The sequence below is a fragment of the Rhinoderma darwinii genome, chromosome 1, assembly GCF_050947455.1.
Source record: "Rhinoderma darwinii isolate aRhiDar2 chromosome 1, aRhiDar2.hap1, whole genome shotgun sequence".
Lineage (NCBI taxonomy): Eukaryota > Metazoa > Chordata > Amphibia > Anura > Rhinodermatidae > Rhinoderma > Rhinoderma darwinii.
Genome location: NC_134687.1, coordinates 37252137 through 37493930, shown reverse-complemented (window position 1 = coordinate 37493930; position 241794 = coordinate 37252137). Strand labels below are relative to the sequence as shown.

At 45.3% G+C, this 241794-nt stretch overlaps 1 protein-coding gene across 5 annotated transcripts; it reads right to left on the bottom strand.

Annotated features, from left to right (window-relative positions):
• Positions 1 to 71707: 71707 nt before the first annotated feature.
• On the bottom strand, positions 71708 to 223965 carry ABLIM2 (actin binding LIM protein family member 2). Of its 5 annotated transcripts, XM_075857572.1 has the most exons (22): positions 223711 to 223965; positions 157543 to 157686; positions 148942 to 149125; positions 146057 to 146172; positions 143984 to 144110; positions 142400 to 142493; positions 138631 to 138718; positions 135418 to 135476; positions 132608 to 132685; positions 129082 to 129228; positions 125915 to 125947; positions 124313 to 124433; positions 121313 to 121411; positions 115995 to 116099; positions 114096 to 114149; positions 93512 to 93564; positions 90024 to 90162; positions 89354 to 89412; positions 87508 to 87562; positions 86635 to 86699; positions 86417 to 86497; positions 71708 to 81134 (listed from the first exon to the last, which is right to left on the bottom strand). In XM_075857572.1, exons 1-22 carry the CDS (start codon positions 223718 to 223720, stop codon positions 81021 to 81023), a joined length of 2025 nt encoding a protein of 674 aa, XP_075713687.1. In that variant the 5' UTR covers positions 223721 to 223965; the 3' UTR covers positions 71708 to 81020. The 5 variants fall into 5 exon arrangements, with proteins under 5 accessions (XP_075713687.1, XP_075713706.1, XP_075713696.1 ...); XM_075857591.1 differs by lacking the exon at positions 121313 to 121411; XM_075857581.1 differs by lacking the exon at positions 125915 to 125947.
• Between the last annotated feature and the right edge of the window lie 17829 nt (positions 223966 to 241794).

Below are 241794 nucleotides of genomic sequence, written 5' to 3'. Positions count from 1 at the left end.
CTGCGCCTCACACTACCTGCCCTCACCCGCTGCACCTCACACTACCTGCCCTCACCCGCTGCACCTCACACTACCTGCCCTCACCCGCTTGCCTCACACTATCTGCCCTCATCTGCTCGCCTCATACTACCTGCCCCTCACCCGCTGCACTTCACACTACCTGCCCTCACCCGCTGCGCCTCACACTACCTGCCCTCACCCGCTCGCCTCACACTACCTGCCCTCACCCGCTGCACCTCACACTACCTGCCCCTCACCCGCTGCACCTCACACTACCTGCCCCTCACCCGCTGCACCTCACACTACCTGCCCTCACCCGCTGCACCTCACACTACCTGCCCTCACCCGCTGCACCTCACACTGCCTGCCCCTCACCCTACCTGCCCCTCACCCGCTGCACCTCACACTACCTGCCCTCACCCGCTGCACCTCACACTGCCTGCCCCTCACCCTACCTGCCCTTCACCCGCTGCACCTCACACTGCCACCCCTCACCCACTGCGCCTCACACTGCCACCCCTCACCCTACCTGCCCCTCACCCGCTGCACCTCACACTGCCACCCCTCACCCTACCTGCCCCTCACCCGCTGCACCTCACACTGACACCCCTCACCCGCTGCACCTCACACTACCTGCCCCTCACCCTACCTGTCCCTCACCCGCTGCCCCTCACCCTACCTGCCCTTCACCCGCTGCACCTCACACTACCTGCCCTCACCCGCTGCACCTCACACTACCTGCCCTCACCCGCTGCGCCTCACCCAACCTGCCCTTCACCCGCTGCACCTCACACTACCTGCCCTCACCCTACCTGCCCTTCACCCGCTGCACCTCACACTACCTGCCCTCACCCGCTGCACCTCACACTACCTGCCCTCACCCGCTCGCCTCACACTACCTGCCCCTCACCCGCTGCACCTCACACTGCCTGCCCTCACCCGCTGCACCTCACACTACCTGCCCTCACCCGCTGCGCCTCACACTACCTGCCCTCACCCACTGCACCTCACACTACCTGCCCTCACCCGCTCGCCTCACACTACCTGCCCCTCACCCGCTGCGTCTCACACTACCTGCCCTCACCCGCTGCACCTCACACTACCTGCCCTCACCCGCTGCACCTCACACTACCTGCCCTCACCCGCTCGCCTCACACTACCTGCCCCTCACCCGCTGCACCTCACACTGCCTGCCCTCACCCGCTGCACCTCACACTACCTGCCCTCACCCGCTGCGCCTCACACTACCTGCCCTCACCCACTGCACCTCACACTACCTGCTCTCACCCGCTCGCCTCACACTACCTGCCCCTCACCCGCTGCACCTCACACTACCTGCCCTCACCCGCTGCACCTCACACTACCTGCCCCTCACCCGCTGCACCTCACACTACCTGCCCTCACCCGCTGCACCTCACACTACCTGCCCCTCACCCGCTGCACCTCACACTACCTGCCCTCACCCGCTGCCCCTCACACTGCCACCCCTCACCCGCTGCACCTCACACTACCTGCCCCTCACCCTCTGCACCTCACACTACCTGCCCCTCACCCGCTGCACCTCACACTACCTGCCCTCACCCGCTGCACCTCACACTACCTGCCCCTCACCCGCTGCACCTCACACTACCTGCCCTCACCCGCTGCCCCTCACACTGCCACCCCTCACCCGCTGCACCTCACACTACCTGCCCCTCACCCGCTGCACCTCACACTACCTGCCCCTCACCCGCTGCACCTCACACTACCTGCCCTCACCCGCTGCACCTCACACTACCTGCCCCTCACCCGCTGCACCTCACACTACCTGCCCTCACCCGCTGCCCCTCACACTGCCACCCCTCACCCGCTGCACCTCACACTACCTGCCCCTCACCCGCTGCACCTCACACTACCTGCCCCTCACCCGCTGCACCTCACACTACCTGCCCTCACCCGCTGCACCTCACACTACCTGCCCTCACCCACTGCACCTCACACTGCCTGCCCCTCACCCTACCTGCCCCTCACCCGCTGCACCTCACACTACCTGCCCTCACCCTACCTGCCCCTCACCCACTGCGCCTCACACTGCCACCCCTCACCCTACCTGCCCCTCACCCGCTGCACCTCACACTGCCACCCCTCACCCTACCTGCCCCTCTCCCGCTGCACCTCACACTGCCACGTCTCACCCGCTGCACCTAACCCTACCTGTCCCTCACCCGCTGCCCCTCACCCTACCTGCCCTTCACCCGCTGCACCTCACACTACCTGCCCTCACCCGCTGCGCCTCACACTACCTGCCCTCACCCACTGCACCTCACACTACCTGTCCTCACCCGCTCGCCTCACACTACCTGCCCCTCACCCGCTGCGCCTCACACTACCTGCCCTCACCCGCTGCGCCTCACACTACCTGCCCTCACCCGCTGCACCTCACACTACCTGCCCCTCACCCGCTGCACCTCACACTACCTGCCCTCACCCGCTGCACCTCACACTACCTGCCCTCACCCGCTGCGCCTCACACTACCTGCCCTCACCCGCTGCGCCTCACACTACCTGCCCTCACCCGCTGCACCTCACACTACCTGCCCCTCACCCGCTGCACCTCACACTACCTGCCCCTCACCCGCTGCGCCTCACACTACCTGCCCTCACCCGCTGCACCTCACACTACCTGCCCCTCACCCGCTGCACCTCACACTACCTGCCCTCACCCGCTGCACCTCACACTACCTGCCCTCACCCGCTGCGCCTCACACTACCTGCCCTCACCCGCTGCACCTCACACTACCTGCCCCTCACCCGCTGCACCTCACACTACCTGCCCCTCACCCGCTGCACCTCACACTACCTGCCCCTCACCCGCTGCACCTCACACTACCTGCCCCTCACCCGCTGCGCCTCACACTACCTGCCCTCACCCGCTGCACCTCACACTACCTGCCCCTCACCCGCTGCACCTCACACTACCTGCCCTCACCCGCTGCACCTCACACTACCTGCCCTCACCCGCTGCGCCTCACACTACCTGCCCTCACCCGCTGCACCTCACACTACCTGCCCCTCACCCGCTGCACCTCACACTACCTGCCCCTCACCCGCTGCACCTCACACTACCTGCCCTCACCCGCTGCACTTCACACTACCTGCCCTCACCCGCTGCACCTCACACTGCCTGCCCCTCACCCTACCTGCCCCTCACCCGCTGCACCTCACACTACCTGCCCTCACCCGCTGCACCTCACACTGCCTGCCCTTCACCCGCTGCACCTCACACTGCCACCCCTCACCCACTGCACCTCACACTACCTGCCCTCACCCGCTGCACCTCACACTACCTGCCCCTCACCCGCTCGCCTCACACTACCTGCCCTCACCCGCTGCACCTCACACTACCTGCCCCTCACCCGCTCGCCTCACACTACCTGCCCTCACCCGCTGCACCTCACACTACCTGCCCTCACCCGCTGCACCTCACACTACCTGCCCTCACCCGCTCGCCTCACACTACCTGCCCCTCACCCGCTGCACCTCACACTGCCTGCCCTCACCCGCTGCACCTCACACTACCTGCCCTCACCCGCTGCGCCTCACAGTACCTGCCCTCACCCACTGCACCTCACACTACCTGCCCTCACCCGCTCGCCTCACACTACCTGCCCCTCACCCGCTGCGCCTCACACTACCTGCCCTCACCCGCTGCGCCTCACACTACCTGCCCTCACCCGCTGCACCTCACACTACCTGCCCTCACCCGCTGCACCTCACACTACCTGCCCTCACCCGCTCGCCTCACACTACCTGCCCTCATCTGCTCGCCTCATACTACCTGCCCCTCACCCGCTGCACTTCACAAATCCTGCCCTCACCCGCTGCGCCTCACACTACCTGCCCTCACCCGCTCGCCTCACACTACCTGCCCTCACCCGCTCGCCTCACACTACCTGCCCTCATCTGCTCGCCTCATACTACCTGCCCCTCACCCGCTGCACTTCACACTACCTGCCCTCACCCGCTGCGCCTCACACTACCTGCCCTCACCCGCTCGCCTCACACTACCTGCCCTCACCCGCTCGCCTCACACTACCTGCCCTCACCCGCTGCGCCTCACACTACCTGCCCTCACCCGCTGCGCCTCACACTACCTGCCCCTCACCCGCTGCACCTCACACTACCTTCCCTCACCCGCTGCGCCTCACACTACCTGCCCTCACCGGCTGCGCCTCACACTACCTGCCCCTCACCCGCTCGCCTCACACTACCTGCCCTCACCCGCTGCGCCTCACACTACCTGCCTTCACCCGCTGCACCTCACACTACCTGCCCCTCACCCACTGCACCTCACACTACCTGCCCTCACCCGCTCGCCTCACACTACCTGCCCTCACCCCCTGCACCTCACACTACCTGCCCTCACCCACTGCACCTCACACTACCTGCCCTCACCCGCTCGCCTCACACTACCTGCCCCTCACCCGCTACGCCTCACACTACCTGCCCCTCACCCGCTGCACCTCAAACTGCCTGCCCTCACCCGCTGCACCTCACACTACCTGCCCTCACCCGCTGCGCCTCACACTACTTGCCCTCACCCACTGCACCTCACACTACCTGCCTTTACCCGCTCGCCTCACACTACCTGCCCCTTACCCGCTGCGCCTCACACTACCTGCCCTCACCCGCTGCGCCTCACACTACCTGCCCTCACCCGCTGCACCTCACACTACCTGCCCTCACCCGCTGCACCTCACACTACCTGCCCTCACCCGCTTGCCTCACACTATCTGCCCTCATCTGCTCGCCTCATACTACCTGCCCCTCACCCGCTGCACTTCACACTACCTGCCCTCACCCGCTGCGCCTCACACTACCTGCCCTCACCCGCTCGCCTCACACTACCTGCCCTCACCCGCTGCACCTCACACTACCTGCCCCTCACCCGCTGCACCTCACACTACCTGCCCCTCACCCGCTGCACCTCACACTACCTGCCCTCACCCGCTGCACCTCACACTACCTGCCCTCACCCGCTGCACCTCACACTGCCTGCCCCTCACCCTACCTGCCTCTCACCCGCTGCACCTCACACTACCTGCCCTCACCCGCTGCACCTCACACTGCCTGCCCCTCACCCTACCTGCCCTTCACCCGCTGCACCTCACACTGCCACCCCTCACCCACTGCGCCTCACACTGCCACCCCTCACCCTACCTGCCCCTCACCTGCTGCACCTCACACTGCCACCCCTCACCCTACCTGCCCCTCACCCGCTGCACCTCACACTGACACCCCTCACCCGCTGCACCTCACACTACCTGCCCCTCACCCTACCTGTCCCTCACCCGCTGCCCCTCACCCTACCTGCCCTTCACCCGCTGCACCTCACACTACCTGCCCTCACCCGCTGCACCTCACACTACCTGCCCTCACCCGCTGCGCCTCACCCAACCTGCCCTTCACCCGCTGCACCTCACACTACCTGCCCTCACCCTACCTGCCCTTCACCCGCTGCACCTCACACTACCTGCCCTCACCCGCTGCACCTCACACTACCTGCCCTCACCCGCTCGCCTCACACTACCTGCCCCTCACCCGCTGCACCTCACACTGCCTGCCCTCACCCGCTGCACCTCACACTACCTGCCCTCACCCGCTGCGCCTCACACTACCTGCCCTCACCCACTGCACCTCACACTACCTGCCCTCACCCGCTCGCCTCACACTACCTGCCCCTCACCCGCTGCGTCTCACACTACCTGCCCTCACCCGCTGCGCCTCACACTACCTGCCCTCACCCGCTGCACCTCACACTACCTGCCCTCACCCGCTGCACCTCACACTACCTGCCCCTCACCCGCTGCACCTCACACTACCTGCCCCTCACCCGCTGCACCTCACACTACCTGCCCCTCACCCGCTGCACCTCACACTACCTGCCCTCACCCGCTGCGCCTCACACTACCTGCCCTCACCCGCTGCACCTCACACTACCTGCCCCTCACCCGCTGCACCTCACACTACCTGCCCTCACCCGCTGCACCTCACACTACCTGCCCTCACCCGCTGCGCCTCACACTACCTGCCCTCACCCGCTGCACCTCACACTACCTGCCCCTCACCCGCTGCACCTCACACTACCTGCCCCTCACCCGCTGCACCTCAAACTACCTGCCCTCACCCGCTGCACTTCACACTACCTGCCCTCACCCGCTGCACCTCACACTGCCTGCCCCTCACCCTACCTGCCCCTCACCCGCTGCACCTCACTACCTGCCCTCACCCGCTGCACCTCACACTGCCTGCCCTTCACCCGCTGCACCTCACACTGCCACCCCTCACCCACTGCACCTCACACTACCTGCCCTCACCCGCTGCACCTCACACTACCTGCCCCTCACCCGCTCGCCTCACACTACCTGCCCTCACCCGCTGCACCTCACACTACCTGCCCCTCACCCGCTCGCCTCACACTACCTGCCCTCACCCGCTGCACCTCACACTACCTGCCCTCACCCGCTGCACCTCACACTACCTGCCCTCACCCGCTCGCCTCACACTACCTGCCCCTCACCCGCTGCACCTCACACTGCCTGCCCTCACCCGCTGCACCTCACACTACCTGCCCTCACCCGCTGCGCCTCACACTACCTGCCCTCACCCACTGCACCTCACACTACCTGCCCTCACCCGCTCGCCTCACACTACCTGCCCCTCACCCGCTGCACCTCACACTACCTGCCCTCACCCGCTGCACCTCACACTACCTGCCCCTCACCCGCTGCACCTCACACTACCTGCCCTCACCCGCTGCACCTCACACTACCTGCCCCTCACCCGCTGCACCTCACACTACCTGCCCTCACCCGCTGCCCCTCACACTGCCACCCCTCACCCGCTGCACCTCACACTACCTGCCCCTCACCCTCTGCACCTCACACTACCTGCCCCTCACCCGCTGCACCTCACACTACCTGCCCTCACCCGCTGCACCTCACACTACCTGCCCCTCACCCGCTGCACCTCACACTACCTGCCCTCACCCGCTGCCCCTCACACTGCCACCCCTCACCCGCTGCACCTCACACTACCTGCCCCTCACCCGCTGCACCTCACACTACCTGCCCCTCACCCGCTGCACCTCACACTACCTGCCCTCACCCGCTGCACCTCACACTACCTGCCCCTCACCCGCTGCACCTCACACTACCTGCCCTCACCCGCTGCCCCTCACACTGCCACCCCTCACCCGCTGCACCTCACACTACCTGCCCCTCACCCGCTGTACCTCACACTACCTGCCCCTCACCCGCTGCACCTCACACTACCTGCCCTCACCCGCTGCACCTCACACTACCTGCCCTCACCCACTGCACCTCACACTGCCTGCCCCTCACCCTACCTGCCCCTCACCCGCTGCACCTCACACTACCTGCCCTCACCCTACCTGCCCCTCACCCACTGCGCCTCACACTACCACCCCTCACCCTACCTGCCCCTCACCCGCTGCACCTCACACTGCCACCCCTCACCCTACCTGCCCCTCACCCGCTGCACCTCACACTGCCACGTCTCACCCGCTGCACCTAACCCTACCTGTCCCTCACCCGCTGCCCCTCACCCTACCTGCCCTTCACCCGCTGCACCTCACACTACCTGCCCTCACCCGCTGCGCCTCACACTACCTGCCCTCACCCACTGCACCTCACACTACCTGTCCTCACCCGCTCGCCTCACACTACCTGCCCCTCACCCGCTGCGCCTCACACTACCTGCCCTCACCCGCTGCGCCTCACACTACCTGCCCTCACCCGCTGCACCTCACACTACCTGCCCCTCACCCGCTGCACCTCACACTACCTGCCCTCACCCGCTGCACCTCACACTACCTGCCCTCACCCGCTGCGCCTCACACTACCTGCCCTCACCCGCTGCACCTCACACTACCTGCCCCTCACCCGCTGCACCTCACACTACCTGCCCCTCACCCGCTGCACCTCACACTACCTGCCCCTCACCCGCTGCGCCTCACACTACCTGCCCTCACCCGCTGCACCTCACACTACCTGCCCCTCACCCGCTGCACCTCACACTACCTGCCCTCACCCGCTGCACCTCACACTACCTGCCCTCACCCGCTGCGCCTCACACTACCTGCCCTCACCCGCTGCACCTCACACTACCTGCCCCTCACCCGCTGCACCTCACACTACCTGCCCCTCACCCGCTGCACCTCACACTACCTGCCCCTCACCCGCTGCACCTCACACTACCTGCCCTCACCCGCTGCGCCTCACACTACCTGCCCTCACCCGCTGCGCCTCACACTACCTGCCCTCACCCGCTGCACCTCACACTACCTGCCCCTCACCCGCTGCACCTCACACTACCTGCCCCTCACCCGCTGCACCTCACACTACCTGCCCTCACCCGCTGCACTTCACACTACCTGCCCTCACCCGCTGCACCTCACACTGCCTGCCCCTCACCCTACCTGCCCCTCACCCGCTGCACCTCACACTACCTGCCCTCACCCGCTGCACCTCACACTGCCTGCCCTTCACCCGCTGCACCTCACACTGCCACCCCTCACCCACTGCACCTCACACTACCTGCCCTCACCCGCTGCACCTCACACTACCTGCCCTCACCCGCTGCACCTCACACTACCTGCCCCTCACCCGCTCGCCTCACACTACCTGCCCTCACCCGCTGCACCTCACACTACCTGCCCTCACCCGCTGCACCTCACACTACCTGCCCTCACCCGCTCGCCTCACACTACCTGCCCCTCACCCGCTGCACCTCACACTGCCTGCCCTCACCCGCTGCACCTCACACTACCTGCCCTCACCCGCTGCGCCTCACACTACCTGCCCTCACCCACTGCACCTCACACTACCTGCCCTCACCCGCTCGCCTCACACTACCTGCCCCTCACCCGCTGCGCCTCACACTACCTGCCCTCACCCGCTGCGCCTCACACTACCTGCCCTCACCCGCTGCACCTCACACTACCTGCCCTCACCCGCTGCACCTCACACTACCTGCCCTCACCCGCTCGCCTCACACTACCTGCCCTCATCTGCTCGCCTCATACTACCTGCCCCTCACCCGCTGCACTTCACACATCCTGCCCTCACCCGCTGCGCCTTACACTACCTGCCCTCACCCGCTCGCCTCACACTACCTGCCCTCACCCGCTCGCCTCACACTACCTGCCCTCATCTGCTCGCCTCATACTACCTGCCCCTCACCCGCTGCACTTCACACTACCTGCCCTCACCCGCTGCGCCTCACACTACCTGCCCTCACCCGCTCGCCTCACACTACCTGCCCTCACCCGCTCGCCTCACACTACCTGCCCTCACCCGCTGCGCCTCACACTACCTGCCCTCACCCGCTGCGCCTCACACTACCTGCCCCTCACCCGCTGCACCTCACACTACCTTCCCTCACCCGCTGCGCCTCACACTACCTGCCCTCACCGGCTGCGCCTCACACTACCTGCCCCTCACCCGCTCGCCTCACACTACCTGCCCTCACCCGCTGCGCCTCACACTACCTGCCTTCACCCGCTGCACCTCACACTACCTGCCCCTCACCCACTGCACCTCACACTACCTGCCCTCACCCGCTCGCCTCACACTACCTGCCCTCACCCCCTGCACCTCACACTACCTGCCCTCACCCACTGCACCTCACACTACCTGCCCTCACCCGCTCGCCTCACACTACCTGCCCCTCACCCGCTGCGCCTCACACTACCTGCCCCTCACCCGCTGCACCTCAAACTGCCTGCCCTCACCCGCTGCACCTCACACTACCTGCCCTCACCCGCTGCGCCTCACACTACCTGCCCTCACCCACTGCACCTCACACTACCTGCCTTTACCCGCTCGCCTCACACTACCTGCCCCTTACCCGCTGCGCCTCACACTACCTGCCCTCACCCGCTGCGCCTCACACTACCTGCCCTCACCCGCTGCACCTCACACTACCTGCCCTCACCCGCTGCACCTCACACTACCTGCCCTCACCCGCTTGCCTCACACTATCTGCCCTCATCTGCTCGCCTCATACTACCTGCCCCTCACCCGCTGCACTTCACACTACCTGCCCTCACCCGCTGCGCCTCACACTACCTGCCCTCACCCGCTCGCCTCACACTACCTGCCCTCACCCGCTGCACCTCACACTACCTGCCCCTCACCCGCTGCACTTCACACTACCTGCCCCTCACCCGCTGCACCTCACACTACCTGCCCCTCACCCGCTGCACCTCACACTACCTGCCCTCACCCGCTGCACCTCACACTACCTGCCCTCACCCGCTGCGCCTCACACTACCTGCCCTCACCCGCTGCACCTCACACTACCTGCCCCTCACCCGCTGCACCTCACACTACCTGCCCCTCACCCGCTGCACCTCACACTACCTGCCCCTCACCCGCTGCGCCTCACACTACCTGCCCTCACCCGCTGCACCTCACACTACCTGCCCCTCACCCGCTGCACCTCACACTACCTGCCCTCACCCGCTGCACCTCACACTACCTGCCCTCACCCGCTGCGCCTCACACTACCTGCCCTCACCCGCTGCACCTCACACTACCTGCCCCTCACCCGCTGCACCTCACACTACCTGCCCCTCACCCGCTGCACCTCACACTACCTGCCCCTCACCCGCTGCACCTCACACTACCTGCCCTCACCCGCTGCGCCTCACACTACCTGCCCTCACCCGCTGCGCCTCACACTACCTGCCCTCACCCGCTGCACCTCACACTACCTGCCCCTCACCCGCTGCACCTCACACTACCTGCCCCTCACCCGCTGCACCTCACACTACCTGCCCTCACCCGCTGCACTTCACACTACCTGCCCTCACCCGCTGCACCTCACACTGCCTGCCCCTCACCCTACCTGCCCCTCACCCGCTGCACCTCACACTACCTGCCCTCACCCGCTGCACCTCACACTGCCTGCCCTTCACCCGCTGCACCTCACACTGCCACCCCTCACCCACTGCACCTCACACTACCTGCCCTCACCCGCTGCACCTCACACTACCTGCCCTCACCCGCTGCACCTCACACTACCTGCCCCTCACCCGCTCGCCTCACACTACCTGCCCTCACCCGCTGCACCTCACACTACCTGCCCTCACCCGCTGCACCTCACACTACCTGCCCTCACCCGCTCGCCTCACACTACCTGCCCCTCACCCGCTGCACCTCACACTGCCTGCCCTCACCCGCTGCACCTCACACTACCTGCCCTCACCCGCTGCGCCTCACACTACCTGCCCTCACCCACTGCACCTCACACTACCTGCCCTCACCCGCTCGCCTCACACTACCTGCCCCTCACCCGCTGCGCCTCACACTACCTGCCCTCACCCGCTGCGCCTCACACTACCTGCCCTCACCCGCTGCACCTCACACTACCTGCCCTCACCCGCTGCACCTCACACTACCTGCCCTCACCCGCTCGCCTCACACTACCTGCCCTCATCTGCTCGCCTCATACTACCTGCCCCTCACCCGCTGCACTTCACACATCCTGCCCTCACCCGCTGCGCCTTACACTACCTGCCCTCACCCGCTCGCCTCACACTACCTGCCCTCACCCGCTCGCCTCACACTACCTGCCCTCATCTGCTCGCCTCATACTACCTGCCCCTCACCCGCTGCACTTCACACTACCTGCCCTCACCCGCTGCGCCTCACACTACCTGCCCTCACCCGCTCGCCTCACACTACCTGCCCTCACCCGCTCGCCTCACACTACCTGCCCTCACCCGCTGCGCCTCACACTACCTGCCCTCACCCGCTGCGCCTCACACTACCTGCCCCTCACCCGCTGCACCTCACACTACCTTCCCTCACCCGCTGCGCCTCACACTACCTGCCCTCACCGGCTGCGCCTCACACTACCTGCCCCTCACCCGCTCGCCTCACACTACCTGCCCTCACCCGCTGCGCCTCACACTACCTGCCTTCACCCGCTGCACCTCACACTACCTGCCCCTCACCCACTGCACCTCACACTACCTGCCCTCACCCGCTCGCCTCACACTACCTGCCCTCACCCCCTGCACCTCACACTACCTGCCCTCACCCACTGCACCTCACACTACCTGCCCTCACCCGCTCGCCTCACACTACCTGCCCCTCACCCGCTGCGCCTCACACTACCTGCCCCTCACCCGCTGCACCTCAAACTGCCTGCCCTCACCCGCTGCACCTCACACTACCTGCCCTCACCCGCTGCGCCTCACACTACCTGCCCTCACCCACTGCACCTCACACTACCTGCCTTTACCCGCTCGCCTCACACTACCTGCCCCTTACCCGCTGCGCCTCACACTACCTGCCCTCACCCGCTGCGCCTCACACTACCTGCCCTCACCCGCTGCACCTCACACTACCTGCCCTCACCCGCTGCACCTCACACTACCTGCCCTCACCCGCTTGCCTCACACTATCTGCCCTCATCTGCTCGCCTCATACTACCTGCCCCTCACCCGCTGCACTTCACACTACCTGCCCTCACCCGCTGCGCCTCACACTACCTGCCCTCACCCGCTCGCCTCACACTACCTGCCCTCACCCGCTGCACCTCACACTACCTGCCCCTCACCCGCTGCACTTCACACTACCTGCCCCTCACCCGCTGCACCTCACACTACCTGCCCCTCACCCGCTGCACCTCACACTACCTGCCCTCACCCGCTGCACCTCACACTACCTGCCCTCACCCGCTGCACCTCACACTGCCTGCCCCTCACCCTACCTGCCCCTCACCCGCTGCACCTCACACTACCTGCCCTCACCCGCTGCACCTCACACTGCCTGCCCCTCACCCTACCTGCCCTTCACCCGCTGCACCTCACACTGCCACCCCTCACCCACTGCGCCTCACACTGCCACCCCTCACCCTACCTGCCCCTCACCCGCTGCACCTCACACTGCCACCCCTCACCCTACCTGCCCCTCACCCGCTGCACCTCACACTGACACCCCTCACCCGCTGCACCTCACACTACCTGCCCCTCACCCTACCTGTCCCTCACCCGCTGCCCCTCACCCTACCTGCCCTTCACCCGCTGCACCTCACACTACCTGCCCTCACCCGCTGCACCTCACACTACCTGCCCTCACCCGCTGCGCCTCACCCAACCTGCCCTTCACCCGCTGCACCTCACACTACCTGCCCTCACCCTACCTGCCCTTCACCCGCTGCACCTCACACTACCTGCCCTCACCCGCTGCACCTCACACTACCTGCCCTCACCCGCTCGCCTCACACTACCTGCCCCTCACCCGCTGCACCTCACACTGCCTGCCCTCACCCGCTGCACCTCACACTACCTGCCCTCACCCGCTGCGCCTCACACTACCTGCCCTCACCCACTGCACCTCACACTACCTGCCCTCACCCGCTCGCCTCACACTACCTGCCCCTCACCCGCTGCGTCTCACACTACCTGCCCTCACCCGCTGCGCCTCACACTACCTGCCCTCACCCGCTGCACCTCACACTACCTGCCCTCACCCGCTCGCCTCACACTACCTGCCCTCATCTGCTCGCCTCATACTACCTGCCCCTCACCCGCTGCACTTTACACTACCTGCCCTCACCCGCTGCGCCTTACACTACCTGCCCTCACCCGCTCGCCTCACACTACCTGCCCTCACCCGCTGCGCCTCACACTACCTGCCCTCACCCGCTGCGCCTCACACTACCTGCCCCTCACCCGCTGCACCTCACACTACCTTCCCTCACCCGCTGCGCCTCACACTACCTGCCCTCACCCGCTGCGCCTCACACTACCTGCCCCTCACCCGCTCGCCTCACACTACCTGCCCTCACCCGCTGCACCTCACACTACCTGCCCCTCACCCACTGCACCTCACACTACCTGCCCTCACCCGCTCGCCTCACACTACCTGCCCTCACCCGCTGCACCTCACACTACCTACCCTCACCCGCTGCGCCTCACACTACCTGCCCTCACCCGCTGCAGCTCACACTACCTGCCCCTCACCCACTGCACCTCACACTACCTGCCCTCACCCACTGCACCTCACACTACCTGCCCTCACCCGCTGCGCCTCACCCTACCTGCCCTTCACCCGCTGCACCTCACACTACCTGCCCTCACCCTACCTGCCCTTCACCCGCTGCACCTCACACTACCTGCCCTCACCCTACCTGCCCTTCACCCGCTGCGCCTCACACTACCTGCCCTCACCCGCTGCACCTCACACTACCTGCCCCTCACCCACTGCACCTCACACTACCTGCCCTCACCCGCTCGCCTCACACTACCTGCCCTCACCCGCTGCACCTCACACTACCTACCCTCACCCGCTGCGCCTCACACTACCTGCCCTCACCCGCTGCAGCTCACACTACCTGCCCCTCACCCACTGCACCTCACACTACCTGCCCTCACCCGCTCGCCTCACACTACCTGCCCCTCACCCGCTGCGCCTCACACTACCTGCCCTCACCCGCTGCGCCTCACACTACTTGCCCTCACCCGCTGCACCTCACACTACCTGCCCTCACCCGCTGCACCTCACACTACCTGCCCTCACCCACTCGCCTCACACTACCTGCCCTCATCTGCTCGCCTCATACTACCTGCCCCTCACCCGCTGCACTTCACACTACCTGTCCTCACCCGCTGCGCCTCACACTACCTGCCCTCACCCGCTCGCCTCACAGTACCTGCCCTCACCCGCTCGACTCACACTACCTGCCCTCACCCGCTGCGCCTCACACTACCTGCCCTCACCCGCTGCGCCTCACACTACCTGCCCTCACCCGCTGCGCCTCACACTACCTGCCCTCACCCGCTGCACCTCACACTACCTGCCCCTCACCCGCTGCACCTCACACTACCTGCCCTCACCCGCTGCACCTCACACTACCTGCCCTCACCCGCTGCGCCTCACACTACCTGCCCTCACCCGCTGCACCTCACACTACCTGCCCCTCACCCGCTGCACCTCACACTACCTGCCCCTCACCCGCTGCACCTCACACTACCTGCCCCTCACCCGCTGCACCTCACACTACCTGCCCTCACCCGATGCACTTCACACTACCTGCCCTCACCCGCTGCACCTCACACTGCCTGCCCCTCACCCTACCTGCACCTCACACTACCTGCCCCTCACCCGCTGCACCTCACACTACCTGCCCTCACCCGATGCACTTCACACTACCTGCCCTCACCCGCTGCACCTCACACTGCCTGCCCCTCACCCTACCTGCCCCTCACCCGCTGCACCTCACACTACCTGCCCCTCACCCGCTGCACCTCACACTGCCTGCCCCTCACCCTACCTGCCCTTCACCCGCTGCACCTCACACTGCCACCCCTCACCCACTGCGCCTCACACTGCCACCCCTCACCCTACCTGCCCCTCACCCGCTGCACCTCACACTGCCACCCCTCACCCTACCTGCCCCTCACCCGCTGCACCTCACACTGCCACCCCTCACCCTACCTGCCCCTCACCCGCTGCACCTCACACTACCTGCCCCTCACCCTACCTGTCCCTCACCCGCTGCCCCTCACCCTACCTGCCCTTCACCCGCTGCACCTCACACTACCTGCCCTCACCCGCTGCACCTCACACTACCTGCCCTCACCCGCTGCGCCTCACCCTACCTGCCCTTCACCCGCTGCAACTCACACTACCTGCCCTCACCCTACCTGCCCTTCACCCGCTGCACCTCACACTACCTGCCCTCACCCGCTGCACCTCACACTACCTGCCCTCACCCGCTGCACCTCACACTACCTGCCCCTCACCCGCTCGCCTCACACTACCTGCCCTCACCCGCTGCACCTCACACTACCTGCCCCTCACCCGCTCACCTCACACTACCTGCCCTCACCCGCTGCACCTCACACTACCTGCCCTCACCCGCTGCACCTCACACTACCTGCCCTCACCCGCTGCACCTCACACTACCTGCCCTCACCCGCTCGCCTCACACTACCTGCCCCTCACCCGCTGCACCTCACACTGCCTGCCCGCACCCGCTGCACCTCACACTACCTGCCCTCACCCGCTGCGCCTCACACTACCTGCCCTCACCCACTGCACCTCACACTACCTGCCCTCACCCGCTCGCCTCAGACTACCTGCCCCTCACCCGCTGCGCCTCACACTACCTGCCCTCACCCGCTGCGCCTCACACTACCTGCCCTCACCCGCTGCACCTCACACTACCTGCCCTCACCCGCTGCACCTCACACTACCTGCCCTCTCCGCTCGCCTTACACTACCTGCCCTCATCTGCTCGCCTCATACTACCTGCCCTCACCCGCTGCGCCTCACACTACCTGCCCTCACCCGCTCGCCTCACACTACCTGCCCTCACCCGCTCGCCTCACACTACCTGCCCTCATCTGCTCGCCTCATACTACCTGCCCCTCACCCGCTGCACTTCACACTACCTGCCCTCACCCGCTGCGCCTCACACTACCTGCCCTCACCCGCTCGCCTCACACTACCTGCCCTCACCCGCTCGCCTCACACTACCTGCCCTCACCCGCTGCGCCTCACACTACCTGCCCTCACCCGCTGCGCCTCACACTACCTGCCCCTCACCCGCTGCACCTCACACTACCTTCCCTCACCCGCTGCGCCTCACACTACCTGCCCTCACCGGCTGCGCCTCACACTACCTGCCCCTCACCCGCTCGCCTCACACTACCTGCCCTCACCCGCTGCGCCTCACACTACCTGCCTTCACCCGCTGCACCTCACACTACCTGCCCCTCACCCACTGCACCTCACACTACCTGCCCTCACCCGCTCGCCTCACACTACCTGCCCTCACCCGCTGCACCTCACACTACCTGCCCTCACCCACTGCACCTCACACTACCTGCCCTCACCCGCTCGCCTCACACTACCTGCCCCTCACCCGCTGCGCCTCACACTACCTGCCCCTCACCCGCTGCACCTCACACTGCCTGCCCTCACCCGCTGCACCTCACACTACCTGCCCTCACCCGCTGCGCCTCACACTACCTGCCCTCACCCACTGCACCTCACACTACCTGCCTTTACCCGCTCACCTCACACTACCTGCCCCTTACCCGCTGCGCCTCACACTACCTGCCCTCACCCGCTGCGCCTCACACTACCTGCCCTCACCCGCTGCACCTCACACTACCTGCCCTCACCCGCTGCACCTCACACTACCTGCCCTCACCCGCTTGCCTCACACTATCTGCCCTCATCTGCTCGCCTCATACTACCTGCCCCTCACCCGCTGCACTTCACACTACCTGCCCTCACCCGCTGCGCCTCACACTACCTGCCCTCACCCGCTCGCCTCACACTACCTGCCCTCACCCGCTGCACCTCACACTACCTGCCCCTCACCCGCTGCACCTCACACTACCTGCCCCTCACCCGCTGCACCTCACACTACCTGCCCCTCACCCGCTGCACCTCACACTACCTGCCCTCACCCGCTGCACCTCACACTACCTGCCCTCACCCGCTGCACCTCACACTGCCTGCCCCTCACCCTACCTGCCCCTCACCCGCTGCACCTCACACTACCTGCCCTCACCCGCTGCACCTCACACTGCCTGCCCCTCACCCTACCTGCCCTTCACCCGCTGCACCTCACACTGCCACCCCTCACCCACTGCGCCTCACACTGCCACCCCTCACCCTACCTGCCCCTCACCCGCTGCACCTCACACTGCCACCCCTCACCCTACCTGCCCCTCACCCGCTGCACCTCACACTGCCACCCCTCACCCGCTGCACCTCACACTACCTGCCCCTCACCCTACCTGTCCCTCACCCGCTGCCCCTCACCCTACCTGCCCTTCACCCGCTGCACCTCACACTACCTGCCCTCACCCGCTGCACCTCACACTACCTGCCCCTCACCCGCTGCACCTCACTTTGCCTGCCCTCACCCGCTGCACCTCACACTACCTGCCCTCACCCGCTGCGCCTCACACTACCTGCCCTCACCCACTGCACCTCACACTACCTGCCCTCACCCGCTCGCCTCACACTACCTGCCCCTCACCCGCTGCGCCTCACACTAGCTGCCCTCACCCGCTGCGCCTCACACTACCTGCCCTCACCCGCTGCACCTCACACTACCTGCCCTCACCCGCTGCACCTCACACTACCTGCCCTCACCCGCTCGCCTCACACTACCTGCCCTCATCTGCTCGCCTCATACTACCTGCCCCTCACCCGCTGCACTTTACACTACCTGCCCTCACCCGCTGCGCCTCACACTACCTGCCCTCACCCGCTCGCGTCACACTACCTGCCCTCACCCGCTCGCCTCACACTACCTGCCCTCACCCGCTGCGCCTCACACTACCTGCCCTCACCCGCTGCGCCTCACACTACCTGACCTCACCCGCTGCGCCTCACACTACCTGCCCCTCACCCGCTGCACCTCACACTACCTTCCCTCACCCGCTGCGCCTCACACTACCTGCCCTCACCCGCTGCGCCTCACCCTACCTGCCCTTCACCCGCTGCACCTCACACTACCTGCCCTCACCCTACCTGCCATTCACCCGCTGCACCTCACACTACCTGCCCTCACCCGCTGCGCCTCACACTACCTGCCCTCACCCACTGCACCTCACACTACCTGCCCTCACCCGCTGCGCCTCACACTACCTGCCCTCACCCACTGCACCTCACACTACCTGCCCTCACCCGCTCGCCTCACACTACCTGCCCCTCACCCGCTGCGCCTCACACTACCTGCCCCTCACCCGCTGCGCCTCACACTACCTGCCCTCACCCGCTGCACCTTACACTACCTGCCCTTACCCGCTGCGCCTCACACTACCTGCCCCTCACCCGCTGCACCTCACACTACCTGCCCTCACCCGCTGCGCCTCACACTACCTGCCCCTCACCCGCTCGCCTCACACTACTTGCCCTCAACCGCTGCGCCTCACACTACCTGCCCCTCACCCGCTGCACCTCACACTACCTTCCCTCACCCGCTGCGCCTCACACTACCTGCCCTCACCCGCTGCACCTCACACTACCTGCCCCTCACCCGCTCGCCTCACACTACCTGCCCTCACCCGCTGCGCCTCACACTACCTGCCCTCACCCGCTGCGCCTCACACTTCCTGCCCTCACCCGCTGCGCCTCACACTACCTGCCCTCACCCACTGCGCCTCACACTACCTGCCCTCACCCTCTGCGCCTCATACTACCTGCCCTCACCTGCTGCACCTCACACTACCTGCCCCTCACCCGCCCTGCCCCTCACTCGCTGCACCTCACACTACTTGCCCTTACCCGCTGCGCCTCACACTACCTGCCCTCACCCGCTGTGCCTCACACTACCTGCCCTCACCCGCTGTGCCTCACACTACCTGCCCTCACCCGCTACTCCTCACACTACCTGCCCTCACCCGCTGCGCCTCACACTACCTGCCCTCACCAGCTGTGCCTCACACTACCTGCCCTCACCAGCTGTGCCTCACACTACCTGCCCTCACCCCCTGTGCCTCACACTACCTCCCCTCACCTGCTGCGCCTCACACTACCTGCCCTCACCCACTGCTACAGGTGGCATTCTGACTGGCGCTATCTACAGGTGGCATTCTGACTGGCACTATCTACAAGGGGCATTGTGACTGACGCTAGCTACAGGGGTCATTGCGACTGGTGCTATCTACAGAGGGCAGTGTGACTGGCGCTATCTACATGGGGCATTGTGACTGGCACTATCTACAAGGGGCGTGGTGTGTGGTGTTTTACTTTACAGTGTTTGACACAATTTACTTCATGGGGACAGTGTATGGCGCTACTATGTTCAGGGGCGTAGTATGTGATACTATTATATTCAGGGGCATAGAGTGCGGCACCATGAAAATTTTATCTTCCTTTATAGGTGCGGAAATATTGGAAAAGTGAGGAGCCGAAGACATCTGAGCGGCAAACTGCAGAAATGGGTTGTGGCCGGGAGAAGTCATCAAAGAGTTGTGAACCAGATGGAGAAGAAAAGCGAAAAAGAACGAAAAATAATCTGAGACGTCACCTGTGAGTCACTCAATGTAAATGTTTATTCTCCCTCTGAGTCATCAGTACGTAGTCATTGTATGATCTGCTGCGAGATGACGGATGGTAGCATTCTTTTTGGAAACAACAATCCACAGCATATCCTAACCATTGTTCAGGCTATACTGGGAGCTGTTCTTTTTCTGTCGTACAAACTTATATGGCAGGGGGTAAACTGAATTTGCAAATGATCTCTGTACTGAGCTGTATTTGTGCTGGTGCTGTATATATGTAATGAGATTGGTTATAGCGCTGTTTATATGTACTGGGCTTGGTTCTGGCATTGTATATATGTACTGAGCTTTGTTCTGGTTCTCTATATATGTACTGAGCTCTGTTCTGGTGCTGTATTTATGTAGTGAGCTTGCTTCTGATACTGTATATATGTGTGGAGCTTGTTTCTGGTGCTGTATATATGTACTGAGCTTGGTTCTGGGGATATATTTATGTACTGAACTTGGTTTTTGTGCTGTATATTTGTACTGCGCTTGCTTCTGGTGATGTATATATGTACCAAGCTTAGTTTTGGTGCTGTATTTATGTAGTGAGCTTGGTTCTGGGGATATATTTATGTACTGAACTTGGTTCTTGTGCTGTATATTTGTACTGTGCTTGCTTCTGGTGATGTATATATGTACCAAGCTTTGTTCTGGTGCTGTATTTATGTAGTGAGCTTGGTTCTGGTACTGTATATATGTGCTGAGCTTGGTTCTAGGCCTAACCATTGTTCAGGCTATACTGGGAGCTGTTTTTTTTATGTCGTACAAACTTATATGGCAGGGGTTAAACTGAATTTGCAAATAATCTCTGTATTGAGCTGTATTTGTGCTTGTGCTGTATATATGTACTGAGATTAGTTCTAGCGCTGTTTATATGTACTGAGCTCTGTTCTGGTGCTGTATTTATGTAGTGAGATTTGTTCTTGTGCTGTATATATGTAATGAGCTTGTTCTGGTGCTGTATTTATGTAGTGAGCTTGGTTCTGGTGCTGTATATATGTAATGAGCTTGGTTCTAGTCAGGGGCGTAACTAGGAAAGACTGGGCCCCATAGCAAACTTTTGACTGGGGCCCCCCTCCCCCGGGTGTCACACAACCCCCCCCCCCCTTGTAGATAGTGCCTTTTTTACAAACCCCCCTTTTGATAACGCCATACAGCCCCCCTGTAAATAACGCCATACAGCCCCCTTTGTAGATATCTACAGAGGGGGCTGTATGGCGCTATCTACGGGGGACTGTATGGCGTTATCTACGGGGGGACTGTATGGCGTTCCCTACAGGGGGGTGTATGGCGTTCCCTACAGGGGGGGGGTGTATGGCGTTCCCTACAGGGGGGGTGTATGGCATTCCCTACAGGGGGGTGTATGGCGTTCCCTACGGGGGGGTGTATGGCGTTCCCTACAGGGGGGACTGTATGGCGTTCCTTACAGGGGGGGGCTGTATGGCACTATCTACAGGGGGGGCTGTATGGCGCTATCTACAGGGGGACTGTATGGCGCTATCTACAGGGGGACTGTATGGCGCTATCTACAGGGGGGCTGTATGGCGTTATCTAGAGGGGGGACTGTATGGCGTTATCTATGGGGGGCTGTATGGCGTTCCCTACAGAGGGGGCTGTCTGGCGTTATCTACAGGGGGGACTGTATGGCGTTACCTACAGGGAGTCTGTATGGCGATCCCAACAGGGGGGGTCTGTAGGGAACGCCATACAGCCCCCCCTGTAGGGAACGCCATACAGCCCCCCCTGTAGGGAACGCCATACAGCCCCCCCTGTAGGGAACGCCATACAGCGTTCCCCCCCTGTAGGGAACGCCATACAGCGTCCCCCCCTTGTAGGGAACGCCATACAGCGTCCCCCCCCTTGTAGGGAACGCCATACAGCGTCCCCCCCCCTGTAGGGAACGCAATACAGCCCCCCTCCATGTAGGGAACGCCATACAGCCCCCCCTGCAGGGAACGCCATACAGCCCCCCCCCCCTGTAGGGAACGCCATACAGCCCCCCCCCCCTTGTAGGGAACGCCATACAGCGTCCCCTCTCCCCAAAAAAATGCGACCTACAGCGTGATAAAGACTTTACAGACCTAATAAAACACATGTATCCCCTGGCAGCGATAGGGAGAACGGGGGACTGAAAGTCCCCTGAAGTTCTCCATCACTAACCTCTGACTTCCGGCGTCTGTGTCGGCAGCTCAATAAAAATGAAAGGAGTGCTGGTCACCACTGGCGTAGCTATAGGGGTCGCAGCGGTCGCAATTGCGACCGGGCCCCGAAGCCAGGGGGCCCACGGCCCCCCCGCACCACATCAATAAAAAGTTACTATAGTAACTCGGGCCGCGGGCCCCTGTTACTATAGTAACATACTTTACTTACCTTCCTGGTTCCGGATCGCAGCGGAGGTCCTGACGTCAAGCGCTGTGCGCAGCGCATGACGTCACAGCGCTATGCCGCCGCGCACAGCATCGAGACTACAGAACTCCCGCCGCGGCCGAAGAGGAAGGTAAGCTTAGCCCTGACTGGCGGGGTCTGACTCCCTGGACCCGCCAATCAGCTGTTTTGAAGGGGCCGCAGCACTCGTACGAGAGCTTCTCCCCTTCATTCCTGTCACTTCATTCCGGTCACACTGTGAATCGGTGTCGGCGATTCACAGTGTGAGCGAGTAGTGAAATGAAGGGGAAGCAGCTCTCGTACGAGTGCTGCGGCCCCTTCAAAACAGCTGATTTGCGGGTCCAAGGCGACACATCAGCTATTGATGGCCTATCCTGTGGATAGGCCATCAATGTTTAGGGACTGCACAACCCCTAAGCCTACGATGTAGCAGGCTTAGGGGGCCCATGAGACAGGATCACAGATTGTGTGATCCTGTCTGCTGGGCCCTGTATCTAAGCCTACCACACTGTAGGTTTAGATACAGGGCCCCAGCACACAGTGCTAACACGTGTGTTAGGGTATGTGCACACACACTAATTACGTCCGTAATTGACGGACGTATTTCGGCCGCAAGTACCGGACCGAACACAGTGCAAGGAGCCGGGCTCCTAGCATCATAGTCATGTACGATGCTAGGAGTCCCTGCCTCGCTGCCGGACAACTGTCTCGTACTGTAATCATGTTTTCAGTACGGGACAGTAGTTCCACGGAGAGGCAGGGACTCCTAGCATCGTACATAACTATGACGCTAGGAGCCCGGCTCCCTGCACTGTGTTCGGTCCGGTACTTGCGGCCGAAATACGTCCGTCAATTACGGACGTAATTAGTGTGTGTGCACATACCCTAACACACGTGTTACTAATAATTTTTTGTGTTTTCTTACAGGTTCGGTCGTTGGACTACGGCGGATTCCAGGACTACTTCGATGACAGCTTTTTTTTTTATTAATAAAATGGTTAATGAGGGTTGTGTGGGTTTTTTTTTTATTTCAATAAAATATTTTTTCTATGTCTTTGTGGTTTTTTTTTAAACTATATTACTACCGCCTTAGTAATGGCCGCCGGCTGATTGACAGCGTCCATTGCTAAGGCGGGACTTAGTGTTAGCTGCTGCAGAGGCTAACACTAACCCCCTTTATTACCCCGGTACCCAGCGCCACCAGGGGTGCTGGGAAGAGCCGGGTACGATCCAGTACCTGACCATCTGTAGTGATGGTCGGCCACTGGGGTGGCCGCAGGCTGGTATTATCAGGAGGGGAAAGGCCAAAAACAGTGGCCCTTCCCATCCTGGTAATGCTGCCTGCTGCTGCTTTATTGTATCTGGCTGGTTATGAAAATGGGGGGGACCCCACGTCATTTAAATAAAAAATAATTGGAAAGAACGATGTCGGGTCCCCCCCAATTTTCATAACCAGCCAGATACAACACAGCAGCAGCAGGCAGCATTACAAGGGTGGGAAGGGCCACTGTTTTTGGCCTTCCCCAGCCTAATGCTACCAGCCTGCGGCCACCCCGGTGCCTGCCCGTCACTACAGATGGTCGGGTACTGGTTTGTACCCGGCTCTTCCCAGTACCCCTGGTGGCGGTGGGTACCGGGGTAATAATGGGGGTTAGTGTAGCCTCTGCACCGGCTAACATTAAGCCTCGCCTTAGTAATGGAGGTTGTCAATCAGCCAGCGGCCATTACTAAGGCGGTGATAATAAAGTTTAAAAAGATGCAAGCACATAGAAAAAATATTTTATTGAAATAAAAAAACACAACCCTCATTAACCATTTTATTGAGAATAAAAAAAACGCCGTCATTGAAGTCCTCGAATCCGAAGTCCAACAACCGAACCTGTAAAAAAACACAAACACACAAAAATAATCAGTAACACATAAAGAAGCAAAATTATTATTCTTACCTATCCTGGGTCCAGCGTTGGAGCCGCAATGTCAGCGAGCTGGGCCCTGTATCTAATCCTATCATGTGTGATACAGTCTGCTGAGCTGTGTATCTAATCCAATCATGTATTATACTGTCTGCTGGGCCCTATATCTAATCCGATCATGTGTGATACTGTCTGCTGAGCCACTGTATCTAATCCTATCATGTGTGGTACTGTCTGCTGAGCCACTGTATCTAATCCTATCATGTGTGATACTGTCTGCTGAGCCACTGTATCTAATCCTATCATGTGTGGTACTGTCTGCTGAGCCACTGTATCTAATCCTATCATGTGTGATACTGTCTGCTGGGCCACTGTATCTAATCCTATCATGTGTGATACTGTCTGCTGAGCTGTGTATCTAATCCTATCATGTGTGATACTGCCTTCTGAGCCACTGTATCTAATCCTATCATGTGTGATACTGTCTGCTCAGCCACTGTATCTAATCCTATCCATAGTTTATAGGGTCGTAGTGCTATAAATATGCTATGCTGTCTCATATACACACTTTTTTTTTGGGCGGACACATATGTATTGGGGCTATTTCCCTGACATTTTAAGCCCTGAGGGTATGTTCACACGGCAGCGCCCGTTACGGCTGAAATTACTGTGCTGTTTTCAGGAGAAAACAGCACCGTAATTTCAGCCGTAATGGCATGTACAGGCGTCTTTTGCTGCGTCCATTACGGACGTAATTGGAGCTGTTTTTCTATGGAGTCCATGGAAAACGGCTCCATTTACGTCTGAAGAAGTGACAGGCACTTCTTTGACGCGGGCGTCTTTTTTACGCACCGCCTTTTGACAGCGGCGCGTAAAAAAAAATTACCGTCGGCACAGAACATCGTAAGACCCATTCAAATGAATGGGCAGATGTTTGCCGACGATTTTGAGCCGCATTTTCGGACGTAATTCAATGCTAAAACGCCCGAATTACGTCCGTAAATAGTGTGTGTGAACCCAGCCTTAGTGACGCCCCGGCTGCTAGTGCTGCATTGTTGGGTCACTTAGGAGACCCAGCGATGCAGCTGAAAGCGGACCGTCGGCCATGAGAAGTTTGCGGGGGGGGCCCAGTAAGAATTTTTGCATCGGGGCCCATGAGCCTCTAGCTACGCCCCTGCTGGTCACGCATGCGCACAAGCGTCACCGGCGCTCCATTCATTTCTCCGGAGCTGCCGACACAGACCCCGGAAGTCCGAGGTTTGTGATGGAGAACTTCAGGGGACTTTCAGTCCGCCGTTCTCCCTATCCCTGCCAGCGATCACACATGTATCCCCTACCCTGTGGATAGGGGATACATGTATTTTGTTTAATGGCAGAGCGGGGAGATACCTCCCTGCTCTGCCGTACTGTTCAGTGGCGTCCCGCTGTAGCAGCCATAGCGGCTGCTAGCGGAGCCTGCAGCCATGGTGGGGGCCCGTGCCGGCGGGCGACACGGGCCCCCTCATGCCGCGGGCCCCGTAGCAGTCGCTACTGCTGCTACGGCGGTAGTTACGCCACTGGTTCTAGTGCTGTATATATGTGCTGAGCTTTCTCCTCTGGAACTGAACAGCATTGAGTTGGTGTCATCATTTCACTCTATAGGAAGATTCTCAAACCCAGGCTTTTTCGTTGAGACCTGATGCCCTTGAACTTTTTTCTGTGGAGATCTTCTTTGAGGCCTAAGGTTTACTATATGTAGATATGGAGTTTGAGGATTGTGAATTCCAGAAGGTTCAGGGGTACTCTCCAGTACTTCGTGCACTGGAAGGGGTATCGGCCAGAAGAACAAACTTAGGATCCTGCATATTCAGTACATGCCAGTCATTTAGTTAAAATCTTTCATTTAAAGTTTCCTTTGAAATCTAGACCGAGGTTTAACCAGTTCCCGACCGCAGGCTGTGTATATACATCCGGCAGTCGGCTTTCTTAAAACCCACGCCATAGACTATTTACGGAGCGAGATTTAGCTTTCTCCCCGAGCGATCGGGCAGCTAAATGTTGGGTTTCCTGAGGAGAAGATAGAAGCAGCTTTCGCTGCTTCTATCTTCTCTGATCTCTTGTACACAGAGCACCGCTGCCTCTATTGGTCCAGCACAACCCTATCAGTGACAATAGTCACTATGAGAGGGCTGATTTCCCCTGTAACTAGGGCTGCTCTGCTGTTCCAGTTACAGTGGAGAAACATGGTGTAAAAGAAGAAAAAATATATATAAAAGTCCCACAAAGGTCTTTTTTGACCTTTGAGGGACAGTCCATAATAATCAAAAAATAAAAATAAAAAAAAGTGCAAAAAAAATTATAATAAATACACATAAAATACTCACCCCAAAAAAACGTTGTTCCCCCGCCAATCATTGTAGTAACGCTAGCCCTGACCCAATTACCCTAATATAGACATGTAATATATCAAAATTTATGGTAGACAATGACATTCACAAATAAAAGGTCTATTTTGGGGTAAAACTATATTATTACCAGAAAAAAATATATAAAATGTAAAAAAGCTTATTTTTTTACTATTATTTTCAAACTTTAAGCCTAAAAATTCTAAAATAGCAAAAAGGATGTGTATAAAAAAGGATAAAAAAAAGAAACCTGCATTGTCTGCGGAAAAAAAACATCACAAAAATCACGTCGCTAGCACAAAAAATAAAAAAGTTATAGATGGTTAAACGAACGCTTGCTAAAAATGGCTAAACAATGTCTGGTCCTGAAGGCTCAAAATAGCCCGGTCCTGAACCGGTTAAGGCTTCGGTGGCCTCTCGTAGAAAGTGGGGTACTGTTAGGAAACGTCTGTTCCTTTAAGATCGCCATGAGTACTAGCCTAGCCTCTGGGCGGTTCTGGTTTTACTTGTTGAGCCTATCCCACTTCTCTGTCTTTCTTCCTGTCAGGTGTTAGGGTGAAGTATTTATACCTGGCTTCCTCCCCTTTTTTCCATGCTTGTGAATTTCCTGGTTTCCCTGTGTTTGATCAAGCTACTGACTATACCCGGTACCTTTGGCTTTTGACTTCCTGGAACTGGACCTCGGCTTGTCTCTGGATTACCCCTTGCTTTCTGATTTGGACTTTCTGATCCCGGTTGGTTCTGACCTCTGCTATTCCAGATATCCACTAGCTTTTTCAGTTGGATTCTCTGTTTATCCACTGGCTGTCTTGTTACCTGTTCAGGTATAGCCTGCATTGCAACTCTTATCCAACACCAAACTCTGTTACTACAACCTGCGTTCTATGCAGCAAAAACTATCCTGCCTTGCGGTGGGCTCCACATAGAGTAGCCTTAGACTCTGTTGATCAGAGTTGTGACGGATTTGAGGTTGCGGATTTACTTGCACCCTTGGCCCTTGGGGAATCGCTCAGCTAGCAATTCCATAAACGATCACTCTGGCAATTGCTCAACTAGAGATTCCATAACAGGTCCCCTGGTAACAGGGGGGTTTCTGGGCAACTAGAAACTCCCACTGTGTACACTACTGCTAGCAACCAATCGTTTTTTAACGGCAGTCATACGCAGGGCCGGCTCAGGTTTTTTTTTGGGCCCTTGGGCGACACAGACTTAGTAGGCCCCTTTGTGGGGGAACTCATGGCGTCAGTAAAACGGCAGAAAATGACACTTTGTGCCCCCATATAGACATTAGGCCCTGTTTATGCCCCCATATAGATGTTAGGCCCCCAGTTTGTACCCTCAAGAATTTAGTGCCCTCTGTATATATTGCCACACAGCCCCCCTCCCAGGTAATGCCAAACAGCACCCCCTCCCAGGTAGTGTCACACAGCCCCTTCCACCCAGGAAGTGCCACACAGCCCCCTCCGCCCAGGTAGTGCCAAACAGCCCCAATCCCTGGTAGTGCCAAACAGTCCCCCTCCCTGGTAGTGCCAAACAGGCCCCCTATCTGTTAGTGCCACACAGCCACCTCCTCCCTTGTAGTGCCACAAAGCCCCCCCCCCAGGTAGTGCCACACAGCCCCCCTCCCAGGTAGTTTCACACAGCCCCTTCCACCCAGGAAGTGCCACACAGCCCCCTCCGCCCAGGTAGTGCCAAACAGCCCCAATCTTTGGTAGTGCCAAACAGTCCCCCTCCCTGGTAGTGCCAAACAGCCCCCCTATCTGTTAGTGCCACACAACCACCCTCCCTGGTAGTGCCATCCCCCTGGTAGTGCTACACAGCCCCCCTCCCTGTAGGTAGCGCCTTTGAGGTTCCCTCTAGGAGTGGAATCCCCAGACAGAGCATTGCCGACGCTCTGGCTGGGGATTCCGCTTCAGGAGAAGCCCCTAGCGTCACTGTCCATATATGGACAGTCTTGTCAGGGGCAACCCCAGAGCACTACTAGCACTCTGCCTGGGACCTGGGGCGTAGCTAAAAGCTCATGGGCCCTGATGCAAGAATTCAGCTTGGGCCCTGCTACCCCTCCCCAACACCACCAGACCCCTGTGCACGCCTACACCCAGCTGCCTTGCCCGACAGACCCCATGAATGCCCCCACAGTATAATGCCCCCCATAGCTGCCCCTACAGTATAATGCCACCACACAGTATAATTCCCCCCTAGCTGCCCCCACACATTATAATTCCCCCCATAACTGGCCCCACACCGTAAAATACCCCCCATATCTGACCACCACAATATAATGTTCCCCATAGCTGCCCCCACACAGTATAATGCTCCACCATAGCTGACCACCACAGTATAATGCCCCAATAGCTGCCCCCACAGTATAATGCCCCCATAGCTGCCCCCACACTATAATGCCCCTATAGCTCCCCCCACAGAATAATGCCCCCCATAGCTGCCCCCACAGTATAATGTCCCTATAGCTGTCCCCACAGTAGAATGCCACCCATAGCTGCCACATACAGTATAATGCCCCCCCCATAGCTGCCCCATACAATATAATGCCCCCATACAATATAATACCCCCATAGCTGCCCCATACAGTATTATGCCCCCCATAGCTGACCACCACAGTATAATGCTCCCTATAGCTGCCCCCATACAGTATAATGCCCCCCCATAGCTGACCACCACAGTATAATGCCCCCATAGCTGCCCCACAGTATAATGCCTCCACAGTATAATGCCCCCATAGCTGCCCCCACAGTATAATACCCCATACAGTATAATGCCCCCAATAGCTGCCCCATACAGTTTAATGCCCCACACAGTATAATGCCCCCATAGCTGCCCCATACAGTATAATTCCCCAATACAGTATAATGCCCCCATATCTGCCCCATACAGTATAATGCCCCCCCCATAGCTTCCCCATACAGTATAATGCACCCCATACAGTATAATGCCCCCATACAGTATAATGCCCCCATAGCTGCCCCATACAGTATAATGCCCCCATACAGTATAATGGCCCCCATAGCTGCCAAATACAGTATAATGCCCCCATACAGTATAATGCCCCCACAGCTGCCCCATACAGTATAATGCCCCAATACAGTATTATGCCCTCTATAGCTGCCACATACAGTATAATGCCCCCCATAGCTGCCTCATACAGTATAATGCCCCATACAGTATAATGCCCCCCATAGCTGCCCCGTACTGTTTAATGCCCCACGCAGTATAATGCCCCCCATAGCTGCCCCATACAATATAATGCCCCCCATACAGTATAATGCCCCCATATCTGCCCCATACATTATAATGCCCCACATAAAGTATAATGCCCCCTATAGCCGTCCCATACAGTATAATTCCCCTCTTAGCTGTCCCACAGTATAATTCCCCACATACAGTATAATGCCCCCTCAGCAGCTACCATATGAACCCCCTCCCATACACAGTATAATGCCCCATATGTAAGTACCTAATAGAAAAATAATAACATAATTACATACCTATCCCCAATCCCACGATGAGTGGAGGATCCTTCTCCTCTGCACTGTGTTGTGAGTGACTCATTGCAGACAGGCACGATGACGTCACTACATCGCGCCTGCCTGCGCCGAGCCGCTCGCCGCACAGTAAATGCTGGAGCAAGGCTCCAGCATTGAACCCAACTGAATCTGCGCCCTGAGGACGCAGATTCAGTTGGAAACGGGACAGTGATGTCGGGCTTCCCCAGAGACGGAGTCCCAGAGCAGAGCCGCTAGCACTCTGCCTGGGACACCTCTCCTCCTTACATTACTGTCCATATATGTGATGCCGTGGCGATGGCAGCATCAGCACCCGGCGGCCGAGAGGGCCTTCCCAAGTGTAGCGGGCTCCGGCACTTGCCCGGGTTTGCCGGGTGCTGACTCTGGCCCTGGTCATACGGATGACTTTCTGAGAAACGGGCACTAAAAAACTAAGCAATTGACTTCTATGGAGACCGTCGGGCAGTGAAAACAGACGAAAATAGAACATGTTCCATTTTTTGACGAACAGTATTCATGGTCCGTTTAAATATACCCATAGAACTTCATTGCTCTGAAATTGGCAGTGTGATGCCCGTTAAAAAAAAGCCTAAGGCTACCTTCACACGAATGTGGTCAACCTCGCATCCCCCATAGACTAGACTCTATGGAGGGATGCGTGAAGCGCAAAAAAATAGGACATGTCCTATTTTTACACGGACCCTTTACAGGCTCCGTTGAAACAACGGTCGTGTGAGCGGCCCCATTGAAATACATGAGTCCATGTGATGGCCGTTGTTTTAACCGCCGTCACACGGACGTGATACACTCTCGTCTGAATGAGCCATAAGCCATTACTGGGGGGGGGGGGGGGGGGGGGCATTTTAATATTTACTATAGGCCCCTTCTCTTCTGTGTATACCACTGGTGCCGATCCCCAAGTTGAAGGGCTCTGGCACACCCTAGAGCCCTCCAACACTTTTGGGCTTATTTCATGAGGAATATTGCCCCAAAATGGAAATTGGTGAGGATCTGAGGTCACAGAGTCCCCATCTATAACATATCACTGTCATGACTGGTGCTCTACATGTCTATGTCCGCTTAGGTCAATGCTGTGTCTATAGAGGAGTTTTCCTTCCTCTTTGGACACTGGATACATGTACAGTACATTAATAATGATTAGATTCAGCTCTGGTAAGAAGGTGGCACGGGGCATCCACAGGGCAAGGTCACAGATCTGATCACCACGCTTTCTCCAGCAGTGATTTCCTATGGGAATAACAATGACTACTGACACATTGAGACGCTGACCCCTCTGTTATCACAGCTGACCCCAAGTGTCAGCCGCAAAAACCCCATAGCACAAGTTCACTGACACTAATAGCATTATAGCCCCTGATAGGCTCCGTATAGATGATACCACGGGCACTGTGTAGTATCATAATATTACAATGTATATAGTCTTGACAGCTGATGGAAAGTGGTTGTGAATTTTTACCTGAGCAACATAAACATAGTTCCTCCATTGTTTTTTGGGTTTTGTTTTTATGGCATTCACCAGGCGGTAAAAATTACATGTTAACTTTATTCTGCTGGTCAATACGATTATGGCGATACCAAGTTTATACCGCTTTTTTTATGTTTTACTACTTTTACAGAGAAAAAACTATTTGTTTAAAAATATATGTTTTGTGTCGCCACATTTTGAGAGCCATAGTTTTTTTGTTATATTTTTCCGTTGATGGAGCTGAGTGAGGGCAGGTTTTTTGCGGTGCAAGCTGTAGTTTTTATTGGTACCATTTTGGAATACATACAACTTTTTGATCATTTCATTGGAAGTTAACGTGAATAAAAAACAGCAATTCTTGCGGGGTTTTTTCTGACATTCATTCTGCGGGTTAAATAATGTTATATTGTAATAGTTTTGATATTTACAGAGGCGGTGATGGCAATTATGTTTCATTTTTTTTATTATTTTTAACATTAGGGGAAAAGTTTTTTTTTTTTACTTTTAATATTTTTTATTTTTATACACCACAATATTAAAAACTTTATTTAACTGTTTGTTACATTTTTTATTAGTTTCCCTAGGGGACTTGGAGAAGCGATCGTTTGAACACTGGTCCAATATTCTGCAATGATTATGTATGGTGATTTTTGCCAACTCCCATTAAGCCCAGCATCTGACAGGACTTAATAGGAGGACAAAGATGACAGACCTGGAGGCCTTTATTAGGCCCCTAGTCTGCAATGACAACCATCGGTATTCCACGATCACATTGCAGGGAAGACGATGGAGTAACAGAGGGGCTCCCCCTTCTTTCTAACAGCTTAAATTCCGCGGTCTCCATTGACATACAGTTGACACACGCTTAGTATGAAGCTGGCTCAGCCCGTGAGCCCCCTCCATACTCCTCACTTAATTTTCTGCCAAAAATAGGCAATTTTGGCTCTATGACCAATTCTGACTCTATGAGTCCTTATATACTGCTGTTGTAAGTATGTTCACATGCTTGAGAAAGGTCCGACTGGACTGAAACACTATGTATTTTGGAAGTGCTGCCTCGTCTCTATTTTGTTTGAAGATATATAACCAGTCATCCATACACAATCCGCCTTCTCATCCAGCGCCACATCACGTGACCATGACATCCATTTATTGACCTCCATGGTGGCATCACTAAGGATGCCAAATTACAGAGGTCGGCTGATATTGAGTATAATGTCTTATGTCACTGGACAACACATCATCACACAGGAATGAAACAAGTAGCGACAGCAGATTCAGTCACAAAAACGGTGCCAAATTGTCGGTTCCACCATGCTCTCCATTGTTTTGTTGGCAAGAATACGACAAGTGCCGCACCTGCCATGAGGCAAGGTGAGCCGACAGCCTCAGGTGGCGCCACCTAGCCGAAAATGGGGGGTGGCATTTTGAACCAGGGACGGACTGGACCGGGGGTAAGGGGCATGCCTTATTTTACTTACCTGACGTGCCGCATGATGGGCACGTCTGTAAGGACACCCCTCCTCCTCTCTGATGCTGTACGCAGCACGCACCGCCAGAGAGGAGCGGGTCTGCAGAAGGAGCAGTCTAGAAGAGAAGTGACGAGATGCACGAGGTGAGCGGTGTATTAAAAACTTGCAGCGCTCACGCTCCTGCCTTCACTAATTCAAAAGGTGTCGGTCGGCCATAGCAGGGGAACCGGGACCCGAGAGTATACTGCAAGGGAGGTCTGGGCATTTTACTAGCAGCCAAGGGCTCTATGGGGGAGAATAATCCGCCCCATAGAGCCCTTACTTTACTGTAATGGAATGATAGGGTGGATGCAGGGTGGTCGGTCTGAGCGTCTGACTTACTGCAGAGGGCTCTGTAGGGAGGGGCTCAGACCCCCCTTACCTTTCAGTATAGTAACTAGTGAGGACTCTATGCGTGGGGGATTATTCCCCCGTATAGAGCCCTCTGCTGTCAGTAAAACGCCCAGACCCCCCCTTGCAGTATACTCTCGGCCCCCCAGCATTGGCCGACCCCTTTTAAATTAGTAGGGTCAGGATCGAGCTCTTACCGATCACATCTAAGTCCACAACTTAGATGTGATCGATAATAGGTGACCTAATGGATTCAGGTCTCAGCACTAGATACAGCTGCTCTGTATACAGGATACAAAGCAGCTGTATCTCAAAAAGTAAAAATAATTTTCAGTAAAAAGTAATTAAAACTTGCACCAATCACATTGATGGATATCTTCATATATATATATATATATATATATATATATATATATATACACACACACGTTTTTAAAGGTGTACATAGCCTTTAAACTGTAACTAAACTTTTGTCATGTCATACTGACATGTCAGAAGTTTTCATCGGTGGGGGACCGAGCACTGAGACCCCCGCCGATCGCTAAAATGAAGCAGCAGAAGTGCTCGGGTGAGCGCTGCGGCGCTTCATTTATGATCGACTTTCAGCCTTTCTATTGAGCCCGTACACTGCTCCAAGGAAAGCCAAGCAGAATCGAAGGAGCACACCGCTCACCCGAGCACTTCTGCTGCTTCATTTTAGCGACTAGTGGGGGGTCTCAGTGTTCGGACCACACTGATCAAAACTTCTGACATGTCAAAAGTTTTTAAAATTTTTGTTACACTTTAAAAAGAATCTTTCACCTCCCCATACATGCGCAGCTGAGTGCAGCATGTAATGGTCAGGGCTGCACAAACATTGGGGCACTTTAAAAAATTTTCCTAGCCTCCTTCGTTACTTAGATATCGGTGCCGTAATATTTGGCGTCCCATATGTAAATAACCCCCTGAACTGTCAATGGGGTGGTAATTGGCAAGGGGGCGTGTAACATCGCTGTGACACTGTCCAATCAGCTACAGACAGTGTCAACAGCAGGAGCTAGAGAACGTGTGCGTGCGCACGCTCTCACTCTTCAGCTCTCGGCAAGCAAGTACAAGACTGTGTGATCTCTCGTGAGAGATCAGTCTTGTCGTCCTTGTTTGCCGAGAGCTAAAGAGTGAGAGCGTGGGTGCGTGCACAGTTCCGATGCCATGGAACAGAAGAAGAATTCACATTCTTCTCCTCTTCTGTTCCGTAGTGGCGGCGGAGCTGCAAGCTCGCGCGCACACACGCTCTCCTCTCTCCAACCTTTTCCGTGACACTGTCCGTAGCTGATTGGACAGTGTCACAGTGATGTTACACGCCCCCTTGCCAATTACCGCCCCATTGACAGTTCAGGGGGCTATTTACATATGGGATGCCAAATATTACGGCACCGATATCTAAGTAACGAAGGAGGGTAGAATTTTTTTTTAAAGTGCCCCAGAGTTTGTGCAGCTCTGCCCATTACATGCTGCACTCAGCTGAACATGTAAGAGCAGGTGAAAGGTTGTCTTTAAAGGAAAGGTGTTATAATTATTAAAAAAAAAAAATATTTGATAGTTTATTGAAGTTTTACTTTATGGGCCTATTTTTTCTAATTATTTTAATATGTTCTCTAAAGTAACTATTTATTCATATGTTTGTACTTCAGCCATCTTTATTTTTATTTTTCATACTGCTAATTTTTGTTTTGCAGGTTCCGCTGGACCATTTGGACTACGTCGTAGATTCGTTGGACTACTTCGCTGATTTAAAGTGTAGCTATACGCTCGACAAACTTCTGACGTGTCATAGTGATATGTCAGAAGTTTGGATTGGTGGGGGTCCGAGCACTGAGACCCCCACCAATCGCTAGAACGAAACAGCTGAAGGTCTTGTGTGAGCGCTCAGCCACTTCGTGACTGTTCCGCTTTTTCCGGAAATAAATGTATCGGTGTACGGACTCAATACAAAGTCTATGAGTCCATACTCGATACATTTATTTCCGGAAAAAGCCAAACAGACATGAAGCAGCTGAGCATTCACACGAGCGCTTCAGCTGCTTCGTTCTAGCGATTGGTGAGGGTCTCCGTGCTTGGACCCCCACCAATCCAAACTTCTGACATGTCATGTCACTATGACATGTCAGAAGTTTGTCGAACGTTTAGCTACACTTTAAGCTTTTTTTCAATAAAATGGTAAAAGTTGATCGTGTGGAAGATTTATTTCCCAAAAACTTTTTTTATGTCTCTGTTTTTAAATACTTCATTACCGCCTTAGTAATGGCATTTGTCTGATTGAGAGCGTCCATTACTAAGAAGGGCCTTAGTGTTAGCCAGTAAAAAGGCTAGCACTAACCCCCTATTATTACCCCAGTACCCACCACCAGCAGGAGTACTGGGAAGAGCTGGGTACGATCCAGTAGCCGACCATCTGAAGAGAAGGGTACTGGGGTGGCCACAGGCTGGTAATACCAGGCTCGGAATGGCCCAAAACCGTGGCCCTCCCCACCCTGGTAATGCTAGGCTGCTGCTGCTTTAGTGTACCTGGCTGGTTATTAAAAATGGAGGGGATCTCACGTAATTTTTTTTCAATTCATTTTTAAAAAATTATGTGGGGTTCCCGCTATTTTTCATAACTAGCCAGATACAATAAAGCAGCTGCAGCCTAGCATCACCAGGGTGGGATGGGCCATGTTTTTTGGCCCTTCCCAGCCTGATAATACCAGCCTGCGGCTACTCCGCTGCCTAACCGTCGTTTCAGATGGCCAGGTACTGAATCGTACTCGACTCTTCCCGGTATCCCTGGCGGCAGTGGGAACCGGGGTAATAATCGGGGTTAGTGATAGACTTTTTACTGGCTAATGCTAAGCCCCAGCCTTAGTAATTGAACGCTGTCAATCAGACCTCAGCCCTAAGGCCATAATAAAATATTAAAAAAAACAGACATAAGATTTTTTTTTAAATTATTTATTTAATTCAAAACTCCCCCATGTTTCACAATTTAAAAAAAAAAAAAAAGTAGATCATCGGAGTAGTCCAATGAATCTACGACGTAGTCCAAATGGTCCGGCGGAACCTACCAAAAAATAGTTAGCAGTATAAAAATTGAAAAAAACTTAAATTTGCCACAATAGAAACTAGAGGTCAAGGAAAAATAATTCCCCTTCATGTAACTCTGCTACCTATTAACTGAAAAGTCATTAGCCAGAGGGAGAAATGTTTCCCCATGGCGGAGTACAAGAAAGTCTAATTCCCAGGTGAGGCTTTCTTGTACTCCGCTAACAAGAAACGTTTTTCCTCCTGGCGGATGATTTTTTCATTGACAGGTAGCAGAGTTCTTCCGTAGCGCTGTTAGGGGGGCAAACTCGCCAATTGCCCAGTGCCCCCCAGAATTGGCTGTTACTCTTGGGCCAGTGCTGTGTGCTTGCCCCCCAGACTAAAATTTGCCAGCCAACCACTGGCCATTGGCTCTTTGCTCTTGTAGGCCACAGCCTGGTTTCGGCCTGAGGCCTACAAGACATCGGGAGCACGCTGATGACGTCAACTGCCCGGCATGATGACGTCACTGCATCATGCCGTCCACGCCGGGCCACTGAACTCTGTTAAAAATCATAAGTCAATTAGGTAATAAAAAGGGGGCATAGAAGATGCGTTAGACCATTTTCAGTGTTAATGCTACGTTGCTGATCTATGATACTAAAGTAACACAGTAAAAATAATTCTTTAAATCTTTTCTATACATTAACTAGCACTTTAACAAATAAACACCAAATGTTTTCCTATTTAATTTTTTTTATATATTGCGTGTTTGTTGTGTAAAGCTAGTAATGAGAAAACTCGGATAGATTTGGGGGGGGGGTGTCTTTTTTTAGGTCGCCTCAGGCAGCAGAGGGGCTAGGTTCACCCCTGAATACGACTGTATGCTGCGCTACTCTTGCCGTCAAATCTGAGTGTGAACATGTCTGGTAATCAATAGTTGGCGACTTTTAACATATCCGACATCACCAGGTCAACTAATACTCAAACTGGATGATATAAAATGTTGGTGCATTTTTAATCCATGGCACAAGTGGCATTTTGTAAGAACACGTTATAAAATATTTATTGAATACTAAATTCTGTGATGCTAAATATATGTCTTAAAATATTATGTGAACTAAAATAAGGCCAGATTCACATGACGGTAATAAAAGCGTTTTTTAGTACCCGTATTATGGACAGTACAATACAATCCCCCCAACCCACCCGCGGCAGCTTAGGTTGCTATGGGGAAGTCTTGTTATTATGGCAATGTAAGATTGGCCAAGTCTAGTTGTTATGGCCAATTTCTAGCTAGCTTTTGTAAAATATCCACATTTTGGAAAACAATTTTTTGTCAATGAATAAATTGTGACACAGAAAAACATTTTTGTGATACAAAATTGTATTTTAAAAGCAATATAATAAGCAGCACTTTGGTCAAGATATTGGAAGTCAATTCACTGATTCTAGTAGTCCCATCTTGAACATGTAGGATCACAAAAAAGCAAGTAGCGAAAGTATTCTCTAATGTAGTTATCTAATGTGCCAATATGTTACAGAAAAGTGTCCACCCCATAATTGAGTCTTTTTCATATTTCGTCACACAGAATACAATTTTGTGACAAATTATATTTTTGCGAGACAAATTTCAGAACATGTAGAACAAACAAGTACGAGGTCCATGATGACTGTAGTTAAAATAGAACTAATGTAATGCAAACATTTATTTATTTTTTAAATTAGTTTTTTTTTTTATTGGGTTCATTAAAAAAATGTTCTATCCAAGATGTTCTAAAAGTCACATAATAACATTAAAAAGTATTTCACTAAAAACTGGTTTTAATGGACTGTCCAGTTCCTTTGGGGTGAGAGCTGCTCTTCGGGTTAATCGGATATTTCTTAACGGATCATTCAGCCATTTCTTAAAGGGGCTCTCCTGCTCTGACTCCCACCCCCCGATCTTCAGAATGAAGGAGCTCCAGCCCCTTTACAGCTCTATTACCTTGAATGCAGCTATATTGCAGTTTTCTGCACAGCGGTTGGACAGGACCTACGCTGTGCAGGGAAATTGTCCAAGGGTCTTTCTATTTCAATATCTGTGGATCCAATGTAGTAAAAGGGTTTATTGTAAATTTCTTGATGGTCTACAACAAGGGGTTAACTTTATATTCCCTGGAGGCAGGGCAGGCGTCAGCACCCGGCAAACCCGGGCAAGTGCCGGGGCCCACTCCACTTGGGGGGGCCCAGTCGGCCGCCGGGTACTGACACTGCCGTCGTTAAGGCATCACTGTCCATATATGGACAGTGATGTAAGAAGGAGAGGTTTCCCAGGCAGAGCGCTAGCGGCCATGCTCCGGGACTCCGTCTCTGGGAAAGCCCCTGACATCGCTGTCCATATATGGACAATGAATATGGACAGCGATGCCAGGACCAGAGCAGTGTCCCAGCCTGGCCGCGCTGGTCCCGCCTCGATTCAGTTGGGTTGAATGCTGGAGCCTCGCTCCAGCATTCACTGTGCCGTGAGCAGATTGGCACAGGCAGGCGCGATGTAGTCTGCGATGAGTCACTCACAGGACAGTGCAGAGAAGGGGAAGGATCCTCCCCACGTTGGTAGATAAGTAATTATGTTGTTGTTTTTCTATTAGGTACATATGGGGGCATTATACTGGGTATGGGAGGGGGTCCTATTGTAGCTGCTGAGTGGGCATTATACTGTATGTGGCAGCTATGGAGGGCATTATACTGTATGGGGGCATTATACTGTATGGGAAAGCTATGGGGCATCATACTGTATGGGGCAGCTATGGGGGCATTATACTGTATGGGGCAGCTATGGGGGCATTATACAGTATGGGGCAGCTATGTGTGCATTATACTGTATGGTGCAGCTATGGGGGCATTGTACTGTATGGTGCAGCTATGGGCGGCATTATACGGTATGGGGCAGCTTTGGGGGGGCATTATACTGTATGGTGCAGCTATGGGGGCATTATACTGTATGGTGCAGCTATGGCGGGCATTATACTGTATGGGGCAGCTATGGGGGGCATTATACTGTATGGTGCAGCTATCGTGGGCATTATACTGTGGGGCAGCTACGGGGAGCATTATACTGTGGTGGTCAGCTATGGGGGGCATTATACTGCGTGGGGCAGCTACAAGGAGCGTTATACTTGGTGGTCAGCTATGGGGGGCATTATACTGTGTGGGGGGCAGCTATGGGGTGCATTATACTGTGGTGGTCAGCTATGGGGGCATTATACTGTGTGGAGACAGCTATGGGAAGCATTATACTGTGGTGGTCAGCTATGGGGGGCATTATACTGTGTGGGGGGCAGCTATGGGGGGGGGGTCATTATACTGTGGGGGCATTCATGGGGTCTGTCGGTCAAGGCAGCTGGGCATAGGCATTCGCAGGGGTCTGGTGGTGTTGGGTAGGGGGGCCTAAGCTGAATTCTTGCACCAGGGCCCATTAGCCTTTAGCTACGCCACTCCCAGGCAGAGTGCTAATAGTGCTCTGCCCGGGACTATGGATCTGGGGTTGCCCCTGACAACTCTGTCCATATATAGACAGTGACGTCAGGAGCTGTGTGCCACTACCTGGGAGGAGGGTGCTGTGTGGCACTATCTACAGAGGGTACTAAATTTATTGGGGTACAAACTGGGGGCCTAACTTTTAAATGGGGGCATAAACAGGGCCTAACATCTATATGGGGGCACAAAGTGACGATTTTTGGCATTTTACTGCTGCCGTGAGTTTCCCCGCAAAGCGGCCCACTAAGTCTGTGTCGCCCAAGGGCCCACATAAACCTGGAGCCGGCCCTGCCTGGAGGTCTAGGGCTATGAAGGGGTCAGTGGTTAATTGAGGAGGCTCCTGGTGGTCGTGTCCGTAGGAGGAGAGGGGGTTAGGAGATGCAATTGCCACCTCGGCCATGCCCGGCTTTACAAGAAAATTTATATAACTAACTACAATTTTTAAAACCAATATTAAAGGCTATGTAAACTTTTGAAATCCAATTTTTTTAAAATAAAAATGTCAGTCAGTGTGATTGGTGCAACTTTCTAAATAGTTTTTATTAAAAATTATTTTAACTTTTTAAGATACAGCTGCTTTGTATCCTGTATACAGAGCAGCTGTATCTAGCACTAAATCCTGGTCCCGTCAGGTCCACGGCTCTGACGGGTTCAGTGACAGCGGGGATCCCCCTGTTATTTATCACATAGATAAGTTCATAACTTAGATGTGATTGATTACAGGTGGATCCTGCATGATCCACTGACACTGAACCTGTGAGGTCCCTGGGACTGAGGGATTCAGGTCATAGCGAAAGATACAGCTGCTCTGTATAGAGAAGACATAGAAGCTGTATCTAAATAAGTAAAAATAATTTTTAATAAAAACTATTTAGAAAGTTGCGCTAATTACACTGATTGAGCTTTTTATTAAAAAAAAATTCTTTCAAAGGCTTACATAGCCTTTAACGGTCGATTTTGTAATTTTTGGTTAAAAGTAAACCAATGTAGCCAGAAATGTGTAAATATTCATCACATAAGTATGTAACGCATTTGGGTCTTTGCAGCTTTGTATGACGTATGAGGCCATATTTTGGATTGGGACAATGAAATTGCTTTAGATTACGGCAATCATCATCCACACCCTGAACCCATAAGAATTCTGTATGTGCACATCTAGAGAATTTTACATAATGACATCTGTGAATCATAACCCTTCGCTCCTCCTACACAAGTATCCTGGGAGAACGGCCTGAGGAGAACATCAAGCCAAGTGGTTCCTTCAACTGTAAATAATTCTTCATTAATCTGCTTTTTCTTCTGACAAAGATTACGTTTCCTGTCTGCGTGGGGAGTAATCAGGAGCCCCCCGAGAAGAGGGAATAGGCAGATGTTAACAGATGTTTCGGGTGGTAAAGTCATAACAATTATGGATGAACTTAGCATTTTCAGTATGTACTTGCGCTAAATTCACTTTATCAAAGTAAAAAAAAAAATCTCCATGAAAGCACGCAGAAGGGAGTAAGACAAATACAGGGGATCTCAGTTGTTATACATATGTGGAGATCACGCCCACTTGCCTATGCACTCTTCAAAACTGGCGAAAAGTCGCCAATATGGCATACGCAATGATTTGCAACTTTTTAAGCCCAAATACTGACGCAAATCTAATAATAAATTTCTCCCTCAATCCCCCATGTTTGAGGAGGAGTACTCCATCCAGCAACTTGCAATGACTTGATAAGGTACAGCAATTCTTTAGGCTTGAGGCGGCATTAACCTGGGGAAATAAAACCAGAAGACAGTTTTTAAAGACATGAGAACCATGGTCAACGTTTCGATCCTCTATGTAAATCTAAGGGTATGTTCACACGATTAACAAAATACGTCTGAAAATACGGAGTTGTTTTCAAGGGAAAACAGCTCCTGATTTTCAGAAGTTTTTTGAGCAACTCGCGTTTTTCGCAGCGTTTTTTTACAGCCGTTTTTGGAGCTGTTTTCAATAGAGTCTATGAGAAAATGGCTCCAAAAAGTCCCAAGAAGAGTCCTGCACTTCTTTTGACGAGCCGTCATTTTACGCGCCGTATTTTGACAGTGACGCGTAAAATAACAGCTCGTCTGCACAGAACATCGTAAGACCCATTGCAAGCAATGGTTGCCGACGTATTGGAGCCGTCTTTTCAGGCGTAAAACGCCTCCATTACGTCTGAAAAGAGGTCGTGTGGACATACCCTAAAGGGCTCTTTAAAATAAACGCCTATTGTTTAGGGATTCTATTTAAAGGGGGCCACCCACTACAGTATTTGGTCATGTGATGGCACCTTGCTACTCAACATTATTATTTGAGAGCTTTCTAGTAATATATTCACCACACTACGTTCCTTTGTTCCCCACGTTCCCTATGTTCTTTATTATCTTAATAGAGTAATCGGCAATGTTTTGACTCTTCAATAATGTGTATGGTTCAACTAATCTCAACCGCCTTTACGATGGTCTCAACATGTAAATACTTTTGATTGTGGAAATTGCTATCTCAGGTCTTTAGGTATGCCAAAAAGTTTGATCATAAAATTTGCTGTGTGGAAATACAAATCCTTAATGGTTTGGCAATAAAATCACCCATCTAGACTTTGGTGCTCCACCACTGTACCATATGTCTGTGATTACAATTTCATTGATGGAGCCCACCCCCCCCCCCCCCCCCCAAATAAAACAGGTAGCACTTAATGTGCCCACAGAGCACTAGTTGCAGAGGGTTACTTTGGAATAAATTCTTTAAGCTTCTTAAATTTCCATTAAAAACTGGTAAAAAAAAAGAAGGTCCCATGACTCTAAGCTCTGAGAAATGTGATCATGTGATTCTTGCTGCCCGCCACTCCTGTATCACGCTCAACGTGCCACAAGTAGTCATCTATATTTGGCCGAACAATGCTAATGTATGTTTAGAGGATATTAGTGAGGTATTAGAAGGTTGATTCATATTTGTAAAGGAATAATCTCTGTGTCTACCACCCCTTACAATAGGACCGTGAACCCTGGTTACTTTATTGGAAATACTAACCTTCCGCTCCTCCTATCTATAGAAGTACAAAAAATTAAGGGAGTCAACATGACTTTCGGTGAACTACTTGGAGCTCTCCCTTATTTTGCATGAGTGTAAAGCACTTGCCACATGTAAGTCCGGAAACTTGGCCTCGTATCCGGGTTTGATAAGAAATTACATTAGGTGAAGCTCAGAATTTACAGCTCTCCAACATTCCATGTATTATGATGTCACTGGTTACCAGGCAACCAAGCCAAACATTCACTGTGTATCCTGGTTGGATAATAATTAGTGACATCATAATGACATCACACTCATCCTATGTGCTTGTATATAATTTCTGTGGTATAAGAAAGCCAAGTATCGGTAAGTAGCTGTCCATGATGGATAACCCTTCCATTTAGCTAATGGCCACTTTCCCATTTGCTAAGGCATAGATCCACATTGGACCATGGTTCATTCGATTCTTGGACCAGATCAATCAATAGTAACTACGTATAATACTATTGGTTAGCTATTGACAGATTCCTACGCTCTAAGAACGTAGTTCACAGTCCAAGGATCCTGTTGTCAACTGGACATTGGAGATCATAGCATTTAAAATGTCTGGAAGTAAAATGTATCTTCAGAAAACAACATATTATTTAAATCAGGTATTTATTCTAAACATATTTTCTTTTTTTTGTGTTTTTTTATGTTGTGACTACGCATGTATAAAAAAAAAACTTGAAATACAGCAAAGGTACGATCTAGACAACATGACGACATCTTCAGAAAATATCATATTATTTAAATCAGGTATTTAGTATAAACATATTTTCTTTTTTAGTGTTATTTTCTTTTATGTGACTATCCAACATGACACTGTAAATGAGTTTTCCCTTATATGCTGTGTCTACTCTGTGTAGAGTCTGGGCACTCGGCTTCTTATACGGGTTTGATAAGAAATGACACCAGGTGAAGACTAGAATTTACAGCTCACCAACATTCTATGTATTATCATGTCACTGGTTACCAGGCAACCAAGCTTGACTTTGATATTCTAGAGCTCAGCATGCTAGTACCCAACCCCATTACCGTCTAATCAACTGCTAGCCTCTGCAAAGCTCACTTTTACCAAATAAATACTTTAAAGGCTATGTAAACCTTCGAAAGTGATTTATTTATTTTTTAATAAAAATGTCAGTGTGTTTGGTGCAACTTTCAAATTAGTTTTTATTAAAATAATTTTTAATTTTTGAGATACAGCTGCTTTGTATACTATATACAGAGCAGCTGTATCTAGCGCTAAGACCTGAAACACCTTGTCCAGTGTCAGCGGGTCCTGCGTGTCTCTGACGCGCAGGATCCTCCTGTAATCTATCACATCTAAGTTATGAACTTAGATGTGATGGATAACAGGTGGATCCCTGCTGTCACTAAACCCGTCAGTCCCGCGGACCTGACAGATTCAGGTCTCAGCGCACAATATAGCCGCTCTGTATAAAGGATACATTTCTCAAAAAGTACAAATAATTTTTCATAAAAACTAATTTTAAAGTTGCACCAAACTCACTGATATGACATTTTTATTAAAATTAATATTAAATCACAGTTAGGCTTACATAGCCATTAATATTCCACACAACCCCTCAATCATACCACAAATATGTAGATAACGAGACAAAAGGAGTCCGTGCAATAATCTGCCTCTCACTATCGAGTTAGAGGCACCAGAAGCAACCACAAATGGCTGACCCTTTAACCTACTCCCTACCATCCTGCAGGATCCCCAAAATATGTCAGACCAACCAGAGTATACCCATACAATTTGGGGGGGGGGCATACCCACAATAAATCCCCTTCACCAATTTAACACCAACTTTGCTGCCGTGACACCATACGACCAGATTCACTCCCAAACCATGCAAATATTGAAGAAAAAGAGGGGAGGGCAACTTACTAAGACCGCCCCCGCTTCAATGCTCTCCAATTAGCTTGGGAGTACAAGAACCCCCCCCCTACTGTACTCCTTCCCTTTAACTCCTCCCTTTTTCTCCCCTTCCTATGTTTTAAATTATAAACGTATCCGTTTTTCTAATGCACATTTTTTTTTTATATGAAGTGTATACAAACTTTGTTAAGAAACATACGCGTTAAACGTATGTAAACGTAAACCATTGAGTTTGCATACGTCACTCATAGACCACAATGTTAAAAAAAACGTATCTGTCATGTATACTTCTTTTGACTGGAAACAGCGTGGTAGACTATTCTCTCCGGGCAAAAAAATTCAACAGGGGAAAACCAATTAGGTATCTTTTGGAATCTCTTTGCCTCATTGAATAAAATGGATCCACCGTGGGATACGTTTGAATTCCGTTTCCGGGTAATCAAATGTATCTGCTTGTCGGAAAGCAAAAATTCGGTGTGAATATAGATAACCTTACACTGTGGTCCAGAAAGCCAGAAATTCTATTACTGAAATGTTCTACCGCAAAGAGAATCTTCTTTATCATCAGACGACTCATAACGATCGCGTATGGAGTCCAAGTGACACTATGTCACACACACCAGTATGGCCTTATATCATTCTGATATGGCTGATGTACATTGACCTTTAACAGGGGCTTAGGTAGGGGGGGGGGCAGGTGGGGCATTTGTCCCTGGTGCAACTTAGGCTACATTAAGACGAGCGTCGGCAACCTCTGACATGAAAAACAACCTCTGACATGTCACGTCGGAGGTGGACCCGTGCGGGACGCGTTGTTACGGATCCCGCACAGACTAGAGTCTAGTCCTATTTTTTCACGGACCCTTCACACGCTCCGTTGAAAAAACGGTCGTGTGAATGGCCCCATTGAAATACACGAGTCCGTGTGGCGGCCGTCACACAGACGTGATACACTCTTGTCTGAATGAGCCCTAAGAGTGATGGAAGGGGGGCGCTGGACCAGTCCACACACAGACAGTGCGGAGAAGAGCCTGAGTTATGGTTTCCTCTGTCCTCAACAGCTGATCGCTGCTGACAAGGGCAACCCTGCCTCTCAGAGTTGAAGAGATACAGCACTTAGCTGAGAAGTACAGAGGCCCCCCACTATTTTACTATAAGGGGCCCTCTACATTTAGTTCTTTTAATGATACATTAGTGATTTTATTGTTCTGTCTATACGACATACAGTAAATGCAGATTTGAAGAATGCTCCTACGGTATTTTTTATGATGCTGCTGAGTCATAGAACAGATCCTTGGAATTAAACCCACGCTGAAAATCTGAAAAGTATTTATTTTTTCAGTATTATTACCACTTCAAGTATCATGTATTAGATAATGTCCTCCCTGCTGTAAATTATAAGAATATTAGAAGTCACCATAGTGTTCCATGCCCATATAAACAGTAGCGTACAAAGAAGACCCTATAAGAAACATTAAAGGGGTTGTCTCATGAAGATAACCCCTATTACAAAAAAAAAAGCCGGCTTCTCCCACCCCCGGAGATCGCTGGGATCACCAGGGGAAGCGGCCAGCCACACATTTCCCTCACAGCGGCTGCTGCAGGGGAAATGTAGCATTACATGGCAGCCATTTAAATGAATGGCCGTCGTTTTAATGCAAGGACGTCGCAGGTATATAAGAGCGGGAGCTGCTTGTCGTCAGCATCTTTCCATTCTGCCATATAGAGGGGGTCCCAAGAAGGGCGCCCCCCTATGACGTCCATATGCCCTAATAGGGCATATGGACAGATGTTGTCCTGATGGAACAACCCCTTTAAAACAGCCAGGAATGGCATTATGGTATCGGGTTTCGCCACTCCGGACAGAGTGGCCTGGTGTTCCTTTCCACCCCCATCATATTTCCATGACCCCCTGGAGTAGGGAGGCAATGTTATTCTCACCAGTTATTAGCAAAAGGTACTAGGCTGGGCCCCCTCCTTCCAGGGGCCCCATAGCAATCGCATCGGCTGCCTCTTACATACAAAACATGAAGCCCACAACTAAGCTCATATATACAGGTCACGCTTCTCCATGGTGACTTTTAATATTCTTATGACTATAAGGCAGGGAGTACAATATACCATACAATACACACCTCCACTGCTGCAGAACCTCTTTTTGAACAGTAAGGGGAACTTACTGTCCACTATTGCTTGACATATGAAACTCCTTCATCCTTTTCATAAAGATCTACAGCATCTGAGGTGTGTATTATGAGGTTCTGCAGCATCTGAGGTGTGTATTATGTTCTGTAGCATCTGAGGTGTGTATTATGAGGTTCTGCAGCATCTGAGGTGTGTATTATGTTCTGCAGCATCTGAGTTGTGTATTATGAGGTTCTGCAGCATCTGAGGTGTGTATTATGTTCTGCAGCATCTGAGGTGTGTATTATGAGGTTCTGCAGCATCTGAGGTGTGTATTATGAGGTTCTGGAGCATCTGAGGTGTGTATTATGAGGTTCTGCAGCATCTGAGGTGTGTATTATGAGGTTCTGCAGCATCTGAGGTGTGTATTATGAGGTTCTGTAGCATCTGAGGTGTGTATTATGTTCTGCAGCATCTGAGGTGTGTATTATGAGGTTCTGTAGCATCTGAGGTGTGTATTATGAGGTTCTGCAGCATCTGAAGTGTGTATTATGAGGTTCTGCAGCATCTGAGGTGTGTATTATGTTCTGCAGCATCTGAGGTGTGTATTATGAGGTTCTGCAGCATCTGAGGTGTGTATTATGAGGTTCTGTAGCATCTGAAGTGTGTATTATGAGGTTCTGTAGCATCTGAGGTGTGTATTATGTTCTGCCGCATCTGAGGTGTGTATTATGAGGTTCTGCAGCATCTGAAGTGTGTATTATGAGGTTCTGTAGCATCTGAGGTGTGTATTATGTTCTGCCGCATCTGAGGTGTGTATTATGAGGTTCTGCAGCAGCTGAGCTGTGTATTATGAGGTTCTACAGCATCTGAGGTGTGTATTATGTTCTGCAGCATCTGAGGTGTGTATTATGAGGTTCTGCCGCATCTGAGGTGTTTATAATGAGGTTCTGTGGCATCTGAGGTGTGTACTATGAGGTTCTGCAGCATCTGAGGTGTGTATTATGAGGTTCTGCAGCATCTGAGGTGTGTATTATGAGGTTTTGCAGCATCTGAGTGTGTATTATGAGGTTCTGAAGCATTTGAGGTGTGTATTATGAGGTTCTGAAGCATATGAGGTGTGTATTATGAGGTTCTGTAACATCTGAGGTGTGTATTATGAGGTTCTGAAGCATATGAGGTGTGTATTATGACATTCTGCAGCATCTGAGGTGTATTATGAGGTTCTGCAGGATCTGTGGTTTGTATTATGATGTTCTGCAGCATCTGAGGTGTGTATTATGATGTTCTGCAGCATCTGTGGTTTGTATTATGATGTTCTGCAGCATATGAGGTGTGTATTATGATGTTCTGCAGCATCTGATATGTGTATTATGAGGTTCTGCAGCATCTGATATGTGTATTATGATGTTCTGCAGCATCTGATATGTGTATTATGAGGTTCTGCAGCATCTGATATGTGTATTGTGAGGTTCTGCAGCATCTGAGGTATGTATTATGATGTGATGCAGCATCTGATATGTGTATTATGATGTTCTGCAGCATCTGATATGTGTATTATGATGTTCTGCAGCATCTGTGGTTTGTATTATGATGTTCTGCAGCATCTGTGGTTTGTATTATGATGTTCTGCAGCATCTGATATGTGTATTATGATGTTCTGCAGCATCTGTGGTTTGTATTATGAGGTTCTGCAGCATCTGTGGTTTGTATTATGATGTTCTGCAGCATCTGATATGTGTATTATGATGTTCTGCAGCATCTGTGGTTTGTATTATGATGTTCTGCAGCATCTGTGGTTTGTATTATAATGTTCTGCAGCATCTGTGGTTTGTATTATGATGTTCTGCAGCATCTGTGGTTTGTATTATAATGTTCTGCAGCATCTGTGGTTTGTATTATGCCGTTCTGCAGCATCTGAGGTGTGTATTATGCCGTTCTGCAGCAGCTGGGACACAGTATCGTATTATACATACTGTAGGTAGCTACTGAAGAACCTCTGTTGAAATGGAGAGGAAACATTATGTCTTTCAGTCAGTGGCTGGCACTGGATAAAGAACTTCCTACAAAAGTAATCTGTGATAGACTGCTTCTGCAGGAAAAGATAAGCGGTGCCTACGTAGCGCTGCTCATCTCTGTATAATCATCAGATTGCGACATTTTGATGTTTAAACAAATATCATTTACAGACAATGGACTTTTATATTGTAAGTAAATTTTGTGGACGTCTGTTACAATCTGTTACCTCTTCTATATAGGGTGTAAGTCACACTCATAGGAAAGGCTTTTCTGCCATAAATGATAGATGAGGGTCCTAGTTCTGAAAATCGCAACTATATCAAGTACGGGGGTCATCCAACCCGTCTCGACTGGCGAGGTGGCGGCTGGCCGCAGATTCCAGACGGGGCTAGTGGAGAGGGGCCCGCACATGAGCACGGCTTTCCGCACTCTGTTCTATGGAAGATACAGAAGCAGCTGGAGAGCGCTTATACAATAGGATGGAGAGAGCCGCATCTGACACTTATGGGATATCCTGTGAATATGCATAAATGTCTAAGTTGGGAATAAACCCTTTAAAGAGGCTCTGTCACCAGATTCTCAAACCCCTATCTCCTATTGCATGTGATCGGCGCTGCAATGTAGATAACAGTAACGTGTTTTTTTTTTTTTTTTAAACGTTCATTTTTGGCCAAGTTATGAGCTATTTTATATATATGCAAATGAGGTTTGAAATGGACAACTGGGCGTTTTTTTTTTCGTTATGTCCAACTGGGCGTGTATTGTGTTTTTAACTGGGCGTGTTTACGTGTATGACGCTGACCAATCAATGACCAGTGAGCGTCATACACTCCTCTCCATTCATTTACACAGCAGCAATCTACAGCCACATACACAGAGATTAACGTTACTGCAGTGTCCTGATAATGAATACACATGAAATCCAGCCTGGACGTCATGTGTATTCAGAATCCTGACACTTCTGACTCTTTTCTGTGAGATTTCCAGCAAGGGAAACGAAATCTCGTTTACCTCCGTAATCTCGCGAGATTTCGTTTCCCTTGCTAGAAATCTCAAAGAAAAGAGTCAGAAGTGTCAGGATTCTGAATACACATGACGTCCAGGCTAGATTTCATGTGTATTCATTATCAGGACACTTGATTAACGTTAATCTCTGTGTATGTGGCTGCAGATCGCTGCTGTGTAAATCAATGGAGATGAGTGTATGATGCTGACTGGTCACTGATTGGTCAGCGTCATACACGTAAACACGCCCAGTTAAAAACACAATACACGCCCAGTTGGACATAACGAAAAAAACGCCCAGTTGTCCATTTCAAACCTCATTTGCATAAATATAAAATAGCTCATAACTTGGCCAAAAATGAACGTTTTAAAAAAAAAACAAAAAACGTTACTGTTATCTACATTGCAGCACCGATCACATGCAATAGAAGATAGGGGTTTCAGAATCTGGTGACAGAGCCTCTTTAAGGGAAACTTGTATTGGCCCTAGATTTATGGATGGATTGTTGTCAGCTCCGTGCGGGATTAGGTGCCGTGCTGTCAGCATAGGTGACGACAAAGAACAGCTGAGGACCAAAGGGGGAGAAGGATGACCACGCTGGCAATCTGGCCAAACAATAAGATGGAACGCCCTATGACTCTTAATACTGCTACAGATTGTGTATAATGTTTAAGAGGAAGGTGTCGCGAAAAAATTTTTTTATATATAAATTTGCATTTAGTATGTTATTAAAATAATTTTTATTTATTTGTGTTTTTGTGTTTTACTTTTTTCTTACTTTTACTTCTCTATGGGAGCTGCCATTTTTTTTTCATCTCTGTATGTGTCGATTAACGACACATACAGAGATGGAATACGGCACATACAGCTCCATAGTGAATGTGAACGGGAGCCGTTCCATTCTCTGCAGCGTACGCCGTCTGTGTGGGAACAGCGCATGCGCCGCTCCCACACAGACCAAAAGGAAGGTGTTCGGAAGAGCGACATCCGGTGCCATTTTCATGTGGACCGGAAGCCGCGGCCGGACAGTAAGATGACTACTTCCGGTCGCGGCTTCCGGATATATGTTCCAGGCAGCGAAGATGCGAGGAGTAGGATTGGAGGCAGCGGCGGCAGGAGCAGGTAAGTTATGTTCGTGTATGTGATGTGTGTATTATGTTCGTGTTATACTGTGTGTGATTACCACTGTATCTAATCCTCCTACACTGTGTGCCGCCATTTTCTGAGCGAATGCACAGTGTAGGAGGATTAGCAGATTCAATCACCTCCTTCTCCTGCCACTAGCCAGGATAAGGGAGCGGGGATTGTGTGAGGACACTAGAGCGTGTGTGTCTACACCAAATTTGCAGCATAAGTCAATGAGGTTGCTTTACCACATTGTAATGCTGCAATTTTGGGAATTGCTCCCTCTAGTGACCAGCACATGGAAATGTTATAAATTAGAATCTATTTTATAATATTTCCTGACTTGTGAAAAAATTAAAACAATGTTTAATCACTTAAATACTAATTGCTTAACTGAAAAAAATAAATAAAAATCTAGCGACACATTACCTTTAATGCACAAATGTCCGGTCATTGTAGACACCTATCACCTATAATCACCTCGTTCTTTGTCCTTCTCCTGTAGTAATGGACTGAGGTTCCTTGGGCACACCAGAGGACATGATTCTGGGGGTCCACTCCCCACCTATACAGAACATGTCCACGTCTTCTTATAATCACATTGTAATCTTTGTTGATATCATTGTACACACAGGACAGATCATCAGTAAGATCTAATATGTTATTTGTGAATGATCCCATAAGAAATAGACCCCGGTGGCAAGTGATTGACCCCACTGAATTTATTACTTCTTGGATTGGGGTGAATCATAGATTTATATATAGTGCTGGCCTACTGTGCAGTTATAAAAGTGTTATAAATGAGAGTGTTCTTCTAAAGAGTTGTCCAGGATAAGACATCTCAATTTTTACTATTATATTTAGCTTTTATATATTTATACGGGTGGAGCCTGGTCGGATGGTGTATGGCCCGGTGCTGGTGTGTCGGGGCAAAGATTGTATGAAGACAGGAGATCTCACCTGAAGGGTTTGTTCACACGTCCTATTTTCAGCCGTTTTTCGGGCCGTAAACGCCCGAAAAACGACCGACAAATCGGAAGCAGAACGCCTCCAAACATCTGCCCATTGATTTCAATGGGAAAACGGCATTCTGTTCCGACGGAGCGTAAAAAAATGGCCGCGAAAAAGAAGTGCAGGACACTTCTTGGGACGTTTTTGGAGCCGTTTTCCATAGACTCTATTGAAAAAATCTCTGAAGACGGCCGTAAAAAACGCAGCGAGTGGCTTCAAAAACGTCTGAAAATCAGGAGCTGTTTTCCCTTGAAAACAGCTCCGTATTTTCAGACGTTTTTGAGTTTGTGTGTGAACATACCCTTACTATGCCGGTGTTGATGACACACACGAAGCTACAGCAGGAAAAACAACAGCCCTTCCCAATATGACGCCTCAGGGAGGCTCCTGCCCATCCCCCGCAACTGGCTCCAGGACCACAGACTCAGTCCCAACCAAGTGTCTGCGCTTCCGCGGCTTCTTACACAGCAGCTATCCCTCTATCTGTCACAGCCAGGTTCCTACTCTTACGCCCTAAAACTGAACACTCACTAGCGGGAACTGCATCCTTTTATACAATAGGCACCGCCTTCAGCGTCAGGACGCGGTACAGTCACGGAGCATCATCCTGGCGCTGTTATGGCATGGAATAAAATCTAGCAAAAGGGTGCCTGGGTCAGAGATTCAGGCGTCAAAGTAATCTAGACAAATTAAGTGAGTCAACCATCATACCACTTGTACAAATAAATAGTCGCAACGTTACAGTATAATAACATCAGCACTACATAGCACGTCTTAAAGCAATATCACCTCCTGAGGGGGGACACGGTCAAAGACATATCATATACATAAGTGCCATTACTGGCCACATAAATAAGGGTCGCCACATATGTCGTCTGGTAGCAGCTTCTCTCTGCTTCATACCTCCCAAATGTTCCGGCTTCAGCAGGACTGTCTTGTATTCTGAGCACAGCCCCCCTGCGTCCTACCAAGTCTCAAAGGGTCCCGTCGCTGTCACTCAATCTTGTCCTTACCCTGTTGGTTTAATAAAAAAATGCATTGGCTATGACTATGGTGTGGGCTGTTATGTGGACGGTAGGCTTGGCGCATAAGGGCTTGTCCACACGTAACGGAATTGCTGCGTATTTTCCGTCTGGAATTGCGGTCGGAAAATACGCAGCAGAATAGTGTAGCATCAAAGGGGGTGAGATTTAACAATTCTCATCCACACACTGCGTAAAATTTCCGTACAGAGATTCACCTGCAGTGCGTATTTTTCGGACCGCATCATGCCATTTCTTGCTGCGGAATGTGGGCAGAGGAAATGTCACCATCTCCCAGAAAAAAGCAGCAAAATACGCACCATTTTCTACAGTAAAAACCGCAGGAAATGGTGCGTTTTTGCCGCAGCGGAATGTCTGCTAGTTGAAACGGAATTGTTGCAGAAAATTAGTATTACGTGTGGACAAACCCTAAGGCTATGGTCACACGTGGCGTATTTCTGCAGACACTGTCCACATCAATGCCGCACATAATCCGCTTTGCAGATTCTGTTGCGCCTTTGCCTAAAATGTGAAGTAAATTGCTGCGGATTAGTCCTTGCGTATTCAGGTGAAGAGCACATCCTGCTCTCTTGTAAAACATTCCATCCCAGTCTGGCTATAGACCTGGAAACACATAGGTCCATCCAGAATGAAGAAATATCCTGTTCGTGAAACCAATCCACAACGCAACACACATAACATCTGCGGATTTCATTGCGTAATTTTGCAACTCCATTGAAGTCAATGGAGAAATTCCGCCACAAGTCCACAACAAGTCCGCAACAGCCAGTGTATGCTGCGGACACCAAATTCCGCACCGCAGCCTATGGTCCGCAACGTCTGCACGAAGATAACTAAAAAGGCGTGGAAAGCAATGGAGAAAATGTCCGCTGCGGATTTCCACAGCAATTCCGCCACGTGTGAACATGCCCTAACATTGCTTCATGTCACTCCTGGATACAAAAAAAGAGCCTGTGTTATGGGGCCTGATATTTAATTTAGGTTTATGTCGAAGAACATTCCTTTACCTTTTCTTCTACAAATAAATTCCCTATTATGTCAGGGGCCCCCCAGGCTATTGCCTGGGGGACACATGGTCGCACTGCCCCCCATAAGTTGTTAATAAAATATGTTTTTTTGCTTGGTATGTTTTTCTCTCCCCCTTTCCCTCTTTTCTCCATTTGTTATTTTATATTAGAATGGTACTTACCATCGTGGTGTCCCCCGGGTAAGCTGTGCTGGTGGCACGAGCCGGTTTCCAGATGTTTCTGTCTCTGGGCAGTTTGGAGTTGGTCCCAGCTGATTGGACCTAGGTCAGCTGTGCAATTGCATGAGCAGGTTCTGGCAGATTCTATCTCCAGGCAGTTTTGTGGAAGGCCAGCTGATTGGTCATTGATAAAATCCTAAAGGCGGGAAAATTGGACATAAAAGGAGCAGTTCATCGTGGTCAAGCAGCCAGTTTTTGAAGATTGGACCGTCGCCCACCCTCCCGCCCTATTGTTCTTAAATTCCTTCACGTCACGTTGTTTGTTAGAGGGGTTTGTCACCCAGCTAATGCTGGGCGGACTTGGTTTTTATTGGTCAAAATATTTATATTTTATTATTTATTCGATTATTTATGGTTATTCTCTTCGAATTATTTTATCTTAGGTTACCCTTAATAAACACCGTGGCCATTTTTATCCAAAGAAACTGTTGTCATGTTTTATTTCATTTTGATTGAGTATTGTGGGGTTTGTGCTACCATGGATATTTCCTGAAAAGTCCATTCAATAAACACAAGAAAAGCCCATAAATAAGATAATACAGTACGGCTCGCTTCCAATATGTTCCTGATTATGTTCCAGAACGATTTCATGTCATGTCAGCCGCCTCCATATCACGCTTTCTGATGCTCCAATTGTGTAAATATACACGTCCTGAATCATTTATGCAAAAACGCGGCTGTTTATGGCAGCGACGGAGGAATCTCGAGTACGACTCAAGTTAAACACATCCATGTGGTTACACGAGCTTCACTCTCCCCACCTGTTGTGATTCCACATTTATACAATGTACACGTTATATCACCAGCTTTGGTTTATTTTCATAGTAAGATTGTATCACATTCCCAATCCATATACTGTAGTGTAACATGCAAACTATGAGGACCCGTCCGCTCTCCTGACATGTCTGTTTTAGCAATAACTTGTATTCCGATGAAATAAAAATTCTGGAGAATTTTATCTTAGAACTCTGTTGTTTCATTCCTCTGTTAGGGTATGTTCACACGGCCTATTTACGGACGTAATTCGGGCGTTTTTGCCCCGAATTACGTCTGAAAATAGCGCCTCAATAGCGCTGACAAACATCTGCCCATTGAAAGCAATGGGCAGACGTTTGTCTGTTCACACGAGGCGTAAATTTACGCGCCGCTGTCAAATGACGGCGCGTAAATAGACGCCCGCGTCAAAGAAGTGACCTGTCACTTCTTTGGCCGTAATTGGAGCCGTTATTCATTGACTCCAATGAATAGCAGCGCTAATTACGGCCGTAATTGACGAGGCGTTCAAGCGCCTGCACATGCCGTTACGGCTGAAATTACGGGGATGTTTTCAGGCTGAAACATCCCCGTAATTTCAGCCGTAACGGACGCCCTCGTGTGAACATACCCTTATTCCTCCGGGAAATGTATGAATAAATTGACAACTGGGCTATATACCACTACCCTTGTCAATGGGGCATTTCCCTACACAGTGTGAAACTTTCCCTTTAGAGCTGACGGTGCAATACTGTTTATGGACACGCCTAAACAGAAGTATGAGGGTATGTTCACACAGCTTATTTTCGGGCCGTAAATGGATGAAAAATGTCTGAAAAATCGGAAGCAGAACCTGTTCCGACGGGGCGTTTTTTACACGGCCTTTTTGAAAAAAGGCATGTAAAAAGACGCCCGCGAAAAAGAAGTGCATGTCACATCTTGAGCCGTTTTTTGGAGCCGTTTTTCATTGACTCTATAGAAAAACCGCTCCAAAAACGGCCGTGAAAAACGCGAGTTTCTAAAAAAAAGTCTGAAAATCAGGAGCTGTTTTCCTTTGAAAACTGCTCCGTATTTTCAGACGTTTTTGATTTTGTGTGTGCACATACCCTAAGGGTGAGTTCACATGTTGCGTAAAAACTGCGGATTTTCCGCAGCTAATTTCATTACGGAAAATCCCCAGCATAATACAGTAGCAGAAACGTGGATGGGAGTTGAACAAATCTCATCCACACTCTGTGTAAATGATAAGCGTAAAAAAAAAATGCTCAGAAATTGACCTATGGGGGTGCGGTTTTTAATCTGCAGCATGTTACATAGTTATATAGTTACATAGTTATATAGTTACATAGTTATATAGTTACATAGTTTGTACGGTTGAAAAAAGACACGTCCATCAAGTTCAACCAAAGGACGGTAAAAGGGAAGGGAACATTTTCTACACATAGGAGCTAATATTTTTTGTGCTAGGAAATTATCTAACCCTTTTTAACCCCTTCGCGCTCAGCAACATAATAATCCGTCGCGCTAACTGTATCGTTAGCGCTCAGTGACGGACTATTACGTCGCGGGGAAAATGCATCGCCATTTTCCCCCGGCGCGTGCACGAGCTGTGACAGCTGCTGTTTCCAACAGCAGGCTATCACAGCTCAATACGCCGGGAATTGCCGCGATGGTCCCGCCTCCACGATCGCCACTATTGGTCAGTTAGTGAGAAACTGTCCAATAGTGGCGATCAGTCGCTTCACTTCCTCTCTCTGACCTCACATCCGCCCTGAACGCCCTGTTGGAGTTAGCGAGGCGTCCAGAGCGGTTGTGAGAAAGAGACAGAGAAGAGAAAGAGGGAAAAAAGTGTGAAAAAAGTCAAATAAGAAGTTAAAAAACAACTTTTTTCTGCTTCCCACCTCCCCAATCCACTACCCAGTCCTGTACCCTTCCTCTTTGTGTTCCCCCCACGTTTTTGGTCAGTGATCTCCTATCACTGACCACTTCTTAGTCTTCAGGACCAATTTTTTGGTCCCTGGGGATTATTTTTATTTTTTTCTTCATATAAAACAAAAAATAAAAAAAAATAAAAAATAAAAATAGTTAGTTTAGCCAATTTTGACAATTTAACTGGTTAGTTTAGTATTAGGGTTAGTTAGTGTCAGGGAACCGTCAAAAAGCGTAGTTAGGTATAGCGTCAGGGAATTTAGCGTCCGTAATCCGTCACCGTAGTTAGGTTTAGCGTCAGGGAAGCTCGTAATAATCTAGATAGGTTTAGTGTCAGGTACCCGTCACCGTAGTTAGGTTTAGTGTTAGGGAAGCTCGGAATAACCTAGTTAGGTTTAGTGTCAGGGAATAGTTGCCGTAGTTAGATTTAGTCTCAGGGAAGTTCAAATAAAATCTAGTTAGGTTTAGTGTTAGGAACCCTCGCCCTAGTTAGGTTTAGTGTCAGGGAAGCCCACTCGTTCTATATAAAAACAAATTTTTTGGGCTGGTTTAGCAGCCTATTAGGGAAGGAATCAAACATGTCCCAACGGACATTTAGTGCCGAAGAGGCATATTCATTTCTTGCCTCCGACACAGAGTTTTATTTGTCTACCTCCTCATCCAGTGATGAAGAAGAGGAACCCCCTAGGAGACGCCCCAGGACCACCACCACTGCAGTTGAAGCCCCCGAGCGAAATGACCCCGCCGCAGCTCAAGCCCCCGAGCGAAGTGACCCCATTTGGACCCCCACACCAGACATTTATGAGCCCCAAATCCCAGAGTACACGGGCAGCTCAGGGATAAAATTTAACACGGCAGGGCTCAGTGAGATGGACTTTTTCAAGTTCTTCTTCACTGATGACTTTATAGAACTAATGGTCTCCCAGACTAATTTATATTCCCAACAGTATATAACAAAGAACCCCACATCATTTTATGCCCAATCCCACAGGTGGACCCCTGTAGATGCAGCAGAGTTGGGCAAGTTCTGGGGACTTCATTTGAACATGGGGCTTCAGAAAAAGCCATCCATTAGGACCTACTGGAGCACGGACATCTTATACCACACCCCGATGTACCGTATGGCCATGTCCAGGATGCGTTATGAGGCAATACTTTGTTTCTTTACATTATGCTGATAATGAGCAGTGCCCACCCCGAGATGACCCCAGTTTTGACCGTTTATACAAACTGAGACCCCTATTAGACCATTTCAGTGCCCGGTTTGCCCAGCATACACCCCCGAGAAGTGTTTTTCTATAGATGAATCCCTGGTACATTTTAAAGGGAGGCTTCAATTCCGCCAGTACCTGCCGAGTAAGAGGGCAAGGTATGGTGTGAAGATGTATGAGCTGTGCGAGAGTGCATCAGGGTATACATAATAATTCAGGATATATGAAGGAAAGGACAGCAGTATTCAGCCCCCAGAATGCCCCCCCTTACTGGGAATTAATGCAAAAATTGTGTGGGATTTGGTGCACCCACTGCTGGACCAGGGTTACCACCTCTACCTGGATAATTTTTATACCAGTGTCCCACTCTTCAAGTGCCTCGCTTCCAGAAGGACTGCGGCATGCGGCACTGCTAGAAAAAATCTGAGAGGCCTTCCTAAGACTCTGCAGGGCAAACACTCAGAAGGGGTGAGAGCAGGGCACATTCTAGCAGCAACATATTGTGTGTCAAGTACAAGGACAAGAGAGATGTCCTTGTATTGACAACAATACATGGCCACACCAGTACCCATGTACCTGTACGAGGTACCAGTATAGAGACCCCCAAACCAGACTGCATCCTGGACTACAATAGGTACATGGGAGGGGTGGACTTGTCAGATCAAGTCTTGAAACCCTACAGCGCCATGCGGAAATCGAGGGTGTGGTATAAGAAGCTGGCCGTGCACATCATACAGATGGCATTGTACAATGCGTACGTGCTACATCCATGTGCAGGCCAGAGGGGAACTTTCCTGGAATTTCAAGAGGTGGTTATCAAGAACCTAATCTTTAGGGACCAAGAAGGGGGGGCACCCAGTACTTCTGGAAGCGGGGCCACACGCATCGTACCAGGGCAACACTTTCCCGGAGAAGTTCCCCAAACTGGCAAGAAGGGAAAAAGTCAAAAGAGGTGCAGAGTCTGCTCAAAGAGGGGGATAAGGAGGGAAACAATATACCAATGCGACACGTGTCCCGAAAAACCAGAGCTCTGTATGAAAGATTGTTTTAGAATTTATCATACATCCCTTCATTTTTAATTTACCCTGATGCACTCCGCACAGCTTATCCCCCTCATCTTTCCCTTCTGAGCCCTGCCGTGTGCCCAGGCAGCTGATAACAGCCACATGTAGGGTATTGCCGTACCCGGGAGAACCCACATAACAGCTTATGGGGTGTATATCTCCGGTGGCGCATGCTGGGCACCCTATATCGGACACTGACATGCCATATATATATATATATAAAATTGCAAATCTCCCACTGCACCATCTGCTGCGCATTATCTTTTACACAGTACCTGTGGGGTCAAAATGCTCACTACACCTCTAGATGAATGTCTTAAGGGGTGTAGTTTTTAAAATGGGGTCACTTCTCGGGGGTTTCAACTGTACTGGTACCTCAGGGGCTTCTTCATACATGACTTAGCACCAGAAAAGCTCCAGGAGGCCAAATGGTGGTCCTTTCCGTCTGAGCCCTGCCATGGGCCCAAACGGCAGTTTATCACCACAAATGGGGTATTGCCGCACTAAGGACAAATTGGGCAACAAAATGGGGTCTTTTGTTCCCTGTGAAAATAAGAAATTTTGATCAAAAATTACATCTTCTTGGAAAAAATTTCATTTTTTTAATGTCACAGCCCAATTGAAATAGGTGCTGTGAAAAAACTGTATGGTCAAAATGCTAACAAAAACCATAAATGAATTCCCTGAGGGGTGTAGTTTCCAAAATGGGGTCACTTCTGGTGGGTTTCCATTGCTTTGATACCTCTGGGGCGCTGCAAATGCGACATGGCACCCGAAAACCAATCCAGCAAAATCTGGACTCCAACAAACACATAGCGCTCCTTTCCTTCTGAGCCCTCCCATGGGCCCAAACGGCAGTTTATCACCACAAATGGGGTATTGCCGCACTAAGGACAAATTGGGCAACAAAATGGGGTATTTTGTTCCCTGTGAAAATAAGAAATTTTGATCAAAAATTACATCTTATTGGAAAAAAAGGCATTTTTTTAATCTCACAGCCCAATTCAAATAGGTGCTGTGAAAAAACTGTGCGGTCAAAATGCTAACAACAACCATAAATGAATTCCTTGAGGGGTGTAGTTTCCAAAATGGGGTCACTTCTGGTGGGTTTCCATTGCTTTGATACCTCAACACCTCTTCAAACCTGGCATGCTGCCTAAAATATATTCTAATAAAAAAGAGGCCTCAAAATGCACTAGGTGCTTCTTTGCTTCTGGGGCTTGTGTTTTAGTCCACGAGAACACTAGAGCCACATGTGGGACATTTCTAAAAACTGCAGAATCTGGACAATACATATTTAGTAGTGTTTCTCTGGTAAAACCTTTTGTGTTACAGAATTTTTTTTAATAAAATTGAAATTCAGCAAGAAAAATGAAATTTGCAAATTTCACCTCCACTTTGCTTTAATTCTTGTGAAATGCCTGAAGGGTTAAAAAACGTTCTAAATGCTGTTTTGAATACTTTGAGGGGTCTAGTTTTTAAAATGGGGTGTTTTATCAGGGTTTCTAATACATAGGCTGTTTTACAAGCAGATGCATTTAAATTCTGAAAAATGCTATTTTTTCCAAATTTTCTCTAAATTTTGCAATTTTTCACCAATAAACACTGAATATATCGATCAAATTTTACCACAAACATGAAGCCCAATGTGTCACGAGAAAACAATCTCAGAATCGCTTGGGTAGGTTTAAGCATTCCGACGTTATTACCACATAAAGTGAAATATGTCAGATTTGAAAAATGGGCTCTGAGCCTTAAGGCCAAAACTAGGCTGCGTCCTTAAGGGGTTAAAGGGAATGTGTCGCTAGAAAAAAATATATATATTTTTTTTAGTTAAACAGTTAGTATATAAATGATTACACATTGTTCTATTTTTTTTAATTTTTTCACAAGTCAGGAAATATTATAAAGTAGATTCTAATTTATAACATTTCCATGTGCTGGTCACTAGAGGGAGCAATTCCCAAAATTGCAGCATTGGCATGTGGTAAAGCAACCTCATTGCTTTATGCTGCAAAATTGGAGAAGACACACTCGCTCTAGTGTCCTCACACAATCCCCCCTCCTTTCTCCTGGATAGTGCCAGGAGAAAGGAGGGGGTTGAATGTTCAAACCTCATACACTGTGTGCAGCCATTTTTTGAGCGAATGCACAGTGTAGGAGGATTAGATACAGTGGTAATCACACAGTATAACACGAACATACACAAACATAACTTACCTGCTCCTGCCGCCGCCGCTGTTGCTGCCTCCGCTCCTAGTCCTTGCTTCTGAATATATGGACGGAAGCCGTGACCAGAAGTAGTCATCTTACTGTCCGGACGCGGCTTCCGGTCCACATGAAAAAGGCGCCAGATGTCGCTGTCATGTCCCTCGACTTAGGTTTCTATTCACTGTCATGTTATGTTATATGCTCCTATTGCAGTTGCTTTGCTTTATTTAGTTTGTCCCTGCTATCTCCCTGTAGCTAGGCTCTGAGGTAATAGCTCCTCCCTTCTTTCTGTGCTTAGTTGTCTTTCCTCATGGTTCCCATACTGTGTAGTCATCTCCTGCTCAACTCTGGCAAAATATCATCTTTTCACCTGCTGGTTTGTGTACATTACAAGTATTTCAGCCTGAAAATAAACTTCTCTGGAAACTTCCCACGTGCCTCTTCAGCTGAGTTGACGCTATCTGACAGTGTCTTGGTGTGAGTACCGGTTCAATACAGACATATACAGTGAGATTGTCTCAAGGGCCCTACAACTTACAGCCTGGTCATGGAGTCAGAATAGTCGCTCTGCCGAAGACCTTCCTTTTGGACTGTGTGGCATGCGCCTTTACCACACAGACGGCGTACGCTATAGTGAATGGAACGGCTCCCGTTCGCATTCTCTATGGGGATATATGTGCCATATTCCATCTCTGTATGCGTCGTTAATCGACACATACAGAGATGAAAAAAAAATGGCAGCCCCCATAGAGAAGTAAAAGAAAGAAAAAAGAAAAAAGTACAACACAAAAACACAAATAAATGAAATTTATTTTAATGACATAATAAAAGCAATAACATATAAAAAAATTTTTTTCGTGACACCTTCCCTTTAAAGCCATCTACTGTCCCTGCTGTGACGGCTCATGCGGTGACTATTCCATATATTCACAGTTATCACAGTAAGGCTGGGTTCACACACCTTATTTACGTACGTAATTCGGGCGTTTTAGTCTCGAATTACGTCCGAAAATGCGGCTCCAAAGCGTCGGCAAACATCTGCCCATTCATTTGAATGTGCCTGTCACTTCTTGAGACGTAATTGGAGCCGTTTTCCCTTGACTCCACGGAAAAACAGCTCCAATTACGTCCGTAATGGAAGCAGCGAAAAGCGCCTGCACATGCCATTACGTCTGAAATTCCAGAGCTGTTTTCTCCTGAAAACAGCTCCGTAATTTCAGCCGTAACGGAGGCTGCCGTGAGAACATACCCTAAGGGTATGTGCACACGATATCGACCATTACGGCTGAAATTACGGAGGTGTTTTCAGGAGAAAACAGCTCCGTCATTTCAGACGTAATTGCTCGTACTCGCATTTTGCGAGGCGTCTTTGACGGCCGTAATTTGGAGCTGTTCTTCATTGGATTCAATGAAAAACGGCTCAAATTACGTCCAAAGAAGTGTCCTGCACTTCTTTGCCGAGGCTGTTATTTTACGCGCCGTCTTTTGGCAGCTGTCAAACGACGACGCGTAAATGACAGGTCGTCGGAACAGTACGTCGGCAAACCCATTCAAATGAATGGGCAGATGTTTGCCGACGTATTGGAGCCGTATTTTCAGGCGTAAATCGAGGTGTAAAACGCCTCGTTTACGCCTGAAAATAGGTCGTGTGAACCCAGCCTAAAGAAGACTTGTCGCCTCTGCAGCTTGAACCTTTTTTTCTCCAGACAGAGGGACTGCCCCCTTGTTTTTTGTGGGGGTTTTACATGGAACAGGATCTCACCATATTTTTTGTATGTCAATTGTATTTGCATAATCGCTGCTTTTGTATTGCGGATTTTCCACTTTGAATTCAATGGGGAGGTAAAACTGCAACAAATATTAGATAAAAAGCTGTGATTCCTCCGCAAGAAAACTCAGAAAGAAAAAGCTTATACTTACCCAGAATTCTGTGTTTCTTCGTCCATACCGGCCTCCTGGGATGACGTTTCATCCCATGTGACCGCTGCAGCCAATCACAGACTGCAGCGGTCACATGGGATGAAATGTCTGTTGGATGTCCGAGGATAAGTATGTTTTTTGTTTTTTAATGTGCAGTTTTCCGCAGCGCACATTCCGGCCGAAAAACTGCACCACAATTTGGTGCGGTTTTACAGACGTAATTCTCTGCGGCCGCCAGGGCGGATACGCTGTGTATCTTTACACAGCATATCCGCCCTGTGTGAACGTAACCTAAAGTCGCAAGATTTAGCTCAACTATGGCGTGCGCCAAAATATGTGACTTTGTTATTCCATAGGCGTAAACCTTTTAATATATTCCCAACATTGAATTTTTCGTCTCCCACTCTGCAAGTAGACACAGACCAGCTCTCCATTCCCTCATGATAGTCCCCGTGCAAACTCCTCCTCATGGGGTTTTCCATTCACTTCATTGGAGGCGATGCACATTATACATTACATGTTGTGCATTACTGCGGCCTCTTTATTAACCCTTCCTGTGCCATTTCAGTATCTAGGGGAATCCTAGTAAACTGGGTCATATGGAAAGAATAGTGAAGTGCAATACAAATAGAGTAGATCCCAAGAAGTTTTAAGGTTAATACCACCAAAATGACAACACACATTTTCCTGCTCTCCTTTCCTCTTTAACAGGAACGCACACATAACAGCCCACATGCACTCTAAGGCTATGTTCACACGGGGTATTTTGCAGGAGGAATATCTGCCTCAAAATTCCATTTGGAAGTTTGAGGCAGATTTTCCTCTCCCTGCACGCCGATTTTCGCAGAGTTTTTCGCGCCGTTTTTCGCCCGCGGCCATTGAGCGCCACGGGCATAAAATAGCGAGAAATACGCTTTCTCTGCCTCCCATTGAAGTCAATGGGAGGTCAGAGGCGGAAACGCCCGAAGATAAGGCATGTCGCTTCTTTTTCCCGCGAGGCAGTTTTACTGCTCGCGGGAAAAAGACGCCGACGCCTCCCATTAAAATAAATGGGAGGCATTTTCGGGCCGTTTTTGCCGAGTTTTGCGACGCGGTTTCCGCGTCAAAAAACTCGGCAAAATACCCCGTGTGAACATAGCCATAGGAATGTAAATGCCTCCATATTCAGTTTGTTTTTTTAAACTTATTTAATGGGATGGAGGATACACATTACATATTGTGCATTACCGCTACCTCATTATTAACCCTCCCTGTGCCATTTCAGCATCTGGGGGAATCTTATAGACTGGTGGTGCTATACGGAAAGAATAATGAGGTGCAATGCAAATACAGGGCAAGGATAATACCACCAAAATGTATTCTTTACCAGAATTGTATACATATAGTAGAACGCAACGCCATAATAACACGAAGAGGCAGCAGTGAGTGAAAGATCTTTATTTTTGTAGCACATGGTCATTATCTGCACTGCAAAATAATAAAATCACAGAACAAAATATCAATTGCAGAACCGTATTGTATGATATACCTGAACAGTGAAAAGAAAGCGGAATACATTGTATCGATAGAAGATATTGACCCACGGTAGTAATGTGCACTCTGGGTTGTAAAATGTCATTGCGGCTATACTGTGTGTGTGTATGGTGCCGAGCGGGAACATTGCTCTGTACAAACAGCACAATCAGTTATCATTGAGCCCATGCTCACAGAACAAGACTACAAAACAGATTGCATACATTCAATGAGAGTATAAAATAAAATATATTGATAAATATACATTTCGATGCCACCACCTCTTGGTCCGACTATCACAAGGCCAAAGTAATAATCCAGAAGTTGATTTTCTTTACGTGCTTGGGTTTGATAGAGTATGAAGGTTGCGCGCAGGCCCTGGCTAAACAGCATTGCAAAACATTTTTTTATTAGCGCCAATCATTTATTTTATACATGCCGGGGTTGCAAATGTGTTTTGTTCTTACAAGTTCCTCCATAATAGTGGTAACTTTACCAATGTGTGGAGACGGCTTGGAATAGTAAACCATGGAGTTATAGGAATCTAGGTCTTACTGTGCGCTTAAAGGCTATGTAAACCTTTGAACACATATATATATATATATTTATTTATATATTAATGTATCATGGTGTTTTATGCAACTTTTGAATTGTTTTTTATGAAAAAAATGTTTTACTTTTTGAGCTACAGCTTCTATATATCCTGGATACATTATCTTGCGCTCAAACCCGAATCCGTCAGATCAGCAGGACTGACGGCTTAGGTGACAGCTGGTCCTGCGTGTCTCTGACATGCAGGATCCACCTGTTATCAATCACATCTAAGTGCATAGACGCTGTAGCTCACAAAGTAAAAATGTATTTGAATAAAAAACAATTAAAAAGTTGCTTAAAACCCCATGATACGTTGTTTTATATTTAAAAAAAAGTGTCCAAAGTTTTACATAGTATTTAAAGGGCATGTCCATCCGTGAACAGAATTTTTTTAAACTAAATAGATCCAAATTTTTGTTTTTATCTGTTTCTTAATATATCTTTATAGCAGTCAGAGCTTTATTTTTCCGATACAGAGCTCCAAATCCCCTGCTTAGACATAGAGTTAAAGGGATTGTGTCATCAGAAAGTGACCTATTGTTTAAATGTGTTTCACTATCTATGTTTAATTAGGAAAAAAAAATATAGGTGACACAATCCATTTAAGGTATAAACTTCCGGCTATGCTAGAGGGATCTTACTGTATACTGTGTTGTTATTGAGTTCAATGTATAAACAGTATGCACTAAGCTCCTAGGCTCCCTCTAGTGGAGACTGCAGGCAACCAGAATTATATTATTTACCCACATCTAGAATTTGGAGCTCTGTATCAGAAAAATAGAGCTCCTACCACTATAAAGAAATTTATCAGCAAAGAATCTAAAAATATTATGATGTTAAAATCCTGTTGGCTTCATGGTGGCGGTGTGGAAAGGGGGGTGAGGTGGAGGGAAGGTAAATAAGTCACAACGGCTGCTCTGAGTATTTACTGTGCGGTTGCCATTTCTGTTCCCCAACGCAGCAGGCTAGGAGAAGTTGGACTGCAGAACCCTCGCAAACCACTTAATTTGGTGATATAAAAAAAAAAGAAAGGTAATTATTGTTATTAATAATATAGGTAATTGGAATGGACACTGATTGCATATATTGATATAAAATGGGTGGAAATGGAACAAACAATGAAGGAGAATGTGACAACTACGTAGAGTCTCCATCTCATCGAACCTAAGACTTGCATGGATCCAATTCCTTGACTTGTACGTATCACCCATTGCGGGAACAGCCATTTTGACTTACTGGGGTAGTTTTGAAACTAGATAGATGGAATCAACCCCAGAAATTATGAAGACGTGATTGAGAATCTTTCGAAGATCCAAACAAGAGACAAGACATTCAGGAGAAAAGTCAACTTGTAATACTTTTAATAATAGTAAGATGTCCGGATATAACGAGGTAATGTTTAATAGGGGGAGGGGAGGTCCATCCAATAATGCCTCAGACTGGAGCACAGGGTTCAACTTTTTGTTTTCCTGTGCTCAATGTCGCCCCTGCATCGTATGACCAGTCGAGAAGAGTGGGGGAAGGGGAGTGACAACTGATCTCACCGCATTTCTCACTTAGGAAGTGGTTGTCACTTTTTAACCAATGACCTAACAAGCTACGACTCATATCTTTACCACAACCAACTACTATAATGCCGCCCCTATGGACAAGAATATGGAGACTATTCATATGTTAAGCAGAATGCACTTAGAGGGGAAAGGAAATTATTTTAGAAGCAGCAGTGAATGTGACTCATACACGGATGCCCTTTCAATGACCACACGGCCCGAGTTGCTATGAATAGTGAACTCGAAAAATATGACTCGAAATGTACCCATGGCCAACACACAGTTAAGTCAGAGATTTGTCGGACAAGACATTATTACTCATGATTCAATTATTTAATTCACTACGAATGGTTGAATTCAGACATGAGACAAGAAGCCACTCGTAGCCTAATAATGGGATTATGTGAGGTAGGGAAAAATGGACACATTCTATCAAAAACAGCGCCGCTCATGGGCTGTGTTTGGTATTGCAGCTCACTTCCATTTAAGTGAATGTAATACCAGACACAGTTTATGGAGTCACAATGTTTCTGGAAGCAGCTATGTTTTTCTAATCTCATACAACATCTTTGGGCCTCATGCACATGACCGTTGCCATTGATCAGGTCTACACTACGGATCCTAGTGTCCGCATTTGGGTTCGTAATGCCTCCAAGTTGCTTCCGCAACCATTCCGTGTATGTCTGTATGTTACGACCGTGTTGTTTCCAGGTGTCATCTGCATTTCGCTAGACGCACCCGTAGGAAGGTCACGTTAACGGTTTCCTAGCGACGTATCTGAAAAATGTGGACAGCACATGGATGGCTTCCGTGTGCTGTCAGTTATTTTTGTGAACCCATAGACTTGAATGGGCGGCACGGGTCGGCAAAAACGGACAGGAATAGGACATGTTCTATAATTTGCGGAACAGAACAACAGATCCGCAAAAAACATGATAGAAATGTATGGGGACGAGCGGTCAGAGTAAAGAGCGGTCGTCCCTGTACATATCCAATCATTGCTCCATGTGAAAGGGGCAGACGAGTGCCGATCAATGAGCTGTCTCGCTGATCGCCGCTCATTTTCACGGCCCATATCGGGCCATGTAAGAGGACCCTTAGTCATGTCCTGTCAGGGCTCTTTGCAATAAATATGGAAAATAACCTGGGACACCATTTATTATTGCATAGTGTTCATGCACTGAAGGCCTCACTTATTAAATATGTCTACTAGAATTGTCCTTGTTGCCTATAGCAACTAATCACAGTGCAGCTTTTACTTTTCCAGAGCAGTTTAAGAAACGGAAGCTCTGATTGGTTGGTATGGACAAAAATCACAGTTTTTTGTTAGACACATTTCCTACCACGAATACCATCATAGTCTACGGGTGACAGATGGCACTATTTGGCATCCATGTAATGGATCTGTCACCCATGGACTATAATGGTATCCGTTTAACGGATACGTCGTGAAGAGCTCATGACGTATCTGTTAAACGGATGCCTGTGACGTATGCCCTACATTGGCATCTGTCACTCATAGGCTCCCAAGTTAAAAAAAAGGTATACATTTAATGTATATGTTCTTTTACTGGATGCCTCTGGACAGAATAGCGCAGTGAACTACGCTGTTCTTTCCTGCAAAAAAACGGTATACCGACGTATATTGCCTAATGGAGGTCAAAAGAACACTCTTTTTGTCTCCGTCGGTACAATCTGAGCCTATGGGTACATTTGACGTATGCGCTGGGAGCTTTCCTGATGTAGCTTATGAAAAACTACAACTCCCACCATACACGGACAGCCGCACTGCTCTATAGTGTAGAGATGGAGGAATTGTAAAACAAATCATCCACAGTTAATCTGGAATTCGGTGATGTCACACATCATTTCTGTGAATTACATTTATTGTTATGTAGGGTTAACTACATAAAAAAGATGAATAAATCTGGGAAATCCCATAAGTGGCAGGTTGTATTTTATCAAATCTAGAAAGGCTGTGTAACAGCGGGTGATATTCATGGAAATGATATGAAGATGAAATATTTCAAGATGAATTAGGGATAATACTTAGCTTGGTTTTGTCATGAAAACATATTATCATTGCTAAACTTTTTTTTTGCTCAGAATTTTTGTTCATAAATATAATACTACTGACTACGATTTTTTTTGTGGTACTCATAAGAGTATGGAGCAAAAACCCAAATAATTACAATCATCTCCAACTACTGTGGAATTATCTGACTTGCAACCAAGAACATATTACAGTATATATGTACGCGGACCATGCGGCTGTTATGGGGCCATTGTAGAGAGGCGAGAACCTGTGCTGGTCTCCCCTCCTCGGAGCAACTGCAAGGGTCATGAAAAGCGGAAAACAAACACCAAGCCCTTCTGTACTTGGTGGCAAAACCTGGTGCCATGATGAGGAGGCAAATAGCAAAATCAAAATGTATGACTGTCCATATTTCACTTAAAGGGTAACTAAACTTTCAGAAAACTTCTGACATGTCAGAAATTTTTTATCGGTTGGGGTCCACGTGGCAGAAGCGCTCAGGTGAGTGCTGAGCCGCTTAGTTTCTGATCAGCTTTTCTCGGAAAGCCGATGTAACGGAGTACGGGCCCATAGACTTCATATTGAGTCCGTACACCATATCAGCTTTCCGAGAAAAGTCGATCAGAAACAATGCGACTCAGCGATCACCCGAGCGCTTCAGCTGCTTCGTTTTAGCAATCAGTAGGAGTCTCAGTGCTCGGACCCCCACCGATCAAAACTTCTGACGTCACTATGACATGTCAGAATTTTTTCTGAAAGTTTAGTTACCCTTTAATACCACAATACTGCTAGCTAGGCAGGAAAAGGGAGCCCATTGCCAAGACTGAAACCATAGTATGGGGATATGCTCCAGCGTGATGAAGCTGTCCAGTGTGTCCAGTGTGATGAAGCTATAAGTTTCACTTAAAGGGGTTGTCTCATCACAGATAACCCCTTTCATACGGTAGTCGACATTCCCAGCAGACAGCTGATTTTGCCGGGAAAGCCTCTTAAAGACAGACATTTCACTGCAGTGGTCACTAGACTTGTGTCCGCCAGAGTGGTACTTATAAAGTGGCTTTCTGTTCTGGCTCAAAAAGGGGGTCCCGAGTGGGGGCTCCCCTTCAATGATGTCCCTATGCCCTAATAACGCATATAGACAGAGGTTGTCTTCATGTATTATTGTATAACCTATACTAGGAAGTCCCAGTGCGAATCTAAGGGTGACACCGCCGCTCTCCAAGTTTTTATTTATAAGCCCCTTAATTGATCACCACCAATTTTCCTACGACAAGCCCATACAAAATAGACTTCGTCAAAATATTAGTAAGTCTCTAGAGTAAGACCATGGTTGGCATGAAAGGTTGGCAAGAACAGTAAAACAGATACGCAAAATCCAAAATACCAGGTTTCCAAACTATAAGGGTATGTTCACACGGCCTATTTACGGACGTAATTCGGGCGTTTTAACCCCCGAATTACATCCGAAATTACGGCTTGAAAGCGTTGACAAACATCTGCCCATTGAAAGCAATGGGCTGACGTTTGTCTGTTCACACGAGGCGTATATTTACGCGTCGCTGTCCAAAGATGGCGCGTAAATAGACGCCCGCGCCGAAGAAGTGTCATGTCACTTCTTCAGACGTAAATGGAGCCGTTTTCCATGGACTCCATGGAAAACCAGCTCCAGTTACGTCCGTAATGGACGCGGTGTTCAATCGCCTGCACATGCCGTTACGGCTGAAACGACGGGGCTGTTTTCTCCTGGAAACAGCCCCGTAATTTCGGCCGTTCCGGATGCTGCCGTGTGAACATACCCTAAATGTCACTTACTGGACTAGGGCCCAATCATAAGTAAAAGACAAAACTAAGTAAACTAGCTTAAAGTGACCCTCCAGTCAATAAAAAATAAATGTGAATATACATTACAAATGTTAACTTACCTGTTGATATCTTCAACTTACCCGCTCCTGAATGATACAGCCTCTGTTCCTGCATTCCTGTCCCCCATTTTCTACTTTCCATGATGGCCGCTGCAGTCTTAGACTTTGCTATGGAGAGCTTCTTTGGAAGTCTGAAACCCCCTCCACTGCCTTCCGATAGACGAGTGCCGATGATGTCGGACAGAGTGCCAAGGCAAGAGCTGACGTCATCAGTGCTCATCCATCGAAGGGGGTGGGAGAGTGTCTCAGACTTCCAAAGAAGCTCTTTATTGTGAAGTCGGAAACTGCGGTGGTCAACTTGGAGGGCACAAAACGGCAGACAGGAATGCAGGAGCGGGGCAGCAGGTGCGTTGACTATACATTTCCAATGTATAGTCAAATTTTTCTTTTGGACTGGAGGGTCACTTTAAAGAGGCTCTGTCACCACATTAAAAGTGGCCTATCTTGTACATGATGTGATCGGCCGCTGTAATGTAGATCACAGCAGTGTTTTATATTTAGAAAAACGATCATTTTTGACGGAGTTATGACCTATTTTGGCTTTATGCTAATGAGTTTCTTAATGAACAACTGGACGTGTTTTACTTTTTGGCCAAGTGGGCGTTGTAAAGAGAAGTGCATGACGCTGACCAATCAGTGACCAATCAGCGTCATACACTTATCTCCATTCATTCACACTGCACATAGCGATATAGCTATATCGCTATGTGCAGCCACATAAACACACTATAACGTTACTCAAGTGTTCTGACAATGAATATACATTACCTCCAGCCAGGACGTGACGTGTATTCAGAATCCTGACACTTCGCTAATACAACTCCGACACCACAGCACAGGAAGCGTAATCTCGTTTGAAATGACAGTTTGCAGCGTAATCTCGCGATTAAGTACAGAATTAAATACAATAACTATCGTTAATTACGGTTGTTAAAGCCCTTCAATGCTACCCACTGTGCCACCATACCATAATTTCCCTGTGCGCTAACTTGAAGGAGAAGAGAACTTCTAACGACCTGAAATATTACGTTGTCTATTACAAGGTCTGAGAATTTACTAGCCATACCATAAGAAACTTTAACCATTTCTGGTGTCCCCCTAATGATGTCTGGACGGTAAAAGTGAATTTCTTATATTTAATTCAGAGCTTCCTACAGACTACAGCCAGGCACGAGGAGGACCCTACAATACAAGTCTGGAGTGAGGAACTTACTTCACACAGTCTTGTCCAAGGTAAACTCAGGACACACCAGCAGGAATCCTCCGTACAATATCATGAATCTTATTCCAAATTCTCGTGAACTTTGATGAGAAATTATAATCTGAAGAAGATATATCTCCTCGCTGTTTATTTGGCCGTTTCTTCACATTCTCATTTACAGGCCCCTTCGAGGCAGGTAATACGATTATTTTATGACTGCAAATTTTGCAGCGGCATTGTCTATGTTACATATAATAGAAGAATCTTTTTGAGATTCCCTTAGGTCATCATGTTTCTCTTACTCCCGCCATACCATTACCTATAAGCGCAGTCATACATGACTGTAGGCGTGGTCTATTTGATGGGTGGAGTCTAAAGCGCCAGACAATCTGTGCCTACAGGCTCCTGAAATGTAAATCTGGTATTGCACCTGATGGTTGCTGAGGGTCCGTTAACATGAGTCCTATCCTAATTTGAGTGGGTTATCACCCCTATCCTCACTCGAGGTTTGCGCAAGGACACTCGGTGCTTATTGGCTTATTCTATATATCAGAAAATCCGAGAGCCATAACCTTTTTATTTTTCTGTCTACGTAGCTGTATAAAGACTTGTCTTTTTGTGGGGCGGGTTATATTTATTCCAAAATTGTACCATTGAAAAATATCTCACTGATTAACTTTTAATATTTTTTTGTTGTTGGGGGGTGGAGTAAATGGAGAAAAAAAGCAATTCTACCATTGGCTTATGGGATTTTTTCAAATATTTCCCACTAGGGTATTTGAACATGCGATCCTCTGATCGCTTCTATAATAAATTGCATTACTAATGTATTTTAATGTATTATGTCGTCACTATTTCACCTTTGTTAAGGCCACCGGCTGCCAAGACAACCCATTGACACCCCGCTATGACATCACGGGGCACTGATGGTGTGACAGAGGGAGCCCCATTGCTCTGCCAAACTCCTTAGGTGCCGCTTTCATTATGGGTTAAACTGCCTGGTTCGAAGTTATCTCTGATCCTGACCATTAGAGCGGGGTGTCGGCTGTAAGTTACAGCTGCCACTCGCTAGGGATTGTGTGGGCTCAGCCTCCGGTGCAACACGATCATCAAAACATACTAGTACAGCGGATCGTGGGTACTAACCGCTCCCTGGGACATACTGTTACATTATGGGCAGGGGTTAAAGGGACGCTATTATTAGTGGGAGAAGGGACAAAAAATTCCATAAAAACATCTGCCCCATAACCATATTCTATCTCACATATAGAAACCAAAGAACTTCCCAAAACCTTTAGCAGCAATTTTTACTAACCTTCCTTTTACAATCCTTCTACTACATGGACATGCTTCTATAAGGAGTAGTGAGGGTCACAAGTAAAAGGTCCTCATCAATCATAATAGATTTCCATATGAGGGTGACTACTGATTTTCTCATCTCACTGGAATCCCCCTTTAAGTATCTGATAAAAAAAATATTTATTCTGTAAAGAGTTAACTAGGGCGAGGATAGAAATCATGACGCTATTGGCAAATTAACGCCATTAAGGGAGTGAAATCCATATCTTATTGTCTTGTGCTCTTCGGGCAACATTCAGTAACATGCTTATTACTTCCTCTCAACACTTTCTTAGAAAACAGAGTAACCGGCTCCAGATGTGATTCATCCCATACCACTAGTCCCTCAGGTTATCTCATTAATATCCTCGTAAATTTCAGCCACTAGTTTCTTAAAGGCAATCTGACTTTTTTTTACATGGGTTGCGGCTGATAATTCTCACTATTTGCACTAGTTTTTACACCGTTCTCTATGTGAATAGAACAGAACTATTCTGCACCCCCATTGGTTGGATGATTTGGGCGCTGTAATTTAGGTAAAGTTGACTCCTAGTTCCATTATACTTGTTACCCAGTGCTGAGTGTATAAATGGAGCCAGAATACAAGTGACAGTTCACTTTAGGCTACATGAGCTGTGTCATATAGGAGTGCACCTTATATGCACCTTATAGGAATCCATGAATGTACCTTATATGCTGCATGTATCTTATATTCATCTTACAAGACTCACATGAGCGCACCTTACAGCATATTCAGCTTATGAGTCTAATGTATCACATGCGTAGACCTTATAAGCACCTTATAGGAGTCACATAAGTGCATTTTATAGGGAGTCACATGAGTGCACTTTTCTCATAGGAGTCACTTGCGTGGGACTCGATCTGTGCATGATTCAGTAGTTGCATACGGTTGCATATAGATTCCCCTATTACTACAGCTATCATATTAAAGTAGCACCCCATCGTAAGCGACGTCCATACACAAATGGAGGAAAACAGAAAAACTCCAAATCACACCAGTCCCATTATACTAGTTATGTTGAGCCTAAGTTAGGCCTATCCTTACTGTTCTTTGCGTGAAGGGCAGTGTTCTCCGATCCTCCAAGTAAAGAGGACTCAGAAAAACATTTCCCTTTTCACCTCCTATTAACACAGTAAGCAATATGGAACTATATGTCGCCTCTTACTATATAGACCCTCAAAAAGCCCCCAATATAAGGCCCTTCAATCATGACTAGCGTACATGACTACTGATCCCCAGAAAGCATGGCAGTGTCAGCCATATTGCCGCCACAAGAGTGGCAGCCACAGTGCCCTCATAAAAGTGTTAACTACACAAAGAGTGGCAACCAATGTGCCCCCAAAAGAGTGACAGCCACAGTGCCACACTCACAATGCCATTGGTAGTTCAGTATAGCTGTTTGTTCTGATATTTAAGGGAGTATATCAACAGGATATGCAATAAATGTTTGATAGATGAGGGTCCCAGCTCTGGATCAGCACCTATCTCCAGAACGGGGGTCTCCCGAACCCGTCCTGCCTGGTGAGGCGGCATGTGTGCGGTTCCCTCCATTGTTTCCTATCGGAGTTAGAGAAACGGCTGATGGAACCCACATCTATCAGACATTTATAGCCTATCCCATTGATATGCCATAAATGTTTTAGCTAGGTATAACCCATTAACTGATATCTCAATACTAATGACGTTATTTTATCTCCTGTATATTAAATGAATAATTAACTTTCACATTACAGTAAAGTGGTTTTCCGGGGCGGTAATATCGATGGCCTATCCTTAGGTATCCGATTGGTAGCGGTCCGACTCCCGGCAACGCTAAATAAAGAAGCTGCAGTGCTCCAGCGAGCTTCGCGTTGCCTTCATTGTTTACCCAGGCACAGCGCCATACTTTTTGTTGTGTCTGTGTCTGGTACTGCAGCTCAGTCCTATTTGCTTTACTGAAACTGAGCTGCTGTGATTTCAGTACCAGCTGGGAGTTAGACCCCCTACCGATCAGATAATGACGGCCTATCCTAAAGATAAACCATTAATATTAGTCTCAGAAAACCCCTTTAATACCATCCCATGTTAAGTCACCTGGGGAACAGCCTTTAGACAGTCATTCCCTTATATAAATATTAAATTAAATATTAATAGTAAATATTTCATTCAGAATATTCTTTTATTTGGCACAAGAACGTAATCCAGAACATAACTACATACATCTATATTTAATTCTAGATTTTCTTTTTCTTTTTTTAATTTAAAACACCAAATGTATACCAATAAATAATTCTCTATTATGCTATGTATATATTTATATATTTAATATATTAATATTTATATCTTTATTTTTTCACTGCTATAAATATATAGAAAACATATTTTAGGCTGGGGATATATGACATACCGGTTGTTTGATATTGCCCTGTAGCAGCATCTAATAGTGTTTTTGTTTTTGTTTTTCCATCAGGGTAACTGTATTATTTTTGGTTTTTCCAGGCTGCAAAAGTTTGGCCAATGTCTAATCTGACCGTGATCCCAATTTCTATGGGCCATAAGGTCGGAATGTGTCGCTACACTAAGAAAATTGTGCAAATTGTCTTGCTATAAACAAGTTAATTTCAGCCCAGGGCTGTTGGTAATGGGTGCACCATCTATCTACTATAAGGCTGGGGCTCCATGGCGGGCATGTAGGAATTCTTGCAATTGTCACTGTACTTTTTACCCCATGATGTTGCACAATAGACGTGGCAATGTCACACTTTTAACATGACTCACAGGTGACCAAAAATTCATGTGGAGCCCTTGCCTGAAATGTTTTCACTATAATCATCAATCATATCTTACTATTAAATGATAGAAATGGCATAGACTGTGTCTGAATACATTCATACATGTTTTACGATCTAATTATTGATCTATGCATATTATACATATTACAACAGTGGTCTCCGACCTGCGGCTCTCAAGGTGATGCGAAACTACAACTCATATAACATTCTCTGGAAAACTGGGAGTTGTAGTTTCACAGCAGCTGGGTAGCTACAGGTTGGAGACCGTTATATTATTATATAGTTAAAATAAAGGGAAAAAAGTAATAATGGATGGTAATAAAATAAGAGATCCGTCTTACAGGAAATTGTAACGCAAAACCGAACAGTTAAATTTACGTAAGAAACGTGCTTCCCCCTAGAGGATTTATAGGTGAAGTACAGAAGTAGATTTGTCTTACACAATTAGGAACTCCTCAACCTTACCTGGCTGCGTATCTTACACAATCATAAATGGAGACGCCTGAAGTTGGTCACACGCAGTCCAATGGCCCAATTAGGACTGTGTGGAGGAGATAAGAAGGGAGGATGTTACTCACAGCTTTACTGCCGGAAGATATAGATCAGTGTTTCTCAACTCCAGTAACTAAACTTCTAAAAAACTTTTAACATGTCATAGTGACAGGTCAGAAGTTTTGATCGGTGGGGGTCCGAGCAGTAAATCACCCACGGATCGCTAAAACAAAGCGGCAGAAGTGCTCGGCTGAGCGCTGTGCTGCTTAATTTTCGATGGGCTTTTCTCGAAAAGATGACTGAGCAGTGTACAGGCTCAATATAAAGTCTATCAGTCTGTTTACCGCTCGCTCGGCTTTACAAAGAAAGTTGATCGGAAACGAAGCAGCACAGCGCTCACCCAAGCGCTTCTGCAGCTTCGTTTTAGCGATCGCTGGGGGTCTCAGTGCTCGGACCCCCACCGATCAAAACCACTGAAATGTCACTATGACATGTCAAATGTTTTTTAAAGGTACCTGTAACAAGTCATGATTTGAAAATATTGCATATAGAGAACACCTGTGGCAATGCTTCGTGAACCGACAATAATTATATCAAATACAAATGCAAAACTTTTGGGTTGAGTCCAGACATCACAAATCTCACCCTTTACATTGCAAAGTGTGAAATTCGGGGAGAAAATCTGTGACAAATCCCCGAAAGAATTGACTTGCTGCAGACTTGAAAATCTGTGACGTGTGAATTCACCCTTGGGGTAGATTCTTGAGGACTAGAGCTGAGAAACACTGATCTAGAATATGAATGCCCAGCAGTGAAAGATCTCCACATTAATAGTCACCCTAATGGCTTATTCAGACGAGCGTGTTTCACGTCCATGTGCTTTCCATTGAAATAACGGACATCACACTGACACATGCCATTCAATGGGGCTATTCACACGTGCGTGTTTTTTGGCGGAGCGCGTGTCCGTTGCGTGAAACTCACAACATGTCCTATTTTAGTCTGTTTTTGTGGACCTTGTCGCCCATTAAAGTCTATGGGTGTGTGAAGAACACGGAGAGCACACAGATGACATCGATGTGCTGTCCATGTTTTACGCATTTAGTTGCTAAAGAAATGCTGAGAAAAAAAAAACTAAAAAGAGGAAGAGTTTGCAAAGGAAAAAAATGGACGTGAAAAACTGATGACCCACGGAGAGCACACTGATGCCACATGGAACTGAAATTAATGAAATACGGTCCGTTTTTTGCGGAGGCAAAACAGACACACTTGTCTAGGGGACCTATTAAACGGGCAGATATTCTTTCATGAACAAGCAACGAGCGATAACTTAGCATGTCATTTGTGCTCGAAAGGTGTTCTATTACACGTAACAATATTCGCTAAAGATATCTCTTTGTAGTCGTTGCTGCGATCCTTGCTGGCTCGCCCATACACCCAAAAAAAAAACAAACCTCATCTCTGATCTGCTAACAACTTGAAGATTTCTCATTAGACAAGGGGATGTGGCGGTGAAAAACGATAATCTTTCCCTCCGGTAGCTGTGGCTAATCCACGGAAACTCAATCTCGTTCGACTGTTCCATGCGATTACATGTGGCGATTATCTCTTAACTTTCAATGACTATAAAAAAAAAATTGTATGATAATCGCTACATCTAATAGGGCCTTAAAGGGGTTGTCCACTACTGAACAACTGATGACTTCTCCACCGGATAGGTCATCAGTATCTCATCGGTGCGGGTCCGACACCCGGAACCCGCACCTTTAAGCCGCTCCAGCTGCCTCTGGGCTCCGGATGTTATGGCCCATTATGCCATGTGCGGAGCTGGAAGCAGTTGGCTCCGTACATAGCATAGCGGCCGTGCTGCCGAACTGCAGCTCTGCTCCTATTCACTTAAATAGGAGCAGAGCTGCAGTACTACAGCTCGGACTCTATTCAGTGGCCGGAGCCAACTGCTTCCAGCATGTACGTCCGATGCTCGGAGGCAGACTTAACGGTACGGGGTCCATGTGTCGGACCCCCAAAGATCATGTACTGATGACCTATCCTATGGATAAGTCATCAGTTGTCCAGTAGTGGACAACCTCTTTAACTCTCCCACCCTGAAAGATCTGTTACTTGATCTGAAAACATATCACATAACCCTGTTAGAACCCAATTTGATATGATAGCCGGACTGCCCAAGACTGAGATGAATTTACTTTAATTTACTTTCAACCACAGGAACGACGAGGATTTCTGTATACAACACAGATAGATCAATCTCTACATAATGTACAATTCCCATTCCCATTCTAGTTTTCCCATAGTTGTACCATATGTAATGGCGACCATACATTCCAGAAAATGGCAACGAATGTACCCTTGGTGGGTTCAATATTGTAGGTACAACTATGTGTCTCAAGCTTTACCAATATCTCTATTTAGTAACTACATAAACTCATCAATCTTGGACAAAATTTCCACTGTGTGTGGGCCACAAGTACACTTCATTGGCTCAATGAAAAAAAGCACCTTGTTTGCAACTGCTGACGGTCTAAGGCCTCATGTACACATCCAGGCAGTATTTACGGTCAGTAAATATGGCACTGACGGGCAGCGGACTGTCGCATTTGCGGGCAGTGCTCACATCAAAAAGTATAGGAACATGGTCCGTAAACGCAGAAAATAGGACAGGTCAAGAAGTAATCTCCACTCTTTATGCCAGGATCTCACACACAGTTTTAATGTCATTTTTGTGGCCCTTTTTGGCTCCGTTTTTGAGTGAAGTCAGAAGTGGATCCAAAAGGAAGGAAATGTATAAAGAAAAGACTGATGCGTCTCCTTTCTTTTGTGTCCATTCCTGTGTTTGGCTAAAAAAACTGAGCCAAAAACTGCACTAAAAACTGCATGGAAACTGTGTGTGTGATCCTGGCCTTAGAATGCCTAATGCCATCTTTATGCTGCCTACCGCATAACTCGGCCTCTTCCCTTCCTCTACACAGACTCATACAGTACAGCCATGCACCTACTACGCCCCATCTACTGCGGGTGAGACTGGTTTGAAGTGATGCATTATGGGACCTAATAAAACGAAAAATAAGGAGTTTGTAAATTTCCGTTGTGTAATTTTCAAGACCTATCACCATGGGTTTCCCACAACAGTCATCAACGTCCAATAATGTCCTGACTGTAATGAATTAGATCTAGTTGTATTATTGTCACTGGATATATCTGTGAGCAAATGAGAATCCAGAATGATGTAAATGAGTTGGATATCCAAGCTACATAGACTACAAAAGAAATAATTATGGCCGCAAAGATGCCTGAGATAGCTTCTATAAGAAACGGTTGTTAGATAATAACTTAATGTGCCAGTCTTAGTGAATACATGGGTATAGCAAGCACAGGCTTATTGGTACATATGAAGAGTTTTGTTATCAGGTTAGTCAAGCTTTCATCTCCATAATAAACCACATAGAAATGAATGCAATCATGGCTTACATGCGAGTCTTTGGCCTTCGTGTCACTTGATTTTGATGAGAAATGTGGATACACGGGCAATACATACGGTTGTACCCCTGAAATGCAGTGGTCGGTGTTCCAGTGTTCCAGGGTAGCTAGAAATATTGTAAATAAAGCAACATTGGCAGACATTGGCATTTTCGAAGATGATGAGCGAACTTGCTGGCCCCATGGAACAGTCTTGCCTTGCTCTTCCAGGAGAAGAGTGTGAAGAAGTTGATAACACTACAGATGGCAGCTCTGTGATGTGGGTGGCGCAGGCTAGAAAAGCAGTGCCTTCTTCTTCATGTCATTCCTCTTCCATAATGCCAAGCGATCAAACTCTTCGATGGTCATCCCAAAGATGTGTTGGAATTCCTCTGTTGACAGGTGTCTCTTCATTGTAGTCATGAAACAGAAGAAACAGTGACAAAGTCTTGTTAGGCACCAACTATATCTAGTGAAATTCAATATTATTTAAGGTGTCATCAGGTTTACACAATTTCAAGTTCCCATATTAGGGAATTCTGAGTTAGTAGACCCTATAAGTCGGAGAAAATCAGCTTTTACTCTGGAGAAACATTTGATTTCCATAAAAATGTGTAATGCTTAATTTCCCCTGTGGTAGCGCTACAGGGAAATTGAACACTTGCTGCTGGTTCTTTCCCAGATTTCAGCTGATCGCTAGGGATCTCAGCAGTAGGATAAACTGTGATTAGCTTATTGTCGGGGGGCCAGTCTAACAAAAAAGGATTGCCCCAAGTGAACAACCCCTTTAAAGACCCTTCATGAATCTAGGTTTGAAATTACTTTGGGAGGGTCGTTGAAGACATATACAAGTGGCTGTTATTCACAGGGGTATTGTTGCAAGTACTGAATGTGGGGCAGTATGGCTGGCACTATTGGGTGTATTGTGGCTTGAACTCATGGGAGGCGCTGTGGCATTTATAAATAATAATATATAAAAATAAGCAGATATACAGCTAAAACGAACTGAACACATATGGATCCATTAATGTTCCTTTTTGTTTTTCTATACATTTGTGTTCTAGACTGCCCTCTAGTGCAGAAAAGATGTATAAAGAATGATGTTGTATTAAAGTAAAGCTTAGGTTTGGAGCCCCTTTCAGTATTATGAGTAAGATCCTTATATAAGGTTATTATCAGTATCAATTACAATCTATAGCAATACCTATAACAGGGCAGAACTCCCTATATCTCCGCGGCATGTTGTTAGACAATATAGACTAAAGAGACAACATATAAGACGGCTGATCATCACTCAGGACACACAATAATAATACCAGGGGCTTGGTTGTGGATATTGTGTCCAGAAAATGTGTGGGTGGATATAAACGCTCATTACTGGCAATCTAACCCAGAACAAGTACTATATGGAAAACTCACTCTACATGTAAAATGGTTTAATATGTGGGGAATGCTGCTGCGGTGAGATCATACTTGCAAAAGTAACCACATCGTATGGTCTTTATTTCCTTTAAAACAAAACTTTGGCAAATACTCTTTGTATCCTGTGAAATGAGGAGAGTTTAGGTCAATTCTGAGGAATGGGACTTAATGAGTAAAGTTTTTAGGACTGAGGTAAATGTAACATCGCTCTCCCCAGGGTGCCATGAGAACCACAAGGTTTAGCGTTGAACAGTGGTGATTAAAAGTGATAGAAGTCAGGGGAGGATCTTGGCCACCTTCTGGAGGAGACACGCGTTTCACTTTATAAACAATTTTTTTGATTGCAATGAGATGACTGCAAAAGATCTAAAATCCCCAATGTGACTTTCACATTTTTGCTACAAATAAAATAATAATTTAGGGAAGAATTGTTTAAGTCATAGAAACAACCACAAATAAAACAAAGTCAACCAAAAAAAAATCTTTGTCTTTGAAGCCGTAAACCCTCTCTTTCGCTTTTTCCTCTCATTCGCTGGTACCCAAGATCTGCTGCTAAAGGCAAAATTTTGCCAGTATGTATATAAGTGGATGAGTGTACCACCTTTTCTGGTCTGAGGGTGCTATTCCAGATTTCCAAGGTCTGCAAAATAACTTAGGAGTACTTCAGGTAAAACGGATACACTGTATTATACCTAGTGCACGACCTCGGGGGTGAACCGGGTCACAGGGATTCAAAGAACACCAAAGAAAGAATCCCAGTGTCATGCGCCATCCCGTCAAGTTTTGTACGGGCTTTCACCACTTTTATAGCAAAGTGGATGGTTCCAACAAGGCTGGGGGTCTCCTCTCGAAGGCAGGGTCGGTTTTATAGAAAATGCAAGAAGACGTGGGCAACAAGCAAAAGTAACCATGATCGCCATTTTTAGATTTTTTATTTTTATTTCAAAATCCCTGGGGGGTCTAAGGTGTAATTTTTAATCCCAGGTGGTAAAAAGCAGTAAAGTGGTCAAATGAAAAATGTCATATTGCTCCTGGGGTCCCATCCTTGGGGAGCCGCCTTACTCCTAGTAAATGGAGGCTCTGGGCAAATGCCCAGTTTGCCACCCACTAAAACCGTCCATGCTTCAATGGCCCCATAGCAGTCGCATGGTCTACATCCATAGATACTGTATTTTACAGATTGTGGCCTTCCCCAGGTGTATTATATAAAGCGGCAGATCGACATGAAGGTCCCAGCTTAGCACGGTCACTCTGCTGATCCCGTTTTTGGACTTTATATTGATTCAGGTGTTTGGCATTAGGATATTCTTCACACAAATACCCTGCAATAATGTTCCCGTCACACATGGCTGGCGTATTTATTATTTATCCCCCTGAACTCCGGGACATCCTTGAGTCTTTGATCTCTTCAGGACGGCCAAGGCCACACCTGCTCTAAGACAACTAGATCAAGACCCGCTCTGAATAAACATGAGTACAGCTAAGGGTTGATAAGTAGCTACACGTCTTATTAAGAAGAGGAGCCAAGGGGTCTCGTATCTGTCCAAAACAAACTTGATGTCCCCAAACAAACGTTCTGATTAAAGTGGCGCGTTTAACCTGTGTACGGCTGCTGTCGACAGGCTCCCCTGGCATCGTATAATCAGATACATTTCCATTCATGAATTCCAGATGTACAAGATTTTCTCACATTCTCTTTATTAGTGATATGTCTTTTTTTATGATCCTGGCTTAAAAAAGAAATGAGCTGCGAAAGCAAAATCTCTTGCTGAGTAATCAGGAGAAGAAACACATTGAAGTGTTTAAGGGAAGAAGTACCAATCTGAATAAACAAGGTTCTTGCGAGTGATGTCCAAAATCCTCAGCGGCTGCTTGGCACGTTGGGGATATTATGGAGAGGTCAAAGAAGAGAATAGGATTTTACAGGTTTTGTGGGCATTAATATAGGCCTCTACATTCAGTATATTTACAGTGAACCCAAGAATTATCCCTCCAAATTAAAAAAATATACATTAAAAAATAAAAGATCCTGGGTTTTTCTATTTTATTCATTTATTTTTAACAGATTCTGAGTGGAGTATTAATAAATGCAGTTTTTGCCGTAATCAATGTCATGTGCTCACAGGTGCTCCTGCACTCCCGTTGGGGGAGATCAAAGGGTGAACTGTATGTCAATCAGCAAGTTCTTGGCTGATCGGCCGAGTGGGATCACATGGTTAGAACTCCGACCCCTATGTCCCTTTCCGCTGCGAGCAGTAGGGCTGTGTACTGTCACACTGCACATATAGTACAGCCAATTCAGGAAATCTACCGCCTCCCCAAGAATTCAGTGGGACCTCAGAAATAAAGGCAAGATAGCCCTGTCCATAGGGCATATGAATGTGTCATAGATGGAAACCCTGTGTTAGCCATAGCAGAAAGCCAATGCATAGAGCAGCACCCACTCTGGCGGACTTGGCATGTCCATGCATTCCATGGTTGCTCAGTCACTTACAGGGCTAGTCCACACGTGGCGTAAATACTGCAGATTTTCCGCAACTTATTTTGTTGCGGAAAATCCGCAGCATAATACAGTAGCAGAGGAGTGGATGAGATTTCAAGAAATCTCATCACGCTGCGTACATGGCATGTGGAGATTCTGCACACATATTGAACTGTGGTGCATTTTTTTAAGCTGCAGCATGTCAATTGTGGTTGCGGAATTGCCAATTTTTTGTTGCGAGTTTTCCCCATTGAATTCAATGGGGATCCAAAACCCGCAACAGTCAAGTGTTGCGACTTTTGTGTTGTAATCGCACAGATTATGGCACAAAAATCGCAACTTTTAAACATAACAAAAACTTTATACTTACCTCTGACGTTCTGCAGGCCGGCCTCCTGGGATGACGTTTTATCCCATGTGACCTCCGCTGCAGCCAATCACAGGCTGCAGCGGTCTCCTAGGCCAGCTAATACCGCAGTCTTCCGCAACGGACATTCTGGGCAAAAAACTGCACCGCAATTTAATGCAGTTTGTCGCTCCGGAATTCCCTGTGGCCACCGGGGTGAATAAGCTGTGTACCTTTACGCAGCGTATCCGCCCCGTGTTAACTTAGCCACATAGTGTGTCATGTAATACTACAAATGACGCCGTCCGCAGCATTTAGAATGAGGTTTGTTCAGATGGAACAAACCCTTCAAGCTTTATTTACATAAAAACTTAAAACCTTTTACCGGTAAGTGGTCGTGCAATTTAGAAAACCCATTTTCATATACCCGATTAGAGAATTCTGAGTTCATAGACGGGGTCCCCTACTCAGGATCCTCATCTCTTGGCCAGAGTGGAGAATGGTTATAAAGTGTGTCTCCTGCTCTGGAGGACCTGTCCTGTCCAGCAGACAACCCAGTGATATGAATGGGCAATGTGTAATGCTTAAGTTCCCCTAAGGTGGAGCTGCAGGAAAATTGAACATTTACTGACAGGTTTCCCCAGAGGCGTAACTTGAAGCTCCGGGGCCCCATTGCAAAATCTATAGCAGGGCCCCCACCAACCATATATCATTTATTATACTGGTGTATTCTTATGTGGATGAGGGGCTTTTTGGCCCCTAAGGCTCCACGGCTCGGGTGTGACTGCTACTTCTGCAACCCCTACAGCTACACCCCTGGGTTTCCCCACAGATTACAGCGAATCGCTGGGGGTCACAGCAGGGGGAAACTTTATGATCAGTTTCTTGTCAAAGGACCCTTCTAAGGGCTCATTCAGATGAGCGCGTATCACGTTGTTGTGATGGCCGTTAAAAAAACGTCCGTCACACGGACTCATGTATTTTAATGGGGCCGTTCACACGACCGTTGTTTCAGCGGAGCGTGTGAAGTGTCCGTGAAAAAATAGGACATGTCCTATTTTATTGCGCTTCACGCATCCCTCCATAGACTCTAGTCTATGGGGGATGCGTGATAACGCGTCCAGCACGAGTGCATCTCGGACATAAAAAATACGTCTGAGGTTGGCCACATTCGTGTGAATGCAGCCTAATAAGTAGCAGAGAAACCCTTTAAATATAGTCACTGAACAGTTTTTACCTTGCGCTGATAACAGTGATACATTTACACTTCAGCTGTCTGAGATTAGAAAAGTAAACAGGAATTAATTGCAATACCAGACACAGTCCATAGTTAATAATGGCGCTGTTGCTGGAAAAAAAGCAGAGCTGTTTTTTTAATCTAATAATATTAATCTCAATAATGGGTCAAAGCCATGAACATGAGCAGATGCTCCGCTTTACCTCCAGTCTGGTCCGGTCCACTTCTTTCGGGAGTTTTACCCGCACTTGGTTTGTTACAATCAGCATTTCATAGGGATAGACCTAGGATGGAGGATCATAAAAGAGAGCTCAGACTCATGTCACCTGTGTCTTCAGATAAGAAATGTAGACTGTACATACTTGAATTCATAGTGTCACATACAAAGGTACGGTCATAATAAAGGCATAGACAGTGTAACCTTGTGCGGGAGAGGAGAATGGGGGGTGTCTATTTGCTCTGGTCTCACGCCTCTTACCTTGTACTCTGTGAAGAAAATATATGACATTTAATGGATTTAATTGTGGATCTTCACTTTCAATTGAGTTTTACTAAATCTGATTAATAAAGTAATAAGAGATTGCCAAGCCTCCTTGCCCCTTTTTTGACCTTGGCATAGTGCCAATTGAGCTGAGACATGAATATGGGAAAGACTGGTTACTGAGGACACGCTGTCTTTGTTTTTGGAAACTCGAATAACAACCAATTACCCCATTAAAGCTCCCACAAGAGTTGTGACCCAACGTTTCTAGATGGTAGAAAGGGAATGGTACTGATTGGCTTATCTTCCATCCCTAAATTCAGTGCAAGTTCAGTATTCCTGAAGTCACCACTAGGGGGAGCTTAGTGCATACAGCTTTTTACAAATACCACAGAGTTCAATAGTAAATACTTAAATCCATATGCATTGAGCTCCCCCTAGTGGTGGCCACAGGCAGCCAAAGTTTTCTCGTAGAATTCTATGACTGTGTGAAGGGCAGCTGGAGCAATACGTGTAAAAAATGAAGCTACAACCCCTATAATATGTTACAAAATTACTGTAGACATTAACTCTCAATATGCTGAGCTGAATTATTGGAAAACGGTATCCTAAGACACAGTCATGTTAAAAGCTACCAAAAGTACACCTATGAGTACAACCCATTCTACCTGACAATTCATGGTTATATGCTGAATTATATACCCCTGGTATAAACAGATGTGACTAAAATGGCCAAATTTACTAATAATAAGTAATGTCCACAAATATAGTATATATTTTAATAGAAATAACTTGAATTGAGAGAAGTTGTACCTTTCATGCCCCAGCTGGAATCATCGTCCAAATGGTATTGACCAAAGTTGGCAGCCTGGAGAAATAGATATAATATCGGTTAAGTTGAAAATCATTTCATTGTTATTTATTTTTAATGTAATCTCAATTCTCTACTAACATCTCTAGTTAACACTGTGTCTGCTTCACTGTGAATTGTATATCGCATTGTTTTTATGTACATTTATACTTAATGTATTATCTATTAATGAATTACAATGTAACTCTGTTAACATCAGCATTGCGACAGTTTCCCTTCAAGGGAAACTGTCACTATGCTGATGTTAACAGAATTACTGGGTAATGTACTTACTGCACCTCTCTGGAACCAGACCTGTTTAAGTGTGTCCAGCTGTACTGCAGATTCAACACATAGTGCTGGCTCAGGATTGGCGTTGTTTAGTGAGGGTCCCAGAAGTTAGACGCCCACCAATCAGTCATTCACTGCATATCTGATTAACATGCTTTTAGTTGGGCAGAGAAACAGCTTTAAAGGAAATCTGGTATCAGAGAATTTTTTTGAATTTGAAGAGGACCTGTAACCTCTCAAGACATGTCTGTTTTAGTAAAAATAAAAAAAAATAATCCCTATGAAATAACAAATCTGGATCATGTTTTCTTAGAACGCTATGTTGCATTGTTCCTCTGTTATTCCTCCTAGAAATGTATGAATAAATTGACAACTGGGTGTTACCAGTTGTGGGTGTGTCCTTACACAGACCGACACTGTCCAATCAGTGCTGACAAAAGAGAGACTGTGTAGGGACATGCCCCTTTGACAAGCTGAATGCTAACACCCAGTTAACAATTTATTAATAAATTTCTAGGAGTAATAACAGAGGAACGCCACTGTCATGTCCATGGCCACGGGCCGTCAGGCTCACTCACCTCGTGACGGCCGCAGCCATGGGTCTGCGAGCGCAGGCCCCGTCTCCTCCTCAGGAGACGCCAGCGCTCACTTACGCTTACCTCGGCCGGGTCCCCGTAGGGTGCGCGCGCACACTCGTGTCCGCTCTTAAAGGGGCAGCGCGCGCACCGGACTTTATTGTAAAATTAGCCCATGAGTATCCTGGACTATATGAAGGGCCCAACCCCTTCCTCCCATGCCTGAGCGTTGTTGTCATACCCAAAGTTTGTCTATGCAAATGGTCTCCTAGTGTTTTCCAGTTCCCAGTGTTTCCCGTACCTGTATCCTGTGCTATCCTGATCAAGAGCTGTGCTGAGCTGTAGTCGTTATGTGCAGCATTCCACGCCTGTGCTGCTACACGACACCTGACGTCTGCCTGCTGCCTATTCCCAGCCGAGCCTGCCTTGCTACTGTCTGAGCTGCCACAGGTACACTATAGGAGCTATAGACTGTGACCTGCACCCTGTTGGCCAGCTGCCATACCGTCAAGGCGGTACGGCCCAGTGGGTCCATGAACCCAACGTGACAGCCACAATGCAGAGTTCTAAGAAAATACGTTCCAGAATTGTTATTTCATGGGGAATACATTTATTTATTAAAATAGACATATGATGAGAGGTGGCAGATCCATTACATGCCCTAAGTGGTCCTTGATCCTCTCTTATCAGGGGTAGGGCAAAAGATTGTATGCATTTTATGTAAATGACGAGCTCAGTTGTGTTTCATTGACAAACTGAACTCTGCTACATGTGTTTCTGTACACCCTACTGAGCTGCACAATAGCGCCTCCTAAGGGATAGCTGATTCATATAAAAAATACTCCACCAGTCCATCATGGTCTACGTGGAAAAGGAATCATATAACTGGCTAACTCTGCATAATTGAAAGATTGCATATTATGTTTACTGCACTTTGACTTACTCGATTTAGTCCATTTTTACCATATCCAGGTAGGGATGCAGACTTCGAATAAGGTAACCCTATATACCAAAACACAACGAGACAGGTTATGTCTTCATCCAAAACTGATTGATAAGATCAGTCAAGTTTCAGGATGCCATTTTATGCCTTTTAACAAATTAAAAAAACAGCCCAGTCTGTATATTCCTGCCACTAGGTGGCACTTTAGAGTACTGTACTATACTGCTTGAATACTACGTGCTTTGAATTGCGTATGAACAGACATTATCTTAACAGCACAACATGTGGTTAGGCATGGTATTGCAAGCAAAATATATACATAGTTTTCTTCTGAACAAAAATATCATCGTGGCACATGAATACCGGTGGTGAAACACAATTTAACATACACTACATCTATATGTTGACTTTACATTAATATGTATGAGTTTTCTTAATTCCATCCATTAAATAATGATACTCGTATATGCACCGTCACTTTTGCCTGTGTTTGTGAATGGTACTCTGATTTTTGTTTCCACTGAACCAGGGACTGAATTGAATAACTAGGCATCACCATATAAAGGGTTGAGTAAAAGGTTTCTGCAATGTTAAGGAAGATAAAATGTATGCATACATAGACACATACTGTAATCCATCACAGGTCTCAGAAGAACATAAAGCAACTTACGAGAGTAAGACTCCCCGGGGTTCCTCTGGGTAGAATCTCTGTAGGCTCCCGAACTTAGACAAAGTGATTGTGTGTCTGCTTCTGATGAGTTACTCTGGCCATCCATGTCTCCTTTAAGATTCAGCCAGCTAGATTTAATCTAAGGGGACAAGCCATGTCAATTAGAATTGTATTTATTGATGATATTACTGCAACATTAGAAATGAATAAAGCATATAGACCATGGGTGTAACAATCATGGTAGTTGGCATATGCATAGAAGAATGGAGACATAATCATAATAACTTCATGTCCAGAAGTCGTTGCTACAGGTGGTTGTGGTGGAGTTCGACCCCATTCCAAAACTTGCTATAGACCCCTTGATCCTTTGTTACACCACTGATATAGACAGTACATACATCAATCAGCCATAACATTAAAACCACCTGCCTAATATTGTGCAGTTCCCCTTGTGCCTCCAGAGCAGCTCTAACTCGCCCAAGCATGGACTCCACAAGATCTCTGAAGGAGAACTGTGGTATCTGGCACCAAGACGGTGGCAGGAGATCCTTTAGGTCTTGTAAATTGTGAGGTGGGGTCTCCATGGATCATACTTGTTTTTCAGCAGATCCCACAGATGATAGATCGGAATGAGATCTGGGGAATTTGGAGGCCAAGTCAACACCTTGAGCTCTTTGTCATGTTCCTCAAACCATTCCTGAACAAGGCATACAGATGTAGCCATCTTTATCTTGACTTTTAACGCATTAAATACACAGTGGCTAGATCTCTTATCTTGACTTTTTCAATGACTTTTCAATGGCTTTTGCTGTGTGATATCACGCTGCAGCAAGTTATCAGAGTCAAGTTAAAGATGGCTACATCCGTATTATTCTGCTGAAAGAGGCAATTGACATTAGGGAATACCAGTGCCATGAAGGGGTGCACTTGGTCTGCAACAATGTTTAGATAGGTGGTACATGTCAAAGTAACATCCACATGAATGCCAGGACACAAGGATTCCCAGTGGAACGTTGCCCAGAGCATCACTCTGCCTCCGCCGACTCGTCTTCTTCCCATAATGCATCCTGGTGCTATCTCTTCCCCAGGTAAGTGACACACAGGCACCCAGCCCTCCACATGATGCTAACATCACATGTCCATTACATAGGCAAAAATGGATGGCACTGCTTAAAGAGGCTCTGTCACCAGATTTTGCAACCCCTATCTGCTATTGCAGCAGATAGGCGCTGCAATGTAGATTACAGTAACGTTTTTATTTTTAAAAAACGAGCATTTTTGGCCAAGTTATGACCATTTTTGTAATTATGCAAATGAGGCTTGCAAAAGTCCAAGTGGGTGTGTTTAAAAGTAAAAGTCCAAGTGGGCGTGTATTAGGTGCGTACATCGGGGCGTTTTTAATACTTTTACTAGCTGGGCGCTGTGAAGAGAAGTAACATCCTCTTCTCTTCAGAACGCCCAGCTTCTGACAGTGCAGATCTGTGACGTCACTCACAGGTCCTGCATCGTGACGGCCACATCGGCAGCAGAGGCTACAGTTGATTCTGCAGCAGCATCAGCGTTTGCAGGTAAGTCGATCTTACCTGCAAACGCTGATGCTGCTGCAGAATCAACTGTAGCCTCTGGTGCCGATGTGGCCGTCACGATGCAGGACCTGTGAGTGACGTCACAGATCTGCACTGTCACAAGCTGGGCGTTCTGAAGAGAAGAGGATGTTACTTCTCATCAGAGCGCCCAGCTAGTGAAAGTATTAAAAACGCCCCGATGTACGCACATAATACACGCCCACTTGGACTTTTACTTTTAAACACACCCACTTGGACTTTTGCAAGCCTCATTTGCATAACTACAAAAATGGTCATAACTTGGCCAAAAATGCTCGTTTTTTTAAAATAAAAACGTTACTGTAATCTACATTGCAGCGCCTATCTGCTGCAATAGCAGATAGGGGTTGCAAAATCTGGTGACAGAGCCTCTTTAATATATGTGGTGCAACAAAGCCACACACCCACAGCAATGAATTATATAGGAAAAAAGGCAAAGTGTGCACACAGACAACATCCAAGATACAAAAACCTTTAATTTTATTTAATCAATATGCAGAAACAGAAGCAGGAACGAGTTAAAAAACATTTAAAAAGCACCCAGACAGTACATGATAGTATAAACATTGATAAGCTACATATACCAGGGCCGAGACCACTACCCTTGGGGGGGGGCCCACTCGGCCACCGGGTGCTAATGTTGCCATTGTCACGGAATCACTGTCCATAGTGCTAGCGGCTCTGCTCCGGGACTCTGTCTCTGGGGAAGCCCCTGACATCACTGTCATACATGGACAGTGTTGTCAGGAGCTGAGCAGTGTCCAAGGCAGAGTGCTAGAAGTGCTCTGCTCGGGACATTGGCTCTGGGGTTGCCCCTGACATCACTAGCCGTATATGGACTGTGGTGTCAGGGGGTTACCCAGTGCCGGAGTACCGGAGCAGAGCCTTTACTAGCACTCTGCCCGTGACTTCAGCTCTGCCCCGAACATCACTATCCATATATGGACAGTGATGTCAGGAGCATAGCAGGAGTCCCAGGAAGAGTGCTAGTAGTGCTCCACCCGGGACTATGGCTCTGGGGTTGCCCCTGACAACACTGTTCATATATAGACCATGATTTCAGGGGCTTCTCCTGAAGCGGAATCCCCAGCCAGAGCGTCGGCTTATGCTCTGGCTGGGGATTCCACTCCTACAGGGAACTCCAAAGGCGCTACCTACAGGGAGGGGGGCTGTATTGCACTACCAGGGAGGGTGGCTGTGTGGCACTAACAGGGAGGGTGGCTGTGTGGCACTACCTGGGAGGGGGGGCTGTGTGGCACTACCTGGGAGGAGGGGGCTGTGGCACTACCTGGAAGGGGGGCTGTGTGACACTACCTGGGAGGGGGGCTGTGTGGCACTACCTGGGAGGTGGGGGCTGTGTGGCACTACCTGGGTAGAGTGGGCTGTTTGGCACTACGTGGGAGGGGGGCTGTGTGGCACTATACAGAGGGCACTAAATTCTTGGGGGTGCAAACTGGCCTAACTTCTATATGAAGGCTTAAACAGGGCCTAACGTCTATATGGGGGCAAAAAGTGACGTTTTCTGCCATTTTAGTGCCGCCACGAGTTCCCCCGCAAAGGGGCCTACTAAGTCTGTGTCGCCCAAGGGCCCACATAAACCTGTATCCGGCCCTGCATATACCAATCTAGACGTAACCTCCCAAATTAATGCAAAGCACAAAAAACAAAATGTAAAGGCATAAAATTGTAAGAAATATATCAATAAAGCACTCAAAAAATTATTCCGTGGCTTCCTCAGGGATATACCCTTACTTCATATTGCAGGGGTCCTACCTCCTTCGATTGGACCCTACTGTAGGCTCTACTAGAAAGTTACAACCTTTCAGTTAAATTATTAGCTTTAGAACACCACCCCTGACAACTGGTAGATGTTTACAATTTTACCTTCCTGTTATCTGGATCTATGTTGAGTTCCTCTCCTACAGATCTCCTTGAAGCTGAAATAAAAAGATAAGGACAATAATCAAACAATAAAACTCAAATGCTTAACCTCCAGGGCTGTAAGCCTTCTCCTATCCAGGATCCTTGAGCGTTATTTGATGTTATGATCTCTGCAAGTTGAATCAGCACCTTCCAAGAGCAGCATCAAAGGCAACTCACTCTAAAGGCCCTTTTACATGGGCCAATTATCGGGCAAACGATCGTTCACAGAACGCTCGTTGTCGATAATTGCCCTGTGTAAACAGGGCAGCGATCAGCAGATGAACGAGCAAATGCTCGATCATCTGCTGATTGTATCGTTTTAGAAAAGTCAAATATAATCGTTGTTTTTTAGTATAAAGGTACTTTTGCTAAAGGGGTCGTGGCATGAAGGCAACCTGCAGCAATCAGCTGTTGTCCCTGAGAAAAGCCGTGTTTGGATAGAGATTTCTCCTGCAGTGGCCAGTACAAGGGAAATGTAGCATTACATGGCGGTCATTTAAATAGGTGGCTGTACATGTAATGCATGGACGAAATGGGCCCACCAGAGCCAAAGCTTTTCTTACATAATAGGGGGTCCTGAGCAAAGTATTTGCTCTATTAAGGAATATAGACATAATAGAGGGAAGTTGACCCCCTCTGTGAAGTCTGTATTTCCTAATAGGGCATTTGGAGAGGTGATGTCATCATGAGACAACCCCTTAAATTCTGCACCTCTAAACGATAATTGTACAATACTTGTTACATCTGAGGAACTACATTTTTCATTCAATTTTCGTTCTTTGTAAAATTGCGGCAAGAAAAATGCCACAAACTAAAACGTGTGAATATACCCTTATTGATCATATATTTTTTGATTAATAGTAATAAAACAATCGCTATGTGTATCTTTTAATTGACTAAAGTGTTAACATTTCGTACAACCCCTTTCCAATTCATAAGTTCCCGGAGAGCTTGCTGGGGGTGTAACTACTGGAACCCCATTATATGACTTTTTATTGGCAGGAGAATTTGCCAACACTGCAGGAAAATAATCATTACACAGCATCCTACTGAAATCAGTGGGCCGTCCAATTATTTCTGCCTTATTGCTGCTCTTTGTAGTGGTTCTTCACTCTAATAGAAGGAGGTCCTGATCGGTGGATCTTCTATCTCCTCAAAATGTCCTAGTGGTCCTAATGGTCCTAGACAATTGGATATTGTTAAATCATCCGCACAAAATAATTTATTTTTTAACTGAAGATTCTTACTTTTATGTTATTTTATTACTATGTAACTTTGCCTTTTTCAATGAGGATCTTTATATGGAGGTAGCTACAACAGATGGGATGTGGGTGACATATTAGTGATGTACGGAAAGTCACATCATATGTATTGTATATAAAATAGAAAACATGAGAAGTGCGGCTGGAATACTAGTTTTTATTTCATGGTTCAATACAAGGGTGTCGTTAGCACCGGACTTCTGGGGCCCAAGCCTCGGATCTTTGGCCTGGTGCCCCGGGCGACCACCGCTACAGGGGTCGCACTGCTATAGAAATGTACTATAGAAACTGGGGCCTATGACATAAAATACACGGGCTCCTGTTACTATAGTAAAGACACATACTTAGCCACCTTCTCGAGCACGTAGCGTAAGTCCTGACGTCTTCTCGCGTCATGATGCTGGATGGTGTCAGGACATCCGCTGCACCGAAGAACTGGGTAAGGGCTCATTTACACGAGCGTGTTATACGTCCGTGCAACGCGCGTTATTTTCATGCACGTCACACAGACCTATATTAGTCTATGGGGCCGTGCAGACAGGTGCGTGATTTTTACGCAGCGTGAGTCCGCTGCGAAAAACTCACGACATGTTCTATATTTGTGCGACGTTCGCGCATCATGCACCCATTGAAGCCAATGGGTGCGTGAAAACCACGCATGTCACACGGAAGCACTTCCGTGGGACAAGCGTGAATCGCGCAATAGCACTGAAAAGGATGAATGAAAGCAGAAAAGCACCACGTCCAAACATCCAAACGGAGTGTCACACGGTGCTGACACACGGCGCTGTTAAGTGCCTTTTGCGCAAAACGCACATGCTCGTGTAAACCCGGCCTAAGTGTGACATCATTACTGCCTGCTGGGGTCCTGTACCTAAGCCTGCCTTGTGGTAAGCTTAGATACAGGGTATATGATTACTGTCAGCTGGGGTCCTGTATCTAAGCCTGCCTTATTGTAGGCTTAGATACATGGTCTAAAAGACAGTATCACACATGGGTACTGTATCTAAGCCTACCACATGTGTTACTACTGTTTTTTTTGGTGTTTGTGTTTTTTTACAGGTTTGGTCATTGGACTACATCGGATTCGAGGACTACTTTGATGGCGGCTTTTTTTATGTTCAATAAAATTGTTAATGAGGGTTGTGTGGGGCGTTTTATTTCAATAAAATATATTTTTTCTATGTCTTTGTATTTTTTTTTTAAACTTTATTACTACCGCCTTAGTAATAGCTGCTGACTGATTGACAGCGTCCATTACTAAGGCGGAGCTTAGTGTTAGCCGATGCAGAGGCTAACACTAACCCCCATTATTTCCCCGGTACCCACCGCCACCAGGGGTACAGGGAAGAGCTGGGTATGATCTAGTACCCGACCATCTGTAGTGATAGTCGGGCCTTGGTGCGACCGCAGTCTGGTGTTATTAAGCTGGAAAAGGCCAAAAACCGTGGCCCTTCCCACCCTGGTAATACTAGCCTGCTGCCGCTATGTTGTATTTGGCTGGTTATCAAAAATGGGGGGCCCCACGTCATTTTTTAATTTATTTATTTTTAAATGAAATAAACGTTGTGCGGACCCCTCCATTTCTTATAACCAGCCAGATACAACATAGCAGCAGCAGCCTAGCATTACCAGGGTGGAAAGGGCCACTGTTTTGGGCTTTGCCCAGCCTAATAATACCAGCCTGTGGCCCCCCCAGTGCCTGACCTTCACTACAGATGGTTGGGTACTGGATCATACTCAGCTCTTCCCAGGACCCCGGGTGGCGGTGGGTACCAGAGTAATAATGGGGGTTAGTGTTAGCCTCTGCACCACCCACACCAAGCCCCGCCTTAGTACGGGGCTTGGTGTAAGGACATAGAAAAATATTTTATTGAAATTTTAAAAAAAAACACACACAACCCTCATTAAGCATTTTATTGAAAATAAAAAAAGCCATAATCGAAGTAGTCTTCGAATCCGACGTAGAACAACAACCAAACCTGCAAAAAAAAAACACAAATAAACCAAAAAAGCAAAACAATTATTATTCTTACCTTTCCTGGGTCCAGCGCTGGAGCCGCAATGTCAGCGAGCTGGACCCTATATCTGATCCTATCATGTGTGATACTGTCTGCTGAGCCACTGTATCTAATCTTATATATAGCTATAGGGTCGTAGTGCTATAGATCTGCTGTGTGATATAGATATATATATACACACACACACATACATTTTTTTTCCGGGGGTGAACATATGTTAGTACAAGGATACTTACTGCTGGGGCCCTGTATCTAAGTATCATGTGAGATACTGTCTGTTGGGCCATGTATCTAAGCCTATTGTGTGTGATACTGTCTGCTGGGGCACTGTATCTAAGTCCATCATGTGTGATACTGACTGCTGGGGCACTGTATCTAAGCCTATCATGTGTAATACTGTCTGCTGGGGCCATGTATCTAAGCCTATCATGTATGATACTGTCTGCTGAGACAAGGTGAGTATGCTGCTGCTGGGGCGCTGTATCTAAGGCTACATTCACATGAGCATGACAGATTTACGTGTCAAAAACGTGCGTAAATCTGGTTGTGTGCTTTGCGTTTTGCATCAGTGTGATTCGTATGTGGCATATGTTTTTCACATACTCGCAAGCACTTTTGGTTTTTTTCAGTGTAATTGATGCGTGAAACACAGACTGCACACGGATGTCGTTCGTGTGCTGTCCGTGGTGTTCGCGCACCAATTGACTTCAATGGGCGGCTAGGTGCATGAAATACGGGACTGATATGGGATATACAATGAGTTTCACGCAACGGACACTCGTGTGAAAACTCATGCATGTGTGAATGGCCCCATTGTTTCAACACACGGTCGAGAATCACGCTCGTCTGAATGAGACCGAAGTCTATCATGTGTGATAATGTCTGCTGGGGCCATGTATCTAAGCCTTTCATGTGTGATACTGTCTGCTGGAGCCATGTATCTAAGCCTTTCATGTGTGATACTGTCTGCTGGAGCCATGTATCTAAGCCTATCATTTATGATCTTGTCTGGTGAGACAATGCATCCAATTCTATCCAGCGGTGAGGCTATAGGATCCGATATGTATGTAAAAATGTAATCGTTTTTCAGAGGGGGGGGGGGGTAAATATATGTCATGGGGCTTGTGCCCCTGATCTTTTAAGACACTAGCAACGCCCCTGGTTCAGTAGATGTTTTAGTAAGAGACGATTTATAAAAACTAGTGCAAGTGAAAAGTGGAGCAATTGCCAATAGTAACTTGATTGGTTGTTGTGGGCAACTGCTCAACATTTCTATTTCGCCAGGGTATTGATATCAACTGGTTTTATGGCTCTGAAATGGACGTGATAGCAGTAGTGATGGCAGTAGAGTACAATATTAACTTGAGCTGAAAACCTGACTAATCTGAGACAGGTGGTTGATATGGACATGCTGACTAACTAAAAGGCTGCAGTTGTTAGGCAATGTATACTTAGCAACCAGACTGTCGGACATAACTCTCCTGTCCAGCTCATTGGTGGTATTTGGTTGGGTCCAGTCCAATTCTCTAAAGTTTTTGATATCACAACCATCATGTCCTCCTGTGTGGCTTGGCAATATTGCCACAAGTATATAGGGAACCCATCCCAGGTCCAGCTCACACCAGTCACTAAGCTGACAGTAGGGAAGGGAATAGCGACATGGCAGCAGTTCTACCCTGTCCTTCCTTACCTTATTAATGAGAGTTTTATCACAATTTAGATGGACCTCTTAAAAAGATCATACTTTCAAGAAATGATTTCTCCTAAATGCTTTGCTTGAATCCCAACTTTAAATCAATGGCAATACCTACTCAAAAATACAAATAATCCCACAGAACTATCATGTCATCAAAACATCTCATTACTCAGCTATGATTTTTCTTTACTATTCCGGACTATAGATTATTTTGGTATTTTAACAAGCAATTCCATTTACAATTAAAGGCTATGTAAACCTTTTAAATGCAATTTTTTTAATAAACTTAGATGTGATAGATTGCAGGTGGGACACGCAGGACCCACCAATACTGAACCCGTCAGGTCCGCGGGACTGACGGGTTCAGTGAATAGCGCTAGATACAGCTGCTCTGTATAGAGAATACAGAGCAGCTGTATCTAAAAGTGTAAAACAAATTTTTAATAAAAAGTATTTACAAAGTTACACAAAACACACACATATATATATATATATATATATATATATATATATATATATATATATATATATATATATATATATATATATATATATATATATAAAAGAAAAATTTGCCTGTCAAAGGTTTAAGGTAAATATTCCTATGGGAAAAAAAGTTTCTAATTTTTATTCTGAATTTCCCTTCCATCATGCCTCAAAATCAGCACACAGGGCACAGAGCTCCTTCTCGCCCCCTGCTGGCTATTTTAGGATCTGCCAAAAAGAGCTGGAGACAATTGCTCTGCATGAATTTCTGGCTCAGAAAAGTGGTTGTAATAAAGATCTTAAAGCCTAATATCTTAAAGGGGTTCTCCGGTACATTGATGACTTATTTGATCAGTTGGAGTCCGACCCTCGGGACCACCGGCGATGAGCTCAATGGAGGAGCCTGAGATTATTAATATAACTGAGCTGCAGTACCAGACACGGTCAGCTGTATGGTCGAGCCTTTCTGCCAATATAAACAATGAAGGGGGTGCGGAAGCGCCGTTACCCCTTTATTGTGATGATTGGTCCCAGGGCTTGGACCCCCACCGATCAAACAATGATATTTTTTCCGAGGGATAGACAAAAAAATTTAAAAAAAACGCAACACTCGTTCTTGATCATTCAAAGCTACATAGATTTATTTCACCAAAGCATTGCGACGTTTTGACCCTAGCATGGGACTATCTCAAGCCTGTTCTTCACACTTTATCCTAAGTATAGGCCATAAACCCCTTTAACTTGACCAGCACCAACTACTAGATCATGGAGTATTGCTCTGTATAGGTACGAGAATTTTTATTCAGAATTTAACTATTGAAAACTGATCCGACTGTTGTCATCTATGATGGCAATTCCAGTCATTCCCTAATATTGTGCTCACAATTACTCCCTGTTGAAGCATTTTGAGCATGAACCGAACAGCAACAGGGGAATCAAGTTTCCTAAGACTGCCTTACAAGACCATCAGCAGAATACAGGCTACATTCATAACAGCCTGTATTCTGCAAGGCACTGGCAGCCATAAAACAGATTTTGTCTGCTGCGGCTCCCCTGCTCTTTTAGCACTCACACATAATAGTAGTATTTTAGGGAATTGCTATAGATGCAGGTTCAGTCATCCAGTCCTAGCCTTAGGTATCGAGCTGCTCTGCCGACATCAAATACAACTCAGATCACCCAAAGTACCAGGATATGAGAATAATGCGAACCAAGGACAAAACTGTTATATAAATCCCAGCAAACCAATCAGATCCTGACTTCAGATCGTCCTTGTTAGAAACTATTGAAGGTTATTTTAATGCACATTTACCGGAAGACTGTCCTATGAAATTACATAGGTCAATATGGAACACAGTAAATGACTCAGACCTTCATTCTCACATTGTTCTCCATTAGGCGGCTGATGATTCAGAAGGATCTGCTTGTTTTACACTTCTGAATAACTAGAAGCAGCTTTTACTGGCAAACACCCACACTGATCAGCAATTGTGTCTTCTGGAAAGAAGAAGATTTAATATTCTCCATAAACATCTTAGGGTATGTTCACACAGAGTTTTTTGCAGGCAGAAAAATCTGCCTCAAAATTCCTGCCTGCACACTCTTTGCCGCGTTTTCCGGCCGCGGCCATTGAGCACCGAGGCCAAAAAACGCAGCGAAAACCGCTTTCTCCGCCTCCTATTGATCTCAATGGGAGGTCAGAGATGGAAACGCCTGAAGAAAGAGCATGTCGCTTGTTTTTCCCACGAGCGGTTTTTCTCACGGGAAAAAATGTCTCCTCCCATAGAAATCAATGGGAGACGATTTCAGAAGTTTTTTGACTCGGTTTCCATGTCAAAAACAATGTAAAAAAAACGGTGTGAACTGGGCCTTTTCCTGCAAAGTTCAATGTAAGAATCATTGGTGCATTTAATATGTGGTGTGTACAGTTCATGGATGGTGCCGATGGGAAAAACAGGATTGTGAAAAAAACTACAGTCAGAGCCAATGGCGGATCATCATAGGGTGTTTTGGGCGTCCGCCAGGGGGCCAGAGGCACCAAGGGTGCCCATGGCCGCCCGAAGTACAATTAAGTTTTGTCGCGTTATTGCCCTGATTTTGCCGCGAATGGCGGCAAATCCTGAGTCGAATCGGCGTTGTATATGTCCTGTAAAAGGACCCTTAGACATAAGGTCACATGACCTCATCTCTAAAGTTCTCACTACTGTTTAGAGACCTGCTGGTCATGTGACCGCTGGTCCATGAGCAGCAGCAAGACTCCACGGAGAAGACTGAGGCGAGCTGCTATGTAAGTATAAGGGGATGGATTTGTTTAAGGGGGTCTGGTTTGGGGACTGTATTTAGGGGGTCTGGTCTGTATTTAGGAAATTTGGTGTCTATTAGTTTAAGGGGTCTGGGTTCTGTATTTAGGGGGTCTGAGGTCTGTATCAGTTTAATGGTTTTAGGGTCTGTATATTTAGAGGTCTGTTAGTTTAAGGGGTCTGTATTTAGGGGATCTGTATTAGTTTGACATCTGGGGTCTGTATTAGTTTATGGGGTCTATTTAGGGGGCCTGTTCTAGGGTCTGTATTAGTTTAGGGGTATTTATTTTGGGGTCTGTATTAGATTAGGGGGTCTGGTCTGGGGTCTGTATTACTTGAGTCAGGTCTGGGGTCATTATTAGGGTAGGGGGTCAGGTCTGGGGTTTGTATTTAGGGGGTCTGTATTAGTTTGAGGTCTGGGGTCTGTATTTAGGGAGTCTGTATTTAGGGGTCTGTAGTAGTTTATGGGGTCTGTATTTAGGGGGCCTGGTCTAGGGTCTGTATTAGTTTAGGGTTCTTTATTTAGGGGTCTGTATTAGTTTAGGCGGTCTGGTCTGTGGGTCTGTATTAAGGGAGTCAAGTTTGGGGTCATTAGTAGTGTAGAGGGTCGGGTCTGAGGTCTGTATTTAGGGGTCCTGTCTGAGGTCTGTATTTAATTAGGGTGCTTGTTCTGGGGTCTGTGTTTAGGGGTGTCTGGTCTGGGGACTGCAATAGTTTAGAAGGTCTGGGTCTGTATGTATTCTAGGATCTGGTCTGGGGTCCAAATTTATTAGTCTGAGTAAAAGGGGTTGTCCGGGCACATCGATAGGTCAGCAGTATGAAAAATGGTCTGTGCCGGGACAACACTTTTAATCTATGGTCCTGGGCCTTGGTATCTAAATTTTTGTGTTTCTATAGAGTCTGTAAATGGCTGCAGAAGTGATGGGCAAAGATGTCTCACCAGGAGAAGTCGCCATAACGGTCTGCGTCAGATGGAGAAGAAAAGAAAACAACTCCCATCAGAGAAGACATCACCTGTGAGTCACTGGATCTATAGGGGATCTGTCCACTCTCCTGAAATGTCTGTTGTAGCAAATCCTTGTATTCTACATATCTTTGTGTACCCAGGACTAATAGACAAATGCGTGTTACCATTCCCATTGTCAAGAGGAAGTGTCCCTGAACAGTGTGATACTGTCAGCGATGGTTGGATTCTGTCAGTATGTAGGGACACAGCCCTTTGACAAGGGGAATCGTAACACCCATTTGTCAATGCTCGCACAAAAAGGTGGTTTTCACTATAGACACGGCAGAGCGGCGGTGGGGAAGGGGGGCCCAAGTTTGGGGAACAGCCCATGGCCTATGGTCTACTTAATCCACCACTGCTCAGAGCTGTTAACTTGGATATAGACTTGTCCAAAAACAGCAGGGTGACTAGCTACCCATAGGTGGCACTACAGAGTTTCTTTCTTCGGAAGGGGAGCTATTTTGCAGATCCCTGAGAGTGGAACGCCTCTGCCGCATTGTACAAATATTAGATGTCCCGCAGCCTTATTACTTTACTCAATATTATATGTGATGGGCACTGTTCAAATATGGAAATTTACATTCCTAGTACACTTTCCACAGATTTTTGCTAAATTATTGTAGAAAATTAATTTTTGCAAATAAAATTATTTGACACTAAAATAAAAACTATTTTCAAAGATACCTTTTCACATAAATAACCAGAAGTGTACCTCTTTAATCATCCAAAAAGTTGAAAGGTATGTAGACAACATACGTCACAACTGTGAGGCCTGGCACCAATTTTTGGCAGAAGTGGTCAGTCGAAGACTGTTCCCTGATGTCTGTAATCCTTGGTCGTTCTGCCCAACAAGAATAACAGAGGATCCTCCTGTGTGCTCAGGCTCTGACACAATAATGGGCCGTAAAGGTCCAGCAGAAGCCGACCCCATTTGGAGATGACTTTGAAGCCAATCACTTGTCCCTGCAGTCTATTTCTTATGGGCTGATTCACAAATGACCTATTAGACCTTAATGATGATATGTCCAACAGGCCTGCATGCAAGGGGGTATGCAATTGCTTAGAAATCCTGTGGCAAGGGCAGGGAGGCTCTCACATACAATTGGACTCAATTGATACAAATGACAGAGCTGGTGAGGCAAGGAAACCATCAGTGTGTGGCACTACCTACAGGGGACAGTGTGTGGAACTATTTACAGGGGGCAATGTGGCACTATTTACAGGGGGCAATGTGGCACTATCTACAAGGGGCACTATCTACAGGGGACAGTGTGTGGAACTATTTACAGGGGGCAACGTGGCACTATCTACAGGGGGAACTATCTACAGGGGGCAGTTATGGCACTATCTACAGGGGGCACTAGCTACAGGGGGCAGTGAATGGCACTATCTACAGGTGGCCATGTGTAGCACCATCTACGCTGGTTTTTACGCTACGATTAGTGATCAGGACATATCCATTAGCCTAGCCCTTTATATTAGAGGTTGTAATATATAGGGCCAGGCTGGTGGATACGTGCAAACCACTACTTGTAGCGTAAAAACCAGAGGGTAGCGGAAACGTGTCAAAAATAACTTGGTTTCAGAAGTATGTATTTGAAAACCCCCTTTAAAAGTCCTGCATTTGCCCCTGTCCTGCGTGCACAATGATAACAACAAAGAAGTGTATGTGCACATGTTTTTTGTTATAGATGGAGGGTGAGCCTATCTATATATCTATCTATCTATCTATCTATCTAAGAACTTGAAATTATGAGACAGCACTCCTCAGTTAGTAAAAAAGTGGATTTATTTACCACATCCGACGTTTCAGCCCTACTCCATGGGGCCTTTCTCAAGCATCAAAGGCCCCTTGGAGTAGGGCAGAAATGTCGCATGTGGTGAATAAATCCACTTTTTTGCTAACTGAGGAGTGCTGTCTTATATTTTGGAGTTCTTTGACTAAGTATCTAGGTACACTGGTCACGTGTCCAAACGGGAATATTGCACCCGGTCTACACGAATTGCAGAAACTGTGCTGCTTTTTTACTTCTTTGTTGATATGTACAGATAGGTCCAGAATTATTTGGACAGTGACACAATCATCATGATTTGGGCTCTGCTGCCGCCACATTGGATTTGAAATGAAACAACTGAGATGCAATTGAAGTGAAGACTTTCAGGTTTAATTCAAGGGGTTGATCAAAAATATCCTGAGAAACGTTTAGGAATTGCAACCATTTTTCTACACAGACTCCTCATCTCAGGGGTTCAAAGGTAATTGGACAAATTAACATTACCAGAAATAAAATGTTTTTTTAAATACTTTGTAGAGAATCCTTTGCAGGCAATGACGGCCTGAAGTCTGGAACCCATGGACATCACCACACGCTGGGTTTCCCCCTCTGTGATGCTTTGCCTGGCCTTTACTGCAGCCGTCTTCAGTTGTTGCTTGTTTGTGGGTCTTTCTGCCTTAAGTTTTGTCTTAACCCCTTAAGGACGCAGCCTAGTTTTGGCCTTAAGGCTCAGAGCCCATTTTTCAAATCTGACATATTTCACTTTATGTGGTAATAACGTTGGAATGCTTAAACCTACCCAAGCGATTCTGAGATTGTTTTCTCGTGACACATTGGGCTTCATGTTCGTGGTAAAATTTGGTCGATATATTCAGTGTTTATTGGTGAAAAATTGCAAAATGTAGAGAAAATTTTGAAAAAATTGCATTTTTCTGAATTTAAATGCATCTGCTTGTAAAACAGACGGTTATACCACCCAAAATAGTTACTAGTTCACATTTCCCATATGTCTACTTTAGATTGGCATCGTTTTTTGAACATTTTTTTATTTTTCTTGGACGTTACAAGGCTTAGAACATAAACAGCAATTTCTCATATTTTTAAGAAAATTTCAAAAGCCTTTTTTTTAAGGTACCTCTTGAGTTCTGAAGTGGCTTTGTGGGGCCTATGTATTAGAAACCCTGATAAAACACCCCATTTTAAAAACTAGACCCCTCAAAGTATTCAAAACAGCAGTTAGAAAGTTTTTTAACCCTTCAGGCATTTCACAGGAATTAAAGCAAAGTGGAGGTGAAATTTGCAAATTTCATTTTTCTTGCTGAATTTCAATTTTATTCATTTTTTTTTCTGTAACACAGAAGGTTTTACCAGAGAAACACTACTAAATATGTATTCTCCAGATTCTGCAGTTTTTAGAAATGTCCCACATGTGGCCCTACTGCGCTCGTGGACTAAAACACAAGCCCTAGAAGCAAAGAAGCACCTAGTGCATTTTGAGGCCCCTTTTTTATTAGAATATATTTTAGGCAGCATGCCAGGTTTGAAGAGGTGTTGAGGTGTCAAAACAGTAGGAATCCCCCAATAGTGACCCCATTTTGGAAACTACACCCCTCAAGGAATTCATTTAGGGTTGTTGTTACCATTTTGACCGCACAGTTTTTTCACAGCACGTATTTGAATTGGGCTCTGAAATGAAAAAAATGTCATTTTTTCCAATAAAATGTCATTTGTGATCAAAATTTCTTATTTTCACAAGGAACAAAATACCCCATTTTGTTGCCCAATTTGTCCTTAGTGTGGCAATACCCCATTTGTGGTGATAAACTGCCGTTTGGGCCCATGGGAGGGCTCAGAAGGAAAGGAGCGCTATATGTTTGTTGGAGTCCAGATTTTGTTGGATTGGTTTTCGGGTGCCATGTCGCATTTGCAGAGCCTCAGAGGTATCAAAGCAATGGAAACCCACCAAAAGTGACCCCATTTTGGAAACTACACCCCTCAAGGAATTCATTTATGGTTGTTGTTAGCATTTTGACCACACAGTTTTTTCACAGCATCTATTTCAATTGGGCTGTGACATTAAAAAAATGACATTTTTTCCAATAAGATGTAATTTTTTACCAAAATTTCTTATTTTCACAGGGAACAAAATACTAAATTTTGTTGCCCAATTTCTCCTGAGTGCATCAATACCCCATTTGTGGCAATAAACTGCCGTTTGGGCCCATGGGAGGCCTCAGAAGGGAAGGAGCGCTGTGTGTTCTTTGGAGTACAGATTTTGCTGGTTTGGTTTTCGGGTGCCATGTCGCATTTGCAGAGCCCCAGAGGTATCAAAGCAATGGAAACCCACCAGAAGTGACCCCATTTTGGAAACTACACCCCTCAAGGAATTCATTTATGGGTAATGTGACCATTTAGACTCCATAGTTTCTTCACAGAACTAATTTGAATTGGGCTGGGAATTAAAAAAATATATATTTTTTCCAATAATATGTCATTTTAGCTCAAAAATTCTTATTTTCACAAGAAATAAAATACTCCATTCTGTTGCCCAATTTGTCCTGAGTGCGGCAATACCCCATTTGTGGTGATAAACTGCCGTTTGGGCCCATGGGAGGGCTCAGAAGGAAAGGAGCGCTGTGTGTTCTTTGGAGTCCAGATTTTGCTGGATTGGTTTTCGGGTGCCATGTCGCATTTGCAGAGCCCCAGAGGTATCAAAGCAATAGAAACCAACCACAAATGACCCCATTTTGGAAACTACACCCCTCAAGGACTTCATTTATGGGTGTTGTGACCATTTTGACCCCATAGTTTTTTCACAGAACTTATTTGAATTGGGCTGGGAATGAAAACAAAATTATTTTTTTCAAATAATATGTAGTTTTGGCTGAAAATTTCTTATTTTCACAAGAAACAAAATACCCCATTCTGTTGCGCAATTTGTTCTGAGGGCCGCAATACCCCATTTGTTGTGATAAACTGCCATTTGGGCCCATGGGAGGGCTCAGAAGGAAAGGACCACCATTTGGCCTACTGGGGATTTTCTAGTGCGAAGTCATGTATGCAGAAGCCCCTGAGGTACCAGAACAGTTGAAACCCCCAAGAAGTGACCCCGTTTTAAAAACTACACCCTTAAGGCATTCATCTACATGTGTAGTGAGCATTTTGACCGGAGACCTACACCCCATAAACTGTAATGTGGGTTCTCCCGGGTATGGCAATACCCTACATGTGGCTGTTATCAGCTGCCTGGACACACAGCAGGGATCAGAGGGGAAAGACGAGGGGGGATAAGCTGTGTGGAGTGCATCAGGGTAAGTAAAATTGGGGTAAATTATAAACCAAGGGATGTATGATAAATTTTAAAACACTTTCATACAGAGCTCTGGTTATTCGGGACACGTGTCACATTGATATATTGTGTCATCCCTTATCCCCCTCTTATAGCAGACTTTGCACCTCTTTTGACTTTTTCCCTTCTTGCCAGTTTGGGGAACTTCTCCTGGAAAGTGTTGCCCTGGTACGATGCGTGTGGGCTCGCTTCCAGAAGTACTGGGTGCCCCCCCCTTCTTGGTCCCTAAAGATTAGGTTCTTGATAATCACCTCTTGAAATTCCAGGAAAGTTCCCGTCTGGCCTGCACATCGACGTAGCATGTACGCATTGTACAATGCCATCTGTATGATGTGCCCGGCCAGCTTCTTATACCACACCGCATGGCGCTGTAGGGCTTCAGGGCTTGATCTTACAAGTCCATCCCTCCCATGTACCTATTGTAGTCCAGGATGCAGTCTGGTTTGGGGGTGGCCTTTCCTTCATATATCCTAAACCTGTAGGTATACCCTGATGCACTCTCACAGCTTATACATCTTCACGCCATACCTTGCCCTCTTACCCGGCAGGTACTCGCGGAATTGAACCCTCCCTTTAAAATGTACCAGGGACTCATCAATAGAAATACACTTCTCAGGGGTGTATGCTTGGGAAAACCGGGCACTGGAACGGTCTAATAGGGGTCTCCGTTTATACAAACGGTCAAAACTGGGGTCATCTCGGGGTGGGCACGGCTCATTATCAGTATAATGTAAGAAGCGAAGTATTGCCTCATTTATTTATTTTTTTAGGTTCCAGTTCAGTTCTGAAGTTGCTTTGAGGGGCCCATATATTAGAAACCCCTATCAAACACCCCATTTTAGAAACTAGACCCCTCAAAGTATCCACAACAGCATTTAGAAAGTTTATGAACCCTTTAGGTGTTTCACAGGAATTTAGAGCAAAGTAGAGGTGAAATTTACATTTTTTTTTTGGTAAGAAAATCCTCTTTATACCATTTTTTTTATAACACAAAAGGATTTATCAGAGAAACGCAACTTAATACTTATTGCCCAGATTCTGCAGTTTTGAGAAATATCCCACATGTGGCCCTCGTGCGGTAATGGGCTGAAGCATCGGCCTCCGAAGCAAAGGAGCACCTAGTGGATTTTGAAGCATCTTTTTTATTAGGCACCATGTCCGGTTTGAAGAGGTCTTGTGGTGCCAAAACATTGGGAACCCCCCAAAAGTGACCCCAATTTGGAAACTAGACCCCTTGAGGAATCCATTGTAGTTTTCTTGGGGTGCATGCGGCTTTTTGATCAGTTTTTATTCTATTTTTAGGTGGCGTGGTGACTAAAAAACAGCAATTGTACGATTGTTTTTTTTTTCGTTTTTTTTTACAGCGTTCACCATGCGCTATAAATGACATATTCACTTTATTCTGCGGGGCGATACGATTACGGCGATACCAGATGTTTATAGTTTTTTATGTCTTATGGCGTTTGCACAATAAAATAAGTTTTGTAAACAATCATTCACTTTTTGTGTTACCTTATTCTAAGAGCCATAAAGTTTTTATTTTTCAATCAATAAAGCCGTGCGAGGACTTATTTTTTGCGTAACGAACTGTAGTTTCGATCAGTACCATTTTTAGGTACATGCGACTTTTTGATCTCTTTTTATTCCATTTTTTGGGAGGTGAAGTGACCAAAGAATTGTGATTGTGGTTCGGTTTATTATTTATTTTTTTTACGGCGTTCACCGTGCGGGATAAATAATGAAATAATTTTGTAGTTCAGGCCGTTACGGACGCGGCGATACCAATTATGTATAGTTTATTTGTTTGTTTATATATTTTTATTAATAATAAAGGACTGATAAGGGAAAAGGGGGGATTTTTACTTTTAATACTTTTAAATCTTTTATTTTCTTATTTTTACACAACTTTTTTTAACTTTTTTTTTACTTTATTACTTTGTCCCACTAGGGGACATGAGGGCAGGAGGCCCTGATCGCTATTCTAATACACTGCACTACATGCGTAGTGCAGTGTATTAGAACTGTCAGCTACTCACTGACAGCAAGCATAGTGGGTCCTGACGTTGTCAGGACCCACTAGGCTTCCGTCTATGGCATCGCCGGACGCCATTGTTTGGTGTCCGGTTGCCATAGTCACCATCGCCGGCCGCTATCGCGTAGCAGGCCGGCGATGGCAGCTTAACCCCTAAAAAGCCGCGATCTCTATAGAACGCGGCTTTTAAGGGGTTAATCAGCGGGGACACAGCGATCGGTCCCCGCTGTAGGAGCTGTGACAGCTGCTGAACAAGACAGCAGCGTCACAGCTCCTGTATGTGTCGGGAGGACGGCCGAAACGGCCGTTACTCCCGTGACGTACTATTACGTCATGGAGCGCGAACGATACAGCTGCCATGACGTAATAGTACGTCAAGGAGCGGGAAGGGGTTAAGCAAGTGAAATGAAGCTCGATCGGGTTGGGATCTGGTGATTGACTTGGCCATTGCAGAATATTCCACTTCTTTGCCTTATAAACTCCTGGGTTGCTTTCGCAGTATGTTTCGGGTCATTGTCCATCTATACTGTGAAGCGACGTCCAATCAACCTGCTGCATTTGGTTGAATCTGAGCAGAAAGTAAATCCCTGAACACTTCAGAATTCATCCGGCTGCTTCTGTCTTCAGTCACATCATCAATAAACACTAGTGACCCAGTGCCTTTGGCAGCCATGCATGCCCACGCCATCACACTGCCTCCACCATGCCACCACACTGCCTCCACCATGTTTTACAGAGGATGTGCTGTGCTTTGGATCATGAGCCGTTCCAAGCCTTCTCCATACTTTCTTCCTCCCATCATTCTGGTACAGGTTGATCTTAGTTTCATGCTGTTCCAGAACTGGGCGGCTTCTTTACATGTTGTTTGGCAAAGTCTAATCTGGCCTTTCTATTTTTGAGGCTGATTAATGGTTTGCACCTTGTGGTGAACCCTCTGCATTTGCTCTCATGAAGTCTTCTCTTTATGGTAGACTTAGATACTGATACACCTACTTCCAGGAGAATGCTCTTCACTTGGGTAGATTTTGTGAAGGGGTTTTTCTTCACCATGCAAAGGATTCTGCGATCATCCACCACTGTTGTCTTAAATTGACGTCCCAGCCTTTTGGAGTTTAGGAGATCATCAGTGCGCTCTTTTTTTTTCAAGAATGTACCAGACTGTTGATTTGGCAACTCATAACATTTGTGCTCTCTCTCTGATGGATTTCTTAATTTTTTTTCAGCCTAACGATGGTCTGTTTCACTTTCATTGAGAGCTCTTTTGACCTCATGTTGTGGGATCACAGCAACAGCTTCCAAATGCAACTGACACACCTGGAATCAACTCCAGACCTTTTACCTGCTTAAATGTCAAAATAACTCTATGGTCAAGATGGTGGCCTGTGGCTTCTTCTCGAGATTGTTTTCCCCGGCCGAGTGCAACTATTTCATCGGAGATCGGGATCATCAAGTTGGCATTAGAACAATAGAGACACTTGCTGGAAGGTGTGGTTCACTGTATTATCATTTATACGGACCACAAGAACCTTACGTACTAACAGTCAGCACAACGACTAAATCCTCGCCAAGCCAGGTGGTTGTTGTTCATTGCCAGGTTTCAATTCTTGCTTCATTTCCGCCCTGCTGATAAGAATGTGAAGGCTGACGCCCTGTCCCAATCATTTGAGACTAATGTCTCTGAGGAAATTCCTCTATATATTATAGACCCGTCTAGGATTATTGTCACTAGCCCATTGCAAATTAGAGACATTCCTCCTGGAAAGACTTTTGTCCGCCTTGCCGACAGGAAGAGAATTCTCCGCTAGGGACACAGCTCAAAATTGGCGGGGCACACAGGTGTTCGAAAGACTCTGTACTTCATAGCTTATCAGTACTGGTGGCCCACACTGCTGAGAGATGTTGCGGACTATGTCTCTTCATGTACGAACTGTGCCCGCTCCAAACTTTCTGGTCTGCTCCTACCCCTGCCCGTTCCTGATGCCCCTTGGCAGCATATCGCTATGGACTTTATCACGGACCTTTCTCCTTCAGCTTGGTGTACTACGATCTGGGTAGTAGTTGATCGGTTCCCTAAAATGGCACATTTTATTCCACTGACTGGTCTCCCGTCTGCTCCTCGCCTGGCAAATCTGTTTATTTTGCACATCTTCCGACTACACGGACTTCCTTTGCATATTGTCTCGGACAGGGGTGTACAGTTCACATCCAAGTTCTGGAGAGCCCCGTGCAACCTGTTAGATGTAAAACTGGACTTCTCTTCTGCCTTTCACCCACAGTCCAATGGTCAGGTGGAAAGGACCAAATCAAATTTTGGAGAACTATCTCCATCATTTAGTTTCCGCCCAACACGACAATTGGGTGCAACTTCTGCCTTGGGCGGAATTCTCATACAACAATCACACAAATGAGTCTACTGCCTCGTCTCCTTTCTACATTGTGTACAGTCAGCATCCTCGAGTTCCTCTTCCTGTGCCAGCCATGTCTCAAGTACCAGCAGCGAATTCTTCATTTGGGACTTTCATTCACATCTGGCAGCAAACCAAATCTGCGATCCTCCAGGCAGTGGACTGCATGAAAAAGCATGCCGATAAAAGAAGAAAAGTTCCTCCTCAGTTTTCTCCTGGAGCCAAGGTCTGACTTTCCTCAAGGAACATTCATTTGAAGGTGCCCTAATACAAATTTGCCCCAGGTTCCTCGGACCCTTTGAAATCCTGCAACAAATAAACCCTGTCTCCTATAAGCTCCAGCTGCCTTCTACCCTCAGAATCCCCAACTCCCTTCACGTGTCCCTCCTGAAACCTGTGGTTCTGAACCACTACAGTTAGACTCCTAGTCCTGCAGTGGCTCCCAGTGATTCATATGATGTGTTTGAGGTGAAGGAGATCCTGGACTGCAAGAGGGTAGGAGGAAGGACTTTCTATTTGGTGGACTGGAGAGGGTTTGGTCCAGAGGAGAGGTCCTGGGAGCCAGAGGAGAACCTTAATGCCCCTACCCTCGTTAAAAAATTCCTCTCTCACTCTGGATCCAAGAAGAGGGGGCGTGAGGGGGGTACTTTAATGGCCGCGGTCACGGACCACAGCCTTCCCTTACCTGTTGACTGCAGACCTCCTCTCTGTGGCCGACGTCTCCTTCCACAGAGACGTCAGCGCATTCGGCCGTAATGGCCGCGAGGGGTCGCATATGTGATTAATTAATTAATTATTTCCCAGACCAACCTGGACTATAAAAAGGGCCCTGCCCTTCCACTCCTTGCCTGAGCATTGTTGTAGTTTTCCCATGTTTGTATTGCAAATGGTCCCTTAGTGTTTTCCTGCTCCCAGTTTTCCCGTGCCCTGCTACCTGTATCCTGTATCCCATGCTGTGTCTTGTTCCCGAGCCTGTTTAGTATTGGAGTCGTGTTGTGCCGCCTGCTGTTATTGACCACTCCCTGGTATCATCCGCTTCGTATGCTGGTATACACGTCTGGTGTCATCGGTCATCTCTGGGGTATCATCCGCCATGTCTGGCGCAACCTGCCACGCCTGCTGGTATACACCATGTTTGGTGTCACCTGGCACTCCTGATACCATCCGCCACGTCTGGCTCAACTGGCCACACCTAGTCCCATCTATGCCAGAGCCCCTGCCACCATCTGGACTATCTCAGGTAACCTTGTGCTACGAACTTGTATAGACTTTGGCATAGACTGTGACTTGGCCAGCTGTCTCTCCGCTACGGCGGAGCGACTTAGTGGGTCTACATACCCCCATATCGTGACTATATCTATCTATCTATCTATATTAAAGGTTGTAATATATAGGGCTAGGCTGGTGGATACGTGCAGACCACTACTCGTAGCATAAAAAACAGAGGGTAGCGGAAACGTCCTGCAGCAGATCTTTTACCATCAGCATAGTATTGTAAACAGCCTGTAGGGTACTAATAAAGTTAAAAAAGAAAGAAAAATATTCCTATAAAAATAAGGAAAACAACGCCATGCGCCACAAATAAAAATTATGCAAACATTTGTGTAGCCCAAAAAAGAAACAAGTTAGACACGTTAACTCGTCATGTGTGCTAAATCGCTGAAAGCTATTAGGTCATTGAGGACCAAAACACTCTAGTTTGTTAAGTGGTTAAGTGACGTCACAGTGTCAGACACAGTATAGTCAATGGTCCCTGCCCAAACAGCCAGAGCAACCTCAAGCCGTCCATACATATGAGATACTGTAGCCATCGGCTAAACACTAGTAAGACCGACCGCTATCTCTCCCCGATAACAGCTTTTTGATTGGCCAAGGTGCTCCCCAGCCTGGTTGTTAGAGGGGGGTCCTGATCGAAGTCCCCCCTCTCTGATGTCCTTATGTCGTATGTCTAGTGGATATGCTGTATATCTATCCTATCGATACCTATTGTGTAGGTAGAATAGCTAAGTAATAGAAAGGATATTGCTAATGTGACCTAAGACCATGTATAGGTGTTACTAATATTCATCACTGCCATTACTGTTCCAGCCATTAGAAATCTACGACGCACTAATGATTGTTGATGACCAATTAATAAATGAACATAGAAAAAAATAGGATTAGTCGTCATGCAAAAGACAAAAAGTAACAGCGAGCTAAAAGCAAGACTGTACCATGCTGTCTGTAGATAGGAGGTTTCCGAAAGATGTTATCTTTTACTCCAGTGTCTACAGAAGAGAAAAGGAAAGAATAAAAGAATGAGAAGACACAGCCTGCAAATAATATATCTGTCCAGGGTTAGAAAAAAGGGTCTGCTTATTTTCCCTTAAACAGCGCCAATTTTGTCTATGAGATGTGTCTTGTATTGCAGAACTGCCCTGAACGAGAGAAAGTTGCAATACCAAGCATAGCCCATGGACAAGAGTGGCGCTGTTTCTGGAAAAACAAATACCCTTTTGTCTGATCATGGGCAACCCCTTTAACTCAACAAAAAGATAGCATGACACCAGTCTAATGCTACATTTCATATTAAAGGGGAAATCCATCTAACCTTATCTTCAGAGGTTTCATATAAACATTAAAAAGAATGACCCTCAACAATTCCCCATATAAATGGGCAGGGTCACTCTGTAGAGTTCATTAATGTTCTAATGGCGAGTAGCAAACCTAGGGAGGTGCTAGGGCCCACGGCGATATAGGTAAATGTCTGTTATACTTGTTAAGCCAAAGATGTGGTAGACAGGGGGTCAATGTGACTGTCTCCCCAGAGCCCACTAACACCCATCGCCAGCCCTCCTAAGAGCTGCACATGAGATTTTGGCAGTTATCAAGACCCAGTGACCCTCCCTCTGTTAAGGTATTGGTAAAAGTCCTGGATTAGAGTCCCCACTGAACTTAGATGGAATGCCCTTTAACATACACGTGTCTTTTGCGCAGCGTTCCAGCAGCCATTTTCTAGTCCTATATAGGAGAATATAATCTAAGGTTGCACTAGTCAATGACATAGCTCGATAATTTGCTATTACATGTCATCGGTTACCAGTGAATTGATTGGCTGAAAAATGGCTACCCCAGCGGCCTGTGTGAGACAGATCCGCTATAGGTATATGTTAGTACATGAAGCAAGCATGAGACGTGAGAGCAGGAAGAAGAAATATATCTCTAAATAAAAGCTATTATCAAAATAGATGAAACGTTTATGTGATCCCGTCTTTAGCCTAACTAAGAGCGCCGATCACAGCCGAAGGCGCAGAGCTGAGGGCTTCGGTACCTTCGTTTCAGCAATGGTGGGGGTCTCATCACCAGTAACCCCACCAATCAAATCTTCTGATATGTTTATATAACATCTCAAAAGTTTTTGGAAAGTGCAGATATTTTTTAAAAGGTGGGGTCTTAATCCCAAAAAACTGTTTAGTATTTTTTTTTTACAGGTGAATATCATTCTAGAAAGAAAAATATCTCATATTTCATATTTAGAGGTATTTTGATAACAGCTTTTACTTAACTGGACAGGGTTATATTGAGGAAGAAAGTTTTTGATTATTATATTATATCAGCTAGTTTGTAAAGTAAAACTAAACAATGAAAATAGTAATAATAAAAAAAATAATAATAATAAAAATAATAATAAAAACACAAAATAAGAAAAAGTATTAATTTTAGTGTCAGTAATTAGCAACCTTAAAATGTGTCTATCATTTCACAAAATGATTTGTCAGAAGTATGGGTTCTGAGATCGTCATGGATTGATGGACTGAAGGGGAATACCTCCTTCTGCTATGATCGGCTTTGTCAGGCGCTCCTTTGGGAGGCGCGTCTAGCTGAGTATGGGCTCATATACTTTCTTTGAACCCCTGCATTGGTCTGCTTGGCTTTTGAGGATCAGCCGAACAAAGCCGATAACAGCCGAAAGGACACAACGCTCAGCTGAATGCTTCTGCCCCTTCAATCCAGCGAACGCGTGGGTCCCAGGACGTGAACCCCCTCAGATTGAAACTTATGACATGTCACAGTATAGAACATATCTGAATTTCTTGTTAGTAGTCACAGGGTAAACCTGAGCATGTGCCTACCTGGGACATGGAAATGTCTAGGCGCCTGTTGATAAGAAGAAGAAGATGTAGATTTGGTGTCTGAGCACATGGATAAGCTCGGGGTACTCCGGCCACTTTCACTGCCTCCAATGGGAAAAGCAAAGACAGTAAATAAAACCAAAGCTCGGGAATTGATCAGATCATTGCGTTATTCTCTTCATGACATAAAATGGATGGAAACTGAAGACAAACACAAACTCACTCTCTAGTCTAAAGACTAAACTTTTGGTTATGGAATAAAGGACAAAAAAAATGAAATATTCTCCCTAATCTCTTTTGTGTATTTTTGCTTTTTAAGTGAACATTTGGTTAGATCATTCTGTATTTGTGAGAATTATATCAGATGCCATTGATAAACTTTAATTATAGTGCTGATTATTGGTACTTCTCATCTTTCACAATTGCACTTTCAGGCCCGGATGACACAGGGCAATTTTTGATGGAGTTTGTTTTGGGGAAAGTCAATTTTCAAAGTATAAAGAAAGGCTTTGATCATCTCTTCTTGGCCTAAAAAAATTGCAGTGTGTGAACCTGGCTTGGCTTGGTTTTGTATGTATGTTTTAGTTGCAGTTATGATCACCTATTCCTGCTTTCTTGTCAACCGATTTGACTTTACATACATCAGTTATTGAGTTGAGCGTTCTTGTAATGAACTGACAAATGCCCCTCTGCTCACTTCACTCACAGAATATAGGTAGGGTACACAATGCTGTAACCTACTGACAGTGATAACATACAGTAGATAGTAAAGTTTAAACATGATACAAGTCCATCTAATTCACCCTCTAATCCTAAAGTGTGGATCCAGAAGAAGACAAAAAAGCCCTATGAGGCAGTTCCCAATTCGTACTCTTTCCTGACTCCAAATATGGCAATCCCTGGATCAATAACCCATCTCCAGTGATCTAGTACATATAACTGGTGAGAACATATCTTTCAAGAAAGGCATCTAGACCGCTCTAGAACTCTTTCTGCGAAGCAACCATCGCAACAAAGAGTTCCATAGTCTCACTGCTCTTACAGTAAAAACCAAGGGAGGAGGGTCTATGCTGATGGTGAAAACTTCTTTCCTCTAGACCAGAGGTGCACATCCTGCGACACAGAGGCTACATGCAGCATACGATACTGTTCTGTTCAGCCCCTTACCATCAGGACACAGATGTTGTCCTTACACTTATCATAGATATTAGTTTCCCGTCTGGTGGCTGCTCGTATGTATCTTCCATGTCAAAGGAACGAGGAGTGGCAAGCAGCCTTGTGTAGTTGGCACTACTGAGGGGGTAGCAGGGGCGGGACAAGACTTAGGCGGAGTTGGTGTGCGCATCGGACACCATTAAGGGAAGGCACAATTTATGGATATGTGCCCAATATTCTGCCCTTACATTTTTTACTAATCAGTGTTTCCCTGTATTATTAAGAACACTGGAGATTGGTAGGAAAAGGAGCAACAGGAGACAGGTAAAAGGGTGATTGTCTCTATGACAACTCTCAGTGTCTGTGTTGGAGAGGGGTCTGCTCTGGGGTCTGTCTGGTCCATTTTGTGAACGGCTGGTCTGGGGTCTTATTGAGTGGGGGTCCGGGGTCAGTCTTAATAGGGGGTGTCTGCTCTGCTCTAAATATGTGTGCAAAATGCTGTAAATATATAGTGTGTACATAGGTACATAGGTATGATATTTGACCATATGTAGAGATAAGCAAATCAATTCTACACAAATTGAATTTGTTACAAATTTTCCAAAGTTTCAGGTTTTAGAAAAGCTGAAACTTTTGGGATTAGTCTCGCATGAATTACTCAAAATAGCGTCTGCCATTTTACATCTCAGAAGAAGACAAGACGACAGAGAAGAAAAATCACATGACCTCAGGCGGTGGCCCGGCAGGTTTCCCCATAATACCTTGCAGGCAGCCCTCCCTCTCATCATAGTGTATGAGAGGTGGTCGATACAAAATGTTGCCCCCTCTTCTTTATTAATTTCTTCCCAGTAGACTTTGATATGTGCTCACTATAGCTAAAACATCATGGTAAACATGTTAAAAATGGTCTTCCAGAGGAGTGGTCCTCCCAAAGAAGAGGCCGATACATGTAGCTTATAAAAGGGAATTAAAAATTTGTCACAGAAAAATGTTGTGTAGATCAGGTTGGTCTTCTCAAGGAAGTGGTCTTATAGTTTCACTGTACATAAGTTATATTTATGTATAATTAATATATATATATATATATATATATATATATATATATATCTGTCTCAGTATTAGCTTGAAGTTGTTTTTGGCACCATTTTAGGGTAGTTCTAGTCTTTTTTTTTTAATTATTTTTTTTACGGGGGGAATGTGAACAAAAAAATGATTACACCATTATATTTTGCGTTCTTGTTTTATTTATCTTTTTTTCTATGGGTCACTACGATTGTGACGTTACCATATATCTATTTTTAACAATATTTAACAAAAGTAATAACATTTTTATGAATTTTTTTTTGTTTATATATATATTTTTTGTTTTGTCACTCTAGGAAACTAGAATCTGCAATCCTTTGATCAGTTTCATAACGCTTTGGAATACTTAGTATTCCGAAGCATTATTGCCTGTCAATAAAATACTGGAGACCCACCGGGACCCCGCATTCACCTCTCACAGTGCCCATTTAAAGGGTTCGTCAGTGATTGCGCAAAAAGATCTGCTTTATTCCATAAACAGTGCCACTCTTTTCCATGGGCTGTTTCTATTATTGCCGTTCACCCCTATTCAAGTGAAAAAGGAAATTTGCAACAACAGTCACATCCCATGAACAGGGTGGCACTGTTTATGGGAAAAAAAAACAGTTCATTTTTTCGAACCCTGAGCAACCGCTTTAAAGTGAACTTCCAGGCAAATTCTCAAAACCAAAAAGTTACTTGGGTCAAATAACATACCAGGAGCTTTAATTCTTTAGCTTTGGTCCCTCAAATGCAGGAAATACTGCTGCATGTTCCTGTACTGTACAGGAGAAGTTGACAAAAGGAAGCCCCTTCTCTGACATCACTTACTGCTCTGCAGCTATTGGCTGAAGCTGCACCTCACAGACTTCCTGCTCTGCAGAGCGCATGCAGGGAGGGGGTGGTCAGAGCAGGAAGTCTGTGAGATCCAGCTTCAGCCAATACCTGCAGAGCATTGAGTAATGTCAGAGAATAGAGAGAAGCCCAGTAACAAGCAGCCGCTTTGTTGCTTCCTATGGTTCCATGGACCTATAGTGTACCGAGCACATTGTAAACTTACATTTGAGGGAAAATGCCTGTCAGTCCAAAAAAGTTGAACAGAGTGGCAGGGTGCATGCCTGACCGTCGCTCCATTCAAATGGGGGACATGAGACCCCTGTTCTCACGATTGGTGGAAATCCCAGCAGTGGGGCCCCCAGCGATCAAACACCATATTCATAAGAAAGCCCCTTTAATAGCCCTGGTATGATAAATGACTTCAGTAGGTTCATTTTACTAAATTATGAACAAGATTTTCACTTTCAGGCTCTGTTCACATTTGGGTTGCAAGCTATGTCAGCCACGATGGAATTTTGATGCGCCTCATTATAAGTCTATAGGGTCTATCGGGCGCTGGTGGTATCTGTCGTATGACGAATCCGGCACTATGTCCTGGTTTCCGCAGATCTGAACATTGTGTACAATGTTAAATGCAAAATCAAAATTCTTGAGTTTGTAGCGAAAAAAACAAAACAAAAAACAGGAAATATAAGTGTACAAACTGATCTGCAGAGCGGCTGGCACTGTATCACAAGTTAATAATGACTGTCTAGTTATCGATGATGGTGCTTGGCTTTTGTCTACACATTTCTATACATTTAGCCATGAAATATTACTGCATGTATATGAATGGTAACTGAGAACCCCCGATTTGCTGAAAATGAACCACCAATCTAGTAAATACATTTCAGAAACCAAAAATGAAATTATGGACGATAATGCAGATGGGGGAGATTCAGTGAAAATGCACATATGGGGTAAATTATATATAGAATTATTGCATGTTGTGCGTCACTGGGTTACATAATATAAAGCGCAACTCAGCAAACCGTGCTGGTTCAGATATTCTGCTGTAATGCATTGTGGGAGAAGTATTTTTACGTTAGGCATTACATGTTGGTTTATTAATTCTTCCTGATAGTTATACAATTTTACTGTACATGTCTGAGGTAGTCTGAAATCTAATTCCTGTCATATTAAAAGCTACGACTGTTTCTCGATTTCTTCTACCATGTTTTATACTGCAGATCTGCTTGTCCAGATTGGCTCCTGTCTATAAGCACTAGCCCTCCACAAACCCATCAAAAAGTTAGAGAATGGAGTGCTATTTTCTGTTATTCTATCCAACAAGCAACTAAACCAATGGGTAATTTCCATACATACAGTCAGGCAAAAATGTAAGGAAGTAGTAATTGTGGCTCCTGTGGCCACCACGCTGCCGAGATGGCCTCGTGCTTCCTCACCATGGGATGTGTGACCTTAAACTCCTCGAATAATAAAAATATTAGTGAACTAGCTAGGATGACCAGCCTCAAAAGGGTTACAAGAGATGGGAATGGGGGACAGAAAGTGTCAGGAACTCCTGCCCTCATATTGAGGCGGAACTAGCAACAAGAATGGGTAGGTTTTATTTTTACTTTGGGGCCCCGTCTCCTCTAAGTAAACCCCTATGATCAAAAATAATTATCCTTCAAGGAAACATGGTGTAAATAGGCCAATGTTGGTGGCACCCATACAGTAACTTTCATGCAGAAAAATAATTAAAGGAGTTAAAAAACATTATAAACATGGCTGCTATTGTTCAAAAACAGCGCCACTTTGTCCATGGGCTGTGTCTGGTATTGCAGCTCAGCCCCATTGTGAATAGAGCTAAGCAGCAATACCAGACACAGCCCATGGACAAGTGGTGCTGTTCTGAAAAAAGGCAGACACTTTATTGTATTTTATTTTATTATTCTCACACAATCCCCTTTAATTTTATGGAAACTGTATTTATGAATAACACAATTTTAGTTCTTGTTACTCACATGTACATGGAAGCTTTCAGTGTTTAGTTATTAAAGACAAGGGTACAGATTTTCTGAGACACATGAAATATGGGTTTAGATGAAATCGGAGATATTTTGTGGTTATAATTAACATATAAGACATTTAAAAGAATAAAATAAATGGGGACAAGAAACAAAAGTCCTTTCTCATGCAACAAGACAAAACAGAATGGCCGCCCCAAACCATGCCCATGAACTACCGGAATCACATCACAATGGCATTCCTGTCCTTACCTTTGAAGAAAGGGATGTAATGATGCCTGAATGTAGATGTGGGGCTTGTATGTTGGGACAGGGAGATGCAGCTACTGGTACCGAAAGGCTCAGTACCAGCTGATAAGGCAACAAAAAAGGAAATTAATAGAATGGTTCAGTTCCATGGTGGAACTCATGCAGAATCGATAGCAAAGATACATTGCAAAGCATTAAAAATCATAGAAGCAAATGTTTTGCAGCTTTCTCGTTGCATGAATTCATGCAGAGGTATCTGCTCAGCTTAATATCCTGATGGAATATGCTCCGAATGAAACGGAATGTTTTTTAGTGTATGGAGACCGATCCATGAACGTAATGAAAAACTCATAGACACCATTAAGACACTGGCCACTTATTAATTGATATAACATGTATATAAATTATAGCATACTATTATATAAGGTCAGCAATTTCCCTTAGGCCAATCAAATTCCATCATTAGGACACCACGTCCGTAGCTGATTTCTGGGAATACCTATATGGCAGTGGTAAGACGATAAGTGTTCCCTCAAATCATCCAAGATGATCCAATAGATAAACTACCTGGTGCCCAGTGGTTTAGTTCCACAAGATCTGGTTGGCATAAATTCAAAAAAGTGGCAAAAAAAATCCCTTGTGTGATTTTTTTTGTGTCTTAGTCCCTTGTCTTTAGCATTTAGTGCCCTGTTCCTTGTGTAAAATGGTTGAGTTTCCTTCCCTTGGTGTCCGTTGTTCTTGTGCCTCAGTCCCTGTTGGTGTTCAGTAGTTTAGTACTAAGTCTATCATGTCCCTGCCCCTGGTAGCTGCCCTTTGTTTTTGATTCCACATTGGTGTTGTTACGTTGGCGTCTAGCAACTCATGTTCACATATAGCTTTTATTCCATCACTGTTGTCCCTCTCAGAGATCAATGAAAAGAGCTGCTGTCATCTCACAGCTGTTCCCTTTTCTGGAAGCCAGAGATTGAAGTGTGTACAGTCCTGTAAGGTGACACTGTGTCTACGCCTCATCTCAGTCTTGTGGCCGCCATCTAATCAGCTGACCAAGATATTAAGCCACACTGTTTATGGTTGGTTTCCCTACTGTACTGCTGCAAAGAAAACACAACATCACAGGTGGTTCATGGCTCTCCGTATCACATCATGATAAATGAAGCAAGTTAAAAAGATCAGTCGATTATACATTCCAATAATGAATAATATCTACTTGGATGATGGTTATATCATTTATATAGATATCACAAAGAAAAAAATTCTAGATCATGCCATAAGCTAGATGTAATTGTCAGAACTTGTGAAAGGGGCTTCCAATGGATTTCTGTAAAAATGGCAAAAAATCCAACACTGTTCGATTTTTTGCAATTGTAAAGTCACAGACACATGACCTCACGTGCCATGTCATCCCGTAGGCTAACATTGCATGCAATATCACAAAATATCACACTGCAATTAAGCACGGCCTTCGTAGCATACAGACGATGGGTCCATGGGTTCAACTCAATATTAAGGCTGGGTCCACACACTGCAGACTTTTTACGCAGTGAACTTTGCAGAAAATCCGCAACGAATCCGTGACGAAATCCGTATGTATTACATGCAGATGTTGACACAGACAAAATGATAACTTTATATCTAGTAAGAGTTGTCATCTACATGTGCGTAATGGAAGCGACTTGCGTCATTAAAGATGGCGGTTACCATAACATATCAACAAGTCTTTAGGATCAGAAACGACAGACCTTTCATCCAGATTACAAATAAAAGACAAAATAGGGAAGACTGAGAATACAAAAAAAAATAAAAAATATCCCGAAGCCCACAAAAGCCTCTTCCTGTTACTGGGCACTATGTATGGATTACTCTTTCTTGTGACTGTGCCTAGCATTGAGTGTATAGTACATGAGCTTTATATATACTAAATGTGTTCCGTTATAGAAATGTAAATTAATGTCCCGTGGCAGGCAACAGTGGAAAAGGACCGTGGAATGAAAATAGTGTGGATAAAATGGGTTACACAATACATAATCATCTAGCTAATATTTCTAACTCATGGCAACCTATGGAATAGGATACAATTATGTGTGAATCCTATGGGAGGTGCCCAATATGGATTTCACGAAGTCAGCCCTTTCCTCATGGGTGGTGTTAACCAGTACTTGACTCCTCCTCTCTACTGTTACAACAACTTCAGGAGGAGGGGAGCTAACGTTAAAGGGGTTGTCCGAGATAAAATCACTATGTGTTAATGCTTGTAATTTATTAATGTAAATACATTTGTGGAATACACTTGTGACGTGCCTTGTATGGGCTGTTCTGCTGTACAGCCCATAACGCGCATGCGCAGTCCATGCTTTTCTCGCGGCCCCTGCTGTTCTCGAGAGAACAGCAAGGAACGCGCCTGCGTGTTACAACAGAACGGCCCATACACGGGACGTCACAAGTGACGTGTCGTATACCCGGAAAATAATTGAGGATCAACACAGCGGCCAGAGAGTGATGTCACCCGTCAAGTTTCCCACGGCAAGATCTGGAAACGGGGCCACTTTGGAAAATGTAAGTATATTACAAATGTATTTGCATTAATAAATTACAAGCATTAACACATAGTCATTTTTATCTCGGACAATCCCTTTAAGGTCACACCCTTCTCTTTATCCCTGTAAAAGGGGGCTGAATGAATTCTGGACCCTTACATCCCAAGATGGTGAGGATGTGGAGACATGATCCAGCAGGACAGACAAGAGGGATCCATTTTGGGTGTCTCATATGGGATCCTGTTCTCTGTAGACCTCAATATACTGTAAGTGGCTACTTTTACACTATTCACTATGAAAACTTTCTTCATCCACTGTGTGTGGGCTACACATTTATACTAGTGCTGAGAACTGTCCTGTAATATTTCATGTCCTTCCAATGGGCATGTGTGTTTTATACAATATTAGCACATTTGCTGTGTTGATGTGATTGTAATGAAGACAGAAGGTCATAGGTGATTCTATTTACCTGGCTGGCTGTAGTGCTGGGGCGAGTGAGATGTTGGTGTGTATCGTCCATAGCCAATGGAACCGGTAGAGCTGGGGCTTGATGCCCTGTACTGTTTTATTGACCGGTCATCCAGATCTCCCTTCAAAATAAAACAAGGACTCATTATTGCTACATTACATGTCATTATACACCCAGTGTTAAAACAAATCTATCATCTATACAAAATAGTACATTGAACAAACAGAAGGACAAGCCAAATGACAAAGTATATATATATATATATATATATATATATATATATATATTGAGTGCAATGTAATGCTGTATAGTGTATAGAAATGTACCTTCTGATATGACTATTTAGAACCACCAATTAGAGAGTGAGCAGCCTATCTACTGGTACTCTAATGTGACTATTCATGAGGGAACATCCTATGTACTGGCAGGAGAATGCCAACTTGGCCCCTAGGAAACTTTTTGTGTCCATCTTTCTGAATGGTGTCTGGGTTATCTATGTTATTAACTAATTTAATGTCTGATGATTTAAGTAACACTTTAAAAATCGTAGATATTTGTCGGCACATTCAATTTCTATCAGACTGTAATGACCCAATTTTCAAAATGTAAGAAAACTTGTCATAGGGACGAATCGGATTACAGCTATGAAATGGTCCTCAAAGACAAAATCCCTGTCCCTGTGAGTCCTAAGAAGGTATATGACGCCAACTTTAAAGGTTTTCCACACATTGAGTCCCAATAGAGCTCATATAGGGTTGCCATCCTATAGGATCGGAACTTCAGCATACTTATTATGCGCCACCTTACAGATGACCTATTGCAAGTTGCCATATAATGTACCACTTATGATGTAAAGTAGACTCCCTTGAGTCTTAAAGGGTTTTTATAACAATCAACATCATGCAATATGATGTGGATGCGTGATTTATGTTACAACGCTGTGAGTCCCACTGTTGGGACCCCCACAATTACTAGTACATGGGTCCTGAGTCCCCCGTTCCTTCTTACCAGCATAACCTCGGTGAGGAAGTGTTTGTATGGAATGGTGGTCAAGCATGTGCGGTGCCTCTCCATGCAACTCTATGGGAGTTACGGAAACAGCCAAGCGCTCTCAGATAGCTGTTTCCACCATAACCCTAGTGATCAGTGCAGGTCCCAGCAGTGGAGCCCCCAGAAATGTAACATTTATAGATATTGAATGTGGAAAAATGCATAAGCAGAAATTTGATAATATCTATCCTATGCCTGAATTTCTCCCGTCCACCCAGACAGAAGAACAGGGTGATTTACAGGAGTGTATTTTATGAACGGACTGTGTAGTTAGGGTGCCGCAATGACCGAGAGAAGAAAATGGCGCCTGCAGCTGTGAGCAATGTACATTTACAATGCCGCTTGCTCAATTAGCTGTAGCAATTCCCCTAACAGATATATCAATCCAAACCTCTCTTGAGCGTGGTCCTACAGATTTTTTTCTCACCAAATATACACATGAAATTATGATTATGGTGGCTCAGCAATGAGATGAAAACCATAATACAAAAAATGTAATAACAAAAAAAAAAAATTTTTTTCAACATAAAAAGGTGTAAAATGGCCAATTACCTCTGTAGGTGTTGGGGAGAGCAATCGAGGTGACTGCAAACAGCAACACAAAATCAGAAATTAGTGAGTGGAACCCATGCAAGTGAAATATAATGGAAATATAAGCGTTGTTAGCAACCATGTGTAGTGAATTATATACAGGCTATCAATATTCTCTGCACAATCCTTCCATTTATAATACTAATAACCAAGTCAGTAAAATAAAGTCTTATTGGCCCACATTGTAAAGCCAAATGTTCCTAATTTTCTATGCCATGGTTGTATCACTCTGCCCAGTTCTTTAGTTTTGATAGTAATATGGTAGCGAAATGGGTGGAGATGACAATGGGATCACAACTCCCGTCAGTGGACATTTTAAGTGGAAGTATAAGGTCGGAAAATCAGAAATCTCCACCTGTGTCCTGGATTAGAAAAAAAGGTCTGCTTTTTTTTTTTTTTTTTTTAAGAAACAGCGCCACTATTTTTCTATAGGCTGTGTCTGGTATTACAGCTCAGGGCATAAGGTTGGATACAGTAAAACTCCTGGTGAGGCTCTTGATGTACAAGGAAGAAAAAAACGCACAAAAAAAAGACGATAAATATTGTTTACTCTGAGGCCATGTTGTCGATTTGTTGCGGATTTTTGGTGCAGATTTAAAAATCCTGCAAAAATTTACAGTTCATCCAATCGTAGCGGAAAATATGTTAGCAGATATCAGGGCATGCTGCATATTTTTAAATCCGCAGCATGCCCACTATGTTGCTTAATAGTCGTAGATATTCAACGCAGATTTCACCCTTTACAATACAAAACGGGTTTGTTTGTTTTTCCCAGGAACAGCGCCACTCTTCTCTATTGGCTTAGTGTGGTATTGCAGCTCCTCCCCATCAAGTGAATAGAGAAAAGCTGCAATACCAGACACAGCCCATGTTGAAGAGTGGCGCTGTTCCTGGGGAAAAATAAACAAAAAACAGACTTCTCTTTCTAATTCTGTCAACCCCAAATACGATACAAGGTGGGCGTCACGGGATCTGACTTTTCCAGTGAAGATAGACAGTTTTACTTTTTCTTTTCACTAGTTTTTATACATGAGACCCAATATTTTATTTACATACCAAAATAAAAATAAGTGAACTGATAAAAAGTAAATGAATAAAATGCTGTAAATATAAAACAATGTCGGGGGATACATCATTTTATTGAAGCATTTTATTTTTTCTGGTCATTTTTTAAAATGTAAAACAATAGGGATTTCTGGACAGAATGGAAGAGAAACTGTGAAAAATAATATTTAACAGTCAGATCTGCTCTGTAGATTATATTTTAGACTGCTGTGGTTGGTGGTAAATTTCTGCTGAAAAAGCTCAGATGTTCCTTTTTCGTTTATTGCCTTTGGCTATCTTTTCTACGTGTATAACACAACACTGGGTATGTGGCTTGACACAAAAATATTTATATGGCATAAAACACACAACGACCCTGTAAATGTTGCTGACTACAAGTTTTCCTGGACTGCGCGACCAGAAACACATAAATCACGGTTGTCACCATTGTGAATATTGATTTAGGAAGTCGTAAGTCATTGAGGTTGTTCTAGCAAACAATTTTACCGCAATGTATTGCATTAATACGTGTGTGTAGTTCCTCCATATACGCAAATAAGATGGTTATTAATGTACACACTAGTCACTCCCCTAGCTGTATACACATAGTATATAGCTAAGACAAACCCTTTAAGAGTCAACATTTATTTCACTTCATGCAATTCCCCCTTGTGTATTCTGAAGGCTGTTATACTACAGGTTGCCTAGCAACCACTTGACTTCTTGTCTAGGTGACCACCATTGGAGTGCATGTAGCTACATTTACTGGAGTGGTCTTGGAAATTACTGCCTATGCACAATAACCGGTCTCTCTATGGTACATGGAGTTGTTTAGGTCCCTCCATCTCAGGCAACAAGAGGCATAAAAATAAATCATGTAGCTTCAACATATACAACATGAAATACAGAAGAGGGAAAACAGCAGCAACAAGAAATATTGTAAGTTATATACTTTCTGTGTACTGAGCAGGAGGCTTGGGGGAGACAATACAATTTATTTCTCATTTGCAGCACTAACATTTTACACCTACTTTGCCAATAATTAAAAAGTTAGAACTTATTAGAACAGGTAAAAACAAAAAATGGAACAGAATCTCCGATCTAATTTAAAATGGGCGGTTATAGTGACCATTAAACATTGCAGGAAAAAAATAAAATAAGAATTGTGGGAGGAGCTATCTGGGAAGCAGAGGCCGGCCTAAAGACGGCCAGCCCATGAGGGGAAAGAACAAGGTTTTAGAACTGAGGAAAAGATAATTGGATAATAGTATAAAGAAACTACTCAGAACTCAGGCTAAAGGTGTTGTGTGAAGTGGCACATAGGAACATACAACATATACATATGTGCTTGTACACTTAAAGGGGTTATGTGGGGACCAAAAATTATTAGCAGCGTAGTCACTGCAGTAAGTGAGTACACTCGCTAATATACGTTCTGGTCCCCGTCACGCTGATTCTGAGATCTTCATAGATTTTTCTTTGTTATGTAACCGGCCTCACTGTACTCTATCAACCCGCTATACTACTGCTACTGCTTATACATAGAGTACAGCGGGGCCGGTCACATGATGAAGAGTCGTATCGTCATCAAAGAAGACGCAACTAGACTTCCGGTCCCCCGGCAAAGCTATCAAAATCGATGAAAAGTTTAGAATTAGTGCGACGGGGAAGCAGAATGTACATTAGCGAGTGTACTCACATACTACAGTGACTACACTGATAATAATTTTTGGTCCCCACATAACCCCTTTAAGTGTGTAAGGTGATTGTGATAATGTGAGAACTGTAGCCAATCTTGCAATAGCTCTGAGCAGCCATACGCTGTAAAGAAAAGTTTTCCCAAAGGGTTACATTTCCCACAATGACGATGTAAGATTTGACAATTGATGTATTGTGCACTAGATAAGCTTCTGTATATGTTTGAAGTATATGTTTTTTTTAAGTAAGAAAGTTATAGCATTCTATGTTTGTTTGGAATGTGCCCAAAAATGTCCTTTTAGTATAGATTTGATAGTTTTGTTGCCCTTTAACAAATCTACCATCCATTGCTTATCCCATACAGTAAGGTAAACCAGTTCCAGTACCTCCCCATAGCTATGCCTGTCGTCTGCTGAGTAACTGATGTATGGAGAATAGGAGATCATGTCAGGACGGTCAATATTATATATGGCTTTATCTTTTGGAAGAGCTGCCAAATCCTTGTAGTCAATAATTTCATCTCCAAGTTTTGCCTAAGAAAGAAAGGAAAGAAAGAGATGAAAGAGAGGTAAGAGTGGAAACAGAGACCGTGAAACAGAGGCAATGTGATTATTTAAAGGGAATAAGAGTAGGGGTAGAGAACATGTACTAATAGAGGTAAACTGACCATAGATGTAACAATAACCAATACCAGTCCAGCCATACATGGCCATCATTAAAGGGGTATGCAAGAACTTCATATTGATGGATAGGCCATCAAAAACTGGTCATTGGGGATCCAACCCCCGGGAGCCCCTGCCAATCAGCAGAAGAAAGGGCCTGTTGCGATCCTCTGAGCACAGTATCCCCTTCATTGTCGGAGCCCTACCAAACAAAGCTCAGCCATGTACATGAGGCTGAAATCAAAGTGATAACCAGCTGCTGGTCGGTGGCATTGGGTAAGTAGACATCTAATTTAGACTGCTGTCAGAAGAAAACCACAAATATTGGCCACATCTGTCTTTTCACCATTTATCAACATGTCCATTAATAGCACAATAGACAGGACTTCGCTATTAGGATGAGAATACTAACATTACTCGAACCTGGAACTTCCAGAAGATTTCCCTTATGTGATATACAACTGTCCCCTATTGGGTCTACTCACATGGGATTGTGAACTCAAGCCTCTGTGAAAGCCTTTCTTACTTGTTCAAAATGACAAGTACCATATTGTCTGTAGTTCAATATATAGAGGAAGACACTGAACAAGCAGGAGCAGCAATCCAGAGAGGCAGATCTGGTGCCGCAATCCTTCAATCTGGTGCCATTTTCCAGATATTTGGACAGAATGCAGGATATTATATAAGAAGTTCTAGCAGTAGAATGTGTCAAAGATGTCCAGTCAATTTCCTTTAGCCTCTAAAGAACCAGTGTCATGACAATTTAGTGAAATATTCCAAACCAGCTAAAAGGGGTTTACCACGAGAGTACAAGGACTCCAGGAAGAAAAATGTTAAACTTGGCCATATATTTACCTTTATAATTCTTCATTGTTCCCCCGTCACCACTGTCTGGGTCTCACACTGGTCCTCTGTTTAGGCAGGAGCATGACATGTCACCCATACTGATATGTCTCAATACTGGCCAAATGCCACCCTCTGTAGTCATGAGATATGTCATCAGTATGGATGAGATTCCATCACAATCCTGCATACTGGATTGGCAGGGTCACAGTCAGCAATTACAAGGGTACGTACAGAAGTAGCCAAGTTTATCTTGACTGATAACTTGCTGCAGCGTGATATCACACGACAAAAGCCACTGAAAAAGTCAAGTTAAAGTTTCTTGACACTGTGTATTTAATGCGCTAAAAGTCAAGATAAAGATGGCTACATCTGTACAGTGAAGGAAATAAGTATTTGATCCCTTGCTGATTTTGTAAGTTTGCCCACTGTCAAAGACATGAACAGTCTAGAATTTTTAGGCTAGGTTAATTTTACCAGTGAGAGATAGATTATATAAAAAAAACAAAACAGAAAATCACATAGTCAAAATGATATATATTTATTTGCATTGTGCACAGAGAAATAAGTATTTGATCCCCTACCAACCATTAAGAGTTCAGCCTCCTCCAGACCAGTTACACGCTCCAAATCAACTTGGTGCCTGCATTAAAGACAGCTGTCTTAAATGGTCACCTGTATAAAAGACTCCTGTCCACAGACTCAATGAATCAGTCTGACTCTAACCTCTACAACATGGGCAAGACCAAAGAGCTTTCTAAGGATGTCAGGGACAAGATCATAGACCTGCACAAGGCTGGAATGGGCTACAAAACCATAAGTAAGACGCTGGGTGAGAAGGAGACAACTGTTGGTGCAATAGTAAGAAAATGGAAGACATACAAAATGACTGTCAATCGACATCGATCTGGGGCTCCATGCAAAATCTCACCTCGTGGGGTATCCTTGATCCTGAGGAAGGTGAGAGCTCAGCCGAAAACTACACGGGGGGAACTTGTTAATGATCTCAAGGCAGCTGGGACCACAGTCACCAAGAAAACCATTGGTAACACATTACGCCGTAATGGATTAAAATCCTGCAGTGCCCGCAAGGTCCCCCTGCTCAAGAAGGCACATGTACATGCCCGTCTGAAGTTTGCAAATGAACATCTGGATGATTCTGAGAGTGATTGGGAGAAGGTGCTGTGGTCAGATGAGACTAAAATTGAGCTCTTTGGCATTAACTCAACTCGCCGTGTTTGGAGGAAGAGAAATGCTGCCTATGACCCAAAGAACACCGTCCCCACTGTCAAGCATCGAGGTGGAAACATTATGTTTTGGGGGTGTTTCTCTGCTAAGGGCACAGGACTACTTCACCGCATCAATGGGAGAATGGATGGAGCCATGTACCGTCAAATCCTGAGTGACAACCTCCTTCCCTCCACCAGGACATTAAAAATGGCTCGTGGCTGGGTCTTCCAGCACGATAATGACCCGAAACATACAGCCAAGGCAACAAAGGAGTGGCTCAAAAAGAAGCACATTAAGGTCATGAAGTGGCCTAGCCAGTCTCCAGACCTTAATCCCATCGAAAACTTATGGAGGGAGCTGAAGATCCGAGTTGCCAAGCGACAGCCTCGAAATCTTAATGATTTACAGATGATATGCAAAGAGGATTGTGCCAAAATTCCATCTAACATGTGTGCAAACCTCATCATCAACTACAAAAAACGTCTGACTGCTGTGCTTGCCAACAAAGGTTTTGCCACCAAGTATTAAGTCTTGTTTGGCAAAGGGATCAAATACTTATTTCTCTGTGCACAATGCAAATATATATAATTGTGACAATGTGATTTTCTGTTTTTTTTTTTTATATATAATCTATCTCTCACTGGTAAAATTAACCTAGCCTAAAAATTCTAGACTGTTCATGTCTTTGACAGTGGGCAAACTTACAAAATCAGCAAGGGGTCAAATACTTATTTCCTTCACTGTATATGGCAATTTTTTTTTCACCCCCAGGAAATTCTCTTTAATTTACAAAAAATGTCAGGAAAATGTTGCTTTTCATAGCTGCAACTTTGTACATTTGTGCCAATATTTGCCTCCATTCACACAGACATCACATGTGTGCATATATATGCCCCTCTCTACCAATATTGAGAACTTATGACTAAAGACCCTCTTGATATCAATCCCCTTTATGGCTTAATTCTCATCCAGTTCTCAGTCTATACAGTAGCAACAAATCATGCAGGTATGCCCAACCTAAAATGGCATAAAGTGAGAACAGATTGTTGAACAATCTCATTGGACATATCATACAGGACCTGCCGTGTCTCACTTTCAATGCACAAAACAGTATATCTATAGTAATATCCCTGTGAATATTATAATAAAGTTCATGTGGTCATCCATAAAACCTCACATAAATGACTCTGCTTGGGGATCCAGATGTACTTGAGGCTGGAACTGATATGATACTCTCTGAAGACGTTCTTGTTTCCTAGAAAGTAAAGATAACAAACATCAGATTATAGATGACGTATAAAATAAATGTAACGGAAAAAGTGGGCCTAGCTTAAAAATCACACCGAGATCGACTCATTCGTGATAGATTTTCGGCACTCTTCTAGTTAGGTCTGACCAGTTGACTGCAGCGTTGTTGATGAAGCTGTTGCACACTGCACCGGGGAACAGATAGGCGCACCTTACTATTTTCAAGACCTCTTGCAGTCAGCGAATAGAAACAGTTGGGCATATACAGACGTAATGCATCTCACAGTTGAGAGTTTGCTACAATCTATCAGTTTAAGCAATCCTCTGTAAGCCAAATATAGCACTATGCTACAATTAATAAATGTAGGCAAGAAAATTGTCCAGGATTCGTTAGTTTTTTTTCGAAACAGCGCCACTCTGGTCCATGGGTTGTGTCTTGTATTGCAGCTCAGCCCCATTCATTTGCATAAGGATAAGTTGCAATATGTGACACAGCCTATTGATAAGAGTGGAGATGTTTCTAGGGAGAAAAAAAACAGACGCTATTTTATAATCCCCCAATGATCGTTATGATTCGCTAGCTTTCTAACGATCTTCACTATATCTGCTTATTGGGAATGCTGGAAAATATCAAGATTTACAGTGAAACTATTATTTATCAGCGATCTCGATCAAATCACGTCATTGACGGCATGATCTGTAAATGTTATTGCCACTTATAGTGACATTTACATTTAGAATAGGCATTGCTGCCCAGCGCTTGGCTCTCGCAAGAGCCTTCGCTACAAAACAATGACGTTCCTTCCCCGGTTGTTGGGATGGTTAAAATGAAATAGTTAATCGGAAACCTGCAGGAAAGATTTTTCAAACCACTGATTGTATATATTTTGGAAAGTCATTCTATGTAAACGGGCTCTAATAGTCTGGATTTCAGGCTCACAATAGGTTGTTTCGACTGAATATGTTGTAGCAAACCCGCAGCTGTGGGAAGTATTTGGGTATGTTCACACGTAGTCAACCAAAACGTCTGAAAATCCAGAGCTGTTTTCAAGGGAAAACAGACCCTGCTTTTCAGACGTTTTTTACAAACTCGCATTTTTACCAACTCATTTTTTTACCAACTCGTTTTTGGAGCTGTTTTCATTGGAGTCTATGAGAAAACAGCTCCAAAAACGTCTGAAAGAAGTGTCCTGCACTTCTTTTGACGAGGCTGTATTTTTACAGCTGTCAAACGACGATGCGTAAATGACAGGTCGTCTGCACAGTACGTCGGCAAACCCATTCAAATGAATGGGCAGATGTTTGCCGACGTATTGTAGCCATATTTTCAGACGTAAAACGAGGCATAATACGCCTCGTATACGTCTGAAATTTGGCCGTGTGAACATACCCTTTAGGTCTTTCCTGTTTTCATCCACTGGATGTAAACAAGAATGACTTTTGAATGCTTTCTATGTTTTTGTTTAATAAATCCAATCCGTCAGTACAGCTATGTTCCCCTAACTGAGGGCAATGCATGACCAAAGCCTCAAAAGCATTATATCAGCTGTCAATTTGTGATCAATGCACATTCACAACATTAATTATAACAGTAAAAAAACAAAAGGAGATGAAAGTAAATGAGAACATGGCTACATATATGTAAAAGGGATGTTAAAGTACAAAATCATCCAGAGGGGCAGCTCACGGTATCAGAGTACTACGTGGGTCCCTCCAGAATTATAAGGGCACGTTCAGACGTGGCAGAATTTTTCCGCTGCAAATGTTGGTGCAGATTAAGGGCAATTACGCAACGAATCTGCACCAACATTTGCATATTTGACAGGTAGTTCAGACGTTGCAGATATCACAGGGGACTTGCCACACATTTCAGTTTTTGCATTGCAAAGGCTGAAATCCGCAGTGAAATTCCGCTGCTTCTCTGCAATGGAAAGAGCTGCTGCGGAGGGGAGATTCTGCACCGCAGCCTGATTTCCGCACAGTTATTTTCTGCAACGTCTAAACGAACTTTCCCAAAAATGTATAGAAAGAAATGAAAAAACCGGCCGCTGCAGAATTCCACTGCGGACTGTCCGCAGCGGAATTCAACAGCAATTCCGCCACGTGTGAACCTGCCCTAAGGGTCAATACACACGATGCATATTACGTGCGGTTTTGCATGCGGCAAATCTGCAGCATAATACAGTACCAGCATAGTCAATGAGATTCCAGAAAATCTCATGTACACGCTGCAGTATTTTTCGGGACTGACATTGACCTGTGGTGCGTTTTTTAGAATCCGCAGCATGTCACTTTATCTTGCTTTTCCGCTTGCGAATTGTATCTGCCTAGTGCGGAGGAAAATCGCACCAAAATCCGTAGCATGAAGACGCGCCGAAAAACGCATCAAAATGGAAAAACCAGATCGAAAAACGCATTTAAAAAAACGCGTTTTGTCCTGCAAGTTTCTTGCAGTTTCCTGCGGTTTTGCTGCGTATTTTCCGCAGCCAAATACGCAACGTGTGCATGTAGCCTAAAATTGCTGGACCAGTCTGCCTGTCCACTGGTGTGAAATCTGGAAAATTGGTCAAAGGGACAGCCGGGAGCTCAGAAAGAGCCAACACGATGATGAAGAGTGACCTCAGTGAATGTTTTGTTCGGGGTTCACCCTCGGCTGCCCCTTTGTTTCGGCTTTTGGGTTTGTTATTTCATTTCCATACCTGCACGTGGTGTCATATTTTACCAGATTAAAGCATTTACCTTGTTTCTTTCTTCTGTTTTGGCGGCTTGTCTGCAAATTGGATGCCATATTGAATTCCCTAGGGAAAAAAACAGGATTAGTTCAGAACATTTGTGACCATGACAATTGGACAGCAGCTTTAACCCCTTAAGGACGTGGCAATTTTTATTTGTTTATTCCTCACATTCCAAGAGACATAACTTTTTATTTTTATTTCGACAAAGCCACGTGAGGGCTTGTTTTTGCAGGACGGAGTATTTTTTAATGGCACCATTTTAAGGTACATATAATGCATTGTATAACTTTTATAAATTTTATTTGGGGGGGGGTAGAAAAAAAACCCAGCAATTCTGCCATTGTTTTTTGGGTTTTAATTTTAAGGCGTTCACTGCACAGTATAAATGAGATGTTAAAGAGAACCTTTCACCTCCCCATACATGTGCAGCATGTAATGGTCAGGGCTGCGCAAACCATGGGGCACTTTACATTTTTTTTCTACCCTCCTCCGTTATTTAGATATCGGTGCCGTTATAATTGGCGCCAGATATTTAAATAACCCCCTGAACAGTCAACGTGTTACTATGGCGGTGACACCGTCCAATCAGATATGGTCAGTGTTACAGCAAGAGCAGCAAGTTTTTATGTCGCCTCATTCAAAGACCCATTACATTTTTTTTCTGTTAACAGAGATGTATGAGAGCTTGTTTTTTGCAGGATGATCTGTGGTTTTTATTGGTAACATTTTGGGGTACATATGACTTTTTGATCCCATTTTTTTTGGTAGTCGAGATGATAAAAATCAGCAAATCTAGAACGGTCTTTTTATTTTTATTTTTTTTTGCCATTCCCCGTGCGGGATAAATTCCTTTCATTATTTTAATAGTATGGGTCAAGACCAATTTTGTAATTTTTTTTGCCATAATAATTTCTTTGTGTAAATTAGGTGATTTTTATACTTTTTTTTACTTGAATTTTTTATATTTCCCAATACTTTTTTTTTTTTATATTTTTTTTTACAATATTTATTAGGGCCACAAGGGGACTTGAATATTGAACTACCAATGTAGTGCAGTGTATTTTGCCAGTCTGCTAGTATTCTATTGTTCAGGCATCCTGATTTCATATATGGTAGACCTGGGGACCTTTGTTACGTCCCCGGTTTCTCTAGAAAATCCATTGGATCCCTACAACGACGTTGCATGGGGGGTGGGGGGTGACGGCCTGCCAAACTATGTAGATAGCGTGGTCAATATTGCTTGTATGCCCCTTTAACAACCAGCATTGTGTTTGACTCCCCAATAAACATGTAGGAACGTACATATTTTACTGCCATAGGGAGAGGTCACTGCCAAAAACCTATGTAGCGATAAGGGAAAACATTTTTTTTATTTCTACCAGTCATTTTGTCACCATAGACAGATAGTGGGAATTATAGCTTGTATTGGCTGAGTTATTATTGTGTGTATGGCCACCTTAATAAATGGCTGTTTCTAAATCCGTCATATATAAAATGTCTATGGTTGGGACAATGATAGAACAGTTCAATTTCCGGCCAGTATTGTTAAAACGCTTTATGTTTCACGTCACTAGTTCTGTTTTTAGGAGACGAGGTCTTGTCATTTAGGAACATTACAGTAATGTCTGGCTGTTTCTAAATATAACACTTGTCTTTTACAATTGTACTAGCTATATACAGTCCTGCCACTATTTATAGTCAATAAGTAGAAGAACCAACTCGAGTATATTGTTTAACACTGTCCTGCTCCACTGTTCTTAAAGTGAAACTCCAAGAAAATGGACGTCCTGTAAATAATTCCCATATAAAATTCCAAGATCGTTAATTCTTTCACCCACGTTCCCCAAGTTTCCAAGGTGCTCTGTACACCATAGGTCCTAAACCCCAAATTAAAAAAACTATTGCTGCATGCTCCTGGGTTGTACAGCAGAAGTTGCCCAAACAACACCCCCCCCTCTGACATTACTCATTGCTTTGCAGCAATTATTTGCCCCTTGGTTTTTGGTCCCTTTTAGCTCATTCCCCCTGCTTTCTGATACAAATGCAGGAGAAAGCGCTAAAACTGAGCAGTATGTAACAAGGCAGGAAGATATTGGTGATTATCACGGTGCCAACAGGCAGGGGATGGTGTGGACCGTCTGTATTGCCAACGGATTTGGGGTGGGGCTAAACTGGGTAGTGGAGTATAAGGGATTGCGAGATTTTCACCCTTAAACCTGTGTACGGAGATGTGGACTTGGCCGCTAGAATCCCTAGGTCGCTACCCCCAGAGTAGTCTCCGTTGGCAATGGCTGACGTGGACATGGTTAGCTGAGCTAGAGGTCAGGGCATGCGGTCATAGGGGTAATCCGGCAAAAGTTCAGGGCTGGCGAGGTCAATTTCAAGCAGGGGCGGCAAGAGATAATACAGGGTGGGGAGGGTGCATTAAGTACCCTGGAAAGTTGGGTGAATTTGTGCCTGGTGACACTTTAAGAAAGGGAGAGACAACGTGAGTGGTCATCAGAAAGGCTGAAGGAGATCGGAAATGGGGGAGGCCGCACGCAGTGGTAGAGAGGCGTGCCGTCAACCAGGAGCCAGAAGACCCCACGGACCAGTAAGTACGAGGCAGCGGTAGACAGCGGCCAGAGCACAGTATTATGTACACAGTAGATTAGGGGGCGGGAAGAGCAGGAAGTGATGTCAAAGAAAGGGACATCATTTTGGCAACTTCTGCTGTACAGCCCAGGAACATGCAGCGGTAGTTCTTATTGACTGTGGTGTTAAGGACCTATACAGAGCACCTAGGAAACTTGCATTTTAGGGACCAGTGTGAAATAATATAAGGTTCCATTTGACTAATTATGAAACTTCGCCTGGAGTTTCTTACATGTTATTTTTTTCCTGTTTACTAGAGAGCAGTGCATTTGGGGGAATTCACATGACAGATTTCCAGTTAGACCAAAGCTGCTAGGTCACATGACTGACTAAAATGTTTAGATAAACTGTAGTCTGTATCCAAGGACAACCAACAGATTTTTTTTTTACCTTCACTTCAGAGGGAAATGAAATGTAAGACATAATGTAACTCAAAATCAGTACAAAATCTGAAACGCAAAGCATTTGCACACTTATTTAACTTTGTATGTGTATTTGAGCTGTGAATGGTTGCAAAATGTAGAGATATGTTAAAAAACAGAGACCTCAAATTGCTGTAAATAGACTATTGCCCCTTTCTCACCTTGCAGGTACATCTCCTCTCCTTCAGCAAACATCTGATTGCAGCGGACACATCGCGCACAGGTTGGGTGATAATGTTTCTCTCCAGCCTACAAGGAAGTGGTGGGATTTATCAGAATGGGCTTTACATATTTCTTTTAAAAAATGTGTTACATGTTAAATGGGTTCACCATGACTCAATTCCCCAGAAGTCCATATGTTTGCTAATGACCACCAGGATGAGCCAGTAGAACCACTGGAAGAACTTTCTGGGAACTGATATCAAAAATTTTCATTTTTAAATAAAGGGCATTTGTCTGAAAGCGGGCCTTTCAGCAAGAAAACACAAAAAAAGTCAGTCAGTCTACCATAGCAAGGTTGAGGTAGAAGAATTTAAAAGGGTTTTCCCACTATAATAATAATCAATAGAATTTTCCTTCTTTCATTGCTCACTGGAGGTCTGACAAAACCCCCAACTGTTAGCCGAAACTGTGCTGAGATGGCAAACCAGGGCCATTGATTTCAATGGTGACGGATCCGGTGCAAATGGTTTCTGGTTGTCACAATTGTTTACGGGTTAAGAAGTTTTGACGGAATCGATACCGTAGTCGACTGCGCTATTCATTCCGTCAAAACAGATGTGAACGAAGCCTAAATTAGGTTTTTCATATATCTCATACGTGTGACTTTCCACCATTTAAGGAGCTCAGACAAGGAGCAAGGAGACGTTTTGAGAAATACATTAGAACATTATTCTTCCCTGGACCCAATGGGGCTGTAATAGGACACCAGAATCTGGACTCTCTGATGGGTCCTTCTGACTCGAATGACTACAGCATGATTGCTTTTCCAGGCCAGAAACGAACGCGAATTAACTTATAAATTTATAGCAACAAATGCAAATAAAAAAATTATTCTGGTCGTGGCAACCAATCAGATTCAAATTATTATGGGGGTAGTAAAATGAGTACACTCCCCAGACTGATCACTAAGAGTAACTTCATAGGAAACCAATAAATATATTAATATGTTTTTGTACATAACTATAGGGGGTGCAGATGTAGTAGTAGCACCTGGACCCTGATCCCGGATGGGGGAAAATGGCCCCTGTACCACATAGGAGGGCACCAGTACTGTAAATGGCACATGGTAGGTGAAGAGCCCTAGTACAGATTTTGCATCGGCGGTTAGAAACTCCATGTTGCACCTGCGTGTTTTTGGATTCTGGGAGGAAACTTGAATAAGTTGGAGAAAACGCATAAGCACAAAGATAACATACAAACTCAAGCCTGCCCTGGTCTGATTTGAACCCTTGTACTGTAATGCAACATTACCACCATGGCATCATGCTGCCCACTTTCTTAGTTCCATCAGACTTTCTACCAGTGCTTATCAGGTTAAAACTATCCATATAAGTGTTTGATGAGGGACTTTTCAGTAAACATGGAATTATAAAGAGCTCCAATCACACTGAACTATTTTACTTAAAGAGGCTCTGTCACCACATTATAAGTGCCCTGTCTCCTATATAAGGAGATCGGCGCTGTAATGTAGGTGACAGTAATGCTTTTTATTTAGAAAAACGATCTATTTTAAACCACTTTATGAGCGATTTTTAGCTTTATGCTAATGAGTTTCTTAATGCCCAACTGGGCGTGTTTTACTTTAGACGAAGTGGGCGTTGTACAGAGGAGTGCATGACGCTGACCAATCAGTGACCAATCAGCGTCATGCACTTTTCTCCATTAATTTACACTGCACTAGCGATATAGCTATATCATTATGTGCAGCCTCATACACACACACACACGAACATTCCTGCAGTGTCCTGATAATGAATATACATTACCTCCAACCAGGACGTGATGTGTATTCAGAATCCTGACCACTTCTGTAGCGTCTCTGTGAGATTTCAGCAAATCAATCGTAATCTCATTTGAAATGACATGTTACATCGTAATGTCGCGAGATTACGCTTGCCTTGCTGGAATCCCACAGAAAGGATTCAGAAGTGTCAGGATTCTGAATAAACATCACGTACAGGCTGGTAGTGATGTATATTCATTGTCAGGACACTGCAGTAATGTTAGTGTTTGTGTAAGTGACTGCACTAGCGATATAAGTATATCGCTAGTGCAGTGTAAATGAATGGAGAGAAGTGCATGACACGGATTGGTCACTGATTGGTCAGCGTCATACACTCCTCTGTACAACGCCCACTTGGTCTAAAGTAAAACACGCCCACTTGGGCATTAAGAAACTCATTAGCATAAAGCTAAAAATCGCTCATAAAGTGGTTTAAAATAGATCGTTTTTCTAAATAAAAAGCATTACTGTCACCTACATTATAGCGCCGATCTCCTTATATAGGAGATAGGGCACTTATAATGTGGTGACAGTCTCTTTAAAGAAATACTCTACACAAAACATATACACTATGTATTGCCCCTCAGCCCCTGCACTAGGCACTATGCAGTATAATGGTTATCCCTTAAAGAGTAACTAAACTTTCTAAAAAGTTTTGACATGTCATAGTGACATGTCAGAAGCTTTGATCGGTGGGGGTCCGAGCACGGAGATCCCCACGATCGCTAAAATGTGCCGCTTCGGTTATGATCGGCTTTCCTTGGAAAGCCAAGCAAACGGAATGCGGACTCACATTTTCTACTGCGCTCGTACACAGCTCTGAGGAAAGACAAAAAAGAGGTTCAGAAACAAAGTGGCACAGCGCTCAGCCGAGGGCTTCTGCCACTTCGCCATTGGTGGGGGTCTCAGTGCTCGGATCCCCACCAATCAAAACTTCTGACATGTTACTATGATTGTCAAAAGTTTTTTGAGAGTGTAGTTACCCTTTAAAGTAGAATCCTTTGTTTGACTATCCTGTGTGTCAATAGTTCTATATATATACTTGCAACTAGGGCTTGGCAATTATGACTTAAATCAAAGTCACGATTAATTGAACATGTAACCTCGATTACGATTAATGAACGATTATTTAGACCACACCTCTTTTTGTATGCTATGCCATGCCATTGAATCAATATTTATCCCCGGAGCCTGCTGCATACTACTGTATGTACCAGGAAACTGCCCCCACGCTGTGTAATGCCCCCACACAGCCCCAATAGTGCCTAATAAAAATAATAATATAGATACTCACCTAATCCCATTCCAACGACGAGTGGAGGAGATCCCTCTGCTCCTCCGCTCTGTACAGCTCGGCACAGACAGGCGCGATGCTGTCACTGCCTCGCGTCCGGCAATACATAGTGAATGGTAGAGCAGGGGCATTACAGTCCCCTGCTCTACCATTGCATTCAACTGTATCTGCGTCCTGAAGATGCAGATACAGTTTAAATCTGGAAAAATGTAAAAAAAACGAAATGATGTCGATTAATTGCGCTGAATTTCAGTTTAGTTTTTTTTTACGATTTATTGCCCAGCCCTAATTGCAACCTAAACAAATAAATCAAAATTGAAGTAAAATTCAAAGCTTAAGATGAGTCCACTTTGTACAAGCCCCTGTTCTTCTGTTCTCCCCCAATGATGAGCTTATCATGGGAAGGTTCTGCAGTATGTTCTCAAGCTCTATGACTCCAGCTGAGGGTGGCCACAGTCCAAAATTCTTTATGAGGTCTTATAACTACTTATTAGACCTCCGTATATCTGTACAGTATATAAATATAAACCATATCGATATGAACAGGCCACACTCATCTGGGACTGCAGAAATCAATCAATATCATTTACAATTAATCCAATATCAGTTGCAGCAATATTCATGTGTTTACCTCCAACACTCGACCTGTGATGAACTTCTCACAGTGATCACATTTAATGCCAAACATAGTGTGGTAATCCATTTCACAATAAGGAATCCCATCTCTGCAAGACACATCAAACGTCAAGGGTTAATATTATGGAATAATGACATTTACAATTTACTTATAGGTCTATATAACCCATCTGTGATCAATCAACGCCGCTATTCTACCCCTATCATCATCCTATGACTATTTAAAGATTGCACATATACACCAAGCAAGAGGTAAACATAATAAAAATATTCTTTAGCATACCTATCATTATATTATTTTTTATAACTCAGTCAATAAGTTATATATTTTATTAGGGGCAAGTGGTACCCTCCTCCTCCAGCAGCCTGTAGTTCCTCTTTCCTTGCCTGCAAGTTTTCTATAAATATTTGGAAACCTCCTCATTCATCCAAAAAATCCATATGGAGTAATACAGTAAATAGAAGATAGGGAGGAGGGGGATGCAGCTTCAGTTTCTCACTCTCTATAATATCTGAGACATCTGATTGGCACATTCCTAGCGTCACTCAGGGAAGACCCAGCCCACTCAGCAGGCATAGGGAGAGTGAAAATATACATTTTCAAAAGTCATGCATGGGGAAGAAAGCCCCTGAATCATAAGTAAGAGACACAGTTTCTGTCTGAACTACACCTAACAAACATCTACAACTGCCTAAAGAACGACTGTGATTTGATAGGTGCTTTACTTACATCCGGCCGACACATGGACCGTTTTTCACGGCGCAAACTCGGTCGTGTGCAAGAGGTGATACAGTGCCCATAGAGGTTGTCACTAGACTCTCCAGACACCCTCAATAGCATTTACAAGGGGTATATGTAGGAGGTCAAGAAAATGGTGAAATGGATGAGTATATTATTAAAAGACTGACAATGATGAAGAATACTCTCAAGTAATTATTTTTTAACTCTTTCTAATTTGATATCTAATTCTATCATCCATGGATTTGAGGAATCAGACATCATAGGACTCCCTTAAAGAGAGCACCTGTTGGCTCTCCTGACATGTCTATTTTAGTGAATACTTGAATTCCCCATGAAATAACAATTCTGGAACATCTTTTCTTAGAACTTTGTCTTGTGCCGTTCCTCTGTTATTACTCCTGAAAATGTATGAATAAATTGACAACTGGGCGTTACCATTCCCCTGATTAATAGGGTGTGTTCCTGCAGAGACTGACACTGTCAGGACTAATTGGAGAGTATGGGACTGTGTAGGGACACGTCCTTTTGGCAAGGGGAATTGTAACGCCCAGTTGTCAATGTATTCATATATTTCCAAGAGGAATAACAGAAGAACAGCACAATGCAGAGTTCTAAGAAAAGATGCTCCAGAATTGTTATTTTATGGGGAGTACAATTACTTTGGTCCTCTTTGACTCAGTGTTCTATCAAATATCAGGTTGAGCATACAGGAAGGTTGAACAAGACTATGAGCCCACTGCCGGTAGGCAACTCTGGCCCCTCATACAGAAGAATGTATTTACTCAGTGTGCACCAGTGGCCCACATTATATATTACATACTTGTTCCACCAACTTACTTGCTAATATATTCCGCTTTCAAATGGACACCGCATATCTTGCATTTGAAACAGTCCAAGTGCCAGTGCTTTTCCAGGGCAACCAATGACTGTCCATTTTTTATTTCCAAGCCGCAGCCACCACAATCTGTAAATGGTGGAAAATATCACATTGTAAGCCTGGCAAACTGCTAACAACATGGTTAAGAGTAATGACCTGAGTACTGACGTCACTAATAGGGGGGAGCTCCCTGTTTACAGATTTATAAAGCTCCGAATCCGTTTATTAATACCTGTATAAATCCATATGGAGTGAGCGCCCCCTAGTGGTGGCTGCAGGCAGACAAAATATTATCATGCAAATCTCTGGCTGTATGAGGAGGGTGCAGGAGATTATTTTCTATGTACACCCCTGATTTTGAGAGCTTAGTATGAAATCGCCAATGTTGGCACCAGATGCTTACCGGCTGTTATGGAGCATAAAGTTCCAGCACGAGATAGATATATATATATATATATATATATATATATATATATATGTAGCTGAACATATAGTACCAACATAGACAGACTCCTATAGCTGTAAATATGGGGGGTGCCAGAAACGACCATAAAGTGACAGAGATTATAGTCATTGTACAAAAATATGTTTATAATCCGACTTTGTCAAACTTCTTGACTGTTTCCAATGACAACCAGAAGAATTATGAATGCAGCTCTGGAGTATAATACAGGATGTAACTCAGAATCTGTACAAGATAAGTAATGTAATGTATTAAAGTTACTCAATCTATTATGTTGAATTTATATCAAAATTGCAACATTGGGTCCAAAAGGTGGACATACTCTTTAAGATTTGGAAGCTGTGTGATAGTCCAAATAAGCTGAGAATTGACATAGCTGAATAGTAATTTTTGCCAGACTTGCAGAAAAATGTGTGACAGTGTGTACAGTACATATTACATATTTACGAAGACTTGTAGTCATCCCTCTGCCTCTCTGACTTATTTTGTGAACCACCCACGGTGCTCGAGCTCATTCCACATCTGCTTCTCAGCACGCACCAAACATTTCCTCCCTGTATCTATTTCCAAAAGCTCCATCAAGCTAAATATATGTAGAGTCGTAAAGCGGTGCTATAATTAACGCATACAAGACGCAAGTTATAAAATGTCGCAGCCCACAAATTTAAAGGTAAAGGTTGTCTGTGTTTTCGCTGTCTGTACAGGGCAGGTACGCTGTATTTGATTCCAGGTTTCAATTTACCCTTAAAGGCGATGTAAACTTTTAAAGGCAATTTTTTTTATTTTAATAAATCAATGTTTTATTTAATTTTGAACAACTTTTGAATGTTTTTTTATAAAAAAAATTTAACTTTTTGAGATACAGCTCATGAATTTAGAAGTGATCGATAATACCTGGATTATGCATGTCAGGGACACGCAGGACCAGCGCTCACCGAAGCCGCCAGTCCCGCTGACCGGATGGATTCAGCTTTGACCGCAAGATACTGTACAGTGTCTATGTATACAGGATACATAGAAGTAGTATGTCAAAAAGTAATTTTTTTTTTTTTATAAAAAACAATTCAAAAATTGTCCAAAATGAAATAAAACATCGATTTATTAAAAAAAAATTGCCTTCAAAAGTGTACATAGAATAATAATTTCAAAAAAAAGGTTGCAGTACTACTTAGTACCTGTAGGTGGCCTTTTCTTATTTTTTTATTATTGTAAAATACTGAATATCTGCTACATTTGTAATTATTCTGATGTAGCAGAGCTATGTTTTTACAGACGCAGGAGAGAAAAGTAAGCTATATGCTATTTCTGCCTTTGCCAACAATGTTCTTGAACTGCTCCAATAGACTTGATATGAAAAAATAATCTAACGTTTTGTTCATACAGCTCCTGTGCAGACCTATGTGTCTCCATGATCACAGACTACAAACAAACCCTTTGTAGTCTGATTCTGCAGTCATATTCCCTTTAGCTGCGTATTCAGCTTTCACTCAGGATCAGAATGATAAGTAATGTTACTCAGATTATTAAAATCGACTTCAGAAGCTTTAATGTAACCACCAAAGAAACTTACTTCTCAGAGACTGGATTGAGAAATGGCTGTTGCCAACAGTGGGGGAGACGGTACACTTTTGGCATACACACTCCTTGCCGTTAAAAGTAACACGATCGCCAGGGGGGAATGGGCTTCTAGAACACAGGAGATGTATAGATTAGAAGAGGCCTTTATTTTCTGCAAAAGTCAAACTTATACAGTAGTTAAAAGAGTTTCCCCATAATCATTATTTATAACCTTTCCACATGATAGGTGATAAATATCTGATTGGTGGGGGTCTGATCCCTGGGACCCCCACCGATCACGAGAATAGGCTTGCAATGCCGTTCCTGGGAGGACCATAGAAATGGAGTGGTAATGCACATGTTCGACCACCGCTCCATTCATTTATATGGTGCTGCCGAGCGCTATCTTAGGCAGCCGTATAGAAATGAATGGAGCGGTGACCGAGCATCGCTCCACTCCTATGGGGCTCCAAGGAACGACAAGGTAAGCCCGTTCTCGTGATCAATGGGCGTTGAAGCGGTCGAAACCCCACCAATCAGATATTGATCACCTATCCTGTGGATAGGTGATAGATATTAATTATGTAATTATTATTATTATTATTATAATCATTATTATTGATTGTTATATTATTATTCCCTTTAAAGGGAATTTTGCGCTGAAATAAAAATCATTAATAAACTTTAGTAATTAAATTGTCTTACTCCTTTATGATTTATTTAAAAAATATATATATTTTTAGCTATTTCTTAGTTATATCTACAGAATTTCTAGGGAGACTGGGTGACAACCAATACGGCTGCCATGTCCTTCCCAAACTCTTGATTGATGAATGTGCCAAGCTTTATAGTAATACCTCACTACTACTGTATCACTAGGCATACTTAGGCTGGATTCACAGGAGCATGTTCGGTCCGTAAAGGACGGAACGTATTTCGAAACTTAGTCCCGGATCGAACACAGTGCAGGGAGCCGGGCTCCTAGCATTATAGTTATGTACGACGCTAGGAGTCACTGCCTCGCTGCAGGACAACTGTCCCGTACTGTAATCATGTTTTCAGTACGGGACAGTAGTTCCACGGCGAGGCAGGGACTTCTAGCGTCGTACATAACTATGATGCTAGGAGCCCGGCTCCCTGCAGTGTGTTCGGTCCGGGACTTGCGGCCGAAATACGTTCCGTCCTTTACGGACCGAACATGCTCATGTAAATCCAGCCTTAGGGTATGTTCACATGGCCGTAAACGCCCGAAAAACTGCCGAAAAATCGGAAGCAGATAGCCTCCAAACATCTGCCCATTGATTTCAATGGAAAACGGCGTTCTGTTCCGACTGGCCGCATAAAATAAAGTGCATGTCACTTCTTGGGACGTTTTTGGAGCCGTTAAAAAAGCCGCGAAAAACGCAGCGAAAATCGCGAGTGGCTTAAAAAAACGTCTGAAAATCAGGAGCTGTTTTCCCTTGAAAAGAGCTCCGTATTTTCAGACGTTTTTGAGTTTGCGTGTGAACATACCCTCAGGCCTCATGCACACGAAGGTGCTTTTGCAGCCGCAATTCCCCCGAAAATCCACGGGAGAATTGCGGCCCCATTCATTTCTATGGGCCCATGCACACGACCGTGGTTTTCACGGTCCGTGCATGGCCCAGGAGCCCGGACCGCAGAAAGAACGGGCATCTCTTATTACGGCCGTGTTCTGCGGTCCGGGCTCATTGCGGACGGCTCGCGGCTGTCACTCCGTGGCCGGCCGACCCGAAAATCACGGCCGTGAACATGGCTACGGTCGTGTGCATGAGGCCTTACTGTTCCAGAGCTCTAATGCCACCATATTAGTTGTCATTCAGTTTTCCCTGGAACAGACTTAAATTACAAATACAGTAGCTGAATACAAATATTTGAGGGGTATAATGCTCTTTGGAACCTTGACCAATTAAAAGGGTATTCCCATTTGGAAATTTTGGTGCTTATCATTAGAATATACCATAGCATTCTGATTGGTTGGGGCCCAATCTCTCGGACTCTTGATAATCCGGAGATCAAAAAGATCTAGGGCCCTTCAGCATTTCTTGTGCACAGCAGATCTCCCAGCCACGAGCTGTGCATAAACTGCAGGACAGCCTCATTCAAGTGAATAGGGCTGTGTTGTACTTCCCTGCAGAGCGGGAGGCTGTGAGCACCACTGTGCAGGGAAAAACAGTGAAATTTGAGGATTGGTGGGGGTCCCGGGAGTCAGACTCCCATTAATTAGCATTATGCAATCACATACCTTAGTGGGAATACCCCTTTAAATGCTTTGCATACAATTTTTTTTATTATTTTTGTTCCTCCAAAGCATCTGGGAACTCTGTGTAGTCTGATCCAACAATCATACTACCTTTCATATGTCCCCTACTTCATTGTAGGATATAAATGGATAGATGGATGGCAATATGACTGCAGGATCAGACTACACAGGATTTGTTTGTAGTCTGTAGCATAGAGACACATAGGTCTGCATAAGAGCTGTAGACACCAAACAATTTCCAAAGTCGCCTCAATTTCATTTTAGATGCATTGGAAAAAAAAAAAGTAGCGAAGCTGGACACAGCATTTATAGGGGTTTATCGAGACTTTTAACGGATGCCCTATTCTTAGGCCATGAAGTGAACATGTACGGCGATGTGCCTGAATAAACAATAAAACGGGCTCTGCGGCACCTTATTGTACTGATAGTTTGGGTCCCAGGGGTCAGACCTCAAGTCAATCATATATTGATGGCCTATCTGTGCTGCAAAAGTGACAGTCCTTGCTGCTGCGGTCTTCCCTGGGAACCCCTGACCATGTACCAGGGAAGACTGCTACTGTATACACAGTTGGTGCAGCCTTTACCAGCAAGAAAGGACAACATAAACACACACTTACTTGCACACAGCGCACACAAAGCATCGGGGGTGGTAGGTTTTTCCGAGGGCAGAGACCACTTCTCCCTCTATGAACTCATCGCAACTGAAGCATCTGGTGCCATAGAGTTTCTGATAATCCAGAGTACATACGTAATCTCCCTGCCGTACAAAAAATCCACCCTGGGCAAGGTCAGAGCCGCAGACTAAAAGAAGAAGAGAACACGTTCACCATTAATGCCGTCCAATTGACTACATGAAAACATCTTAACCTGACACCGGCAGTTGCCACATCATCAATATAAAGTTTTTTTCCAGGAAGATCTTTAATTTTGCAACCAAAAACACATAATTTTTCCAGACAATTGCTGGGGCATCGGGGACTTTAGGCAGGAGAGAACGTCTAGTTGAGTTGGCACTGCGGAGTTCCTGACACACTTGGAGTCCTCAAGATATTCTGTTCACTGGAGGTGGCAATACGGCTATCACTATTATGGGGGTTGGTGACTGCACTAATACTGGGGGTCAGTAGCTGCCATTGTTATAGGGGTCATATATCTGTTATTGGGGGTCCTGTGACAGTTATCGGGGGTTCTGTGGCTGTTTTTGGCAGTTATATGGCTATTATTAAGGTTTGTGACTGTTACTGGGGGTTAGGCAGCTGTAACTGTGGGTATCACTGTCATAGGGACACAATAGCTGTGGCTATTGGAGTGGCATACCTTCCAACTTTCAAGTATCACAAAGAGGGACAAGTGATGCGGCACGTGCAGGGTGTCGCGACAATTTTTTTCTTTTAAGCCATGCCTGTATTCCCACCCAATCCCCGCTCATACACACCCGATTCAGCCCACACAGTATCATGCTCCCATAGTGCCTCCCACACAGTATAATACTAAATAGATGCCCCATCACAGTATAATGCCCTCTAGCTGCCACCATACAGTATAATGGCCCCATAGCTGCACCCATACAGTATAAAGCCAACACAGATGCTCCCATACAGTATAATGTCCACACATATTCTCCCATGCAGTATAATGCCCATAGAGATGCCCCCATGCAGCATAATGCCCCCATAGCTTCCTCCATACAGCATAATGCTCCCATAGATGCCCCCATACAGTATAATGCCCCCTTAGCTGCCCATAGTTCCAGTGCCCTTGTAGATAGTGGCACAGTGGCCATGTTGCCCTCTTGCTGCCCCCATACAGTATAATGCCCCCATACAGTATAATGCCAACACAAATGCCCCCATATAGTATAATGCCCACAGATTCTCCCATGCTGTATAATGCCCACACAGATGCCCCCATGCAGTATAATGCCCAAATAAATTCCCCCATACAGCATAATGCCCCATAGCTGCCCCATGCAGCATAATGCCCCCATAGCTGCCACATACAATATAATGCTCCATAACTGCCCCATGCAGTATAAAGCCACATAGCTGCCCCCATAAAGCTTAAAGCCCCCCTACAGCATAATGCCCACATATATGCCCCATACAGTATAATGCCCCCCAGCTGCCTTTATACAGTATAATACCCCCAAAGCTGCCCCTAGTCCCAGTGCCCATACATAAAGTGCCAGTGCCCTCTCGATAGTGCCACAGTGCCCACGTAGTTAGTGCCCCTATATAGTGCCACAGTTTACATGTTGATAGTGTCACCTCTCTGTAGATAGCGCTACCCCCGCCCTGTAGATAGCGCCATTGGGACTCCTTCTAGGAGCGGAATCCCCAGCCAGTGCATAGGACGGTGATTCTGCTCCTAGAGGGAAGCCCTGATGTCACTGTCCATATATGGACAGTGACGTCAGTGGCTACACCTTGAGCGAATCCCCGTTCCCGACTCTGGCCCGGGATTCCGATCCAGGAGGAACCACTGATGTCAATGTCCATATATGGACAGTGACCTCACCGGTTTCCTCTAGGAGCGGAATCCCCGGCCAGATCATCGACAACGGGGATTCCCCTCAAGGAGTAGCCACTAATTCTGAAGCAGGGAACTATCAGCTCCCTAAATTCAGAATTAGTTCAGAGCGGAGGGAGCTCCTCCACTCGCCGAAGTCTCCCCGGACACAGCGCTACTTTAAGCGCTTTGCTCAGGAAAGCCCTTGACGGTACTGTCCATATATGGACAGTGACGTCAGTGGCTAATCCTTGAGCGGAATCCCCGTTGCCAACTCTGGCCGGGGAATCCGCTCATAAATGGACAGTAGTGTCAAGGGCTTCCCCGAGCACAGCGCTTAAAGTAGCGCTCTGTACGGGGAGTCTTCGGCGAGCGGAGGAGCTCCCTCTGTTCCTCCGCTATGAACTAATTCTGAAGCAGGGAGCTGATGGTTCCCTGCTTCAGAATTAGTTTGACAGTGGGACATATCCCCGGATGCCCGGGACAGTGGGACACCGCCCGGAATCCGGGACAGTTGGGAGGTATGGGAGTGGAGGTACCTTGGCACCCCTGTTTTGGATGAAGCTTCTTTTATATAGTGTTTGACATTTTGTTGTGAATTTACTAGATGCCTTATTATTAAGAATTTTTTTATTAATTATTATAACAAAATTATTACGACATCACAGGCTTTGCTATACTGTTGAGAAAAATAGTGCTGGAATACAGTATTTATGCATCACTGCACTGGTGGCTGCAGGGAGTTCAGTGAATTAGAGCAATTATTACCTTATGCTTTTCCTTAAATCACCTTATGCTTTGTGTCCCCCGAGCTATTTCTGCTCTATATTGTTCGTGGACTGTTACGTGGTTTTATATGAGACTTTACTGTATATCATTGTAAATATAAAATGTCCTGGGACCCCTAGCATAATCCTAAAATTGTAATCTTGGGCGATCACAGAGAATTTTCTAAACCGGATACATTGTAGCTTTTCATTCTCTTAATGTAAACAAGAATGTTTTCATCTACTGACTGCAAACAGAGATCTTGACAATGTTAAGAAATGTAAACACAAAGTACAGTAGAAAGTTGGTGAACTGTTCATTATACAGCGATTAAAGGGGCTTACCCATCAATGAAATTTATGGCAAATCCACAGGATATACCATAAATGTCACATCTTTGCCGGTCCCATAGGTGGGACCCACATCTATCTCTAGAACGGGGCCCCCTAGCCCCCGTTCTATCTTTCTCCGCTTCTACTGCCTCCTGAGCCACTTCCTGATTATATGGTCGGGAATTACGAAAACAGCATAGCTCGCTGAACTACGCTGTTTCCGAAACGCCGAAAATAGAAGTGAATGGCAGTTACGGGAGCAGTCTATTCTCTCTATAAATTATATTTTTGGTTTCCACATGTTGAACAGATATGTGGAAGAAAGACATAACCAGTCCCTCGTTCTCACTTTATGCCTGACAACAGGGTAAATATTACACATGTTCACATAACAACAGCATATTTTGCCAATGTCGATAATCAGATTTTTTACTATTACACTTTTTTTTTTAAACTTTTTTTTATACTTTATATTTTCTTCCTTGTTACCAGTTATCACTATGATCAATGTGGCTCATTGTGCAGTTGAATATTTCCTCACTGGTTATACTTTGAACTGACCCAGTACATGGGACGACGGGACATAAGGGCTCTATTTACTGAGCACATGCTGTACAATAACTCGATTTATCTGAAGGTCATTCGGTCCTGCACAGATGGATCCTGTTTTGGAGAGATTCAGTAACTTGCCTCCCTCTACATCATGTTCTCAGCCCAGTGATATGTAATAAAGTGTGGAACAACTTATTCCATTAAATAGGACAGATACTTTTGTTAAAGGGAATGTGTCATCTATATTTTTTTTACCTAATTAAAACCAGATAGTGAAACCTAATCTCTATTTTCTAATCGGTTTTGATGTTTTGACTGAAGATTTAGTTATTCTGTTTTCTGTACTTTATTATGGGGGCAGCCATCTTTCCTGAGCTGCTGTTAACAGCATTTAGAGAGATGCTTTACAGCAGTCACATGGACCATAGAAGCCTGTGAACAGGAGGGGACCCATTGACTTCTATGGGAGAGTTTTCCAGGCATCTTCTGTGACCTGTGCAGAGGTCATTGTACGGGTGGGGGAGGAGGGGAGCTGTGTCCATTACCTATTGTCAATGGTGGATCCTGTGTTATCTATATAGAGGTGTTACCTGTCAATGTAATCCTGCCTGTGATAATAATGAGATGACTGCTGAGAAGTGATCACTACAGAACAGGAAGTATCAGTCTATTGTGAGGCTCAGAGGCCAGAGTGAGAACTGCAAGATGTTTTGATTATTTTTAATAGAGATAATGACATATAAACTGTAAAAAAAAAATCAACATAAAAACACAACATAAAAACTTAACTTAAACAATAGGCTGTTTTCTGATGACACATTCTCTTTAAAGGAATTGTTTTCAGCCACTAGTAAAAAAAAAAAATCCCTGTACATTCACATACTGTATATATATTCCACATTCATGGAAATTTCTCATTAACATGTCTATAAATAATATCATGTAAATAATATCATAATATACACCTAAGCTGTTGCGGATCTTTTTTATGAAAAGGATGTTGTACTTGCATTGTATTTCTGCAGAGTAAAAATACGCTTGCAGAAATTACAATTTATTCCTATGGAAAAAATATTCTCCAACTCAGACAGATTTCTCTAGTTCTTGTGTTGCGGAATATTTTTGCCCATAGGCCTACATTGTAAAGTACACAACGTGTGAGTGCACAGGGTTTCATACCAATTAATGACAGAAAGGAAGCTCCCCCTTACTTTATAGGTTCTGCAGCAGCTGAAGTATATATTACAAGGAATAGTGTACCCTTTATTATAAAGAGTATTATATGTCACCTTGGTGATCCCTGACCTGTATAAATTCCCTCAACCTGCGGCTTTGCTTTTATATGGTCTCAAAACTCCTTGGTGACTCTTTAATCTTATAATTTACAATGGGGGGGGGGGGGTATGAATAATATAATAGTTTCTTACATCTTCTTTTATCCATTTCTTGGAGAGCAGGGAGACAGCCATTATTTTCTGCCATAAGTGTACCCATATTTACCAGTATTTAGAACTGGTTTCCCCCGTTACCCCTGTCAAGAGGCACACGTCAGGGCTCACCCAATGTTATTTGCACTGGTATAAGAGGTGTTAGCTATTGAATTACAGAATAGCCAGGAAGTGAAGGGTTTCAGGTTTGGCATTGTGGAGGAGAAAGTGTATGTGGACGATCTTTTGGTGTTTTTGGGGAATCCATCCATCTCAGGGAGGTTAGTTTAAATAAATTAAGGTTTAAAGGAGTTTTAAGGTCTGATAATTAACCGGGGAAAATCAACATTGTTGCTGCTAGATCAATTTGAGTCAAAATATGTGGAGAAGATGGCACCAAATTTAAGGGTCTTTTTTTATACAGCCCAATATGGGCCCTGAAAACTAGCTACAATCTTCTAGACTGAATGGGTCAGATATCTCCACTTATGTAAAGCACAATGGCAGGAAGATATCAGAGAGGGGCTTAAAGAGTCTCTGTCACCAGATTATAAGCGCCCTATCTCCTACATAATCTGATCGGCGCTGTAATGTAGATAACAGCAGTGGTTTTTATTTTGAAAAACGATCATTTTTTAGCAAGTTATGAGCAATTTTCGATTTATGCTAATTAGTTTCTTAATAGACAACAGGGCGGTTTTTAACTTTTTACCAAGTGAGCGTTGTAAAGAGAAGTGTATAACGCTGACCAATCAGTGACCAATCAGCGTCATACACTTCTCTCAATTCATGCATAGTATCATTGAACAGCGTGGTCTCGCGAGATCTTGCTGCGATGGGACTTCCTCCCACAAGTTCTTCATCGAAGCATGGAAGACTTAACAGACATCGCCTCCAGCCGCTGCAGATTCGGATAAACGTCCTGGCACGACTGGAGGCGATGTCTGTTGACTCTTCCATCGCTCCGGTGAAGGACCTGTGGGAGGAAGTTCCATCATAGCGTGATCTCGCGAGATTACGCCGTGCAGTGAAACAAGCTGGGCTGGAATAAAGAGACGGGTATGACGCTGATTGGTCACAGATTGGTCACTGATTGGTCAGCGTCATACACTTCTCTTCACAACGCCCAGTGGGTAAAAAGTAAAAAAAACGCCCAGTTGGACATTAATAACTAATTAGCATAAATCGAAAATTGCTCATAACTTGCTCAAAAATGATCGGTTTTCAAAATAAAAACCACTGCTGTTATCTACATTACAGCGCCAATCACTTAGTTAGGAGATCTTTAGTGGGAAGAACTGGTACAAAATTTTTGAATCGATTCCCAAGGTGTCAAAAAATATAAAAAGGATCTGTGTATAAATTGGTAAATATAGTGAATAACAATTTTAGAGGAAAAAGGAAAGAAATGATTAGTCACACGTTGTACTGCAGCCAGTGCCAATATGGGTGAATGTCTAATCCCCTTTCCTAAAGGGACAAGTTTGTTGTTTTAGATATAGATGGTTTCAGCTTCATGATGAGCGAGTGGATATGTAGAGAATTGTGGTTTGGTTTAAATTTTCATAAAAAATCAAATAAAAAACTGTGTAGCTATTTATGTCCATATTTATGTCCGTGGATGACATCTAATTCCTGGAAGGTGTAGTGTCATTTATAGGGATTGGACAATCACAGGCTGAGGTTGTGACCTAGCAGTGAAATGCTACTCCATCTGTGATGATAATATGATATCAAATTGTTTTTTTTAAAATTCTTTAATAAAGAACGAATAAAAACAAAATAGGAAAACTGATTTATTACGCAGCAGTTCAAGACCAAGGATTGTAATATTGCATAACCAGGCACATTTGCCATTCAGTAGTAGTCCATGGACAGCTGGATGTCCTGCATAGAAGGAAAAGTTATGGCAACCCGGTCGTGGCAGCTTTTCCCAAACCAGATATAACTAAGGCCGGATTCACACGAGCGTGTGCGTTTTGCATGCGGAAAAAACGCAGCGTTTTGCGCGCGCAAAAGGTCTGCAAGAGCTCCGTGTGTCAGTACTTCCGTGTGCCGTGCACGGTTTTCACGCACCCATTGACTTCAATGGGTGCGTGATGCACGAAAAACGGGCAAATATAGGACATGTCGTGAGTTTTACGCAGCGGACACACGCTGCGTGAAAATCACTGACAGTCTGAACGGCCCCATAGACTAACATAGGTCACGCGTGTTGCACGGACCTATTATACGTTCGTCTGAATAAGCCCTTAGAAAGTGACAAGTGAAGATATACACTACATGGACAAAAGTATTAGGACACACCTCTAATCATTGAATTCAGGTGTTACCTCCAGTCACAGGTGTATAAAATCCAGCACCTCGCCATGCAGTTTCCTTTACAAACATTTGAGATAGAACGGGTCGGACTATAGAGCTCACTAAATTCTGGCGTGGTCCTGTAATAGGACGCCACCGCTGTAACAAGTCGTTTAAATTTCTTCCCTCCTAGATATTCCACCATCAACTGTGAGTGATATTATTACAAAGTGGAATGAACCACAGCAAATCAGCCACAAAGTGAAGACCACGTAAAGTTACAGAGCGAGGTCGCCGAGTGCGGAGGCGCATAGTGCATAAAGGTCGCTAACTCTCTGCTGACTCAATAATTGCAGTGTATAAACTTCCTCTGGTATTAACATCCGCACAAAAACTGTGCCCCGGGAGCTTCATGGCACGGGTTTTCATGGCCTAGCAGCTGCATGCCAGCCTTACATCACCAAGCACAATGCCAAGTGTCGGATGGAGTGGTGTAAAGCCGCCGCCACTGGACTCTGGGGCAGTGGACATGTGTTCTATGGAGTGATGAATCACGCTTCTCTATCCGGCAGTCTGATGGACGAGTCTGGGTTTGGTGAATGCCAGGAGAACGTTACCTGCCTGACTGTATTGTGCCACCTGTAAAGTTTGGTGGAGGAGGGATAATGTTATGGGGATGTTATTCAGGGGTTGGTCTTGGCTCCTCAATTCCAGTGAAAGGAAATCTTAATGTTTTATCATACCAAAACGTTTTGGACAATTGTAGCTTTTGGGAACAGTTTGGGGTTCGGTCCTTTCCTGTTCCAGCATGACTGGGCCCCAGTGCACAAAACAAGGTCCATAAGGACATGGTTGAGTGAGTTTGGTGTGGAAGATCTTGACTGGCCACACAGAGTCCTGAACTCAACCCCATTGAACACCTTTGGGATGAACTAGAATGAAGATTGAGAGCCCGGCTTCTCATCCAACATCAGTGTCTGACCTCACAAATGATCTTCTGGATGAATGGGCAATAATTCCCACAGACACCCTCCAAAATCTTATAGAAAGTCTTCCCAGAAGAGTGGAAGCTGGTATAGCCGCAGAGGGGGGGGGGGGGGGGGGACCAACTCCATATTACTGTCTATGGATTTAAAATGTGATCTCATAAAAGCTCCTGTAGGTGTAACGTGTAGGTGTCCCAATACTTCTGTCCATACTGTGTACTTATAAAAGGAATGTTCTTATTTTTGGGGTATCTCTCATTAACATGGCAGTTGTGTAACTAGACCTACTACTATCACCTTGTGAAACATGGCTGTTATTAGACACAATTATTAGAGGTTCTTACCTTTACATGTGAAGCATTTGATGTGGAAATATTTATTCTGCACCCGAAGGACCTCTCCTTTACATGCACTGCTGCAGTTGTTGCAGAGGATTGCATTTCCAGGCGGCTTCTCTAGGTGGCTCTGCAGAGCCTGGTGCTGAGATACTGGGGGGCAGACAAGAAATGGCACTTTAAATTCTATATCATTTTATTGACATTTTTCAACAAATATTAGTAAATACCATTGGTATATATGTATCCAGCAGAGTGGAGGAGAGTGGAGGATAGCAAAGTCATAAGTCTACAAGATGTTTGCTACAGACCAGATGACAAACAGTCCATCAAGATTGCCAACGGGAGTATCTTATAAGTGGACCCAGGTCTCATACCCCAATAATAAACCAAAACATAATCTTAAAAACATTGTGAAGCCGTGACCCAAGGACATTGAGGGGATCCAAAGTGACTCAACTTGTTAGGATGTGGACACTGATGTGGACAGAAATTTGGATGCATGAAGTGTCCTTATTATGATAATATTAAAGTGCCATCACAATGACAAGTGAGCCGCAGGACGGTGTCAGATTTCATGCGCTGTCCCGCTGAGTCCCGGAAGATCGGAGGAACTTTGTGAGTCGGAACTTCTGTATAGTAAAACTAGAAATGTCAAGGAGACCTTACTGGTTTTATTGGTTACTGCCAGCAGGGGGCAGCATACTTTACATCTCCTGCACAGTGCAGGATAGTTGGTGCAGGAGAGTTGAGGTTGAGGGCACTGTGAGCACGATTTGAACATTGTAGATGCCTACGGGCACTGGATTTAATAAGTCAAAGTATCGAACTAGTAGATGCACCGTCTGGCACTCTACATAGACCGATCATGATACTCTCTAGACACTATGTGAACCCTCTATGGCACTATGTGAACCCTCTATGGCACTATGTGAACCCTCTATGGCACTATGTGAACACAGTATTGTACTCTATGTGGCTGTATGTAAGCAGCATATGCACTGGGTGGGCACTGGCTCTACGTTGGCAAAGTACAGTATTGTACTCTCTTAGCACTTTTTGGCACTATGTGAGCACTATATGGAAAAGTTGAGTATGATGGGCAAGGCAGCATGCACTATGGGCAATGCATGGCATGAAGTAAGCAATCTGTCTATTATCTGTGGAGTAGATGGGTGCGGCATGGCTCTGTACAGCAATCTTTAAAAATGTGTGCACTATTTATATGAGCTCTATAGGGCACTATATGGCCATGTATAGCACTATGGCAGTGTATTCATAATATGATCATTACCAGGAAAGAGCTAAACATACATTTTACCAACATTAATCCACTGAAAAAATTATCAAGGCAGGATAGACATTTGCGCAACTGATGTATTTAGCTGAAGGAGGATTGACTAGACCTAAAATAATGGTATCCACCTCCAGATGTCACAGCAATCAGGGATCTTGAAAGTAGTAAAGAATTGAAATACAAATAAACAATATAATGGTCAAGCTTTCTTTACATAAATACAGAAAATTCCTTTAAGGCCAGGATCACACACAAACTTTTAATGCAGTTTTTGATGCCGTTTTTGGCTCAGTTGTTTTTTAGCCAAATACTAAGTGGACACAAAAAAAGGAGCTGCATCAATCCTTTTTTTATATATACCTTCCCTTCCTTTTTGATCCCCTTCTGGCTTTGGATCAAAAAACTGAGCCCAAAACTGCATCAAAACTGTGTGTGTGATCCTGACCTTACACTTGTATGATGATTCGGTCAAACTGGTGTAGAACATTATAAGGGTATGTGCACACACACTAATTACGTCCGTAATTGACGGACGTATTTCGGCCGCAAGTCCCGGACCGAACACAGTGCAGGGAGCCGGGCTCCTAGCATCATACTTATGTACGATGCTAGGAGTCCCTGCCTCTCCGTGGAACTACTGTCCCGTACTGAAAACATGATTTCACTACGGGACAGTTGTCCTGCAGAGAGGTAGGGACTCCTAGCGTCGTACATAAGTATGATGCTAGGAGCCCGGCTCCCTGCACTGTGTTCGGTCCGGTACTTGCGGCCGAAATACATCTGTCAATTACGGACGTAATTAGTGTGTGTGCACATACCCTTACATGCAAAATACCTCGACCTGAAATGTAGCTCATACATCTAATATGTGTTACTTGTAACCTGTCTGTTTTAGTAAATACTTGCATTCCCCATATAAAAGAACTCTGAACTTGTGTAGTTCCTCTGTTATTCCTCCTAGAAATAATTGAATAGGCTGACAACTGGGTGTTACCATTCACATGTTCAACAGGGGGTGTTACAGTCTAATCAGGACACACCCTATTAACAGGGGTAATGGTAACGCCCAGTTGTCAGTTTATTCATACATTTCCAGGAGGAATAACAGAGGAAAGGCACAGTGCATAGTTCCGAGATCAGAGTCTAGTTATTATAAAGTACCCAGTTTATGAATATTACTCTTATAACCAAAATGAGCAGTCTGTTTCACAAAAAGAAATATGGATGTCATTTTTAGGTCTTGCGGCATTGAAATGTAACTGTAACGAGCAGAGAAACCTATTATGAATAATACATCGCAGCAGATCACTGCAGACAATCTCTAGGAGGCAGATTAAAAACATTTCATTAATCCTCCCGTCAAGGCAGAGAAATGGTTTTGCTAGTGATGTAAAATAACTCGCTTAGATTGAGTAGAATAGCGGCTCGTGGAGGCTCAGCGTGATCAAGGGGAGTCATTTCGACATTAAAATGAAGTGTATATGAATGTGTAGTGGGAATAATATGCTCCTGCTTGTAGCGCTCTACTACGGAGATCATAAACATGAAATGTGAGATGTTTCCGAATGTTCGTTATTTGTGAAAACAGAAAGAAATTAAAGCCGATCTTCAGTCCAGGGGGTGTTCTGGACCTCGAGGCCCACTCCGTGCCTGGAGCTGCATTTTGGGGTGGATGGGAATAAGGGCCGGTTCACATCAGCGTTCGCTTTCCGTTCAGGGGTTCCGTCTGAGGTTCCGCAGTCGACTGCACTATTGATTCCGTCGAAAAAACGGAAACCTGCCGGAACGGTGACAAACGGAAACCATTAGCAATGTTTCTGTCACCATTGATATCAATGGTGATGCAAACGGAAGCTGTGGTTTCCGTTTGACTTTCCGTTGCGGGGTTCCATGACGGAAACCTCCGTCGGAACTCCTGAATGGAAAGCGAACGTTGATGTGAACAGGCCCTTACGCCATTTGTGCCTGCCTACTCACTCCATTTACTAAACTTTGCTGGGGCATGTGTTACAACATAGGTTCCCAACCTGTAGGAATGTATACCTCAGTGTGCACCATGTTTCTTGGGTGTACCCTTAAAGGGGGTTTACAGGCATTTCATATTGATGGCCTATCCTTAGGATAGGTCAGCCATATCAAAACGGTGGTGGTCCGACTCCCAGCATCCCACTAATCCACTTGATGGGGTCGCGCCATTCATCGCCACGTCCTTTTCAAAGGTTACAGGCACAGCGCAGTACACATTCGTAGCGCCTGTTCTTGGGATTGTAGTTCCGGTCCCATTCAAGTGAATAAGACTGAGCTGCACTTCTTCAGTCCTGATGACAGCCCTCCCTGTTCTGATTTCTGTCAAGGTCACTGGGGCACATTGGGACTGGATTAAATAGTATCAGTTATGTGTGGTGGGACATCAATGTGGATGGGAATTTAAGGAACAGCATATAATACTGGCATAATATACAAGACTCTTTAGCGGAGTTTGGAAGAGTTTCTTATTATTCGGTTAATGCTTCTAAGTCCCAGATATTGAACTTGGGGGTTGATTCCCAAACTAAAAATAGGCTGACATCTCAGTATCCATATAAGTGGCAAGAGGGCAGTATTATGTATTTGGGGGTGTATATCACTATCCCCAGCTCTGCACTTTTCTCTAAAAACTATATGCCTTTGTTGTCTAAAATATCTAAAATGTTAGAGGGGTTTTCAAAGCCAATGATCTCGTGGGCAGGGAGAGTGGCGGTGGTGAAAATGATGGTGTTACAAATTGTGTTGTATCTATTTCGTACTGTTGCTATTCCTGTGCCTATTAACTATCTTACGAACTTACAGAGAATTATCACTAATTTTATCTGGGCAGGACGGAAACCCAGAATTCGTGTTTCCACCATGACTAGGCACTGTTCTAGTGGAGGAATGGGAGTCCCGGATGTTAAGAAATACTATCACGAAACAGTTCTTTCTCATCTTAAGCACTGGTGGAGGGGGCATACAGATCTCAGATGGGTGGAGATAGAGAGGGCTGCTGCAGCTCAACCCTTGATTTCCTTGTTGTCTATGGGTAGATCCTCCCGATGGGTGCCGTTTGTCCGCCTTTCCTCGATAACAGTATCCTTGTCTTCATGGCAATTTTTAGTGGCTTCCACACCTATAACGGAATGCGAGGCTCTGAAACTATTACCGCTGGGATATATTTCCACGTTAGTGCCGGACCTTCATGTCGAAAACTGGGTACTAGCTGGGTTGAACACTATAGGTTCTCTGTATGATTCCGCCATTTTATTTTCGTTCCAACAACTGGTCCTCAAGTATGGACTCCCTCAGAGGGATTTTTATAAATATTTACAACTCCGTCATGTTTTACACTCTCTAACAATAGATGCACCCTATTTTCCAGCTACTGCATATAGATTCTTTACTAATGCGAACCAGAAACTTAGGGGCATATCGTTGTTTTATTCTGGGTTCAGTAGTACAGTGTCCGCATCAAAACCCGGCTATTTCCTGAAATGGGAAGCGGATTTAGATCAAGAGGTTCCGCTCAAAGATTGGTATACGGCTATTCATTGGGTTAGGAAAATTTCCAGGGGAGCTAGCCATTGGGAAACTGCGCATAAAATTCTATTACGTTGGTATAGAACTCCCTCCCAGATAGCCAAAATTAACCCCCTGTACTCCCCCCTGTGTTGGCGGCAATGTGGTTTCCCGGGGAACTATATGCATGTGTGGTGGCAGTGTCCCTTGGTGTTTATATTTTGGAAGGTGGTGTTTACCCTTATTAGCTCTATATCAGCTACTCAGATCTCTCCCTCACCTGCCTTAGCCTTATGTTTCATAGGCTTGTCTGATATCCCTGCACAAATCCGACATGCAGTAGGTCATATTATCCTAGCCGCTAGGTTGTTAATTGCTAGGTCGTGGAAGTCTTCTGCTCCCTTAACGGTGGCAGAATTGGTAAACTTGGTTAAATTTGATTATGTTATGGAAAGGATGGTGGCGGTATGACTCAACCAGGTTGAAAAGTTCACTGTAAACTGGTCTATATGGTGTGAATACCTGAGCTCCGGGGCTCTCCCTCACTAGGATGTTAATGGGAACTCAACCCTGAATGTGTTTGAATTTAAACGATTTTTTGACTCTCTGATACCTATGACTTTGTATGTATGGGATTGCGTCCTGGAATATTGTTTGGTTCATAAGTTGTAATTTTCCTAAAACAGTATGTTACTATGATAATATGTCAACAGTGTAATGCATAATATTCTGTGACCTTTATGTACGGCCATGTTGGCCTCACTGTTTGCAATGTATTCTATGTTTTACAAAATTTTGAATAAAGAGTGAAATGTAAAAAAATAAATAATACTAGCATAATATTGTCCTCTGAAATGAAAAAATGAAGTTCAATAATTACTCCAGCCAGTACATTTCTATAAGAGGGGGGTAAGAAATTCCTCAAATTGCCCTAAATGTTCATCTGAGCATGCTGATTCACTATATCTTTATTGCTGATGCCCAAAACGCCAAAGATTCTGGCACCGGGTTCTGACCAATATTAAGACAACATTTTCAGTAGAGGTGCCCTCAAATCCTACTGTTTGCATTTTGGGTATCCAAAAGGGGGTAAAAAGGCACGAAATACGTTATTAAGGCTAGAAGGCCAGGATCACACAGTTTTGATGCAGTTTTGGCCTCAATATTTTGAGCCAAACCAGAAGTGGATCCAAAATGAAGGAAAGGTATAAAGAAAAGACTAAGGCCCCCTGATCACAACCGTAGTGGTTTTGGGAGCCGCTAACCACGGATCTGTTGCTGTCTATTTGACCACAAAAAAAACTTTTGTTGTGCATCCGTGTGTCATCAGGATTCATGGATCCGTAACAAAGAGAAAAAATATTTCACCAGTTTGTGCATCCGCAAATCCGGTCCGGATTCGCGGCCCTATTACGTGTTTATGAAAACCACGGTCATGGGTATGGGGCTAAGGCTTCGTGCCCACTTCAGTTTTTTCCTTCAGGGTGCTATCCGTTTTTGTCACTGATAGCACCCTGAACCCATTCATTTCAATGGCCCCATGCACACTTCCGTTATTTAAATGGATCCGTTGTTCCGTTCCGTGCAAAGTAGAGCATGTCCTACTTTGCTCAGTGATTCAATGACCGTGTGGCCCATAGAAGTCAATGGGTCAGTGAAAAAAACGGATGGCACATGGAAGGCTTCCGTGTGCCATCCGTTTTTGACGGATCCGTTGCCATAGCAACGGCTGGGTGGGCCAAAGTTCAGACTCACAGACTACAGTAAACATTCATTCCTGAAGATAGGCTCATATTTTCACTCCAAAAAACCAAAGTAAGCCAAGCAGAGTAATCTCAAACTGTTCTCTATGCTCTGAAAGCTGCAGAAAACAGCACCAAAAACTTCTTGTAAACTTTCTATGGGTGTTTCCTGGGACATGTGACAGGCTCAAATGAAGTTCACATCCGTTTTTTAAACGGAAAAACAGAAGCAAAACGCCCGTGTAAAACGGAAACACGGAACGGAAACGGAGTGCACACGGAAACAAAAACGGACACACGGATCCGTCAAAAACAGCCGATAAAACGGTGATGGAAGTGTGCATGAGGCCTTAAGAACTGAATGGGTCTGCAAAAGATCCACAAAAATGTGGATAAATTGCGGACGCAAAAGCACGGTTCTCTGCATAAGGTCTCATGTATCTCCTTTCTTCTGCGTTCACTTCTGTGTTTGGCTCAAAAAACTGAGCTGGAAACTGCCACAAAATGTAACATTTCAGCTAATTTGGCCTAAATGGATAGAAAGTCATAACCTGATGGGTTAATTATTTAAATTACTAGTATGGTATGTTTTCCTGAAGTTAAAAAAAAAAATCGAATTCTGTGTGTATCACTTTTTTTCTTGGCTAATAAATAAATAATAATTGAGTTTTTTTCATACAATTCATTGTGTGATAGGATGAAGCTACTGCTGTCATTGGTCTGGTATATAATATTGAGAACTATGTAATGCTGTGTGACGTCATGACATCAATGAGATTCCCGTTTATATTATATCAAATCTATTGCTAATTTTTTATGCTTATGATGGGACTGATACAGGTCCCAAAGAGCGCAAAATATTCCCATTGTTATTGTGAATCATTGTATTTATATTTAATGTGCATCTCTTCTCAAATAATAAGACTGCAGAAACTAGTAATGTGACAACCACTACAGAAATATGCTCGGAGCAGTTGTCACTTCCCTTCCCCCACCCCTCTTGGTAACTCGTACAAAGTTTATAACTTATTCAATGAGAATAGGAGAAACCTTCCAGGATGAACAACAAATCTATGTTGCAACTTTTGGCATAGCGAAATGGAGAGAGGAGGTAATACAGAAATGGTGGGAGGGAGAGAAGAGGAGGACAGAGATGGGGAGTAAGCTTCTATAGTCTAAATTATCTAGTACTTATGAAAATGTTATATAATGCAAGTTTGTATCATGAAGCCAAGATCTCTGTAGCGATACTGTATGTGAACTATTTCCACGCGCCCCTTTGTGCTAAGGGTCCATGCACAGAGGGCTCATCTGCTATGGGAGATGACCACAGTGGCCAGATAATTTACTATGGTGCATTGCTTCACAGAAGGTGGCTGGAAACTTTTTGGGAAATCATAGAATGCCCTATTTATTGTGTTTTTGTGGTGTTTTCTGGACAATTCTTCCCCATGACCTCAATGGGTAACCCACCACCCCAATAAAACACGCACATGGCTTTCCATACCTCCCAACCATCCCAGATTCAACGATGTCCCTGTCAGCCAGGGGTATGTCCCACTGTCAACTGTATCTGTGCTACTTTAAGCGATATGCTCGGGGAAGCCCTTGACGTTACTGTCCATATATGGACGGTGATGTCAGTGGCTACTCCTTGCCGATGATCTGGCCGGGAATTCCGCTCCAAGAGGTAACCCGTAAGGTCACAGTCCATATATGGACATTGACATCAGGGACTCCTCCTGGGGCGGAATCCCCGGCCAGAGTCGGCAACGGGGATTCCGCTCAAGGAGTAGCCGCTGACGCCACTGTCCATATATGGACAGTAATGTCAAGAGCTTCCCGAGCACAATGCTTATAACGATATGCCCGGGGAGTCTTTGGCGAGTAGAGGAGCATCCTCTGCTCCTCCACTCTGAACTTATTCTGAAGCAGGGAGCTGATGGTTCGCTGCTTCAGAATTATTGGCTACTCCTTGAGCAGAATCCCCGTTGCCGATGATCTGGCCGGGGATTCCACTCCTTGAGGAAACCCCTGAGGTCACTCAGCATATATGGACATTGACGTCAGGGGCTCCTCCTGGAGCGGAGTTCTCGGCCAGAGTCGGCAACGGGGATTCCGAATGCTCAAGGAGTAGCCACTGACGTCACTGTTCATATATGGACAGTGACATCAGGGCTTCCCTGGCTGGGGATTCCGCTCCTAGAGGGAGTCCCAATGGTGCTATCCACAGGAGGGGGGGGGGGGGAGTGGCGCTATCATCAAGGGGTATGTTATACTATCTACTTGGACACTGTGGCACTATATAGGGGCAGTATCTACAGGGGACACTGTGGCACTATGTACATGGGCACTATCTATATGGGCACTGTGTCGCTAATTACAAGGGCACTGTCACTATGACCAGCTAGGGGGCATTATACTTTATGGGGGCAGCTATGGGGGCATTAAGCTGTATGGACGAATTTGTTTGGGCATTATACTGCATGGGGGTATCTGTATGCGCATTATACTGCATGGGAGAATCTGTGTGGGCATTATACTGTATTGGGGGCATGTGTGGGCATTATACTGTATGGGGGCATCTGTGTGGGCATTATACTGTATGGGGGCATCTATGGGGCTGTATACTGTATGGTGGCAGCTATGGGGGCATTATACTGTGTGGTGGCAGCTAGAGGGCATTATACTGTGTGTGGGCAGCTATTTGGTATTATACTGTGCGGGGGCAGCTAATTGGTATTATACTGTGTGGGAGGCACCATGGGGGCATGATACAGTGTGGGCTGAACCGGGTGCATATGGGCAGGGATTGGGTGGGATTAGAGGCTTGACTTAAAAGAAAATACATTTGCCGCGGCGCCGCATCTGTTGCCCTCTTTGTGATACTTGAAAGTTGGGAGGTATGCTTTTACTGCGGTACTGCAACGCAATTTTTAATAAAAACAGTTCTAGCAATACTTGCAGTGCTGTAATATCTTGGCTTTCTGCTGCACCATGACTGCCCTGTGCAAAGATGTAGCTATACGTAGTGCAGGATACAGAAGTTACACCCTCTGCCACATGAGAAAACAGAAGCATTATAAATGACACATGGCAGGTGGGGGGCACCGACACGAACTTTGCACTAGGGCGCAGGAGCTTCAAATTACAACTCTGGGGCCCACCATGTGCAAGTAACCTAAGGCCATTCACTGTACATAGACTTAAAGGGGTTTTCCAGTCACTAAAAATTGATGGCCTATCAATAGCCGATCGGTCGGGGTCCGACTCCCGGGACCACCGCCTATTAGCTGTTTTGAAGGGGGTGAATTGATTGTATAAGCGCTGTGTGATGGGGCATTTTTGTGTATTGGATGCAATAAACCTTGTTGGAGTTACTCTGTCATCAGCAGCTCTGTTGATTGTGTATTAACCTAACGAATCCCATGACACGCTGCTTCCCCTTCATTTCTTCATTCACTTGTTCACTGTGAATCGTCGACACACATTTAGTGGCGATTCACATGTATTGCAGCCTTTTTCTCCCATTCACTTCAATGGGACAAGGCTGAAATACTGTGAATCGCCGCTAAATGTGTGTCGACAATTCACAGTGAACAAGTAGAAATTAAGGGAAGAGGCGCTTATACGAGCAATGCACCCCCTTCAAAACAGCTGATTGGCAGGGGTCCCCGACACATCACCTATTGATGCCCTATCCTGAGGATAGGCCATCAATTTTTATTGGCTGGAAAACCCCTTTAATATATACTTTGCTCATTCATATGACACAGAAAGTACGGAAACCCATCAATTCAGAGAGGTATCATGATGAAAAAACAATGTGGTCCCAACAATTTTAAATTCAGCATCTGTATATATAGATTGGAGGGTGCAAGTCAAGGTAATGTGCTTTGAAATAGAAGAATAGTATGTTCTTTTTGCCCAAGACATGATAGATAGATTTGCCCAAAGATATGTTGAGCTAACTTTGACAATAACGGGTCAGCAGATTAGAAAAAATAGGTCTGTTTTTTTTTTACCAGAAAGAGCGCCACGCTTGTCCATAGGATGTGTTTGGTATTGCAGCTCAACCCCATTTACATAAATGATGATAAGCTGCAATTCCAGATACAACCCATGAACAAGAATGGGTCTGTTTCTGGAAAAAGAGTAGACCCTTTTTTGTAAAATTGGACAATCCCTTTAATTACATTATGCTAATATATAACGGTATATCACTTTAAATACTCGTGGCACGTATTGTTCTAGAACTAGTAGTTTCGGTGACATATCTCAGCGTTTAACCACTTTACTCTTTTCTTAATCCAGTTGCCTCCTCTACTTTACTCCTCAGTAAAATGACTGGTTGTGGCACTGCACAGGTGTGTCGTGACAATTACAGCTTTCCTCCCTCCGTGACTCACTCAGCGTGAGTTGTTCTTCACAGTGATAGTTAAGTGATCCACACTTACTCACCCACGCACATATATATCTCTCATCACCATTGCCTTTTCCCGCTGAGAACTAAAATGTTTTCCTGGAGAGTGGGGTTTCTCTGCAAAAATCTTGAAAAATATAAATAATGGTTTAATACATGAAAAGCTTTAACCCTATAAATTAGATTAGTACCAGAGTTGTAACTCAAAGCTACTGGGCCCCATTGCAAATTGTGTAACATGGCCCCTCATGTGCCATGTATAATACTGATGTCTTCTTATGTGGCAGAGAGGCCTTTGGGCACCCTCAGGTACCCACCCCTGACTGCTATCTCTACCCCCTACAGCTACGCCCCTGATTAGTACATCCGACATATCGCACGATTTCAAGTAGAGGAGAACAATTTCTTTCTCTTTTGTGTTTACCTGATTCGCAGGCCATGAGGATCCATTGGTGAATTGATTTACCAGGTTTACGAAATGTATGAGAGTAATATGCGTACCATTGGTGCAACTGCACAGGGACCCAGCAAGTAAGGAGGACCACTGTCACTTTAAAGCAGCCCTCTTCTGTCTATTAGATTGCATGTAAATGCCTGAGATAATGAATTTTATGGCTGACAATTACTCAGAGTAAGAGAGACATTAGGGGGTGATTTATGATGAGATATTGAACAGCAAGGGGCCCATATACTGCTCTTGCACAGGGGCCCTCGGCTATCTGTGTCTGCCACTGGAGTGGAGTAAATGTATGACACCTAGTTGTATATGTATCACCCCTAGTTTGTGTATCATCCCCTAGTTGAACGTGTATCACCCCTAGTTGAACGTGTCTCACCCCTAGTTGAACGTGTCTCACCCCTAGTTGTACGTGTATCACCCCTAGTTGCACGTGTATAGCCCCTAGTTGCACGTGTATCGCCCCTAGTTGCACGTGTATCGCCCCTAGTTGCACGTGTATCACCCCTAGTTTGTGTATCATCCCCTAGTTGAACGTGTATCACCCCTAGTTGAACGTGTCTCACCCCTAGTTGAACGTGTCTCACCCCTAGTTGAACGTGTCTCACCCCTAGTTGTACGTGTATCGCCCCTAGTTGCACGTGTATCGCCCCTAGTTGCACGTGTATCGCCCCTAGTTGCACGTGTATCGCCCCTAGTTGCACGTGTATCGCCCCTAGTTGTACGTGTATCACCCCTAGTTGTACGTGTATCACCCCTAGTTGTACGTGTATCGCCCCTAGGTGTACGTGTATCGCCCCTAGTTGCACGTGTATCGCCCCTAGTTGCACGTGTATCGCCCCTAGTTGCACGTGTATCGCCCCTAGTTGTACGTGTATCACCTCTAGTTGTACGTGTATCACCCCTAGTTGTACGTGTATAATCCTCTAGTTGCACGTGTATCGCCCCTAGTTGCACGTGTATCGCCCCTAGTTGTACGTGTATCGCCCCTAGTTGTACGTGTATCGCCCCTAGTTGCACGTGTATCGCCCCTAGTTGCACGTGTATCGCCCCTAGTTGCACGTGTATCGCCCCTAGTTGTACGTGTATCGCCCCTAGTTGTACGTGTATCGCCCCTAGTTGTACGTGTATCACCCCTAGTTGTACGTGTATCTCCCCTAGTTGTACGTGTATCACCCCTAGTTGTACGTCTATCACCCCTAGTTGTACGTGTATCGCCCCTAGGTGTACGTGTATCGCCCCTAGTTGCACGTGTATCGCCCCTAGTTGCACGTGTATCGCCCCTAGTTGTACGTGTATCGCCCCTAGTTGTACGTGTATCGCCCCTAGTTGTACGTGTATCGCCCCTAGTTGTACGTGTATCGCCCCTAGGTGTACGTGTATCGCCCCTAGTTGTACGTGTATCATCCTCTAGTTGTACGTGTATCGCCCCTAGTTGTACGTGTATCACCCCTAGTTGTACGTGTATCGCCCCTAGTTGTACGTGTATCATCCTCTAGTTGTACGTGTATCACCTCTAGTTGTACGTGTATCGCCCCTAGTTGTACGTGTATCATCCTCTAGTTGTACGTGTATCACCTCTAGTTGAACGTGTATCACCCCTAGTTGTACGTGTATCGCCCCTAGTTGTACGTGTATCATCCTCTAGTTGTACGTGTATCGCCCCTAGTTGTACGTGTATCACCCCTAGTTGTACGTGTATCGACCCTAGTTGTACGTGTATCACCTCTAGTTGTACGTGTATCACCCCTAGTTGTACGTGTATAATCCTCTAGTTGCACGTGTATCGCCCCTAGTTGTACGTGTATCGCCCCTAGTTGTACGTGTATCGCCCCTAGTTGTACGTGTATCGCCCCTAGTTGTACGTGTATCGCCCCTAGTTGTACGTGTATCGCCCCTAGTTGAACGTGTATCGCCCCTAGTTGAACGTGTCTCGCCCCTAGTTGCACGTGTATCGCCCCTAGTTGTACGTGTATCGCCCCTAGTTGAACGTGTCTCGCCCCTAGTTGCACGTGTATCGCCCCTAGTTGTACGTGTATCGCCCCTAGTTGTACGTGTATAATCCTCTAGTTGTACGTGTATCACCCCTAGTTGTATGTGTATCATCCCTAGTTGTATGTGTATCATCCCTAGTTGTACGTGTATCACCCCTAGTTGTACGTGTATATCCTCTAGTTGTACGTGTATCGCCCCTAGTTGTACGTGTATCGCCCCTAGTTGTACGTGTATCGCCCCTAGTTGTACGTGTATCGCCTAGTTGTACGTGTATAATCCTCTAGTTGTACGTGTATCGCCCCTAGTTGTACGTGTATCACCTCTAGTTGTACGTGTATCGCCCCTAGTTGTACGTGTATCGCCCCTAGGTGTACGTGTATCTCCCCTAGTTGTACGTGTATCATCCTCTAGTTGTACGTGTATCGCCCCTAGTTGTACGTGTATCACCCCTAGTTGTACGTGTATCGCCCCTAGTTGTACGTGTATCGCCCCTAGTTGTACGTGTATCGCCCCTAGGTGTACGTGTATCTCCCCTAGTTGTACGTGTATCATCCTCTAGTTGTACGTGTATCGCCCCTAGTTGTACGTGTATCGCCCCTAGTTGTACGTGTATCGCCCCTAGTTGTACGTGTATCGCCCCTAGTTGTACGTGTATCGCCCCTAGTTGTACGTGTATCGCCCCTAGTTGTACGTGTATCGCCCCTAGTTGTACGTGTATCGCCCCTAGTTGTACGTGTATCGCCCCTAGTTGAACGTGTCTCGCCCCTAGTTGCACGTGTATCGCCCCTAGTTGTACGTGTATCGCCCCTAGTTGTACGTGTATAATCCTCTAGTTGTACGTGTATCACCCCTAGTTGTATGTGTATTATCCCTAGTTGTACGTGTATCGCCCCTAGTTGTATGTGTATTATCCCTAGTTGTACGTGTATCACCCCTAGTTGTACGTGTATATCCTCTAGTTGTACGTGTATCATCCCTAGTTGTATGTGTATCATCCCTAGTTGTACGTGTATCACCCCTAGTTGTACGTGTATATCCTCTAGTTGTACGTGTATCGCCCCTAGTTGTACGTGTATCGCCCCTAGTTGTACGTGTATCGCCCCTAGTTGTACGTGTATCGCCTAGTTGTACGTGTATAATCCTCTAGTTGTACGTGTATCGCCCCTAGTTGTACGTGTATCACCTCTAGTTGTACGTGTATCGCCCCTAGTTGTACGTGTATCGCCCCTAGTTGTACGTGTATCGCCCCTAGTTGTACGTGTATCGCCCCTAGGTGTACGTGTATCTCCCCTAGTTGTACGTGTATCATCCTCTAGTTGTACGTGTATCGCCCCTAGTTGTACGTGTATCACCCCTAGTTGTACGTGTATCGCCCCTAGTTGTACGTGTATCGCCCCTAGTTGTACGTGTATCGCCCCTAGGTGTACGTGTATCTCCCCTAGTTGTACGTGTATCACCTCTAGTTGTACGTGTATCGCCCCTAGTTGTACGTGTATCGCCCCTAGTTGTACGTGTATCGCCCCTAGTTGTACGTGTATCGCCCCTAGGTGTACGTGTATCTCCCCTAGTTGTACGTGTATCATCCTCTAGTTGTACGTGTATCGCCCCTAGTTGTACGTGTATCACCCCTAGTTGTACGTGTATCGCCCCTAGTTGTACGTGTATCGCCCCTAGTTGTACGTGTATCGCCCCTAGTTGTACGTGTATCGCCCCTAGTTGTACGTGTATCGCCCCTAGTTGTACGTGTATCGCCCCTAGTTGTACGTGTATCGCCCCTAGTTGAACGTGTCTCGCCCCTAGTTGCACGTGTATCGCCCCTAGTTGCACGTGTATCGCCCCTAGTTGTACGTGTATCGCCCCTAGTTGTACGTGTATAATCCTCTAGTTGTACGTGTATCACCCCTAGTTGTATGTGTATTATCCCTAGTTGTACGTGTATCGCCCCTAGTTGTATGTGTATTATCCCTAGTTGTACGTGTATCACCCCTAGTTGTACGTGTATATCCTCTAGTTGTACGTGTATCATCCCTAGTTGTATGTGTATTATCCCTAGTTGTACGTGTATCACCCCTAGTTGTACGTGTATATCCTCTAGTTGTACGTGTATCGCCCCTAGTTGTACGTGTATCGCCCCTAGTTGTACGTGTATCGCCTAGTTGTACGTGTATAATCCTCTAGTTGTACGTGTATCGCCCCTAGTTGTACGTGTATCACCTCTAGTTGTACGTGTATCGCCCCTAGTTGTACGTGTATAATCCTCTAGTTGTACGTGTATCGCCCCTAGTTGTACGTGTATCATCCCTAGTTGTACGTGTATCACCTCTAGTTGTACGTGTATCACCCCTAGTTGTACGTATATCATCCTCTAGTTGTACGTGTATCGCCCCTAGTTGTACGTGTATCGCCTAGTTGTACGTGTATATCCTCTAGTTGTACGTGTATCGCCCCTAGTTGTACGTGTATAATCCTCTAGTTGTACGTGTATCGCCCCTAGTTGTACGTGTATCATCCTCTAGTTGTACGTGTATCACCCCTAGTTGTACGTATATCATCCTCTAGTTGTACGTGTATCACCCCTAGTTGTAGGTGTATCGCCCCTAGTTGTACGTGTATCGCCCCTAGTTGTACGTGTATCATCCCTAGTTGTACGTGTATCATCCCTAGTTGTACGTGTATCGCTCCTAGTTGTACGTGTATCACCCCTAGTTGTACGTGTATCACCCCTAGTTGTACGTGTATCACCACTAGTTGTACGTGTATCACCCCTAGTTTCCGGTAAAACCACTGACATCCTGACAAAAAGCGGATTGAACCCATTGAAGTCATTGGGTTCTGTCCGCCGCCGGTGGTATCCGTTGTGCAAAAGAACCGTCGCTTCCAGTTTTCCCTTGTTCTGCCCCCTCTGACGGAGCAGAAAAACTGGTGTGAACATAGCCTTACTATTCTAAAAATCTTTACCTTTTGATCTAAACAATAAACGTCTCTTGTCTATCGCAAACAAAGTTGTAAAGTTGCCCATACGCTATATAAAAAGCTCAGTCGAACCCACCTATTTTGGGGGGGATTAGCTGACGATCTAATCTGTATGGGGACCACCAGACTCTCCCCCATCAGGGGAAAGAAGGATCGGCCATGTTAGGCCTGACAGCGGCTTATTCCTCTCTCCCTCCAATGCACGCTCGGCATGTGTACGGCCTTTACACCGGGAGAGAAGAAATAATTTACTGTTCACATCAAAAGGCTGAATATTTTCGGAGTACTAGTACTAGATTTTCTACAGCATTGGTGTAGCTTTCTGTTGAGAAGGCTGAATTTTACAATTTGTGATGCTTCCCCTCCGCTGCTTCTGTGACTGCCATAGGTTTCTGCTCTTTCCGACCCCATGCTGCTGCTCTCACCACATTATAGCAACCACTTCTCTCTACAGCACGTTGTCATTCTGCGTTCTAGTGAATGTGAATGAAGATCCTGTTCTGGTGTGATATATACACATAGGATAGGCCATCATTATTAGATCGGTGGGTGTCCGATTTTCAGCACCTCCGCCGATCAGCTGTTTGAAGGGGCCACGGCTTCACTTGAATGGGACAGTGGTGATATACCTTGCAAAGATGCTACAAATGTAATAGCGCATGCAAGTACGAACAGGGTGAAGAACGATATAAACAATGAAAAGGCTGCAGCGCTTGTACACGCAGGAATCATGGGAGTCCTCCAGCTTTCCTAGAATCCTGATGGCAATCCTGATCCGACTCCCAGGACCCTGCTGATCAGCTATTTGCAGCACTCGTACGAGAGAGGGAGTCGGACCCTGACCGAACAACTATTGATGACCTATCCTGAGCATAGGCCATCAATTTTTACTGGCTGGAAAGACCCCCTTAATATACTCTGTTCATTTATATGACACAGAAAGAACAGGAATCTGTCAACTCAGAAGAAGAAAAAACAATGTGGTCCCAAAAATCACCCCTAGTTTTAAATTCAGCATCTGTTAAAGGGGTTTTCCAGTCGGACCCTTACCGATCAGCTATTGATGGTCTATCCTAAATATAGACCATCAATTTTTAGTGGCTGGAAACCTCCTTTCAAAGGATTGTCCGGGATTAGAAAATTGGATATTTAGGCAACAAAGATCAAGCGAAATGTTAAAATATCTTTATTTTTTACGTGTAGCCAAAAACGTCACCAACAAGCTGCTGATGATGGATCTGGTATTCCTATATGTCAACAAGCTGCTGATTACAGATCTCATATTCTTGTTTCTAGTATTATGAGTGCATCGTGGTGTAATGTTGTAAAAAGCTCCCAACAGCCCTGCTCATTAAAACATGAATGCCCAATTTAATTATTGTTTATTAATTTTCACATGCTAGAGGAATCAGTTATTCACTAAAGCTGCATTGAGTATTTAAAATAGTACAACGCCATAATAATTATAATAATAATAATAATAATAATAATAATAATAATAATATCTACCACCATCAGTAGCAGTGGTTATCCTGCTTGCTGATGGTTTCTAGCTAATAATAATATACTTTTTTTCTACACTAAAAAGTGGAAAGAAAACAAACTTAAAAATGGTATTAAGAACTTATTAAAAGTCCACTGATGACTGTATAGCCACTTCACTTTTTAATATATTTTTCTGAAAACATTGCCGGCTTTCAGATGTCGTGCTGCTCTACACAAACCCTCTATAGAAGAACTTTGATGGACAACACCCCTTAGCAAATCACTCATCAAATTGGCTGAAATATGGGCTTTGTTTCCACAATACAGCAGTATCTCCAGGAGAATGACGGCACAGTAAAGTATGGAATCTTTTCTTCAGAATACTAGGAATTCTCAGAAAAACATATGAGCATATTTCACATGGAACATACACTATATGGACAAAAGTATTGGGACACACCTCTTCATCACTGAATTCAGGTGTTTCATTTAGACACTTTGACACAGGTGTATAAAATCCAGCTCCTCGCCATGCAGTCGCCTTTACAAACATTTGTGATCAAACGGGTCGTTGTAAAGAGTTGCCTGAATTCCAGCGTGGTCCTGTAATAGGACGCCACCGTTGTAACAAGTCAGTAAGGCCTGATTCATACGAATGTGTTAAACATCCGTGGGACGGCCGTTCAAACAGCGGCCGTCCCACGGACCTATGTTATTCAATGTGGCCGTTCACACAGCCGTTGTTTCAACGGACCGTGTGAAGTGTTCGTGCGAAAATAAGACATGTCCGTTCTTTTCATGCATCCCTCCATAGACTCTCAACTATGGTGGATCCGTGACATCGCGTCCCGCAGCACTGAGCACGGATGCACCTCGGACGTGAAAAACTGCAGTTTTTCACGTCTTAGATGCGCAGCGCACGTGTGAATCAGGCCTTAATGACATCCACGATCACTTGTGAGTGATATTATTACAAAGTGGAAGCGTTTAGGCTCCACAGCAACTCAGCCACGAAGTGTCAGACCACGTAAAGTTACAGAGCGCGAGTTCTGAGGCGCGTTGTGCATAAAAGTCGCCAACGCTCTGTGGCTCGATAACTACAGAGATCCAAACCACGTCTGGCAAGACTGTGCGCCGGGAGCTTCATTGCATGGGGGCCTAGCATCTGCACGCCAGCCTTACATCACCAGGCACAATGCCAAGCGTCGGATGGAGTGGTAAAAAGCCGCCGCCACTGGGCTAGAGCAGTGATGAATCACGCTTCTCTATCCGGCAGTCTGATGGACGGGTCTGGGTTTGGTGAATGCAGGAGAACGTTACCCGCCTGACTGTATTGTGCCAACTGTAAAGTTTGGTGGAGGAGGGATAATACTATGGGGATGTTATTCAGGGGTCGGCCTAGGCGCCTTAGTTCCAGCGAAGGGAAATCTTAATGCTTCAGCATCCCGAGACATTTTGTACAATTGTAGCTTCCAACTTTGTGGGAACAGTTTGGGGAAGGCCCTTTTCTGTTCCAGCATGACGGTGCCCCAGTCATGAAGGAGTTGGTGCAGTTTTGTCTAGAAGAATGGGCAAAAATCCCAGTGTCTAGATGTGCTAAGCTTATAAAGAAATACCCGATACCGATACTTATACATAATAAAGTTCTTTGTTTGTTTTTGTCTTAATTATTGTTTGTGTCATAGTAAAAAATATTTTGCACCTTCAAAGTGGTGGGCATGTTGTGTAAATCAAATGGTACAACCCCCAAAATATCTATTTTGAATTCAAGGTTATAATGCAACGTAACAGGAAAAACACCAATAAGGGGGGGGTACTTTTGCAGTTGCGTTGGGCGCAGGGCTGTGAATAAAACCTGTGTTCCTGCCACTGATATTGTTGGTGCGGTGGCAATACCATCACTGTGCGGTAAATAGCCCTCCCCTGTGATGGATAAATCCTTGAAAGGTTAAAGTCAAAGTATAAATCGTATGCAGTAAGATCCTGACCTACTTCTAGTGACGACTGCTGGCACCCAGAATTTGGTCAGTAAGGGTATGTTCACACGAGGTCATTACATCCGTAATTGACGGACGTATTTCGGCCGCAAGTACCGGACCGAACACACTGCAGGGAGCCGGGCTCCTAGCATCATAGTTATATACGACGCTAGGAGTCCCTGCCTCGCTGCCGGACTACTGTCCCGTACTGTAATCATGTTTTCAGTACGGGACAGTAGTTCCACGGAGAGGCAGGGACTCTTAGCGTCGTACATAACTATGATGCTAGGAGCCCGGCTCCCTGCAGTGTGTTCGGTCTGGTACTTGCGGCCGAAATACGTCCGTCAATTATGGACGTAATGACCTCGTGTGAACATACCCTAACTCTATAACTGGGTTTGGAGATCACTGTTAAAAAAAGAAATAAAAAAATAACTGCGCCGACATGCCGAATCCATGCAGATGAGTCTGGTAGTGAGTTACAGCACCAGACAGAGTTAGGCTGGGTTCCCATGACCTATTTTCAGACGTAATGGGGGCATTTTACACCTCGAATTACGTCTGAAAAAACGTCTCCAATACGTTGGCAAACATCTACCCATTACTTTCAATGGGTCTTACGATGTTCTGGGCCGACGAGCCGTCATTTTACGCGTCGCTGTCAAAAGACGGCGCGTAAAATTACAGCCTCGTCAAAAGAAGTGCAGGACACTTTTGGGACGTAATTGGTGCCGTTTTTCATTGACTCCAATGAAGAACAGCTCCAAATTACGTCCGTAAAAGACGCCCCGCAAAACACGAGTACGAGCAATTACGTCTGAAATTCAGGAGCTGTTTTCTCCTGAAAACAGCTCCGTAATTTCAGACGTAATTGCAGTTATCGTGTGCACATACCCTTACACGGACAGCAGTTACTGCCATGAAGGAGCCGCAGCCTATTAGTTCTGATGATTGCGGGGGTCCTGGAATAGAACCCTTTCTAAATGTTATATATAATTATTGTTATAACTGGATGAGCAGCAATCTTCATCCAAGAGCTCAAATAAGAGCCGAAGAGGAAATCCTGCGTCCGTTAATTTCAGTGTTACTTCCCAACGCATAAAGGGCAAAGCAATAACATAAAATACTGTTATATAAAAAATATTAATAGAATAATGTCTTCCCCAGACGCAGCGTCTTATGACTGTGTACGTCTCTGGATAGATCGCTTCATTGTTTCGGAGAATGTATTTGGCTGAATTTCTCCCAGTTACTGCTGTGGTAAGTCGGATTCACTGGTGGTGACTCACGTCGGTAGATATTTTATTTGTCATACAGTGAATACTCAGTGCCAAGGACATCGTTCATTTCCATGGATACCTGGGGTTCCCTTACGTTGTTAGCAATACTCCGCTCTCTCACTGGCACAGGATTATCTGACTTGTTTCAGTCACGTTCAACTCCAAAGCATTTCCAAAATGGTAATTCATTTTTACACAGCAAATTAACACAACTCGATACAATTGGAAATTAAAGGGGTTTCAGAGGGGTTGTCTGAGATTAGAAAAGAGGGTCTGCTTCTTTTTTGCACAAACAACACCACTGCTGTTTTTGTGCTGTGTCAGGTAGACCGGCTCAGCCCTATTTAAGTTAATTGGGCTGAGCTGCAATTCCAAACACAACCCACAGTGGCGCTGTTTCTGCAAGAAAAGGAATGTCAGAATAAGGGTATGTGGACACGACCTCTTTTCAGACGTAATGGAGGCGTTTTACGCCTTGAATTACGCCTGAAAAGACGGCTCCAATACGTCGGCAAACATATGCCCTTTACTTTCAATGGGCTTTACGATGTACTGTGCCGAAGACCTGTCATTTTACGCGTCGCTGTCAAAATACGGCGCGTAAAATGACGGCTCGTCAAAAGAAGTGCAGGACACGTCTTGGGACGTTTTTGGAGCCGTTTTCTCATAGACTCTATTGAAAACAGCTCCAAAAACGGCCGTAAAAAACACTGCGAAAAACGCAAGTTGCTGAGAAAACGTCTGAAAATCAGTAGCTGTTTTCCCGTGAAAACAGCTGCGTATTTTCAGATGTATCTTGTTAATCGTGTGAACATAGCCTAACAGTGAAATATACACAGGCGGAGCAGATACATCACTTCTTAAAGAGGTATTCCAGCCTTTAGCATTTTGCACCTATCCATTGGCCAGGTGAAAAATGCTAGATCGGTGAGGGACCGACCGATGGGACCCCCATCGATCGTGGCTAGGGGGAGTTTGAACAGAGCGGGGGTCTGGAATGCGCGATACCGATCCATTCAAAGTCTATGAGGCTGACGGCAACAGCCGCGCACTGAGAGCCTGAGTTCCATGTTTTCTCAAAAGCGCAGTGATTCCATACCAGGCCAGAATGTGATCACGTGGGCGGCGCTGGACCTGAAAACGACGTGATGCACGGATCGGTAAGTATTTCTGCACACAGCACCCCTCTGATACACCAAAGAACAAATGGAGGGGGAAATACAAAAAAAAAAAGTGGAGTGCTTTTTTAAGGGGTCTGGGGTCTGTATTTAGGGGGGCTGTATTAGTTTAAGGGGGTCTGTATTTAGGGTGTCTGTATCAGTTTAAGGGGTCTGTATATTTAGGGGGTCTGGTCTGGCAACTGTATTAGTTTAAGGGGTCTGTATTTATGGGGTCTGTATTAGTTTAAGGAGTCTGTATTTAGGGGGTCTGGGGTCTGCATTTAGGGGTCTGGGGTCTGTATTCATTTATGGGGCCTGGTGTGAGGTCTGTATTAGTTTAGAGGTCTTTATTTAGGGGTCTGGTCTGGGGTCTGTATTAGTGTAGGAGGTCAGGTCTGGAGTCTGTATTTAGGGGTCTGGTCCGAGGTCTGTATTTATTTAGGGTGCTTGTTCTGGGGTCTGTATTTGTTTAGGGGGTCTGGTCTGGGGACTGCAATAGTTTAGAAGGTGTGGGTCTGTATGTATTCTATGATCTAGCCTGAGTCCGAATTTATTAGTCTGAGTAAAAGCGGTTGTCTGAGAACGTGGATAGGTCATCAGTATAAAAAAAACAGTCCGTGCCCCGACAACCCCTTTGATGTATTGGCCTGGGCCTTGGTAGCTGAATTTGTGTGTTTCTATAGAGGCTGGAAATGGCTGCAGAAGCGAGGAGCAAAGATGTCTCATCAGGAGAAGTCGCCATAACAGTCTGTGTCAGATGGAGAATAAAAGAGAACGACTCCCATCAGAGAAGACGTCACTTGTGAGTCATTGGATTTAGAGAGGATCTGTCTCCTCTGACATGTCTGTTATAGATAATCCTTGTACTCCACATAAAGTCTTTGTGTTTCCAGGACTAGTAGACAAATGCGTGTTACCATTCCTATTGTCAAGCGGAAGTGTCCTACACAGTGTGATACTGTCAGCGATGGTTGGAGACTGTCAGAATGTAGGGACATAGTCCTTTCGCAAAGGGAATCGTAACACCCATTTGTCAATGCTCGCACAGAAAGGTGGTGTTCACTATAGACACGGCAGAGCGGCGGTGGAGAAAGGGGGCCAAGTTTGTGGAACAGCCCAGAGCCTATGGTCTACTTAATCTGCCACTGGTAAGATGCCATTAAAATCATTGTCCCTTCTTAAAAACCCCTGTGTCAAGGGTTAAAGAGGCTCTGTCACCAGATTTTGCAACCACTATCTGCTATTGCAGCAGATCGGCGCTGCAATGTAGATTACAGTAACGTTTTTATTTTTAAAAAACAAGCATTTTTGGCCAAGTTATGACCATTTTTGTATTTATTAGGTGCCCTTTAATTTTATCTTATGACATGCCGAAAGATCAATAAAACTGGAATAACCCTTTAATAATAGTGCTTAATAAATGAATAAATAAATAAACAAAAAAAAAATCTATTATTTGTATCTCAATGGAATTTCTTTGCTGGGAATGACTTGCAAATATGTCTACAGATGGTGGATCAGGCAGTGGCAACGAGCTTATTAAGTCATCTTTCAGGATACATCAAGGATGTCTTCTACTATGTTAGCAAGACTTGAAAAACCATGGAAGTGTGACTAAATTAATAATTCAAGGAGCGCCGCAGCAGCAGTAACTCAGCACAGTATGTGTGTTTCCTGATATACAGTGCACTCAGAGGACAGGCCCAGAGGAAATCCTCTGATCTATGAAAGCTAATAAACCAAAACAGAGGTAAAACACTACGTAAATCAGCTCTAGCTAAGTGGGTTATAAGTGCTTCCCCATACAGTGGAGACGTATGGACCGGAACCATAACAGCTGCCATTTATACTGACCATTTGGACATACAGTGTCATGTAAACATTTAGTTCACATCGATAACCAATTAGAACATCTTAATATTTAAATGGGTACGCCAATGTAGGATATGCCATAAATGTCTGAAATAAATCATACTTACTAAAAATGAAGACCCACCCCCAAGAATACCCCCCAAAACTGCCCTTTTTGGCGCAAATATGCATTGTCCACTTTTTTTGGAGTGCGGTCTGCAAAAATCGAGACTGTTGGCAAGTTTAATATAAAAAAAATTGAGGTCATAGGGCTTTGGTATTTTCCCCTAATATTGACACTTAAAGGGGTAATCCCCACTTACACATTTATGGCATATCCAAAGGATATTACATAAATGTCTGATAAATGCGGGGACCCATCTCTGGGACGCGCACCTATTTCGAGAGCAGGAGTTACCTGACCCCCGTATTGCCCACTGGGGCGGCCGCTGCCCGCAGATTTCAGGTGGGGACTAGTAGAGGGAGGGCCGCACGCTTGCTCGGCTGTTTCCATAACTCCCATTGAAAAAAGAAAGCCACGCACATGCGCGGCCCTCTCTTGACTAGTCCCTGCCTGAAAGCTGCAACCAGCGGCCGATATACCAATCGAAGCGGCGTTTGTGTGTTCCCCGTTCTCAATTAGGTTGCAGGTCCCAGTGCCCAGGATCCGCATCTATCAGGCATTTATTGCACTTTAGACTTGAAAAATCCAGGCCGCATGAGCAAAAGTGGTACCGGCAAATATCTGAATATATTTGAAGTAAAACTCTTTCAACGTCAAATCTAAGGATAAGAAATGCTCATAAATACTGACCCATCTAAACATAATTTACTCATTTCAATAAATATAAAATAATTTACTGACTGCAATTAGTCCCAATTCAACTCCTGTTTTAATGTTTCAAATAGAAAATGGCAGTGTAAGTGCTGATGACATCACAAGACATTATTGACATCAAAGGGCACATGACATTATAGAAATCACAAGACATCATTAAACAAGGTACATTCTATCACAAATGGTACAGAGTATATGAAGATCACAAATGACGTGTCAGGTACGTCGTAGTGCGGGGGGGAATGTATGGAGCACGCTCACGCGTTGAGCGTGCTCCACACACTGCGGGTGTCGGCTGTGTTTTACAGCCTACACCTGGGACAAGCTGCTAGGAACAGCGATCGCGCTGTTCCTGGCTGTTTAACCCCTCAAATGCTGCGGTCTATCGCGACTGCAGCATCTGAGACGTCGAAAAGAGGGGGCGGCCCACTCCGACAGCTCAACGCCCCCCCCCCATGGTTGTCATGGCAGCCCAGGGGCCTAATGAAGGCCCCCTGCACTGCCTTCACTCTGCCTCTGCAGATGCCTGTAAAAATGACAATATACTGTGTATTGTACGAACGATTGCTGGTTCAAGTCCCCTAGAGGGATTAATGAAATGTGTAAAAAAACAAAACTGAAATAATATTTTTAGTAGTGAAAAAAAATTACAAGTTAAAAAAAACAACCTTTTTCCATTTTCCCTCTCAAGTAATGTAAAAAAATAAAAAAAGTTAACAAAATTGGTATCGCTCTGTCCGTAAAAGTCTAAACTATTAAAATATAGCATTATTTAACGCGCACGGTAAATGCCATAAAAATCAAAATATTTAATACACCAAAATAGTTTTTTGGTCAATTTAGCTAAAATGTACTAAAAAGTGATCAAAAAATTATATGTACCAAAAAATAATACCGATAAAAACTACAGCTCATCCCGCAAAAAATGAGTCATCAGACCGCTCAATCCATGAAAAAATAAAAAAGTTATGGCTCTCAGAATGTGGCAACACAAATAAAAAAAAATTTTAACAAAGTTTTTTACCTTTAAAAGTAGTAAAATATAGAAAAAAACCGATGCAAACTTGGTATCACCGTAATCGTATTGAGCCACAGAATAAAGTTAAGTTGTCCTTTTCATGGTGAAAGCCATAAAAACGAAACCAAAATACAATTGAGGATTCGCAGTTTTTTCCAGAGATTTTTTCTTCAGATTCCCAGTACATTATATGATACTTCAAATGCTACCAATAGAAACTACAACTCCTCCCGCAAAAAAATAAGCCCTCACATCACTCTAATGATGAAAAAATAAAAAAATAAAAAAGTTATGCCTCTTGGAAGGCGGGGAGGAAAAAATGTAAATGAAAATCTGAAAAATGGCTGCGGCGGGAAGGGGTTAAATAGTGTCTGACAGCTTGCATTGGTCATGTATACTGTATAAGTACGGTAGATTTTCTCTAAATACAATTAGGCAAAGTTCACGCAGGGTTTATCTGGGCTCTGCACCAACAACGCACCAAAAAATTGGGGGAACTCACTTTGACGTGTTTTTTTGTTGTAACAGCACGCCCTATTAGACCCCCGATAACCCCCCCGTCCGCCCCCACGTACCTGATCATCAAGATGGTGTGACTGACTGTCACGTCACAATGACAGAACACATTACACTACGTATGTAGTGTAATGTGTTCTAGCAGCGATCAGAGCTGCCAGTCTAAGTGTCCCCTAGTGGGAGAAGTAAAAAAAGATAACAAAAATAAAAAAATAAAATAAACAAAAAATGCTTTTTTTCCTATAAAAAAACAGTACACATATTTGGTATCACCGCGTTCGTAACGACCCAAACTATAAAACTATAATATTATTTTTCTCGCACGATGAACACCTCTCAAAATATACAATAAAAAGTGATCAAAAAGTCACATGTACGCCAAAATAGTACCATTAAAAACTACAACCCGTCCCACAAAAAACAAGCCCTTAGGCCTCATGCACACGAACGTATTTTTTTTCCACCCGTAAATACTGGCATAAATACGGGTCCTTGGTCACACGTATTCGACCCGTATTGCACCAGTATTTACGGACCCGTGTCCGTAAATATGGGTCCGATGTCGCCAGTATTCCACCCATATTTACGGGCACGTTTTGGCTGCAAAATGGCACTGCATTAATCGGCAGCCCCTTCTCTCTATCACTGCAGGATAGAGAGAAGGGGCAGCCCTTTCCAAAGTAAAAGTAAAAGAAATTCATACTTACCCGGCCGTTGTCTTGGTGACGCGTCCCTCTTTCGACATCCAGCCCGACCTCCCTGGATGACGCGGCAGTCCATGTGACCGCTGCAGCCTGTGATTGGCCTGTGATTTGCTGCAGTGGTCACATGGGCTGAAACGTCATCCCGGGAGGCCGGACTGGAGAAAGAAGCAGGGAGTTCTGGGTAAGTATGAATGCCTTTGATCTATATTGTGATCAGTACTCACTGTCCAGGGTGCTGAAAGAGTTACTGCCGATCGTTTAACTCCTTCAGCACACTGGACAGTGACCATCCCCTGACGTCACCTAGTAATTACGGGTGCCCCATAGACTTCTGAAATATGACATGTTTTATATTTTTCAACGGAACGGGCAGCTTCCCGTAAGCATACGGGGAGGTACCCGTGGCCAATATAAGTCTATGGGCCCGTAATTACGGGTCATAATTATGGCCCGTAATTACGTGCGTTTTTTACGTTCGTGTGCATGAGGCCTTACACAGCTTTTTTTGACTAAAAAAGAAAAAAGTTATGGCTCTCAGAATATGGTGACACAAAAAATAAATCATTTTATAAATAAGTGATTTTATTGCGCAAACGCTGCAAAACATAAAAAAACCTATATACATATGGTATCAACGTAATCGTACCGACCCGCAGAATAAAGTAAAAGGGTCATTTATAGCCCACGGTGAACGCCGTAAAAAAAAAAAAAAAGAATAAAAAACATTGTCAGACTTGATGGTTTTTGGTCACCTTGCTTGCCAAAAAATGGAATAAAAAGTGATCAAAAAAATCGCATGTACCCCAAAATGGTAGCAATGAAAACTACAGATTGTCCCGCAACAAATAAGCCCTCACACAGCTCCGGTGAAGAAGAAATATAGAAGTCCTGGCACTCAGAATATGGTGATGCAAAATCTGTAGTGTTCCAAAAGCGGATAAGATCGGGCGCCATTTATCAGTGAGACACCGGCTACTCATCTGCGAATTATTATTTATGTACCCCATTATTATACCCTCTTGTTATGCTCTGATGTTCTCCGCACAGCTCACATATTCCCCCACATTATAAACTGAAATACCAGCAATACCCCAAACAGAATTACTACCAAGCTAAATCTGCGCTCCAAAAGCCAAATGGCGCTCCCTCCCTTCTGAGCCCTGCAGCGTGCCCAAACAGCAATTTACGACCACAGATCTGGAATCGCCATACCCGGGAGAACCCGCTTAATATTTTATGAGCTATTTATCTTCAGTGGCACAAACCGGGCACAACATATTGTGCACTAAAATGGCACATCAGTGGAAAATTGCTATTTTCACTCTGCACCATCCACTGCGCATTAACCCCTTCGCACACCATGACTTAATAGCATGTCGTGGTGTGGGGCGTGATATATGGAGCGGGCTCACACACTGAACCCGCGCCATACGCTGCGGGTGTCAGCTGTGTATTACAGTTCACACCCAGGACTAACGGACAGGAACAGCGATCACGCTGTTACAGGAGCCTGTAAAAATGACAATATACTGCCATACCTTAGTATGGCAGTGTATTGTACCAGCTATCTACTAATTGCTGGTTCAAGTCCCCTAGGGGGACTAATAAAATGTGTAAAAACAAAAGTAAATTAATATTAGTGAAAAAAATGTAATAAATATTTAAAGTCGAAAAAAAAAACCTTTTCACATCTTTCTCTAAAGTAATGTAAAAAAATATAATAAAAAAATACACAAAACTGGTATCGCTGTGTCTGTAAAATTCCAAACTATTACAATATACCATTATTTAACTCGCACGGAGAACGACGTGAAAAATAAAGAATCACCTTGGCTCTACCAAAAAATTTAATAAAAAGTGCTCAAAAAGTTGTATGTACCAAAAAATGGTACCAATAAAAACTGCAGTCCGTTCCGCAAAAAAAAAGTCGATATGAATTCTGCATTAAAGGGGTTGTCGGGTATAGAAAACCTATCGTATATACTCTATTAGGGAATTCTGCATTAATACATGGTGGTCCCCTATTCAGGACTCTCTTTTATTAGCCAGAGAGAAGATTGTCTACCGCTCACTTTGGAGAAGACAGCCCATTAATTTGAATAGCATCAGTGTAAGGGTATGTTCACACGACCAAGTTTCAGACGTAATTCGGGCATTTTACGCCCCGAATTACGTCTGAAAAAACGGCTCCATTATGGCGACAAACATCTGCCCATTACTATCAATGGGTTTTACGATGTTCTGTGCCGATGACCTGTCATTTTACGCGTCGCTGTCAAAAGACGGCGCGTAAAAAAGACGGCTCGTCAAAAGAAGTGCAGGACACTTCTTGGGACGTAATTGGAGCCGTTTTTCATTGACTCCATTGAAAAACAGCTCCAATTACGTCCGTAATGGACGCCGCGAAAAACGCGAGTATGAGCAATTACGTCTGAAATTCAGGAGCTGTTTTCGCCTAAAAACAGCTCTGTAATTTCAGACGTATTTGCCGTTATCGTGTGCACATACCCTTAGGGTATGTGCACACGATTAACAAAGTACGTCTGAAAATACGGAGCTGTTTTCAAGGGAAAACAGCTCCTGATTTTCAGACGCTTTTTGAGCAACTCGCGTTTTTCTCTACTTTTTAGCTTCGTTTTTTACGGCCGTTTTTGGAGCTGTTTTCAATAGTCTATGAGAAAACGGCTCCAAAAACGTCCCAAGAAGTGTCCTGCACGTCTTTTGACGAGCCGTCATTTTGCGCGCCGTATTTTGACAGCGACGCGTAAAATGACAGCTCGTCTGCACAGAACATCGGAAGACCCATTGCAAGCAATGGGCAGATGTTTGCCGACGTATTGGAGCCGTCTTTTCAGGCGTAATTCGAGGCGTTAAAACGGCTCCATTACGTCTGAAAAGAAGTCGTGTGCGCATACACTAATAGTTAATTTACCCTGTGGGGGCACTGTAGGAAAATTAAACACTTGCTGGCCGATCTCCCCACAGATTACAGCTGATCCTTAGGGTGCCCAGCAGTGGACACAATAAGATCACCGTATCATTGGAGGGATCCTTCTAACAAAGGGATTGTCTATGTCTATAATATTAGAGTAAAAATAAAAACTCTTTTAGTGCTTCTCACGTCTCAGGACTGAACCCTATTTAGTTATTTCTGGGAACTACTGGATGACAACTAATTTAAACACAACTCCAGCGGTGGTTGTCATCCAGCTTTCTGAAGAATCCTGAATGGTAAATATTTTCCGTCGACGTAGCCGTGTGCAGGTTTGTGATGAATTGTCTTATTTAATGGCACCATTTTGGGGTACATATAACTTATTGATTAACTTTTATTAACTTTTTTTTGGGGAGGAATGGAAAACAAACAGCAATTCCGCCATCGTGTTTTGTGTTATGCCTTTCACCGTGCGGTATAAATAACAAGTTACCTTTAATCCATGGGCCGATAACAAATATGTATAAGTTTTATTACTTTTGCACAAAAATATCACATTTCATGGGAAAAAAGTTGTTTTTATGTTGTCGTATTATAATATTTATAACTTTCTTATTTTTCTGACCATGTAGCCTTACAAGGCCTTGTTTTTAATGAAACCATTTTGGGGTACATATCAATTGTTCACTGACTTTTATTATTTTTTGAGGGAATGAAAAAGAACAACAATTTCGTCATTATTTTATTTTTTTCACCAAGCGGTTTAAATTTATTATGTGGTTCGTTATGATTGCAGCATTTTTTATTTTGTACCACTTTCACAGAATAAAACCACTTTTTAGGAAAGAAAAAGGCTGTATTTTTTATTTTTCTTAATGTGAAAACTTTTTTTTAAAATAAAGTTTATTAACCTTCATTTATATAATTTTTAATTCCCACTAGCGGACTTCACAATACGTTCCTTTGCTCGTTGATATAATGCTCTGGGATACTGGTGCTCCTTCTTAAATCACTGTCTGCCATGGCAACCCATCGGCCGTGGAGCTCCGTTGTGGTGACAAAGGGACCATCCTCCCTCTGTCTTACCACCTAGATGACGTGGTCGCTAATAACTGCGGCATCTAAGGTGTTAGACTGCCGGGATCAGAAGTTTTCTGTGATCTTGCCTGTTACAGCAGGAGCCCGGCTGTCAATCACCCGCGCAACCATCATGAAGTAATTGTATGTCATGGGTGCACAAGGGGTTACGTTTAAAGGGGCTGTCTCATAAAGGCAACCACTTTTTAACTGGAAGCTGATCGCCACATGTGTGTGTATATATATATATATATATATATATATATATATATATATATAATGCAGCAACAAAGAATAGATAGATACAGGGATATGATTAGAAACCTAATCTCCTACAGTATAAGGCAGTGGTGAAAAATGTCCTGAGTAATGGCATGTACATACAGTATGCATATTTCTCAGACACTCTTGACACTTTCTTAACGCCCTTTAACCTTTGACCTAAACACAAATATTCAATTACTGTCATGAGTTTACATCCCAGAAAGGCTAAATTTACCACCACGACCTAGAGATGTGGGTTTTCAAATCCCAAAAATACTTGAGAATGTTTTATTTAAAGAGTTTTTTTCTAGAACAAGTTCATAACTTAGATGTGATCGATAACAGGTTGATCGTGCCAGAGACACGCAGGACCGGCTGTCACTGAACCCGTCAGTCCGGCTGATCTGACACATTTAGGTCTTAGAGAACTATACAGCTGCTCTGTATACAGAATACAAAGCAGCTGTATCTCAAAAAGTTAAAAAAAAGTATCTAGGAAGTTGCATCAAACACACTGATAGACATTTTTAGTTAAAAAAAATAAACAACAACGATGTCAAAGGTGTACGTAGCCTTTAACCCGTTAATGACCAGCCTATTTTAGCCTTAATGACCAAGCTATTTTTTATGTTTTTCCATCGTCTCATTCATAGAGCTATAACTTTTTTATTTTTGCATCGACATAGCTGTATAGGGTCTTGTATTTCGTGGGACAAGTTGTAATTTTTAATAGCATCATTTTGGGGTACATATAATTTATTGATTAACTTTTTCAGGGGGGGGGTAGCTCAGAGCAGGGAGATTTAGCGGCTCCCTGCTCTATTTCTTTATTCTGATGAAACGTCGTAAAAAAGCCCGTCAGTGGCCGCCGTAAAAACAGCTATGGGCGGTCACTAAGGGGTTAAGCTTGTTGACAAACACACCCCTAACAGCTTGGCTGAGTTCCTCTAATACAATAATCCTTGCAGCAATTTATTTTGCGAGAATTCGTTTTTGGACTTCAGATTAATGTTTAGTGTCTGATGTCAGGAGGTGCCACTCAGATATTCTACATTCCCGAATCCCTAATATTTGTTATTCAGGAGATAAATATAACTAATAACTAAGTAATATAATTTAACAAATTGTGAGAAGGGACTCAAGTTGTGTGTTTTTTTTTATTTTTTTAATGGGAACCTCTATATAGAAGAAGTTTTATATATAAGGTCCATTAGCTTACATAAAATAATGAACAGCACATTAAAAATGTGGGTAAAAATTATATTGTAAGCCCATGCACAAGTCCGTGCACTATTTATGGTCAGTAAATACTGCATGGATGGGCCGCAGAGTGTCATCCGCATTTGCGGACCGTGCTCACAGTAATAAGTATAGGAGCACAGTCCGTAAATGCGAAAAATAGGACATGACCCATTTTTCGTGGCTCATTTCTACGGCCTGGACACACATCCGTAAAAATATACGAGAAGGTGTCTGTGGCCGAGAGAAATCAATGTGTCAGTATTTAATTGCAGATAAAAACTACGGACCTTGGCATGGAACATCACTCTTATTAGTGTTATCAGTGCTCAATGTTACAGATCCCATGACTGCAACTCCTCTGCTCTAGTGTCCTCATGACAACACTTCCTGTCCTGTACTTTGGCCTTGTTTGATATGTCCTAAGGACATTCTGTGGATCCAAAGCCCCATCCACATGAACGGCCACATGCATACACACATAACTTCCAAGATTAAAGGTAGTTCGCAAACTATACAGCTGCTCTGTATACAGAATAAATCGTTAGGGGTCCCACCACTCTGTAGTGAGGAGGGGGTCCCCCCAGCCGCAAGACGGCAACTGGGAGGATTTGAATGGAGCAGCGGTCGCGCACGTGCTCTGCTGCTTCATTCAAAGTCTATGGAATTGACGGAAACAGCTGAGCGCTGTGCTCGGCTGTTTCCGTCAGCCCCATAAACTTTAAATGGAGCTGCACCGCGCATGCTCGGCCTCCGCTCCATCAAAACTCCTCCTAGTTACCGTCTTACGGCTCAGCGGAATGGAAAGGGGGGCCAGCAGTTGGACCTCCACAGATCTAGCATTTATCACAAAACCAGTGGATTTAAGGGAATCGCTGCACAGCTACAAAGAATCTCAGCGCACAAAGAATGCCCTTGGATCAATGCTGATGCATTCTCATATGCAATATAAAATACACGACATATAAAATAAAATGTATAATATATACAGCACTGTGCATGTGATTTACAGTATAACACAATGTATTCCAAATTCCTTACTTTATAATATTAGCCATGGGTCTTATGTGACATATACATCATGCAAAACACATAGTCATATTCCGGGCAGCATGCAGAAGTCACAACTGTACCTATATCTTCCGGCATTCAGATAGACCCCTTGGAGTTGTAATCCCAGTAAGTGCTGGCAGGCTGCTGGATCTGCACTTGCCAATGTTCGGCACCCAGTAAGTACTACAGGGCACTAAACGAGTCACTAGGAAGGTCACTGTGCAGAGACTACTAATGTGACACCGGCTGAGCTGCGGGTTCTTGCCTCTGAACAGATGGTTATTTGACTCCATCATCTCCCACACACAAGGACAGGCTTAGCCAAGTTGTCGGTGCTCACTTCTAAAATTAGTGTCCCTCAGCTTCTGTGAAGACTCCCACACTAACATTTGGGAAATACCTATCCCTACTGACATGTCTGAGAGTTACATACCATGAAGACTAAATATGGGGCCTATAGAAATTTCTAAAGTGCAAAGTTCATGGGCATAACTACCACGGTAGCAGGCATGGCCAGGGGCGTAGCTAAAGGCTCATGGGCCCTGGTGCAAGAATTCAGCATTGGCCCCCCTAACCCTCCAACACCTTCAGACCCCTGCACGTGCCTATGCCCCCCATAGCTGCCCCCACACAGTATAATGCTACCCGTAGCTGCCCTCACACAGTGTAATGCCCCCATACAGTATAATACCCCCATAGCTGCCCCCATACGGTATAATGATCCCCATATCACCCCCCACAGTACAATGCCCCCAATAGCTGCCCCCATATCAGCTCCCCATACAAAATATTGCCCCCAGCCATATCAGCCCCCATACACTATAATGCCCTTCCCATATCAGCCCCCATACAATATAATACCCCCGCCATATCAGCTCCCCATACAGTATAATGCCCACCATATCCGCTCCCCATGCAGTATAATGCACTTCCCATATCAGCCCCATGCAATATAATGCCCCCGCCATATCAGCCCCCATACAGTATAATGCCCTTCCCATATCAGCCCTCTATACAATATAATGCCCCCGCCATATCAGCTCCCCATACAGTATAATGCCCCCGCCATATCAGCTCCCCATACAGTATAATGCCCCCGCCATATCAGCCCCCCATATAGTATAATGCCCTTCCCATATCAGCCCCTATACAGTATAATGCCCCCGCCATATAAGCTCCCCATACAATATAATGCCCCACCACATCAGCTCCCCATACAGTATAATGCCCCCGCCATAGAAGCTCCCCATACAATATAATTCCACCGCCATATCAGCCCCCATACAGTATAATGCCCCCATATGAACTCCCCATACAGTATAATGCCCCCCATATCAGCCCCCCATACAGTAGGTGCATATTAGAAATATAATAAAATTATCTATCCCCGTTACTACGACGGGTGTAGGATCCTTCTCCCCCAATGGTCTGTGCTATAAATGACTCGGCGCAGACTGGCGCGATGACGTCGCTACATCGCGCCTGTCTGCGTTGAGCCACTAATGGCTCACGGCACAGTGAATGCTGGAGCAAGGAGCCGTCAGCTTCTTGCTCCAGCATTGAATTCAATACTGTTGGAACCGATACTGTTGGAACCGAGACAGAGTGGCCGTAATTTAAAGGCACCTGTGAAGGATTTGCCTGACACAGCTTCTGTGTCGACGCCCGTGGTTAATCAGCCTGCATCTGTTCCTATGTCTGCTAGAGTGACTCAATCTGCTACCACTCAGGCTGGTAGGCTGAGGAGTGGGAGAGCCAATCGCAGCCTGGCCAGACGGTTCTAGCTCTCGCCCTTGGTCCACTTATACCTTCATTTGCTGCTTGTCCTTTGCCTGTGATTCTCCTGTTTCCTGGCTCTGCTGTTACTATTGACCTCTGCTTCATATTGACCCTGGATTGACTGACTATTCTCCTGCTCTGCATTTGTTACCACGTACACTCCTGGTTGGACTTCGCTCGTCCACTACTCTGTTGCTCACGGTGTTGCCGTGGGCAACTTCCCCACATTCCTTTGCTTTTGTACTCCCTTGTCTTGTTTGTCTGTCGTGCACATATTGAGCGTAGGGACCGTCACCCAGTTGTACGCCGTCGCCTAGGACAGGCTGTGCAAGTAGGCAGGGACTGAGTGGCGGGTAGATTAGGGCTCACCTGTCTGTCTCCCTATCCTGACATTACAGCTCCCCTCTCCTCTCTCCACCGCAAATACAGACAGTACAATACATATACATTACGGGCCCCCTCTGCAGTTCACCAAGAGTCTTCCAGGATTTTCTGCACCGGCTCTTCCACACTAGCTGGAAGGCTTAGGGGCCCGGTTGCAACTGCGACCCCTATAGCTACGCCACTGTGCATGGCAGCTACTATGGGAACTAAACTTGGAGGTAAGAGCAGCACAGCAGAGCTAGACCTCGCAGGGGTCAATTGGTTGCAAGCCTCCAGGGATCCTACTTGTAAATCCCTCAAACCTACGCAGGGCCGCCATCAGGGGGGTATTAGGGGTACTAGTGTAGGGGGCCCGGCCAAACTTAATTGAAAGGGGGGCCCGGAAACTGCCGCGACTTGCCTTTGGTAGAAAAAAACAGGCCCCTGCAATGGGGCCTGTTCTTTTCACCAAAACAATGTCGTGAGCTGCGGGCCCCCCTCTCGTCAAACACCGCCGTGAGCTGCGGGCCCCCCTATCATCACCACCGCGAAACACCGCTTGCGCGCGCGTGAACGACCGCGCGCGCATGACCGCAAGCGCGCTCCCACGACCAGGCGCGCCGCCGAGAGGGAGGCGGTGCGCCCGCAACACAAGTCCGATCTACGGGGAAGAACAGCAGCGGCGCACAGTTTACTTACCTGCTGGCCCGCCTCCGACTCCGCCTCCTCGTCGTCCTCCGACTCCGCCTCCTCGTCGTCCTCCGACTCCGCCTCCTCGTCCGACTCTGCCTCCTCCAGAGCGTAGCTGCGTAAGGAGAGGGGGAGGAGTCCAGTTCTTGCGCGGCGGCAGGAGTTACACGATCCCCGCCATTTTCTGGAGCCTGGCTGGAGGTGAAGGACTGGACGTCTGGACCGAAGACATCGCCCGAAGAGGACTGGAGTGGGAGCAGCTCTTCTCACACGGTGAGTAAAGTGTCTCAAAGTGCTGATTATGTATGGCCCTGTTCACACAGAGTATTTTGCAGGCCGAAAAAATCTGCCTCAAAATTCCTTAAAGAATTTTGAGGCAGATTTTGACCTGCCCACACTATCTTGCCGCGTTTTTTGCTACGTTTTTTGCTACGTTTTTTGCCCGCTGCGATTGAGGACAGCAGACAAAAAACGCAGCGAAAAATGCATTTTCTGCCTCGCATTGATTTCGATGGGAGGTCAGAGGCAGAACCGCGGCAAGAAAGGACGTGCTGCTTTTCCTTTTTTCCGCGACTGGCTCCCATTGATTTCAGATTAAATCAATGGGAGGCGGTTTTGGAAGTTGTTTGGTGCTGATTCCGACGCAGTGTCCGAGTCAATATCAAGGGCCAAAAACTCTGTGAACTGGGCCTTATTGTTAGGACTTATTCAGACGAACGTGTAATACATCCGTGCAGACTGTCAGTGATTTTCACGCGCCTCGCACGGACCTATGTTACTCTATGGGGCCGTGCAGACTGTCAGTGATTTTCACGCAGCGTGTGTCCGTGTGTCCGCTGCGTAAAACTCACGACATGTCCTATATTTGTGCATTGTTCGCGCATCACGCACCCATTGAAGTCAATGGGTGCGTGAAAATCACGCCCAGCACTTCCGCAGCAGTATAAACTATGAATGAAAACAGAAAAGCACCATGTGCTACAAACAGAGTGTCATAATGATGGCGGCTGCGCGAAAATCACGCGAAAATACATCATACGCTGCTGCCACACGGAGCTGTTATGGACCTTTTGCATGCGCAAAATGCCACGTTTTTGCGCACGCAAAAAGCACACGCTCGTGTAAATCCGGCCTTAGGGTAGGAACACACTAGGCATGAACACCGCGGATTTTATGCAACACATTTTATTGTGGAGAATCCGCAGCGTATTACAGTCGCAGCAGAGTGGATGAGGTTTGAACAAATCTCATCCACACGCTGCAAAAATAATGGACCTGCAGTGTGGCTTTTTAAGCCGCAGAGTGTCAATTTATTCTGTGGAATCGCCGCTCGTCTGTTGCGGAAATGCTGCGGTTCTGCCGCAAAAATCACAAATGAGAAAAAAAAAAGGTACTTTTTTACATTTATAAAAAAGTTTAGACTTACCCCGGCCGTAGTCCTGGTGATGCGATCCTCTATTCTTAGCGCAGCCCGGCCTCCTGTCATGACGTTTCATCCCATGTGACTGCTGCAGCGGTCACATGGTCTACAGCGTCATTCCAGGAGGCGGGGCTACGTTCAGAAGAGAGAGATGCGTCACCTAAACTACGGCCGGGGCAAGTCTAAACTTTTTTTCCCCGCAGGATTCCCGCAGCGGACATGCCTCACGAAACCTGCGCCACTATTTGGTGCGGTTTTGCTGGCAGAATTCCCTGCGGCTACCAGGGCGGATAAGATGTTTAGTTTTACTCAGCATATCCGCCTAGTGTGTCCCTTATGATGTCGCTCCTGGAGCTGCTGCCGGTCTCTAAATAGGCAGTTGGTCCAGTAGAATTTGGAATTATTTTTTTTTGTGAACCAGCTTAAAAAAATACAAAACTTTTGTGTTAGGGCCTGTTCACATCACCGTTCGCTTCCGTATTACACAGCCGCAGCCCGGCTCCCATACATTCATATGTTACAATACTGAGCTGTGCGGCGGCACAACTCAGTATCGAAATGCATGAAACAACGGCATCGAACCGTTTGGGGATGCACAGTATCGAAGTTTCGATGCATCGTGCAGCCCTACTACACACATAGAAGAGGAGAATCCTGCTATCCTATGTCTATATATCTATCTATCTATCTAATATATATATATATATATATATATACACATACATATATATATATAAATAAATAAAAGCTGCAGCAGCATGGAGGTCATTATACAGCAGTAAGGAGAAGTGTAGCTGTGAATCTAGCTGTGGGGTGAGATATAAGACTTAGGGCAGATTCAGACGAACGTTGCGTTTTTGCGCGCGCAAACAACGCAGCGTTTTGCGCGCGCAAAAACCACTTGACAGCTGCGTGTGTCATCCGTGTATGATGCGCGGCTGCGTGATTTTCGTGCAGCCGCCATCATAGAGATGAGGCTAGTCGACGCCCGTCACTGTCCAAGGTGCTGAAAGAGCTAACTGATCGGCAGTAACTCTTTCAGCACCCTCGACAGTGAATGCCGAACACAATATCGAGAATCCTGTTAAAAAAAAGAAAAAGTTCGTACTTACCGAGAACTTCCCTCCTGGCCGTTGCCTTGGTGACGCGTCCTTGGTGACGCGCCTCTCTTGACATCGGGCCCCACCTCCCTGGATGACGCGGCAGTCCATGTGACCGCTGCAGCCTGTGCTTGGCCTGTGATTGGCTGGAGCTGTAACTTGGACTGAATTGTCATCCCGGGAGGTCAAACTGGAGGAAGAAGCCGGGAGTTATCGGTAAGTCAGAACTTCGTTTTTTTTTTACAGGTTCATGTATATTGGGATCGGAAGTCACTGTCCATGGTGCTGAAACAGTTTAACTCTTTCAGCACCCTGGACAGTGACTATCACCTGACGTCGCGTACCGGAAAAATTTTTGCCGGGTTCGGCCAAAACGAGTTTGGCCGAACCCGGTGAAGTTCGGTTCGGTTGTCCGGGTTCGCTCATCTCAAAGACACTCCGTTTGGATGTTTGGAAACAGAAAAGCACGTGGTGTTTTTCTGTTTACATTCATCCTTTTGACAGCTGGTGCGCTGTTTCAGTCGGTTGGCACGGAAGTGCTTCCGTGCGACCTGCGTGGTTTTCACGCACCCATTGACTTCAATGGGTGCGTGATGCGCGAAATACGCGGAGATATTGAACCTGTCGCGTTTTGTACGCAGCGAACAAACGCTGCGCAAAAATCACGCACTGTTTGAACTGCCCCATTGACTTCTATAGGGCTGTGCGTGGCGCGCGAAAAAAACGCGGCCTGCACGCACGAAAATCACGCTCGTGTGAATCCCCCCTTACTATAAAGCTCTAGCAGTGTCTGTGTGTGTCTCTCTCTCTCTCTACTTCTGCTCCCTCCTCCCCATCTCATCTCTATAGACTTCTATGGGCAGCTGCAACCTGATCCTTTAGGCCTAGTTCACACAGTTTTTGCAGGCAGAAAATTATGCCTGGAAAAGTTGGCTCAGTTTTTTTTTAAAGTGGTTTTGCACCACAAGCGTTTTTTCGCCACGCTTTTTGCTGTGATTTTGGCGCATTTTTGGCGTGCTTTTTGGGGATTTTTGTTTACTTCTTTCTAACCAATAGGAGGCGATTTCTGAATTTTTTAGCGCGGTTTCTGACGCAGTTCCCACGTCTAAAACAGCGCCAAAAAACTATGTGTAAACTAGCCCTTAGTGAGCTGATGTTCTGCATTGAGGAGATTGAAAAAGCAGTAAAGTCAGATGAGTGAACAGTTAGGCTGGGTTCACACGACCATGTTACGTCTGTGATGTACGGAACGTATTTCGGCCGGAAGACCCGGACCGAACACAGTGCAGGGAGCCGGGCTCCTAGCATCATAGTGATGTACGACGCTAGGAGTCCCTGCCTCTGCGTGGAACTACTGTCCCGTACTGTAATCATGATTACAGTACGGGACAGTTGTCCTGCAGCGAGGCAGGGACTCCTAGCATCGTACATCACTATGATGATAGGAGCCCGGCTCCCTGCACTGTGTTCGGTCCGGGTCTTCCGGCCGAAATACGTTCCGTACATTACGGACGCAACATGGTCGTGTGAACCCAGCCTTAGGAGAGAGGAAGGGGGTGGATAGTCTCATAAATAGAGAAAGAGGCATTTTTTCCTCTAAGACAAAGTTTCTTATATTCGCTTGTACTATTAATTTATGCAAAGATTACTGAAAAGTTAGAAACCATTTAAAGGAGTCTGAGAGGTGAGTAGAGATAGCATAAAGAGGGAGGCAGTATATAGGGTTAAGCAATATAAAGGAGAGGCTGTATATAAGGGGAGGCAGTATACAGTGGAATGCCAATCATTGAAAGTCCAAGAAATTGAGAAAAAGACGCAGTAGACAGAGCAATGACGTGTCATTACAGACAACCCCTTTAGGGGGGATTCACACGAGCGTGTATTCGGTCCGTGCGGGCCGCGTGGTTTTCACGCGGCACGCATGGACCAATACAAGTCTATGGGGCAGTATAGACAGTCCGTGCTTTTTGCGCAGCGTTTGTCTGCTGCGCAAAAAGCGCGACAGGTTCAATATCTCCGCGTATTTCGCGCATCACGTACCCATTGAAGTCAATGGGTGCGTGAAAACCACGCAGGTTGCACGGAAGCACTTCCGTGCGAACCGACTGAAACAGCGCACCAGCTGTCAAAAGGATGAATGTAAACAGAAAAGCACCACGTGCTTTTCTGTTTCCGAACATCCAAACGGAGTGTCTTTGCGATGAGCGAAGCCGGACAAGCAAACCGAACTTCACCGGGTTCGGCCGAACTCGTTTTGGCCGAACCCGGCAAAAAAATTATCGGTACGCGACGTCAGGAGACAGTCACTGTCCATGGTGCTGAAAGAGTTAAACTGTTTCAGCACCATGGACAGTGACTTCCGATCCCAATATACATGAACCTGTAGGAAAAAAAACGAAGTTCTGACTTACCGATAACTCCTGGCGTCTTCCTCCAGTCTGACCTCCCGGGATGACAATTCAGTCCAAGTGACAACTCCAGCCAATCACAGGCCAAGCACAGGCTACAGCGGTCACATGGACTGGCACGTCATCCAGGGAGGTGGGGCCCGATGTCGAGAGGCGCGTCACCAAGGACGCGTCACCAAGGCAACGGCCGGGAAGTTCTCGGTAAGTACGAACTTTTTCTTTTTTTTCAACAGGTTTTTCGATATTGTGTTTGGCATTCACTGTCGAGGGTGCTGAAAGAGTTAGCTCTTTCAGCACCTTGGACAGTGACGGGCGTCGACTAGCCTCATCTCTATGATGGCGGCTGCGCGAAAATCACGCAGCCGCGCATCATACACGGATGACACACGCAGCTGTCAAATGGTTTTTGCACGCGCAAAACGCCGCGTTGTTTGCGCGCGCAAAAACGCAACGTCCGTCTGTATCTGCCCTTAATATGAGAGCCTCTGCGGTACTTGGCATGTCCAGCCCCTAAGGCCTCATGCACACAACCGTAGCCATGTGCACGCCCGTGATTTTCTAGTCGGCCGGCAGCGGACTCTCAGCCGCAAGCCGCCCGCAAATCGCGGGCCATGCACATGGCCGCGGCCATTATTTTCAATGAGCCCAGACTACAGAAGACGGCCGTAATAAGGCATGTCCGTTCTTTCTGCGGTGCGGGCTCCCGGGCCATGCACGGACCGTAAAAACTACGGTCATGTGCACGGCCCCATAGAAATGAATGGGACCGCAATTCTCCCGTGGATTTTCGGGGGAATTGCGGTCGCAAAAGCACGTTCGTGTGCATGGGGCCTAAAACCCCAGACAAAAAGCTGATTTTGCTGGGGGAAGTTGCGGTCAGCGGCTCATTTTTACTGCAGCGTCTACTACAGGGGAACTGTAGTATTACAGGTGGAGGTTCCCCACTCTGGCTCGTTAGGGGGAAACCCCCTATGATGTTCATATGACGTAGAGATGAGACAACCATTTCAATCATAACCTTTCCATTTCTGAAAATCAATCAATCAATCAGTGGGGCCCTCTTACAAGTATTGCTACGGGGCCCCATGGATAATTCCTGCCCCCGTAATTTCAAGACCTGATGTCTTCCTCTTCCATTAAATCATTACAGATTTTCTATTCAGATGTTGGTAGGTTATGTCTGTTTCTGTGCTCGTCACCCAACTTTTCCAGAAATAGAACTATGAAAACGGGGTCACGGGCTAATTCACAGAGGCAGCTCTCCTCAAACTGCAATAGAGAGGAGGCCCCCTCTATTGAAGTCTGTGATAGTGATGAAAAGAGATTCATTGCGGTACTTGGGGAGCGCTGCCGCTGTGACCCTCGTTCTCCTGATAGGTGAGGATTTTCTCTCAACCATTTATGACATATCCTTTACATGATAGGAATAGCCCTTTAAGTATTTATATATTTTATGGTTATTTTTTTATTTATGGGGAATTTTTTTAATTGGGTTTTAAATGCCTAACTGCGCTCACTGAGGTTTTCCCAGCCAAAAGTGTTAAATGCATTATATCATACACAGAACGAAGCGGTCACCACTTGTGGTGTCAGGGGGATTAGAGACAGATTAATAAAGTTATGCAAGGAAGATATTAAATTAGTGACATACGCTCACACAGATCTTCATTTATCTGCTACAGCCGGAATCTTCATATTAATATTAATGGGATATTCACTGTGGGATCCTCACTGAGATATCTGTTACACTGCAATACAGTGACCAAAATAGATAACTTATAGTCGACCTGACACTATCTGCCCGACTCGTTGGCCAGCCCATAGCGTAGAACCAATAGGCACGATAGGACTTGCAGAAGACAGGCATCAATACGAATACGGTCTCAGGTGCGCGTTCCCCTGGCGGTCAATGGGAAAGTACTTGAAGAGAAAGACGCCAGCAGATTCCATGGGCCTGGTGAGAAAAGAGCACAGGGCTGGATTCGGTGGTCTGTGGGGCTGAAGGTGGGGAAGTGTCTGCGCAGGTTGCTGTTCAGTGGAGGTAAATGCTCGGGGGTGGGCATTTAAATGTTTTGTAGGAGGCCCCACCCTTTCTAGTTACGCCCCTGCCCATCATGATGGAAAATCTCCACCCTCCTCCATTATAAGGATTGTACAGGAATAAACAGACTGGATAACGCCAAATATTCCTGGTTGTTTGGGATAATGCGTTGGTAAATGGCGTTGTTTTAAGTTAGGAAAATGTACCTATAATGTAATTATATTTAATCGAAATAGGTCTAAAAAATGTTAAAGGGTGAGAGCTCTGTTTTCCTGATACAGAGATCCAAATCCCCTGCTCGCCTACAAACAGCAATAGAGTTACATTATTAAATTCTGTCTGCCTGCAGCCACCACTAGGAGGAGATCACTGCATAGGGATTTATACAGAGGATGCAGTGAGCTCCCCCTAGGGGTCACAGAAATAATTTTATCATTTATCTTGGCTACTGATGAAAGGTTCAGACGGGTTTCCAGGTACAAGGAATCCACCACTAAGTTTATAACATTTGCCACCATAGGCAAACAAGCTCATGTAAGCCCTCCGAGGGCAAACTGCTCAAACTGAGATGTGTTGCTGGAAATCTTTTGGCCTCCCGATCAAGGGGCTGTTACTACTGTAGGTGCCATTGTACCCACTCAGTCCCTTTAGCATGGCATGCCTAAAAACAGAGATTCAGGTGACAGATACTCTGTAATATCACACAGTAGAAAATTCCTTCATGTCGGTCACAGACCTATCCTGAAAATGTGCAACGTAGAAAAGCGCATTGTCCAGCAAGGAAATCCATCCATCTGTAGACATACTGAATTTCTTAGTAGGAATTATGAGCGTTCACTTCAAAGGGCAACTACAACAAAAAGACCGGGGAAAGGACAACCGTCACCCTGACGAGAGCCGTAAAGTAACAGGACAAAAGCCTTTTTCTCATTCATTTTGTGGCCCAGGTAAACAGTTTATTGAGCTGCTGTGTTTTACATTGTGTGTCACTCGTGTGCGGACGTCTCTGCCAGGACTGCGGTGATGTAGAAGACCAACTAAACGAAACACTGCACCTATTATTCCACAACAATGCCTTTCAGCACCGGGTCATGGGTTTGCTATCATGCAGTACATTGCTATGACAATAAAATTTGCCCCCTTCTAGATGTCCCCAATTATTGCATTTATGTCACACCGGATGGTTTCTGATCTATAAATATAATATTAGATAAAGTGGACCTGTTGTTGAAGTATTACTGAATGGGGAAAGTTATCCGGCACCTCAGGGCTGCACCTAGGAGGTCCCTAGTGTCTGCAAAACCCCCTTTGAGAAGTTCAAGGGAAAAAAAATACAGTTAAAGGCTGTAATTCATTCTGCCGCCACTAGGGGGAACACACTGCTTATGAACTTATTATTGATTTAAATGAGAGCTGTAAAAATCTCAATGCAGTGAGCTCCCCCTAGTGGCGTCTGCAGGAAGGCAGAATTTTATCTTGTTATATTATGGATGTGAGAAGGAAACCAGTCTGCGCTGTGGACCCAAACGCACTTGGAAACCCCCTTTAAAAAATGTCTTCATTTGCGCTTGGACCCATACCATCCATTTTTGGGAAAGAATTGGAATTAGACAAACTGGCTGGATTAGGGAATTAGGCCCAATAAGTCAGGTGAAATGGGTGAATATGTATAAGGCTTGATTCACACGAAAAACTTCAGTTTTGCACGTCCGTGTCGCACACGTTTTCACGGATCTCTCATAGTCTTGAGTTTATTGAGGGATCTGTGAAAATGGACGAAAATAGGACATGTCCTATTTTTTCACGGGCCCTTCACACGGTTCAAAAGACCGTGTGAACGGCCCCATTAAAATACATGCGTCTGTATGACTACCATCACATGGATGTATACTACTGTCGTCTGAATAAGCCCTAAGAATGCGAAGGAGACTTGTGCAAATCATTTTATGGTCCGGTTCAATATTACGTATCGTTTGTACTTTACTCCTTCTTTACTTCATAAAATGGGCTTAATTGAGGAGACAAAATGCCATAGATGCCAATATCCGGTAGCGGAATTTCGCATATTGTATGGGAATGCCCTGCTATTGATTCATACTGGTTGTTGATATTTAAAGAAGTGGCATCTAAGCCGGATCGGGAGATCCTGAAATCTGCTCAGTTGGCACTTCTGAATTACACCGAAGAATTGGTAATGGTGAAGTTTTCGCAAATACAAATACGTCTCGTCTTGAGAGTTTTATTGCTCGCTAAATTTGTTATTTTTAGGAAATGGATGGCAGAGTCTCCCCCCTCTTTTCAGAATTGGAGAAATATTGTTTGCAAAATTAAAAGTGTATAAGAAAATAAGTGCTAAAAATCTAAACCAGCTACATAAGTGGGAGGAGCTTTGGGGTAACTGGAATTGATTAATTCCCCCTCCCTGCCCCCTCCCCCTTTCTTTTTCTCTTGGATCTGGAGGGTGGGGGGGGGGGGGGTTGGAAATTTGTAGGGTATTGTGTGTAGTGTTATTTTGTATTACTTTTTTTTTTTGTGCTTGTACCTTATAATTAATTGAATAAAATAAAATGTATTATTAAAAAAAAGTAACTGCCCCAACCAAATTAATTGGTAGATAGTGAGTTAAACATAGCGAACCTGCATATTCTCAAAACACAGCCACCAAGGCAATCAAGTGATCATTGCTGGTCCTTAGAATATACCATAAATGTCCGAGAAGTCTCACCTCTACCTTTTGGGAGAAAGTGGTCCACCTATTGGCGCAGTAGGCCTTGGCCACAGGAGTCTACGGGAGTTACAGAAACAGCTAAGCCAGCATGTTCTCCCAAAAGGTCATACCTATTATTGTCACACCTATTCCCCTTCCTCAATACAATTCATGTTGTTTAACCCCCAAGCCTTTTTTGTGCTATATTTCATTTATGTAGCACATTGCCCAACATTTATCAAAAGTGGCGTCACTGCAGCCAATAAGTTAAAGCTCAGCTAATTCATTGACATGTTGTGACTGCACGTTCCGACTATGATAAATCTGGCAAAAACTCCATCACTGTTATTAACCTTCACATTGGCTAAAATAACGGCATTTCTTCTACGCCAGGGTTTGTGAGGAATAGAGAGTTTAGTCTTCCTACCGCGTGGTGGCATAATTTACATAGCCACGTTTTGTTTTTTTCTAGATACTTTTCAAAACTGTTGATAAAGGTGCAGAATGTGCCTAAAATACATAATAAACGCGCACTGAATTTTTTCATGCAAATTTCACTAGAAATCTGGCACATTTTCGTAACTAAAATCCCCAACTGTATGGAGTAAAATCTGCCAAAATCTATACAAGAGTAGCCTATGGGTGGTGTCAGAAGTAGTGTAGAAGCAAATCTATAACTGGCTATACATTCACCCTTTATTCAGTCTCACACAACAATTGCATAGAATTGGTTCCTGCAGCGCAGCTGTATCTAGTGCTGAAACCTGTATCCAGCAGGTCAGCGGCACTGACGGATTCAGTGTCAATGGGATCGAGCTCTTACCGAACACGTCTAAGTTCATAACGTATCATAGCGTATCAGAAACACTCAGGATCCGCTGTCACCGAACCTGTCAGTGCCGATGACCTGACGGATTCAGGTGTCAGCGCAAGGTACAGCTGCTCTGTATACAGTATACAAAGCAGCTGTATCTGAAAAAGTAAAAATACATTTTAATGAAAAGTAATTAGAAAGTTGCACCAAACACACTCATACTGAAAAAAAAAAAAAAAGTTGACATAGCCTTTAAAAAGGGGGTCCAAGGATGGGGAGATATTTAACTAACTAACCATGTCTGGAAATCTGTGAAGCTCCCTCTCCTCTACCTATGTAGAGGCCCACCAGAGTGCCAGAAGATCCGTCACTGGGACCAGACTCTGATACAATAATTGGCCCCAGTGGTCCAGCAGAAAACCATTTTAATTTGAAGTCAACATTGGTGCCAATTACTTGTCACGAGGGTCTAATTTTTGATTCACAAATAACTTTTCTGTCCTTATTGTCCTATGTGTGTAATGATAAGGCCTCATGCACACTTCCGTCACCGTTTTAGCGGCCGTTTTTGATGGATCCGTGTGTCCGTTTTTGTTTCCGTGTGCACTCCGTTTCCGTTCCGTGTTTCCGTTTAAAAAACGGATGTGAACTTCATTTGAACCTGTCACATGTCCCAGGAAACACCCATAGAAAGGTTACAAGAAGTTTTTGGTGCTGTTTTCTGCAGCTTTCAGAGCATAGAGAACAGTTTGAGATTACTCTGCTTGGCTTACTTTGGATTTACGGGTCGTAATTACGACCCGAAATAGTGGGCCCATAGACTTCTGTTAGCCACGGGTACCTTCCCGTTTTCTCACGGGAAGGTGCCCGAGCCGTTAAAAAGCTAGAACATGTTCTATTTTTTTATTTTACGGGCCGTGCGCCTATACTTTATAATGGGAGCACGGCTCGGAAAAACGACCGGCTGCCCGTTGCCGGCCGTGCTCATCTCCTGAAATACTCTGTGCTGCCTTAAACTCTGTGGACAGGTCAGGATCCGGTTTCTTTTAAATGCTGCTGGGGAACCCGCTCGATCCACGATATAAGGCTGCGCTACAGTGCAGCATTTAAAAGAAACAGGATCCTGACCTGTCCACAGAGTTTAAGGCAGCACAGAGTATTTCAGGAGAGGAGCGTGTGATTGGCTGCAGAGGCCGCGGCAGCCTGTGATTGGCTGCAGAGGCCGCGGCAGCCTGTGATTGGCTGCAGAGGCCGCGGCAGCCTGTGATTGGCTGCAGAGGCGGTCACGTGACGAGCGTGACCGCCACTACAGCCTGTGATTGGCTGCAGCGAGCGGTGACATGGATGAAACGTCATCGCTGGAGGCCGGACAGGAGGAATGTAAGTATGAACGTATTTATATATTTTTTTTATTACATTAAAATTTTATTTTCCGCGCGCCGAGCATGGTACTGTCAAGGTTGCTGAAAGAGTTAGTGCAGCCCATTAACTCTATCAGCACCCTGGACAGTACCATGCTCGGCGCACGGAAATTACAGGTTCGGTCAGAACTAGTTCGGTCCGAATCGAACTTTTTCGTGAAATTCGGCGAACTAGCCGAACCAAACTTTTCATACGTTCGCTCATCTCTACTAGAAATAATACAGAATACAACTGTGCAAGGTCTACGCTACCCTCTGACACACTTGAAACTGCGCAAAGTCTATACCGGTCAGAATTTTGGGATTGCAAAGCACATGTTATAAGACAGCAGGTCAATGCGAAAATAACATTACTGCGGGTGTGTAAAGTTTACCTACTGAGAATTACATACAATGGAACAAAAGGAAAGCATGCTCAGAAAACAAGCAGTGCAATGTGTGCATTTACTTACTTATCATGTGACGCTGGGCACTAGTTCCCTTCTGCCATCTGCGTGTCAAAAGCTCCTCCCACGCGGCGTCCTTTTTATAACGGTCGTGGTAGCATTCTGTGCGCGTATCCCACAGTTCTGGGTGATCCTGCACCAATTCTATCATTCTTTCCACATCCATCTTCAGAACTGACTGGCTACTGTAGACTATGAGTCTGTGAACTTTGTCCCACCCAGCCGTTGCTATGGCAACGGATCAGTCAAAAACGGACAGCACCCGGAAGCCTTCAGTGTGCCATCCGTTTTTTTCACTGACCCATTGACTTCTATGGGCCACACGGTCACTGAATCACTGAGCAAAGTAGGACATGCTCTACTTTGCACGGAACGGAACAACGGATCCGTTTAAATAACGGAAGTGTGCATGGGGCCATTGCAATGAATGGGTTCAGGGTGCTATCAGTGACAAAAACGGATAGCACCCTGAAGGAAAAAACTGAAGTGTGCATGAGGCCTCACAGAAAGGTTTACGATGCAATTAAAAGTGGATGTGCTTATGTTCTGAACGGTGGGATTTTTTTCCTTTGGTTGGCCTCAGGAACCCCAGTCCGACACTGTGTAAGAGTAGACTGGAGTATGAAAGGCAAGAACCTCAAATTTGGACAATGAGATGTGAGACAATTTGTGGCCTTCAACAAGATAATTCTCCACTATATGGACATATTTATGGCTTCACGGTTCTCTGCTCTTGTGTCATTTGGTCTTTTATAATTGATGGTCACATTCTATAAAGGTCAATTTTAGGAGCATCTCAATGGGACGAGTGCAGTATACTCATATGTATGATATGTGTGTCTGTGTTGTGTGATCACAAGCATGTAGGTCAATTAAGTTAAAGTAATTGGAAGGCGAGATCTGTACTACACAACCAGAATACGAGGATTTCACAAGACCGAACCAAGAAATGGAATTTTTTATTTATGCTGCTACCCATTTACAAAAGCCGATGTTGTTTGTTTTTTTCCAGGCATCTTATTGTCAGATTCTTTCTTTTTTCATCTCGTTCATAAGACTATAATTATGTTCATTAGAATGTACAACTCAATCTCTGTAACTCCGGCTGGCCCAGCAAAACATATTACATGGGCCATTGGTTACTGAAGGCTTGCTGTGCCTGGAATCTTAAAAAAAGATTTCCAAGAAACAGCCAGGTACATAGCAGAAATACAAGGAATGTCCAGACTTGAACAGCATTTAGTTGTTTTTTAAAAAAATCTAAATAGATTTAAAAAAAGATTTGCTCATTAATTTCTTAATTTATCTTTATAGTGATTGGAACTTTTTCTGATACAGATCTCCAAATCCTCTGCATGCACATGATAATATACTAGCTGTCCACAACCACCACTAGGGGGAGCTTACTGCATACTGTTTTATTATTAACTAGTTGACGACTAATGACGAGTATGCTGATACACAGCCGTAGAGATCAAATCAGAGAAACCTCTGATCTCCACCGTTAACCTTTGTGATCAACGGGTGAGGTGGGGGCCCCCCTTTGATCACGTCACAGGGTATCCCTGTGTCGCAATCGAGGCCCATAGATTTTATGGTCAGACAGTCCAGGGTTTAATAAAAGACCCCAGGGCTGTCTGACTATACTTCCTGTTAGGTATGCCCTAACAACTGCCTGTGTACTATAATGTAATGGCATAAAAGATGTAAATAAAATACACACAAACTTTATTAAATATAGGTCCCAAAACATAAAATAATATACACATATTAGCTAACGTCACCACTGCAACAACCTGAACAATAAATTCATAGAATCATTTATGACGCTTGTTGTAAGCTGTAAAAAGAAAGAAGAGAAAAACTGCAGCTAAACTGCATTTTTACCAAAATGAAAATTAAGATAAATTAAAGGCTAATGTATATGTTCCAAAAAATGACACCTGAATAAAGTACAACTCGTCCCGCAAAAATACAAAGCCTCATAAGACTAGGTTGGACAAAAAACTAAAAAGGATGCATTGAGGAAAAATCTAAAAATAGTCCCAAGGGCAAAATTGTCCCAGTCCTTAAAGGGTAACTAAACTTTCAGAAAAATTCGGACATGTCATAGCGACATGTCAGAAGTTTTGATCGGTGGGGGTCCGAACACTGAGACCCCCACCCATTACTAAAACAAAGCGGCAGAATTGCTCGGATGGGCACTGTGCCGCTTAGCTTCTGATCGCCTATTCTCGGAAAGCCGAGCAGTTGGTGTACGGACTCATAGACTTTCTATTGAGCCAGTACACCACTCTTGGTCAAAAAGTAAAACACGCCCAGTTGTCAATTAAGAAACTCATCAGCAAAAAGCTAAAATAGGTCATAACTCCGTCAAAATGATCGTTTTTCTAAATATAAAACACTGCTGTAATCTACATTACAGCGCCGATCACATCATGTGCAATATAGGCCACTTATAATGTGGTGACAGAGGATCTTTAAATGGGGATGAGATGCAATAACCGACGCAGCCCATGGGAAAGAGTGGCGCTATTTCTAGAAAAAAAGCAGACCCCTGTTTCTAATGCTGGACAACTCCTTTAAATATTTCCTTTTATTTTATTTTTTTTCCAGCTGTCCATAAAGGCAAATTGAGAAATTATCCAAAATGTCAAATGTGTAAAGGGCAAGCCTTTGTGACAAATTACTCCTGCAAAACAAGCTCGTCTCCTAAAATCGGATTATGTCTTTTGTCAGCTCACAGTGCGGCAGGATAATACAGCGCATGCCAGGAAATGGCCATCAGGGATTCCATGGGAGACGAGCAAATCTTTTCAAGTACAATTCAGGAAATGCTTCTATGTATTTGTAAACTCTTTCCAAGTGTTCACTTAGAGGAAAATAGCCGCTGAGAAGGTTATAGTGAGAATGGCCTAGAAACAACCAGCATTTTATGATCAATCTACAGATAGATGCACTGTATGGACATAAGTATTGGGACACCTGCACATTATACCTGCGGGGGCTTTTATGGCATCACATTCTAAATCCATAGGCATTAAGGAGTTGGTTCCTTCTTTTGCCATTATAACAGCCCACACTATTCTGGGAAGGCTTTCTACAAGATTTTGGAGGGTGTCTGTGGAAATTTCTGCCCATTCATCCAGAAGAGCATTTGTGAGGTCAGACACTGATGTTGGAGGAAAGGTCCTGGCTCACAATCTCTGCTCTAGTTCATCCCAAAGGTGCTGGATGGGAAAGATCGATAGATAGGCTAAAATGGTTTTCCACTTTGGAAAACACTTGTGTTAGACGGGTCCCTCGCTGATAAGCTGATCATAGGATGTCTAACTGCCGGGACCCCCAACGTTCAGCTGTAATCTGTGGGGGAATCTGTCAGGAAGTGTTTAATTTCACCGCAGCACCCCCACAGGGGTAATTAAGTATTACATAGTATTTATGGAAATTAATGGTCTGTCTCTAATTTATGGACTTGTTAAGCCCTCCAGAGGAAGAGATGCTCTTTGTAGCTACTCTCTGCTCTGGCTGATAGATGAGGGTCCCAACCCCCCTCCTCCCCGCTCTATACTTACTCAGAATTCCCTAATAGGGTATTTGAAGATCGGTTTTTAACTCCTTTAAACATGAAGAAAGCAAATCTTAAGAAAGTCAGTTAGCTTTAAAATTAATGGTGAAGATATGGAGATGGTTGAAGTATTAGAAACATTTTCATCCTTGTATCAATCGTGGAATTAAAGGTCCTATTACTCGGGCAAATGATCGGGCAAACGAGCGTTCATATGAGTGCTTGTTCCCGATCATTGCCCTGTGAAAACAGGGCAGTGATCAGCCGATGAGCGAGCAAAAGCTCATTCATCGGCTGATCTGCTCGTCTATGCAGCACAAAATATTATCGATGTCTTCAGCACATCTCCCTGTAAAAAGGAGGGAGATGCGCTGCCGACATGAGGGAGCTGTATGGGGATAAACTATCGTAGTAATGATCGCTCGTCCCTATACATAACCGCTCATTCAAAACGAGCGCCTATCAATGAGCTCCTTCGTTGATCAGTGCTTGTTTTCATAGGCCATATCGGGCTGTGTCATAGGACCTTAAAAATCAGAATTGTTCAGAATTTGCTGTGGCTCTGATAAAGTTTGACAATAAAATGAGCGGTGGGTGCAGAAGAAATATTGACACCTTCTTAACTTTGGTGTTGGAGAAGACATATAATATGGAGAGAATATTATGGTAGGAAAATCTAGAAATAGATCATTGACCAAATAAAACCAGACCTTCCACAAGTGGAACTGAAGATTTATCCTATTCTGGAAATTTTCTGAGAAGACTTGATTCATTGGGAAAGAGAAATATTATTATAAGTAAAGATAACCTTAGGCTCCTGGGCCTCAATGCAAAATCTGTAGCTTGGTCCCCCAAATGACCATGTGTCATTTATAATACTGGTTGTTTCTTATGTGGCAGAGATGCCTTTGGGACCCCTCTGGCCCCAGGGACCTATAGCTGCACCCCTGATGGGATGAGTTGAAGGAAAACGGGGAAGAGGCCGACCATGCTCAAGGTTGATGCCTCCAGTCAGAGAAGTCGTGAACACGAGTTCACAGTTGGACGGCACATCTGCTCTGCTTTACTCTATCATTTATTTTGTGATTCATTATTCACTCAGGAATATTATTAAAAGATTCCGAATCTCACCGAGTGCCAGGGTAGGATATCCTGTCAGGAAAGACTTGGTCCCTGCTGTGTGTATTTTGGAGGTTTGATAAGAGGGCTGAAAAATTTAGGAACATTGTAATACACTTGGGATTTTCACAGAAGATAATATTGTTTCAGAGAAAAATAACAGTGCTAACAAAAACTTGTGGATCTCATGTCTGGGAAGCCCGGGGAAAATGGGAGGAAAGCCTGAGAGCGGGTGTAGATGTCAAGTAACTGCTATCAAAAAGACACAGAAAAACAACACCATCATAGAGACTAATAAAAGACAAGACTAAAAACAAAATCCAGACAAAACTATTCCCTGATACATAATTAACTGTAGAATTATTAGCACCCTTCATGCAAATGAGCTAAAATCAATACATTAAATAAACCAAGGGCGTTAAAGGGGTATCTGGGACCCACCTCTATCTCTAGAGCATGGGTTGCCCAACCCTATCCCCACTAGGTGAGGCGGCCGCTATTTGCCACATCCTGGATTGGAGTCAGTGGCAAGGTGGCTGGTAAGTACGTAAATGGGACCTACTGAAAGAGAGTAGCACAGCAAACTACGCTGTTTCCAGATCTCGGGAGTTATCGAAACAGCACGACTCGCTGCACTCCGATTTTTCCGAAACTCCTGTTTACTTCTATGGGAATTACAGAAACATCGTAGCTAAGCGAGCTCAGCTGTTTCCGTAATCCTGACCACCTTGCAATTCTATTTAAAAAATAATTAGTATGATTATATTAAATAATGGAAATAATCTTATAAATTGATACTTCCCAGAATACAAAAATATACCATAGAACCCTAATGACTGCAATGCTATAACCAGTAGGTCTATCGGGACTTTCAAGTACTAACTGTTATGGGAGTTATCTACAGGTTACGTTATCTCTAAGTGACCTACTACATGGACACTAATAATAATGATATCCCTGGGGACAGACATCTGACCTTGCAAATCACTGAACTCAATCTTCAATATACTGTATCTCCTTTATAGGATGGGAAAACACAATTATTGCCTTGTATAAGGTTCCAGATAGAGAAGACCCTGCGGCTGATCTTATTATATGTGCATATGTACAGAATAGCTGGGACAACAGTAAAGTTTCTCCATTCTTTGAGATATGCCCCTTTTATGGCATTTTTCTGAAGAAATGAAGACCACCTGCTGTTGTGTAATCATGGTTTATTATACTAAAACAATCAGCCAACATGAAGACATTTGAAACTGCACCCCAAGATACAGTAGATCAGACTTGTATATAATTGTGATGGACTTTTGAACCCCCAACCTTAAAATACTGCTTTTATGCATTGATGTACGATGACATTTATTTATGCGCAACCCTTATTAAAGGAAATGTGTCATCAGAAAATAACCTACTGAAGAATCATGTTTTTATATTAAACATATTTTTTAAGAATTTTTGGTAATTTTTTTTGTATTTTCTATGTCATTATCTATATTAAAAAAAAAAAAAACATAAAATCTTGCAGTTTTCACTCTGGCCACTGAGCCTCACAATAGACTGACACTTCCTGTTCTGTAGAGATCACTTCTCAGCAGTGATTTAATTATCACCACAGGCAGGATTACAATGACAGGTAACACCTCTATATAGATAACACAGGATCTACCATTGACAATAGGTGATGGACACAGCTCCCCTCCTCCCCCTCCCATACAATGACCTCTGCACAGGTCACAGAGCATGCCTAGAAAACTCACTCATACAAGTCAATCGGTCCATATCGCTGCTGTAAGGCATATCTCTAAATGCAGTTAACAGCAGCTCAGGCAAGATGGCAGCCCCCATAATCATGTACAAAAAAATAGAATAACAAAATCTGTCTAATCATTTATTTTTCTCAGCGTACAAAAATTGGCCGCAAATTGAACAGCCAAACGCTAAGGCCAGGGCTACACTGAGGCTTTTTGAGGTGATACTGATGGATTTCAACTATTGAGCTACAACTGCAGTCCAAATGAATACAAGATTTAGACAGTATAAACTTAGGGTCACAAGGCCTGTGTGAACCCAATTTTTCACCAATGGATTTGATGTAGGGCTAAACCGGGGAGTGGAGTCTAACGGGACCCCTGGTCGTCACCCTTTAACCCCTATACAGGGATGTGGACTTCACTGCAGGGGAACCTCAGGTCACTACCCCCAGTGTGGTCTCCCTTGGTGACGGCCAACGTAAACAGGCATAATACAAAATCAATAGACAGTATGCGGGGTCAGGTATAGCAAAGATCAGGGCAGGTGGCAAACGAGCACTGACGGATGGTCGAGAAAAAGGTCACTGCAGGTGGCAGAGGTTCGTTACGGGTCACTAGCAAGAGATCAGGCAAGGATATTCAAAGGGAACAGGCAGAGGTAAATCACAAGAAAACCAACAAAGTAATGGGGGAGAGGAGCGGTGCCAGTCAGAAGCCAGAAGACGCCAGGACCTTGTAAGTATATGGCAGTGGCGGGGGGTGGCAACCATTGTATATATTTACAGCACAATTACAGTTACTGAAGGTTACATTAGCTATGCAGAAGAGTAAGTGAACATTTTATCCCGTGAAATTAGCCAGCTTCCATTAGATCAACAAGATCAATATTGTTTCAAGGAAGATCTCTCACTACATTTCCGAGAATGCAGAACTACTATGGTATATATTCAACTACAGTCATGATATATATTGGAATTTTCTTACAACACATCCATTTGTTGTAATGATCACAATAACCCTAGTGTCTGTGACATATTTTGAAAATTTCGCTCAAAATGTCATCATTTTGTCCCAATCTAATCTAGGTGGGAAATCTGTAACACCGGTCCAACGTGTCCGCACTTGTACATTGTTTTGGACAAATAGTTTTCATAATTAAAAGAGGTGTAATTATAAATACTAAAAACTGCCGGATCAACCCTGGTACGGCCAACAGCTATATCCCCTGACCCCTCCTTAAATATGCATGCTCGGGCATATGTTTATTGAAATGGGGAGAGAGGAATAAGCTGCTGCCAGACACCTCTGGCAGTAACTTATCTTCAGTAGGCACAAAGGATCGGGCATGTTGAAAGCCAACATGCCCGATCCCCCTTTTCACCTCTTCCATTGAAAGTTGAAATGCCCCCACACACATAAAATAGTCAGTTGAGTCCGCTGAAAAAGTCCGGCTTGGACAAATTTTATCTTATGTGTATGGCCAGTTTTTGATACTGGTGCAAAACCTACACTAGGACCCACCTACTAATGATGATGACATCACAGGTATAGGGTTTATGTAAAACTCAATTATAACTAACACTTACATGTACTACTGGATGGGCCCCTGTTATTGTGCCCCCACGTTATACTATTAGTAGTGCCAACCTTCATATCGCTATATTTGTGTTATATGCAGATTAAGACTATGGGTCAGATTTAGCAATGTATTTATACCAGTTTTCTAGGGTAAATACATTGAAAAATAAGGCGTTGGAGCCAAAAGCCATATTTATGAAGCCTCTGCGCCACTTTTTCCAACACATAAAAATATGTTGAGAACAGTGAGTAATGCTTTATAGATGTGCCGTGCGTGACTCATTTAATCAAAGATTTTGTGTCAGAAAAAATGTCAGGTAGAAATTGTCATTGTTTTAAGACACTGAATGATTCATCAAGAGGGCACGCGCCCTGGTCATGAATATGTGGCATGCTGCATTGTGTAAGCCACGAGTACACCGGGGCAATTTTATTATTACGGTCTTAAATTTAGACAGCATAAAAACTAGATTAGACAGACAGAAACTAAGAAAATGGCGCATGTCGTTAATAAATCTGGCGCATTTTTCAATTTATCTTAGCCCCGCCCCCTCTTCTAGGCACTTTCAAATCTGCCTAGTGAGGTTCAAAAAGTGTCTAAAGCCCATAATAAACCTGACGCATGTACACCAGTTTTTGGTACAGTTTGAGCCGGAATTCGGGCACATTTTGCCTATTAAATTTATAAATTATTAATAATAATTTTCCCCGAATGTATTAAGCAAGAAGAACATTGCCAGTCCCAACTCATTTTCTGTTCTTGGTAAATATGATATCGCAAATAAAATAAGTGACATAAAAAAGAACATAAAATTGAAAATAACAAAGTACTGTAATTTAGTCATCTCCTGCATCGCTGAACATGTTCTACCAAAATGAAAACATTTGGATATTACGTTGTGGATTAAAATGAAATGTTATGTAAAATGAAATGAAAATGTCACTGTTACTATAAGTGACTTAGTTAAACAACTATATACAGCAAGATTTTGCTGTAGAAACGATAGAAATCAAAGGTGCACAAAATACTTAAAGGGGTTGTCCACTCTGGACAATCCCTTTTTGTTAGCGGAGGTCCTGCTCTGACATTGAGCTGATTACAGGATGTCCCGTTGCTGGGTCCACCAGTGATGTACTGTGAAAAACAAGTGTTTAATTTCCCTGCAGCGCCACCACAGGGAAAATGAAGCATTACACAGTATAAATTGAAATCAATGTTCCAAGACCTCCAGAGGAGTGGACCACCATCAATTAAATCAGAATTCCCTAAGAGGTTATTGGAAAATGGGTTTTCTAAACCAGACAACTCCTTCAAGAAGCCAGTATACTTTTTTGAGTGACCAGCCAATACTGTTATACTGTAGATATATAGTAGTTCAGAAAATCAAATGTTAGGCAAATGAATACTAATACTATGTGTATGTAATTGCTGCCGTTAGAATCATGCTCTAAATGCTTAAAGGGGTTGTCTACTTTGGACCATCCCTTTCTATTAGATAGACACCCTGAAAATAAGCTGAGCACAGAGTGTCCTGCAGCTGGGACCTCCAGAGATCAGCTGGATTCTGTAAGGGAACCAGACCGCAAGTGTTCAATCTCCCTGCAGCGCCACCACAGGAGAAATTAAGTATTACATAATTCCCATCGAAATTAATGAACTGCCAGAGCAAGAGACGCTTTTTGGCTAATCGATGAAAGATCTGAATAAGGTACCCTCCTCTGTATTTTCTAAACTGGTTGGGGAAAGTGTCGGTCACACCACCGTTCTCTACTAGAAGATGAACAAGCCTTGGGCCATTCTTCCCCAGTATGGAAGGGTTGTAAGTGTGTGTGAATCAGTACCAGTAAGGGGCCTTGTCAGTACCAGTTAGGGCACCTTCTCTATTCTACGCACAACCCTGGCTTAAATTGTTCCGGCAGCCACATGTTCTCAATGGAATAGGGAGAAAAACAACAAAAACTTAGGTCTGGTCTTAGAGCTGAGTTTTTATAAACCTCAACTTTCAATCGATTACCATTTGTGCAACAAAGTTCGTCTTTGATCAAAACCCCCAAATAACTATGTGAGCTTCAAAGCCATCATAGACCTCTGATCATAGGCATTTATTATAGACTAAGAATCTCTAATCTGTCAGACAATCATAGGGCTATGGGGGCAACGCAACAGATCAAAACTATGTGGCCTCTGTACTGGCAGTGATCAAAGATACTTGTACAATGTGTATAAGGGTTTTCATTTTTTTACAGGAAAACATCTGGTTTAGTAAATATACATTCAGTTTTAACCAAAATGAAAGACAACTTTTTGATTATTTTTTTTTACAGAAAACATACTCAGCCCACCCCACAGATGAGTAGTCTAAATTAGATGTCGCTACCACTATTATTAGCCAAGAGATCATCTGGCTTTTGAAATATTTACCCCTCTAGCAATTGAAAGCTTGACAACAAAATTCCCGTCATTGTACAGTATGCTCCCAGAACCTGATTCTACCCATCAAAAATGACAGCAGCAGGAATATAACAGCTCTGTGCTAATGTATGCACTGATTCACACTGTACTCCACGGAGGAGACAAGTACAATGACAGCGATTCACACCTGAAATAATTCTGTGAAATAACTCATTCTTCTTCCCAATTACAAACTGCATCACCTTCTAACTCCACGCCAATGATGCTGAATTTGCAATATTAGAGATTATATATAGCCTGATGGGAAGATTTACACTGAAGAATCACCAAGGAAGCCAATTCGGCTTCCAGCCGATGACTGACATTGTCACCAGTCTATGTATGAGCAGGGAGCTTTTAAAGGAGCGGAGACCCCAAACTACAGGGTCCCCAGACATGGTTCTCTCAATGTTCTATTGTAGATAGACAGAGTAAAAGGAGGGCATGCCATAGAAAGTCAACATATGCTTTCTCAATTATTATTTTTTACGTGCTAATAAATTAAATGGAACAAATATTTAATATATAGATATATATAATATATAGTATATTAAAAACCAGTATATAAAATTTATTTTTGGTTAACTTGCCTCCAATAAATGAATGACGACAACCAGAAAAAAGCGTCACCCTCCCTCCAAACTATAAATTTTGCTTTGAACATTGTTAAACAGACATAGGGAGGAAATACATTAAGACTGGCGTTTCAGATCTGGCGACCGCAGAGCCTGGGAAACTGGCAGTCGCCAAAATGTTATATATGGCGGGCAAACTTATATATATATATATTGGATAAATGAGTTGAATCCTTTGCGACTAGAATTTATCAATAAAGTTAATTGGCTTCTCAACCTGGAGAAGGGCGTATATAGAAAGAGAGGGCGTTGTCCAAATTGGAAAAGATATTGGTCCCCTGGATGGGTACGGGCCTCTTGTGAGGGACAGCCTGGCTATGATTAGGTGATTGTGGGCTCGGTGGTCGTGGGATCCTCATATAGAATACATTAAGTCAGCTTCTCCTGTCCACACACACTGATATACAGATATTCCTGTATACTTGTTCATATAGAGATAGCTGTCAATCAATGTGTACTAGTGGGGGCAGCGGACTCACAGGCTTTCTCCATAAGCTACAAACGATGTAAAATTATATATTGGCGCGCTCAGTGTCCCCCCTATATACCATGCTTCCCTCAGATAATGAAACATAGGATGCCAAGTCTGCTTTAATGGTGATTGGTGGGGGGTGCATGGTCGCTGCTTACAACCAATTATATGATGTCCTAGGACACACTATTTGGAGATTGCTGGTGCTTAGGAAAGCAATGTTTTTGGAGGAGAAAAATAGTCCTAGAAAATACAGGCTACATTTATGTTAGTCTATATTCTTTGAATAGAACGAGCAGAGTTCTCAGTTCACAGAATACAGGCTACTACAAATAGCACCGATGCTCTGCTGATGGCACCTGTATTACAAGGTCTGAAATGCACTGATCTTCACAAAGAAAAAAAAAGTCAGGCCATGGCGTGTTCTTAGATAATGTGATAGTGACAAGTGGCGGGCGCATGCTGCCCATTACGAGACATATGTGACGATCTTCTGAATACAGCCAGTGTTTGCAGTATAAGAGCAGACATACGTCATGTAATTGTGAATGTGTCCTCTGTGTGATGTGCTGTGTCTGCTGGTTTACTGCTCACATGATGGAGTCAATTAACTCTACAAATCTAATTAATGTACATACGGCAGTGTATAGGAGCGGCCAATAGCGCCCATGTGTGACAATCCGCCACATTTTACGGGTGCCCAGAATATATCACATCTCTGTGTTTATCTTTATGTTGTATAACGGGACAAAGCTCTATCCCCACAGTCGGCTTATTGGACTAAATGCTTTCTTGTGGGATGAGTTGCACAACCCGATCCCTTTCACGCAATTCGAGTCACGCAGATTTCTTATTCTCCCCATTGCAAACAATTGCCATTCCATGGCATATGTCATGCAAATTTCGTGCCATGCAACCGTGTTGTATTGTACAAAAGTTTCACCCAATTACAATACCAGATAGCCATGGGTCTTATTTATAGAAACTGACCAAAAAAAAAAAAGATCTTGTGGCCCATAGGAGTCAATCTGCGCAAAGTTAATACTGGCTGGGCTGGGCTGGGCAGGTGGTTTACCAGTCCGGTGATAACCCTATCTCCAAACCACTGCTGGTCTACAGGCTTTTTTTTTTACTAGGTTAGGTGGAAAAAACTGGGACCATAATGAGGGGTACTGTAAAGGATCTGCCAGACACAGCTTCTGTGTCGACGCCCATGGTTAATCAGTCTGCACCTGCTCCTAAGTCTGATAGAGTGACTCGATCTGCTACCACTCAGGCTGGGAGGCTCAGGAGTGTGAGAGCCTATCACAGCCTGGCCAGATGGTTCTAGCTCCCGCCCTCGGTCTATTTATACCTTAATTTCCTGCTCTTCCTTTGCCTGTGATTCTTTCCTGTTTCCTGGCTCTGCTGCTCCTGCTACTATTATTGACCTCTGCTTCATTTTGACCCTGGCTTTACTGACTACGCTCCTGCTCTGCGTTTGGTACCTCGTACACTCCTGGTTTGACTAGGCTCGTTCACTACTCTTGTTGCTCACGGTCTTGCCGTGGGCAACTGCCCCTTTTCCCTTAACTTCTGTGTACCCTTGTCTGTTTGTCTGTCGTGCACATATTGAGCGTAGGGACCGTCGCCCAGTTGTACGCCGTCGCCCAGGACGGGCCGTGCAAGTAGGCAGGGACTGAGTGGCGGGTAGATTAGGGCTCACCTGTCTGTCTCCCTACCCCGTCATTACAGATTCAGTTTAATCTTTGCTCTGGGGCCACCTCTTTTCTATGTACGCCCCTGCCTAAGTATGGTAGAAGTTGGCGCAAAGCCCAATACATAAACTACATGACGTCGGGTCACCGGGAGCAGAGACGTAACTATTAGGCGCTGTTGCAAAATGTGAAACAGGGGCCCTGAACTATCACCAGTCATTTACAGTACCGGTGTCCTCATATAGGGCAGAGGGACCTTTTGGACCCCTCAGGTATGACTGCAACCATGCTGCGCGCCACATTTATGAACACTTTAGGACACTTTTTTTGACACGTTCGACAAAGGAAAGTGGCGTAGTAGGAAAGGGTGTGGTCTAAAATGCGTTACCATGAGCCAACATTTTGGTGCCAAAAACTGGCGTACACTAAGCCTACTCATAGGTGGCAAAAGGAAAAAAAGTGTCTAGCATGTCTGCCAAGATGCGCCAAATTTATCATACAGCGTTGCACCACTGTGATAAATTTGGCACATTTTCTGACTGCCTTGTCTAAGTTTACGCTGCCTAAATCTTAGAGAGTATCAGTAAATATGCCCCATTGTCTGTGCTTAAAATGGCAATTGGAAGCTGGAGATAAGCGGGGGGTTGTTTGACTTTCAGCTTTAACGAAATGAGACCCTGCACAAAAAGCAAAGTTGGACCCCCTCTTGCCATCATTGGAATATTTTTCTCATAATTTTCAAAAGCTGCATATATAACAGATACATCTACACCTTGTACCCAAATGATTATGCCTGAATACTGGCATACAATGCCTACACAACACAGCCAAATAACACAGTGCCCAAATAATGCCGCCATACAGTATCCAAATAATACTACCATATAGTGCCCACATAACACTGACAAATAGATCACAAGTCCAGTCCTCAAGCGGCCGCCTAGTAAACAGGAGTCCTGGGTAATTGCTTAGTTTGTGACCCCCTAAAACTAAGCCTGTAGACTTGTGCAAGAAAAAAAGACAAGCAGCAGTCACATCAGGGGCGGACATACCATTGGGGCAACTTGTGCAACTGCACAGGGGCCCAGTAGGTAAAGGGGCCCACTGAACCTTATAAGCACGTAGCAGTTTCCTACTGTCTATAGGTCACAATTACTGGTAGATTGTTAGAGAACCATAAGTTGGATGCTCTACGATGAGCTATGAGAGAGCAAGGGGCCCAAATACTGTTCTTGCACATGGGCCCTCTGTTGTCTATATCCGCCCCTGAGTCACATACAGAATCTGAATCAGGGGCCAAAGCAAATTTAGTCTCTCAACCTACAGTACAATGCTGGATGTTACGACGAATGGGGATGGGAAAAATGTGGGCAACAAAGTGCTTGGAATGAACTGGCCACTAGGTGTGTATAGCAATGATTCCTCCAGGGATCCTCAGAGCCTGGTCAGGAGTCCCTTAAAGGAGAAAAGGGGACAGCTGTCACATGTACTTGTAAGAAGCAAAAACTGATCTCACTACTGGAAGATGCTTAGCATTAGAGCAGGCATAGAAGTCAACCACTCTCCACCAGGACATATAGCCAGGTATGAACGGGATCCTTCTGCCACCCCAGACGCAGCTTCTTTGCGGTACAGTAGCCATAGGGATTCTATGACATGAAAAAAAGGTTGAAATCCACTGGTATAGAGGAAGCCGTTGTGTTGACTTTGTAAAGTCGGCAAAAAGCAACTCGACAATCTACGAAGAGTCTTGGCTACCTTCTTATTAGGATGGTTGCCCCCAATGAGACCTTCGCAGTGAGAAGTGCCAGGACACCCAAGACAGTAAAATCAACCCAGCATCCATATTATATAGTGGGTATAGTCCTATCATTTACCTGATGGGATCAGACCTCATGATAGTGAATGGTATCATAGGCAAATAACTGATAATAAGAAGTTCTGCAAATAGTCTAGTAGGTTGATATATAATCTCCTTCTGAAGTTTGGAACCTTCAAGAAAGTTCCTATTATTGGAAAACACCGATAGGCATTTTATATAAGGAACATTTACCATGAAATCATTTCCCTATAAAATAAAAATTCCCCAGTAAAGTCCTATTCTAGCAAGTTCCATCCGCAGAATAATAACTAATATGGCTATTCTTACAGCTCCAAAAAGGGTTGTCATCCAGCTTTCCCAAAACCCTGAGAGGCTAGGTATGCTGTGTTATGATAGTGGGAACGTATTAATCCATAAGTGTGTTCAGGAGTCTGGGAAAGCTGGGTGAGCTGTACTGATGACCCCATTGGATGTTCGCTAAAGACCTATGTAACTATGAAATGGCTGTATAGAACGTGAGAGGAGAGAATCCGACAGAGACTTATCTCGACTGGTAATTATTATTTTTCTTACAAAAGATGAAGACTAATAATGAAACTAATTATAATAAGATATAAAAAGGAGACAGACAGCTATATATATATATATATATATATATATATATATATATATACCAGCCATAGGACAGACATATACTGTATTCAGTATACTAGATGCCACTGAATATATATATACCAGCCATGGGACAGACATATACTGTATTCCATATACTAGATGCCACTGAATATATATATACCAGCCATAGGACAGACATATACTGCATTCAGTATACTAGATGCCACTGAATATATATATATACCAGCCATAGGACAGACATATACTGTATTCAGTATACTAGATGCCACTGAATATATATATATACCAGCCATAGGACAGACATATACTGCATTCAGTATACTAGATGCCACTGAATATATATATACCAGCCATAGGACAGACATATACTGCATTCAGTATACTAGATGCCACTGAATATATATATATATATACCAGCCATAGGACAGACATATACTGTATTCAGTATACTAGATGCCACTGAATATATATATATATACCAGCCATAGGACAGACATATACTGCATTCAGTATACTAGATGCCACTGAATATATATATATACCAGCCATAGGACAGACATATACTGTATTCAGTATACTAGATGCCACTGAATATATATATATATACCAGCCATAGGACAGACATATACTGCATTCAGTATACTAGATGCCACTGAGCAGACAAATGCAATGGACAGATAATTGGATTTCCTCTGTTCTGCATGGACACAGTTTTAATAAACTGTCAATCCGGACATCGCCTGCCACTTGTCATTTATGTATCATGTGACTTATCCGCTACAATGTATCACTATGTTTATAAATACATCCAATGTATCAATGTTCTATCTGCAATACATGATGATGATGATGAGAGAACACCATCCCCTGCTCTCCAGGACCAGCTAACCATTGATTGACAGGAGCATTCCCCCTCTTGCAAGGCGTTTACCCACATGGTGAATTAACCCCTTCACAACCAGAGAAATAGCTAATACCACAGATCAATGACCATTTCCACCACTGAAGGATGACACTACATTATTAACAGGGGATAAATCATTATGCTCTATGGGATATTCTTCTATATTTGCAGAGATGAGTGGTAGTCATAAAGGTAAGCTGGGCACTGGGCTACATGGCAAGTCTCCTGACCTGCCCTTCACTGGGCCATTTCATTCTAGGTGATTCTAGGTTCATTCTATGCAAAATATATTTAATGCATTATTGCTCTCTCTATCTATCTATCTATCTATCTATCTATCTATCTATCTATCTATTATAAAGGTAAGCAGGGCACTGGGTGGCAAGCATGTCTTATGACCACTTGCCCCTCCCCCACTCATGTTAGATTATTATAGGTGATCATTTAGAATATAGCCAGTGTGCTGCCTTCCTATTACAATGCTATTGCATAGATGAGTGGCTCTCATGATAAAGGAGGGATAAGAATAGCACTCACCTGCACTCATGCTGTAGCTGCTAGCCCCTGGCTTCCATCCAGTCGTATACAATCTATAGCTCCAGGCAAGCCTAATGCTGATCCTTTTACCTGTTACTCATCAGCCCCGCAATGACATCCCAGCCACATGTCTCAAGATGGACATTGCAATGTAATCCCCAACCAAGGTGCCTGCAAGCTGCAATACCCAGTGTACCGCAAGCAATGAGACCACAAGCAGATGCTGCCAGTCCTACACTCTCCTCCAGCACTATCCCCTCCTCCTTATCTTCAGCACCGAGCTGATAAATGTTTCTGGGACAGCTTTAGCGCAGGCAAGAAATCACAGAGGCATCATGGGTAGTGTAGTCTTCTTACGTCACAACCACTGAGACTTGCAACCTCAAGTGTCAGCGCAGGAAACTACACAGACCGTGGAGCTTTGTAAGGAATGTGTAATACGCATAATGAGCGCTAGATGGCGCTGTGCAGATTCTGACAGAAAATCACTTTTACCTCTGACTTTGCAAAGCCATTAATACGGTTCTAGAATGTATAGCACAGTCCTGTGAATGGAGGTGTAAAAGCAGCAGGAGATATAAGAGGAGGGTTATAGAGACTGTAATATTATATAATAGCTTACTGCATGAGCATGGAAACATAAATGCAATATCCACATGTAAGCATGAAAATTCAGGTGGCACCCAAAATCCCAGCAGTCCCATGTCACCCTCACAGTAGTCCAGGAAAGTGACATATGAGGAACAATTCTCTATATCTCAGCTTTCTGGACCCTGTGAGTGTGATGTAAGGAGGAATTGGGGTTAAAGGGGTATTTATAGTTTTAGAATTTATGGCATATCTGTAGGGTATTTGATAAATGTCTATTAGGTGCCCGTCCCACCTCATCGGGCAAATGAGCGCTCCCTGAACGCCCATTCCCGATTATTGCAAACGCTCGTTCATCGGCTGATTGTATCATGTTAAAGTCGTTGTCGGCAGCACATCCCCCTTTGTGAACATGCGCTGCCGACACTATAGAAATGTATAGGGACGAGTGATCGTAGTAACGAGCGCTCGTCCCCATACTAGTTCCTTGTTAAAGGAGCAAACGAGCGCCGATCACTAAGCTGTCTCATTGATCGGTGCTCGTTTACGCGGCCCACATCTGGTTGTGTAAGAGGACCCTTAGACTCTCACCATTTGGCAATTCACGTCTGCCACAGTCTACATAACACAGAGGTGGCCATGTTTCCCGCCGCCTTCTCCAATAAAGTATATAGGAGTTACGGAAAGACCCGAGCGCTGCTTGAAGTAGGACCTGCACCTAACAGGCATTTATGGCTTCTCCTGCAGGTGTGCCATGAATATTTATGAAGGGAGACAAACCGCTTTAAAAAGTTTTCCTGGGTAAATCTAACATTTGCAATATACATTTACCGTTTTGCCACCATTGCTACTTTGATAATCTGCGCAGTCCCTCTCCTCACGGATGATCGTAGCATGCTATTACAGTCCGCCACTGACATCGTGAGTCCTATGGACGACATATCATCACGCCAGCATGTATACAAAGAGCAATGGGAGACCGAGCAACTGAAAATCAGCATGAGAACGGTTTCATTGTAAAGTATGATCATTCATGAATGGAGAGTAGTTTAGTGTTTAATTGTTTATGTACCTATAAAGCTGCTTATTATTTATTTATATTCCATTGCTTATATAGCGCCAACATGTTCCGCAGCGCTGTACAGAGATTGTCACCATTCACATCAGTCCTTGTCCATTACGGCTCACAATCTAATTTCCCTATCTCAGACACAGGGACAATTTAAAGAGGCTCTGTCACCAGATTTTGCAACCCCTATCTGCTATTGCATGTGATCGGCGCTGCAATGTAGATTACAGTAACGTTTTTATTTTAAAAAAACGAGCATTTTTGGCCAAGTTATGACCATTTTTGTATTTATGCAAATGAGGCTTGCAAAAGTCCAAGTGGGTGTGTTTAAAGTAAAAGTCCAACTGGGCGTGTATTATGTGCGTACATCGGGGCGTTTTTACTACTTTTACTAGCTGGGCGTTGTGTATAGAAGTATCATCCACTTCTCTTCAGAACGCCCAGCTTCTGGCAGTGCAGACACAGCGTGTTCTCGAGAGATCACGCTGTGACGTCACTCACTTCCTGCCCCAGGTCCTGCATCGTGTCGGCCACATCGGCACCAGAGGCTACAGTTGATTCTGCAGCAGCATCAGCGTTTGCAGGTAAGTAGCTACATCGACTTACCTGCAAACGCCGATGCTGCTGCAGAATCATCTGTAGCCTCTGGTGCCGATGTGTCCTCGCTCGTCCGACACGATGCAGGACCTGTGAGTGACGTCACAGCGTGATCTCTCGAGAACACGGCTGTGTCTGCACTGCCAGAAGCTGGGCGTTCTGAAGAGAAGTGGATGATGCTTCTATACACAACGCCCAGCTAGTAAAAGTAGTAAAAACGCCCCGATGAACGCACATAATACACGCCCACTTGGACTTTTACTTTAAACACGCCCACTTGGACTTTTGCAAGCCTCATTTGCATAAATACAAAAATGGTCATAACTTGGCCAAAAATGCTCGTTTTTTAAAAATAAAAACGTTACTGTAATCTACATTGCAGCGCCGATCTGCTGCAATAGCAGATAGGGGTTGCAAAATCTGGTGACAGAGCCTCTTTAATAGGAAGTCAATTCGCTATCTGTATTTTTTTGAAGAGTGGGAGGAAACCAAAGAAACCGGAGGAAATCCACAGAAACACAAGACTAACATACAAACTCCACGCAGATGTTTACCTTGGACGCATTTAAACCCAGGACCCCAGAACTGCAAGATAACAGTGCGAACCACATCATTATTACATTATTATCATCCCCTGTACTGTACAATATAATATAAAACAGGTGAATACATAAAATCTATCTATCTATCTATCTATCTATCTATCTATCTATCTATCTATCTATCTATCTATCTATCTATCTATCTATCTATCTATCTATCTATCTATCTATCTATCTATCTATCTATCTATCTATCATCCAGGGGCGTAGCTAAAGGCTCATGGGCCCAAGTGACCCAACAATGCAGCACTAGCAGCCAGGGCCGTCACTAAGGACTTAAAATGTCAGGGGAAATAGCCCCAATACATATGTGTCCACCCAAAAAAAATGTGTGTGCGTGTGTATAGGAGACAGCATAGCATATCTATAGCACTACGACCCTGTAAACCAGGGGTCTCAAACTCGGCCGGGTAAGTGGGCCGCATATAGAAAAAATGGGAAGTTGACGGGCCGCATTACTTTCAAATTTGATACAATACAAAATTATTATTAATCAGTTATTTGAACTACTATAACACTACATTACTAGAATAATAACACTACATCACTATAATAATAGCGCTAGGTTTAAAATTTGAGATATTTCTCCACGCGCTTATTTCAACAATCCAGTTTTCCAGTTTAAGTGTCGCTAAATGCAGTCCGGCGGCTCAGTTAGCAGCGTTTGGCAGACACACGTGTCAAGATTGGGCAGCCCCTTTTTAGATAGTGCCACAGAACCCTCTGCAGATGCTGCCACAGAATCCTCTGTAGATGCTGCCGCAGTGCCCTCTGTGGATGCTGCCGCTGTGTCCTCTGTGGATGCTGCCGCTGTGCCCTCTGTGGATGCTGCCGCTGTGCCCTCTGTGGATGCTGCCGCTGTGCCCTCTGTGGATGCTGCCGCTGTGCCCTCTGTGGATGCTGCCGCTGTGCCCTCTGTAGATGCTGCCGCTGTGCCCTCTGTAGATGCTGCCACAGTGCCCTCTGTAGATGATGCAACACACCCCTAATTTATAAGGCCACAGTGCCCTCCGCAGATGCTACCACAGTGATGTCAGGTTCTTGCCCAGAGCTGGAGTCCCCGAGTAGAACCGCTTCTAGCACTCCAACTACAGTAGATTTGCGACTGCAGCTCTGGATTTGTTTGGAGTATGGGACCTGATGTTACAGTACAGTTGTGACTGCAGCACTGGATGTGACTGGAGTATAGGACATCATGTTACAGTAGAGTTATGACTGCAGCTCTGGATGTGGCTGGAGTATAAGACATGATGTTACAGTAGAGTTGTGACTGCAGCTCTGGATGTGACTGGAGTATAGCACATTATATAATAGTAGAGTTGTGACTGGAGCTCTGGATTTGTTTGGAGTATAAGACAAGATGTTTGCATCTGCATCTACTGATCTTGCAGTACAGTTGTGAGTGTAGCTGTGGATGTCTCTGGAGTATAGTACATGATGTTACAGTAGAGTTGTGAGTGCAGCTCTGGATGTGACTGGAGTATAACATGTTACAGTAGAGTGGTGACTGCAGCTCTGGATGTGACTTGAGTAAAGTACATGATATAATAGTAGAGTTGTGAGTGTAGCTGTGGATGTCTCTGGAGTATAGTACATGATGTTACAGCAGAGTTGTGAGTGCAGCTCTGGATGTGACTGGAGTATAACATGTTACAGTAGAGTGGTGACTGCAGCTCTGGATGTGACTGGAGTAAAGTACATGATATAATAGTAGAGTTGTGAGTGCAGCCAGGGATTCCAGCTCTGCTCCTGACATCACTGTCAAATATATGGACAGAGATGTCAGGGGCAACCCCAGAGCTGGAGTCCCGGGCAGAGCGCTAGTAGGCTCTTCCTGGGACTCCAGCTGTGCTCCTGACATCACTGGGACTCCTGCTCTGGGGAAGCCCCTGACATCATTGTCGTTGTATGGACAGCGATGCCAGAGGCTTCCCCAGAGCAGAGCCTATACTAGCGCTCTGCACGGGACTCCGGCTCTGGGGAAGCCCCAGACATCGTGTGTCCAAACATGGACAGCGATGTCAGGGAATTCCACAGAGTCCCGGAGCAGAGCCGATACTAGCGCTCTGCCCGGGACTCCGCTCTGGGGAAGACCCTGACACACTGTCCATATATGGGCAGCGATGTCAGGGAATTCCACAGAGTCCCGGAGCAGAGCCTGTACTAGCGCTCTGCAAGGGACTCTGGCTCTGGGGAAGCCCCAGACATCGTGTGTCCAAACATGGACAGTGATGTCAGGGAATTCCACAGAGTCCCGGAGCAGAGCCGATACTAGCGCTCTGCCCGGGACTCCGCTCTGGGGAAGACCCTGACACACTGTCCATATATGGGCAGCGATGTCAGGGAATTCCACAGAGTCCCGGAGCAGAGCCGATACTAGCGCTCTGCCCGGGACTCCTCTCTGGGGAAGACCCTGACACACCGTCCATATATGGGCAGCGATGTCAGGGAATTCCACCGAGTCCCGGAGCAGAGCCGATACTAGCGCTCTGCCCGGGACTTCGCTCTGGGGAAGACCCTGACAAACTGTCCATATATGGGCAGCGATGTCAGGGAATTCCACAGAGTCGCAGAGCCTGTACTAGCGCTCTGCCCGGGACTCCGGCTCTGGGGAAGCCCCAGACATCGCTGTTCATATGTGGACAGCGATGTCAGGGAATTCCAGAGTCTCGGAGCAGAGCCGATACTAGCGGCTCTGTGTCCCGCTGGCCGCAGATGACAGCCCCAGGGGCTGCATGCGGCCCGCGGGCCGCGTGCTTGAGACCCCTGCTGTAAACTATGGATAGGATTACATGCATTGGCTCAGCAGACAGTATCACACATTATAGGATTATATACACAGCTCAGCAGACAGTATCACACATTACATAGTTACATAGTTACATAGTTAGTACGGCTGAAAAAAGACACATGTCCATCAAGTCCAACCAAGGGAAGGGAAAAGGGAAGGAAAAATTTCTACACATAGGAGCTAATATTTTTTTGTTCTAGGAAATTATCTAACCCTTTTTTAAAGCCATCTACTGTCCCTGCTGTGACCAGCTCCTGCGGTAGGCTATTCCATAAATTCACCGTTCTTACTGTAAAGAAGCCTTGTCGCCTCTGCAGCTTGAACCTTTTTTTCTCCAGACGGAGGGAGTGCCCCCTTGTTTTTTGAGGGGGTTTTACAAGGAACAGGATATCACCATATTTTTTGTATGTGCCATTAATATATTTATATAAGTTAATCATGTCCCCCCTTAGTCGTCTTTTTTCAAGGCTAAATAGGTTTAATTCTTTCAATCTTTCCTCATAACTTAAATTCTCCATGCCCCTTATTAGCTTCGTTGCTCTTCTTTGTATTTTTTCCAACTCCAGGGCATCCTTTCTATGAACTGGAGCCCAGAACTGAACTGCATATTCTAGATGGGGCCTCACTAATGCTTTGTAAAGTGGCAATATTACATCTCTGTCCCGCGAGTCCATGCCTCTTTTAATACACGACAATATCTTGCTGGCCTTTGAAGCAGCTGATTGACACTGCATGCTGTTATTGAGTTTATGATTTACAAGAACACCCAGATCCTTCTCAACAAGTGAATCCGCCAGTGTAGCTCCCCCTAGGACATATGATGCATGCAGGTTGTTGGTACCCAGATGCATAACTTTACATTTATCTACATTAAACTTCATCTGCCAAGTGGACGCCCAAACACTTAGTTTGTTTAAATCTGCCTGTAATTCATGAACATCTTCCATAGTCTGAACTATATTACATAGCTTGGTGTCATCTGCAAAAATAGAAATAGTGCTATTAATCCCTTCCTCTATATCATTAATAAATAAGTTGAATAATGATGGATTAGATACAGTAGCTCTGCAGACATGATCACACATGATAGGATTAGATACAGTGGCTCAGCAAACAGTACCACACATGATAGGATTAGATCCCAGTGGCGTGACTACAGCGGTAGAAGCCGTAGCGGCTGCTACGGGGCCCGTGGCACCATATGCCTGGTGGCGCCGCTAGTAGCCGTTATGGCTGCTACTGCTGTAGCGACGCTACTACGGGGCTCACAACGCCGAGCCGCTAACATTTATGGGCCGGGTGACACGGGCCCCCTCATACCCAGGGGCGTCGCTAGCATCGGAGCGGGCCCGGGTGCTAGCGACAGCCACCCCGTCTTGCAGTAATTGTACTTGCGTCTATAGCACGCAGGTACAAATACATGCATTAGTGCTGAATGGCTGGGCATGTTCCGTGCTCGACCATTCAAGGGCTTACAATGACGCTGATTGGCGGGGCAAAATGATTTGCCCCGCTAATCAGCGTCTTTCAACAACGCTAGCGTCGTGATGATGACATCGCGCCGCTTCTGTGCTTGAAAGGCTCTGATTGATGGGGCAAGTCATTCTGCACCGCCAATCAGCGCCTTTGAACAACGCGTCGTTCAGCTCAAGCAGACCTGCTCAGAAGAGAGCAGATCTGCATTGCCACCGGACGGGATCATGTGAGTATGTAAAGTTTTATTTTTCTTCTCTACTAAAACTGTGAGTGGCATTATGTACAGTGGGGGCTCTATCTACAGGGGGGGGGTCGTCTATATGTGGGGATGTGGGCCACTGTATACAGGGGGGTCGGCTCTATATGTGGGCCACTATATACAGGGGGGGTCTATATGGGGATCTGGGCCACTATATACAGGGGGGTCTATATGGGGATGTGGTGCAATATGCACAGGGGGGTATATATGTGTGGATGTGGGGCATTATATACAGGGGGGTTCTATATGTGGGGATGTGGGGCACTATCTACAGGGGGTCTATATATGGGGATGCGGGGCACTATATACAGGGGGAGCTATATGTGGGGATGTGGGGCACTATATACAGGGGGAGCTATATGTGGGACACTATATACAGGGGGAGCTATATGTGAGGTACTATCTACAGACACAGTGTATGGTACTATTATAATCAGGGACACAGTGTATGGCGCTATTATATTTAGAGATTGAGAATTTTAACTTTGTTTATAGGTGCAGAAATGTTTTAAAACTGAGAAGCTGAAGACATTTGAACAGAAAACTGCAGAAATGGGTAATCGCCGGAAGAAATCCATCATAGAGGTCTGGACCGGAGGGAGAAGAAAAAAACTAGAATCTTGAGACCTCACTGGTGAGTCACTTAATGTAAATGTTTATTCTGCCTCTAATCAGCACTGTAGTCACTGTATGTGAGCTTGGTTGTGGGGTACTGTATATATGTCAAAGCTTGGTTCTAGTACTGTATTTATGTACTGAGCTTGATTGTGGTACTGTATATACATATAAGCTTGGTTATGGTACTGTATTTATGTACTGAGCTTGGTTGTGGTACTGTATATATATATATATATATGTATATATACAGTGAAGGAAATAAGTATTTGATCTCTTGCTAATTTTGTAAGTTTGCCCACTGTCAAAGTCATGAACAGTCTAGAATTTTTAGGCTAGGTTAATTTTACCAGTGAGAGATAGATTATATATAAAAAAACAAACAAAAAAACAGAAAATCACATAGTCAAAATTATATATATTTATTTGCATTGTGCACAGAGAAATAAGTATTTGATCCCCTACCAACCATTAAGAGTTCAGCCTCCTCCAGACCAGTTACACGTTCCAAATCAACTTGGTGCCTGCATTAAAGACAGCTGTCTTACATGGTCACCTGTATAAAAGACTCCTGTCCACAGACTCAATTAATCAGTCTGACTCTAACCTCTGCAACATGGGCAAGACCAAAGAGCTTTCTAAGGATGTCAGGGACAAGATCATAGATCTGCACAAGGCTGGAATGGGCTACAAAACCATAAGTAAGACGCTGGGTGAGAAGGAGACATCTGTTGGTGCAATAGTAAGAAAATGGAAGACATACAAAAGGACTGTCAATCGACATCGATCTGGGGCTCCATGCAAAATCTCACCTCGTGGGGTATCCCTGATCCTGAGGAAGGTGAGAGCTCAGCCGAAAACTACACGGGGAGAACTTGTTAATGATCTCAAGGCAGCTGGGACCACAGTCACCAAGAAAACCATTGGTAACACATCACGCCGTAATGGATTAAAATCCTGCAGTACCCGCAAGGTCCCCCTGCTCAAGAAGACACATGTACATGCCTGTCTGAAGTTTGCAAATTAACATCTGGTTGATTCTGAGAGTGATTGGGAGAAGGTGCTGTGGTCAGATGAGACTAAAATTTAGCTCTTTGGCATTAACTCAACTCGCCGTGTTTGGAGGAAGAGAAATGACTATGACCCAAAGAACACCGTCCCCACTGTCAAGCATGGAAGTGGAAACATTATGTTTCGGGGGTGTTTCTCTGCTAAGGGCACAGGACTACTTCACCGCATCAATGGGAGAATGGATGGAGCCATGTACCGTCAAATCCTGAGTGATGACCTCCTTCCCTCCACCAGGACATTAAAAATGGCCTTCCAGCACGACAATGACCCGAAACATACAGCCAAGGCAACAAAGGAGTGGCTCAAAAAGAAGCACATTAAAGTCATGGAGTGGCCTAGCCAGTCTCCAGACCTTAATCCCATCGAAAACTTATGGAGGGAGCTGAAGATCCGAGTTGCCAAGCGACAGCCTCGAAATCTTAATGATTTACAGATGATCTGCAAAGATGAGTGGGCCAAAATGCCATCTAACATGTGTGCAAACCTCATCATCAACTACAAAAAACGTCTGACTGCTGTGCTTGCCAACAAGGGTTTTGCCACCAAGTATTAAGTCTTGTTTGCCAAAGGGATCAAATACTTATTTCTCTGTGCACAATGCAAATAAATATATATAATTTTGGCAATGTGATTTTCAGTTTTTTTTAATTTTTTTTTTATATAATCTATCTCTCACTGGTAAAATTAACCTAAAATTTCTAGACTGTTTATGTTTTTGACAGTGGGCAAACTTACAAAGTCAGCAAGGGATCAAATACTTATTTCCTTCACTATATATATATATATATATATATATATATATATATATATATATATATATATATATATATATATATATATATATATATATATATATATATATGAGCTTGGTTGTAGCTGTGGTTGTGTATATATATATATATATATATATATATATATATATATATACATACATATGAACAGATAAAAAGTATCAAGGCACTCCCCGGACTTGCAACAAATTTAAAATTTGTACTGGTTTAACAGTGCCAGCCTTTTCCTTTGGTTGTGATACTGTATATATGTACTGAGTTTGGTTCTAGTGCTGTATTTATGTACTGAGTTTGGTTCTAGTGCTGTATTTATATACTGAGGTTGGTTCTAGTGCTGTATTTATGTACTGAGTTTGGTTCTAGTGCTGTATTTATGTACTGAGTTTGGTTCTAGTGCTGTATTTATATACTGAGGTTGGTTCTAGTGCTGTATTTATGTACTGAGCTTGGTTCTGCTACTGTATATATATTAGAGCTTGGTTCTGGAGCTGTAGTTATATAGGATATATCTATAATAACAAAATTGCAGGGCAGATGGAATTGTTCTCAATTCATTGTATATTTCATGGGAACCTGTCTGGTAGTTTTAACCCCTTGAATATTCCCCTGTATGTTTTTTCTCAGATGCAGCAAATTCTTTAAAATCCACTTTTAAAACGGCGCACACTATATGCGAATTACTCATTAAAGGGTCATGGGACTTTGCCGCTATCCTGACGAGTCACATAGTCCTGCCTCCAAACCAAACTTTCCATGTTTGATTGACATCCCCTGGCTGATACAACTTTCTCGGATGCGCCATTGTCTTGTGGCACTATATACAAAGGGGGGCTGCGTGGCACTATATAAAAGGGGAGCTGTGTGGCACTGTACACATGGGGGAGCTGTGTGGCACTATATACAAGGGGCCGTGTGGCACTACTAAGGGGGGGGGGCTGTGTGGCACTATTTACAAGGTGGAGGGCTGTGGCTCTATCTACAAGGAGCTGTGTGTAGCGCAAACTACAGGGGTCTGTGTGTGGCACTATCTATTAAGGGGGGGGGGGCTGTGCAGCACTATATACAAGGGAGGGGGCTGTGTGGCACTATATACAGTGGGAGCTTTATATCTCTATATACGAGGGGGGCGATATCTACATGGGGGCTTTATGGCACTATCTACAAGGGGGAGGTGGGGGTCGCTATCTACAGGTGGGGTGTGACACTGTTTATAGGCGGGGCTCTTATGGCACTGTCTACATTGGGGCTATATGGCACATTCTACATGGGTCACTATCTATAAGGGGGGATGCTTGTGGCACCTGGGGGGTGCTCCAGTCAAGAGTTTTGTCTGCCTGCTATGGGGCCCAGTCCTTCCTAGTTACGCCCCTGTTAGATACAGTGGCTCAGCAGACAGTATCACACATGATAGGATTAGATACAGTGGCTCAGCAGACAGTATCACACATGATAGGATTAGATACAGTGGCTCAGCAGTCAGTATCACACATGATAGGATTAGATATAGGACTCAGCTCGCTGACATTGCGGCTCCAGCTCTGGACCCAGGAAAGGTAAGAATAATAGTTGTTTTGCTTCGTTATGTGTTACTAATTATTTTTGTGGGTTTGTGTTATTTTACAAGTTCGGTTCTTGGACTACGTCGGATTCGAGGACTTCAATGACAGCGTTTTTTAATTCTCAATAAAATGGTTAATGGGGGTTGTGTTTTTTTATTTCAATAAAATATTTTCTCCATGTGCTTGTATTTGTTTAAACTTTATTATTACCGCCTTAGTAATGTCCGCTGGCTGATTGACAACCTCCATTACTAAGGCGGGGCTTAATGTTAGCAGGTGCAGAGGCAATCACTAACCCCCATTATTACTCCGGTACCCACCGCCACCAGGGGTGCCGGGAATAGCCGGGTACGAACCAGTACCCGACCATCTGTAGTGACGGTAGGCACCGGGGCGGCCGCAGGCTGGTAGTATCAGGCTGGGGAAGGCCAAAAACAGTGGCCCTCCCCACCCTGGTAATGCCCCACTACCAGCCCCCTCTGTAGATAACGCCATACAGCCCCCTCTGTAGATAACTCCATACAGCCCCCACTGTAGATAGCGCCATACATCCCCCTGTAGATAACGCCATACAGCCCCCTCTGTAGATAACGCCATACAGCCCCCTCTGTAGATAACGCCATACAGCCCCCTCTGTAGATAACGCCATACACCCCCTCTGTAGATAACGCCATACAGCCCCCTCTGTAGATAACGCCATACACCCCCTCTGTAGATAACGCCATACAGCCCCCTGTAGATAACGCCATACAGCCCCCACTGTAGATAACGCCATACAGCCCCCTGTAGATAACGCCATACAGCCCCCTCTGTAGATAGCGCCATACATCCCCCTGTAGATAACGCCATACAGCCCCCTGTAGATAACGCCATACAACCCCCTCTGTAGATAACGCCATACAACCCCCTCTGTAGATAACGCCATACAGCCCCCTCTGTAGATAACGCCATACAGCCCCTACTGTAGATAACGCCATACACCCCCTCTGTAGATAACGCCATACAGCCCCCCTGTAGATAACGCCATACAGACCCCCTGTAGATAACGCCATACACCCCCTCTGTGGATAACTCCATACAGCCCCCTTTGTAGAGAATGCCATACAGTCCCCTCTGTAGATAACGCCATACAGCCTCCACTGTAGATAACGCCATACAGCCTCCACTGTAGATAACGCCATACACCCCCTCTGTGGATAACTCCATACAACCCCCTTTGTAGAGAATGCCATACAGTCCCCTCTGTAGATATCTACAAAGGGGGCTGTATGGCGCTATCTACAGTGGGGGCTGTATGGCGTTATCTACAGTGGGGGTTGTATAGCGTTATCTACAGTGGGGGCTGTATGGCGTTCTCTACAGGGGGATGTATGGCGCTATCTACAGAGGGGGCTGTATGGCTTTATCTACAGGAGGGCTGTATGGCGTTATCTACAGGGTGGCTGTATGGCGCCATCTACAGGGGGGGCTTTAAAAAAGGCACTATCTACAAGGGGGGGTTGTGTGACACCCAGGGGAGTCGGGGGGGGGGGGGGGGGGCCCAGTCAAAAGTTTGCTATGGGGAAATACGATTCAAATACCCCTTTAATTATTGTACAATAAAAATGTATGAAACTTTCTAATATACTTTGTGCTTCAATCCTTCAACATTGCTGAAAAATTGAACATGTCCTATTTTCTTCAGTTTTCACGGATCCCTCGAGAGACTCAAGGCTATGGGTTAAACCGGGACCCGCACGAGTGCAACTCAGACGTGAAAAGTTTGAACTCGTTCGTGTGAATCTGGCCTAATACTGATTCCATAATGTAGCCACTATAAGAAATACATGGAGCTTCAGTACACTTCTAGGACTCATGTAACAAATATCTGAAGGACGAGACAGGCGTGATGTCACAGTGCCGCGTAATTCCCGTTAGTGCAGATACACTTGATACAACATATGGTATTTGAAAGCTGATGCTGGTCTTAACACTAGACCGAAGTTGAGTCAATTCACTGTTCTATTTTAAGGATATTGTAAAAATAGATTCAGTATATTTAGTGTCTCTTAACCGCAATGTGGAGACAAATCGTACAAATGTATGGTGGAATGCACTGCAATGTAATGGAGCGTCATGTACAGGGGCGGACATAACATTGATGCAACCTGTGCAGCGGCACAGGGTCCCAGTAGGTAAGGTGGCCCACTTTCAACTAAAAGCAGACTTGGTCATGTTCATTCATATTGTAGGTTCTCCAGTGACAATGTAGTCATGGGGTCTTGCTGCTGGAGCCCCCTCTTAAGCAGCTGTCTTTGCTGGTAGAACTGAAAATTCAATATATCACTGCAGGAAAATGAAGCTTTTGATGGAACCTATTGAAATCATTGATCATCTATCTATCTATCTATCGATACCTCGCAACTTTCAAGTATGGCAAAGAAGGACCCGCGGCAATATTTTCCTTTTTAAGCCACGCCTCTAAACCCGCCCAATACCCGCCCATACACACCCGGTTCAGCCCACACAGTATCATGCTCACATAGTGCCTCCCACATATTATAGAGACAAATAGCTGCCCCCACACAGTATAATGCCCCCATATCTGCCCCCACACAGTATAATTCCCACACACATGCCCCCATGCAGTATAATGCCCACATAGATGCCCCATAGCTGCCCCATACAGTATAATGCTCCCAATTCTGCCACCATACAGTATAGTGCCCCCATAGCTGCCACCATACAGTATAATGCCCCCATAGAAGCTCCTGTACAGTATAAAGCCAACAAAGATGCCCCATACAGTTTAATGCCCACACAGATTCCCCCATACAGTATAATGCCCAAACAAATTTCTCCATACAGCATAATGCCACATAGCTGCCCCATGCAGCATAATGCCACATAGCCTCCCCCATACAGCATAATGCCACATAATGCCCCCCATGGCTGCCCCCATATAGTATAATGCCGCCATAGCTGCCCCCATATAGTATAATGCCCTCCAGCTGCCACCATAGATAGCACTACCCCTCTGTAGCCATTGGGAGTACCTCTAGGGGCGGAATCCCCAGCCAGAACATTAGCCACTCTGTGGCCAAGGATTCCACTTCAGGAGGATCTTCTGACATCGCTGTCCATATATATATATATATATATATATATATATATATATATATATATTTATATATACAGTTTAATGCCCCCTCAGCAGCTACCATATGAGCCCCATCTCCCATACCCAGTATAATTTCCTCATATGTATGTACCTAATAGAAAAAAAATAACATAATTACTTACCTATCCCCGTTCCCACGACGGGTGGAGGATCCTTCTCCTCCCTTGCACTGTGCTGTGAGTGACTCGGCGCAGACAAGCGTGATGACGTCACTGCACTGAGCCGCGCGCGGCAGCATTGAACCCAACTGAATGTGCGTCCTGCAGATGCAGATTCAGTTGGAAGCAGGACAAGTGCGGTCAGCTCTGTGTGGAAAACGGGGGCCATGCGACCCCTAAAGCTACGCCATTGGTACTAATGCTGAAGCAGGGAGCTGGCGGTTCCCTGCTTCAGCATTGGTTTTAACTATATCTGCGATCTGAGGACGCAGATACAGTTGACACCGGGAGTCTGGAACATAGCACCGGCCACCCGGGACACCACCCGAAATCCAGGACTGCCCCCCTGAATCCGGGACGTTTGGGAGGTATGATCGATCTATCTATCTATCTATCTATCTATCTATCTATCTATCTATCTATCTATCTATCTATCTATCTATCTATCTATCTATCTATCTATCTATCTATCTATCTATCTATCTATCTATCTATCTCATATCTATCTATCTATCTATCTATCTATCTATCTATCTATCTATCTATCTATCTATCTATCTATCTATCTATCTATCTATCTATCTATCTATCTATCTATCTATCTCATATCTATCTATCTATCTATCTATCTATCTATCTATCTATCTATCTATCTATCTATCTATCTATCTATCTATCTATCTATCTATCTATCTATCTATCTATCTATCTATCTATCTATCTATCTATCTATCCACATGTATATACACACATACGTAATAAAATACAAGTAGTATCTAATTGCATCTCATATCACTTCATGTGGTTGAGGCTATTTATTTGAAGCAGTAAATTTGCCCTCACATGCCAAGTATTTCAAACAGCGAGCTGTTAGATGCCTCGGCAGGGCCGGGCGCTTGTACAAAATCACAAATAACTTAGGTCACCAGAGTAAAAATACTTCGTCTTATGCAACATAACAACCTAGCAAAGCACAATCTGAAATAACACCTAGCTGCAAACAGAGACAACAAAGTAGTCAGTCATGCTCATCTTTTTGGGCTTGGCAGGTTTGTTATTCAGGAATCTGGGAAAGCTGGGTTACAACCCCAGCAGAAGCCATAATAGCAGCCACTTTGATTATCATTCAGCTTTGCCAGACACTTAGGAGAATTTTAACAACTAACGTAAGAGAACTCAAGGTCCCTTTTTATTAGTGTTTTTTTTTATTTAAGGGGGAAATATGTCTGTGGTCTAAGCTAAGGCCTAAGCTCCTCTTGGCGTCTTTTGGGTGATACTGACAGCTGTGATATTGCAATGTAAGATAGTTCTACATTTTTTCCCTATGAAAAGAAAATCTAATATGTTTCATCCTTTGCAGGCAACCTGATCTCTGACAGGCAGTGATTCCTTAGTTCAACAATGAGGACAATTCAGTCCACAGTCGACATGTGTTGGACTAAAGCCATACCGCACAGGAGTGCCTCTGTTTTTGTATCTGTTCTCATACTGACTTAGGACTCATGCACAGTGGCATAATTACCGCTGTAGCAGCCATAGCGCCCCCCCCCCCATGCCCGGAGGCTCCGCTAGCAGCCGCTATGGCTGCTACAGTGGTAGCGACACCACATTCAATAGTGTCTGCGTCCTTTGGATGCAGATACTATTGAACACTATGACAGCGCAGGGAGGTATCTCCCTGCTCAGCCAAAGGCTACTGTATACAGTGGTGTAGCCCTAGGGGTTGCAACGGTCGCAATTGCGACCGGGCCCCTAAACCTGGGGGGCCTGCAGGGACCCCGTAGCTAGACAGCGCTGGTCCCGCTTCCTGAATGCAGGAGCAAGGAGCTGACAGCTTCGTGCTCCAGCATTCACTCTGCCGTGAGCGGCTCGGTGCAGGCAGGCGCGATGTAGTGACGTCATCACCTGTCTGCGCCGAGTCACTCACAGCACAGACAGGAGGAGAAGGATCTGCCACCCGTCGTGGAAACGGGGATAGGTAAGTAATTATGTTATTATTTTTCTATTCGGCACTATGGGGCATTATACTGGGTAGGGAAGGGGGCTGATATGGTGGCTGCTATAGGAGCATTTTACTATATGGGACGGCATTATACTGTATGGGGGCATTATACTGTGGGGGCAGCTATGGCTGGCATTAAACTGTGGGGACAGCTATGGGGGGCATTATACTGTATGGGGGGCATTATACTGTGGGGACAGCTATGGGGGCATTATATTGTGGGGGCAACTATGTGGCATTATACTGTGGGACAGCTATGGGGGCATTATACTGTGGGGACAGCTATGGGGGCATTATACTGTATGGGGGCCTTATACTGTGGAGACAGCTATGGATGGCATTATACTGTGGGGGCAGCTAAGGGGGCCTTATACTGTGGGGGCATCTATGGGGGGGCATTATACTGTTGGGACAGCTATGGGGGAATTATACTATGTGGGGACAGCTATAGGAGGCATTATACTGTGTGGGGTATTATGGAGAGCATTATACTGTGTGGGGGCAGTATGGGGGCATTATACTATGTGGGGGCAGCTATGGGGGACGTTATACTGTGGGGCAGCTATGGGGATATTATGCTGCATGGAGGCAGCTATGGGGCATTATGCTGTATGGGGGAATTTGTGTGGCCATTTTACTGCATGGGGGCATCTGTGTTGGCATTATAATATAAGGGGGCATTATACTATATGGTGGCAGCTATGCGGGCATTATACTGTGTGGGCTAAATTGGGTGTGTATGAGTGGGCATTGGGTGGGATTAGAGGCTTGGCTTAAAAGGAAAAAAAATTGTCACTGCGCGCTACATCGATTGTCCCTCTTTGTGATACTTGAAAGTATATCACAGTCTACGGTCGGAGGGCTGTATAGCACTGTATAGGGAGGCTGAATAGCAATGTGTACAGGGGGGCTGTATAGCACTGTATAGGGAGGCTGTATAGCACTGTATAGGGTGGCTGAATAGCAATGTCTACAGGGGGGCTGAATAGCACTGTCTACAGGAGGGCTGTATAGTACAGTCTACAGGGGGGGCTGTATAGCACTGTCTACAGGGGGGCTGTACAGCACCTTCTACAGAGGGGCTGTATAGCACTGTCTACAGGGGGGCTGTATGGCACTGTCTACAGGCGGGGGGCTGTATAGCACTGTCTACAGGGGGGGCTGTATGGCACTGTCTACAGGGGGGGCTGTATGGCACTACTACAGGGGGGCTATATAGCACTGTCTAAAGGAGGGGGCTGTATGGCACTATTTGCAGGGGGGCACTATCTACAAGGCCAGGCTGTGTGTTGCACCCAGACGAGGGGGGCCCAGTCAAAAGTTTGCTATAGGGCCCAGTATTTCCT

Excerpts from the sequence above, each read along its gene's own strand:
- ABLIM2 (XM_075857572.1), bottom strand. Across the intron at positions 116,100-121,312 it reads TTACATCCCTTTCTTCAAAG|GCAGTGAAAGTGGCCGGAGT; the intron begins GTAAGGACAGGA and ends TTCCCATTGGAG. Across the intron at positions 86,700-87,507 it reads TTCCAGCTGGGGCATGAAAG|AGTACAAGGTAAGAGGCGTG; the intron begins GTACAACTTCTC and ends TTTTCTTCACAG.